This window comes from Corvus cornix, chromosome 3, assembly GCF_000738735.6.
Source record: "Corvus cornix cornix isolate S_Up_H32 chromosome 3, ASM73873v5, whole genome shotgun sequence".
Taxonomy (NCBI): Eukaryota; Metazoa; Chordata; class Aves; order Passeriformes; family Corvidae; genus Corvus; species Corvus cornix.
In genome coordinates this window covers 95,886,307-96,153,209 of record NC_047056.1, presented here as the reverse complement: position 1 = coordinate 96,153,209, position 266,903 = coordinate 95,886,307, and the positions used below count along the sequence as shown (strand labels likewise).

Genomic DNA, 266,903 nt, shown 5'->3' with positions numbered 1-266,903 from the left:
CAATTTTATGAAATAAGAATATATTAAGGCCTATGAGGTAAAAGATTTACAACAGGGACCCCTGAATCACAAATTGACTATGGCTGGAATTTTTCTTATCCTCTTTTTACAGGCTTCTTCCAGCATTAACTACTGTTTGGGGGCGGGGTTTGTCAAATAAAAAATACAATGCTAAATGGCTCTTAGGACTGGCTGGATGGCCAGGCCCAGAGAGTGCTGGTGAATGCTGCCACATCCAGTTGGTGGCCAGCTCCCCAGGGTTCAGTATTGGGGCCAGTCCTTTATCAATTATTTGGACAAGGGGATTGAAGACACCCTCAGTCAGTTTGCTGACAAAACCAAGTTGGGTGGGAGTGTTGATCTGCTGGAGAGTAGAAAGGCTCTGCAGAGGGATCTGGACAGGCTGGATCAGAGTTAGATCAATGGGATTTGGTCATTAAATACTAATTTTAGTGTATGATGTCGAAATAATGTTCTCAGATAAATTATTTTTCTCAGAAGCGGACGGAATGTAACATTTCTAGAACATGAGACTGTCTTGTTAAAATGTTGATTTAAACCCAAGTTGAGGTTTTATCTCATGCAAGCAAGCATTTGAGACTCTAGTTACAGGAAGAATCCCTCAGATGTTCAGTTGTTTTGGAGTAACCCAACTTGCAGAACAAAACTATCTAAAGATAAATTTAACTACAGAGAAGAGTCCACTCAATTTCTTGTCTGAATTCATGCTAATCCTGTATATCACGGTTTGAAAACTCTGCCTTAACTAATGAGAAAATTATGATTTATGTGAAAAGTTGTGGAACAGATGAACAATTTTTAAGGTTTATAGAAGTTCTGAAATTCAGTGGCTTGAATCACGAAAACTTTTTCTTTTAAAATGAGACAGAAAATTAATCTTTTATCTTCATAGAGCACTGATTTTTTTATCTTCATAGAGCACTGATTTCAGACCAAAATCAGGCTCTTTCAGACAGATCATTTTAATTGCAAGCTTAATGGTGATTTTTCTTCCCTCTTCCAAAGCATGGCCTTCTTGCAGAGACCACTGCAGTTTCGTATGACCAAGCTTATCTCTTGGATTTATGGTCAGTAGATACACCATATGTCACATAGTCATAAAGCTGATCATATACTAACAGGACATGATCTTTTGTAACTTAGGAGAAAACAGAAATGGATTTAGCAAAATAAAAACAATGACCACATGATAAAATTATGATAGACCAATTTTAGTATTCTGCCTGCTGTGAATGAGGCTCTCAACATGGTTAGTGACAAATCCACAAAAGAATTTAAGATTCCAGAGGGAAAACTGGGAAGTGCAAGAAGTGATAGTGATTCATTGCCATACTGAAAGGATGGCAGATGTTTCTGTCCTGCTTTTGTAGTGAAATATTCTGTGAATATTTCCATGGTAGGAATCATGACACATGGATATCTCACTTTAGGAGCTCTTTTGATAGCACTAGGAACTGGACCAATGTCTTTGACCTCCTGCCTCCCTGGACCGACTTACTGGGAACATCCAGGCAGTGAAGACGTTTGCATTTTGTACCCATCATTTGAAAGGAAAGAAAAAGTTGTGCTCAAGAAAAGGGGGGGGGAATTTATAAAGGAAGAAGAGCAGGGAATCATAATGGAGGGAGAACGCGCTCTGCAGATCAGTGTGATGCTATATCATGAAGCACATTTTATGTTAGTTGTGCGTTCTCAGCTGTTCTCATGTGCTACATCCGGTATCTCAGCAGGACAACATTGGTCCAGTCCATTCTGAAGAGCACTGTTCTCTCTCTGCACTGTCCTAAACCAAAAGGTCTGGGGATTTTTAGGCTGTATACCATCCCCAAAATGAGGCATCACAGATGTCAAGGCTGTGATGTGGAAGCCCCTCCGTAGACACAAATGTTGCAACAACTTGGAAAGCAGTGCTTGAATTCCTCCTCACACTTAAATGCTTTCTGCTGTTCTGCTTTAGTGACCTGCCTGGTAGGTTGCATTTTCCCAGGCGCAGCACTGACTTTCCAAATTTATTATTTAATTTTTAATTATTTGTTTTTATCAATTAAGAGATAAAGGCAGTGGCAGATTTTAACATTTTGGAGTTATCAGTTTCGAAAAAGAGGTAGTAAAGGGAAACAAACAGCCAGTGATGTTTGATGATCTCAAGATGGCCACCAGCTCATTAAATGGACTGTTCTCTAGACACATCTTACATTATAGACATATTTTGTTAATTGAAAACCACATTTTAAATCTGATGAGTTACTCTTGAACTCTTTCATCCAAGTTCATATTCACTCAGGCAAATGAATATGCTTCCAAATTAATCTCCAAATTTCCATTAGACTGTCACAAATCAGGAAAGTAAATGATCTGGAGAAGTTAAATGAAACATTCTTCATGAGTGGTGATATTAAGAGGTCACAAAGCACTACTCTCTGGAATATTTAGTGTTCAAGTGAGCCTTATGACTGAGTAATAAAAACATCTTGGCTATTTGACGTCATGTCAAGGTTCCAAAAATCTTGAACTGTTGTTTTTAATGCTCTGATGGGTTTGAAGCACTCTGTAGCTAAAGTATGTTTTAGAAAACTCTCAGACTGAACAAACAAGAGATGATACAACTTTCTTATTTCTATGTTGAAACATCCAGATGCAAAACGCACATAAGAATTTAAATAAGCATGCAGTATTAAACAGTAGCTAATAACATGAATGAAACCTATCATATGTAAATGAGCATTAATAAGAATCAATAATTTGTGAAAAATAAGCTGAGGTTACTAAATAAGTGAATGAACAGGGAAGAAGAGTGTGTGTGTGTATTTGTATGTACATACACATAAAAAAAAAAATATACGCTCACACACACACACAGAGATATATTACATAGACACAACAAAAGAAGACATTTTTCATTGAAGTCTTCATACCTGAACTGAGGCAAAATTAATAATAGATACATGATAGACTGACAAATCCAACAAAAATATTTTAATACAGCCAAATATAAAGTAGTGTCTTTGGAAATAAATTGTAGAGATAATAAACACATAATAAGAGAATCTGGAGAAGCTGTGACTCAGGAGAAAGAAAAAGATATAAAGGGACCATTTATCACTGATTCTCAACAGACCTTTCAGGTTCATGCTCTGGCAAGAGAAAATAATGTGTGTCCCTGAGATATAAAAGGAGAATTAAAAAAAAGAAAGACCTGGTGTCAATATTTGGAATTGGTAGCTCTACTAAAAGTTCATCCCATCCACTTCTGAGATCTGCAGACTGTGAGTAAGCTTTAACAATGTGAGGCTTAAAGGAGTGAAGGTGCTTGGTTTGGTGAGAAAATGCTGAATTTTGGCATTGTAAGTGGTTGAGCACTTACACTTTAAAAAAAAAAAAAAACAACAAACCCATAGGGAGCAAATTTTCATTTCTGCAGAAAAACGTATAAGAAGATGAGCTGTACTGGAATTAAACAACCCTGGCATTGAAATAAAACATAGCTTGCAAATAGTAAAAAATACAATTAAAAATTGAAAGGGGTTACAAGGGTGTGCAGTGAAGAAGAAAGAGAAGAAGGAAATCCTTCTCCACAGGGTCCTGACCCCCTGGGCATCCCTTAGTTCAGGGCTTCTGCATGCAATTCCCTTGGGTCACAGTAGCCAGTACTGTCGCACCAGCTCAGTGTGAGGAGCACAAACCCAAGAACTGACAGAAAGAACACCAAATTTGTGCCCCCCTCCCCATCTTCTCATTACTCGTCCTGCAGACTGGTATACAACACTTACCTGCTGCCCTGTCCATGCTCCTGCCCAGCTTCCCAGCCCTGCTCTTCAGCAGGCAGCGATGAGCTCTGCCTGGGCATCCCCCATCGATGACCACCCATCTGGCTGATTTTTTACTCACCAGCTTATTGCACGGTATGTGATGGTATGTAGGCATTTAATTATGGGTAATCTGGGATCAGGTCTTGTCTGGCAGATCAGCTCATTGCTGTAAACCAGCAGGACATTTTTGCAACTGTAGGTACCACAGTTAGAAAATCATCTATGTCCATTTTCCCTAGCAATGTACCGCTCATTTCTTCAGGTATGCAGTTGACCCCTGATGCGCAAGGTAGCCCTTTCTTGAATAACAGAAAAACAAAATCTATGCACTATTTAGATCAATAGTATTTGGCAGCAGAATTTTTTGCCTTCTGAGAGGATCACAGTTCCCATGAGAAATAATAAAATTTGTCTCAATGAGGAATAAACACTTGATTGAAATGTGCTTTCATGGGAAGTGGCTTTTGTAGCTGTAGCACCCTGGCAACAGGTGCTCCCAAAAAGAGTCGTAACCTTATTTCACTGCACTTCTGAATGCCCTCAAAACACACATCTGTATTACTGTAATATAAGGGCTGTAAGTCCATACCATGATTATACTGTGCAATTCTGCAGGATTTTGATACCCAGCTCTTTTTTCTAGTTATCATCAAAGTCATCACAGATCAAAGAACTTCTTATTCAAAATAAGTGCATGGAAGACATGGGTGCCTTTCTCTGGTATGAGGCACCAATGCCATATGGTGGAGCTTGTATATGAATACCAGGGTCCCTGAAATGGAAAGCTGCTTCTGTAGAGTAAATTAAAGGTATGTGAAACACTACAAATTTCATCCGTACTAGTGGAGATCTCCAACTCCAGATGAGCTTGTAAAAAACACCATCTGGCCTGTGCTAATTCTTCAGCCATGCCTAGGGGCATTTCAGCACACTGTTGACTGGCCTGGGGCAAAAACATATCAGAGAAAATTTTCACAAGTTTATTTTACGGGTAACCATAACCCAAATCCCAACCATTTCCTAATATAGTTTAATTTACTAGTATTGGAGCAATAAAAAGGTCTTCACTAGAGAAACAGCTTGGTATATAAAGGGTGGTCTCTAATGAATTTTTCAAGGTGACTGAATGTGGCCACTGCAGAAGACAGAAGTATATCAGACTCTTCACTGTGTGATCGAATAGTCCCAAGGCTCTCCTGATGACCACTCTGAAGGACGAAATGAACTTCCCTGAGCTCTAACAGGGGAACATGATTAATCAATTTGTTGTGGGTATTCATTCATAAATAAGAACACACTGACGACAGGACCAGTAGAAGCTTTGGGATGTTACAAATATAATGCAATACTCTTGAAGGACCATGAATAAGAAATGACTACTCTCCCTGCAGAAATTATTAAGTAGGGTCTGAAGTTGAGTGTGTAACTCATACAGACTTTTATAATCTTCATATACCATTTAAAACAAAATAACATTATGACACCAGGTAGCTTTTTTTAATATACATAAATCTAAGAATGATGTCCATATTCCCTTCCCCCTGAGGCACAGAGGGGTTTAGATCCTCACTTTTTTTTTCAGTTGCTGCATGTGATAGCACCCAAGTACCTGAATTTTCATTAATTAAAAGTCATCACATTTGTGTGCCTGTGCAGGATAACTAGCCAGCAGTGCAACACCAACCCAAACAGCCTGTGACCTGTGGGAATGAGCATTGCCCCAATGCTCATTCCCACAGATTGTTCTGTCTCAAGCCTGTCTGTAACAGATTAACTCAGTGGACTGTCGCCTGTTAGCAACTATTTGGGCAGAGGGGAGAACTATTCTCAGACAGGGAAAAGCAGAGGGGAGGAAAGAAAAGTGCTGATGAGTGCAGATCTGGTATTTCATGGAGATTTGAGTACAAAGGACTGTTGATTGCTCTGAATTAACTGTCACCTCTGAGATCTAATCTGAGGCAAAGAACAGCTTCATTTGCCCAGGCAGTGAACATATCCGCCTTATTACAAAGATTAATTTAATAAAAGTTGCAGAAAAGTTGCTAAATACATCACTGACATATCAACATTAGCTGAACGTGCACAAAGGTGCTAAATACTCCACTGCTATATCAACACTAGCTTAATATGAACAAAGCTCTTGCCACATAGCAAGTATGTCCTAGGTAATGTTATGTACTTTAACTGTCAGAGAGAGAGAGACTAGCACAGGCTGGGAAAGGCAGATGCAAGCAGGTTAGAACAAGGTACAAGGTGGCAGAAAGAACAGGTGGATCCTTTAAAGGGGGAACACACAAAAATGGCAAGAGCAATGGGCAGAAAAAGACATAACTTTCCTGGAATTCTGCCTGGGCCAGTCGCAGTAATTATATGGCAGAACGAACTTGCCAGCAGCAATGTTTGTTTTCTGTGCAACAGCCAGGCTGTGGTATACATAATTAGCAAGCAGATGGCTAGAGCCCCACAGAGACCATAGTTTGTGACGACTTTTGCACTCTACTGCTTGTGCCATAACATTTTTTTTTAAATAGTACATGTGGCAGGTCTGGGTAATGGTTTAACAGATGCCTCATCTTGGCTGTAGGGCAGCAGATGCAGGAATGTTTCTCTGAGAGACAGGAAGGAGATGCGCATGAAGCTATAGATATTCCAGTATGTACAGCCATGCATAGGTGTACATATGCTCCTTTAGCCCTGAGAATGCCAGGGATATATAGATTCAATGTGGGTACTCAAGAAGGAGAAGTTGTAGAAGACAGAGAACTTATCTGTTCCCATAAGAGCCCAATACTTTGTGGCTAATCCTATACAGTGAATTGACGTGTTTGCTCAGTTTTGGGTACTGAAGACTTTGAATCTGAGATCTGGAAGCCAGATGTTGTTTTACAAAATGCTGGAAGGCTGAAGAGGCACAGGAACAAGGGGCTGTAGTTACATGGGCTCTCTTACAGAAATGTGAAAGGTGCTCAATTAAAAGTTTTATTAGTATCATCCTATGTCTAATATTATTTTTTTATATTTCAGAATATTTTGTATTGATCAAGTACAGTAGTTTTCAAGAACAAAATGCTCAGAGAATTAAACAGGTAAGAATAAACTGGCAAAGAACAGTTATTCAAGACTCTTTGGATATGCTTAGATACAATACTTTTGCAAAAATAAAGTTGTGGGCTGTCATTTAAACCTGCTTTATGTGTCAGCATTAACCTGACCCATGAGTGTAAGCCAACAGGTTCAGGCAGCTCAGCTGTCTGTGCCCTTAACAGACTGCTCCGACTTTGCTTTTCATCACTAGTTTCTCCTCCTTTCTTTCCAGCTGTATTTTACCTTGATCAAATTTATCTCCTGAAGTTTCACCTTTCTGTGTTCCCCACTGTGGTCAAAGATTTGAGACATAACTGTCTAACCCTTTCGTTAAAGTGAGTACACCTAATGTCTAAGTGAGTTGGATAAGAGCACAAATTACAACAAATAAACTCTGAAAAATTGTAAGATTTAAATACTGTGAGCAAGACATTAAAATATGAGGCCATAGCCTCTTAAGGTCCTTCCTTCCAGCTTTCATCTTTTTCTATTAATTTTGAGTAATTTTATGCTTGTAACAAACTGTATTAACTTATCTGCATTACCAGGAAATGTTTTACCTGACAAAGCCTTTTGACCGAGCTCTATTCAGAGTTTTTTCCATCTTACTTCCTGCCCCTCACCCCAGTAACATGCCTCCATCAGCTCAGTATCAATGTCTGAGAGCACTCCTCTAATTCTCAACCAAAGGTACAGGCACTGGCCAATTTTCCAGGCAAGGACACCTTTCCTACATCCCTTAGCTCTCCAACCTTTACATCTCTCAATGTTGTCATGTATGCCCCTCTTTCTGATCCCACATTCTATTTCCAGTTTCCAGCCCTTTCCCATGCCCCATCCTCCATTTGCCTTTCTATGTTCATCTCTCCCTCCCTCCCTCTCCTCCTCCCTCCCTATTTGATTTAATATTCTTTGTCCTTACCTTAGTTCTTCTGTTGTGGGTCTCTTTTAATTGTCACTTAACCATTCTCTTGAATTCCATCACAATTTTGTATAGAATGAGGGATTTATATGCTTTAAAAACCTCTGTGCTGGGCAGGCAGTAAGTATTTCATGCAATGGGAGTTTGACAGATGGTAGAGATGCAGAACAAGTACTCTTAAGCTCTTCTTGCTGTACTTTTGACACCATTAAGTAAAACTCCCCCTTTGGATGCACAAAAGCTGCACCTGAATCATTAAACAGGGCTGCATATGAACAACAAAGTCCAGCTCTCAGAAGAGAGAGAAGGAAAACAACCTCTTCTCTTTGGGTACTTAAAAATGAACCCATTTCTCTGCCAGGTGCAATGCTACTAGCCCCAGTTCATGGGCTGCAATGCAGACTGAGTACAACCTAGTTTAATAAAAATGAACTGTGAAGAACTGTTCCTTTCATTTGCGAAATCACTAAGTTTACAACTAACCCCAACCAGTATTAAAAATCATAAGAAAAGAAGAAATGCTAATACTTTAAAATTTGCCACTAAATATTTTTTCTGCAGTTGAAAACACATCACTTTTTTTTTCCCCATTAACTAGGAATTTTCTTCTCTTCTGTGCTACATATTGCAGAAAGTAATTCAGCTGTGTCATTCCAAGCATGAAGTAGAACAAACCACCTGAAATAGTTAATATAATTTAGTGCAAAGCAATTACATCTATTGCCATGAGAAGCATAATTTACTACCATAGGGAAGTGAAAAAGTCCAATATGTCATAGTAAAATGCACTTTAAGCTGCACATAAATGAGACCTTCCTCACATCTCTGCATATTGCTATTTGGAATGGGGACCAGAGCTCAGGATTACACCTCCCCAGATGACTGACCTGCCTGCTGGGTTACCAAATCTTGCACCTTCATCAGTGCTTACTTTCCCTCTCCAGCAAATCTGCCTCCTCCCCTCCTTCGTGGCACAACCTCAGCAGGCGGCCAAAAAGTGCTGCCATTCACAGCAGCCTCCTGAGATAATAACGGCAGTTACGGTATTGCACTCAAGGGCTCGGGCACATGCAAAGAGAATTTAATGCTTAAGAATTAACACAGCCCCCCAAATGCCTGTCTGGTCCTTCCTGCCCAGGATCCTGTTGCTCCCCCCAGGATGGACACTGAACTTGACCTCTGCAGGGACTGCTGGACCTAAAATGCCAAGCTGCCACCCACAATGCAGCCACACACTGTCCTCTGCTGTCTCTCCTCAGGTGTAGCCCTGAGCAGAGAAGAGGGACAAGCAGGCATCTAAAAATTCTTCTGCTCTAGAAGCTCACTTGCTAAAAGAATATTTTCCCCTTGGGCCCAGTGCTGTAATCAACGGGCAGTTAAGTGATGGTGTGACTCTGCCTTTGCCCACCTATTTCCATAGAAATTGCAGGTGCCATGTCATCTTCTGAGGAGATTAACAGCACTCTAAAAATGCACTGTAGCATCAAGACTTTCTGTGGACCAAGCAGCCTTCTTCCCATCTGACCTCTGCCTACATGGAGTGCACATCAGAATACGTGGGAAATTTGGGGTATTAAGGATGTGCAAAGATTTAGTCACTATGGACAAAGGGCTTTTTCTGTGACTGCTTTTCCATTCTGTGCTTTCACTTTAGTTGTCTAAGTCTCACTTCAGATTCACTTTTGTGATTCTAGGATACCTCTGGATTCAAGGACTAAGAGGAGGGGTGACTGAAATGTGTTAACTACTTATAGATTGTCGTTGATGACACTGCTATTGTCATTATCTAAGATAGCAAGCCCAGCTCCATTACAAGAACACACTGTTTTTCTTTTAGGTTTAAATCCCGGATTTATACTTTTCCTTCAGAACATATATGTTTTCTTCTTACAAGCTAGATTGTGGTGGCCAAGGGGCTTCTCCCCGGATGCTTGTTCCATTATGTTAATCTGTCCCAGTTTGGATTCCCCGGTTGGCTGTTGGCCTCTACCCCTGGTCACTCTCCCAGAGCTTCCCCATTGGTCCCCGTTCCCTAGTCCCGCCTTTTCCCTGCCCCCGGACAAAACTGTGAGCTTTGTGATCTTGCTTGTATTTGCCTCTGCAACCTTCGGAAGTGTAGAAGCAGTAACCGGAGCGCACGCAAATGCCCTTCTCAACTCTTTGCTACCGACTGTAACACTGAACCCACCTGTGCTTCTGTGGGGCACGCGGGACCCCACGGAGCCAGGCAGGGACAGTATTACTAGATATACTAGAAGACTTTAAAAAAAGAAAAAAAATCTTGTTTATAAAACTTCCCTGAAGTCTCTTTCCCCAAACGTCTGCCTGGTAGAGGTGACTTGGCCCTAATATGCCATATTTTTTCTCTGTTAGCAAAGCAAGGAACAAATCTAGAAGAAATCTCAGATTACAAATCTGAATTGTGCCCAGCTTTCAAGGCTGCAGACATTTTGCTGTTTAATACTTTTCAGTTCAGGATTTCAGCACTGGTCTCTCACAGAAGCAAATGCATACTGTGGTCATTATGCCTTTCACTAAATATCAACTGGCTGCATTTAAACTATGGAAAATGGAAGTGCTTCCAGTTGCTTGCTATGTGTCCCTCTCTCCATACCTTGATTTCCATGGCCCAACTGGTATTGATGACTGAAGGAAGATGCTGTGGCAACGTCCTTTTATTGGCTGATCACGGAAAGGACTGTGGGCTGATCATGGATCACACTTTGGCTTCCTCACAGCAACGAAATCAAGCCAACAATGATTTATTGAATGAAAAGGAAAATCTGACTATGTCCTTTACTGTTCTAATTACAAATCTTAATTTTAAAAGTAAGAAACCCACCAAAATCACTGATGAAAAAATATAAAACTCAAATAGCTGCTATCAAATACCTTATATTTATTTCATAAATGACAAAAAGCCCCACTAATGAGCAATAAATTATTTATTCAAAAACATCTATACAAAATAACACTCTTGGAGATACACACTTTTACATTTTTAAAGTGCATCTCTTCATTGCTACAATATTTGATTTGCTAATTTACACTGTACATTCATAATTTATAAAAAAAATAATTGGTGAATATTTTTCCAGTTGGATGCTAATAACAGTGACAGGGAGCACATATTCCATTGTAGAAATCACTTTTTAAGTGTGTACATATACAAACTATTCATATCCAGATTTAAAGACAATACTGTGACAATAGCAAGAATATCACTAGAAAGTGGAATTACGGTATACTGTACGATAATAGATTCTTGTTATAAAAGGTTATTTAAAAGTGCAAAATATATACACTCTGCCTTAATATTACTTCCTAGTTTAATTTTTACTACTTATTAAATCCCTTTCTGACTTCCTGAACAGATAAAATTACAGTAATTTTACACTATGCAAATCTATAATCATGCACATGTTGCAAGGCTGCATTTCCAGTAAAAAAAGAACAAAAGCAAAGCTGCACACACAAAAAAATGCTGTGTTTCAGATGTCTTTTTTAATTTGCCAACTGAAATACATAAAATGTGTAGTAAAATATATAATGAATACCATTTAGATGTGAAACAGTATGAGTATGAAAAATTTTTGTTCATTTTATTTTGATTGTTACGGGATTACCTGCAAGTAGTTTCCTATACTAAGATGATAACATGTATGGCCTCATTTTGTTGCATTTTAGCCCTCAGTACAACCTTCCTTCAAAAAGGAAAGAAAACTGCAACATGCAAAACCCCAAAGAACTTCGACAAACATTTAATTACCATGTGGTGAAGATGAACAACATTCAGACAGTCTCTATGTGTCTGTATAGAATTTTGGCACCTCTTTAGGTTTGGCTGTTATGAACTGCTGAACTAATGCATTTTTAGGACAGAGGTAGTGAACTGTCAGGAAACATTTAATAAGGTATAGTTACTGGCTGCAACAGACCATACTAATTCAAATGTTCTTCAAAAAGAATGTCTGAGTTCATGTTGTGTAAAGTTTTAGAACTGAAAATCTTGTGCTAATTACCCGCTGTAGATCCCTTTTTTCCCTGTTCCATAGACTGCAATATACTTGATTATTCAAAACTTATGTCAATTACTGAAGAGAAGATGATCTTTCCCTTTGAATAAAGATTTACAGGGTATAAATGAGAACAAATGGCAGAAAGAGGGGAATACCTGAGTATTAATGTCACCAGTGATTATTTAATCTTAGAGCCCTGAGTTCTTAGGGAATTCTGCCAATGCCCACTGACTTCCAAAGGCATGTCTGGAAGTGGTTTGAAACATTTCCAATAGTGCCTACATATCTTTTTCTTCTTTGGGTGAAAAAACCCCCAAAACATTAAAAAGAATTTCTGAAATTTACACCTTTTTTTCCATGGACAACAGTAGGCAGGAGTCAGACTAATGACCCATTGAGGGTTACTGATCAGAATATGAACCAGCTTTGGACATCATTGTCAGTGATGCTCATACACTGGAGAAAAGCACAGATTTCATTAAAAATCTCCACACTTCTCCTCCATCATATATTCTTGCAAGTTTTCACCAAGAAGTGTCAATTGCCTTTCACTTTGCAAACAAGATTGCATGATGGAGGGGAGGAGAAGCAATGGCTGCATATTTCAAACTGATTATTTTGGGATGGAAATTCCCACAGATGTACTGTGTGGCTCAGCTACTGATGGTGCTTGCCACCCACACTGGACAAACTGCAGTGTTTAAGACAGTAATTCCTGGAAATATTGATACAAAAGTACATGTGGGAATGCTCTTCATACAAATTTCAAGGACACATAAAAACTAGCTTTCTCAAATAAAAAGTAAAGTAGCTTTCCCTTCTTTTCACTTAGCACTTTCAGAAAGAATAGTCATCTCCATTTTTTACAGCTAAGTATAACCTGAGAACATTCTGAGAACCTTAAATTCCCTATTTTAAATCATAAGTGATATATAGATTGTTAGCTCTATCAACATAAGTCATTGGTCATGTTTCTATTAAAACAGGACTAATACTCAACTAATATACTACAAAATATGCCAAAATACTTAAATTAAAATTAACCCCCTAAATGTTATTGCAAAATGTTTCTCTTTTTTTAAATTTAATTTCCAGTGGACACAAAGATAAATACAGATCTGAGCATCTAACATCATAAATTGCTATTCCCTTTTTAAAACTAATCATGGCTTATATAACAAATATAAAAATTTTTTCATGTAATGGAATAAAGAGAATGCAATAAGCATGGATAATTAATCATTTATGTACCTGATAATGTCATGTCAGTGTAAAAATTTGGAATAACTGACATTTTGCATTGTCAATATAGTAAGCGATCAGAAAATTCCAAACAGGGCTAAACTCCTATCTCCATCTGTCTTTGAGAGATTTAAGAATTCTAAAATATTGGTTGCAAATAAGAAGTTTTGATTAAATTGATTAAGAGAACACAAAATTTGATTTCCAGAGGCACTAGACCAGATATGAAAAAAAGCCTACCACTCAAGGATGCTTGGTGAAAAAATACAGTAAATGGCAGAAATATGTCTAGTGAACAGACACCTGCTGTGAGAACAGTGAAGGCAGAGGAATGAGATGAGAACATTTTCAGTGACCAGCAGTGATTTGACCTCTTGGAGAATGGAACTGCATCCTCTGAGAGAATGTTTATAATGTTCTCCAAAATTCATAATTAATATTGTAATCTGATGAACAGGGCAGTGAGTTATACATTCACATTCTTCAAGAAGAGATACATAAAGTACTTGCACTTGCAAAATCACTCACTAGCCCAAAACAAAAGCCAAAAACTGAAGATTTCACTTTCTCTGATAGGACCACTGTTCCATAACAATTGAGCAGTATTTCTGCTCACACTGTGCAAGGAATTGTTGAATAATTCTCTTTTCCTGCTCTCCACGTTTGTAACTGTGTATGCTGCCTACTCTGGTCTGCATAACAGCTTCTCAGGACTCAGCATATTCCCGAGCATCTGGCTCCATGCTGTTCCAGTCGATATCATTAGTTTGCTTTTTTTGTTAGTTTTCTGTTCACATCCCAAGTTTTTCACTTGAGAGAGTGCCTTTACAGTTTAAACATATTTTTCCCCACCACTGAATTAATATTTAAAATTATTTTTAAGTATCAGTGATGTAACTAACTGTTTATAGAGCAGAGCATGTGGTCCTGCTCTTTATTTCAAACACTGCCACAGCTATGGCATAAAGAAAATGATTCAACAGTAGTAAGTTAGCCATGAGTAAAAGGTGGTTAGAAGCACTTATATGTGCTTTTGTAGAGCTTTGTGTTCTACGGACAAGAGCCTTGTAAATGCAGCTATCTCATTTACAAGATGGTTTTTACATGTTTTGCCTTTCTCACTGTAATCACATATTGCATCACAACTACTGTTTTCTCACAAAAAAGTTAAATATATAAATACTAAATGTTTGAAATTAAATGATAAGTCACTCCAGTAGCCTGGTCTCTAATTATATACTCAAAGGTGAACAAGAGACAACTGCACAAATTCTAGGCAGTGAATTAGCCCAGCTCTAAGTCTTCGGCATGAACTGGCACCATTTTCAACAGTGGTGGGTGCTGTGATCATCACAGTAATGAACAAGCTGAGGATGCTCAGCTAAAATCATGGAATCATATGGAACCAAGATGATCAGGAAACACAAATAGAAGAGATTCAGGCACCTCTCATTTTCAGTACTTCCTAACAGTGAATTTGCTTCTGCCCTGTTCTGCAGTATGGGAATTTTTAATGAAAAAAGGGTATTTCTCAGTTTCTGACTGGTCACCCCGAAAGCTCCGCTGTTATATAAAACAGTAAGAACTTGGAAACATCCACATAATCCAGGGCCTGTTTTCTGAAATGAAGTGTGGTGGCAGGAAAACTGACAGGCTGAGAATTCCCCAAGTGCTGGATCCCAAAGCCTCAAGTCTCTGCCGTCTGGACTTGGGCAGATTGCTGGTTGGGAGGTATTGCCAGATGCACAACAGTTGTGCTGGCATGCACGGAAATCTACTTTGTTAATTCATCCCAGTAAGTACTCTTCCAAATTCAGCTTATAATTCATGTTAGGGTATCAGAAAAACTTTTGTTTGTGGAGGCAGAACAATTCAACAAGGGAAAAAAGCCAACAAGTGACGACCCAAAAAAAGTACAAGAAAAAAAATCAAATGAGTATATGTTTCTCTATAAATATTGATCTTCCTTTTCCTCACAACAGTTGAGAATCATACCTTCGTTTCACCCTGTGTGTGTAGAAGATGGGCTGAGGTCATACCTGCTTGCTAGCACCTTTAAACTGCTTGCAATCCCATTTGACTAACTCATGGAGGCTTGGGGGAACGTAGAAAATATTTAGGAACACTGTGCTAAATGAAAGGGTTTTTTTCCCTTTAAGATAGCTTTTTGAAGAAACATAGAAACCATTTAGGTTGGAAAAGAATATTTTCCCATTTTTTTTGTTTCAGTTTTGATTCAAGGACTTCTTCACTCTCAAAAATCTGAGACAAAATGCATATAAGAGATGATGGCTCTTTGCTTTCTGACACAGCAGCATAGGGAATGTGCAGGACGTAGGGCTTGCAGGAGTAAGTGGCAATGGCTCTGGATAAAGACACAAATGAGTCAGGCATGCATTTAAAGAGAGAAACATTAAGCAATGATGCAGCTGAACAGGCAGATGCTTTAAATGACCTATCACATTTGAAAATGTGACAATACTACAGCTTAAAATATGACTTTCCTACACTGCATAATTATGTTGCCATGAGTACAAAATAAATGGCTCATTTTGATATGATTAGAAATCCTTAGTGTTTAAAAACATAAAGATAGCTTTCAACAGATTTTTCAAGTGCATCAACTATGCTTGTTTTCTTCTACTCTTAATGCAACTACTTGCTTGCTCTAACCACCCTAAGAATATTTTGCAGAAAATTTCCTATATTTTCCATTTAATTTCAAACCAACCACTGAAGCACACTTCTAGTGGGTCTAATCTATTTGACCTGGGAAGTCCTAGGATAGATTCACAGACAAGCAACCATAGGTAATCAAGCTATTACAGCTTAATGATGACTTCCACTCATCGGCTGAGGCACAGCAATCATTTATACGCACACTCCCAGCTGCCTGCAGTTATTAACTGAAATATACTCAGTGGACAACTGTGAAGGTCTAGGAATTAAAAGTGAGTGCCTAGTGTGAGTAGATTGTTGTACACTTAGCAATTTTCATATGGGGTAATCTAAATAATCACACATAATACTAGAACAGCTAGATCTATTTCCCACTGCAAGATCTGCTCACCAAGGGGGAAGCAGATTATGAAACCCTGTTTCTTGAGCTGCCTGTGAAGAAACCCCCAAGGACATGTAACAGTTTGAATTCTCACTGTTCTAACTAGAGTTCACAGAGGTACTACAGTTTTATCAACACCTAAGCAAAGTCTTGCTTGACCAACCTGATATCCTCTTATGACAAAGTGACCTGCTTAACTGATGAGGGAAAGGCTGTGAATGTATAGTCTAGTCTATCTAGACTTTGGTGAAGTGTTTGACACCATCTCCCACAGCATCCTCTTAGAAAAACGGGCTGCTGGCAGCTTGGATGGGTAGGCTCTTCAAAGAGTAAAAAGTGGCTGGCTGGCAAGGCCAGAGGGCTGTGGTGAATGGAGCTGAATCCGGTTGGCAGCTGTCCCCAGGGCTCAGCATTGGGGCTGGTCCTGTTTAACATCTTCACTGAAGACCTGGACATGGGGCTTGAGTGCACCCTCAGTAAATTTGCAGATAATGTCAAGTTGGGTGGGAGGGAGCATTGATTTGATTGAGGGCAGGAAGGCTCTACAGAGAGACCTGAACAGACTCCATCAGTGGGCTGAGGACAACTGCAGGAGGTTCAATAACGTGAAAAGTCCTGCATTGGGGCACAACAACCCCCTGCAGTTGTTGGGGGAGGAGTGGCTTGAGAGCTGTTCAGCAGAAAGGGACTTGGAGGTGCTGGTCAACAGCATGAGCCAATGTGTGCCCAGATGGCCAAATGGCCAATGGCATCCTGGCGTGTATCAGCAACAGTGTGGCCAGCAGCATCAGAGCAGCGATTGTCCCCGTGTACTTGGCATTGGTGAGGCCACACCTTGAGTACTGCATTCAGTTTTGCTCCACTCACTTCAAAAAGGATATTGAGGTACTGGAGCATGTCCAGAGAAGGGCAGTAAGGCTCCTGACAGGACTAGAGAACATATCTTGTGAGGAACAGCTGAGGGAGCTGGGTTTGTTTAGTCTCAAGAAGCAGAGACTCAGGGGGGCCTTGTCGCTCTCTACGACTCCCTGAAAGGAGGTTGTAGTGAGGAGGGGGTCAGTCTCTTCTGCCCTGCCTGCAGTGAGAGGACAAGAGGAAATAACTTTAAGCTGAGATAGGTGAGATTCAGATTAGATATTAAAAAAAAATTTCACTGTTAAGGTCACCAGGTATTGGAATAGGTTGCCCAGGGAGCTGGTGGAGTCACCATCCCTGGAGGTGTTTATAAGAGGAGTCGGGACCTGGTGTTGGGTGATGTGGTTTAGTGGTTACAGTGGTAGTGCTGGGTGGGCGGTTGGACTTGATGATTTTGGGGATCTCTTCCAACCTTGATGACTCTGTGACTCTATGATTTTACCTTACACTGGTTAATAGCCCTGTTATCTTTTTTGTGGGTATTTAAAATACATAATCTGCTTGTTCTTTGTTAGATGGAAGATCTCTGATGGAAAATGCTACAGTCGTGTAGGATTGCAGATTGCAATTAGCACACAGTGAATGCTGCTGTGTTATAGTGTCAGGTACTAGAGTTCAGCTTTTAAAGTCTGGTATATGATGCTTTAAAATGACAGAGATGAGAGGTCTGTCTACACAAGAAAGTTTGTGAGGAGTCGAATTAGTCTGGGAAATTCCTTCCTATGTTGTTTTTACTGGTGCCTGGCTTTTCCAGGTGATAAAAAGCTTAGCTAGACACAAATTGGTAGTTCTTAGGTCCACATGGTTTGCAAAACATCTTAATATAAAAAACCCCCTACATGCCTGATACCAAAATATTCCCTCTTCCTTATGCTATTGAAATGTTCCTAGTTTTTGCAAGGTTTAATGAAACATCCATTCCCTCAGTTGCAATTTTATTTGCAGTTCAGATAATTAAAGTAGATCTGCACACAGTTCTGGCAATTTCCAAATTCTGGTGTCAAAGAATAGTGTACAGTAACATATCCTATATATGTACTTGTGAGGTTATTTCACACAGTTTGAATTCTTAATTTTTGATTTTGGACTGGACCTTTTCCACAGAGACATAATTCTGGGTGTGTTTTGAATGTCAGAATTAAAAAGGAATGTGGGAAAAAGAAAAATAGCATGGAGCATGCAACTAAAAATTCCAAGTAGCATGGAGCATGCAACTAAAAATTCCAAATGTAACTTCTCATTTTTTGTCAAAAAAAAAAAAAAAAGAAAAAAGAAGAGAAAAAATAACACCAATGAAGCAAATTGTTGGAGAACTACAGAGATTCTGTATGATGAGAATGTAACTGTAAAAGATGAGATGAGAATGTAACTGTAAAAGAACAAAGTTCGATTGATTTTTTTGAAAGAGCTATGACAAATGAAAACAGTGTATAATCTTTCAGAAAAATGACCTTGATAAAATGGTATGATAGATCTAAGGGTAGTGTTATTGCAGATTAAAAACACTACAAAAATGAACCAATTGATTTGCAAACATTAGGCAAAAATGGGACCCACTCTTAGACACAGTCTAACACACAGGCATTTTCAGCTGTTGGAAAAGTAGTGAAGCTTTGGATGGTAGAGAATATACTGTGCTTATTGAAAATAATTTTGAAAAATAACACCTATACCTTACCTACTTGCCTGTATTGTTACAAAACAAAATATCAGTCACGTCAAACTAAGAGAACATTTTCTTTGAAGGCAGAGGAGCTAAGCAATTCTCAGTGAAAAGAACCACTTGGTGACTGGGCATGCTATTTAAATAAAGAAAAAAAACCCCAGGAAACCTATGTGTCTCTAAGATAGATTAAGTAAAATCACAAGAAAACATGCCATATAAATGGATTTACTACTGATGAAAGGCATATATTGTGGAAGTCTGTATACTAATTAGCATGTCAAAAACCTACTACACTGCTGTGCATACTATGACATACCAGACAAAACTGAAGTATGCTGCAAGTTTTCCCAAGAGGAAAATCAGTAAAAGATCTTCATGATTAAAGCAGAGAAAACTTGTTTACATCCTTTTCATATGAGCATTCAGGAACTGTCTTTTTTAGGATAATTTCCTGATTGCAACTGCAGGTATTTCTCTACAGGTTATAAAACACTGAGTAAAAAATTTATTAAGAAATTAGAAGGAAATTAAAAAATATTGAGGGAATAGAAATAGTTAGTGTAGCAACAAAAGGCATTAGAAACACTTGGCTTTATAGAATTAGGGTGATATATTGTAATGAAACGAAAGAATGTTAAGAGTATTTTGAGATATTAGTATAACTCTAAAGTGCAAAAGAAAACAACAAGCAAATAAACTCAGGGAGATTATTTGCAGGACTGGGAAGAAATTAACTCTGTGTAACTGACCAGGAACCCAGAATCTGATGCTGTCAAAAGAGCATTTTTTACCTACTGTATGGAGTAAGTTAACTGAAATTCCTCAGTGCCTTGGTCCAAAGGAAGGTGAAGGGCAAATTAACTATAAGTTTGGTTATGAATCTGATTACTTTTCCTTTCATCCTGCTATGATTATGTCAGTGATGGGGAGAAATAAATCTATAATAATTCTACAAATGCTGATAAAAACATCATTGACTGGAATGAAGGACTGAAGCCCAGAAACGTCTGTGACATTCAACTCTGCAGTCATTTGGATATCACTGTTTCATACGTCTCTCTGGCTGCACACATTTCCCCTTTTGAGTTTTGTGAAAGCATCAATATATCTCAAGAACCATGATGTGATAGTGCTAGTAAATGCTGGGGCTTTTGTGGAAGCCACTGTGCTTTTAGTTATAGGCAAATGAGGAAAACTCTTGCCTTGACTCTAAAGATTCTTCATTGTATTGAACACAGTTAGAGTACAAGACAGATACAAATCATAGCACTTCTCCAACTCATAGTGTGAAAAATTTAAGAAACAGCTTTTTCCAGTCCTATCCAGCAATAAAACACACTGGTTCAGTAAAGGACTTCTACTTTAAAACATGTAAAGTTTTTTCCCTAAAGCCAATTAAATATTCATATTCACTCAGCCAGGGAATACTTGTCTGTCTTCTGTGCAAAAAGAAAACAGTGAGCTGATTATGTACTCTGCTTATGGATGTTGTAGGGTAGTAATTTAGCTCAGTTCTGAATGTTAATTGAACAAAGTGCTTAAAGACACAGTAGAATGTCTTTAATATTTTTTTTATGAGTAGCTCTGTGTTCCAAGAGTCAGTGCATCCCCTGAGACATAGAACTCACCTATGAATTAATACAATTTCTACTGCCTCATTTTAGAAATTTTTTCTACTAAGCCCCAGGTAGTAACTGCTAGCTGGACAAACAAGCTAAGACTTTTTCTTCACTACCCTCTGTCAGTTAAACGGGATGACAAACTTCTGATTTAAATTTCATTCACTTCAGGATTGTTTTATTTTATTCTCATAATCCTGCAACATTGCTCATGATTGCTATTTTTTATTGCATTGGTATATAAATACGATATTAAACCTATCTATAGAAAACAGAGCTGTCAAAAATCTGTGTGGTAGAATAGCTTGTTGATGGAGAAAGATGCCTTCTCAGAATATGATTTAAGCCACTGGTTTTAGGCATCTATTGCAAGAGGGAATAAAGCACTCCTTGGATTTGCTGGTTTCTATCCACTGGTTATGGGGTTGAGACCAGATGATTAACACAGACCAGACACCTCATTGCTACGTTAATTCATTAATAAGCATCAAATATGATATTTCCATCATAGATGGGAATTTAGAGACTTGTAAAAACCTGTCAGCTAGTTAGCCTAGAAATATAAAAGAAGTAATGTTTCAAGAATAATTGGTAGTGAGGAAAGAAAAATAAAGTTCTTCTTACATTTAACTTCCTTTACCTGCTTGGTTGTCTTGCAATCCTAGAGATCTATGCAGCTAAGATGCTTCTGCCCCCACAGCTCCTGATGTGTAGACTTGCACAATATATCATGTCTTTGCACTGAAAAAAGTCTGTGATCCATTTAAACTAGAGGTTGGAATACCTGCATAAGTGCAACATTCCAAAAAAAAAGATTACAGCTTTCAGCCCAAATAGTTCTGAGTTTGATTCCCTACTGAAAAGTCAGCAGTTTTTTCAGGGGGAATAAATCCCTTAAGTGACCATGTAGGCAGCTGTGCACCAAGTGAATATTAGAAAAGAAAAGTATTTTTCTTCCTCTGTTATTAGTTAAAATCGTGTATCTTTTTTTCAGGCAAAGTCCTGTATAAGTCACTGGGACTTAAAATAGCAGTGGATTTTAGCTCATGTCCATGGAATTTGATAACTTCAAATTTCATGAGAGTATTTTACTTAAGAATTTTTTTTGGTTGAACCAGATTAGAATACTTATTTAATTTCATCTTGCATGGTACACAAATCTGTTTTGCACTTAATAAATTTACTACAAGGTCTTTTAGTTCACATAAGATAATTGCTTCTCTACATGCTTCAACACAAAAGTACCTAACATTTTTGAAGCATAGGTTAAGAAAAAAATACATGATTACATGATATATTTTACATTTTTTCTTTGCAGTCTTTAACTATTCAGCATCCATAACTCAGTGAATGGCAATTCAAAGTAAGAGAACTACACTGAAAGATGAATTTCCTGATGAAGTTCCAAAAATGAGTCAAATGAGTTCCAAGAGGTATTATTAGTGTGCATACCTAAGTGAAGGAGTTTTTTAAGATTTCAGTGTCTGTCTGTCTGTCCATCCCTCCCCTGCTTCCATTTTTGCAGTGCTTTGTTCCATTCCTCATGCACTGGAAAGAGGGACAGAAATCACCACTTTGCCTCTCATGAGAGCATGGAGAAAAGTGCTTCCTTCCTAACATTCACCCTCTCTGCCCTGAAGAAGCTTACTGGAGGACAGAGGCAAACTATGTTAAAAGAAAATCAACAACAGAAGTAAAAAGCAGAAAAATTGCATTGCCATTATACACACCTCACTTTGAGCACTGTGACAGAGGAGATACTCAGGTGGGGAGGAAAGTGCTATAAAATACTGACAGTGTTTTGATAGAAGCATTTATCAAGATGTACTGAAAAAGAAATTCAGGCAGTTTTAATTTCTGCTTAGGCCGCTACAAAGATCAGACTACCCATTAAAGGTTTTGTGGAAAAGGCACGCCTTGTCTGAAGTTACTTATGAATTAATGTTGTTCAGATAGAATACAGGATTTTAGATGAATGGTTGCAAAATTTGTCAGAGCTTACTCTTCTTCCCCCAGAAAATTACTTTTTAAGCTTCAGACCTACTGGCTCAAGGTTGAGAATCATTTTGAAATACTTTTTCTAAGATCTTAACCTTAGAAGAATTCAGTCAGATTTCCACAACTTGAGCTTTGGATCAGCACAGACTCAATATAATAGTTCTGGGCTTTATGATTACAGGCAAAAACAAAACTAAATATTATAGGTCAGATTAAGTCAGTGAAACGCTCTGGTAACATCTAAATTTATAACTAAAATTGTCAGGGCCTGTTTTTTATCCCTGAGGCCATCTGGTACAGCCTGGCCACATTCCCTCTATTAAATGCTCTGGTGTTTTCAACAGGGTAGCACAACCAAGCTATGCACTGAGAAGAGAGCTGAGCTGACTTTAGCTTGATTGTGAATAGGATTTTTCTGCAGATTTTAATCATGGTAGAGCAGAAATGCCAGAAATTAATCATCAGTATGATTCAAGTCCAGTGCCTAAGTCCAGGCTGTACCACTCCTTAATTTATAAGTCATGATGAGCCTTGTTCTGATTTAAATCAACAGTACTACACATTTGCTCAAAATAACATTTGTAGATGGGATTATTTTTAGTCTTTTAACCAAGTCTTGGGTTTAAATAAAGGCATAAAGATAATTTGGAATTACAGAGACTATCCTGTTTTTACTCATTTCTAATCAGAAGCAGCTATCTTGATTTTGTGATGGTGCCCAATTTTATAACTGTGTTTGTATGCTTCCTTCCCCAGCCTGCTGTTTATGGTGCTGCTGTAGCAAATGGTTCTCTCTTCCTACTACATATTCAATTCTGGTACACCTTTGTCTCCCTAGAAAAAAAATAAAGGAAAACAATACACAAATACATAATGAGGTAGTAAGACTAAAGCTTAATATATCACAAGTATGTAACAAAGAATATTAAAATTTGTTTTACGATCTCTCATTTGACATTCCAGCTGCCTAAAGCAGGTGTCCTCTGCCTCAGCCTGCGATTCCTAAGGGATGACTGTGGAAGGTATCTACCAGCAGATCTATTTGTGAATCCTACTACTTTCCTATTTTGAGATGTTTAGTGAGCTGAAATGTGGTGCAAATACTCAAAACTTTAACAGAGAAAAATATATGCATGATATATGATCCACGTTCTGAAGGCAATGACAAAATAATATGCTGTACTGACGATTAAAAATTTGACAAAGAAACATAAGCAACCGAAAAAAATTGGGATTGCAACATTTTCAAATATGAGGTATATGACTAAGAAATGCAAGGTGCTATGGAAGTCCCACACAGCCTATATAACAGCTGAGTAATTAGCAATCCATTAGCTTTTCCCAGACTCCGGCAACTTCCTCAAAAAACTGGCCTTTATTCCCTGCCTTGAGACTGCTGCAGAATGTAAAAGAAAGGAAAAAGCAAGTGAGCTAATAAGGATCTGCAAGTTCCTCATTAAAAATATGTTTGGAGAATTATTTCTAAAATACAATGCTAAATTTCAGAGGATGAAGTTATAAGAATTTTTTCTCTAATATTCCTTGAGATTGATTTGGACATACAGAAGAAAACTACTGTTTTCTTACAACAAACAGTTTTAATAACAAAAACAGTAGCTCATCAGAAGACTAAAAGAGTTCAGAAATTCCATTAAATAAACAACAAAATAACTTAAAATCAGTATAAGCAACTTAATTTAAGAGATTTGAAGGTGCTAATGAAAATGTGCACTATCCAGCTGCTTTGGAAAAAAAAAACCAATAATGCTCTTTTTGAATAGCAGATATTTTTGGTAGAAATGAAAGATTATTTAATAAACTAGGCTTCATTTATTTTAAGGTTTTATTACAGTATTTGGGGAGATATGTTAGTTTATAATCACATGATTCTTAAAACTTTAAGTCTATATGTCTGACTGTAGTACCAGTTCAGTACTAGCTGGTACAGTTTTCTACTGTAACTACCATGTTAGTATCGAACTTTGTCCACGGAAAAATATTAGAAAAACAAAACTGAATTAGTTCTGCAATTTTTCATCCTGCAGAAACTGTGACATTTCTAATTGTTCATGCTAATAAACTGAATTGAGAACTGATTGTAAGAAAGATATTCTAATGGAATGTTAAAACCTCAGAAAATACCATGAGCTGAAAATAAAAAAGAAAGCTGAGAATTAAAAGAAACATTTTAAATTAATGCATGATCAAGAAAGAAAAGTTTTGAATTTTTTTAGAAATAAAATAAATATAAAATTGAGATTATGTATGTTAAAAATACTCTATTGGCTATAAAGATTTATTTAAAAATAATAAAAATATTTATCACATTTTCTAAATATTGTTTTACCAGGAGTTAGCACTCCTACTATGCCTCATCGCAAGCAACACTGGAACCCTAAACAACACTGGAATTACAAGCATAGTCTGCACTGTTCAAATTACTTTCTCTATGGATGACACTTAGAAACGAGTAATCCTCCTGGCAGGATAAATTCAGCTGCATTAGGCACTTTATTTGTGCCTATGCTTTAGATGGACAGATAAGCATCCATTTGAAGTAAGTGCCTATGGCCTCACTGCAGTCTGCCAAGACAGCTTGAGACCTGAAGGAGAGAACTTAGCTGACTAAACTTAAGCACTGAGTTTATGTAAAAACACTCCTTACTTGAGACCTTTCAAAGGCACCAACCTCTTTTCATTAGGATACAGTAACTTTAGGCTTTTACTTTAGCAGGACATTTGACAAGACTCCTAAAATTTAGAGAGGACTTTGATGAATTCACTCCTTATACATGGCATCTACTTAAGATAGTCTACTTGTTTGATTTTGATTGTTTTATTTTCTTGATGCTGCCTCAAAAGTGCAAGTGAGAAAAACTGAGACTTCTATCACAGAAACCTGCAATATTTGGTATGACGTACAGGGAATATGCCCTAAGACTAGAATGTCTTCTTTTTTTTTATCATTTCTTTTCAATAGCAGGAAGAATTATGTGTGCATTTAAGATTATGATTTCAGAAGGAACGTTAGGCATATGTAAAAAGTAAAACTATATTATTTCCTCAGCAAGGACAAAATCCACTTTGCTTGAATATAAGTCAAGGTTAAAGCTACAGGAAAATTAAACGTAGATGTCCCAGAAAAATCTTTATGTTTTGTTATGTTCATCTTATATTGGAAGCGTGTTCCTCCAAACAAAAGCTGTTCCCAAGCATACAGAGCATTACATCAAAGGATAGGTGTCAAGTCAATCTATGAACGAAGAAATGAATGGGTCATGGAAGCTTTATTAAAAGATAAGAAAACCCTATGGCAAGTTTTCTAAAACCAAGTGTCTATAGTCAGGCTTCTTAACAGAGTCTAAAGCTCTTCACAGTTATCTACCATGATACCTAAATGCACACCTGACATCACCTTGTGCATACACTGGGGCAACTTACTCTCAGTATTCTCAGGGCGAGGTGTGTGCTTAACTATGTTCCTGGATCTCAAATAGGGTATTTAGTGTTTTTCCAGAGCTAAACTCTCAGGCCTTGAAAGAACACAACCATGGAACTACAATTTTTCAAATATATAGAAGAAAGATGAAGTTCAATTCCAACAATAGTTGTCTTCAATAATTACTTCTTTTCTATGGTGAAGACTGTAGAAATTGCCTGTGTGCCCAACACTTTTCAAAACAGACTTAGAGGCCAAATTTTGGACATACAGTTTTCAAATGTTACTCCACATTACAGTCTAATAAGGGGGAGAATGTATCATCATGAGAGCAGAAATCAAAATGACTCTACAAATATTACTGAATGAATATTCACTTAGAATTTTAGATTAATGCTGAAGATAACAAACTGATTCTGTTTTACTTAGTATTTTTTAACTCATAGATTCAAAATATCAGATTGTGAAAACTCTTAACATTACAGATAACACAACTATAGGCTTCTTATAAAATCACAAGTTGCAATATTGTGAATGAAATAACTACTTTCGTTAAGAAAATAATTTATTTTCCATAGTCACAACATATAATCTAGTATCAGTTACTGTACATATATTTTCTTGCAATACTCTGACTGTCTATGAATACTGGATCCACAGATGCCACTTTTGCTGCTATAAAGGAGTGAATACAGTGTAAAACTGCCGTCAGATCCTGAAATTCAAGTTCCTGAAAGAAGTAAGAGAAAAAAAAAAAGGAAGAGAAAAGGTGAATTCAATTCAGGCTTATAAACATTTTACATGAATACAGAGCAGACTAGTTAGAAAACAATAATGGCCTTAACATGAAAATTGAATCTTTACAGGAAACTGTAAAGTTAAAATTGTTAAGAATAAAAACTGTATACCCATACCTTGTTCACTGGCAGTGCCGCTCTGTCAACTGTCAGAGTTTTCACTCTGTGCTAATTTATTGTTTATACTGTACTCACTTTGGAAAATGAAATCAGTCAATGTGCAAGAACATTCAAATATTGCAACACAGAATAACTAAGGCTGGAAAAGATCTTGAAGATCACTGAGTCCAACCATTAACCCAGCACTGCCAAGTCTACCACTAAACCATGCTAAGTGCCACATCTACACTTGACAAACCTCCAGGGATGCTGGCTCAACCACTTCCCTGGGCAGCCTGTTCCAATGCTTGGCAACCCTTTTGGTTAAGAAATTTTTCCTAATATCCAATCTAAACCTCCCCTGGCACAAGCTGAGGCCATTTCCTTTCATCCTGTCTTTTATTTCAGGCAGTTGTAAAAAGTGGTAAGGCCTTCCCTGGGACTCCTTTTCTCCAGGCTAAAAAACCCCAGCTCCTTCAGCCACTCCTCAAATGACATTCCTGCCTGATATACCACCAGATCTGTTGCCCTTCTTAAAGTGAAGGGCCCAGAACTGGACACAGGACTTGAGGTATGACCTCACCACTGCCTAGTACATGGGGACAATCACTGCCCTGGTCCTTCTGGCCACACTATTGCTTGATACAGGCCAGGATGCCATTGGCCACCTTGGCCACCTGGGCACACTCTGGCTCATGTTCAGCTGCTGTCACCAGAATCCCCAGGGCCTTTCATAGCAGGCAGCTTTCCAGCCACTCTGTCCCCAGCCTGTAGCACTGCCTGGAGTTGTTGTGACCCAAGGGCAGGACTCGGCATTTGGCCTTGTTGAACATTATTAAAGAATTTGACAAGTTAAGGCTGTTTGAGGATGATGTGGTATCAAATTAGTGGAGGGTAGGGTGAGGAGATCACATCTTTTGTCAGCCTCTGCAGGAAAGATGAGAGGCCAGAGGGAGGGTGGAAGATAAGGTGAAGTCACACCACACCCAAATGACAGAAACGAACATGGCTGGGTATGAAATTCCTACACCCTAATTCACAAAAAAAGGCAGAATGATTCTTAAACAGTTCTCAGATTGGCTTGACTTTTTACAACATATTTCATCTCCTGTGCACAAGTTAACTTTCTTTTTCCCCTATGATCTCAGACAGTAATAGTCTGACACAATGACAACAAACATAATGTAAAAAGCATGTTCAATTTAAGTGATACTACTATGTGTAAAGTCTGCAGCTGGTTAATATATTGTGGGGACACTTGAGACAGTTTTGGTTTGAGGAGAAGACTGTTTTCAAAAATCTATTGGCTAACCAGCTGTTTATTGAGGCACACTCCACATGCTTTTTCTGTAACAGAACTTTATAGTATGTCCTATACAAAATTGGCCCAAACAGAATATTTGGCATATAGTCACACATATGTAAGGAGAAACTAGGGTAGGCATTTGCTTGCATGTAGATTACAACAGGGAAGGGTGAAAAGTACTGGGGGATAGTTTGAAAGTATGGATTTAGTAAAAGATAGGGATGGCTTTCTGACTTGGGAAAATGTAGATGTTGCATAGTCTGAAGACTGGGACACAATATGTCACTTTGCTATCTTGAATACAGTTTTATAGGTGGAAATTTAGGCTCTTAAGCTTTGGTATGTAATATTAATTCTTCCTAGAAAATAACACCAATGACACTTTAAAACATACATTGCTCTGACAGTATTTTTTTTTAAAGTACCATTTCTCTCTGTGCTCAGTCAGGCAGATGAGTAACTGATCATTTTTATTTGCGCTATACCATCTAACAGCACCCTTATGTTTGCTTTCCTTATCTGAGTTTGCTGCTTTTTTGGTTAATTGAGATTGTCAGTTTTTAAGAAGAATCTGTGCATGTCTAATATTTCTATAACCAAAGCTATTTCAGTTTACTGTATGTACTGTAATAAGTAGATTAAGTACAACAAAGGCACTAAGAGGAAGACACTGAGAGAAGAACACAAAAGATTGCATTAAAGCAGTGGGAAGATAAGACTGCAAACCTTCCTGCTGGTACTGAAAATATAAAAAATGAGCACGCTGCACTGACCTCCTTCACTGTATGTGCACAGCCAAGGAAGAAAAAGATATGTTCTTGTTTCATCCACCCACCTAGGAGAGTTGGATTTATTACATATCATAAAGAGCTTGACAGGCCTGTTGCATTATTACTATGAACACAATTTTATTGATAACTTCTGAGAGCTGTTGAATCACTATTTGAACAAGACATGAGCCTGTATCACATAAAAGCAAATAAAGGAGATGCTGACAGTTCTTATTATTGTGCCCTGTGCATTTCATGACTTCTTTAAGGACACTGGTAAGCCTCAGTGTATATTATTTGGTGGCAAGAGCAGAACTATTACCACTGTAATAGTTGTTCAAGATATGTTTTCCAATCAGACTGGCATTTTTTTGGTTGTTGTGGTGTTTTTTGTTTGGTTTTGTTTTGTTTTTTGGGGCGGGGGGGCGTTGGTTTGGTTTGGGTTTTTTTGGGTTTTTTTCAGGTTAAAAACCTAAATAAAGATGTCCAGGTTTTAGCTCCAGACAACATCAAATTCAAAATGGAAACTAAAATTCTAAATTTGGTTCGGCAAGTATAACAGGGCTTGGTTGCCATATAATGGATGAGAAGAATATGCAGGGCTCTTAAGTTATCTTCTTGTAACAGCCAAGAACAGCTAGTTGAAGCTTCAATATGGCTCACAATACTCTATTGACCGCAGTGGTTTCTTATCTTTCTTCAGTAAATATTTGAGACGAAGTAAGATGAAAGGAAAATGGAAATGCTCAATTAAAATATGCTTGGGAAAAAAGTCTTATCTTCCAGATATATACCTACAGTTTAGCTAAGGGAAATAAAGCATCAATACAAACCTAAAAGTATTCATCTTATTTTCTTTCTTTTTTTAGAGCAACCTTGAAAATTTGGGTAAAGAATATCGACTATTATTAAGATTGCTTGTAATTTCTCGATACTAAAGGCAGGGTAAGTTCAGGGAAGTACTGAAGTGGGAAACTATAAGAAGTTGTAGGGAATACAAAGAACCTGAAGGAGAAACAACAGACAGGAATCTTGGCCTTATTATCTCCTTTCAACAGAAAACTTCTTAAATGAGGAATGTATTGTTCACCTAAAACTGAAGTGCACAGGAAGAAGTACTTGACTTAAAATTTAGAAGCCAAAATAGAAGGAGAAGAAACATCACATCTAGCTAGTAAACAAGACACAAAAGTAGAATTCCCAAATGTGATTATTTTACCCCCAAGAATTCTTAAAATATAAAGTTAGACACAGTCTGGAAAATTCTTTTGCAACCTTAGCTCTCTGTTTTCTGCGAAGGGAACATAAGTCATCTGCATCAAGCTTTCTTTTGTGCATAGTGGCTCATTTACTCAGGAAAAATGAAACTTCTATTATTTGATAACATTTTTGTTTCTCATTATTGGCTGCATTTCACTGTATAGCACCATCTGGCCTCCAAAATCTCTTTCAGTGCAATAAGCAGAAGCAAATACTGGACTGTATTATGGATATTAGTGTTGGGCAGCTTCCAGCCAGCCTGTAACTCTCAAGTCAAAGAAATCATACCATTTAGGTGGTGGCCATACACTTGATTCTATATACCAGTTATCTGAAGTGGAGAGGCTGCACAGCTGTGTCCCAGGCCCATTTAATGTGGAATCCTAGTGGGTACATTGCAGAGGCAGTTGTAAAAGGTGTAATCAGTGAAATGCTGATAAATCCTCAGTTGCTTAGTATCAGTCTTTTCTCTGACCTTTAATGAGCTTTTTCTAGGATCTTCTAACATTTACAACACATATGTACATTTAGGTACATAGATATTCAGAATTCTGTATGAACCAATCACATATCAGCTACCATCTGATACTTTCAAGGTATTTGATTCACAAACATTCACGTGAATTTTGCCAATTACAAGATGTTTTCATTAGATCTACATAAAAGAATAATTTTTAATGTTTTAACAAATTTGTCTCCTGAACAAAATTTGCTGCAAAATCATCATAAGGACTCATCATAAGGATTATCTAATGATTTAATGCAGCGATACCTCATATAGTTTTTGCATTAGTACAATATTCCTGTCTAACCTGAAACAAGTTACGTAAGCTCTCTGCAACAGATGATCACATATAAAATGAAGACAGTAGTCCTCTTCTGTCTCCAAGGACTACTGTGAGAAATGAATTTGAAATGGCCTGCTACTAGACAAATTATTATACATTGTACCTTTTGTAACAGATATTATAATATCTTTTACAGTAGAGCCAAGAGGCAGCTCAGGTTAAGCTTGCTGATGAAATCCTGAGTAATTTACTAATACAGATGTAAAAAGATATATTGCATGTGTTGTAACTTTATGACAAATAAGGAAGGTTTTGGACTTCCTCCTTACAATTTTTTTGAAACATTAGAAGGATAGGCAAAATATATCTTTTGTGTATGGTAACTATAGAAAAATATCACTTTATAAGTGACTTTAACCTGTACAACTTCACCTAAGAATATTTGAAAACTTTCATAGGTCTTCAGATACCTTTCGGTTGTTTTCACTGTTTGTCCACCAAAACCCATCTGAACACACTCTTATCTTCCTTTTCTATGTCATATCACACCAAAGTTCTCCTCCTTCTTTTTAGAACAACATAACTGAAAAATCATCTATTTATTTTTTAATTCAACAGCAAGCTTGGGATCAAAGGGCAGAATCCGTGCAGATTACGGCATTGCAACCAGACTTCCAGGAGACTACAACCCTGAATGAGAAACTGCTGAAGTTCAGTTTGGAATCTTAAATCTAAGTTGCAAAATTTTATTTGATAAATGCTAGAGAAAAAAGAAAAATGAGACACCACTAATATCTCATCTATAGCAGTGACTGGACGGCTCCATATTCCAGATCCTGCAAAGAACCAAGTGCTCTTAGTTCACAGTAGAACCAATAAATTTCAGCAACTGCTTGGCCTTTTGCAAGAATATTCTCATTTTAAGCTAATAAATGTTACACATTTTTTTAGGGAACTGTAACCATTTATGTGTTTAAAAATTTAAGTCCACTTATATAGCAGCTTAAAAATGTACTTAACATTTATATAGTTTTATTTTTACCATATTTCTTTAAAATGCAGTTTTTAGACATTATATCTACTACAGGTTGACAGAATAACGTCACAGAAATGATCTTTCTGAAAGAGTAAAATACCATCATAACACAACTTAATAACAGGCTTGTAGAAATAGTGTAATAAATCTATGGGTATTACATTACTTCTGTTTATTGTGAAGTTTCTGAAGAACGGGCAAAAAAGGATAAACTGCGATGTGCTAACCATATGTATGCCCAGTAGAAAATGGGATTTCCAATGCCTTGACGGCAATTTTATTTCATGTTTAACTAAATTGAAGAAGAAGATGTTGCTTACCTTTGTCTCAATTTGTTTGGTGTCTAGATTTTGAAAAAGCAGCTTTACTCTTGTTTTCCCATCATCTGATGAGCCTTTGAGCTGAGAGAATTTAAATCTCCACAGAACATTCTAAAGAAAAAGAAATTTGATTAAGGACTCTGTTATATGTTTTTACCTAGAACTATAGAATGACAATCAATGTTTGTCTAAAATAAAGCACTAGGGCAGTAATGCAGTGCATGATAACAGGCTCTTTGCAGAGCAATTAAAATTAACATTTTTGTACCCTTTGTGAAAGCAAAAGAGGCAATATTAATATTCACTAATTATTTAGAAATTCTCTAAAATATAAATGTTTCAATTGCCTACATAACATAAAGATGGCATAAAGCTTAATTCCATAAAGACCCATGAGGATATTTGTATCAGTTTCAGTATGAACACAATTCCATGCCATATCTTGATCTTTTATATTTCAGCTGGCTCATTTGCATAATGTAGATAATTGTGACTTACACAGATATTGCAAAGCTGAACTTACTGATGTGTGAAACGTGGTTTGAAATTCTCAAATGAGCTATAGAAATGCAAAAATACTATTATTGAATGTAGTCTCAGAAACCACAAAATGTGTTCTTGTACATGAATTGCATGGCCTGGTTTTTGGTAGCAGGGGGCTGCAGAGGTGGCTCCTGTTAGAAGCTCCTGGAAGCTTCCACCATGTCCAGCAGAGCCAATCCCTGATGACTCTGAAGACAGACATGCTGCTAGCCAAAACTGGGCCAATGAGAGAGGCTGGTAATGCCTCTGGGATGACATATTTATGAAGAAAATTAAAACAAAATTAAAACAAAGTCACACAGTTTTTGTTCTAGTCAGAGAAGAGGAGGTGAGAACATGTGAGGGAAACAACATGGAGACACCAAGGTCAGTGGAGAAGGAGGGGCAGGAGGTGCTCCAGGTGCTGGAGCCGAGGTTCCTCTGCAGGCCGTGGTGCAGACCATGGTGAAGCAACTGTGCCCCTGCAGCCCATGGATCCACGGGGGATGCAGAGATCCACCTGCAGCCCGTGGGGGAGGTGCCCGTGTTGGAGCCGGTGGATTCCCAGAGGAGGCTGTGATCCAGTGGAAGAGCCAGTGGAGAGAGAGGGCCCTTGCTTCCAGGCGGGAGCAGCCTGTCCTTGGAGGACTGCACCCTCTGGAAAGAGAGAGCCACGGCGCAGCAGTTTTGAGAGGACTGTTTGCCCGTGGGAGGGACTCACGTTTCAGCAGGTGTGGTGGGGCTGCTGCTCGTGAGAGTGGACCCATACCGGGGAAGTTCAGGAGAACTGTCTCCCATGGGAGGGACCCCATGGCCTCACAGGGAAAGACTCCTCTCCCAGAGCAGTGGAAGAGAATCTCGGTGATGGACTGACCAAACCCCCATGCCCTGTCTCCCTGCGCTGTCGGTGGGAAGGAGGGAGGGGCTAGGGGGAAAAGGTGTTGTAAGGGCTTATTTTAAAGGGTTATTCTCAATATCCTCTGATTCTGTTAGGAATCAATTAACTTTGTAACTTTAAGTTAAGCCTGTTTTGCCCTTGAAGTGTTTCTCCCAGTCCTTATCTCAACTCATGAAGCCTTCCTCAATTTCCATTTTTTTCTTTCTCTCCTCTGCCCAGCTGTGGCACAGGAGGGTGAGCAAGTGACTCTCGTGGGTGCCTGGTGTTGGGCCTGTGTCAAACCACGACAGTTCTACATTACATAATGGTTTGTAAACTATATAAGGATTTTAAGCTTCCTGGTCTCCCACAGGTTTATGCATGGCATCTTACTAGCGTTGGCAGATTCTAGATTGACAGATATGCTTTAATATTTATGTAGATACTTTGTAAAAACAAAAATTGGGCAATTATTTTTGAAATCAAGATAATTTTCTGTATTTATCTGAATATTTTCTATTGATCACCTGAAAATGTGTAATTAAAAAAACCCACAAGGTAACAACTTGCACCTGGACTTCCTGCTGATGTTTCCTTTAATGCCTATAATCTTAATGAAAATTCTCTGCACATGTTGAAATGTGATTCAGTCCCCAGACACTGCTGAGGAAACACAATTTAAATATTTGGAAGGTTATTTCAAAAGCACACATGGAAAAAAGTTTGCTGTGTTCCATTTTCCAACATGCCTCTCTTCAAAATATTTTTTTTAAGTAGACCTGCGCTACCAGTGGTATTCGGAACCCTACTCATAGTTTAATGTCCTATAAATAAAAAATATCTCCTGGTTCCCTGCAGACATAAATGTCACCAACTTCTTAGAGAGACATAACAGATGAAGAAAAACTGAACTATGCTACAGCACTGTGATGGTGCTTAAGCTTTACATTCACAAACAGATTTTAACTGGCTCCAGAGGGCCTAATTAGACCACCTGAAAAGTGTTCAAAGCTTAAACAAGTTTGGCTCTAAACAGGATAGATGAATGTTTGCTATGTAATATAACTCCTAAGGTGGAGATGAATCAAGAACTTAGGAACAATTTAGTAATAATAAACACTGCCGGAGTCATCATCTCTCTCAACAGTTGACACCGACTGGGAAAGATGAGAAGTAGATAGCACTGGAAGGTGGAAGAAAATGCACTTTGGGATCCCTTTATACTGGAGGAGCGGCTGGAGGCACAGGATGGGGAAGATGAACCAACCAAGCCGACAAGATAAAAAAGAATCTCTACAATGAGATATAAAGTAGATGCAGGCTACAGAAGTATCTCAGTGATGGGCCCAAAAAGATTGAATGAGTTAAGCCCATCAAGAGCCTGGAATAGAACATGCAGGAAAAGAAACTGTTCTAGAAAAGTTCTTTAAAAGACATCTTTCTTGTGCTGGAGAGACAAGTCAGAATATGGGAGAGAAACAACCCTGCAGAAACATGGTCAGTGAAGAATGGGGAGGAGGTGCTGTTCCTGAAGGACTGCACCTGGCGGGAAGGACCCTGGCTGGAGCAGATCATGAAGAGCTGCAGCCCATGGGAAGGATTCGTTGGATTCTGGAGGGCTGTGTCCTGTGGGAGGGACTCCACACTGGAACAGAAGAGTGTGAGCTCTTCTGAGGAGGAAGGAGTGGCGGAGACAATGTGTGGTGAACTGACCACAGCCCCCATTCCCAATGTGCCTGTGCTGCTGGAGAGGAGCAGGTAGAGAAAATTGGGAAGCAGAGACGGGTGGGGGGAAGGTGTTTTAAGATCTGGTTTTTATTTCTCATTAGCATACTCTCATTTGATTGGATTGGCAATAAATTAAACTAATTTGCCCAAGTGGAGTCTGTTTTGCCCATGATGGTCACTGCTGAGTGATGTCCTCCTGCCTTTATCTTGACCTGCGAGCCTTTTGTTGTATTTCCTCTCATTTGCCCAGCTCAGGAGGAAGCCAGGTCAACCCCCCACACTCCAAAGCAAAAGTTCTTGTGCTTTTTATTTCAGAATTTGTAATAAGAAGGCCCTTTAAAAACTGTTTTTCAAGTGTAAAAAAGAATGTTTTTCAATGAGTACATGAGCTGGTTGCCCAAAATTTGAGACTGAGATTTTGAGTCATAGAGCAGATGGGAGACTGGCCTTTATTTTAATAATCCTCTTTGAATACCTGCTGGGGTGCAAGAGCATTCTTTGCATCAACAGAAGACCTTAATTTTTTCATTAAGTCCAAGAAAAAATAGATTTTTCAGTAAAATTGCTATGTCCCTAATGAACTGTTAATTGCTTGACCACTTAAAGAATCTTTTTTGCATTGGTAGAAAATATTCTGAAATAGCTATGCATAGGGGAAAACACAGTGAACTCCAGGTGACAATTATGGGAAGGAAGATGAACTGCAGAAGTCACCCATTATTGCCTCACTCTGGCTTGAGGATGCAGAGAACATCTCCATCTCTCACATAGATGAAGAATTAATGTACGTGAGCTCTCCAGAATTTTTACCGTTTAGCAATGGAATAAGTCTATCTGCTGGTATTCTGTGTTTCTCCTCAGGTAAGCAACAAAGATTCATCTAAATCCTCCTCGTCATCAATTCTGAATGTAGGCACTGTGACACAAAGTCCTATTAATAGAGTAAGTTTATAATTTTAAAGGTAGGAGTACATGCAGTCTTCACACTTAAAAGAAACCCTTTCTATAGGCTAGAGAGATTACTTCCTACAGTTAATTTGTGGTTACATGCAAATTATGCAAGAAGCAGGATTCCAGAATGTAGTATCACCTCAGTCAGAGAAGGGTATACAAAAGTATTTCCTGAAATTTTATATTGCTTTGTGGGATAGCACAATTTAATTTAATTAGTCTAAATTTTCATGCAATCTTGGTCATTATTTCTCTGCACAAAAATTTCAATAGATTTGAAATTTTGGGGCATTTTGGCCCCAAACCCACAAAATGCCAACATGCAAAAGCTAGATCCTGCATCAGTATTTCCAAATGCATTGTGTTTCCTCTTCACTTAGAATGACTGACTGAATTTTTAAAATATATTTGAGAAGACAGACCTTCTACTGCACAGTTCTATTAATGCAGGAACATTTTTTGTATATATGTTTGCTTCTACTGTCAAACAAATATTAAAATTCACTTAGAATAATATGCATTATAAAACCACTAAATTATATAGAAAATAATAGCATTATAGACAGGGCTTGGAAGTTGGCATGTATCATTAACCATTCCCTGTAGGCACTTTCTATATAGCCACTGTTTTGCAAGACATGTCTATGTAATCTTATAGATTCTGACTTTGAAAAACATTTGCCCTTATTCTGTTTATTTCAGACATGACCTAAATTTCTTATGATGGAAGAATAATTAATCCTATTTTATATCTGTAGCTTCAAAACAAATAGAATCAGGTGACATTTCATTTTTTTTCATGACTTGTAATCTTTTACAAATCTTGAAGTTTTTTCATTATAACAAACCAAGTTCTCTGCTAAATATAACTTTCCTTTGCTTTTATTACTTGAAAAGGAAGTTACTTTTTTTGTATCTTTCTCCAAAATGTATCTTTACATGCTATACAACTGTAATTGCCCCTTTCAAGTCCCAAATTGACTACATTTCAGTAGGGCTAAATAAATAAATATTACAGTACATTGGAAGAATAAACACTGGGCATAAACATGAAAAAAATGCAATAAATGATAACTTCAATAACTGTAAAACAATACAGAGTTATGTTTTCCTCTTCTTTTACTCTTACCTTTGTTTTACTGTCAAAACAGGTAAATCCTAGAGCAAAGTCGACTGTGAAACACAGGGTATCCCCTTGCCAACTGCACATATATGTTTTAGACTGAAAAAAAAAGGTATGATTTTTGAGAGGACAACCATCACTGTAAATAATCTTATTAAAATAATATTTTATGCAGGTGGTTTTGGGTGGGAAGACATTCAACTGACAGCACTGGTACTGCTTTATATTACTATGTTTGAAAATGATCAAAAACTTCTGACTGTAAATCCTTATCACATCTGTCAACTAGACATTAACTGGAGCTCTTTTATATTTCAAGTCACTCTTCTACAAAATAAATATGTTCATGAAAACCAACCCTTGCAAAATGCAACCCAGAACAAACAAAACCAAACCTGACTACTCTATACTTTTTAAGCCTGCTTAGACCTGAGCTATAAATGACTTCTGATATCACTTCCAGCAAATGTGCAGCCAACAGTGCCTAAATGTTCAGTCATTGCAATCTAATTATGAAAAAGCATTCTGTCTGCTTGACCTCTCCATCTGATTTAAACTGTGTAGAGAATCCTTCTGTTTTACAACATTTTTTCATTTGGGTCTGGTGACATGCCAGCACAGCACTATGTTAATGTTAGTTAATGTAATTTAATAGTAAGATCTAATAGCTATCACGTCTTAGCACTGATACTTGCTAGACACTGCAATCTATATACCAATTCCATGATAACCTTTCATATTAGAAAGGAAAAACGTCTGTTTTATTAACAAAATGCAGCAGTTCTGTTTAAACTTCTGAATAAGATTTACAGTAAAAAGTCAATTAACTCTTTCCAGGCATTTTTAAGACTCACTAACTCAGGTATATGACAGGTTCTGAAAAGACATGAACAAGATTTGCTGTAATATGAAACAGCCCCATGGCATTCACCATGGATAAACAGTTAATAGCAAAAAGCCCATTGCCTTCAGCATGAGTAGAGATCAGATCCTGTTTCCAGGCTTTCCTTGCCACACCTTACCAGCCATTTATAAGATTATACCTTTGTGCCTTAAGAAATTTTGATTTTTTTTTGTTTTTTCCAAGGAAGCATTGCTTCACTCTCATTGATACATCATAAACCTCAATGTTGCCTCATGCTTAGACATTTGTTTACACAAAAGGTTTATATCTGGATAGTTTCCTTTAATTAAAAATACAACTTTTAAACACAAGAATGCTGTAGAGGAGAGACTGAAAGCATTAATAAACTTGCTTAAGATTAAAACTGCTATTTTAATTGTTTTTTAAAGATTTTTTGTATAATCTAAAACTTCAGCATGATTGTAAAGGTTTCCTTACTCCAGTATTAATAAAAATAGTTAGTTATACTAAAACAAGCATTTCTGAATTACAGTTACGACATTTTAAAAGGATTTTGAAAGGGCTAGGAGTGATATCAATTCATAAGTGCAAATTAGTATTATAATCTTCTCCACAATAATGGAGATGTATAATATTTCTGAATAAATTAATTTGCTCATTGGTGTTCAAAGATCATATTATTTGTCATTTAAAAAGATTGCAGTGATTGATTTTCAATTAGAATGACATTTAGATATCCTTATATTTCATTCAGTAATTAAAAGGTGGCATTAAGCCCCAGTCATAACTTATTCTCCATTATTTTCCAATTAAAAAGGTTATACTAGTTGAGCTCTGACTCAGCAAAGCAATTTTTAAAATTGATAAAAATTAGATTCCCCTAATGGGTAAGCATATAATTGCTCAGCCACAAATGGTGAATACTAAAATGAACTATTCACAAATAATTAGCTTGGAGTACTTTACAAATATTCAATATTAGGAAATAATGGAACCAGTTTGGAAATTATTCATAAATACTAGAGACAAACATAATATGCTTCATTTTCAGTTACTTCAAATAGATACGTGGTTTGTACTTACAAAACACGCTCACAGAGTTTTCTTTACAACAGAATTAGTTTGTATTTTTTGTATAAATTTAAAAGCCTGCTCATGGCATCTCCTCAGTTACTTTGAACAGGTTCTCAGAAAGCTCTGTGGTAAAGGACCCCCATCTCTACTCATTAACACTAGGACAGGGCATTATTCCTTTCCATTTTTGCCTTTGGAATAAACTTCCCATACACTTGCAGTTGCGATCACCCTTGGCAATCTACAATAATTGTTTACATGGAAACTTAACGTCAGAGGTCTAGGTTCAGCTGTCTTTAAGTGTATTTTGGAAAAAAAAAAAGCCAAAAACCCCCAAAAAATGAAAAAACCCCACTCCATATTAGCCAGCTTGCTAAGTCACAGTTTAAACAACAGAGAGAAGAATAGGCCTCACACTGCAGTAACTAAGAAAATTGTAGTATATGACCTAGATCAATCATCTAATGTTTTCTGAGCAATGTAATGATCCATAGAATCTTATATTTGTAATAAAAGACAATTACAGAACTTCTACCTGTGGAATTGTTCAGGTATCAGTATCTCCAAGCATATACTTTTAACTCATGAAAAGATCATTACGTTGATAATATCTCTGTTCAAATAGCAAAAGAACAGTATTTCTGACTCCTTTATGACAGAATACCTCAGACAGTCCTCCTGACACTGGTCAGAAGCATTACACTTGTCTGTCTCTGGCACTGACATCTGTCCTCCAAGACCCTGAGAGGGCTTAATAGTTACAATGACTACACATACACTCTCACTCTCTTTCCCATAGACAGAGATTTCCCAGAAGTAATTCAGCTTTGAACTGTATTTGGTGGTCAAGAAACAACTGGGCATAGCACTTAGTGCCATGGTCTAGTTAACAGGGTGCTGATCAGTCTGGTTGGACTCGATGATCTCACAGGACTTTTTCATCAGTTTTACAAAAGGGCAAGGACAAGGGGCAGTTTGCTTCAGTACTCTAAAACAAAGATTAATGTAGGATTCTCTCTAACAAATATGATCAATGAGAGGCCAATTAATTCCAAACCCAACTATTATGATTATGAGTTACCATGACTCTTTCTCTCAGGGGAGGGAATGTGTTTGTAAACAGCTCAGCTAAGACAACAAGAAGGCCTTTGAACTTGGTTAATAGGTGTTAGGTATCCAAGACAAGAGGTGAGTAAATGCTAAAACTGGAAAATGAATGCATAGGAAAAGACAACAACTGGGACTTACTTATTTCCACTCAGAGAGGACGGCACAAATATACCTCAGATATCTGTAAGAGACAAAGCCTGAGGGACAAACAGAAAGAGGGACCACTTCATGTGTAGTCACTGGCCTGTGATGAGGCTGAAGTACAAAGACTGGGTGAGTAGCAAGCACCACCGCAGCCCAGACATAGATGTCTGGGGAAGGAAAGGCAAGGATAAGGATGAACCCTCCTCTCCTTCAGGTTCCTTCTCTGTGTAGGGGTCCTTGTCCACATTAAGCTATAGTACAATGGCAGAAGGAAGCATGCAGACCCTCCAGATCAGAGGGAGACCTTCTGATTTCTCCACACATGTGCGTCTTCCATGTAGGCTAAAGCTACAATTGGTTTCTACAACTGGTAAGTACAATTGGCTTCTTCTGGGACTGGGCAGTCCAAATGCTTCTAAATAAATCATGATAAGCACTGGACTTTTTGCAACAGACTTTTGTTGTTACTGGAATATGAGTTTATTGCAATGCTTTAGCTGGAAGGCTTAAATTTGCCCAAGTTCTGCCACAGGCATCCAATGTAGTACCTCTGGATTCTTTTTTGAAGACATAGAGTCCTTAATGTTACTCTGATGTGGGATTGTATTCTGTCCAAGAAATAGGGGTCCAATTTGCTTTTGTTTTGCAGTAAAATTCTTTAAAATCAAGATTAATAACAATAACTGTCAGTTGAAATAGCACATTCTGAGATCATCAACAAAGATTCTTAGTAAAGTACCATTTAACATATTTCTTTAAGAATCAGGGCACCAACCTTTTCAGTCAGTACTCCTTTTCCTAAGTTTTCATGGCAAATAAGTTTTCTAAGGACCAAGTGAGACTCACTGATGTTGCTCATCTAAGTGCAACACAGAAAAATGACATTGTGTACATTCATTTTAAATGATATTACTTTTACAACTCTCATGCTGTTGCTCCTAATGTCTCATAAGATTTACAGTTTCAAAAATTCAGCTGATGATTGACTACTTTGCAGTTAATTATTGTCTTGCATGAAGGAAACTCCTCATTTTGCTTTAACTACAGCACCAATATGCAATATATTCATTACTATTGGACTCAGATATGTTCTACTGAGCAGGAATTGTAGTGTTTTAAATCAGCCAAAATACAGAAATAATACCTATTTTCTAGTCTAAGTGAATACAAATTGGGCATGCAAATGATTTTGCTTGTTTATTTTCCAAGAAGCAATTGGGAAGTTGGTAATACATTTACGCTTTCCTGCTTGAACTACATATTCTCCCTGCTATGCTGTTAACTACTTTATAGATGTAGATATACATTTACTCTAAGATGGGCTGTAAAGCTTTATTACATATAAATGGGAACACAGACATTATGTCTCACTATACTCATGATATAGAATTTAACACACACTTTCTAAAGATAAATTATAACCAGACATCACAGCATTTAGGCAATAGCCATATCCATACAGTACACATATTGCATATTGTATTCACTTACTCCCTTTAAGCTAAAGTATGTGCTATGCCTCTGTCTGGAAATAATATGCCATCAATGTAAAAAATGCTAAAATATTTTCAAAAATTTGCCTTTTCTTAGAAAAAGTATTTACATTAACATCAAATTATGCTATGAATCCAAAGAATGTATTTTTGGAGTAGAAAACTCTAGCATTGCCAATTTGAACTGATAAAATTTTAGCATCCTCCAAATATTGCTTCTACTTGTTTCTTTTTATTTCTGAGACCAAATCCCTCCCCATGTTACATTTAATTTTTTTTTGTTTTGTTTTTCTGTCAGTGTCAGCAAAAACTGGGAGAAATTTTATAGTATTTGTCAGAGGAACTTAAATGCCTGAAAGAGAGAAGGACCTAAATGATGTGTTATTTTATTCTGCATTAGAAATAAAATAATGCACACCAGCATTCAAGATACAGTGACAGGGAGGGATAAAATCATACCAACAGCAGATAGTTTGGAACACAAATTCTTGCATTAAGACTTTATACAGCAGCTTTTTACAAGCTTCTGACAGGAGTAAGGTATCTTAATGCATCCAATGTATTTACAAAAATATAGAGTTTGGTAAAAGCCTTAATATGGGACCAGATCTGTCAAAAAAAAGTCTTTATGAAAAGTCCACTTTTAGCATTAAAAAAATGCAAGCAGGATGTGAAAATGAAGAGTAACCAGAGTTATTACAGTTGTATTGAGAAATAGATATCAGCCCACATATAGAGAGAGTACTAGGAGGCAAAATTAAACCCCTTAGTTCTGAACACAGCAAAACTTCCAAGAGTATTTTTGCACAGAATTACTTGTGCTAAACAGAAATGCTTTTTTAACTCTTTGAAACTGCAAAATCATTGAATTAAAAATGCAGATGCTTTGGCTTTCTCATATTTAAAAAACACTGTTATTTTACAGTAAAATATTTTATACATAATCTTTTTTTAAGAGCAAAACTTTCAGAACATGTTTATAAAGTAAACCGAAAGCATTGTCACTCTGAATTCAGATTATATATGAGAAAATGAAACAACAATAAAACCCATCATTCATCTAAAGCATAAGAGTTTTAAGAAATTTCATCTAGAACAGACTCCCAAAGCTCAGGTGTACTCCTCTTCCAGACATCAGTAAAAAAGGATCAGTGAAATAATTTCAGTGAGAGTGATCAAATGAATACCATCTTTACTTAAAAAACTGTGGCAGATCCACTCATTTTCCCATACCTTTAAGGAATTCGTCATGTCAAAATTAAAAGGTTACAGAACTTTGATAATTATGGATAGATACAAATAAAACTACTTCATTGAAAAAAACAGATCTGTTTAAAAATGTTGTATATTCCTTCAAAGTCTGCTGTTGCTGCAGCCAAAGGAATTACATCTTAATATCCTAAAATGACTCTTTTTTCACATGCTTTGCTGGCATTAGTATAAAAGTGCATTCTCATATAAAAGATGGTACTGTAATCTGGTGATTTCAAGAAGACATCATAGTTGGTTTTTTTAAACATTTGTGCACATTTGTGGTTCAGTATATCTGTATGCAAGAGACACTCTGGCACTAAAGTAAGATTTTTCAAAGGACTCAAATGATGGCTCATTATATTTTCACTGAATTTCAAAAAAAGCTTCTATTTATTTCAGTAGAAGTGGGACTAGCTCGGGGCTTTACAAAATAATTCCTAAGTTTAATACATCCATGTTTTAAAAGCTGGTCTTCTCAGGATACTGCTAGACTTGAAACTTTTGCCTTTAGGTCATCTACTGAAATAACTATCTGATCTATTAATAATTGTTAATTTGTAATGCTCATGACATTATAACAGCTAACTGCACAAATGCTTTGCTTAGTAGAGCTCTCATTGGACAGACTGTCTTTTCAGAAACCCTCAGCATCACTGATATTAGGCATTAAACCAACATGCAGATATTAGGGTTACATGTATATATGGGATCAAGTGAATTTTACTCTACAGCGAGTTGTGTTCCTATAGGAAGATGGAGGTGAACTTGTAGGTTCAGCTATTCCTTGGCAAAACAGATAGTGCAGAGCTGGATGCCTACTTTTGGCCATGGCATTCTCTCTGTAATATGAACCTCTAGCTAAAGCAAATCTGACAGAAGAGAAGACTTGCTACCCCCTCTGCTGAACAGGCAGACAATGGCTTAAATTGTTTGTAGGAAAAGGCAGTGAGAAAAATGGACGCAGTAGGACAAAATCTAAGGGCAGCAGCTTAGAAATTATTATCTTCTAGCAGGGAAAATTCAAATCGTGTTCTTTAGGCTTGGCTTATGTCAGGAAGAGATTGTGCTTCCTCATCTCTGTGTCTGAGCAATGGCTACATCATTTTGCAGCAACTAATTTTTCCACAAAGAAAAGCAAGAATCAACAGTGACTTAAATGTTAAGAGTTTCCTACATGTAGATTGTCCCAAGCATATTTTCACATAACTGAGGCAGATTCCCAGTGGCAATCACAGTAATCAAGCTGTTTACTAAAACCGCTTGTTTTAGTAGAACCAGTAGAACTCTACTGTCTTACTTCAGCAAAGACAACAACTTAATTTTGATACAGTTTATTATTACATAATAATACATATTTTTCATCTCTGGTGATCTATAAATTCTAGAATGTCACAGTTGAAAAGGGAATTTAATCAGAAATATCAAGAGACATTCCTGAGTACAAAATTAAGTTCTGAATAAATGATGCTTTGACTGGGACTTAGTTTCTCTGCCTGATTCTTATAAATCGTGGGTGGAGAATAATAAGGAACACCAAAATTAAAAACAAAATCCAGCATCAAATTTCTAAGGTAATATTACTCTATAAATTTGAAATTCCATGACAGTAAATTATTGACAGTAAATTCTTGACAGATTTAAAAGAATCACTGAATGGTTTGGGTTGAAAGGGTTCCAGAGCGGGCCTATTGCAGGGACACCTTCCACTAGACCGGGGTGCTCAGAGCCCCGTCCAACCTGGTCTTGAACTCCTTCAGGGATGAGGCATCCACAGCTTCTCTGGGCAACCTGTTCAGTGCCTCAACACCTTCCATGTATAGAATTTATTCCTAACATGTAATCTAAACCCACACTCTTTCAATTTAAAGCCATTCCCACTTGTTCTATCACTATGTGCTCTTGAAAAAGTCCCTCACCGGCTCTCTTGTGGTTTCTTCCTGATTCAAGTCTATGAGACCCTCTGGAAAATAGTAACAAAACTAGATTCCCGTGACATAATTTTTATCTAGATATTTGGATTTAAAAATAAATATATGTAATATATATAATATATTTAGATGTACTCTTTCAATATAAATAAATGCAATTTTAAGAATATCTTCTATTTTTAGAAATAATGGTCAGCATTTTATATTAATCAGGTTTAAAATAAAGGATACAGAAACAAGTTGGAGTTCAATAGCCTTGCAAATTGGTACATTCTCTCACTGTTTTAAAAATTCTAATAAATGCATCACTTGATTTTCATCTTTTATGTGAATTGTTGAATTATTATTAATTATTAAAAATGTATTTACTATTAATTTGTATGGTTCTCAGAACCTTTCTTTGTGTTAGAGAATGGTGGGTTTTTTGCATCAGTGTGAAAATGAATTAGAATCTAACACCATTTCTAAAGGTGACCAGTTAAATTAGAATTGTAATAAGCTTTCTGTTCATAATGAAAACAATCTAAAACTTAATTGTGTAATTAAACTGAATGTTTCTTGTAACAAACTGGTGAGTATCTTTTTAATGATGCTATAAATCTAACCTAATCTAAATGCTATTTAATATCTCACCTGAATGTAAGGAGAATATTTCCTTTGCTTAAATGTTTGTCTCAGAAATTAGTTCTGAAATTAGCATATGGTGGCATTTCCACTCTTAAAAGGACTCCTACACATAACTCTGTTTCATATATGCTTTGCAATCATCACAGAATTAAAAAAAGAGATAGCACTGCTAACTCTATTTAATATTTTTGCAATTTCAATATATTATTTGCAGCTCACAAGGCTTACACTGTGATCAACCAATCACGTTTTACTCAATCTCTCAGTTCACCATGAAGAATTAATAGAATCATAAACCAGAAAAGACAATTACTTCCTATTCTGATTGCCTAATTTCTGCTAGGTTTTATTTAAGAGGACCTCTTTTGGCTCAGTCTCCAAGGGTGATTCAGACTACTATTTCTACACCACCATTTAATTCCCAAAGATGGGAATTAAACACTGTGTTTGTTTTGATGGCAGACTTACTGAGACAGCCAAAGTTCTGAGCATCTCGGGAATCAGGTAGTTGAAAGAGTTAGGTAAGCTGTGATAGATAAGTGGAAAGATAATTAATCTCTGACCAAGTTCCAGTGGGGGCACAGTCTCTAAGATCCATTCTGATTCTATCTCGCTTGAGTTGTAGTAAGATCAATTAAAAATGCCACTAAAGAATGACTAGAAAACACGTTTTGTGTAATGTTGCAGGAAGAAGACACAGGAAATGAACTTCTTGTAGGCTGTCCAGATATGAGTATCACAAACCCTTCAGTCTTCTCTAAAACCAAAATCTTCAACTGAACTTGTACCTTTCACGCTAAAAAATAGTTTGAGATGGGGCTAATTCTACACTTCCATGCAGGTTGGCCCCCAAGGAAATGAAAGGAATACATATCCCTGACCTGAACACATCCCTTTACATTCTTAGTGGCTTGTTGAGCGCTCAACTTTAAGCAAATATAAAGGCATGTTGCTAAAATATGCATTGAAGTTCAGTTTTTAAAAATAATATATTTAGAAGTCATTTGAACTTTTATGTAAGGGATTTTCTTCGTCTGGCTTGTAATTTTGAAATCATGAGGAATTTATAGTTATCTCTGGTGGACAAAGAATAAATGCCCAAGCACATAAATTAATTTTGGCTCTTTCTGGAGGTGCTCAAGATACGGGAGCTATTTATTCATTTAATTTGGTGAAAACATGAAGTCTTAAAATGCCAGTGCAATTTTGTGTAGCTTTTTCTTTTTGATCTTTCATCATTATGTGATTTTACACACCAAAGCAGCAAGTAGGTGATTTAATAATAAACATTGCTTCTCATGTTATAAACCACTTATTGCTTGTGACTGGTTAGTAAGTAGCACATATGCATACAGTCACTATTACACTGATATTTTATACAATAAAGTCAACTGAATACTTTTAAAAGGAAATTATGAGAAAAAATACTGGTTTCCTTGAAAGGTTATTGAGGTAAGTTAGAAAGAACTTATTCACTTCTGTATGTGTCAAATTAGTTGTAGTGAACCCTTTTGGAAGATTTTTAATAGAGGTGTGCATCTAAAATTAAGTAACAGTCCAGAAAAAACAGCAAGCAGTTGTAATGAGGAGGTTGCATAGATTATTTCCTGAGCTGTGAAAGAAGATGAGAGGGAAAGCATTACATGGACAAGTTTTATAAAGAAAACTTTAAAGCCATAAATCTTTACTAGAAAAACAAGAGGTGAAAATCAAAACCTGCCAACAGTATTCTGAAAGGATTTGTACAATAAACAATATATGTTTCATGGAAAGCAACTTCATCCTTCTCAGATGAAAATTTTATTAATAGGCTAGAAATTAATTCAAACTGATGAACGAGCAAAATCTATGACAAGATATTACATGGAAATTAAAAAGATGGATAGAAGATAGCAAAAAGTAGCCAGGACCAGACACTTAATGAAAAATAGTCCAATAAGCAAAAAGGGAAAGACATGTAAAGCTGAGGAAAGGTTATTGAGTTAACCACTTCTTCAAAACAGTTATGTGATTTTTTGGTTGGTTGGTTAGTTTTAATCATCAATAACACGATTGCAGATTCCTTATGCATTTCATACAGATCAGCCTGAAGAACACACAGTGTATAGGGGGGAAATGTTAAAGTGGAAAACAGGAAGATGATGAACTAAGCATCATGTAAGGTGTGTCACTCTCATGTCTGTCATCTTTTTTAAGCATGGAAGACTCAAGTTCACAGATGAAAACAGCGACTGGCTGGAGTAACTAATATGTAAAAGCAAATAGTTGTTGCTTATAAAACAAAACAAAATTATTAATTGCACTTATCTATTACTTAAATTTTTAGGAATTTTAATCACGGTGTTTTAGCAGCACAATATTTGCAGAAAGAAAATTAAAAGTTTAATGTGGGAATCCTATAGAAATGAAGCTCCAGGTCTGCATGCACAATTACTCTCAATAATTATTTTTGCTTTATCCACGAACAGACATAAGCTGTCTGAGAGCAATTCTGAGTCACAATGATTCTGAGTCACATATTCAGCATCAAGAATCTTACTATAGAATTATTTGGTGTTAAGTTCTAGGAAAATAAAGACATGTTAAAAATGCATACAAAATATAAAGCATCCACAGAATATGGAATTTATGTTAACTGATTTAAGAAGAGGGAAAACAGAGGATAATTGCATCATAAATTTATGTTCATTATAAAATGGTTTTGGATTTCCAATAGTGTTAAGTGAAATAATTTGCAACATTCATAAATCTTAATTTGTTTACTTTGGTTTTTTGCTTTGTTTACTTTTACTTTATTTGTAGTGTATATTTGTCACATGAGGACCCTGTATCATTCCAGGAACATGAATTGTACTGCTAACATTTCTCTATACATTCATATCCCTGACTTGAACAAATATATATAATAATTTTATTTCAAGGGTTTATTTCTCTGTTGATGTCAGTCACTGAATCACAGAAAAAAATGGAAAAAAGTTAACTAGAAGTACTTACCTTTAAGCATGGAAAATAACAAGGCAGCAAAACTTCTTGATTATTCTGTTATAACTGAATGGAATCCAGCCTATTTTAATTCTTGGAGTAACTCATATTAAACAAATTTTTTGTCCAAGCAATGCAAATGGTTTCAATTGAGTAGGTTATTCAGCTGTATGAGGATTGGAAAGAACTTGCAGCATCTTCATCACAGCTGGAAGTACGAAAGGAAAACTTTCTTTTGTGTTAGAATTGCTAGTGAGGAGAGTATGTAACCATGTCTTATCACTATATACTAACTGCAGGTACTTTAGAGACACTGGTAGATGACTTTCCCACTGCATGGTTTTTTTCAGTTTTCTGAGAATTCTTTCATTTGTAAAGCAGACTCCTCTTTTCTGTCCTTTTCCAGCCATGGAACAAAGCTTACATGTACAAGGTTTCAAGATGACAAAACTGTTGGTCCAATTTTTCTACAGGTGACAGTGAAATGTATTACTGTCACCCTTTCCTCTGTCCACTACCACATACTGTTCCAATATTCTCCTCCATCCTCCTGTTGAACAGAACTGATCCAAATCATCCCTTTGAGATGTTTCTGCATTAATTTAATAATCATATCCAGGACTCAGATAAGTCAGTATAATTTCCTTTGGAAAAAATAGTCTGAGGCAAGGGAACAATACTGATTAAGAAATTAAAAAAAGACAACATTGAAAAAATGTGAAATAAAATCCTGTAGTACTGACAAGACCAACCTGAAGGGTCAAAGAATTAGTAAGAGCTCTGGAAAATGTGCTAGCATCTTATTTTTGAAGATTTCTACACTATAAATATCTTGGAAAAAAAACAAAACCAGAAGACAAATTACCTAATAAGAGCATTATTTATTCATCTTGCACTATTTAGGATGTTTCAGGTGAGACAAACATTCTTGCTGGGATTTGTGGGAGATGATTTAACTTCAATATATGATTGAGAAGTTTTCATTGCCTATCTTCCACCATTGCAATGCTGACTTTTATTACCAGACTCACGGAAACACTTTTTAACAGCATTTCTCTCTTTCAGTTGCCTTTCTGCTTTACTTCCATTGCACTTTTATTGCCCCCATCTAGCCAAGTTATGCCATCAGCAACTACAATAGTTCTTCTAGGAAAAAAATCCCATATATTTCTAGCACATGGATCCAATATCTGTTTGCTTGTTATCATTGTCTGTAAATAGATTCATTTCACCAGGAACACTGAATTTCAGAGTTTCTCAGTACACTTCTTTTTGTAAACAATTGCAGCTTGAAATAGGGCTCTAAGATAGCTGGAAGGGGAACAATATTGTGAGGGGTGTTTCTTCCTGCTTTATTGCATCCTTTCTGTCATCTACTGTTGCTACCATTTTCAGAAGAAATGTAAAAAAAAAAAAAATCACACAACACGGGTAGATAAAATTCAAATGGCCACTGCAACTTAACATTTCTTTTTGTAAACTGCATAAGGACAGAATCTTCTCAGAAATACTGCTCTAGTTGCAGAAACACCAAATACAAAGGGTATGTACAGGATAAGGTTAACAAAAACTTATAGGCAAGCTCCTAACTACACTCAACAGTAAACAGGACAGAGCCCCTTTTAAATAAGAATGGCTGAAATGGCACAATGCAATCCAACACCTGCCATGAATTTTGCCCAATCATTTATGAATAAAAAATAATTTCCTAAATTCTCCAAAAGAATAACTTTTACAGACTGGCATACCAGTGACAACCTTGAATTTTCTGGATACTGAAACACCAGTTCTTTTTCTATTTTATGTAATATTAAATTGCAGCTGATTCATGCCGCTCTTGACATTATTCTGAAAAGAAAGGCACTCGCAACAGCATTTATGTTTTGAAGGAAGAAATACAATAGTGCAGTCAAAAGACTTTTCACTGCTGGAGAATGACCACAGCACTCTGAACTCCACTGACACAGTGGTTTACAGTAAATTTGGATGTATCCAACCATGTGAGAGAAAATTAAGATATAGGAAAACACATACGGAGACTTGAACACTGTAATCAGGATTTTATTCGAAAGACTCTCCTGGAGGTTTCACATAGGTTATACCACAGCTGCAGGAAATTTAATGTCTTTTTTTGTGAAATGAGTCTAGATGACTGTTTGATTCAAATGACAAAAGATCATTCCACAAGCAAAGAATCATTCCTTAATTTTAAGATCATAAGGATATAAAAGAAAAACAAGTTTTGAGATTTAACAATAAATATTCAGAAATCCAATCAGATAAAGAGCCAGCTAATCTCCACCCTTGTTATACTTAATTTTAATTATGTTATCTGCTTTCTATATGGATAATAAATATGAGGATTGAATGGTTGGTCAAACAGTTGTATCATAATTTCTTGGAGGGTTCATGTGAGAAAATACTTTATGCATGCTCAATATGCATTATTAATCCCTCCCTGATGCACAAAATTTTTCAGGAAGAATCAATTTTTTCCTAAAGAGCTGCATTTCTTCTCAGAAGTGCAGGACTAGGAACATTACTGTTAGAAAATCTTTTTTTATTCCTTCATCAGTCTGAAGAGACGAATGGAGGGTTTTAAGCAAGCACCTTGTTAGAACCCAGAAACCTGGTTAGAATCCCAGAGATTTGTAAATTTAGACAAGCTGATTCAACACCTGTGATAGGACTCCTGCTCCTTGCAAGTCATGTTAATACAATGCTGTGATCCAGTGTTCTCACTATTTCAAATGCCTTTAGGAGGTTCAGAGGGCACAGTAAACCTGAGCATACCAAATCAAATTTGCATTTGTGCTAAATTGTGTAAATACATTTTTAATTGAAGAAGGCCTATAGTCTCAATCCATACACTCCCATACCACTCGTCCTGTTCACTTGAGAGTATGGGTCTAGATTTACTAGCCAGCAGAAAGTGATAATCTGCCATTTCATTCTGGGAATTCAAGACTATTACAAACTTCTTTTCACTTTTATGCTGTCTTCAATCTCTTCCAATGTTAACAAGGACAATCTCAATTCACCAGTAATATAAGAGCAAAATATTTCTTCTTTGAAAACAGAACCATGATGTAAAACATAACCTATTTACTTTATGTGAGAGGAAAATTAGCTTTCTGGAAGAAAATGTTCAAGTTGGACTAAATAAACTCCTACGAATTTTCCAGTGGTAAAATGTAATAATTTCCTGTTTTTCATAATCAAGGTGAACTTACAAATTACTACTTTAAATTATCAATCTGTCATAACATGCTCATTGACTGTTATTATACAGTCATTGACAGAAAAATATTGATGTGATGATGAACCTTTCAGAAGTCTTCTGTGTATTAAATGTACTCAGATCCTTAGTCATGGAGGACATCAATCCAATGCAATTATTAAGCATACAAACAATCTAAACTCGTTATACTTATTTTACAGATGAAATGATTTAAATTATTCACTACTTACCCCTGTTCGTTGAACTTCCAAGAAAATCGCTCTCTGAAATGATTTCTCCCACACTGCCAATTCACTGCCAAGCTCTACATTGAAATAATGACTCTTGCCATGTCCAACCATAACACTGAAACAATACGGCCTCTGGTCTTCAAGATCGAAGTCCTGGTGAATACCTAAATACAAGTTTGCTTGTAGCCAGCAATCATCAACAAGCCAGAGCTGAAAGACATGTTTCAGTATGTGATTCTTCATCTGGCAAAACCACAGTTGAAGCAACACTGTCTTCTGTAAGTGATGGGTACTTGGATATACTATGGCATTATGTCAACAATTAACTTGAAGAAATGTTCTAGGAGTTAAACAATTTTATCAAAGACAGATTCTCTCTTTGCTTTTTATTTGCTTTGCCCCCTATCATGCAATCCAAGCTACTACTGCAGTTCCAAAATACTGTCAAAATCACCTAAGCAATACATATAAAATCTAAAATGAGTTTGTACCAATATATTGTTTACAGTGAAAAAGAAGGAAATCCCTGAATGTTTCAATACATTGCAGGAGGTGTGTACCAGCTCTACAGGAGACAATAATTACTCAATTCTACTTGGGTTCCAGTATTCGAAACCCCAAGGAATGCAGCAATTTATCAAGCACCCCAGGGCTAATTCTGGAAATAACAACATGAGCATGTCCTCTGACAGTTGTCAATGCTATTCTGTAACTACAAGGACATGGAAGCAAGATCCTGTCATCACTTTCAAGATAAAGAAGAGAAACTTCACATTAAACTTTCGTTATAAAAAATATCCCTGTAATAGAATGTAATTGTAAACAAATTAATACAAGAAACTTCCCTAATGTTTCAAGACTTCATTGATTAACATAAATATAGAGGAAAAGAAAACGAAATAAAAAAGCTAATACTTACACATTAAGTACTTGCACAGCCTTAATTTCCAAATGACACATATTTTTATATTTCTATTTATCAGAGAGAACCTTTCCCTATCCCCCTTTCTTTATGATATCATGAGGCAGAAAAGACTGAAAGCCCAAAATAATTAGCAGTGATTCATGGGGCATCTTGGGAGCAGCACATATTGCCACCAGGGTTCACAGTACTGTGTTGTCAAAATTAGCCCTGCAGGTACTTGAGGAGAGAACCAACTTGATGAAGCTCAAAGTTATTTTACAACACTCCTTTGCACTGTTGAAAAGGACATTGAACAAAATTTCTGCATATATTCAGGTGTTCAGCAGCTATGGAGGGACAGGTATTACATCTGCTTCAAGACTCACTGCTGCATATCCTGGTTTGTAGACTACTATATTAGTAGTTTTTAATTTGTATGTGAAAATACTAGGCAATAAAAGAAAATAAAATGTTTTTAAGACACATGTACAGGATTACAGTAAGAGTTTGAATTATGAGACAAGCTATAGGAATAAACACACACGATAAAAGACATTGCATTTCAAATCATCTGTTTGTTACCTCCAAATGACCACAAATATGCAAGTGCATGTTATATATATGAATTTTAAATCACATATTTGTGTATTCACATGTATGTATACATACACCCAAATCTAAAATACATCAAACATTTTGTTTTAAAATTTAAGTTCCATATTGGATTCTCATTTTCCATGTTTAACTCTTGTGTCATCATAAACATAGATGAGAAACTTACAATTAGGTATGTAACAAGAGCACCTCTTAAGAAGAGCACCTCTCCTTATAATTCATCTTTCATGAGAAGGTACAATAACATACTCTACCACAGTTTTGCACTAGTTCTAACCAGCTTCTGAAAATCCTTAAGAACACCCTCCCCAAACAGCAGCTTTTACAACACAACTCGATTATATGTAGTGCAGAAACATTAATCTCTTACAATTTTTTCCTATCTCTTTTTGACTTGTTCAGTTTGCCTCATTGTCATTTATACAAAAGAATTGACAGAGAAGAGGTTAAAGAGTTCAATTTGGGCTTTTGCACTTTCGCTAACATATTCATGAAGACTAGCAATTAAGCATTCATTTATTAAAATGTCAAGAACATTAAAGAGTTGAATCTTGGGTAGTTTATTTCCCCACTTCTTTTTCTTAATGAAAAAGTCCAGCAGAAGTTGCTTTAAGGACAGAATATCCTTGAAATTATCATAATATTGAAGGAAGAACTGAGTTTCAGCAGTAATATTTAAAGGAAAAAAAAACAGAAACAAAACCCAAGCCGCAGTAAAATCTTCTCAAAAGGCTTAATGTGTATATATTTCATTGGTGCCTGACTTATTTATAAGTAAAATTATAAAAAATATTAAGGAGACCAAATAAATGATCTGTCTGCTTTTTGGTGGTGTCTCAGTGATGGGCAGGACCTGAATTTGCCCATATGTTCCCAGCTGGAGACATGGTCACACCAAAATAATGCCATGCCAACAAGAATATGGCTCTGCTCCTGTGCCTTGCATTCTGGAGCTGAGCTCTGGTCCTGAACTCCTGTTTTCCTTGCATGGCAGTGCCAAAACGTTTCCTTCCCATGTCCTGAATAACTGTTCAATCGGAAAAAACCCCAACAAATAAAAACCTCAACAAAAAACCCTACACGCTGAAAACCAAACCAAACCAAACCAAAAAACCCCCAACCAATGCCAAACAAAAAGCCTTAAGCAGTTCTGCTTCAGTGCAGGATCTGTTACAGGTAACAGAGCCACAACCTGCCTTTTCCACAACATCATTGCATGGTTAAAGGAGAAACAACAGAGGACAGGACAGCAGCTGGTGAGAACTAAAGATGACTTTTCATTTTTCACTGAAACAGTATTTTATCTGAAAAGATGGATTTTTTTTTTCTGAAAATGTTAATTTTTACTCTCCTAGACAAATAGGCTCTCATCTAGTAGCCTTATCTCACCTGAAAAGTTGTTGGGTTTTTTTTGTTGTTGTAGAACAAAATTAATCTGATGCAATTTATTAGAAAATATATTCTTTAAGTCAATTATTTACACAAAGTGCTAAGATTTTGCCCCAAATCTTTGATTGGGCCAAGCTAGACAGAAAACATGACTGTGTCTAGTTGGGGGAAGAAAATGAATTCTGCAGGACACAAACCCAACATGTTGCCCTTTGTAAATAAAAACTCACTATAGTACTTGATAGAATAATCAATACATAAGATACAAAAAGGACAAAATTTTTTTCTTTTTAATTACTAAAATTAAATACAAGTATCTTTGTATGAATCAAGAACTACAGCAAGAGCATTATTCTTCATGTTGGCTCAAAAATCTGACCCACTAAGAAAAAAACCAGTATCATTATGCTCAGCAGTGTGTCTCACTGACACTTCACACACCCAGCTCTAATACTGAAACCTTCCTTCAATATGAAAGCATTTTAGTAACTTGCTCACTTGGCGCTTAGCCTGTTTTCCATATTCTCTTACACTTGCACAGCTAATGGACTAGTGATTGCAAATAGTTTTTTAACAACAGATGAAATATTTGAATGCTAGCTATTCCTAGTTAAGATTAACTTGAGTTTATCATAAACTGGAAAAGGTAAACATTCTTTACTAAATAATATCATTGGAACTGCTGGGAAACCTACCTTGTGAATTTTAAATAGAACCTCACAGAGGTTATAGATTTTTTCAGCTCGTACCCAGTCTAGTGTGCTTACCTATAATATAAAAAAATAAATATTATAAACACATTCTTTATTCAAAAATCATGTTCAGATGAAAAAAACTGAAAAGGCTTCACCCATCATTATTCTGCTGGATGCTTTAAATACAGGCACAACACTTCATTTAATACCCAGCATTTAGAAAAGACTGTCAAATAGCATTAAATTTTTACAGGAAACAGGAATTAAAAAGGTGTTAAATAATTTCACTGGGGTTTTTTTTCCCAGTATGATGGAAACCTCTTTGTAATCTCTGTGGTTAGTTACACAAGCATATTTATTTCTCAAGATGCTAACACAGAGAACACAGTCTCAAACACAGAGCCATTCAGCTTCATGTCTCAATCTTAAAAAAATCTTACAATCAACAGATCAAGATGTATTCCTAAATTCAGTTTTGAGTTTACATGCACTAAGGTGTGAATAATTCAATATTTATTCCAAAAACTGTAAAGGACTATGTGACTGAAATATTTGAAATTAAGAATAATATCATCTGTAGTCTTAATAATATGAAAATACCTATTTTTTGTTTCCCTTTGATTTCATTACTTAATCCTGTTGACATGACAGGCTGTTAAAATTTGACAGCAAGAATGATGTTCCAAGTTTTTACCAAATTCTACTTCATGGTATAATGTGATAATCTGTTTACTTTTAAAAACAATACCTAGCCTATGTAGTTCAAGAAAGAATAAAACAACTTATACACAAGAAAAATTCAAAGGGAATACATATTATTTTTGCTTATATATTTTAGAGCAAAATCCTAGCACTTGGGGAATGCACAGGAATGGCTGCATAGATACATGAAGGATTTGACTAAATTGTAAATCTGAGGCTTTTGGCATATGGAAACAAGTGTTTAGGTAACTCTAATAGTAACTTGGCTAATTTAAAATTCTAGGGCTGATTCAGCTTTGTCCTATTCCCAACCCCTGCCCAAAAGGAAAAAAGCAGAAAAAAAATTAAAACTATGTAAGTAAAGAAAAATTTGCTTGTCAAAAATCTGGTTTATGTGGATGAAACTTAACTAGAAAAAATGATGAAATTCAATAACTGTGTTCACAGTAGCACAAAAAGTATTTCTCCTGATGGTTTGCAAGGAGATATCAACATGTTTTGGTTGTTTTTAAATTTATCTTAAAGTTTAATTTTTAAGTCTCTTTAAATTCTAAGCTGTTAAACAGAATTGTAACAACAGGAGGAGAATCCAAACCACTACAACACCTACAGGCCTCTGATGCATCTTCTATTGGTTATTAAATGTTACTTCAGAGTCCTTTGGAGGAGTAATGTGAACTTGGTGTTAGTTTCTTCCTAATCTTAAGAATCCGAATTAATTCTTAACAATCTAGCCTTCTCTCAGTTTCTCTTAGGTTAGATTAGGTTTTTGAGATGATTAAATTTAGATATTATGAATCACCTACTGAAACAGGACTGAAGAACTCTAGAAGAGGAAGTTCTAGCACCACATTTTTTCAGGATATAGAGGGACTCATGTTCTAAGATTCTTCATTTCACAGTTTTTATATCTTACCAATCAAATGGCAAACATCACTTTAATACAATACATCAACTAGAATGTGTAAAAACATGTTACACACTTCGTTTTATTACAAGCAATGTCTCACAAATTAAAGCTCAAAACATTACATACTGATAATTTTAAAATTACATTATAGAAGTATATAGTACTACTTAAACCTTTTCATATTGAAATCCAATGTTAGCTGGTATAGAAAATAAATTTAAAGAAATTTTAGGTTTTAACTTGTCCTCCCATCACTTCATAAAAGGTAGCAATTTTTAAAGATATATATTTCTATTTTTTAGGTTTCCATTTCTACTTTTCTTCTTGTAAGGTCCATTCAATATTTTATTTGAGTTTTGCATTTTAATTATTGTACAAATAAGAAATAATGTAAGTTTTGAAACAACTGAAACAGAGGACTTATAAAGCTAATTCATAAAGAAATATATCTTTAAACATGCTTACATAGAGTAAGTACTGCAGGTCTTGGCTTAATCTTATTTCCAGGGAAATATTTTGTACTTTGGTGGCTCTTTTGTAAATAAAGTAATTAAATAATACATGTTTTGCCCCATTACTGTTGATCCTCCAAAGGTATATTCATGCTTTTTGCAAAATAAGGTATAGAGTAGAATGGGGGCTAGTTCATTATTTGGTCTTGAATATCTCAAAGGGAAAGGATCTTTTCCATCTAAGTTAACAGCAGGACAATCCTTTATTGCTCTAAGTGGCTAGACATAGAAGCATAAGCACTGATTCATCTGCTGTTTATGAAACTGACTTTAGTGACATGGGCTATGACTTGAAAGCTGTTGAGATATGAAAGGACTTTCATTTGCTCATATCATTTGTTTTGATTCCTGAAGATTAATTTTAACTGTTGGAGTTCTTTGCACTGTTAGTGATGGACAGTGGTGACACTGCTGTGCCATTAAATTCACTCTGAATACTTCAGACTTCTTCCCATTATCCCATGCATCTCTTTCATCCTTTGATGCTGTGTAACCTCATAGGACTTTTTCAGCAGAGACAGGTAGTGATGGTGACAACTGCTGGCACATATATAAGCCAAGGCTTTATTTTATTGTGTATATCAGAGAAAGGCTACCATACTTACAGAGTGAAACAGTGTGAATACCACTGTGTGCAAGGTGCTCAGAACACAAATGACATGTTGAGAGGAATTTTAAGGAGGCAAAAGAAACATATTACAAAGGAATACTAGAATCTAAATAGACAGCTGACATTATTTATAGTTTTATCAGAACTACCATAGTATGTCTAAGCTTAAAATGTTATTGTTATAGATTGCTTTACTTTAAAAAAAACTGCAAATAATCATATACTCCTAGTCAAGGAGAAAAGCTGTAAATAATCAGAAAAGTTCACAAAAATTGCAATATCCTTCATTCGATTTAAAGAATGTTCCAGTTGATTGCAGGTTATCCATCAGCACACATTTAATAACTGGGTAATAACTAACTAAGATAAATGAGATACTCAAGTATATTTCTTAGGCAATAAAATAGTTTTTCTCATTATTTCCCCTTGGAATTGTTCCTGCAGGTATTCTATACATTGCAATTTCTTGGGACTATTTTAGCATGACAGTATTATTATTTTTTAGGAAGCATTTGACAAAATGTTTCAAACAGATATATTTAGAATAGATGACTTAACGAGGCATACTTGCATTCATTGAATTTAGTTCTGACAGTGTCAGAAATAGTGGCAAAATACATGAGAGTTTCAATTAGCATTCAGTAAGCTCCTACTTACAAATTATCATGTTTGTCTAGTATATGAATTTATGACCAACAGAAGCTGAATGTTACTTTTATCATTGGCAGACCAACTCCTTAGCTAACCCAATGCATTATGTATGGCATACTTGGTTCTGTAGACATTTAGCTATATTAATCCTTTAAGAAACATTGTAAAAATAAGACATTCATAAACTCACAGATAACACTGAGCTGATCAAAAAGATAATAAAGCCAAACAGAGTTACAAAAAATAGGAACCTGCAATTACAGTTTTAAGTCTCTAATGAGAGACTGAAATAGGTATGTAGAGTTGCAAAAGTCCCTACTGTTGAAGAAGTACTTTTTACTTTAGCATGAGTTTCTGCAATTTCCTCATGGTTTAAAAACAGGCATTGCAGTGGAATTCTGAAAATAAACAAACTAGTAAAATTTAGCTTTACACAGACCGGGTGATCTCAGCATAAGTTCAAACTCATATTCCAACTATACTTACCTTTAAATGTGTGTTTTAATCATTGGCTTTTCTTTAGAAAGTTAAGATTTAAAATACAGAGAAAATAATAAATTCATCCTGACACATACAATGCAGTGAACAATTGACTCAGAAAGTTACTCCCTAGAAGAGAATTCTGCAAGTATAAAATAGGCGTAAAAGACTTTCATGCCTGCTCTGAGATCACCACTAAAGAAAAAAATATGGGGTGCATGTAAAAGAGAATCATACTTCAAAACTCACTAAAATCAAATTAACATAACATAGTCTTTGACTTTCTCTGAACACAGAATCTGATTCTAGAAGTCTCCAGAGCCCCCCAAAATATTAAAAACATTTGAATAAGTAATGGAAAAAAATCCAAGCGTCTATAATATTTATTACTGGAATACAGCAAATGTTGCATTATCTGAGAATTAAGCAGAAACATCCAATCTGCGTAGAAGTGCTAAAAAAGTCTAAGGAGAAGATGAAATACTTCTAGGTAAAGCATAATTAATTTCACTGGTCTCTTCACTCTTCAATGGAAAAAAACCCCAAGAATAATTTAAAAAATTATTGTAAGATATTAAAAAGGAAAACAAGAATCAAGACCTGTTCCTGAGGTAACTATGATATGGCATTATAAGAAGCCTAAAGATGCCCCAAACAACTCAAACTGGATGGTACAAAACACACACTAAAACACAGATCCTAGCAAATCCTATAGCAACATAAATACAGACTTGTGTGTAGAATTAGAAAGTTTACCAAAAATGATCAGGGTTAAGTCTGTGCCCTCCAACTTATTGCCACCTCTCTCCTAATATGTTACATTGACATCCTGTGTAATGTAAATTACCAATAGATGTATTTAGAACTTACATGGCAGCATTAAAAGCACTGCATGTCTTAATTACATTGCACAAGCTTCTCTATACTGTCTGTCAAAGGTGGAACTATTTATGTTACTTTCACAATATTCTTGTATTCATTCTTTTCTTAAAATTATAAACAGCACATGCAGTGATTGTCTAGCTGCCTTCACGTTAAATCACTTCAGTGCTATTTATTTAATCACAAGGAAAAAGATAGTTTTGCAATTAAGGGTTACACAGCAGATCTAAGGATATGGCTATGTGAAGACTTTAATGTAAAAACTGTAATGAACCATAAGGAAAACATAAAAAAATTAAACAGTACAGATGTCCCCTACATCTAGCCCATATTCCATTAAAAAAACCCCATTAAATTATTTCCTGGAAATTTTCAAAGACATAAAAAATAGTTCAATCTTGAATGACAATTTAGAATAATTTTTCCTCAATTTCTTCTAGGATATGAATTTAGAACTTTTCCAATATCTGAAAATTGACAGGAATTCTGTAGATGCTTTTAGAATGTAATAAAGTACTGCTTGTATCTTAAAATTGACACAAGATTAATTTCTATTGGTTCAATGGTGTTTTTCAGATATGCAGTTTTCAGAAATGGGTCACGCTTTCAATACAGCAGTCTGTAAATGAAATCTGTAAATTTCTTAAATACAATTAAATAAGCCACTTCAGGGATGCAGAAAAACCATTCTCTGTTAATCACACCATTCTTGCTATCTAGTTCTATGGTGAAACTTCTACATTTCTGGAATCACCATTCTGGAATCATCTGAGATATTGCACAAATAGTATATAAATAGAATATTACTTGTCATAGTGATTTCTTTCATAGTATAATTGCCACATTTTTCCACAATTTTCTTTATTTTTGCTCATAGATAACTATGTTTTCCATTCTTAGGAAAGTTACCAGCTGTATTTACATTCATGTCATCTTTTACACACAATGAAATAGAAAAGGAGTGGAAATTGTACCAGATCCTTTTACAAGCAGTTGTAAAGTTATGGCTGAAGGTAAGTGTAGAACTTATAGGTCATCTGCTTTGTGCACACTATATTGATATACTGATAAGCTGTGTTGATTCAGAATACAAATAGCAATAGCAACATCTTTTAAATAAAACATGTTAAACTTGTCTCTTGTAAAGATCATGCAAGTTGAAACATCTATATTTTTGTGATTGAACAGTCCATTTTTTTTTTCTCCCACTTAAGACAGTAAAAAAACCAAACCTCGGAGCAACGGTAAGAGCAGTACCATCAAGTATCTCTAAAAGGAGTGAAGGAGCTCTATGCCCAGTTTCGTGTGGGGACCTGTGTTTCCAGCTACAGAGCTGGGACACGTGACACAGAACCAGTGTCGTGGGAGCTCTCCAGGGTTTGGCAGGGCAGGGTCCTAACTCATGGCCCTGCAGTGGGCTGACCCTGTCACACAGCCAAACACCCACACAGCCCCTCACCACCTCCCCATGCCCCTGCCATGGGATAAGAGAGACAATAGGAAGAGAAAAATTAAGAAAATGCATGGGGCAAGAAGAAGACAGTTTAGTAGGTGATGGAAAGGGGAAGAAATCAATTAATGCAAAGGTGATTTCATGCTGCTCACCCCAAGCAGGCCAATGCCCAGCCAGTCTCCAAGCAATGGCTACTTTTGAGGACCAAATCCCCATTTTTTATTGCTGAGCGTGATGTTTCATGGTACATGAAATCCCTTTTGGTCCATCTAAATCAACTGTTCTGGCTGTGTCCCCCGTAGCCTGCCCCAGCCCCAGGATGTTTGCAGGGTGAGCAGTGAGCAGAAAGGCTGCACCAGCCCTGCTCAGCATCAGCCCAAACACAGCTGTGTTAGCACTGCTTTAGCCCCAAGTAAGAAACCACTGCCACTGATCTGCTATGAAGTAGTGACCTCCACTGCAGCCACGCCCAGTACATGCCCCAGCCAGCAGCAGGGCAGCCATGAGACTGGGGAAGCCTCAGCTCCAGGCACCAGGCATGTCCCTGAGAGCAGGGACAGGCTGAGGCTGGGCCAGGACATGGGCCCCAGGGTGGCCCTGGCTCACTGGAGCCATGGCTGGGCAGGGCAGGGCTGTGGAGCTGGAGACTGGCCCCGCTGCACTGCAGGGCAGCAATGGGACCGGGGAGCGAGCCCCAGGGAAGGGGGTCAACAACAGCCAGGCCTAGAGGTGCCCTCAGGAGACTGATAATCAGCTTCAAAGTGTGGCTTTAGATCCAGGTTTGAAGTCTCCAGATGGGTGGTTGCTGGAAACTGCTAATTTGGTGTTTAGTTTTTGGGGTTTTTTCCCCTATTGAAAGATGTCTGTGGAATGATTAAAGAGCAAGAAAACTGGTCAACAGGTTTTATGATTTATAGACTCTGTCACATTTACTGGTGCATCATATTATTGAGATGACACAACACACTGACCAAACGGATCCCCTTTGTTCATTTTTTTGAAAGCCAAGGTTCCTACAAAAAAATTTGTAGGAGCATAATAGATTCTGTCAAGTAACTTATACTACCAGTCATCCCCACTTGTCTGCTCTTAGTAGAGTGCTGAACATGGTAAATAAAGTAGTTTATCCCAAATTAGTATCATATGAATGTATCATTTTAATAATATCAAAAATGTGTCTTAGAAACAGGTCTGAAAACAATAATTAAACTTTGATGAAAATAATTCATGTGGTGTGTTATTTATTTGTTTAATATTTCTGCCTAGTTTTTACATTTTAATTGGATTGTAGTAATTTAATAAAATTTAAATCCTCGCCTTAACATATTAAACCCCCAGTTTTTAGAGGGGGGAAACCTCTGCTTTTCCCAGATGTGTTGTTTCATTTTAAAAAGAATACTATTGGCCGTTTTAGAATGTTTGAAGTTAATTGGAATCATTGGATTAATAATTTCAATCAAGAGAGGCAGAAATTTTACTTATTGCACTTCATTGAGGTTCACAAATAACTTTTTAAAAGTATGTACTTCCCAAAGGTACTGCAGAGAGTACACATATAAAGAATCAGATTTTCTTTGGATCAGCAGACAAAATTAGGAGACTGAGCATCTTCTGAGCAAAACTGCAAGCAAATTGTATAATTGAAATTGCATTCTAAGTCCACATTTTAATCTTAATGATTTGTTTAAGGCAAAGGTTCTCTGGAGAAAAAAAAGAAAGGATTAAATATTACCATGTGGTAAGTATGGGTCATTTTTTAAAACAGTTTAGAATTCTACAGCTCATTTCCATTTAATCCTTTAAAATCAATTTTTAGAAAAATATTAGATAAGTCACCTGTTGCGAAACAGAATTCTTGTTATGAGGTATATAGATTATCAAAGCAAGATTTGTTCGAACTGTACACTTAGCACTGGATTCTCTGTAACACCTCGATCCCTCGCTTGCGTGAAAAATCCACAGGTATCATCCAATAGTATGGATGGTTTATTTCATGATGCATCTTGTCTTTCAGAAAGCAGAGTAACTACTAACTCATTACATCTACAGAAGACCTTAGAATAAATAAGGTAAGAAAAATTAGGCCTAACAAACCAAAATAAAACCTGACCTTGACAACTTCAAAAAACAAAACACTTACATCCCATAAAGAATTCTTTATACTATCCAGATACAGCAAGCTTTTCAGAGGACCTTGAAAGAGGATAAATATCTACAGTTTATTGAAATTCAGTGGCGTCTGTGGCTTTAACTTATGTTGAAATCTCAGCTGACCACTTCACTTGATAAAGGAAAAGAAACCCGGACATAACAAACAGGTTTTCATTTACAATGAAACTGCCACAAAAATATTAGTTTTTTTACCGGTGGAGTGCTGAAAATGTAGAAGGATGAACCCTTCAGGGCCAGAAACTTGAATTTGTAGAGCTGAGATGAATCAGCTCCTTCAAGTCTCTCATTTACCCATCCCATATGTATGACCTGTAAAAGAAAATAATTGAAAATTAAAGGCCTATATTTCAGTGGATCATAAGAGTGGTTTTAGTAGAATAGGATGCATCATCTACTTCACATTTGCCTTTGGACCATTTCCATATTCTGGAAGTGTACAGTATCATGCCTGTGTGTCAGAAGTCCTTGAAGAGACTTAAACTTGTAGGGCAGGTAGTCTGAATATCTGAAATAGTCCCTGTTTTAAAAGCCACCTATGCAGGTCAAAGCAGACTCTCACTTGAGCCAGCAGAAAACCTACATGTACCAAAGTAGTTCAGCCGTTTATAAAACCCGTAATACATTATCTATAGCAGTGTCAAAACCTGGACATACTGACACTTCTATTACAGGTACCTCCAAGGAAGTACCTCTAAACAAATCACTAGATTTATCTGAAATCAGACAGCTTTCTCCAGGCTCATGCTTGCAACTGTTAACAAAGTCTTTGTCACAATTGTTGTGTTTCAGAGTTTATACATATACATTTTTTTCATATACACTTTATCTCATTTATGTTTTCAAATAATTAGATATCAAATTCAGTGATTACACAACTTTAGCAGTGTTACAATGCATGCCTTTATTTTTCAGATAAATTATTGCTAAGAAAAAATGAAATGAAGAAGTAGAACTGCATGCTTCATTTTTGAGGTAAATGCAAATTTATAAAGGAAAGCCATAAATAATAATGCCATAATGTGGTAGCAGAATATCATGAATGTAGTTACTGAAAAATAACAAAGCAAAAAACGTTCCAGGCTCCATTTTGCATACATTAAGAGGAATTTATTGCTCTTGAAACAGGTACTTAAATCTAGTGAGTCACCAATCTGAACATACTGAGCATCGCTGAGCTGCTTGCTCCTTTTCAACTACGGCTACGCTTACAGACAGTAATGAGTTACACGGGGCAGAAATGCTAAAGCACTAGCAAATAGTAAAATATTATTTTAGGGTTTTTTACTTTCTTTCTACATATCTTTCTTACTGACTGGTTTATTTAATGTTCATTTAGACCTCAGAAATGGAGAAAGAATAATTATTCAGTTCAACAAAAGTCTGTACGGAACAAAAGCAAACAAGTGTTGGTACTCAGTAACAAGCTGTCTGTGGTTTACTGGGTTACTGAGATTTTAACTGGATCTCTGTACAGGGGTGGGAATGTTAGTCATGTGATAAAAACTATTCTATTTTTTTGACTGAAACCTGCCATTTGAAGTTTCCAGGAGTGCTCACAAGGTGTAATACTACAAACTGTCCCTTCTCAGCAATGCTTTCCCTACTGTTTGAAAATTACCCATACATCATTGATATATTATTAAGTTTCTAACATGCTCTAATACACTCTCCAAAAGCTCCTGTAAGAAGAAAATGAGCAATGGCACTCATTACAATGAGATAAAACAAGTCACTAACAAAATGTAATCCAATCATAGCAGATAAATGAAAGTTCTTATTTGGACTTATTGTTTTCCTACAGCAATAAAGTATCCAGATACTGCAATGACTGGAAATATAACATGTTAAATTTAATAAAACAGTCAGTACCTTTTGTATATAGTACTTTCAGTTAAATACTTATGAAAAGTAAATGATGCAAAACACTCGGGGGAACTGAAGAAAGAAAATCAAGTAGATCTCTATGTATGACACATCAGAACAGACAGATACACTTATGTAATTAAAGTGGGATAAGAATCTACAAGAGACACCAGCTTGACCTGCGAGAACCAGTGTCATACTATGAGGCACAATGGAGCTATAACAAATCAGGAATGCGAAGAGAAGTATATCTTGAGGTACCTTAAGTCATTTTTTTGGGTCTTTTCCAAAACAAGTGGTAGATGGCCTATTTTGAAGAGTAGGGCAATTGGGGCAGGAGTGTGAGGGGGGGCAAGCAGTCCCCACACATACATAAAGTTTAACTAAAAATAAAAAAAAATTGGAATGCTGTCAGTTTTGATACATTACATTAATGGTTTCCACTGTATATCAGTTACATTCAGTTATGCCTAAATGGCTACTAGAGAGCAAACGATATGAGAACTTAGAAATTATGACACTCAAGTGTTCTATGTGCTTTAGTTCAAGAATGAAATTTATAACTCCAAGCTGGGCACAGTTTGAACACCAAAAATAGCAACATATCCACACTATGCTGAAGGGAACTATGAAGATAGGTATGTATCTGAATTAATACGTCTTCCCAGGCATTGTCTGCCTGGGCAAAATATAGGTTACAAGTCCTTTTGGGTAGCGATAATAGTTTTTACTCTTTGTTTGCTTGTTTTAACAAGGAGGCTGGCAAGTTGGACCTGATGTCTCTCACCTTTACTCATTATAGCCTTCTTGTTCAAACTGAGATCCAAAGCACAAAACCCTCTCATGAAGACAGCTACCACCAGTAAGTTTCCTTGCTGGTTATGCATTCTTATAGTATAGCAGATCACTAGCACTACTTGTGCAGCAGGAACTAACCAATCTAGATAAAAATGGAAAACTCACATCCTTCACAACTCTCTTTTTTTTGTCTTATATGTCTGCTTTGTGTTTTAGCAATATTACAACAATAATAACAAGCAGAAAATAAAGAAGAAACCATTTCAAACTATAGCTATTTAGCTCACAGAGCATATTTACCTCACAGCATATTAGCTGACTAGAGGTTAAAAAAGTTTAAGTGTTTTTAAGTGGTACTTCTTCTGTTAGAGTAAGTTTTTTCAATTGAGGATCTGAGGTCCCAGAAGAAGTCTCTGAAGCAAATCAAGACAATTTTGTTAGGAATTGAAAAACTGTCCTCCCATATAAACAAAGTTTAAAAAATTACCAAGGAAGATCTCAATTCCATCTCTATGTGGCCTCTTTATGCTTAAAGGAATTTAGTCCTGCTCCCTTTCTACAGGTGTAAGTTGTAGAATTATAGTCTTCAAGAATCTAACTTTTTCAGACTAACCATTAGGATAAAGTAATTTTATTGCTATGTTACATTTTAAAAAACTTTTTTCTCTATTTTGAGAAAAGAAAAAAGAAGATAAACTGATCTTTCAAGAGTAGGTGCAGGGTTTCTTTTAGGCTGCAGGATGAAGCCAGGCAAATATGTTCATGGTGTGCTTTCAGCAGCCATTCTGCTATGAGGAACAATGAGAAAACCCTCAATATTTGAAAAGTTTTTTATTTAGAATTACGTTCCTATAATTATCAAACACAGAGTAGAAAAGAGGCTTCTGATAAACTTAGTACTCTACCTTCTCCATGATACCTATTTTGTTTCTAAAAAATGCATCCTTAATGTTTGCAGCACCTCTTCTAATGGAGGCTTCCTATTTTCTCTCAATAAGCTATTCTAGCACTTTGTTTCTCATGTCAAACGTGAATCACTCTTGCTGTAATCACAATTAAAGACTTTATTTTGCCCTATCCACTAAAGACTCAAGTGATTTTGACCTTACACTGGAAGAGTTAAAAAAACATACTCAGTTCACAAATGGAGCAAAAATCCACAAACAAGGATATGTAGCTTGTGTGGCATCATTCTTTGCTGCTTTTTTTTTTTTTGTGTGTTATTCTCTGAGCACAAAGTTATCTTTACTGAACATTTCTTTCATACCTCTGCCTCTGTATTTTCTTTAACCTGTCCACAAAGGTCACAGAAAACCTCTGGTCAATACCTTTTTGGAAACATAGTGCACAAAATCAGAGGTAGTATTGCTGCCAAGGCCTTACAGCAACAGGAACGCTTAGCATGTCTTGCAGTAGCTGACTTAGGTACAGCCCACAGTACCTGCCTTACTCAAAAGCCACTGAACAGACATGGTTGTTCTGGCATGCAGGTAAGCAGCCAGCCTGGCCTGATGTTAAACTGACAAGGTAACTATGAGATACTGCTGGACATTGCTCACGATGTGAAAGGAGGAGTTGGCTGGTAGCTGAAGCCAGCAAGGGGGTAAACAGCAAAAAGGGGGTAAACCAGAAGGAGAAATATGCTAAAAGAAAGTAAATAATGGATGAAGAATGTCAAAAGATAATGAAAAAGGGGACTGACTTACAGACAGTTGTGCTGGTATCACAGGCTGAAATAACCAAATAAGCATGTAAAATTTGGAAAAAATAAAAGTCAATGGAGATGCAGTAAAGTGTGGGTGAATTCCTTATTTGTGAGGGGGAAAAGGTGGAAAAGAGGAATATAAAGTAAACCAAAAGAATGCAAGGTTTTGGGGTCTCTGTTGGTCAACCCTGTATCTGATTACAACAGGCTAATGTAATCATAAACTGTAATAATAAACCATAGTAATAATTCATAAAAACAAACCTGTTGTTTTTCATATTATCTCTATCTGACTGGCTTCTGAATTAGGGACATCTCTGAGTTCTAGTAAGACAGTGGTGGATGAATTAAACCTTCCTAGAAGAATTTACACCCCCAGATAACCATCAAGCATTTTCCAGTAACAACCTCTTCAGTTTTTCCCAGTCTTTTACATATACTTAATTATTCTTGCATATACACCATGTCCTAATCGGCTTCAACCCTGTTTTTCAGACTCATACTTCAATATGACAAGATCATCCTATGTCTAACATGGTATTTTAAAGCTTAATGTCTGCAAAATTAGTAGGCTTACTTTCGCTAATGCACCATAAAGGCAGAATTCAAGGGAACTGGATCCAGATCAGACCTCATCAGTGCTTCCAGTCAATATATCAGTTTTCAAAGTGAACCATCCATACCTGATATTGGATTATCCAACAAAATCTCTACAACCAAATCTGTGTAATACTTGTTTAAAATATTTTAATGTCGAAAGTTGTCAAAAGCCTTGCTGGAATCAAGCTATGTTGTGGCAACCTCCTGTCACACATCCATACAATATATTGCATGATCACAAGAGAAAATTAGATTGGTTATCACTATTTATTATTGACAAATTATTCAGGGAAGTCATTTGTCATCTTTCTGCTCCACACAGGTATTTTGTTTATTTATTTCAAATTTGTTTATGGAGATTGAAGTCAAATTGACTAGTCTCTAATTGTCCAACTTCTCCTTCTTTACTCAATAAGCAATCATAATGTTTGCCCTTTTCAAATATTTAGATATAAAAAATAAATATCAATCCAACAGTACGTATTTTTGGAAAATTGAATCCCAAATCTAGCAAAGAATCTAGTACTTTCAATTCTCTAGAGTATTATAATAAATTATATCAAGCAAAATCAAAAGTTATGATGCATAGATGCTGTGTGTTTCATCATTGACACAGGTTACATAGACACTTGGAACCCAAGCTTCAGCAGTGCTACTTATTTAATCCTTTCAAATTCATATAACCCTGAATATTTCCTAAAATCTTGTAGTCCTTGACTTGGAGCTGTCGTGACATGTCCTGCTATAACTAGAACTTGCCAAACAATTTCCACAGTCTGGGATTTTAGCTTTGGTGGGCAAAAGGAAGTTAACAGTGTGGAAGTAGCCAGACCATACCAATTAAATTCATGAACCGGTACTGTTTATTTTAACAGTATAAACATACCAATAATAATTACAACTTCTACTACCTTGCCTAATACCTCTAACTTTGGACCACAGATGCAGGGCAAAGTCACAGAATCAGAGAAACATAGACTATTCTGAGTTGGAAGGGATCCCCAAGAATCATCAAAGTCCAAATTACAGCCCTGCACAGGCCAAGAATCACACCATGTTTGTTTGCCATCTTTTGGCAAAGAGACCCATAAATACAGCTGGTTTAGACCCAAGAACCAATATCTTACTTCTTTGCCATATTCTTTATTTAAATGCATACAGAATTCATCACGTCTGCAGATTCCGTTTGCAGTGAAACCAGTCAGAAGCAATATGAATAACAAAAAAAAAAGCCAGGTTTACGAAGTAATTTTTATGTTCTTGATGACCCTGAATCCTAGTTTGTTAATGGCCTGTGATAAACAGAATCTGAATGAAACCTATTCACATCCAACCTTCTCCCTTTATAAAGTTGTACTCTAAAAGCAATGAAGAAAACTCACAGCAGGTAATACAGTAATGAAGCTCTAAGGACCTGTTTAATTCTTCAGGAATGTCCATGCTCAAAAGGAAAGATAAATTTGCAGCTATCATCAATTTTACTTCAAGGCAGTCCTTCAAGTGACCTTCAATCTCTTAAGGTTATCCTTTCTCTAAATTTTAAATCAATTGCATTAATAAGAGCTATTCAGGTCTGTACAAACATTATGTAACTGACACTAATAGGCTCCATTAATCTAGGACAGAACAAGTCCTCTTCTGCTTTCAGTTATCATTGCCAAGTTTTATATGATGCCTTTGTGATATATTTATCTGAGAAATTCCCATTTTGATTGTTTTTAAAGCCAATTTTCACAGGACATATAAAGTCTGAGTTGTTCACATTTGCTCCTTTAATATTTTTATGTTCTCTAATTTTGTTTACTTGAACTGCCCAAATTCATTATACTTTTTTTTTTTCCCTCATTTTTTGGCAGAGAACAACAACAAGTTTGTTGCTGTCAGTTCTACCTTAAACTTTCAGCTTCTGAAATTAAGGTCCTAAATGTATTGTCTCTTCTTTTCATACCTGGAATAGAAAAAGTGGGATAGATTTGCACTCTCTTACTTTAGGCACCTACTTTAGATGGTAGGCTAAGAGACAAGTCAAGCCAGCAAAAGTGGCTCCTATAAAGGATGGTTAAAACACTGATACCGAGTTTCACATTTGAACAGCTCTCTGGAACAGAGTAAGTTTCTGCACTGATTATTTAGGCAGTTTATGGAGACTAGCCTGTTTATTTAGGAAATCAAATTGTGTATCTAATGATATATATCTAGTTGTATGACTCTCCCCAAAATTTTTTAAGAATTGAGGAAGAGTATGTTGTCCTTTTTTCAACTGAACTCATTATGTGTGCCCAAACTGATAAGAAAAAATCTTTGAGTAGTTACTAAAGTACTTGCGGTAAACAGTTACTAAAGTACTCGCAGACATCCAACAAAAGATATCCAAATCAAACACCTTTTCCCTTGGCATTCATAATCACCTATTTTTCATATTGGTTTAATTAATAATTAAAAGACATGGCAAAGAGAGTAATTAAATCACAGAATTACAGAACACTCTGGGTTGGAAGGGAGCTTTAAATGCCTTGGAGGTCAACCCCATTGCAAAAACAGGCACATCTTCAACTAGATTGGATTGCTCAGAGCTCAACTAACCTGACCTTGAATGTTTCCAGGGATGTGGCATCCACCACCCCTCTGGGCAACCTTTGCCAGTGCTTTAACACCCTTAATGTAAAAAAACCCAACTTCTTCTTTATGGCTAATCTAAATCAGTACTCTTTCAGGTTAAAATTATTACCCATTGTCCTATCACAATAGATCCTGCTAAAAGGTTTGTCACAATCATTTTTATAGTCCCCCTTTAAGTACTGAAAGGCTGCAAAAAGGTCACCCTGGAGCATTCCCTTTTCCAGGCTGAACAGCCAAAGCTTCCTCAGTCTCTTCTCATAGCAGAGATGTTCCATCCCTCTGATCCTCTTTGTGGCCTTCCTCTGGACCTGTTAGAGCTGGTCTACATCCTTCTTAATTTGGGAGCTCCAGGGCTAGATGCAGAGCTGGAGGGGTCTCACAAGAGCAGAGCAGAGGGGCAGAATCACCTGCCCTGACCTCCTGGCCTCTATACTTTTGATGCAGCACAGGACAAAGCTGGCTTTCTGTTCCCTAAGTCCTCTCTGCCCTTCAAGTGCCTTATCACAGCTTCTAGGAGGATCTGTTCCATGATCTTCCCAGGAACAGAGATGAGGCTGACAGGTCAGTAGTTCCTGGGGTCCTCTTTTCTATCTGTTTTAAAAATGAGTGCAATATTTCTCTTCTACCACTCACCAGGGGCTTCACCTGAATTCTATGACTTTCCAAATACCATGGAGAGTGGCCTGGCAACTGCATCAGCCAATTCTCTCAGGACTCTGTGATGCATTTAATCAGGTCCCATAGACTTATGTATGTTCAGGTTCCAGAAGTGCTCACAAATCTGATCTTTACTTACAGTGGGAGGGACTTTACTCTCCCATCACCCATCTCGCAGTCCATCCACTAGCAAGGTGTTGGAAGAGACTTCCAGTGAACACTAAATACTCACTTCCTTTATGGAATAGGAATTCATTTTAGTTTTAGGGGTAATTTGATTATGTTCTACACACAGAATTAAAGTCTGTGGTGGGTTTTGAGGTATATTTTTTAAAAGGATTAACGCAAATATAAGAAAACAGTTTCCTGTTTTAAGAAACTGTTAATGCTTGAATACTTTTAGTAACTTCGAGAAAAGTCTATACATGTCCAAGTACATTTTACAAATAAGATGACAAACTAGTGATGTGTGAAAGAGTATATAATATGTCAAGCTAATAAATATTTATTTGATCCTGATATGAAGAATTTTTTGACTCGATCTTTGACTTCTGTAAAAAATTTTAATTTCTGCAGCAAAACACTATAAGACATCTATTTTTCACCTTTATAATCTACAAGCCTAGAATTTTTGAAAAGAGGTGGGACTGGAGTCTCTGTTCTTCAGTAATGATTCAATTCCAGCCTGATGCAATGAAAACAGATGTTAAGTGAAACCCATTAGTTTTGTAATACAAACTTCAAAGTACTTTCCAGAATTAACAAATTAGCCTGGAAAATGCTATTATATTTTACAAAGTAAACAAAAAAACCCTCTTTGCAATGCTGCAAGAAGTAAGAATACTTCCCAGTCCAGTAAATTCATCTGGGTCTTCAGGACATTGGTCTAATTGGAGTAGAAGAAATGTACCATCAGGGTCCTGAGCTCCAAAAGTCACAGAAAAACACACATGGCAAATGCATTCTGCATAGCATGGTACATGCAAAACAGACTGCATCTGGAATACACCCCTTGGCTATGCGTGCACCATATGTGATGTAAACTGGGAGTTAACAGACACACTGCTGCAGTGTTACATGCAAACGTAGACTGTGCTTTCCAAGACCTGGTTGGGAGTTCCATTGTTCCCCTCCCATGTATTTCATGGCTCCATCTAATCCACTTTTTAGGTTTACAGTGGATGATTCTACTTATTACTGTGTATTATTATGCATATTAAGAATCTCCTGTATTGAGTAGGTAATTTCAGAATTTCAAACCATAGAAAACTTTAGAATTTTAAAACTGACTAGATGAGTATATGCAACCTCTACAAATTTTCCAACAATGTAATCACAAGAATTAAAAGAAATGTATAATATAATGGAAATCTTACCTGGTCAGAGGGAGAACAGCATTTATTTGCCATTTTCATCTATAAAAGAGAGATGGAAGAACACACAGAGTTATTAATATGCTGAAGAGTTTCTGTGGTGCAATTAGCATTGATTGACTTAGTTATTGAATACTATATTAATACTTCCAAATTATATTTTTAAGAAATGATACCATTCAGTGCTTAAATACTAGATTTTTACTATTACAGTGAATTAAAAAAAACAAGTATTTGAAAGACAAAAGCCTTTTATCATATTTTTCCTTAAATACCTCATAAAGATTTGCATTTATGAATTTAACTTTGCCAGTCTGAGTGAAAATATTATACTACACTGTAGACATCTCACTGAGGTCCCAGTTAAACAACTGCTTAAGCAGATTCTTAAATGAGTTCTGCAATTAAGTCCTTGTGTAATGATAACAATAGACTATAAGATGTATTTAAAGATGAAAGGAAAATTGCATCGGCTTTCCTTTTAGTTTACCCTCCAAGACAAAGTTTTTCCTCTTTGTTTAGATAATGAAGAGTTTTGTTCATTTTGACTTTTTTCTGGCAGTCATAGTTTGCATAGATGAGTGGGGGACAACACTGACATATATTCTCTTCTTTAAAGTGTAACATTTCTTTAAAGTGCAATATTGTTAAGTGTAGATAAGAATCTAGAAAGAAATAGATTAGAGTGGAAAACCGGACTTCCCTATATGCTAGGTGTAAGCTGAAAACTGTCCTAGAGTACTTCCAAAGGACCTTGTTGTCAAAAAAGCCTGTTTTATTAGAAATGAAAGGTTTGTGATGGAAGACCAAAACTCTACACCTAGGCACAGGGAAATCTACAACTGCCATAGGAAATGAGCAGAAGAAATCCAGGGCTATTTCTTGTATCCTGGGCATACCCGATTTGTAAGATGGAATCTGTGGATGTAACTCAGTAAAAATGGTGATGCCATTGACTGTTGTGGGTTGACTCTGGCCAGTAGCTGAGCACCCACATAGCTCCTCACTCCCTTCCCTCAACAAGCAGGAAGGGTGAGAGAATAGGAAAAGCAAAAGCAAGAAAAATTCTGAGTCAAAATAAAGAGAGTTTAAGTGAAAGAAACAAGGAAAAAACAAATGACATAAATGCAATCACTCTCTGCCTCCCACAAGCAGGCTCCAAGCAACAGCCATCTTGGAAGACACACCCACACCTCCTTTGTCCACTACGTCACTTCTATTGCTGAGCACAGTGGTATGGAATATCTTTTTGCCCACTTTCAGTCAGCTGTCCCAACCATGTCCCTTCCTAATTCTTTGGTCATCCTTTGCTGAGGTGGGTGAGGGGTGTCAGAGTGAGAAAAAGTCAAAGCCTTCATCCTGTGCAAGCACTGTTCAGCACCAACCAATACACTGGTGTGTTATTAATGCTGTTCTAGCCACAGATACAAAACACAGCACCTGCTGCTATGAAGAAAGCTACCGCCATCCCAGCCAGACCCAGTACACCTGTATGGCTTTGTGTTAGGATTTATATACACACACACACTTGCACCTAACAGATAACAATAACAAGTCATTGTCCTGCCCAACGTGAAGTATCTATGATCATAAACAAAATGGCCCTAAGACAAAAAGCAGTGTGGAGGGGTAGGATAACAACAGGAGTCTAGACTGTAGGGACAGAGGGTGAAAGCAATGCTCAGGGCTGTAGGAGCTCTTGTCAGGCCTAACCTATCATGGGCGATCAGGGCTCTTCTACCTCACACAATTACTTTTGCAACCTTTTGGAACTGAATTGTGCAGTCAAACAGTGCAGGTGTGCTGGTGGGTCAGACAGCTGGGAGTGACTGAAGGTCTAAGGTTGAGGTGGCCAAGCTGCTGGGAGCCTGGGGCATCTGCCAGGCCTGGCTGTCACCTTGGACAGTGTGTTGAGAGATCCTGCTAGGCTCTTGGAGTGGCCCTACCAGCTCCCTGCCACCCTAGAGGAGGAGCAGGGTCTACCACAACAGAGGTGGGTCACAGCCTGCAGGTGCTGGCACCTGCAGCTTAGCACAGGCATGGAGCAAAGACGGGGATGGAACTGAAATTCAGCTGCTGAGTGGAGACCGGGGCCCCAGCAAGGCTCCTCACAGGTCATGCACACAGGTGTGCCTTCCTCAGCCCGGTCCCTGACTGCAGGGCTGCACTGTGCCGGAGCTGGCCTGAAGGACAGCTGGGAGAAGAGATGGCTGAGATTCTTGGTGCCCTCAGGGCCCCAGCAGTAACAAATCAGCCAGAACTCAAGAACCTCCCTCTGTAACTTGGTTAAAACAAATTGATGACATGCTCAGCATTGCAGAAGGAAGCAGACCTCACCAGTCTGATTTGGGGGTGGGCTTAATCCTGCTGGAGCAGTTGTGCAGGTCTTAATGAAAAGACACCTGGAATACTTCAATGTCAGTAAAAATGCTGATACACCCTGCCCATATGCAGGTCCAACCTTTCTCCTGTGCTTCAGACACAAAAACATACACAAAGTAACTATATAAAAGCAATGTTACACACAGAGAAAACATAATTTCTTTTCAAGAGTCCAAAACCATGCTCAATAACAAGATTACTACAGCACAAGCCAGTGCAAGTAAATGGGTTCAGATGTGCCTGGAAAAATGTGTGTCAGACTGGCCATGCAGGTTTACTGCACCATGATGGTATTCCGAAGAGCATCCTCATAACCAGCTCAGCTTCTCATTGGTAAGGACGATAGGGAAGAACGCTTTGGACTCTGCAGCTGTTCGCTGCACAGACACCAATTCCCTATTCAAAGCAGGATGGCTGCAGCCCCGATGTATCTGTGGGGAGAGGAAAGATCTGCTTCTATATCATATTACATCCCAATGTCATGGGGCTGAGGAGAGAGAAGTACAAACTCCTCACTTCACCCAGCACCATGTGTGCCCTTCACATGCCTCCACAGCTGGTGCAGACAGACAGGAATACAAATGGCATACATTTACCTTGCTGGCAGCGCATGAGCTCTCAGCACTGCAGCATAGAAATGGGAGCTGGAGACAGCAGGGGAACTAAAACAAAAACCTGGGTCTGCAAAGACTGCAGGCAACTTGGGAAAGGAACCATTAAGCAGATTGTAATTCCTATACTCCGTTCTAAATGGATACATACAGAGCAGGAACAGAAATGATTCCAAACCATTTACCTAAATCTAAATACCACCCAGGCTGGGATTTATCTCACATATAATATACCTATATTCTCTTTTCAGAAAACAGTGAGAGTGAAGGATCTTGACAGGCACCTATTTTTTTCCTAGCTGTATTGGTATCCTATGTGACTGCTTATTGCTTGGCTAAGCTTAGGGGATGTGGTTCCTATCCTTACTGACTTCCCTTTACAACCTCTACAGTTTGAACTGTGATACTTTGAACTGGAAATTTTTGCACTTAAAAGAACAAAAAGCAGCAGTGAAGAAATATTATGCATTCTCACCCTGGGAATAGAACTGTTTGTACAATCATTGAGGCAGTCAAATTTGTATACTGCTTCCTACATACAAGGATTTTGTTTCCATCTACATGTACCCCACATTCTGCGGTGTAAAGAAAGCAAGACCTTCTCAATCTTCTTTCGTTTCTTTTTTTTATGTATGTTCAAAGCTCATATTTCAAAAATCTCTATTACAACAGAAATTTCACATGACTGCAATGTTTACATGAAAAAATAAAAGAGAAGGTTTACAGACTATGACATTTGCAATTAAGAAAGCTGTCATGGGCATAAATGTCATCTGTACTAATAATTTATTTTACTTTAATATAAAATTTTAGGTTTCTACCATGAACTGGATGAATGAACAATGAAACTGCTGGAATGATTTATAAAAATCATAAATAATGTTTAAAGTGGAACAAGTGCATCATAACTTGTTCTCTTACCTGCTTATGACCTACTCATTTATTTATGAATATTTTTTTTTAAAGTAACATCTTTAGAGTACACTAGGAAAAAACACAAAATCTTGAGAAAGTTATAAATATAAGAAACAAATCTCTATAATGTAAATGAACTGACAGAATTACCTTTAGGTGCTTCTACTGATTATGACTAAATTTATGTTCAATGCTATATTTCAAAGAAAATAATTAAGATCCATGAGAAAAGCCACACAGATCTAATAGTTGTCAATCTGAATGGTGAAAAATGGGGAGAGAAATATAAATTATCCCAAAGACCTTTCTCCTAAAAAATTATCACCATCATGGCATTGTCACTTCAGACTGCAAAGAACCCTTCATCTGAAGAAATTAAGAACAGCAGCAGTAAGAAGCACATGTAGATTAACTTGTTTCCTGTGCTTCTTATTTCATCATGGAAAATTCACTGCCAGTTTCTGTTATCCCTCTTCCCTCAGTTTTTTCAACTGCACCTCCATCTGTGAGAAAAGAGGTGTATGAAGAAATAAATGTGAGGTGCTCATTCACCTATATTTATTTCTGCCAAAGGTAAACGTAAAGAGCTTTGAGAACATTTAAAATGGGGATTAATCACAAAGGAAGATGATAGGGTAGTTCCATGCAGGTAGAAAAGTATTTGAAAAAAACAGAAAACCAGAATATGAACAGAGAGACGAATAATCTGGGGCAAGGGTCCTCAGAAATAAAAGTAAATGCATGTTGTTTGTAAATCTGACTGTTACTAGGAGATTTTCTGAGCTCAGCACACAAAGCATGTATCAGCAATGAGGGCTGAAAAGACACCCTTACATTTTTCTCCATGTTGCAGCATTCCCTGGCCTCCTCTGTCGTTTAAGAACTAACTCCAGGCTGGTACCAGAACCATTATTCCTCATCTACCAAGTAGCACTCTGTAAATATGCTATCATACAGGGGTAGCATTCCTATGCAGTGACAACTTCTCACATCTTCACTGTTGAAAGATGACTCCTCCTATACACTTGATCTCCAGAGAGCTTGCCTTTGTATAGAAGTTAGATGTTTCAGTACTTCAAAAGAGTAGTCTGACATTAGCAGAAGTGTCACATTATGGCAGAGCTATTTTTGCACTACCTACATTAGGACTGTCTCCTAGCATCAGCAGGAGATCTGACAAAGAGCTGCTGAACATGACTGTACTAGGGTAAAATAAAAAAAATGAAGTATATCTGGGTAAAGTGATACAGGAAAGATTGCGTGCACTGTACAAAAAATATCCCTATTAGGAGCTCTTTAAGAACTAAAATTCTAAAATAAATTATTCAAAATATTATGCAAATATGTAGGACAAGAATGTATATAAGAGTAGCACAAATAGGCACAGTTTAAGTAAGAATGACTAAAGTGCAAGAAAAGTTGCTAAAGTCATGAAACAAGTACCAGCAAAAGAAAATGTAAAAACATGTGAAAGTAAAACATGAATAATGCTAAGTATTGCTTAAAAACCTAGTAATAGCTCAGGTAAGGATGCTGACATTATTCCAAAAGTTATTAGCAAGAAAATCCATTGTGACCATGTATCTAGTAAGAAATTTCCATACAGACATGATGGCACAGGACAGAATAGGAAATCAATAGTTTAAATATTTGGAGAAGCAACTGAACTTAGAGTCAGCAAGTACTCATGAAAATAACCCATAACCAGATAAGGAATTCTCTGAAACAATTTTTGAATCAGTAGTGATTATCTTCACTCCTGGAGAATGGGGAGACACTCCACAGAAGAGGAGAAGTGCAGGAACAGAAAGAAGCTCTGAAGGAATTACAGATCCATTCCCTAATGTCAGTGTCAGAGGTATGATAAGAAAAGAATAATTTTTTTCAAATGATAGGACTAAGGTAATAAAAAGCATTCCAAATGGACTTTCAAGAAGCCTAATTCAAAGTCCCTGCCCTAAGCACTGTGGACAGTGGTTTGTTTTCTGGCTGCCCAGAGGCAGTGAGCTCTCCAGCCTTCTGCTGTACTCCAGCCTCACAATCCTTGTTTTAAAACCAGTTTGCAACAAAAGGGATTCTCACTGACTACTGCATCTCCCCTTCTGATGATCAATAATTACAATAATTCTCTGGACACACCTTTCCAGTTGTTCCACAGGCTGCACACCTGACAAAAACTGTAAAGCTACTGTCCAAGCAAAGAAGTTTACATGCTTCTCATATGAGCTGCATAGAGTTTACTTTGTAACTCACTATGGACATGAAACATGGATATTCATCACGACTGTTGTTTCTCAGACCCCTCCTTGGAGCAGCCAGTTATATGAACACCAGATGGACTACTTTGTTGGCAGAATTCACTGTTAATAGAGAGTGGAGAAGACTAATGAAAGCACTTAGTTTATAATTAAATATTGCTGCTGACAGGTCGCAGCACAGTGAAGAGACTATGTCAGGACACATAGTTACTGCACACAGTCCTTCAGAAAAAAACAGACTAGCACCATATGACTAATAAAAGCTGCCTGCATTTATTTTTATTCTTATTCACTTATATCCTTGGAGTGGTTTTCATTCAGTGAATTTCTCTATAAAGAAAAAAAAGGCTTAGTAACTATGAACTGGAATTGCTCTAGAAATATTACCATACACTTTCTTAGAATTATCAAATAATAATACTCTGTACATGATGTGAGTCACTAAATACAGAGTATTTATAAAGAATAAGTCATAGGCAAAAACCTTTCATTTTGTCAAAGAGATTGGTTAAGCAATTCAATATTTTAAAAGAATTAATGGAATAAATGAACTATTATGATCAAACGTGATTCATGTAACTTTTGAAGACTAGAAAAATAAATTAAATTTTAATTCTGTTTTAACCAAAGATTTATGTTGAAATTTAATACAAATTCTACATAATATAATCTCGAGACCTAAGAAACAGTTTATTTAGAGTACAAAGCATAAATTAAAGTCAGGCTACTAAATTAAAATTTATGAAAGAAGTTACAGACTCAACACATCTAGAGAAAAAAAGATTAAAACCTGCACAGGCAATTCTTTCAGGGACAGCTGTGCTATTGTATTTTCATCAGTGAATTTTACCATTTCTTAAAGACAAATATATTTTCAAAATTGTACATTATTGGATTCCCTATTTAACTTTTTGGTTAATTCTGTAATTATAAATTATTATATTTAAATTTATTATTTATTTATCAACTATTATATTTTTAGCTGCTCTTTGTTGGAATAATAAATGTGCTATCCAAATAGTAATTTTTTGTTTCTCCAGGGATTAGTTAATACTTCTTCTTGCAAAGGCAATTGTTACTTATTAATTTACAGGAATAACTTAAAATAGCATAGGCATCTTTATACTATGGAATAATGACGTGAGATGGAATAATGTGACCTTAAATAAATCAACTCTTAGACAACTTAGAGATGTAACATTGTCTCCCAGAAAGCCTCTGTAAATCATACTTCACTAGCTACAGAATTTTCACATGCTTATTTCAAAATCAACAAATGCTAATTTCAAGCACAGTTTAATTACAAAAATGTAGAAATGAAATATTTTGTCACATCTAAATCTCTGTGAAATGACCAGTATGGATAAATATTTCATCCTAAAAGTCTTTAAAATGATAAATGTAATGTGATTCTCTACTGCTCTCTCTTCTACGCTAACACTGCGTGCCTTGAAAACTTGATATTTTTGATTAGGCAACCTCTCCCTGCTTTTTCCTTTCTCCTTTTCCTCCCCATACACAAGCATTTTATATATTGTATCTTAAATGTGAATTGTTTTTTACCCTTTGAAAACTAGAAATACTTTTACAATAGCATAAACAAGAAAATATGCAGAAAGTAACATACATTTTGAAGTGTCAAATCACTGATGTTAGTTGACATTGCTCTCAGCCAGTCAGCACTCTCCTGGGCTGTATAAAACTGAAGTATCCCAGTACTAACTCCATCGAGTGCCAGCACTTCAAATGCATTAGATCTGCAGTAAGAAGAAATATATCCGTAAAGGAAGATACGTCAGTTTTCTGAAACTGCCCAATATTTATCAGTGTTCAAATGATTTTTATGCCTTTTTACAAGTTTTTGAGCGTTTAATTTACTAATCAATAGAAAGGCAACAAAACCAAGGATTATAGGGCAGTACCAAGGGCAACAGATACAGTAAGTACTTTATCTGTACCAGTATACACATGTGCTGATGATCATTTACTTCCCCTGGGTATACATATTATGTTCATAATTATTGAACTTAAGGTAGTGTATTCAGGAAATGTGCACCAGGTCTTTTAGAAAAAACACAGGTTTTTTTAAAACCAGAATGCTGATTTTCTTTATTGCATTTTGGCTTAATTTACTAGGAATGTACGAAGATTCAAAGCACTGTCTTCCCTAGCTTTCATTTCTTGGATTCCTATACTTTTCTATGTTTCCTTCAAATCAATATTTATTTTAAGCTCTTTTATGACATAGCAATTTGAAAAATGTTCTTAGAAGCTTCTTTAAAAAGTTTTCCTTAAATAGTTTTCTCAAAACAGCATTGGCACAGGCTTGTGCGCAACTGCATTTTATTAACTTTTAATGAAACTTTTACGTGTTTATAGCAACTTTATTCTGCAAATGCCAATGCTTTCCTTTCCTATCTGCAGTAAGTTAGGCACTGTGTATGTACCTCTGAAATCCCCTGCATCTGGATGCTGGTGGGATATGTTTTTTTAACTCTTAATATTTTCCAATAAGAACAACAAAAGCTCATTAAGTAGTGGCATGGAAGTACACTGGTCTAAATTTAAAAAAAGTGACACACAATAGTTCCAGTAACTAAACTTCAAAAAGCTACTCAGATTATTTAAATACCTATGATTGCCAGGAGAATTAGATTTTAGTTATATACTATTGTGAAAGACAATTATAATTATCTTAATGATTGTGCATATGGGGTTTTTTGTACATAACATGGAGAATATAACCGCTACCTTCTACATCTGTAAATTAGATATTTATACTTATATACTATATTGCTTCATTTCTGGTACTAACCTAGAAGAAAGCCAACTACTGAATCAAGAATACTGCTCTATGAAGTTGCTGAGTCTTCCTGGGGTTCTCTGATCTAAGGTGAAGTCCTCTACTGCTTAATTTATGATATATGACAACATTCAAAACGGCACATAGAGGTTAATGGGCAGTTATTCATTCCTGATTTAATGAAAAAGTTATTAACCTAACCTTTGTCATTTGTAGGGAGTTTGATGGTGAACATGAATACTGAACACTGTATATTTGCCAGAAAAGGTAATATAAACTACCCATCCTACACAATATAAATAAGACAAATTATCTGAATAGATAAATATGAGATGCTTTGCTTTTAAAGGAGTTGTAAAGCATTACACTTGCTATTTGCAAAAATTAACATGCTTGGCCTAAATACTTAAATATGTATCAGATGATTGCCTGTTTTTCTTTCATGATTGAATAATCATGGTAACTACTAAAACCTGATGGCAATGGCACAATTCTGTGTCAGTTTCATTTCAGTAAATCTCTTTCACCTCTTCAGAAAGAAAGGATTAAAAAAAAATTATTTTATTGTCTTCAAGTAAACTGAGTCTAATAATCACCTTCCAAGCATATTGTTCTTTTTACCTAAGGTTCTGACAAAGATCCCAACAGTGCTGCAATGAAATGACTTATGGTATGATATTTTCAACATCCTAGTGAGCCAGTGAGAATCTGTCAGCCCTTATGCATTGATACACAGTGGAGCCTGGAAACAGACTTAATTTAATGCTGCAAAGAGAAGCCATTCACAATGCCCAGCTTAGATATCCAGCTCAAATATCAAAGCTAAGATGCTAGAATCCTTACACAGCAAGAGGACAGTCCAGAGCATTTAAGAGACCCAAGCAATGCTCTCCATGGAACCACAGGGTGCCTAGATACTATCTCAGCTTCAGCAGACACACAAAGACGTGAATGCCTTATCCCAATGGCATGACTTTACACAAATGGCTGATGAAAGATCACAGAATGGAACTGCTCAGTTAACAACTGATGCAACCAAAACAGGCAATCAAAATTAAAAAATAATTTTATTATAAAAATTACCCAATATTTTTATCATTTGAAACATGGTGCTGGTGATAGTGTGGATTACACTTAAAATTCTTATTGTTTTTTATCTTATTAAAATACGTTGATCAATTACAAAACAGCTAATAAGAATCAGTGTTCATCTAGAGATCTAACACTTTATTAACAGGATATTTGCACAGAATCAAATAGGGTGTGGGGGATTCTGCAAGTCCTCTAGTCCAGGCTCCTCACTAACTTTCTTAAAATACAAATCTTTTCTACCGGAAGAATAAAACTGGCCACAGAGGGAGCTACCTCAGATGTGGCCTCAGGAATACAAATAGATGTGAATAGATGAGAATAGATGAGAATAACCATTTCCCTTGACGTGTTAAGTATGTTATTGCTGATGCAGCCCCTTGTATGGGACTTCATCAGTGAACATGTGCGCAGCTGACGCCTGCTCAGTGGGGTGTCTGCCAAGATTACCAAGCCCTTCCTGCAGAGCTGCTCCCTTGCTCCAGCAGACTAACACCAGGACATCTTTTCCCAGGAGCTGGTCCAACGCTTCTGATGTGCCAGTGATGTGCCATATTACCTGGCACATGAGACTGAGACCTTTGGGGCACTGCTGTCCCCACTGTGCTGACTTGGGCAGGAAGGCGGTTTTACCAGAAAGTAGTTCAGTGTAAATGACACAGGATAAGAAACAGCCTGGGCTTTTCAAAGTTTAAAGATGCCAGTCATGAAATCTATGGTAGTAACACAGTGGTTTTGCCCTGAATCTTAATCAGCTTTACTATGATTATTTCTTGCTTTCAGTTATAATAGTTTCTCTCTGAAGATCCCATAATATATTGATATTGTTCTATGTACTATGCTGTGTTCTGAAAAGCATAGTGTACAAGGACTGCATGTAAAAACAAATATCCAAACTAAAAATAAAAGCTTAACAAAATAAATGCTGAGGGTTTTGTTTTGAGTGAAACAATCAAAGCAAGCACCAGGATGGCATTGGAATTCACGACAAAATAAATACTACATTCTCTCTGCCATTTCCTCAAAACACAGAAAAGAAAAAAGAGACACAACAAAGCACCTATTCCTGTTAGCTGACAAGGAGGGGCTTTCCATTTAACACCAAGTACTAAGTTTGAAAGGTCTCAAGATGCTATAAAGTTGCTGTAGACTTTTTATTTTGTTTGTTGGTTTGGATTTTTTTGTTTTGTTGTTTTGTTTTTTTTTCCTGAGGCCCCAAGACCATTTTAAAACACAGAGAGGGAAGCTCCTACCTCTTTTATTACTGCATTTATGCTACTGACTACTGCAACTAGAACCAGAAATGAATATTTGCCTTTCCTAGATATTAGAAATTTGTGTTGCACTGCCCTCACATTTCTTATTTTCAGTTTTGTATCCCTATTTATAACTTTGTTTCCTTCAATCATTTCTGCTAAGGAGCATGAGGCACCATTTTCCATACTCAGTGTCTCTGTCTCACTTTCATGGTGAACAATGATTAGACCTGCATTCCTAGTCTCTTCTGGAGTTTGTTTACAACATTAATTCCTTTTAATAAAAAAAACACTATCTTTGTGAGAATGGCAGTCAGAATAACAGATGAGCATTGTAGACTTTAAGTTCTCTTCTTGACATTGACACTTTTAAACAAACACTATTAATTAATATTCGTAAGGAAATTTTTCCATTCAGGCAGTTTGCTACAATAGAGCTGTTAAATCCAAAGACTTTTCTAAGATAAAAAGTATTTTCAGTGCCGGCTGAAATGGGAAAAGCCAAATTTTTACTTTACTAGAGTCTATGAATTTCAGCAGAACATTTTTTTTTTTATTTTTTTAGTATCTGTGGCATGTGAAACCATCTCTCTTAGACTTATATAGCTATTTTATCATATAGATATTTCTATAAAAATCTAGATCTATGTTTGATAGCACATCTTTTATCTTAAGTTTACTACCATGCTGATACAGACAGACTGATTTGATCAGCTTTGCATCCTCCCAGGTTCTGAACCAGTATTGCTTCCTGTTTGTATGACTTTTTGATGTTTGAGTTAGTTTGTATTGTTTTTGTTACAACATTTTCTTGTGACTTGTTTATAGTACTATATGGCCCTCTTGCTAGAATTTCTACATAAACTGAAATTTTATGGACTATGGGTAGATCTGAGTGGAAATTCTCCAAAAATAATCATCTGAATTACTTAATCTCTTTGAAATGTCATGGTGAAAGTAATGGGATTTTGTATTGTAAATGTCATAGAACCTTGTATCTTACAGAATGTTTAAATGTCCACATATAACTGGACTATTAACAGAAACGATGTAGCTCAGAAGATATCAAAGCATTAAACATAAACTTGGATTTCATTTTATGTTTGTGTTTTTTGGAGAAACATTTTGCTTTCAGTATTGTAACTGGTTTATTTTCATTACACTTACAGCAACCAAATAAGATAACTGAGGTAACACGGACGTTTATGCTTCTACAGATATTTTCTAACAGATATGTCAGAAAACTGTGAGGAAGTGCTCAATCAGGTTTTGTAACTTGTGGATACAAAAATGCTGCTAGCAAGGATTTTCTTGCTATTTTCTAAGCCCGTGAGATACTTTCTCTCTCACAGAAGAGGTGGCAGAGTTATGTAAACAACCAAACCCCTGCAGCCTTGAAAAGCCTTGTTTATAGTACAGTAGAAAAATATTTTGTCAATGGATGTTTTAGGATTTTAGCCAATCACCCCAAGGGGTGGCTGATCCTTTGTCCAATTAGACTATGAAGAAAAAAGTCTATGAAAGAGTTTGTAAAATAATTTAAAAAATCAATCTTGCTGCACAATTCCTGCCTGCTGGATCTTCTCTCCTCCTCCCTACGGCTGTGGGACATGGTAAAATACCCTAGGGTTGCAGTAATAGTGACTCAGCAAGATTATGCTTAATTCCTAGATCTTTTTCAAAACAGTTTATTTAATTTCTTAGTTTTCAATTGATTTATCTAATTAAAGGCATTTTGTTAACTTGCTGAAATGTTAAATGGAAAATACAATTCTTCAGAAAGTATCTGTTGAGAAACCAGTGAAAGCATTAAAAAAATTTAAAAATACATGATACTCTGTAGTAATTGCAATGGTCAGAATGCCAAGAAATAGAAAATAACACCTAAATCTAATTAAGTTGTTTTGTAATTGGGATCATAGATGCATGGGCTCATAGCTACTGGGCCTGAACTACTCCCATTCCACTCACCACTTCAATCTTGCATATTCTAAATAAGCATTTTTTCTTCAGTCTCTAAACTCATAATGTTCAAGATGTTATAGCTCTTGTATCTTCACTCCAAGCTCCAGTCCATACACTGTATAAAAATTATTATACAGTACTACCAGTATCTCCTGTAAGGACTAAAAATAGTTATGTGCATTTTTACAAATAACAATTCTGTAACAAAGATGAAAGACTACAGCAAATGAACTATGTTCTCCACCTTCTAAAAGACTACCTATCTTTAATTTTCTATCAAAAAAAAAAAAAAAAACCCAAACCCAACCCAAACCATAATATGAACCACAAATTCCTTAGGGTGAGAAAAACATACTGATCTCATTATTTCTCTGTTTAACTTACATCTCATTTATTGACCAATTCTGTCCTCAACAGTCAAAAAAGGTGTCCGTTGCCAACTAGCAATTAAGAATATTCACAGTATTCACACATTCTCACTACATTTATACTACCTTACTTCTTACAGAGAAAAATTACCTTGATGGATTGACGAGAAGGGTAGAATAACAGAAGCAGTAGTGCTATATTATAAAGGCAATCAAATAAAAAAGTTATGAAATTTCTAAGTAATCAAAAAGGCCAATTAGCATGTTGCATATATAAATATATTCAGATAGACTCCAATCATATCAACAATGTGAAATACACTCATTCAAGGTGATTTCAGTAGTTAATACAATGTTTACTCTTTCATTGAGAGGAGGAATGACATCTACTATGTTTCTTATCTTTCCTTTAAAATATTCTGAGGAAATTTTTTTGCTTTTGTTTTGTGGTATTAATAAACATATTTCACACTCCCATTGTGCAGTATTTTCAGTCATTCCTTCATAAGGAAGAAAAATATCTATCTCATTCTCTCTTGTTTCTGTTAATACATATGGTGTTAATAGAATTTAAAATATATGAAAAAAATATTCTTATGTCATTAAGTCACAGTCTAAAGACTTCCTGGGAAAAATACAATAAAAAGTCATGATGATTTCAAATGAAAAGGCAAAGTCAACTCCTTTCTCTTCAAATGAAAAAAGAATAAGAATCAAACAGATACATGTGATTTTGGCCATCTCATGACACAAGAGTATGCTGAAAGTATGCCTTTTTTTTGGCAAAGTTACCAGAAAACTCAGCTGAAGTATGGAAGAATTTAAATTACACAGTTTAAGCACAAAGGAAATAATACAGCCTAATCTGATTAGACTAGACTAGATTTGATCTAAGGCACACAAGACGTATACTACAGTCTAACAGACAACTCTAGGTATGTAAGGTATTTCTAATTAAAAAACTAATATTGAGCAAGATGCTGACATGTTATACGTTGCAATATTTTGTCTTTTTTTATAAGAAAGGCAAAAAAAATAGGGCCTTCAGTAAAATACCTGACTCTGCCCAACCTTAGGACAGACAAGTTTTTCCTTTATCTAAGGTTGTATGAATGTTACTTACACTACCAGAAAAAGAATGCTAAAAATATGAAACAATCTTGAACATCAGGGAGAACTAAAGTGAATGAGGTCAGAGGAACTATCCACACTGGCAGATAACAGTTTACCATATCAGAACAGCAAGAGTAGTTGGACTTACAGGTACTATACACAGGCTAAACAATACTATATATTTTTAAAAATCAGAGTATGCTAACAAAAGTATGGGAAGTTCTGCTGTAGCCAACTGCAAGAATTCCACAGCTGAAAAAGACGTTTTTATATCAGGAAAAAGAAGGATTGATGAAAGGAGAGTGTGCTTTTCCTCTGAGTGGATAGACAATCTTTAATAACCCTTCAAAAGCCATAATGTTTCGCATAGTTAAAAAGTTATGTCAAAAGCCTATGGAGTATAGGTAATTTTTTGAGACAAAGAATTGTACAGATCTCTTTGAATTTAATTCAAGTAGGAAGAAGGGAAAAAGATGTTTCATACAGCTCGTCTATCTGAGGAGAAGGCACACAGCTGTGTATGTGAAATTACAGATGATAGTTCCAATAATTCAACAACACTGACTTAAAAAGTAATCTGGCTATTCTGATGCCAGAGCACCTTTGCAAGACCAACTGCAGTAATTGAGTGGATTAAACATAATGAAGCATTGCAAAAAACCACAGTTATGAAAAAGAACATGAGGGAGACAAAAAGTTACAAGTATGACAGACTCGTGGACTCATGCAGTATGGGAAAAACAGGCATGCTGTCAACCCATGTATGCGAATAGACTCCAAGTAAATATTCAGGGTATGGCAAAATTAGGAAATTGGTCAGAAAGATCTGTGATCCATTCAGGGGAATGAATTTGGACTCACTCTAATGGCTTTAGACTGATGGCTGCAATGTAAAAGGGAACAAAGATGTGAAGATACGGTTGAAAGTGTGATTTTTATCTAGAGAAGTTGGATTTACAGATACTGTACATAGTACAGTTTTATTTCAAGCAAAGCAGATAATTTGATTTTAGAGAGCAATTACTGAAGACAAGTGTTGGATGTTATGCATGTATGAACATGGGGAAATGTAAAAAAGGATATAAGTGGGATAAGAGTAAAAATATGTACATGCATTTCAGAGTACATGGTAAGAGCAGTCTGGTGTCCCTCAGGCAAAAACAAACACCTTTAGTAAGAATATGGGAAACATCTCATCCACAGTTAACCTCAAGGCAGTATTCCTTTCATGTTCATATAGCTGTTTTTGTTGGTTCACCAAAACAAGCAAGGGGCACTTACTTTAGAAGTAAAGTATCATGGGATGGCAGAATGCTGTATGGAATTATATCATCTTCCTTCCAAGTGTATACAACAGTGATAAAGAAACCCACTAGTAATTAAGGAGTGATATATATACTAAATATATATGGGAGCGAGATACATCACAAGAGAATATGTCTCTCCAAGACTAAAACTGAAACCACTAAGTTCCTCAAATCTTACAAGGAAAATATATGTGTGATGGGTTGATCTTGGGCCAGCAGCCAAGCATCCACACTGCCATTTGCTGCCCCAGCCCTCTCCAGAGGCACAGCAGAGAGAATAAGAAGAGCAAAAAACCTCACAAACAGAAATAAAAGTAGTTTAATAAGCAAATGGAAGAGGGAAAAAACCCAACTAACTAAATTACAACAAAACAAATGATGCAAAGGCAAACACTCACTATCTCTCACAAGCAAAATGATGTCCTGTCAGTCTCTGAGAGATGACTAGCTCCCCCCAAGCCCTCTCTGCTTGGTTTTTATTGCTGAGCAAAGATGTTACACAGCATGGAATATCTCTTTGGTCAGTCTGAATCACTGGCCCTGCTTGTGCCTCCTCTCAAATTCTTGCCTACCCCTGGGCCTATTCACTGTGTAGGAGCAGAATAAGAAAAAGAGAATAAGAAAAAGAAACAGAATAAAAAAACAGAATAAAAAACAGAATAAGAAAAAGCCTTGAGGGTATGTGAGCCCTGCTCAGCAACAACCAAAATACTGGTGTGCTATTAACATTGCTTTAGTCACAAGCCAAAAACAGCACCACATGGAGTACTATAAAAAAAATTAGTTCCATCTTAGCCAGACCCAGTGAAGGGTCTGAAGATGTTTTACTTCACAGAATTCTCAAAATACACAAGCTACTGTTGTGGGAACTGGAATCCCTTGGGATTTCCCCATCTAATGTGTAAAGTGCACAGCACAGGAGAGAAAGTGCTTCAAACTATCAGAGTGACAACTGAAATCAGAGTTTTTAAATGTTCTGTCCTCTTCCATTTATCCCTTGGATTCTAGAACACTGATGATAAGTTGACACCTAAACGTGAACACTGAGACTTGTTTACTTAATTCACAGAACTTCTAAGTCTTGAATGGTTGGAGGTCTGTGATAGATTGGACAAGGCTGGACAGCATAAACTTGTCAGTTGAAGTAGGGAGAAAGAAAGCAGTGAAGGAAGTGATGAGACACTATGTAAAAGAGGAGTTCAAACAAAGTCTGTGGAAGAACTTTTCTTGACAATTTATTATTATTCACCTGTGATGCAAAAGTCCAGGAAGGCTGCTGCCAACTGCCTTAGAAGATGAATTGCTATAAGTTAAAGCAGCATATCTATCCTACTAGAAAAATAATGCTTTTCAGGTCATTTTTAGGAAACAGGTAAAAAATCTGGTACAGATCAAGAAAGGTATTCGCATGAATTACTGGTGCCTCCTGCTAGCAGGTGACCTGTGCCTTGATGCTTCACTAGAGATTCCAATTATCTCATTAATATGTACTAAAGGCAAATAAACATAGGGCAACTGATAAAGACCATGGAAAATAACGCCAGTGAATGAACTCCTGTTCTGATATATATGGAGAACTGTGGACTGCTTGGCCTACAATTACTGATAGATTTGAGTCAGCTGTACCACAGAATGGTTTGCAGAAAAAGCTTTTGTATGCTGGGATGTGTTAAACTTTTCTCAAGCATATTATTTATTGAATGTTTATTAAACTTCACTTTTGCTTTCATCTTTCCTGAAGCCCAGTAAAATAGCCTCTGACATCCTATTCCACAGTTACTTCATGAATCAATAGTTATGTCTCTGAGATGCAAAAACATTATATGATCAAAAATACAATATTTTGTACCATGTACTTTGCCAAAATCTCATCAGTATGAGTTTCTGTATGACAGTGATACAAATATATCTATATGACATGATAGCACAGGCATGATGATTGTGCACTGTGTTATCATTTATAATAAAAAAGGAGAGTTAATTGACAATATTAGAATTGGGGAATATAGGACTATCCTATTAGTGATACAGAAGGAAATGTAGTAGCTTCAAAATTAATTCAAGTAACGCCAGGATCAACCTTTGTACTAGCTGCTGATGCTAACTGAATTTCCAAGACACAACAGATTATAGAAACATATTTGTAAGAGCTTTATCTTAACTTTGGTAATCACCATGCCTGCCCTTAATCTTAGGAAAAGATGAACTGCATAGTTTTTAATAAGAATTTCATATCTCCACCCAATTCTTATAAAGCCAACAATCCACAGCAAAACACTATGTACAGCTAACTAACCCAGTGCCTCCCCTCTTAGATCACAAACCTTAATTTATCTGTTCCAGTTTTGTACCTCGAGATTCGAGCCATCGACAGAGGAACTGATAAAGTGTCTAGCCAGCGCTTCTCATATTTTGGTTCATTAGCTATGGGTGAAGAAGGTGATGATGGAGCCTGTGCAGAATAAATGAAAAACATTAGGAGATTTTATAAAACAGTATAGTGCAAAATCCATGAATATGCATCTATGGCTCTATTCATCTCAGAAGTGAATAATCATCACAATAAAAGTATTCAAGAAACTCAGGATTTGTTAGAGAAATGAAAACTCATATGCTACCTACCTTGAAATTTTTGGTATTACTTTATATGCAATTTCAGTATTACTTTAACATTAAATGTATCTAAATTTTTCTAAATATTGATAACTGATATTAGAAAGGAAACAGTTTTTAGTCATAAATGCCACAAATTTTTTCTAAGTGCAATATAATATACAGTTGTAGTTTAAATTGATTTGTTCTGTACAAATCTTCTACATGCTTCAATCATCAGAGAAAAGGACATAAATAATATCCTAATTAAATACCACTCTAGAAAATTTATTTGTGCATTGTGACTTTTATCTATTATATCATTCAACAGTGTATTTAAAATTCTGATTCTGGTGTTATCATACTACAGATGGATGAATTCTGAAATCTTATCTTTGAAGTCTTTCTTCAAATGCCTCTACTAGAAGGGCAAGATTGTTGAAACTATGTAAGCAGTAAAGGATGTCTAGTGAAAATATAAATATTTTACAATCTACTGATTTCACATAACAAAAGAAAATACCCTTAAATCAAATGTATGTAAATGCAAATTAAGTTAGAGGAATTAGACTGGATATATAGCTATTGGTAACAGGGTCTGCTCAAACCTAACCTAGAGCTTATATACAGACTGTTCAGCCTGCCATTTTGTGTAGCATCTCATATACTGCAACTAAATAGTGCACAACAGCACCAAGAATGAAATATGATTAAAAGAAAATACTTACGAAATTTTAAAATTTGGCACAGGACCACTACCACTAAAATATTCAGAAAACTGCAGAGACACATACTTCTTAGTTGATATACACTTGCAGAATATGTAGTTTTTTAGCCTGTGTAGTAATATCCAGAGATTACATAATTGCATCAATGACTGAAAGTACAGAAGTGTGCCCAAAAATGATGGTAACTGGACTTGTTTGCAAATGATTTCAAAATAGTGTTTATAGGCAAAAATCAATTAGATTATGGAAACGGACTAGAAAATGTTGGAAATCATTGTGAGCTTAAAAATGCTTATTAAACATTGAATAGAACAACCTAGGAGTTTCTTAGAAAATGCAAGAAAATGATATATTGAAATATTTTTATTGGCATTTATAGCTCTGAATTTCCATGACAGTTGAGCATTTCACTCTTTTGTAAAGATAGAAATAAAAATTACACAAAGGCAGCCGAGAAAGATTCACAGACATATATATTTAGGTCAAAGTTAGGTGATTGTGCTGTCTCTGAACAAAAATTTTTTGTCCCACATTGTGCAGAGAATTTTCCAGTAGAGAACAGAGTTGATAGCTGGTTATTTTTATATGACCTGTAAATATGCACTGAGTAGCATTTACAAAAGCAAAGAAACCACAGAATGACCCAACTTCAAGTCTGTTATGCCCCAGTGTTCAAAAACCATAAAATTTACTCAAAATAAAAAGCATTCTGGGAATTGTCTATTTGTTTTTCTTGCTCATAAGAAGTTAGGATTGTTTTTTCCTCCTAAAGCTCCTTCTTGCCGTCAGCAAGGGCTGATGTTTCTATTTACTTTAAATAAATCAAAATGGCGAGTTTCACATTCTGACTGTATGACTGAGACAGTGACTGAAGTACACTTTCCTAGTAAATGAAAAATTTGTAATGAAACTTCTGGAGTTGGTAACACTATGGAAACTTTCAGACAGCAATCTTTTTGGGAACAGGGATTTGCTATCCCTAGAACCATACAGCTTTTATTTGATTGAGATCACCTGGTGTTTTTGCAGTACGAATATTTCATAATCAAGTCCACAGAGTAATTTTTTTTTAAAAAATTAGACACAAAAGGCTAAGGTGTCTTCAAAATCTAGAATAAATTTATTAGTATCACAGTGAAGAATCTGACACATAGTAGAGAATTCTGCACAAACTAAAATAATTGACAGAACCCCATGCAATCTGAAGTTGGAAAGGATCAACATAATCTAACATTGTCTGTCTGGAAACTGAAATGCCTAGGAATAAAACAGAAGGTAGCTTATTGCAGTCAAACATAGATACTTGATTATGATCACTGAAAATAACTAAAATCAGTAAAACAAAGAATGAGAAAATTAAGGAACATAAGAATTCATGCAACATCATCTATTGTTCCAACCCTCTAAACTCTAAAGATGCAGAAAACATCTAGACAATTTAAACACAAAAATCTCTTTTACTTGTGAACTATTAGTTGTACTTCTTTTATCAGGTTGTTGAACAATATTCTGTAATATTCTAGGTAACTTAAGAGCATTTGGCAGCAAAAAAAATTAATGAGTTAATCACTTAGGCAATTTAACGTTTCCATTTGAGTCCCTTACACTTCAATTAAATGCTTCAGTAGGGTATAAGTGTAAAGAAAAAGTATCTCAATGTAAGTAAAAGTTAGAATTTTAGAAAATGTACATCACAGCCATTCATTAGGTTAATGAATTGAAGGGGAAAAAATGGCCAACACCAGTTGGTCAAAAATCTATTAACCCCAAAGCTATGAAATTGAAGCATAGAAATATTCATGTCAGAATGCTAAACTGTTAAAACTGCTATAAACTCCTAAAGCAAATGGGTCTTCCCCACACAATTTCAAAGCTTTGATATTTGAAAAATACACTAGAAGGAGTAATTTATTTTTTTCCCACAGTTCCAAACTACTTATAGCTGCAGAAACCCTCCTGCATGATCTGAACACTAATGGCCAAGAACAGCAAAAGGATATGAAGGGGTCAGACTAGTCTAAGTTTCAAATATGTATTTCTTATGAAGCTGTATTCTACTAACCAGTTTATGGTAGAGCACAAAGTTGGAATTACCCCTCTTCATCTTAAGGACAAAACAGGGCATACATACATAACACCATTGCATAGAAACAAAACACTATCATAGGACCAGAAGTTCATGTTGTTCTATTGAACCTATAATCTATTAACAATTCAATCTGAGATTCCTTGATGTATCCTCTTCAAAACACATGGATAAAAATAAGAAACTGAGGAGGAAGCAAGTCCGAGTACAACTTTTGCGAACAGAGGACATGCCTCACAAATCTTTTAGAGTTGTCCAAAACTGTTAGCTAATAGATGAGAAGCAATTGTTAAGGCATATTTGGGTTTCAGAAAACCATTTATCCCTCACAAAATGTTCTTAACTGATTTGCTTTGGAATATGATGAAATTATCAAATTAATAACTATCTAAACTGTAGCAAGGAAAACAGAGCAGAAGGCTACTATCCGTGGACTCCCACAGTTACAAAGGTTGTTCAGGATATTGATTTATGATTTGGAAAAGATGGTGAACACCAGACTGACCAAGTTTCCTATGAATAACAAGCAGTAAAAAATGATGAAAAGAAAACCAAGAGAAAGAGCTGTGGAAGAAGCTCATTCTACTGAATGATTGAGAGATAAAAGAACTGCTAAAAATATAGTAAATAAATGTATAGCAGTGCACATGAAGAAAGACAGTATTAACTTTCCCCATACTGTAATGGGATATGAACAGGTGATTACCACTCAAAATTTAGATCTTGAAATTTAGATGTTGAAAAGAGCAGAATTGTCTTTGAACAATTAGGTTAACAAAGATTCATTAGTCTGGGAAAGAAACTGCTGAGGGAATTGTATGACTGAGGTATGTAAAAAAATAAAAGAGAAAGGGGTTAAGAAACAGTGGTTCACTTCCCATTTTCACATAAGAAGCAGGGGTATTGATTAGAAGTAAAAGACAGTAGGATAAAAACAGAGAATGAATGTGTTAGTCTACATAACAAACTGGTTCAGGAAGCACCTATGTCAGAAGTCACAGGAGGTGCAGGAATTATTCCCTATAAACAATTACACATATTTCCTCTGCTTTTGCACTCTCTTGAGGGCATCTGCTGGGAATGAGTTTTTTGGCTAGATAGTTCTTTGGTCTGACCCAGTATACTGAGCTGACTGACCTTCAAGCCATTTCTCTACAAAACAGCTGGTGCTACTCATCTTGAAACCTCTCCACACCGTTCCTCCAAAGCACTAAAATAGAGATCATCTCTGTAACTGTGGCTTTATGCTCTCATTCATTTTATACCTTCGGTTTTCTGCAGAGGTCACCAACAGTGCTGCCAATTAATGCCAATTTGCTTGGAACACCTGTCCATTAAGAAATGGATTGAACACAAAAATCTTGGTTTTGACAGAACAGTGAACAAGAATCAAGTTGTAATGACACATAATCACTACCTACCTGGGACAGCTGTATACTGCTGATCTGGAGGAGGGCCTGACTCTGTATCCCATGATCAATCACTGACCTATGAATGACATTGCAGGCAAGTGCTTTGTCACTTTCTTAAATAACTATAAAACAACTCACTATGGTGCAACTAAAAAGTCTTCCAAGAAGTAGAATAAGTCCAGAAAGTCTACCACTAATGGGGAGACATAATCAGATGTGTCTCCATAATTAAGTTTCCATTAAGACCACAGAAAGGAAGGGAAAAGATCCCAGCTGTCTGGGAGTGTCAATTTTTCATCTTTTTGTGACATATAATTTGCAGAGTTTGGGAAACTCAGTTATTTTACCTTGCTTTCTTTTAAACTGTCATTGATTTTAAATTTATGCAAGAAAAATATCATGTCATCAGAAGAAAGTCTTTCTGAACCCTCTCTAGTAATTTAATTTCCAGTTTCTGCTAGGGCCATACCTTGAAAGCAGACAGTGTTATTTTAGGTTGGTATAGCTTTTTCATTAAACATGGGCTTCAGGAAGGCTGAAGCAGGGTTAATTCACTTGGCAAATGATGCCCCATCCTTGTAAGTATCCAAGGCCAGGCTGGATGGGTCTTTGACCAGAAACCATCATGAGTGCCATCATGAGGCATATGCAGGACAACCAGCTGATCAGGCACAGCCAGCATGGGTTTAGGAAAGGCAGGTCCTGCTTGACCAGCCTGATCTTCTATGACAAGACCTACTAGATGAGGGGAAGTCTGTGCATGTTATCTACCCGGACTTCAGTAAAGCCTTTGTTACTGCCCCCCACAGCATTCTTTTGGAAAATCTGGCAGCCCATGGCTTGGACAGGTGCACACATCACTGGGTAAAATCTGGCTTGATGGCTGGGCCCAGGGAGTGCTGGTGAACGGAGCTGGCAGCTGGTCACATGTTGTAATCTCTAGCGCTCAGTATTTGGGCCGGTCCTCTTTAACATCATTATCGGTGGTCTGGAGGAGGGGATCAAGTGCACCTTTAGTCAGTTTGCAGATGACACAAAGCAAGGTGGGAGTGTTGATCTCCTGGAGGGTAGAAGGATCTGCAGAGGGATCTGGACAGACTCTTTCCATTGTACGAGGTTCAACAAGGCCAAGTGCCAGGTCCTCCATGTGGATCATGATGACCCCCTGCAGTGCTACAAGCCAGGGGTGGAGTCACTGGAAAGGTGGAAAAGGACCGGGGTGTGCTGGTTGACAGTGGCTGAACATGAGCCAGTGTCTGCCCAGGTGGCCAAGAACACCAATGGCTGAAGAAAAGGCAGCTCTGGGGGCTCCTTATTGCTCTCTACAACTATCTGAAAAGAGGCTGTATCCAGGTAGGGGTTGGTCTCTTCCTTCAAATAACAAGTGATAGAACAAGAAGAAATGGTCTTAGTTGTACCAGGAGAGATTTAGGTTGGACATTAGGGAAAATTTTTTCACAGAAATGGTTGTCAAGCATTGGAACAGGCTTCCCAGGGAAATGGTTGAGTCACTATCCTTGGAGATATTTAAAAGATACGTGACAAGGGTACTTAGAGATGTGGTTTGGTGCTGGACTTGGCCATTCTAAGTTAAGCTCAGGTTGGATTTGATGATCTTAGAGGTCTTTTCTAACCTAAATGAGTCCATGATTGTACCACTTTATGAAATAAGAATCAAGTGTGATATCCATTAGGAAAAAATACAACATTTTACTGATAATTTGGAATTTATCCATTTTCTGCTTTAGAGGATTTAATATTTCAAAGTGCATCATTAAAGCCTTGATCCTTTTTCACAAACGTATTTCTACCAAGCATATGTAAGAGGTATGACTAATCTTGATTACTGTCTTTGTTGATACTGGTTCAAAAAGAGATGATAATGATAATGCTGTTATTTATTTCACATGGTAATTGTTGCTGTTTCCATTTTAGTGAGCATTGCTGAGAATTTCTGAAAAGAATATAAAATATCTCTTTGTAAAATATGTATATGAAAATGGTAGCAACATTAATATATTTGATATTTATATATTGATATATTTTCCTTGTTGTCATGGTTTGATGGTTTAAATTTAAACAACTCTGCGGTTTAAATTATAGAAACATAAAACCATAGAGTATCTCAAGTTGAAAGGGATTCATAAGGATCACCGAGTCCAAATCCCTTCTCCTCAAAGGACTACCCAAAACTAAATCATATGACTAAGAGTGTCTTCCAGACATGCCTTAAACTCTGAAATGCTAAAATACCTTGGCATAGCTTCATTGCCTTAAGCTATAACTGAAAACATTGGCCATTACGTTTCAGTGGATTTCATTAAAATCTTTTAGATTATAAAAAACCAGCTTTCTTGCACCTTTTTGATGCCAACTGGAGTGTGTTTTGTCAAAGCTCCATTACTAAAAATGTTTCAGCATACTCAAAAAAAAAAACCCCTTCAATATAATATGCTTTGCAAATAGACAGATTTGTCTTACACTTATTCTGAAGAAAGAGAATTAGAGTTACATAATTTCTTGCAAAAACGCCCAGCAACATTCAGCTCAGAGCGAATTGAATATGCTCTCTCTATAGTTTTTAGTCCGGTCTGTGACTGAAATGTATGTATATATATATACATAGGTAGTTTATATCGATGAACTGATCTGACCTATGTAAGGCTGAGCATTTGCTAATACTTATTACAGGGACAGACAAGAAGCAGGGGCTTTATGTTGCTTGGAGAAGAAAACATGACTGCTCCATTTAGCAGTAAAAGACTCTCACATCAGCTTACTTTAATCGTTGAACAACAAATACCAAATGAGGCATGAGTGAAACTCTTGTGATGCCCAGCCAAAAAAACAAATTATGGTGATATCTACTGTAAATAGGAGTCGGAGCTTTCAACTTGTCTCAGAAGTCAGAGGGATTTAATTATGATATCAAAATACCTGTGCATTCCTTTGATGCAGCATGAATTCAGGAGAGGGTCTGTATTTACTTACTTTTAATGGAATTCTTAGATGCAGGTGCACAATTCTGCGACAGTTTTAAGAAGACAGTAATTATCTGTTAAAGTATGCATCACCAAATCATTCAATAGATAAAGGCTTCTATAGAGGAAACAAGCTCTTTCAGGTGAAGTAGCAATTTGGACTTGTAATATGATGTCTTCAAAATTCAGTGAAAGCAGCAGCTTTTAATTACACAGCTCTATTCAACAATATTTTAATTGACAGATGCTTAATTAAATGGGAGGAAGGTGAAACAGCATGTGAAACAACCCCTCCTTTCCTATCACAAAAACCCCCCACTTTTTAACTCTAATGCTGCATCAGATACATGCTTTTGAAATGTAATGATTGCTCTGTAAGACATTTAATTCTTTTTAATTAATGTATGAGTTTGCAGACACTGAGCACCTATATACGAAGTTTACATAGAGAGCCTGTTTAACAGTACATGTTAGGGACTCACACTACCTTATTCACTGCAATAGCTATGCACTTAAATCAATTGGATTATCAATTGGATTACTATTCAAATTAAACAAATTAAAACCCTTTCAATTATGTAAGTTTCTCTAGAGGTGATTTACAATGGAAATATTAATGAATATTTCATTACAGCTGTGCTACTAGGTGCCAATAGATTATTATGAACCTATGGGGTACAAGCCTGAGTAAGTTAATTTTAGAGAATACATATGGACTATTTGACAGAATCTTGCACCTTTTTCATTAATTTGTTTCCCTTGAGCTAGTACGTAATTGGTTTCCAAGTAACCTCAATAACCTTGCCTGGAACATCTTTCCAGATACGTTCTTCCTTTGGGGATAGGGGACAGGGGTGAGAGTAGCTTATATTAAATCTCAGCACAAAAAGCAGAAAGTAATTATGACTCCTCAAAAACTACAATAGCAGTCAGAAATCAAAATCCAACATTAAATGTATATAAGGAAAAGAAAAGATACGATGTTGAGATTGTTGTAGTTTTACACTATAAATGCAAGTGTGCCCAAACTTCAACTGTTACAGACAGCTTTTGGCAGCTGTTTATATCCCCAAATGGGGCATGCTGTCCTTGCTTAGAAAAATTAGCTCAGGGCTAGGGAAACTCTTTGAACTTCACACAGTCTGCACACTCCTCAGGATAAATCTGAGCCTCGACTCTTGCTTGTCTCTCTATGAACTCAGTAAGTGTCAATTTGTTGCTGGAGCTAGTGGAAAGACACTGGTTGCAACTTAGCAGGAGAACTTGTTACTCAATTTTATTATCATTTTTCTCTATACACCACTTACACATGTACCTGAACTGCCAGAGTTCATCTATGCTAACATCAAATTTAGAAACATCACCACAACACGCTTCTCTGCTTTCACACTGATCATTACCAGGACCCCCTATTTGGAACAGTAATCAAACACTAACTTGGGAAAACAGTAGAAGGATCTTTCTAGTTAAAAAAAAACCCAAAAAACTGCACGCTTTCATTTCCTCTAACACTTCAGCTTCCTCATCTAGTCTTCATCCTCATGTTACCATGCATATTTCCCTCTAATCAAGGACTTCTGATACTCCCTGCTGAAACACATGAGAGATGGCAGCTCCTTCTCTTCACCAGATTGGCAACAGGTGAGAAATGACCATAATTTTGTATGCTCATACAAGAGAGTTTCAAATTTCTAACTTCTCTTTATAACCTAGTTCTGAACTGAAGTGGTCCATTTGTGCACATTTGTAAACACATGCAGAGGAACAGGTAATATGAGAAAAAAAGAGATTATTCATTAATTAAATTATGCAAATTTAATTACTCTGCAGCTCTCATACTGTACTCCTGAATCAGAGGCCAAGCAGAAGAGGATCATTCATTAATAAATTACACCACTCCTCAAAACTCTTTTATCTATCTGTGCAAACAAAAGGTACTCAACAGTTGGTGCAACCTACAGAGCAAACCAACTCTCCCTAAAGCTGATTCCTGGTGACTAGTCTGATGAAGCACTCCTTATAATCCATCAAGTAAGCAAAGGAACTCAAAATACCTTAAGTGTAATTAAAAAAAAAAAAAGAAAACTGAATAGGATAAAGGAAATGACCAATTTCTATGAGGAATAATTAATAAAAAATAAAAAATTTGGCTATATTTCCGAAGCATTTTTCTGTTCCCTGCTACTGCAAACTCAAAACGAGCAAATTCATAAGAACTGTAAAAAACAAACTATTCACATGAAAGAGCTGTGTATGGGGAAAATATGCATAATTAAGAACTGAAACCAGATACCTCACAAATACAAGTTACTGTTTTCTACTTGGTATACTAGTTCCATTGTGATCCTGCTGCACTTTTTTTCTCAAAGATAAGTTGCCGTAAGCTTTTTCTGACCTGTATTGGTCTTTCACTTCTTTTCCAGTGAAAACAGACTTGGATTTAGTTGAGCCCCACTTAAAAAATTGAACTCATCTTCTTTGAAGGTGTGTGAATTTCAGATTAATTTTCAATGGTTTAAGTGAACATTTTTTAAACTAGTACTAGATGCCATAAAGCAGCAAATATTGTTCAGTATTCATCTATTTAGCAACCAGTAAGACTTTCTTTGTATTTCCAATGCTATATTCCTTCATCAGCTTTTGTTAAGACTCTAAGTAAAAAAAAAACAAACAAAAAATCAGATCAAAACTCAACCCATATGTGACTTAAACTTCACTGGGAAATTTCTGTGTAGAAGAAATGATCAAGATGATCAAATGTTAAATACGAGAAGAAATAACTGCTGAAAAGATTAGCAGTGACAGTGGGGATTAATTAAAGATAAGACTTTTAAAGATAGCTTTCATTTACTTCATTAATGTCATAGTGAAAGTCCCAATCAACTCTAATCAGAATTAGAAAAACACAGCTAAATCTAACCAAACATCTCAGTCTAAAAAATTTTCCTGACAATTCTATTGTAGTGAAGTAGGAAGGTGTTATTTAAAAGTTTTTTTCCAGCTTCTATTGTTATGATTTCTGAGAGGTATAATCAGAAACAAGAAGTCTGGACTATTTTTCACTGAGGTGAAAAAGAAATAGTCACTTCATATTTTAATAATTGAGGAAAAATTATCTGCAGTGTGTTTATCTCATTTCATAAAGGTCCTCAGCACAGCAGCAGTCCAAACAAAGTGCAGCTGGCTGCGTCCATCTATTTTACCTTTCTCTTCAGCAAAAAATGGAAGACATGGTGATGATTACTTTCACGAGAGTAACCACTGTGTACCTCTAAGGGAGATATTTTTTTGTATTTATTACGTTAATCATTTTATGAATTTACATAACCAAATGATACACTGTGAACTGGAAGTCAATTCAAAGTTACTTTGCTTTCATACTCCGCGAGAGAATAATAGATTTTCAGATCAAGAGATTTATTCCACTTCTAGGTCATAGTGTCTGTTGCATACATGGGTCTTCATGTGACTTTATGTCAGGCTTCAGAAAAATTAAGTGCTGTATAAAAGCAACCAAGTACCTTACAATTACACCATTTTTTACTTTGTGTTTTTCTGCTTATATTTCAAGCTTATACCCAGTCTTTTGTGTGCTGTCTTGGCAACTAACTCTTAATTACTCTGCTACAAGTCTACAAAATTCCAGCCACTTATTTATATTTGTATAATATGAAAAGTTCAAAGTGTCTAATTCCCACAGTAGTCATAATGATTATTAAAAATTATCATGACATACTAATTCTAGCATTTAGTAGGCATTAATTTAGTAAAATGTGCTAATGCAATCACTGGCCATAGCCCTCTTCTCATAATGTAAGCTCTTTGCAGAAAGGACTTTCTTTGCCTCCAGAGCACCTGGCAGACAGACATTTCAGAATGCTGGACCCTGAGGACAGATTTGGATTGTTTAGTAAGACAACAGTACAAGTAATTAAAGGTAATAATCATCTGGATAACTGCAAATAAATAAACATGAAACCTTTTGTATCTATGACCAGTTTGGACACCAAACACTACGGTACAGGTATCAGCACAGAAAAGCATATTTCTATTTATTTATTTATTGTACATAATGCATTTTTATTATCATATATGAATATATTTTTAACAGATGGAAACAAGCTTTAAGGAGTAGTATAGAGAGATAGTGCTCAGAGAATGCAAAGCTTGAGAGAAGTACAGTAAGCATCAGACACATCACTGTCTAAGAAAGAAAGCAAAAACAGAGAAGCCTTCTGTTCATTCACTGGGTATTCTTTTGATTCACCAAAATATGAAGAGCAATCTAATATCGATATCCAACTGAGACGGACAAAAACTCTCTAACAGTTTAGAGTTAGAAAGTGCATGTTTTATTTGGGGCCAGGCACTGCGTGGGATAGCTCCCTAAGATGCAAGGCCCCGATCCGAGCAAAACCAAAGCTTTTTATTTACAAAAATTATGAATATCCAAAATACAAATACATATTCATAACATTAACACCTCCCATTCTCCGCTTTGTATGGAAATGAGCTTAAATGTCATTAAGCATGCATAGTGTGTGTTCTGAATTGAGTCGGTGGTCTTGAATTGGGTCAGTGGTCTTAAAAAGATGAAGTAACTCATCTTCCTCATTTTGACCTTTTTGCCTTTCTGAGTTTTAACAATCCTAATTACTTTAGTGACCTCTTAAGTTTCCTCTTGCATGACTTTTGAACGGGTACCCACCAAGGGAGGAAATTGGTAATTGTCCTTGTTCCCTACACCAACTTATCAATGTTTCTATTCCTCGTTCTAAGCACAGCTAAGCAAACGTACAAATGACAGATCATCAGTTATTTGGTAATCAGTTACTAACATCTTAAAACCCATTTCAGGTCCAGCTCTCTTAACTATTTTAATTAACTCTAGCTGGGCCCAAATTCCTTCCTATTCTAACTAATTTCAACACAGCTAGCCTATAACTGAAATCTTTATGTTTCTTCCAAATGTTTCACTTTCTGTGTAATTTTATATCCAACTGAAAAACTAGAGCTGAGATTTGTTAGGTGTCAAACAGGTTTTGAGCATGAAGGTCCACGTCCTTGTACAGCTAGTATTTACATCTTCAATCTTCATTACTGAAAGGACAGTACTCTTGCCTACTAAGACATCCTGTCTTCTTTGGCTTTGGTGACTACCATTTTTCCTGGGGAAAGGAACTTCTTTTCTTTCCCCACAATGCTGCAATTAATTTAATCACAGTTGCTCACTGCAGAAAAAAGAACTGAATATCCTCTGGTTTAAAGAAAGTGACATTTTTTCCTCTTTCATTTCTTTCTCTTTTTCTCCCTATCTTTCCTACTAAAAAAGTTTGCTTCAAGAATTTAACTTTACATTATTTTCTTAATTCCACCTGCATTTCAGCATCTCTAGCTGGATTAAATTAATCAGTACAATATTACAACAAAGTATGACAAAAGTATTACATGAATTCATGTCTAAACAATGATTAAATCTTACTGTGTTCACTCTTCCAAGCTTCTCAGCTGTCTCAGAGTAAAAACGTAGCAGTTCAGGGCCATGTGTTGTCGACTTTGTAAGTACGGAATTTTACAGTATAAGCACTTAAAAATCAATCAAAGCAAACAACAAGAACAAAACTAGGGTAGTCTTACTCTATCATTTTGAAGTTCAGAAAAGGAAAAGAACTTACAGAGCTTACACCATGCTTTTATTATTCATTTGCATACCGTGTTAGTTGAGTTTCCATTTAAATGTAAGCCACTGTCAAAGAGAGGTGATGAAGTTCCACTGCTGTGATCACTGGATGGTCCAGGGGAACCTGGAAATCAGATCAAGAAAAATAACTGCTAATGTTAAAAATATATGTATATATCAGACAAAATCTATTCCATCTGTAAAACACAGGAAGATTTTTTAATGTGATTCACCAAACCAAGACAGAAATACTAGTTGTATTTTAGAAATAAAATATCCATGTGCTATACTTAATATCTAGAAAGAAAAAAGGTATCTAGATGTCATCTTAGAGGGGCTGTGCTCATGGGAACTATTTGTATGACTAATTTTTTGCAGAATTAAGCCTTTTTCACTGAGAATGAGATATTCAAAACCAAGTAACAAGTTCAGTTACACAAAATGCATTTAATAATTTAAAGAACAAATTTTCTATCAAGTCTTGGAAGTCTCACCTTAGAGTACAACCATAGACTGTATTTATAAACAAAGATAATAGAAAACTCTAAGGCAAGTACTAACTGGACATACATATACTTTATTAATGGATGTATTTTTTCCTTAAAATGCCAGTTATTTTAAAGTAAGATGCTCCTTCTCAAATTCAGAAATTGAAAGCAAACAATCACCCTGAACTGTTGATACCATGTCAATATGCTAAGACTAGACAGATATATTCTTCAAAATATCTCTTCTTTTAGCAGTTATGCATCATGATCCTACTTTAGTAGTTAAAAGTGATTCCAGGAAAGCTTAATACATTTGCAGTGTATAATAATGGAAATAGCATAGAGTCACATCACTGTGTAGTTTCTGCTTAAATGTAAAATGTTAACAAATAGCACCAATAATATGCAATTACTGTCAGACAGCACTTGGTCTTATCAATAATGCACACAAAATCAATTGCACAGCATTATATTCATCATCACTGAAAATTCTTTTTTCCGTCTGAAGAATTCACCTGAAATTGCCTGTAAATCATCTCACATTAATAAGTCTGTCAAGTCTAACACCACAGTAGTCAAAAAGCCATTCTTAGTCATATATTTTTGTATGTTTCTTTTCCATACATCAACACCTGGAAAATTTAGCAAAATGGAACTTAATTCAAGAAAAGTGCATTTTCTCCATTACAGACCTGTCAGTTCAATGCTGGGGTCTCAGAATTATAGCCTCAGTTCTGGAGTTTCAGCATGTTTTTGTTTGGAGTCCTTTCTGTACAATACTAGGTCATGTCAGCAGAAGGAGTCAATATGCTTTATTTCTATGGGTCTAAACCAAGCACCTGCTCTAGTAACTATAATGTTTTGTAGCTCCTATATATGTACAGTAGCCAAAAAAATTTATGTTCTTAGTCATAGACAACTACAGTGACTTGATGGAACAGAAGAAAATTTTAATGAAAAAAAAAGAAGCAAAGAAGTTGGCATTAAATTCTCCACTGAAGAGTCTTCCTGCTGGGAAATCTGACTGTCTGCAGCAGTAGACAACTATCACAAGTCCATCAATCAATCAGATTCTGAAAGCGGAATTATCCCACCTATTCAGCAATTTGAGCATATCAAAAGACATGAATTCAGGTATTTAAAAATCTTTAAATCCAGGCTTTACCATAACACAAAATAATACATTTGAATAATTGATTAATTTTAAGTAGAGAAAACTTACATCAATCTCATGGCAAAGCTAGGAATAAAAGGTTAAGAAAGAAATTTCCCTCCTTCCACAGCATCCCAGAAGATTTACTTATCAGCAGCTTTCTTTCATTTTCTGTGTATTCCTAGCTACACAGCCTGTCTCAGGCCATGCCACCTCCAAGTCCATGAACTTGACTGCAAACAAGTTCACAAGTCTTTTAGTCCGTTCCCTGCTGTTTCTGCCTCACTTACTCATGGACTACTCCTTCATGACCTCATTCAGCATTTTAGATGTTCCCATTGCAAATACTCAGCTTACTTGCATGGAAGGTGCAATGCCCTCATCTCTCCAAGGAACTCTGTTTGCCTTCCCACACGACAGCCCTAGAGCAATCAGAGCTGCTCCTTCCTGTTCTTAGAACAAAACACAACATGATCATATACTATCTGCTACTGCAGCCCTTGCCTAAGTAGATGAGACTTCAAATCAAGTGTAAGGTACCAGTCCAAACTCTGGAACATTACTTCGAGAAAGACTATCAAAGTGCTTATGTTAAATAAAACATCTGCTACTCCCCGCTCCATGGCCATAATCACAGAAATCATAAAATATTCCAAGTTAGAAGGGACCCACAAGCTGTCAAGTGAATGGCCTGTACAGGGATCAAATCCACAACCTTGGTGTTATTAGCACCATGCTCTGACCAGCTGAGCTACAGCTTCCTGCTGGGTACTGATACCATGAAAAGAGGCATTTGCTGTGTTGTGACGTTTCCAGCAATTGTTACTGCCTAGATGTGTGATCCCACACAAATCTTAAGACAATCGGCCTAAGAGAAATGCAAACCTACCCTATGACAGGCATCATATGTTTAATTTGCTTATTCTCAGCTTTGGCATTCTTGTTCTTTTGGGAAGGTTGGGTTAGGAAGGATCCCGTGGGAGAGGAAAAGATCTCAGCAATAGCTGAGTATGCTCAGAGGAAAAAAACCACACAACATACCCTGCAAAATGAGAAGGGGTCACAGAGACATAGAGATGGCAAGGATATGAGTCTGCAGTTCACAAAGGAGACTGAGATGCCCCTGAGGGTAGCACAAAAAAACCAGGTAAGACTCCAGGGTAAGGGAAATAAACTTTGTAAGGATCACAGTGGATTTTGGAGAGCCAGCAACAACTCAGGAAATCACCATGTTAGCTGACATTAAACCTAAAGCAAGAGCTCATTTTCAGTGGTACAGGTAGGAGTTGCTAATAAATCCTTTTATAATACTTTTGACAGAATCAATAAAATTTTTAAACTTAAAATATTAAGTATTTTACTACTTATTTTAATAAAGCCTAGATTTTATTTTTAACTTTAAAAGCCTTATACTTTCTAGACCTAGAAAATTCTCTAATAAAGTTCTGGACAGCTCAACAGTTCCATCAACAGGAGGTTGATTATTTCAGTCAGTGAATTACACTAAATCTCTAAATAATAAACAACCCTCAAAATGCACAACAGCAGAACAATGTACAGCAAACAGTCAGCAAGACTTTATTATTAATAACAATTTGTTTTATGATTGACATTGCTGAATGATACTGGAGACCTCTTGTACATAAATAAAAATTCATATGTTGACCTTGCTGATTATGGCATAGGCAACCTCCAAAAGACAAAAAGCTCATTCCAGAACAACCACAAAATTAATATCAAAGGAAACACTCTTAAAGATTTTTAATTACACTGTAAGCTTTGCAAATTCAGAATATTCTGATCATTTGGTATAAGTATCAAATAGAAAAACTTTGAAAAGGGTCTGTTTTACCAAAAAATGTCCTGAGGAGTTTTCCTAGCAGCAGTGAATCTTATTTAAATAGGTCCTACAAGCCCAGCTTAACACTGGGATGGATAATGAACTTAGATCCATAGAATCCTTAATGACAATACCCAAGAGTTGATGCCATAATTATTCTGTAACAGGCTAAAAAATAGTCTCATATTAAATCTTAACTTTTTGACCCAGCTCAAAAATCCAAAACTCCTCCTCTTGATTTCAAGAAAGACAAATCCTCTCTCGAGGTGAGAGAGACCTTAGAGAAACCCACAGCCATGGGATGAGGAATCATCTTTGCCATGAAGCCAAGAAACCCAATGAAGCAGACTTTATTGGCCCATAACAATTCTGATCCAGGCCTGATAGGTTTTTGAGAAATAGCTATTTGCCCAATGCAAAATCCTGCCAAGCATTCTGCGATATTTTATAAAACTGCTGATCAAAGAAATAACTGTGGCAAAGAATATTGGAACAATTTAATTTATTATTATGGAAAGTCTTGTAATAGTCTAGTAAGTGGTAAGTGTCCTGGACAGCTGTGAAAGAGACAAGGATCAATACTGGCATATCACCCCTAATTAGGGCCTCCTCCAAACACAGTCCTTGTCTCATCCTTAAGTGATACTTAATCAGTATCCACAACTAAACCCATGCCAAATTCTGTAATTTTGTTGGCAATAATGAAGGAGTGAAACAGAAAAATGTCGTGACAACTGTAGGTAGATATTTCCATGTTATCACATCTTGTTCTTTTGCATGACATGAGATGGTGTAGGGAAGGGAGACGTATGAGAAGGAAGGGAGGGATAGATGCTACTCCTGATGGTGTGCTCATAGTGATGATATGGGTTAATGGGAAGAGACAGCATGATTGCAGCACTAAAACTGCCAGCACAGCAGCTGGTCTGACCAAATGCTGGAAGGTAGGGGACCAAGTGCCTGAGTCTTCTGGGATGCCAGGAGAGGCCAAGATACTTCAGAATTATGCATGTATTATGCATGTATGCACTTAAATCCTGTCTGCAGTGTGATTTGGAAATTTTTTTATTGCATAATGGAATTTCTACTTAGCTTTTTAAATGTGTCATTGATACTTCATGACTGGAATTCCCTTTTGTGCATGGACTTGTGAAAAGCTCTTCTTGAAATGGGGTGCTATTCTCTGTAACTCCATTACTATTCTCTGTAACTCCAGCTTATTTATTGTCTTAAATCAGAACTATTTTCCATAATTTTATCCAGCTTATTTGCTTCTTTTCTCACTACAAGAATGATTATTTATAGCAAGTCACTTACCAAAGATCACTTGACTCACTGACCTTGGTTTCAGCCTCTATTGGATGGCTACACAGAACATTCTGGAGAGGAGCATGTAAGCTCTTGCAGAGGTTCAGGTTCAGTTCAGGAGAAGGGTTATTTCCTAAGTTCCTTATATGTCTGATCATACCTAGCAAGTTATTTTTTTTGAGCAGGTGGTATAAGGCTGAGATCATGCATGGGACTGTGTTACAACGGGGATTACTGTAACACGCATATAGCAAACCAGGAGTGCCGTGGAAAAGAAATATATATGGACAGATTCTTGCTAGATGTTTCAGAGGTGTTTATTTCTCCAGCTGCATGGCCGGAGCTCTGCCGAGGAACCCTCACAGTCTGGGTTGAGGGTCCTTGCCTGCACAGGGAAACACAAACCAACCAATGGGAACGAGGCAGACCAGGGGCAGGGAAACCCCGTGCCTGTCTCCTCAGGGCTCCTCTCCCAGGGCTCCATGGCGGGGAGGAGACCCCAACATCTCACCCGTTTTATTTTAATAAAAGGAGAATGAAAACAACTGGATAAACGTAACAAGAACAGTTTCAAGACAACAAGCCACCCTCCTGAGTCTTTAAATGTCCAAACAGATTCTCTGGAACATCTTAGGGCTGACAGAAGGGAGACAGAACTCTCCGGGCATGCTTTGTGGGGAAACTGAGGCAGGAGAGGGTTTAATTTCTTCCCTCCCCCTTTTCATCCCCCCCTCAGCATCGGAGAGGAATTGTAGGGAAAGGGAATCGTATAGGGAAGCCATGGAGTGAAAAACGGATTAGGAATAAACTGGGGATGGGGTAAACTTATGAAGGGGTTCATATTGGGTATGGGGTAAAAGGGGAAAGTAGGTTGTGAGTAGGGAAGTTGCTGGGATGGATATTGTTTATAATTTTGTGCATAATGGCTGCCTTTGACTGGAATGCCTCCAGGCCCAGTAACATTCGCTGCTTGAAAACCCTTCTTTCCTTGCACTATATCAAATTGTACAACTTCCCCATCTCCTACACTTTGCAGGTAATTGTTAGGGTTATTCCTTTTAATGGCAGTTCTATGGATAAATAAATCTTCCCCTGTATCATCTCGTGTTATAAATCCATAGTTGTTTTTTACATTGTACCATTTCACAGTTCCAGGAGGTTCAATATCAGAAAGTAAGTCTCGAGAAATATAGAAGAAATTTTTGAAAAGCCAGTTAAAAAAATGTTCTAGATCTCCCGGTTCCAATACTTTCTTGTTTTGTTGTTCAAGGATTCCTTTAACTTCTAGATACATTTTTTTCTGTGGCTCAGAGAGCCACACTTCCCACGATTCTTCCATAGTCCAGAGAGAATATCCAAATCAAGGTGAGAAGAGAGAGATCTAGAGTGGTTTTTACTCACGAATTTCCTGTCCTTAGGGACCGGTGTCTTGCCGGCAATTCGCCACCATTTGTTATAGCGGGGATTACTGTAACACGTGTATATCAAACCAGGAGTCCCGTGGAAAAGAAATATATATGGACGGATTCTTGGTAGAAGTTTCAGAGATGTTTATTTCTCCAGCCACATGGCCGGGGCTCTGCCGAGGAACTGTTACAGTCTGGCTGAGGGTCCTTGCCCGCCCAGGGGAACACAAACCAACCAATGGGGAACGAGGCTGACCAGGGGCAGGGAAACCCCGTGCCTCCCCTCAGGGCCCCTCTCCCAGGGCTACATGGCAGGGGGAGGAGACCCCAACAGGACTGGGCAGGGTAATGCTTGCCAAAAATTTCCTCGTGCTCTGCATAAAAAAAGGAAGTCTAATAAGCTGCCCAAAATAAGCAGTTTGTATACAAGATGTCTCATTTTGGAAGCGCCGCTTCTCTGCTGTGCTGCTTGATAGTCTGGTAGCTTGTCTAAAACAGCATTGTCTTCCCTATTCCAAAAAGGTTTTTTGAACCACAGTAATCAGGGGCAGACCCCAAATAGTGCTAGCTGGTCACATTGAGATGGAAGATGGCCTCCCTGATGATCACTGCTTTCTCCTTCCAGAAATAGCACTTTATGGAAGCAGTGCCATGATCTCAGCCTCCCAGACAGGAATGCTGCAGTGTCTCCTGGTGAGAAAGCCAAGTTCCCCATGATGTACAAAAAGGGCACCAATATTCCTGGACCTACGTGAACTACTTGTGAAGGTGGCAGTCAGCTCATGTAGAGCGTGTACTAATGGCAAAGTTTTGGGGGGTGCGATGTCTCCCAAAGTGGGAGATGATTGGGGCTGCCCTGTGCCAGAAACAGACAGTTCCAACCAGCTCCCACATTTCCACTGAGCCCTGCAGCTGAGCTGGCAGCACCTCTGGGAAACTATCTAAGAAAGGGTAAAATGCAGAAGAGCAGAGACAATAGTAAGGAAAAGAGTGACACAAAAGTCAAATGAACCTCGAGGTCTGTGAGGAAGGTAATGGACAATTTATTTGTCCATTTCTCATTGCCTGAATCTTTAATAGGGAGTAAATTTATCTAAGTTTGCCCATGTTGCCTCTACTTAGGCCATGATGGTTATTAATACGTGATCTCTTTTGACCTAAGAGCTTTTTTGTTCTATCTTCCCGCCACATTCTGTTTGAGAACTGGGAGAGAGCATCTGAGTGGGAGTTTGGCTCTTAGCTAAGGTTAACCAATGACAAGCAACACAGTTCAAGTACGTGATGTCGGTCTACAAGATGAGACAGAACTTCTAGTAGGACTGTCATAGTCACAAATGAATACATCCAACAACACAGACACTACGGGTAAGATACTGCTAGCTTGCCAAAATCATGTTTAAGCTTTGGCACAGTTATCCAAGGCATTAGAGACATCTGTCTATAGTTCTGATGATCTAGTAGGAAAAGTAGGAAGACCAAACCTTAAGATTCATTATAAGAAACACTGACCTTATGTTTTCAAATGCAAACGATAAGCAGGAAGAACTGAAAGAAAGGTTTTAGCATGAAATGTATAGTTCATCTTAGTAGAGGCCTGCTAAATTGGCTTTTGACAGGTGTAAGAATCTAGATTAAATGATTGACACTCTACTAATAGCAAGATCTAGACTATGACACCTATGATTCTGTTGAAATTATGAAAAAACAAGTACATAGTTGAGCCCAACTTAAATGAATAAAATCTAAATCAATCCAAAGAATGTGACACATTTCAAAACTTTTTGCTTATTTTGGAAAGCAAATAATCTGCTAAAATAAACTGCTGCAAAATTCTTTAATCTGATTAAATAAACTGATTTATTATGAACACTTTTCTACTTGCAACACTGATAACAACTGTGCAACCTGAATATTTTTATCTACTAACCAAAAGAACCCCAAGCTTCCCTCACCTGTATTGTTCATAAACATTTTAGTATTGCTACTGTTAAACTCAGTTGTCTTGACATAATTCTGCTGACACAACCAATCAAAATAGCAAAGTAATTTATGAAATATACATCATTAATGTTACTCATTTGTTTGGTAAGTGTCCTCAAAGTACCTTTCAGTGTAAATGTATGATTCAAATGTTTGCAAACACTCTTTTATTGGAGTCAGGCAAAGCTTCTATTGCAAAACTTTCAGATATCACACATGATTGTACTGCGTTTTAATGATTTTTTTCAGCTTTATTTTGAATAAATTATAAATAAGCAGCAAGGGAGTATGCATTAGACTGTTATATGTTAAATAGTAAACTAGACAGATAATTTTCTATTTCTTCCTGTAAAGCACTCAAGGATTGAATTTCTATTTCTGTCGCTGTCAGTTTGTTACAAGAATACTGCAAAGAGGAAAACAAATTACTCCTAATTCACTAATTTCCTCTTACCTAATGGGAGCTTTAAAAATGATGGAGCTTCCCTGAGGTATTGAACTGTGACGGTAACTTCATCGCCAGCGTTTCGCAGTAGGTGTACCTGTCAGTGTGACAAATAACAGCTACTTTAAACTAAAGAACCATCAGTCATGGAAAGCACATTACTTACAATGAAATCAACATTCCTGTTGATCTATAATAAACTCAGTGTAAACATTTCTGACTTCTTAAAGTAGAACAGCTTGAGGATCAAGCCACACCAACAACAGAAAAGAGTAGGCAAGACAGTGGAACAACCTTAATAAATAATTTGCCGGGCAACCTGATATTACATACCAGCTGAACACAACTTCCACTAGCTGATTTTATAAAACTGACATAGGGTAGTAGAGTGTGTATACAAACAGCAAGACACATGGAAATATACTAATACATCGTACACATCTTGATCTTAAGTATTTGGTTTGATTGCTTTGGGTAACAAATTAAGCACACTTCTGTGTTTCAAATATAGTCTCGGGTTTTGTGTCTTTATTGTCTGTAAGCATTTGTTAACCAAAAGGGAACATGCACACACACACGCACGTGTATAGACACGTTTTAAACCATCAGAATTCACTTTTTGTTTCAGACTACTGTTTTGGCACGATGCCATACTGGCCAACATCATGAGATGCAGAATTACCTCAAACATTTTAAGTTTTCCACTTGTGTACCTAAAATAATGCTTACACCAGAGACTGATGTATTCACTTACATGAAAACATCAAGCTTATGTCTGATGGAAACTAAGAACCCTTTTTTCTTCCACCCCCATCCCCCCCATCTCAATCTGCTTTTAAATTATTTACTATGAAAAATAAAACAGCTAGTGCTACCTACTCAGGCCCAGAAATCTGAGTGTTGTGCTTTTGTGGACGATTGACTAGAAGAGAACCTGAGGTCTCATTGTGGGAAAAAACACCGTGGAGAAAAATATTAATGTCCTGGGATGATGTTATGAAGCCGCTTTATTCCTTAACCGCCTGCTCAATGCCCAAGGACGCTGTGCCTTTACGATGGACCCGGGGGCGGGGCCGGAGCCACAGACCCGAGGGGGCGGTTGAACGGCTCAGCCCAAAGGCTCAGGGGCTCCAGGGCCTGGGCAGGGGCTCGGGGAGGCTCGGGAGGGAGTGCGCCAGGAGCACTGTGCTGTTTTTTGGGTTTCTTTTGTGTTCCAGCTAGCTGGGAAAAGGTTCTGTTGGTTTTTTTTCTTGTTCTTTTTTCCCTTCCCTCCCCTTGCCTCACTGCCTTCCTTCCCTCCTCGCTGGTCCGGGGGTCTGCAGGGGTGGCCCCGGTGGGCCTGCGGGGTGGCTCTGGCTGGTCTGAGCCCGGGTGTCTGTTCCCTCTCTGGGAATTTGTTGTATTTTGAGGGGGGTTTTTATCCTTTTCTACCCTGTTTTGTGTGTTAATAAACAGTTTGGTTTATTTTTCCCACTTTCACTCCTTGTGACCCATTTGTCTCATTGATGGAGGAAAAGGGGAGCAACACTCATTCCAGAGTGTTTCCTCCTGAAGTTTTGTCTCAAAAACTGATACAATTATGATCACTGATTTCTGACTAAACCATTTGAAGATGATCAAAACAGGGTAGCCAAGAAAAACAGTGTTGCAAACTTCACATGCTTCTTTAAGGTCAAAAAAAGTATGATAGGGTTGTAAAGCAAACCAATGTGTCTTAGATTCTAAGGTGCAAGAAAACTATGTCTCCTGAAATCCTCTGCCCCTTATTTCCTGCAGTATTTTAGACATTATTTATTACTCAATAAACACTGAAGATGATTGGCAGCTCTGCTAGTCTCACTCTACTGTTACAAAATAGGACACCCAATATATTCCCTTCCAAATTAAAAAAGTCAGAAAGTATCAGGGCAGGGAGAATTCACAGTTGACAAAAAAATACAAGATCCTGTTACCCAATGCTGCTGTACCTGTAATACCATTTTACTTTTCCTTGCATGGTAAGTCTATTAGAAATGCCAACTTTAGTTTATAATCAGTATGGAAACCACAGTGTTTTGCAAAATTAAATAGAAAATTCAAAACCAACAAATTTAAAATGTAGTCATGATACTGTCCTGATATATGTAACGGGAAGAAACATAAACCAAAAAAATTAATACTGAGAACTCATTTTCTGTTGCCTTTTAAAATAAGCCAAAAAAGAGAAGTACTTTAATTTTAACTTTGGAATGAAAGAAAGAATTTTAATTTCTTAATTGGTATAAACATGCTTTCAAACACAGAAGAAAAACTATGTTTCCTCTTAATTAAGCTAAGAATGTTTGCACACAAAGATTTATATTTTTCAAGCGATGAGAAGAGACAGCATGACAGACATATTGCCTAATGTACTTTTGGAAGGCATTAGTCAAATTTTATGAAGAGAAATTAAATCCACAAAGTGCTGGAACAAAACAAAACAGTAGACTAGAAACTGTTGAAGAGTATGAGATTTCATTTTTTATTTCAAATTGTATTTTGAAAAGGAAAGAACTCTAATATTAATGATTTGGCTTAGAATTTCCAAGCAGTAGTACCTTAAACAACATTCACACTGTATCATACTCTCCTAAAGCTGCTTAGTATTCTTCGGGTAGTGCCTGAAGAGGTCAGAGTGTTGAACCTCACATACTAACAAAAACTAAATCAATTTCAGTGTTCACAAGAAGGTCTTAACAGTCAGAAGGTCACTAAATAGTGCACTGTTCTGTGATGTTCAAGCTTCTGCAAAAGACCACTAAGTCTGAAAAAGACAAATCTCGTGTCTTTGGAGTAACATTCAGTGTTACAATGTTGCCTTACTGTAGTAATAATACAAAACGAGGATTGCAGAAGTGAGTGGGTTTTGGTGGTTTTTTACAAGGTTGATTAAATGTATTTACTGCAGCTAACTCTGTGTGTGTGTGTGTGTGTATGTGTGTGTGTGCGTGTATGTGTGTGTGTGCATCCATGCACTTACTCATGTTCATCTGCATAAAGGAAAGAAGGGCTTCATCTGAAATGCTTGCTTTTCATACTGGCTCCAGTTTGCACGTTTTGCATCCCTCTAAGTGTGTTTATCAATTCAGGGTTTATTACGCTTATCTTTCTCACATGCATTTCTCAAGAACAGAACAGAGACAATGTTACAAATATAAATAGGAGATTCTATATCTCACTTGGCTAACTACAGTAGAGAGTCTGCACAGAAAAATATGACTCATATTTTAGGAGAACCTAATGACCTTTGTCGTCTCATTTTTACTGTCAACACCCAATTACGGGAAATGCTATATACCTTTAAGCAGATGAGCCAACGGCACAATTCATAGATGCTGTGCATTCTTTTTAAATTCTGGTGGCTTGTATTTACTGTGAATTGCTCTAAATCTTCAAACATACCTGAACATCAATATTCACACTGCTCAGAGATTTAGACAAGGTTTTGGCTGTTTGAAACAGGTTCTGTCTTATTAAGAACTGTAATAGCAATTAAAATTGCAAAGGAGAATATTTTTGATGACCGTATGTCCTTTTAGCCAATATCTATTCTGCGTGCAGAAGTCACATCATTTCACTTTGGTCACATAAAGATTCAACTCTAAAGGATTTGCTAATATCTTTTCTAGAAAACAGTAAAGATCTTAGGATACAAAGAAATTCTCATCCACAGATAGGTATCTCTAAATATGTAGAGTCTGGATGATAACCTTACACTTCAAACATATGAAGTTAGATGAAATGAATCTTATCTTGCATCTATTGAAGAATATTTAAGATTAAGTACCTAACTCAGACTAAAAGTCTGAAGGAAAAATTCTGAAGTAAAAAGATGTGAATCACCCGATGAATGCCTGAGCTTGAGGTACGAGCATTTCACAAATAAAACACTTGAAATTCACACGACGTGCAAGTCTTGGACGTGACAAGTACCTGGGTGGAAGGTTATGTACAAGCCTGCAATAGAGCAGGCAAACAACCGAGATGTGGCAAAATATATGAAGAATTAGACCATGACAAAGAATAGTAAAAAAAAGACATCTAGAGAACTAAAAGTTTTTAAAAATCTTTAAATCTTCAGAAAGAACGATAGCATGTAACACTTAAAATGCCTCCTAGGCAAAAGTATACCTGGAAGGACTTCAGGAAACTTGGCAGTTTCAGCTCAATGCATATTCACAGGGCTGAAAAATCTGGTATTGTACCTATATGTCTAGGAGAAGGCAAGGAAGATGTGTGATAAACAGACACCTCGCAGTACAAGTAGACTTTAAAATGACAGTAGAAACAAAATGGCTTTAAAAAAATTTGTAAAATTAAAGTTGGATTATTATTGGAAGGTCATGAACCAGAGTTAAGTTAGTTTAAGAAACAATGATTTCTTGATACTTGTCTCTTTTCCAATGGTCAAATATGGAGTAATTTCAAATAAATTCTTTTGATTCTTCTCTTCCTTAGCTTTGCACTATTCAATGAGAAATAATGTCTTTCTAAATGCTTAGCTGGCTAATCCTAAGCAAGCATTTGTGTCTGAACAATTTATACAAATATGCTAGGAAAAATGACAGTCAATGCCGCTTATGGAAATTTTCACAGATTTAAACTAAACTGCAACTTCTCTTAGTTTACTCAACTCTTGCTTTTCTCTAATTTCTGCCTATAAATACAGATAGATTCAGTATCAATTTAAACAAATAATGCTGCTTCTGTATGATATAATTACCAGGCATTATGGACAAAAAAAGAAATTATTTAAATTTTTTTTTTCATTATTGTGTACATTAATTTTCTATTTAATTACACACTCCAGTGTGTAATTAGCATTGTGCCAACAATGCTTGCAAAACTATCTGGAATATGAAAGACACTGATACATACTGTGTATCAGAAAATAAATTTTGATTCAACTCAGCTGTTCCCTGAAGCAATGAAAGTTTAAATAAATTCTCTTAAGGATAACTATTACCTGAAGCATGGAGACCCATTCCTGAGAAAGTAACTTTGCCATTTTCAAAAAAATCCCAAGAATATCAGAGCATTATGGGGACTTCTCTCTGGAAATGCAGGTCAGTCTCAACTGTGATCAATGTGCTATAAACGAAAAGAGTTTAAAGCCACAAAACTCAAAATTAAATAACCAGCAATAGTTTTATTGCTTATCTACTGTTATGCAATACTTGTAAAAAGAAAGAATTGTCTCAGGTATCAAAAAACTCACAACAGACTGATGCACATATCTGACTACATATGACTGGAAAAGCGTATGGTAAAGTGGAATCAGTATCCATGGAATTGCAAACATTTCTCTCCCAAATGAAGCCCTTTCCAAGCAAAGAAATTGGAGCAGCCTAACCCTGCAGGTTCATATTCTTCAAATATATTTAAACATCTTTCTAGATGTTAGTTAAGTGGTTGAGTTTATATGAACTCAAATGAGCACAGATTGAGCTAAAAAGATTAAATGCAGTTTTTCTTGTAGCCATTACTGTTACATTTTTCTTTTGTTGTTTGCTTGTATTTGTAACATACCTGCAGGGTTCTCAGAAACAGATTTTATTTGACCTGAAGTTTCTGAGGAGGGAGGTAGCAGCCAAAAACCCCTGCCATCATCTAATGGCAATGGTGTAAGATTACGATGAAAATAACATCAGCTGAAGGACGGGCAATATTTAATGAAGGCTGTCTTGTGCTACTGAGTGTAAAAACAAAACCAGAAGGTTTTGAAGGTGTCAAACCCAGCAGGTCATATGCTGCATTCTCTGATTTAGAAACTGTTAATAATTTGGATAAATTTCCTCCTTTTCTCACAACAAACTTTTCCACAATGATCCCTTTGTTCTACATCTTCTAGCCTCATCTAGACTTAATACAGGACTAAATATAGGAAGCACCAAGATCTGCTTTTTGTTGCCTACACATTCACTACTGAAGTACAAGCTAGAACACCTATGGACTGCTCAGTTCAATGGATTGCCCTGCAGTTTGGATCAGCCATAGAATTTATTTATAATCACTCATATGTTCATCCTCTCAGACTTAAAGAACTGGGGCACCTAGAACACAGAAAACATTCCTCTTTTACTAAACTCCCTACAGCATGTAGATAAACATAAAACCATAACAGGAATACCTATGGATAAAGTTCAGCAGTATTTCACAGTAGGAGTACCCCTCTGTGTTTGTCCCTAATGCTTTTGTTTTCCTAATTCCCCAGGCATGAAAGTGCTACTATCACCACAAACCAGCAGATCATCTGCAATATTCAGCACACATCAGAGGGAAATCTGTTTTAGGCAAAGTCCCGTATCTGAAACTTCTGCATACTGTCTCAGGACCATAATCTATGATTCCTTGTAATTTTGCTACTGTATAGGCTAATATTTCTTCAGCACCGATCACTATAAAGTATATTCCTTTATTCAATACTAAAAATTTTCTGTACTGGAAAAAAATGTGCTATTTGATACGGGGAATATCATTCAAATCCCATTGTCAGGTTACAATCTTCTGACTTAGTTTCTCTTCCCTCAGAGTACTGATCACATCTAGAGCCATAACTGTTTAATTACAGGGCTATACTTTCTATATTAGACTTTTTTTTGTATTAGGCTTTTTGCTGTCTAATATTATATCAGACAAAAAGCAACACCAAACACCCTTTTGATTTCCTAATCCAGTTCTGGATTACTTTTGATGCAATGTGCTAGCTTATTTGCCATTTGAAGTGTATGAATGCACTCCTGCTCTATGAGTGTTTTGTCTGCTCTCTACAATAAGGAACAAGAGCAGGTGTTATTATTCATCCTCAATTCAGCAGTTAAACAAATGAGTCTGTAATATTGGTGATACCTATAAGATCCATTCACTTATTTAGATCACACTCCCATTAAGTCAATAACTTTTTGAAGAGAAATAATACTTATGTATGACTTACACAGTGATCTCAAAGGAGTTAATTTCTCTTGTGATCAGAAATACACCCATTTTATTAATGGGTTAATTTTATGTGGTTGTAAGGCCTCTATATAACTTATATTTCCCTTTCCATTTCAAAAAAAATCTTAAAAAATACAAAATAACTGAGTTTCACTTATGTAAACAGCCTAAGTCTAATCTTTCACAAACATTTATTTAATTAATCTATTCAGAATCACCAGGGTGTACACTAACTCTTTATTAGCTTGCAGCTGTGTTGTGTTCATAACACTGAGCTAGAGCGTACAGCACTTCAAAGTTATTTATACCCTGATGAAACACTGAGGGTCACATAATATAAGGCAGTAAATTAATGAAAAGCACAAAACATTGTTTCAAAAGGAAAAGGAAGGTGTAAGAGAGATAAATGAGATGGAGATGATACTGCTTCAGAGAAGTTAGCTTAGCCAGAGTGGAAACCAAGCAGAGTGACTAAAAATGAAGAGATAGACTAGTTTGGGCAGAGGATATAAGGATCAAAGGAAGCAGGAGTGGATAGGTCTTCATAATGATTATCAAGGATAACAAGGGACATAATATAATATTGTTCTTCAAGCTACAAAGTAATTTCTTTTCTTACCAGCCCTTTTAAAGACATCCCCCCCCACCCCGCTGACTTACCCACAGGTAGCTTACACCCTTTTGTTTTTATTCCAAGTCTGTTTTTTGTTTACATATTTAACCTACCTCCATGGTACTCAGTTTTGTACAGGTTGGAGGAGGAGAAGATGAAATAAAGTGTGCCTCTATTTATGACTTAAGTGGCTGATGTAATTTCTTATAAATCCTTTGTAGGTCTTTCAACATTTATTAATGAAATAAATAAAAATTTTAAAGGGTTAAAAGACACTGGGTTGGTTTTATTTGTTTGTTTGTTTGTTTTTTCAATTGCTTTTGTGCTCAAAGAATTTGCACATTGTAAATGCCCATAATGCCAGTGTGCTTTCTGCTTCTCTAACGCAGGGAATTAAGTGCCTGTGAAATGATGGAGGTAAAATAGTAGTACTGCAATATGAACTACTTATTTTGGATGCTTTCTTAACATATTTAGAGCTTGAAAAAAAGTTGATTTCCACAATTAAATTTAAAAAGTTGTGTAATATCTTGAAGGGTACATTTTGCACAGATACTTACGTTACTCCATTTTTTAAAAATCTTTCTCTGAAATTTTGTTATCTCCTACAAAAACACAGTAAAGGTGCAAATGGACACAAACTGAAATGGCAAAATCATGTTTTAAAGCATGTGAGTTTTATCATTTGCATGTGAAAGACACTGGAGACAAAAGTATTCTGTAACTTGTTTCTTAGTGAGGAATGATGCCAGATACATTCAGTGAGGAAATAATCACACTTCTTAGAGCATCTGGAAACAATGAGGATGAATTGTACATTCCACAAAGTTTTAAAGTTATACTAAAATTTGATGATTTTATGTAGCTTTATTTTTATGCAATGCTGGGTTACAGAATACTTATGGCAAATTAGCACCTGGAGAAATGAAATTAAATTTAGATAGTTTTCATCCAAGCAAGGTGAAAAACACTTTTTAATTATTTGTCTCACTGTCATGATAACTCCTGTTATTCTGTGACTAACTCTCCACAAAAATAGCTCAGGAAAATTCTATAGGGAAACTGAAATAAAACTATGTGCAGCAAATGTCACATATTAGCATTCTTGCTATTGATGTTTGTTTCTGCCCACATACATAGCAGCAGCAAATTTTCTGAAGTACACAGTAAGTTAATGAAAGTGACTACACTAAACTTGTTAATAAATGGTGCTCAATAAAAGAGTTTGCTCACTTCTCTCAGTTCCTGCTTCAGGTCTGATGCATGCAGCTGTCCTGAAGATATACATTCAGCATTAACAGGTATTTGCTGTCCACATAATAGATGACTAAAGCATTCTTCTAGAAGTGACTGAGGCAATGACAAAGGAACACTCTGAGAACTACTACCAAGATAAAGTTAAGACAGTAAAATCTTGAAAAGCTTGATATCTTTTCTTTGGTCTGTAGTCCTATAAATATATTAAAATGCATTAACTAAACATAAACTTCGTTAATTTTTCATATGTAAAGAGCTCGTCAATGAAAACTTATTTATAGAAATGATGCAGTTTGTTGAACAGCTGTGTGTCAAAAATGCATTGTGCTTGAAAGTAACCTACAAATGGTTCCAAAGCTCTATGTTTACTTTGGCTGATTCCAAATGTAAATCTCCCAATAATAAAGAAAGCAAGAGGTCAGTCTGAGATCATTTCAGCAAGCTCCCTGTCATTAATATTTATGGGTGATGGGTTCTACCCATGTTGTTTCTGTTCACACGTCTTTGTGTAATTACAGACACTCTCTTAGTCTGGAGCACATCAAAACATGATGCCACTCAAGATACTCTTGCGCCATGCCCCAAATTCTCCATTTAAAGAAAATGGTAACAGCACCATATTGGGAAGACAATACATGTAATCACAAACTAGTGGAAGCTCCTTACACAGAAACTAGTCATAGAAAAATTGCTATGTAAAACCATCTAAATTTCTTTTTGAAGATCTAATGACAATGTAGGTCAGAGTTGGAAATTAGCTAGAGTGAGAAAAGTACAAGATGCTAAAGGTTTTGGCTTTGTTCTTTACAAACACCTTTTCTCTTCAAAAGATTAAAAGCCTTTCACATAAAAAGACTGGAAAAAATAAAGGAATATTCATTGGATAGCCATAAGGATGGATCCACTTAAATTATGCTGAAACACAGTCCTGCCAAGCTGCTCTAGAGAGATATCCATCATTTTCCCCCTTCCTCTCTCTTCAGCCATCATGAACGGAGAGGATTTGGAGAAGGGAAGTGGTAATGTCAAGGCTGTGAAAGTATGTACCTTGATTTTATTTCCTTTACAAGTTTTGATTAATGAAGCTCTCTAAAACTATATACATGAAAAGGAAAACAACTTTAACTCTAAATTAGTGAACTCTGGTTGTTTGGGGTTTTTATTACTTTTTAAAAATATATTTTAATTTAACAATCGCTTGCACGAGATCAGGGTAAGCACCAGGAAAAGCCCTTTCAGTCACTGGAACAGATGTTCTAAGCTTCCCTACTGCTCTTCCTTTTCCTTCCTCTCCGACATGTTCCTGGGATTTGCTTGTCGCCCCTCTGGAAGCACAATGACTACTTTGTTTGATTATTCTATTTCATATTTCTTTAGGTTTCCTGTGACAAAACATACACTCTAACAAAAATTTACACACGTGTCTCTACATGCTCAATAGAACTTTTAGGGATTGTTTTCTTATTTCTACTCTACTGCAACTGCATTGCTTGAATATATGACAATTCCTGGAAACAGTGTGATATTGAGGTGATTTAAAACTCTACTAATAAGTTTCTGTGCAATACCACACACTTATTTTTAACTTCCACTCATACAGTAAGATGTAACTGCAGCTAAACTTTGCAGTACTCTATGTAGACTATTTCAGAAAGTGTCTTAAATTTTATTTAGTTTTTGTCAACTGTTCATTTTTAAAATGCTTTTTAGTAGCATATACCTTTTCTTTCAGTGTGTCTAAAAAAAATGAATAGTAGGAACAGATTGCTTTTGCTAGAGTTTGTGAGTGTGGAAGCAAGGGATAGGGAATAAAGAAGCTCAACATCATTTAGATGAAAATTATTTCTAATATCACTTTTAAACTTTCAACAGAAATAGATTACTATAATCTAAACAATCTAAACAAACAAAAGCAATCTAAATAATCCAAAAGCAAACTCTGGAAATTACTGAGAAAATGGGAGAGCCAGGCAGCTGAAGAAAGAAAGGTTTCATGACATGCAAAGGAATCACCCAATCTTCATATGATGTGAGAAAAACTCAGTTACTGGTTCTTCTGGATCTGGTAGAATTACCCTTCCAATTTTAAGAGAATATTTCTTCTATGCTGAGAAAACAAAAAAATTTGCAGTACATTCTAACTAACTAACTATTCAATTAAACCATGCAAAGAATTGGTAACAGTACTGTGAAGTTTCATCTTGGCACCATTAACATAGATCTCCAAGAAATGAAACATGCAGTTTGTCTATGTAGAAAAATATTCATTTTTCCTTCATTTAAGTGGTCAAACTCTCATTTTATACTTGTCATACTTGAATTACACTGTTCATTTTGACTTCTTAACATCTTTTCTGCTGGGTGAAAAAGCACGTTCAAGCTGAAAAACTTCCCCTATCAAAACTGCAGAAATTCAAGGAGTAACTTGAAGTTAAGAGTCAGTCTTGGGTCAGAAATATGTGGAGGTCTGTAAGGGTATCGATACATGTTAGTGTTGCTCCTACCTGGGCAATCTAGCTAAACAAAAATTTCCTTGAACTTTGGTCTGTACTGTTGATTATCTCTAGCAGTAATCTTAAGTTTTTAAACCTTCTGTGTATATCAAATAAAACCTTTATTTAGAATTTCTCTAAATGTCATACTATTGTTGCCTCAAGTACTACTGAATTGCATATTCAAATATTAACAAGTGTTTTAACAAACAGAACATAACACTGCAATTTTAACACTGGAAATACATATATTAATTTTTTTGAAGATTAATGATTTTAATAACAGCATAAACCAATAAAATCTTCTAATTAACATTACTATAAGATATTACTACAGAGTAAAATTTGTAAATCAAAAGAACTTAGTTTTGCTACTTCTCAAGCATCTGACAAGATATTTTATAATTATTTTTATGATTTTATTTTATTAATCCATCACTCTAGCTCTATTTTTTTATTACTTTATTCGTTTTGATATATTTCTTGAGTAGTTAAGCATTATGTGCCTATTCTAGCTATGTATTTTCCAGTTTTTTTCTATTCGATCTCTTTCCACCATTTGGAACTGAATTCCAGAAGACCATGCAGAGAACTTCAATTCCAAAATAGCTAATGCAAAATGGATGATAGATTAAAGGACAAATGAAAATAAAATCTCAGTATCTCAATGAAGATAAACAATTTTCAGGTTCAATCCTTGTATCTCAATCAGCCTAGTGAAGAACAAGTTCATCACTGCCTGCCAGAAATGCCAATGCCACATTAAATAGCATTACAGTAAGCGTCTGAAGTATTAAAGATTTAAAACAATTAATAACTATTGGCTAAAAACTATTTAAATTCTGAAAATCTAAAATTATTCCCACTGAATGGATTCTCTGTTTTAATAGATAGTAATTAGTTTATTTAGCAATGTCCTTCTGTGAGACTATTCATAAATAAATGTTTCCAAGTACTTTCCTGGATCAGTGAGGAAAATTCCAAGGAGATTAAAATTTGTGTGTAACACTACAAATGTGTGAAACATATTAATTTACTATGAAATACATGAATAAGATATAGTAAGAAAAAAATAACATGCAACACCTAGTTTTCCATTTTGTATAACTAAACTCCCTCTCCTGCATTTTCTAGTTAATGGAAATAATCAGTTTATTAACCCTTGAAATAGGATTCATTTCATACAAACTTACATCTGAGCTAATCATAGATTCATAAAAAACAGACTACATGAGATTATGTAGAAACTTGTCCAATTGCCCCTTGAAAGACACCAGTGGTGATTTTTCATCACATCACCTACGATTTGCTTATGGTGGAAACAAACAGGTACTTCTAGTGCATTTCATTCAGCACAGGGCAGTGCTCACCTCAGGGACTCGCAAAAAAACTTTCTGAATCTTATTTTCCTCTTTCACTAAGTACAGGGAGAGAAAAGTACCCAGAACCACACCACAAAATGCCAAGAAGTGTTCTCAGCCTTGTGATTATCAGATGGGCCATGAAGGTGCTCAGAGGGCTGGAGCACCTCTCCTATGATGACAGGCTGAGGGAGCTGGGGTTGTTCAGCCTGAAGAAGACTCAGGGGCAGACCTTAGAGCACCTTCTGGACCTTAAAGAGAGTTGAAGTGGAACTTTTTACAAGAGAATGTAGTGATAGGACAAAGGAGAACAGTTTTAAACTCAAGGAGGGAGGTTTGGATTAGATATTAGGAAGAAATTCTTTACTGTGAAGTGGTGAGGCACTGGAGCAGGTTGCCAGAGAAACTGAGGATGGCCTATCCCTGAAGTGTTCAAAGGCCAGTTTGGACAGGGCTTTGAGCAACCTGGTCTACTGGAAGGTGTCCCTGCCCATGGCAGGGGTGTTGGAAGTAGATGATCTTCAAGGTCCCTTCCAGCCCAGCCATGTCATGATCCTGTGATTCTATGAATCTGAAAAATACTGTTGAATCAGAAAACTGCCATCTTGTGTTTAATTTCCTTTCACAGTTTATTGGGAATACCTTGAAAATTGAAGTCACAGCCAAAAGAACACCAAGTAGTACACCTTCTTTGTGAACTTCAACCAAAATACTCTTTATCTTTGCTTCCCTCTTTCTCTCCACTCAGATCTGACTGCTCCTTTTGTGTTATGCACGGAGACAACCCGATTAGCCATCACAGAGAGAAAACTAAATTTCCTCTCTGATATGCAATACAGAAACTATATTAATCTTTGAATTAAGATTTTCTGCATTCACACTCTCCACACCAGTAGAATATTTCTAAAAATGAACTTAATTTTCAAGGAAAATAAATTATTTTCAATTTTTCACACTATTGTATTACCTACAGCAAAAGCAGAATCTTTCTTGGCACAGATTCTGAATTATTTATTCTATCCATATCCTTAGCTAGAACTAATATGTGATAGTAGCAGCTGTTGAAATAGTTGTCTTTCACAAGCAGCTTGAATAATTGTGGAGGAAAGCAAATTCTAGTATCAGAAGTGAAAAACAGGAGACACAGTTTGTTGTTAAATTGTTGCTGACAGAGTAGCTAATTGTTTGGCTTGCAGAGAAGCAATCACGTTTTAACACTGCTGAAGTTAAAGGGTCAAGAAACAAAACTACCTATTTGGTACAATCAGGACCAGCTAACTACATAAACGTCTCAGGAGGGAAAATGGAAGGTAGCAGACAGAACAAACTCTTCTCCTTTCCTAAAGTTCTCAGATTTTGTAGCCTTCTCTCCCAAGTATTAACCCCAATGGGTTTTAAGTCTTTAACTCCTGTGAGCAATATTGACATACAATTACGCTCAAGCTTCAATTTTGTAAAATAAAGGTTTTCTGAGTTTGTGCCAACTGAGTGCACCTCCTCACAATCTGCAAGGGTAAACAAGCAGACATTTTAAAATGGCAGAAAGTAAGAACAAACAGGGGAAAAAGCCTAAACAGCAAGGAATGCCATTGTGAAACAAACAAAATAAAAAACGGAAACAAAATTCTTGAAAACATTTGTTAGATTTACAATTTAAAAAATAAATTAATCAAACCACAACAAGACAAACAAACAGGAAAACCCCATCAGTTCAACATCAAAAAAAGCAAGAAATATATTTGCTTCTGCCCCTTAATGGCTTATCACTATGGCTGGACCAGTGGAGTAATTCAGAATCTCTACCTTTGCTAGCAGCATCGTTTTTAGCAGTATGTGGGTGGACTCCCATTCCCCCCACTGGCAGGATGGGAGAGAATAGGAAGAACAAAGCAAGAAAACCTTCATAAGAACGACAGTTTCACGATAAAGACAGTTTAGTAACTTAAGTAAAGACAGAGGTAAAAAACAAAACAAGTGATGCAAAGGAAATCAGTCACGACCTCCTGATACCCATCCCTCCTCTGAGCAATGGCTGCTTACTCCAGAAAACACGTCCCACAATTTTTACTGCTGAGCATGATGTTATATGGTATGGAACATCCCTTTGGTCAGCTCAGGTCAGCTTTCCTGGCTGTATCCCCTTCCAACTTCTGGCCCATTCTCAGCCTACTCACTGAGAGGAGGAAAAAGTGAGGAAAAGAGAAAGCCTTGATGGCCTACAAGCACTGCTCAGCAATAACAGACACACTGGCGTGTTACTAATGTTGTTTTAGTCACAAACAAAAATACAACAGCATACTGGTTGCCACAAAGAAAATTAATGTAGTCTCAGCCTAGACCCAGTACACAGTCCCTTGTATCACACAGTACAATTCATAACCTTAAGTTAGCTGTTTGCAAAAGAGGCCTCCTGCACCCAGAATGCAAGCAGCAAGAAATGCCTTCAAACTGTATTGATGGATGATGTTTCAGAAGTCCCACTTTGAAGTAGATGACTGAATATGTAAGAGACCATGGTGCCAGATGCATACAGAACAAGCCAAAAGAATTACTCAATAACCTTTGACAGGCTCCCATTAAGTACTTTGCATTGTGTTAACAAGGTTGTGTAAACTTGAACCCAGAGTGAATTAAGAATACCCAAGCCTCATTGATGAGTGCTTTTTGAACAGGAGTGCTGGAGCACCTTTCATCTAACCTGAGTGACATTTAGAATACAGGACATCCTTTACAGAGAGCGAAGATGTAAGTATGATTTTCTAAAAGTTAGATGAGTTCACCATCCTTAACATCCTGCTTTCTGGACATCTACCCATAATCACTATATTACTATATTACTATATTACTAGCTTAATGTGTTGTAACAAGCTTAATATGTTATATACCTCCATCAGTGGTGTTTCTGGTGCCCAAACCTCCTTTTTTAAAGCATTTCTTCCAAACTGCAAACCCACCATATTCAAATAAAGAGGACTTTATATCAACCATTATTTGAAAAAAAAGCAAAGACATAATTTTGATAAAATAAGAAATAATAAATCTTGAATTCTCTCAGGAGCTTTGGCAACAGCCCACCTCATCTCACAGAACCAGCTCCTTCCTTTACTACCTGACACATTTTTCTAACCCTATTCTGATCATAGTAACAGGCTGTGCTAGTAGCAAAGTCTCTTTGCAGATTTATCTCCAGGTGCATTGTGATCTCTACTCCTTCTGGAGCTTCTTTCAGCCATATGACTTACTGTTGTTCCAGGAAATTTTGCTTAGTGCATCTACTGAATTCCCATGTACAGGGCAAGGATGCATTTCTCTCTCATTCCTCACCTCTGTTGTGTTACATTGGCAGTTCTGGAGCACTTGGTTTTTACAAACAATCCTCAAGGGAAGTAACTTACCATTTTGTGAGGAGTAACTTTCAGGAAGTTTAGGGGGTTTTGTGTGCAACAATACAAGAAGCAGGAGAGCAGTTCACCAATACACAATAGATCTGACCATGCTTTACTGAGATTGTAGGAGATTCAGCTTGATGGTATTACCCAGCACCAAGAAAAGGACTGCAAGATCATGCAGTTGCACTTTATCTTGACCTAGAGAGATCACCTTCAAGTAATAAACGCAAGTTTAGTTCCTTTGCCCATGTAATTTCTGCCTTGTTGATAAGACTGTCAAAGCCTATGTCATTTATGGTTGCTACAGATGCTATTCTGAGATACAGTTGTCAGTGAATCAACTGATAACTGCTAATAAACAGGCAACAGGGGGTAACAATGTTTTATCTATATGGCCTTGCACTGCACACCGGAAAAGCACTGCAAATTGAGTGAATGTGAACTGGCTTTGTCCTCATACAGTCAATCTGATAAATGAAACAAATCAGTAAAACCTGACCACTATTCAATAAATTATTTCAGGTTAGATCAAACACTGTAGTAAATTGTATTTCAAAATGGAATTAAATAACTGGAAAAATTTTAATAATCAAATATATGACAAACCTGATGATAGCACTGTCTTTATAGGAAAAAAGAGCAAATTCATTTGAAACAAGGCTAGAGACAGAACAGTTTGGACAAAAAATATTCTGTACACCAATAAAAAATCAAAGTGGAATGACTTACCACTTCTTCATGGGTAGCACTTTCTACATTTATACCATTAACCTAAAAACAGATATGATAGGGAGAAAATTATTTGTAATGTGAAGTTAGTTACTGAAATAAAAGCAACTATGAAACAAATGTCTGCTGAAAAAAGCAAATGTTTACTGACCTGTATTATTGCATCTCCTATAAATAACATTCCTGTCTGTTCAGCTGTGGGATTACAGAAGGAGTAGATTTTAATTGATAGTAGTACTGAAAAAAATGCTATTTTCTTCCAGCAATTGGTTTAACACATTGTTTGTAATCTTCAGTTGAAACTGATTTGGTTGTGAAAATACAAGGCACAGCAATCAGTATTCATCCAACAAAGATAATAGATTCCTAGCAATTTTGAACAAATTAAGAGAGCTACTTTCCATGCATAAAGAACTTGTTTAGTATGGATTACAAATGTCAATTCTCACTAATGAAGGATTTCATTAAATTATGTGGAAAATGTGATTCACACTTTTCATTATTCTTCCACAAAAGGGAAAAAGGAGTTTCTGAAACTCTTTAGCAATTCCTTTCCCCCTGAACAAATTTACAGGGACTGCTGTAATCAAAGAGGTTGTGACTGGAATTTAATACAATTCTTTAACAAGAAGTTTGAGTTAGTTTTCTCCCTAAGAATAACATTATTCCAATCTGCAATTTGCATGTTTCCTGCCTTACAGAGTTAATGGGAATAACGTTATGAGATTCCAGATAATTCTCAATAGATACAAACAATGACATTTTTGAGGTCTATTCTCTAACTTTCAAATTTTAAACTTTTTTTTTGGTTGGAATTTGAGGATGTTTACCTCATGAAATGTATCACTTAATTAAAAGTAAGGCTATTATCCTGCAAAGACTGATAGTATTAAAGAAGGCTTATTAGTCTTATACATGATCTTTAAGGTCACAGCTTGAGGCTTAGAAGAATGCAATCAATGTTAACAGAGACAGTATTATGAAAAATGGAAATAGAAGTAAAAAAGAAAGAAAAACTGCATAGAGAATTCAGGATTTCTGCAATTCAGGTGTTGCTACTGCAAATGTACCTTTGTTACAAAACAGCACTTTTTTAAAAATAATTTTTTCATCACTCTCTTGGCGGATAAAAAATAATAGTTCGTTATTCAATACTAAAGAAATATTTCACGATTTATTTTAAACATCATGCTACTTCAGTTGCACTGAAGGTCTTTATTCCACTTCTCATCCTACTTTGTATTTAAAAATATGCATGAAATTTGTAATAGCTGGTTTAGAAAAGACATCTATGTACAGAAATTTAACTGAATTAAAGCAGTTCAAAACCATCACAAAGTAATCTGAAGTAGCCTGTACTGGGTACATATATTGCTAGAGGTGCTGAACATTAGCTTGGGCATCTCAATACTAAACTTCTATTTGAGATGTCAGTAATACATACACTAATAGTGAAAAATGTGAACAATTTTCTGTAAGAGGTGAAAACAGAAAAATGTAGGGCAAGAAAGCAAAGCATAATGAACCAGAAAATGTTTGTGTGAAAGTGGAGATCCTGATGGAAGAGTGCATGATGAAGATTTGTGGGCAGGTAGGAATGTACTACCACTCTCCTGGATCTTCATCTATCTGTGATCCACTGCATAATGACACAACAGCACAGTTGTGCAACACTAAGTCTTCTGAGAAAACTGCTCAGTTGTAACAAATGTTATAATAAAATATATAGACTAGTATTCATGCAAAAAAGGCAAGACTAAATTCTAGACACAGGTGAAATTCTTGAAACAGCACTATTTAACAGCACAAGGCTTGAAGGAAAAGTAGGGATATGAAAAGGTATAAAACCTCAAGGAAGAAGACTGGGTAAATGGAGGATTGTAACTCGGCAGCACAGAAGAAAATTCCCTTCCAGGGAGCAGTGGAAGCTGAACCTTTCCCATGGGACTGTTGACTGCCAGGTCAAGCAAAGACCCATTGCTCATTCCACAGGGGTGATGAATACTGCAATATCCCCAGCCGCCTCATGTGCATTAGGCAATAAATTTTACAGTTTAAGAGCACAGAGCAATTACATCCTGCTTGCAGGGTCTCAAAAAGCAATCAAGTCTGTCCACATAAGTAAATGAGAGAAGGAGCATTATTTGGTCAATACCAAACACTCTGCAAACTGAAACAAGCAGAGCTTTTGGGACAATCAGAGAATTTTCTCTAGAAGTGCATTATGCTGCATACTAAACCAATAATCTGGATACCAGCTGATGCCATCATGGGTATGCTTGCATGCCTGTGATGAAACACTTTGGGTTTAGCCAACGGTCTAGAATTTAAAATCAATGATGACTAATAAAAAATACATTTTCCAAAAATCAAATTGTAGGGGGTGTGTCACTACAATGCATAATTTACAATATAGTTTACAAGTATATTAGAAATAAAGTGACTGGAAAAACTCTTTGGATACAAAAAGTCAGTCCTGTTTCTCCAAGGCATATTTTAAACCTGAAGACAAGACATCTATTGATATTTTCATGAAGTCACATTCTCTCTACATGACAAAAATATTAAGTAAAATCTTCCGGGCTATGTGAAACTCTTTCTCCCTCTGGTAACATCCTCATGTACAAAGGTGCTTATGAAAGGCTGCTCTAAGTTATCAGGCACTATGTGAAAAATGCAGCAATACTAAAACCAAAATACTTGAAAAAGAGCTTTGGGCTACCAGGGAGCATATAACCTTATTCACCGAAACAATAAACACAACTTTTGCAGAATCCAATTTACCTCTTGAAGTTTTATTTGAAATAATATTTTAGTAGAACTGAATTGAACGTGTACAGAAAAAAGAATAAAAAGAAAATAAGCACAAAGTACTGATAAGCAGAGACATACCAGGCTGTAAAAGAAAATGAGGCATGTTACAATAAATAGTGCTACATCACCTTTACTCTTCATCTTAATTATCTCTAAAAAGGTTTAATGCTGATTAAATGCTGTACATTGATTAAATTCAAAAGTAATACTAAATGGAAGAAAGCAGGAGGGATACCTAAAAGGGCTTATGATGAAATAATGGTAAGAAAATAATCATTAAAAAAATGGATATCTAATTTTTGAGAATATTAGATTGGAAAAACTTTCCCAAATGTACATGATCCATCATTCTAATCTTTACAAAAAAAAAAACCCTTGGACAGAGCCATGAACTATTAAAAATTCTTTTGCACTCAGTGAGAAGGGAAAAGAATCAGTAATTCTAGCTTTGCTCTGCTTACTTTTCTATCCACTAGGGCTGTATCAACTTTTCCAAAATTTGCTAGGTAGTGAAATGGTAAATTTACTGAACAGAGTCTTGGGAAATTCTTATTTACAACTAGGTAATTGATGCACATCTCTATGCAGATTTGAGTCTGTAGATAACCTGATGTCTATATTTTTCAAGATTGTTTACAACACATATTTTCATTAAATTTTTTTTTAATTCCTGAGTCACATGAGAAACATACAAGGTACTATGTCTTATGACAAGAAGTGCTGCTTAAAGCACACAATGAGCTGCACTGACTTCATGGGCCTTTCAACTCACAAGCTTAACATTAAATATATGCAAAAGTATTTAATTGCATAAAGAAAATCTAAAGGAATAGTTAAAAAACTAGATGAAAGAAAAAGACTGGAAAAATTAGTATTAAGGATGCAAAAGACTAACATATCCAGATGTATTTTTCCCTCCTCTTCCGTGAACTGGACATAACTACACTCATGACTGTAAAGATACACCTGCTTCAAGCAAGACCTTTAATCTGTGATTTAAAACACAACTATGCTAACTCAATTATTGAAAACTACCTTGTTAGGGAAGTTTTTAACACCGAACATACTCTTAATAGGACTTGTTTAAATTTAATTTCTTTGTTTAAAAAAAAAAACAACCGAAACTTTCCACATTTCTATTTTTCACCGTAAAGCTTCCTTACCTTAGTTTCCTTTCTCCTCTTTATTTGTGTCTCACTTATCATGTAAGGAAAAGCTGTAAATCACTCAATAATACAATGTGTTTAATCAAACACCTGTTTCATTATTCTCATGTGCCATGTTTCCCACACTGAATTAAGTGACAGATGGCAAACTGAGTCCCCTCTCCACTTTTCCTCAGTGCCTGTGGAGCAAGCACTAAGAGAACATCATGATCCTAAAAATCCTGTATCTACCCATGAAGAAGTCACTTCTAGATCTAAGCACAGACAAGCCTGAAGCACTGAAGCTCAACATGTTGTAAGAATCAATGCAATCTGAGAAACAGAATGAGTGAGAGAGAAAGGTACTGGACACAGGGGTGGGCAAAGACTGGACATAGCAGGACATGTTTTTCAACAGGAAAATATTACAGAGCAGAATATGGTATGAGGATAGGTGTTTGATACTGGCTTTGCTCTTTCACCTTCTCCTTTTAGATGACCTCAGCAAAAAAGACAGGTTTTCAAAACATACTGTTCCCTAGAAGCTTCTACTGATAAAAGCATTTTTCTGTCAATGCCTAGAATTGAATACAATCTGAAAAAAAAATTACTGTAACAGCAAATTTCTAGTACTTTTCACGGCAAACTATTAATGGGACAAACTTACCTTTATTAAAAACAAATAAAAATTGTGTTATATTTTATGAATACCAAAAAGTAAAATGAGTAAGATGTATAAGGGCAATTAGGAATCCAAAGAGCATACCAATGGGCATTAAGGGACCTTAACCTTAAAACCAAAATCTGTTTAGTCTGTGCCATAATTTTTAAAAGGCAGATGCTATTATAACTGTTTTCTGAGGCTAATTTTAAAATAACACTTTGGTACTATTGCCTAACCTATGTTACAGCCAAAATTTGACAAGTTTTTTCTGAGGTGGGGACAATGGCTGCTTATATAGCCAAACTGAGAAGACTAGAATCTGGAGTAGTCTTTGGCATGACATTCTCTTTAATTAAATGTGCTTTGGAGGTCAGCTGAAAAAAGTATTATAGATTGGTTCTAATTCTACCCACCCAACTCTTAGCAGTAACCAAAGCAAAAATTATTTAAGGGCTTTCCAGTGGTTTTCTGATTGCAAACAAGTTTTTATCATGAGTTACATTTCTAGTCTGTAACCTGATGTGTAAAAAGTACCAGCATACACTGTGATTAAATTGACTTCAGACCTACTTTAGGAAACAAAAGGAGAAAAATTCAGAATTCCAGGTATTTGTGTGTCTTGATGGAAGATTCTTAAACCAAACCAAATGGCAATGTGATTCTTGTAAGTGTTTCCAAACTTGTTGATGTTGCAGCAGAGAGAGTGCACAGGAAGAGTTATCATGATAAATTCTAGAGAAAAATACTTGCCATTTTACATTCAGTTCTTGATCACTTGACTTTGCCTTTACAGAAAACCATCAATTATCAAAGTAAAGAAACAAAATTGGAGCATTAATTACTTTAATTTTAAAGTAATTACTTTAAAATAATTTACTTAAAGTAATTACTTTAAAATTTTACCTTTTTAAGAAAAGTCATGACCACTAAGATGTGACTATAATAAAAGCAAGGCAAAGTTTTTTAAGATGTATTTTCAGAAAATTTGAAAGTGTTATATTACTATTGCCATTTATTACTTGGGATATTTACCTAACCACAGTCCTTGAGTCTGAAAACAAAAACAAAAATATTCACATATTTTACATGAACAGAATTCAGAAGTATGTAGCAATAATTAAGAAAAGCAATAGTTATAACTATGAATAGGTTATAACTATGAATAAGTTATATTTTGTTCATAAAATAAGTTTTACTAGTCAAGCACAGCTAGGACTCATTTAAAAGTCAGTGAAAAGCTATTTAAAATTGCAAAAATGTAGTATTTCTAGAAATTTTAGAAAGCAGTTTTAGAAGCTCTATGTGTATAATCAATCTAAACTTGATAATATTTCCAGAGTTGAACAGTTGGGCTTGATGATCTTAGAGGTCTTTTCCAACCTTAAAAGTTCTAAGATTTTATGAATTATTACAGTATTTTCCAGGTAAAAATATTTGTGTGCATCTTAAAATTAATTAAGTACTAAACTGTTAATAAATTGACAAAGGAATGTAGTACAATGTAAAGGAAGATGAATCTCATCACACAGTTGCAATATTCTAAAGTATAAGGTTTGCACTAATAGACATATGCTTAAAATCACATGTAAAAGATTTTCTGAGCTGAATAAAACAAGTTATGATTAGGTAACATTATATAAGGAAATAAATTATAATCTGGCATCTTCAATAGTTTTTCCTAAATGTGCAACTAAGTTTCCATTAATTTCTATTATATTATGACAAAGTTTTAAATGATGTAGAGGTGATGGTGATACCTGAAAAACAAACTTGAAGACTCAGAGGGGATGCCCAAAGCAGCAGAAATACAAGCTTAAATTGAGTTTATAAAGAAAAGATGTAGTTCCTAAAATAGCCTAAAAAGTCTTTAGTTCAGAAATCAGTAAGGGAAAGATAAGAATAGTGAAGAGATGAAAAATATAATTTTTCTGAAATTGCCAAAGGATGTGCAGTGGTTTGGATCTTATTAAATTTCTCAAATTTAATTCCATGTGACATTATCACCAAGTAGAAGTTCTTTTCATTTGCTCCTTCCATCAAATATTCTGTATGATTCTTGACTGCTTCAGCCCCAAAATAATCTGCATGAGTTTTACTCTGAGTTTAATTAGCATGTTTCAATGCAATGGAAACCTTTGATACAGCTGAATGACATGATCTGTCTAGCTGCTTGCTTCTCCAGTTTCAGCACCGAAGCACTGTAGTGAAAGCTTGCTCCAAATCCAAAGTCCAAAATACCGTGCACCTGCACAGGGACATCAGTTCTCTCCTGAACACATTATCTGAAAGCATACTAGTTCTCCAATTTCTCTGCACAGAATAATTGTCATTAACATTTTTTTTTTAACCTGGAATGTAGGGATAAAAATCCAAGTGGTAATTTTAAGTGCTATTTCATTAGATTTCTGCATTTCATAAGGGAACTACATTGTCAATCAGAGGTAGGTGAGTGGAAGAAAGAACAGAAACTGTACATGTCAGTGGCATCCTAAGGTCACAGTTAATTCACTCAACTGCTACTTGGAACAGATAACAAGTAAAAAGATACAGTGTATTTTTCCCACCTTCCTCTATTTAGTTTACGGTTGCAGAATGATAGGTCTGCTGAAATTGTAAATAACATTTTTTATGTTTTATACCTACCTTTTTTTGTTCATAAACTTCAAAATGCACCTTCCAATGAGAATTTTCATCATAAAACCCTATAGAACTGAAATACAATTTTCATACACATTTTGCATTTATGTTAAAGTTATTAAACAAAAATAATTATCTTTTATTGAAAGTTGATCTTCTTCACAAGCATGAGGAAGAATTTGATCATTAGTATGCTCTTTGAATACCATTTCTTTGTACACTTAACAGAAAAGCATTATTCATTATTAAGAACTTAATATACACATTTTTAGACACACATACATATATATGTATAAATATATAAAACTTCATTTTGGGAAAGTACAAAACCAACTGCCTAAATCTAGAGTTGGAAAGTTAATTCATTGCTTATGTTTTTCAGCCAAACCAAAGAATAAAAACAAATTTCAAAGTGGCCTAAAATGAGAATGCTTTGGTTTACCCTGAAAAATGACTTCTGGATTCATCAAGCTCTTAAATATTACTAAAAAAATTCCCCCAAAAAATCTGCAACAAAATTTCTAAGTGAAAGTTCCAAATATTTCATTCCAAATTGTCTTCTGTCCAGGAAATACTTATGAATAATTTTAATGCATAAAAAATGCATTTCAGTGAAATAATGAAAACATTGCCATATTTAAAAAAATTACTAAATTTGATTTTAAGTTTATACCTGGTCAGTTAAATAAACACTTAAAAATTAACTCCCTGCATCCTTCTACCCAAAGAATTCTTTATATTTAGATCAGTGTCTTGCTACAGCATTGTATTGTGTCTGCATGGCCAAGCTTTGGTAGCAGGGGTGGCTTTGTAAGAAGCTGCCAGAAGCTTCCTCCATGTCTGGCAGAGGCAATTCCTGGCTGCTCCAAAGACGGACATGCTGCTGTCAAGGCTGAGCCAATCAGGAATGGTGGTAACACCTCTGTGATAACACATTTAAGAAATAAAAATAAAGTTATTGCACAGTTGCAATTGTGGCCAGAGTAGAGCAGGGTGAGAACAACTCTGCAGACACCAAGGTCAGCGCAGAAGGAGGGGGAGGAGATGCTCCAGGCACTGGAGCTGAGATTCCTCTGCAGCCCATGGTGAGGACCATAGTGAAGCAGCTGTGCCCCTGCAGCCCATGGAGGTCCATAGTGGAGCAGAAATCCAGATCCTCCTGCAGACTGCAGCCCTATGCCAAACCAGCTGGATGACTAGAGGAGGCTGTGAACCCATGGGAAGTCCATGGCAAGAAGAGCCCACACTGGAGCAGCCTGTCCTTGAAGGACTGCACCTTGGCAGAGGGACCCATTCTGCAGCAGTTTGGGGAGGACTGCTGCCCATCACATTGAAGAAATTCATTGAGAACTATCTCCTGTGGGAGGGACTCCACAATGGAGCAGGGGAAGGACCCCTCTCCCTCAGCAGTACAAGAAACAACAGATGATGAACTGACCATAACCCCATTCCCTGTCTCCTTGCACTGCTGGGAGAGGACTCAGAGCTGGGAAGAAGGGAGGGGTGGGGGGAAGGTGTTTTTATTTTACTTCTCATTATTCTGCTCTGATTTTGTTAGCAATAAATTTAATTCATATCTCGAATTCTAGTCTGTTTAGCCTAGGATGGTATTTGGTGAGTGATATCTCCCGGTCCTTATCTCAACCCATGAACCCTCATTGTATTTTCTCTCCCCTGCCCAGTTTCAGAGGCTTTAGTGAGTGCCTGGCATCCAGCCATCATCAACCCACTAAAAGCATTTAACCTTCAAAATGAATCCCAGTATTATAAATTGTTCTAGAATCTCAGCTGAGGAATTCATCCACCTATGTTTCTCTCCATGTATCCAATGACTGCTATTCTCACTAAATATACAGTAACAAACATTGGACCTTAAATACATTCCTGTTCGGTTGAATAGAAAAAATTTCCTGAAGCAGAGATCAAAATACCTTCCTTTTATTTGTTGACTGATCTTTAACAATTCATTAAGATGTTAAGAGGTACTGCCTTTCGTGGCCTGTCTAGTCTTGAGAAGGCAACAGTTAAAAAGAAAACCAAATGTTAAGAATATTCTTCTATGCCTTCTGAAAATAAGTTTAGAGATCGAGGCATAGGTCCAAGAGAAAGAACAATGAGTAGATGCTAATTTCATATATCACTAGTTTTCTAATAAAGAAAAATAACACTGTCAAAGATAATAAAAGAAAATAAGATCAATGCTAAAAAAAAAAAAATTGAAGAAATTTTTAAGTGATATTAGGAAATAATGTCCAAAAATGAAATACCACCCAGCTTCAACTATCTTATATTCTAATGAGGCCTTATGTTCTAATGAGGCTTTATGTTCAAATATGGCCTCGTATTCAGTCTTCACCTTCATTAGCACAAGGCATAACAAAAAATTTTGATCCATTTTGGTTTCCTCATAAACCTGAATACCTCTGTTTGTGCTTAACTCATCCTTAATATTGAGCTTGCTGGCTCAGTAGAATGAATCTCCAAGACTGATGAAACTAAGGTGAGTACAGCTGTAGGGATGAAGAACATCAGCTGTGGATACAACCATGCTGTGCAGCTTGGTGCAATCTCACATCATGCCCACCAGCTTGCTCAGACTAGGCTGGGTTACCCTTGTTGTACCACCCTTGGGGACAACTGGAGTCAACAAAAAACCCCAGAAATATACTTATGGAGGAGGTATCACATACAATTTCACATCAAACCATCTTTGTTTGGCATGTAAGTGAAACTGTTAAAAGCCCTCATCAAATTGATGCCATGTCCTCCAGATGGTCCTGAATGCAGGCAGCCAGGATGTGATATCTGGACACAGCCTGTGTTTGCAGAGCACGTGGTTTTACGCCAAGAATGTTTCAATTGCTGAATGTCTGGAGTTCATTCCAATCCTGCCAGGGTATACAGAACCAGTCAGAAATGGACTGAACATAAACCAGAAGATTTTTCAACACAGCAGAATGTGAATTATAAGTCAACTTTTATGAAAGAAGGTGGGAAAATGCATTCCAATTAAGATTTTAATGAATTTTGGCTCTTAAGGGGGATTTTTTTTTGAAACTGGCACAATGCAAACTAACCCTATTCCATCGGGTTTTATTTAATTTTATTTACCTATTTTCATCACGCATCATGAGCTGAACCCACTGCTCTGTTTCATCATTGCTGCTTGTCTGACTCCACATATTATATACGAGCAGAACTCACAGCATTAGTCAGATTATTGCAGAAGGTCTCACAAAATGAAAAGTTGCATCACGATGAAAACATGTGATTGCTAACTGGATAATTCTGCAACGCAAAACAGTACTTTATTGTTTGATATTTAAACAATCAGGATTTCCAATACTATATACAGTAAATCACTTGTACATAGGGTGAGGTTAAATTTCAAAATCCATTCATGTTTACAATCTACAGCATCTAGATTCCACAAACTCATAAAGGATCTTTAGTAATCAAAAATGGGAATAACAAAGAGAAAGATGTAAACACATGAAAGCTTGTAAACTTTATCCACATATAGCATCTGAAGATTCTCTGAAGTATTTTCAATCTATCTGATGCATCCACTGTACAACAAGTAAACCTGGCTGATATGATTCCTTTCCAAACTCAGGACATTCCATTACATATCTCTAAGGATAGGACCCTACATTTATTTGACTGTAAGTCCACAGCATTCTTTGCCCTAAATAAACTGTTAATACTATTACAGCACGTATATAAAAATATTACACACCTAGAAACTAACAGTAAATCACCAACTGTTGTACAGTGAGAGAGTACAAGGTACTACATCTTAACCCAGTTTCAAAAGGAAAACACAAGAAAAACGATCCTGCATTAAATTACATTAAGAAAAAAAAATAATCAAACCAGCCTGAAACAGGCTTATAGAATATTACTGAGAAGCTTCAACATCAATAATTCTTTTCATAATCAGGGAGATTATCAGCAATGTTGCTAATACGCTGTATGATCTGGTATATGGGTAGGAAAAAAGTCCTGTCTTTGGAAGTGAAATAATTTCCCACAGGATAAAAATTACTCTGTGGCTAATTGTATCACTTTACTCTTTATACAGTTTATAACTGTTTGCATTTACTTTTTCTCATTCTGTCTGGCACAGAACTTTTTTCCCTCTGCAATTAACTTCAGCAAAAGCTTTGGAGGTGGGAAAAAAATGTAACCTTTGTTAGAATGGAAGATAGAATCCATAGAAAAAATTTAAAAGGCCAAACTTGATTCATTTGAATTAGCAAAACTTGCTCTAATACTGTTGTGGAGGATGTGCTCAGGAAAAACTCAGGATATTCTTTACTGTGATTTTTAATACATTGGACATTAGTCTTCTGCACTGAGTGATCAGTTAATTTTTATTTCAGAAATGTAAAGTTATGGTCTTGAATTGAGTTTCTGTGTATGTTTCAGTGAACTTGTTCAGGAAAGTCTTACTGAAGAGTGATCTAGAATAACTTAATTTGAAATTTATAAACACAGTGATCACAGCTGAGAGGTCAAAACTATAAGAATATTTATAAGCATTGCTGCTACAGAAGTGCTTCTGTGGAATAATGAAATGAAATCCTATTGAAATGTTCATCTTATTTCAAAAATGAAAAAAAAGATTAAGCGCAAATGCTGTCACCTGATACTTCAGTCAGTACCAAAAAAATCACTTATCTGATGTTTTTAAAAATTAAATAGTACAAATATAGACAACTAATTACTTTATTTAGATAGCACAAAAATTATAGAGATCTGAAAAAGAAGCAACTGCTTTATTCTGTTATGCTTCTACCTTTGGAACTAAGAAATAGTACTATATCCAAACAAAGTAAGGTTAGAAACATGATTTTACAGTGATTTTACAGATTTTACATATAAAAGGCATTAAATTTCATGAAAATTATCACAAATTATCAGTCATTTTAGTTCTTAAGTCATTAAGGAGAATTTTATTTACATAAGTTCAGGTATTTTACTCAAGTACAGAAACCAGTACAATCCCTGATAAGAAACTGCTTTTTTATCAGGTAAATTATTTATTTTCAAATGTTACTGCACAATAAATCTTTTTTTTGTTTTTTTAAAATTCAGTATATTTGATTGAATCAGCAACAAATCTCACTGTTTAACTAAGAGGCAATGTTAAAGCCAGCAAATCAGTTTCACTGTTATTAGCACCTCATGTAATAAAAGTCCATTGCTGATTTATCCACATTTTGAATATACAGATGTTCAGTCCAAAACTTAGCTTGAGATAAATCTGTATGAGTCTGATCTCTCCGTCATGTTTAACATTTCCTCTCATTTTATTAAACATAAATATTTTTTCAGATATTCTTTTATATGTAAATACATTTGTATTTTGGTATTAATGTCTGTGTATTAATAGATATTTATATTATATAAATGGAGAAAGAATGCACATATTTGCAAAACACTTCTTCTTTTCCCTTAAATAATATTACCAAATTGCTTTCTGTTCCATTAAAACACTAGAATCTTACACCAGAAATATTGCCCCAATGTCACCTGTAAGATAAATTAACATATCCTCTTACTTAATATTAATTTCCAGTTATATATGATACTAGAAAAGCAATGCTGTGAATAGCCTTTGTTATTGTCTTCCTCCTATACTGAGTAACAGCACCAGTTTGAGATTTGTGAGATCATATATCTAAAAAAAAAAGATATGCAGTATAAGAACGTCTAGTACTTCCAAAATTTTTCTGAAAATCTTTTGATACTTTTCAGAAATACTCATTTCCTAGAAGAAACAAGCAAACAAAAAGCTCCATGCTATTTTCTGTTGCACAGAAATTCAGTAACCAGAAGGGAGTGCTGTAAGCCACATATCACAAAAAGCATTTCTATCTCAGATCTCTGGTCTTTAGCACCTGCAGCACTACATGAATTGCAGACTCACTCAGGCTAGAAGGGACCTCAGGAGCACACTGGAACCAGCCTGAACACATCCTTAAAGCAAGGCTGAGAGTCTCTTTTTCACACCAGGGGCAGCTGATACTATGTAGACTATTTCCTTCATACCTCGACAGGTGTGACAATGTCTTCATTCCATTCACTGATCCAGCCAGGAACATCTCATATGGGCTTGCTCTGATACAACAGTGCCTCTGGTTATAACCACTACTGATTTTGGAGTTTCCTCGGACAAAAGATTACAAGATCTTAAGTACGTTTGGAGGAGACATTTTCAAATTTGAGGTAAAAAGCTGACCCCATAAAATTGTTGCTGCACTTGTTACTCTACAAATAAATACAGATCAAGAAAAACTACTCACAATGTACAAAACTCTGAATGTAAGTATTCTATATGCAAACTCACTACTAACCTTGATTAAAAGTACTATGCCCTAAGAGGGCAGGAGATAGCTTTACTTGTCAGAGATTAATTTCTTGAATTACTTCCCTTAGACCTGAATGCTTATATTAATTTTATTATTATTTTCCTGCATATCTTCTTGGTATTGTTTATTATACTGTGTATTTAAGGAACATATTACTGTTCTGTATACAGTAATACAATTGACATAAAAACACCTTCCCTTTCTCACTGCAGAAACAATGTTATAAAAAGAGCAAGCACTGTACACAGGAAACTTGAAACAGTGTTTCCAGTAGGATACAGGCATAGACAATCCATTCAATATTCACTGTGTATCAGATGAAAACAGGTATTCACTTCAAGTAAAAAAAGGACCCCCTGAAGAAAATGCAGAGGTCGCACTGTCTGCGACCTACTAAAGCACAAGTCTAAACATGTTGTCAAGCAAATGTGCTTAATCTCCACTCCAGCAAACCAGGAAAATAACCTGATGAGTTCAAAAGATCATGTCAGTGGCTTTGAGACCTTTAAGGAGCAGGACATACACTGAGAATCACAGTCTGTGTTTTTTTGAAGGAAAGGTTACATGAAATGGGTAGATTTACACTAGGAAAAACAGGATACACATAGAAGCTTTGAAAGACAACATATATTAAAACATGTAAAAGAATTCCTCAAGAAAATAAAAAACTAATCCCCATGTCCATGTCCACCAGAGAAAAGAATATGACTTTGCTTTTGATCATCTAAGACCCTTAGTTCATGTTGCAAGGCACTTCCCACCCATATGCAATGGTTCTACTTTTCTTCACTGAAGAGACCCTTTGTTTTCCAGACCAGTTCTCAACCGTGTCAAGTTCGGTCTCAGGTCTGAAAAGGTCTCCCAAAGGCTCCTTTTGCTAGATAAATGTCAATGTAATACTTAACCAGGAGAGACTATACTGATTTAGATGTCGTTTTATCTTCACCATAATAAACACTAGAAATCACTCTCTGCAGGCACCTAGGCACAGTTAATCATACCACATAGCAGTGAGTCACTGTGTGGGAAAAAAAAATACTTGGTTTGTATTTTTTCTATCCTCTGCATTATTAAAGTACATGAATAGATTTTCTGTGTCAGACTTATGTTTTTGCAAGTAACTTTAAATATTTTGTTTATAACATAACTGTCGTACTGAAGTAAAAAATGATTCCTGAAACTATTAATAACTACAGTACTATATAAGTAAATAGCATAAGTTACCTGCTTGGTCTTTAAATATTTTTGATATGACGACAGGCACTTTGTGCTCAGCACCACCCTGTAAGAGAGACATATTAACCATGAGATCTCAAGACTGAAGAGGTGATACTGAAATTTAAAAGAAGAAAAGAGGAGTTACCCATACCTTTATGCTTAAGCCCAAGCCACCAACTGGTTGTCTACGAAGTGTAACAGTTCTGTGCTTTAAAAAATTGCAAAAAAAAATAAATTTAGGTGAAATTACAATATCTGAATGAGCATAGATGTTCCTAGGCTCTCACTTACTTTAAAAAAATAATTCTCAAAAGTAGTCTAGAATCTGAGCGATCAAGTTCAGTTCTGAAGTATCATTCAGCATTGATTTATAGGCACTCAATTAATTCCTTATCACAGAGAGCAGAACTTGGGAGTTGTATATTCAGACTTTAGTATGCTTTTCTATCTCTGAAGTGGTATTTTCTCTGAACAGAAATTTGTACATACTTTTACTTTGACAAGGGAAAATTATATGAAGAGCTCAGAGACGTGCATTTTCATAGCTATCATGTATGCATGATATTTGTTCTAATTTTTCAATCAAGAATAAAAACGTTTTCTAGTCTACATCTTCAGATCTATATGTATTTTTTTTGCAGCACATCCTGAAAGACTTTTAGTGATAGTCTGCTTCAAAGGTTTAATTTTTGTATTTCAGATTTAAGTGCATAAGGAAGATAAACATTTATCAATATTTTTCTAGAGAAACCTATCATGCATTTAACAGTATTCTGAATTTGACATTTCAATAATGTGTAACTCATGGTGCCTGACAACATAATAGCACTTCATCTTTTGACAATAATTATACAGTTGATGGGAACTTTTTTTGGAATATGATGAACAGTAGTGGATAGAATGCCATCTTTACAGTAATTCCTGAACATATAATTATTTCTTCTTTTTCTGTATATTAAAAATAGTATATAAGATTACTCCTACATGAATAATTTCTTCTTGGGTATTTTAAAATTTCACTGATTCAGATAATACAAATTTTTATTTCAGTAGTCAAGACTATAATCTTATATTAACAAGTTATTTTAATATATATAGCTCTTCTTTTTGTAACACTCATCATGCTAGACATATGTTCATATTGACTCAGGGGAAAGCAAAACACAATAAATCCTGAATTTCAGTTTCATTTTCGGTGGATAAGAAAATCCATATGGTAAAAAAAAAAATAGGAACGGTTTTGTACATTTTTAAAATTCCTTATGTTCCCATAAACACTGTACTACACTAGTCCATGTTAAAAATGGAAAACTACTGCATTATGAACATGGTACCTGACATATCAAAAGGTTTATATGATTGAATTTCAGCTGATGTAATTCAGTTTCTTTGAAATCTGTGCTAATTCAAATTGTTTCATGTTTTTTTTTTCTTCATTTGGAACTGCATCAAAACTTTTGATCAAAATTATCACTCTCACTGAAAAAGTTCAGATCTGATCTGAATTAGAATACTTCCCTAAAATTCAGTGACTCATTCCCAAGAGATGTCTTCCAGGACACTAACTGCTGCATACTTAATTCTTAATGTTTCTTACTTAATCTTTTACTCCACCTAAACTTACACCTTGAAAATATATTATCCTAATATAGTCCATCATCATGTGGAGATGGTGGAATAAATATTTTGACAGTTTAGTTTGCTTCAGCATGATCAGACAACAAACAGAAAGCTGCTACATGGATAGCTTTAGCCATTTTATAAAAAATGCAAATAGAGTACTACTTATTGGCATCTTACACTCTCAACTAGAACAAACAAGCATTTTCATATGGTTGATAGGTAGCCCTATGAAGCAATCTATTCGCATAATATTGTAATAATCTTGATATTCCTATTTTAATAGTTCATAGCTTATTACAGAGATTCAATTATTCCTATTAAAAGAAGATATTAAACTCATACTTAAATGTTTCCTACCTACCAGTCTAGTAAGGGCTACATTTAAAAAATGCAAAAACTTTCTTCTTTTCAAGAGGTTCAAATTGCAAAATAAAATGCTAAAAGCTGAGTATTTTGATTAGGGAGGTAGTGTACAATTTGGAGAAGGAAAACTATTAAGAAAAGCATCACTTTTTTGCCCTGTTTGACTTTTCTAAGGAAACATTAACAGCTTCTGTCAGAAAAAGAACAGTCGTCTCAGTAGACTTTAGGTCTGAATCAGTCCTGAATTTGTTATGCAAGGACAAAATTTCATTACTATGAAATTTGGACAGAAACCCACAGTAGCTTTGCAAGCAACTATGAAAGAAAATTCTATCCTGAAACATCTTGCCAAAACTGAACTGCAATATTTGTGGGGAAAAAAACAAACCTATCTTTTGTGACATTAATGTCATGCACATATGCAGCTGAAAACCCAGTGTGTATGTCTCAGTCAAACAGACAAACAACTTATTTCATTTTTCAGTTGCCTGAAGGCTAGATATAATTTTTCTTTCCAGACAAATTTATTTATGGTTTTAGAGTAAAGTGAGACAGACATCTATATCAGTCTTAAAAAAATAAAATTAAAGTGTTATAGTTGACTGTGTAATTTTATTTCATTATAGGCAAGGAAAACTCTTTAGACAGTCTTACTAATTATCAATCAGAACAGCAAAGCTGAAATTAATTTTTTTTAAATTAACCTTTTTTTTTGCTTTTTAACTAGCATTTTGTTTTGTTTTGTTCAATAGTATCTACAGTTTCTTAAAACTCTTTATTCTCATGGGTTCCAAAGTATTCAATGTGTACTCTATAACAATCACTCATTACAGGTGTGCTACCAAGCAGAAGCAATTATGTACCCACCATGGCACACATGGCCTGTTTTGTTCCCTGTTTCTAGGAGATTAAAGTAGTACCCCGCATAAAACTTCAGGATGCATTTGAATAGACAGAATGTAACTAATAAAACTGTAATTGGCAGGACACCAATACAAAAATATTCCTATCTTTTTGAGAACTTTTATCATTGCAAGCTGTCAACTGGTGAGGCAGAAAATTTCAGGAACTCCCAAGAGTGATGCCAGACAGGGAATATATTGAAAAGCAGATACAACATAAAATTTTAACCATGTAAGAAGTAGACACCATTCAAAAAAACACTATGTCAACAACTGTATAGAGAAGAGACTACTTGATAACAGGTGCAGTGCCTGCTTATCACAGCTAAAACAAGTAATAAAGCTGAAAAAAATTCTATACTTTTATTAGTTGCAAACTGAATGACACTTTCAAATGTAATGGAGAGAACTATATGGCCAAATACCCATCTTTTAGGTATGAGATAGCTCTACACAGAAGACTTGCTAGATTCTGTTAAAAAACAATGACTCAATAGAAAATTTTATCTCTGGAAAGATCTTTTATGTCTTGGTATTTGTTCATATGAAGTGACATGACTGGAGCTTAATGGGCAACAGGAGAAGGCAATCACAGGGCTTATTTCTGTTGCTGTGTTTAAGGAAGATTTTATATCCACCTTCCAATGCCTACCCAATATGTCATTATTACCAGATTGCTAACACCAGGACTGGCACTTGTGGGAAAGGATCTCTCATTATAAAAAAATATTATATCTATCTATCTATCTATCTATCTATCTGAATAATGTACTATGGGGATTTCAGAAAGAGATTCGGCTTGAACCACTCCAAACTCATTGATATAAAGAGACATTTTTGAATAAAGACTCTGTATGTACAATAACTTACTTTTCTGTTCCAGTCTGCATGAAAATATTAATGAATACATATGTTATTTTCAAGCATCAGACTGAAGTACATAGCAGAAAAGGCTGGAGCACTTGACATAGACCATGTTCTTCAGGTTTTGTAGAAACTGTTCTAAGAAACAAGCCCATTCACAATGGCTAGAACAGGTTGGAAGAGACAGATCACCAATGCTTTAATTTTGTTCTTTTCCCTTCTACTTATCAGTAGGACTGCTGTGATGACTTCACCGGTGTCCTCCTGGACTTCCCTGTCCCCATGCCACATAGCAAGGAGGTTGAGTGGAGAATCCGTGCTGACTTCTCTCCTGTGTGGGCATCTTTCCTGCTGCACCACCTGGATGCTGACAGCATTAAATTCGGTGGGAGTGACTCTTTTAGGGTAGGACCATAGTTACGAGCTGGGCAGAGCTGCAAAGGTCACACCTCTTCGTGTTCCCAAGGATGGCCTTGGGGGTAACTAAGCTGACCACTGCCCCCAAGTGATGGTGTCAGTTACTTCCTCTCCATCTTCTGATTCCACAGAACAGCATTACAAGGTTAAATTCCTGTTACCAACTCCACTTGTTACCCTGAGTCCGTGTCCATGGGCTAAGAGTAGTTGGGCTAAGCTCTTCAGTTATTGAGGGGTGCTATGTGCCTTAGACTATTTCAGACAGATATTGGTGAAAATGGGTCAACCGATACCAGTAACGTTCATAACAATGGCCACGGCAACAAATTCTATTGAATGTAGGGGCATCAACAGGTTCAGTATCATGACACATCATCAAAATTACCAATTAAGACAAAAATCACTGGTCTTGACTCAAGGGGACTGGTCACCTTTACTTAACCCAGAAAAGGAACGTGTATAAATTATATGTGTTCAATAAATAGCCATGACCAAACGTGCCTTGATCTGGTTCCCACACTCAAACCACAACAGACTATTACGTTAATGGATAGAAGACTAGTCCTTAAACATAAAAAGTGGATAAATAGGAACATAGAAAAATGTAAACAACGAAATCGTTCATTGCTGCATTGTTTACAAGATTTTTCTTTTTTTTAAAATTTATTCCTACTTCTACAGTTGAACCTGGTATTTATTGGAAGGAGTAGTCTCCAAAGTTCTCCTTACTTGTGGAAAGTAAGATGCCAAATTAACTACAGATACTACCTAGCAGGTTTGCAATAGAAAATAAAAGCAGAGTTTGCCACCCGGGCCCTTGGGAAACATACAGGGGAAAGGAAAAAACAAAACAAGAAAGTGCAATAATAAGACTTAAAAGAGAAGCCTGCAACCTGCAGGCTTGCAAGGATGCATGGGAAGAAACAGCCTGATACCTGAAAGGGTAAAAAGATAGTTTGTCCTGGCTTCACTTGGGATGGAGTTAGCTTGCTTCTTAGAACTTAACGTATCAGCCATATGTTAATTTTCTTAGCAACTCTTGAAGATACCACAAGAACTTTATGAGATAGGAAATGACTGAAGAAACAGACCTTGTAAGAATGTGACACCCAGTAAAATGTATCACGAAATGCAGACATCCTGCTGGTTGTTACATATCCCCAAAGAACAAAAAAGGATGTGGTGAACAAGGATATGTTGAAATTCTTGGGGAAATTTTCTCCTCAAGATGGGGAGTTCCCATGATGAGGATTTTCTTGGCCCACACCCTCCACCTCCCCAGACCTTGAGCTCCCTCAGCAAATTGCTCAACACATATTTAGCACTTTGCCAAATAGAGATTTCCACTGCCACTCATACAACCCTCACTTCTCACTCATTGTCAGCAAAATTCCACCTACCCAGTGACTGCAGGTTGCTGTGTACCTGCTGGCTGACTTTACTTGTACAAATAAGGATTTAGAAGTACAGTAGGAACTGCTCTTGCCAAAATTATTTCCAGATGGAATTCAGATGAAACATCATATTGAGGAAAGTGGTATGTGCAGGATGCTAACAAGAGACAGTGCTGGATTATGGTTAATCACAAGGTCTGGCAATATAGGCATCTACACGACATGGCTAGAACCACCCAGCCTCATGCTAATATGTGAAGATATATAATATACCACACAGCACACCAGAAGAACTGCAATGCCAACACCTAGGACTGGAACAGAGATTCCTTCTTCCAGTAGGTGTCAGTCAGGATCAAAGAATACTTGACTAGAAGCCAGAAAGCACTGAGTTTTGACTGCTGCCTCCTTAATCACTGCTGTTACTACCTATGTATGTCCTGAGTAGACGTAAATCTTAAAAAATGAGTGCTGCATGAGGAAAATGTAAACGTCACACAGTCACAGTCTGACTGAACATGTCACGTCTGCATTTCCACAAATCCATAATACTGTTCTCTCAGGGAACTATAACCACAAGCATCTTCTAATTAACCAGGTAAACAAACAAAGAATTGAAGCACTGAAAAATAATGAAATGGCTTTTCTATAAAACTACACTGTGGGTGGGTCTGAATTAAAGTACTTTATTACAAGTAGGATTTGCTATACTTCTGGTTATAATGTCTGGTTTTCAGGAAAATCTTTTTGTTCATAGTTGCCTGTATAAACTTTAGTTCCAAGGTTGGATCATTTTTAATAGACTTATATATTCTTAGAAATAGTTGCATTGTTTAAAAAGACAGTATAACGCATAAAGTGGAAAAAATTAGTGAGATACTGTAAATGTGAGTAAAGAAAACTGCAAGAAAGAGAGGGAAAGTCACAAATTAGTCCTCCATGGTAACACTTGATGCCTCATTCTCCCCTTCCATGAAGTGAAGGCAAGATATACTGAGGAACAGGTAGACAAAAATCAGAAGGTTATCTTGAATGGGAGAGTTTTGAAGCTTAACTTCTTGCACTACACAGGATCACATCTTTTCCCAAAAGGACAGGAAGAAGGCAGTAAAAATTGATAGAGGCATGCCAGTTGCTGTTCAGCTTTGTGTAAAGTCAAAGCAGATATTTTAATGTGCTAGCAAATCTTTTAATGTTGCTAACAAAGACCTGTGACATCTGCAGATTAAATGTAATAACATTTTTATCAGTTTAAATTATCTTATCATAAATGCTATATTATCTTACTAATGTAGATAAAAGTTGGTGGGTTTTTGTTTGTTTGTGTGGTTTTTTGTGGGTTATTTTGGGGCTTTTTTGAAGGGAAAGTGGATTTTTTGGTACATTTTTGTGGAGTTTTTTGGACTAAAATGAAGTCACTTATTTTATTTACAAAGCTGGCCAAGCTAAGGGAGGATTATACAACAAAAAAAAACCAAAAACAAAACAACAAAAAGCCCCAAGCAATTGTTCTCACATTTGTACAAAGAAAAAGCATTAGAGGCAACAGTCACAACTTGCAACAAAGGAAATCCCAACTGAGCATAACAATAGGAAAGAACTCCACATAGTTAGGCATTAAGAGCTGCCCAGAGAGCTGGTAGCATCTCCATCCTTGGAGATATTCTAAACATGAATGGACAAAGGCCTCAGCAGCTTGGAAGCTATCACCACTTTCAACAGTGGGTTAAATTAGATAATCTCAAGAGGTCCCTTTCAACATAAATTACTATAGGATCTCTTCCAGTTAAGATGACTGACAAACCCCATGGTGTTTTATTCCTCTGAGGAGGGTAATCATATTAATGTGTCTGAATGAAACACAATCAGTCTCAGTATGACTTCAGAATAATCCTCAGGTTCTCCTCCACTGAGTTGTAAAATATTCAGTTTGGGACAGGAGCTTTTTTGGCAAGTGGTGAGAAGTAAGAAGACCCCAGACTCTTCTCAGATACAGATTACATCAATGCAGATCATTTACAAATATGGATTTCCAGAGTCACTAAAAACATATATAGGACCCTGAGCCAGCATATGATAGTACTTTTCCCACTAAAATTTAGCTGATTTCTTCCAATTTAGAAGGCATCCCATAACAACAAATTATAGCTAAATCCCGCCAGAATACAGCTTTTCTTTGAGTAATTCCATCTGCATTCAACTTTGCACAACATTTCACAAGTTGGCTATAGTGAAGATGAACAACAGAGGTTGAACCCATCAATATCCCACATACGGAAACTGGAAAGCCTCACACTTCCATCACAGTCAGACAGTTTGCTCCTAAGTGTTGAAAGTTTTAAACTGCTACAAGACCTCTCACAATGTCTAAGTTACAATTTACCAGTCCTGACACTCTGTCATAGCTTCAAGTGTAATAGATTTATTGAAATTTCAATTAAAGGACACATATATTTATGTATATGTGTGGCTTATCAATGTTATGCTGCCTTTTATCTTGTTGGTATGAGTGCTCACCCTTAGTTGGACTCTTTCCACATTTCAGGACGAGATTGTTTTTCAGGGATATTCATGGTGTCCTTTGCATTCTTCTGTTCTATTTATCAGCCTTTTTATTCAAGCTACTTATTCTTTTTATCTTTAATAATAAAGGTTTTTTGTCATGCTGAGAAATACTCATATTTATTCTGTGATGCAAACTTCTAACTGTTCTCAGAGTGACAGCAACACAAGCATATGATCTGTCATAATAAAGGTCCTAAGGAATTACTTGATAGCTATCTTCTAAATATCTAGGTCAGCTTTCCAGGGCACGGAAAACAAATAACAAACGGTTAAATAATGTATTTTCTCGATACAAGTGATCTTAGTTTCAAAAGGAAGACTCTTAATCATTCACTTGATGCTTCAGCTTTTTTAAAAAAACAGTTTTGGACTAAAATGCCACACCAGCAATGGTAGAACAGGCATTGGGCATATTGCAATATTAGCAGTTAGTGAGACATAAATTTTCTTGGGTTAAAAAAAACCCCAAAAAACTTCTAGATTTTTTTGCAGATCTGTTCCCTAGAGGTTTTCTAAAATAACATTCTTCTGTGTCCTTATTAGTGTCTGAGTTATAAAGAAAAAGCCATAGCAATCTCATCAGGGATTCAAACAGTATTTTCAGGCACTCTTTCTATTTTTTTAATCAACAAAACAACTAATCTTGCTATTTTTCTTCCTTAATCACCTACTTTGCTTCATTCTAAGACACAGTTTGTGAAGCTGGACAACTGAGTATCCAGCATGCAAAGGTTTTTGTTATACTGATTCTATTAGACTCAAATAAGCCTCTGAGGAGTCCTCTTCCAATCAAGATGCTATCAGCCTGCATTAGAAACCTCTTTGCCTGACCCCTGACCAATTCAAAAACAATTCAGCTCTATGAGAAGGACCAATTTTGAAAAAAATCCAGATGCTTTTCTATTCTTTTTCTTACAAAAATAAAATAAAGAATAAAAGAAAGAAAATGCTTATGAAAAGAGCAGAGGCGTAAAACTGTGGACTGACAACAGGAGAAGGATGAAGCAATACACATAGATGACAAATAAAGCATATTAAGGATGAGGTACTGTATGTAAGAAATTAATTTTAGTGGGTAAAGTGAGAAAGAGTTAAAGTAAAATAATACCTTAATGAAGTATAAAATTTAAAACTCAATCCTTTCCTGTTTCTTCTTCAACGAAAATTGATCTCTCCCTGTCTGTCATACAATTAATTTATTTCTGTGAGTATTGTTAAACTTTAAAGCTGGGGAAAAATATCTTCTGTTAAAAATATATGGCAGATAGGGGAAACTGTTTATTTATTTTCAATTCACCATTTCTGTCAATACTTTTGTGCTTGGATTCTATGAGTGTGCACCAATTGAGAGAATCACAGAATGGGTCAGGTTAGAAAGAACCACAGTGGGTCATCTGGTCCAACCTCCCTGCTCAAGCTGCATCATCCCAGAGCACACTGCACAAGACTGTGTCCAGACGGTTCTTGAATATCTCCAGTGAAGGAGACTCCACAACCTCTCTGGGCAATCTCTTCCAGTGCTCAGTTACCTGCCTATGAGGATACTGCGAGAGACAGTGTCAAAAGCCTTACTGAAGTTGAGGTTCAGCTGTTATCCATCCAGGTAGCTGTTTCATCATAGAGGGCAGTCAGGTTGGTCAATCATGATTTATTTTTAGTGAATCCATTCTGACTATTCCTGGTCACCTGCTTGTCATCCATGTAGATAGAGATGGCCTCCAGAATGAGGCATTCCATTACCTTTCCAGGGATTGAGGTGAGGCTGACTGGCTGGTAGCTCCCTGGACGCTCCCTCTTTCCCTTTTTGAAGACTGGGGTGACATTTGTTTTCTTCCAGTCCTCAGGCACCTCTCCTGATTGCCACAACCTTTCAGGGATGATCATGAGCAGCCTTGCTGTGCTGTCCGGCAGCCCTCTCAGCATGTGTGGATGCATCCCATCAGGGCCCCTGGACTTCTGGATGTCAGATTTGCCTATGCCAAATCCTCCTTGACCAAGGGAAAGTCTTCCAGTAGTCCTTTTTCCTGGTCTCCTGGGTCAGAGATTCCAGAGCTCTGGTCTTACCAGTGAAGATCAAGGTGGCAAGTGCAAGGTGGCATTTGGTAATTCTGCCTTCTCTGTATCCTCTAATAGTAATAGGCCCTCATCATCCTTTGTTTTCCTTTTGTGATTGATGTATTTGAAAAAGCCCATCTTGTTGTCCTTGATATCCTTGGCCAGATTTAATTCCAAGTGGACCTTGGCCTTCATTTCATTTCTACTTACTCTGACAACCTCTCTGTATTAATTCCAAGTGGTCTGACTCTGCTTCCATCTCCTTTGCATTTCCTGCTTACTCTTGGGTAATGACGGGAGTTCTTTTTTATCCATGCAGGTCTCTTGCCCCCTTTGCTCAATTTCTTGCTCACTGGGATGGCTTGTTCTTGAGTCTGGAGGAAGCGATCCTTCAATATTAACCAACTTTCTTGGACCCCTCTTCCCTGAAAGGCCTGTTGCCATGGGATTCTTCCAAGAAGATCCCCTGAAGAGGCTAAGGGTAGCTCTTTAGCCCTGAGGAGGCTGAAGGTTACAATTTTACTTGCTGCCCTGCTTCTTGTTCTATACTGAACTGCACAATCTCATGGTCACTGCAGCCAAAGCTGTCCTCAACTTTCACACCTCCAACAAGGCCTTCCCGGTTTTTTAGTGACAGGTTGAGGAGCACACCATTCCTTGTGGGAACCTCTGCTATCCGTGTCAGACAGTTACCATCAATGCTTTCCAGGATCCTCCTGGGCTGATTGTGCTTCACTTGTTGCTTCTCCAGCAGTGCCAGGGTGGTTGAAGTCCCCCACAAGAACCAGGGCCTGTGACCATGAGGCTGCTCCGAGCTGCCTGTACAAAGCCTCATCCACTCCCTGCTCCCAACCAGGAGCCTGTAGCAAACACCCACAACAGTGTCAGCCTTGCTACTCTGCCCTTATATCCTAACTCATAAGCTCTCATTGCTCATCATCCACCCCAAAACAGAGTCTGATACATTCCTCGTGTTGCCTCACATAGAGGGCAACTCCACCACTGTGATTCTGATGCACCCATATATTCTTTCCCATTCTCTCACCCATACATTCCTTTATCCTAAAAATCTGAACACCCCAAACGTAACAGCAAGTCATGAAGACTTGCTTAGAACACTCGAATATGCCAAGCCTGAAAATCTGAAATGCACCTTGATGGAAAGATTGCATGTTTTGCATGTAAATATAAATTATATCTTTATAAATAGCTATATAGAAAAAATTTTAAATAAATGTAATATTATATAAAAAGCACTGCAAAATATTACTTCCCCCAGCAGCTCCAAATCCAGAAGGATTTTTACAGATCCTTAAAAGCAGCTTGTCTACTGTGAAAAAATTGAATACTAAAAAAACAGCAGCTGATTTTACATTATTTTTTCTATATACACCTTGAATTTCAAAAACCATGTTTTTCTCTCATTGTTCTACATCCAAGTCCAGGATTGCAAGAAGTAGTGAAATGGGCTGAGCTGTCATTTAATTACAGAAAGCCAGGTATAAAATTTCTCATCAAAGGTGAAGCTTTCTCAATGCTTAAAAGTGGAACTTAAACGAATGGCAGATGACAAAACATGAAACAGGAATAGACCTAGATGATGATAGCAAAAGGTATTTTATAGTAAGAGTCTTTTATCCTTGGGAGTAATCTCTACTGCTGAAAGTCCAACTCACCACAGTAGCTCTAGTGATCACTGATGTCTTTGTCAGTCCTCAGTGTAGCATTCAGAATTACACCAGACTAGCAGAGATAAATATGCACAGCTGCAAATCCTGTCCTTAGTGTTCCTCAGGATTAATGAAACTGTCAGTAAAAGGGAGGCTGGAAGCAAATGCATCCCACAATTGCTGTCCCATGTAAGTGGCTGGAGAAAAAAGTATTACCACAAGTAGAAACAGAACTTTCTTTCCATTCACAAAACCCAGCTAAGAGGAAAAGTCACTCTCAACCCATTTTTTTTTCTCCTCCCATGCATCTGATGTCAGTACAAAAAGAATGCAAAAGTTATTTCTATTTTTGTTACAAATGAACTAGTTTGATGAATGGCCATGTGTAAAATAAATATTAACTATGAGTAGCTGAGAATGAAAAAGTACAGAGAAAGGAGAATAAATCAGTAAGACAATGTGATTGTTTATGACTGCTATAGCATTGACTTTCAGGCTACAATTTTCTATTAATATTTTGAATCGTACCGAACAGGGATGAAAATTATTTTCTTGAACCACTTGAAATATAAAGCATTTATATCTGGAATTTATGTCATGTAACTGTAGTTGTAAAACTTACCAAAATCAGTGCTAGAGAGCTACCAGCTATTTCACCCTGATTTCTAATTCTGCTTTTGAGCTCTTATATACTAGAAATTTGTATATGGTAAAAAAAGACAGTGTTTATCTTCATGTTACATTCAATTTGCCTTCATATTAAATGCTTGGTGTCCAGGAGTTTTTATTTGGTTCAAAGTATAATACAGAAAAAGCGAATATGAAGCCAGTCCATTTTTCTCGATAGAGTTTGACAACAGAATCCTGTGAGGATTGCAGGTAACACTTTCAGAATGGGATCTTGGGGAGATCTTCTAAGGGACACAGAAAAACAACAGATCAAACCCTTAAAATTTAGTTTTCAGAGTCTTCAGTGAGAAAACGTAGGGAAAATAAGGATAATGTTAACAATGTTTTCCAGGAATGGGCAGCTTGACAGGACTGCTCACTCTTATTTCTCAGTAGTATGAGGTAGGAGAAATCCCTTCTGAATGGGCGTCATACTGTCTTGGGGTGACTCAAACCAGGACACATACATAGAGCCACATAATACTTTGCAACTCCAACCTAAATTACCATTTGAATTATACTTGAAATTCACTTACTTTTACACATTAACACTACATCTACAACCAAGAAAAACTGTTTCTCTTTGCTGTAGTCCTGGGAATCAGTTCTTTCTAGGGTCTACCCATTACTGTGATCACGACTGGTGATGAAATACAACCAAGGAACTTGGACTCATTTTGTATGCAGTGGCTGCATATCCCAGCTATGCCTCCTCTGCAAGGTCTATTACTTTCCAGAATTTATTTCAAAATTCAATTCCTTAAGTATCAAAGCTTGTCTCCCTACCCTCTCTTCTATCAGGAAATACTATTTAGGGTACCTATAAAATGTAAGAGTAAAAGGCATCAAAATCAACCCAAATCTTGATGCTAAAAGGAAGAGGCAGACTTAGGTGGTTTGGGGTGGGTTTTTGTACTGCTTTAGGTTGGAGTTTGGGGGTGTTGGGTGGGGGGTTTTTTTACTCTTTTTTGGGTGTTGATCAATACACATACAGATTTGATATGGTATCTTCTCAGATGCAACTAGCTTGTGTTGATTCAATCAAGAAGTAACCTAGGACTACGTAGGATGGAATTTTGATTATTTTTCTATGAGATTCATACACAAGGCATTTAAACACCATCACGTATAATTATATGTACAGACACTATATACTGAAGTCTCATTATATTTTACTATGACTCTTAGAACTACTTTGCATACAACTTATCAGCATTCCCAGCAATGTCTGGTAAAAAAAAAAAAAGCTGTGTTTTTTCATGCTTCCCAGTGAAGCAGAAAGTATATGCAAAGCTGATGAATGAGGCTTATATTAATCTCAGCAAACCAACCAGAAGTGGACATGCCTGTCACCGATCAACCTTTTTGAACATTTTAAAGAGCAAGTCATGTTCCACAGAATTCCATGGAAAAGTACATAATGTTTCAAACTGCTAAAAGCTATTTAAAATTATTTTATGTGAGATATTAATTTATATAAATACTGCATCAGGAATGAAATATTCACTTACTATATATGCAGACTCTCTCTCTCTAACATACTCACATATACACGCAAAATACCCATTATATACTTCTTTTGCTTCTAATTCTTAGAAGAGTATCACAAATTCACTTGATGTCCTCAAATGCCTAATTTTAAGTTTACATGAAACATGCAATACAGCAAGGAGTAGAAACACTCTCCCTTGGGCCCCTCTGAGGAGGCTGACACGAACTCTGCACTCTAAGAAACACCAGCAAAGCTAATGAAATTTATTTTACTCAGTAAATTTAAGTATAGGTACTCCAAATTCAAGAAGAACACTGTTTATACGAGGAAATGAAATAAATTACTTAATCTAGACACCCTTTCTGTATTGCTTATGCAAACTGTCACTAGTTTATCTTGTGACATTATCAAATGGTCACACAGAAGATTCCTCTAAGCCTGTAGCTTAGAGGCACCACAGGCTTTGAAAAAGCCTGAATTTTGGGTAAAAAAAAGCACCACATACATGCTGGCACTGATCAAGCTCCATCTGTGCCTGAAAGAGAATTACAGTGAAATAAGTGCCTGTCAAGTGTTCTCTCAGTCAGCTCAATGCCCTTGAACAGACATCCTGTCTGATACACAAAGAAAACTTCGGTGCATTAGTTTACTCTTCAAATGCTTTCACTGGGAAACACTTTTTCCTTTTCTCTCTTAATTTAATGGCTCACCAATATTTGGTGGAAGAATGTTTTAATTTTGGTATTTATAGACATTTTTGCTTCTGTTAAGATTATAAATATCATAATAAAGTATGTATAGCAGTGGTCAAAAATGCAGGTTTTACATTCATGAATGTAGGTATGCACAGAAGACTCAACAACTGATAATTACATGTATTTCTATCACCCTCTAAAATCTCTTGCACTCCAATACAATAAGGAGACCTCTGCAGAAGAAATTTAAGTGCACATTCAAAAGCACAGAGATATAGAAGCACTTACATTTGCACTGTGATCACTTCCACTAACACAGACGACATCTTGTTTTTGAATTGTTAATACCTCTTTTGTAAGCTTCAGTCGGATGTCATAAGCATTTTCAGATACTTCATCATACAACAATGCAATACCAGTTTTAGTCTGCAAAAAAGCAAGGCATACACAAAAAATTTAAGAATATGAACATTTCATAATGGTGAATAACAAGCTCTATCTCATTCAATACATAAAAAGCATACAAATGAGCATTATTTACAGAAAGCGGAAAACTGGTCTGCTTTTCAGTCTTCAAATGGATTAGACATTAAAAGCCTCTTTTGCACTGGAAAATACAGGCTAAGTGGTCTTTGAAGTAGACATTAATATGCAAAGAGTAAAAAAAAAATTACAAAAGTGTCTCCATTGTACTGTTCCACAAAGGAGTGCTGCCAATTAATGATGTCCTATTTGATTTTAATTATACAAAGACTTAAGAAACTGTATTAGAAACAGATAGGTATGTATAAATGTATGTGAACACATTTTCCACTTTCAGCAAGAAGTGGGGAAGTGAAATATTGTTCCTGTCTTAAAGATGTTCCTTCCACTCTGGCAGAAAAAGAACTTTACTCTTCATAAAAGTTGCTGAGATACAGAGTTCTGTTACAGTAGAAAACTATGTTTTCACATTGTAAAATACATAATCAAACACAGTTGTTACAGAATTTATTTTGTTTAGGTCAAGATGGACATGTATTTCTTAAGTTACATCATCACTTGACTAATAACTAGTAAACTCTAGGATAGTCAAGTATTTGGTATAAACAATGTTTTCTCCATGAGTAGTAGAAAAGAAAATTTATTTTAATTTCTTGTTTATTTACTTAAATTTTCCACTAATATTCAGTCAGATATTGCCTTAAACAAAAACTGTGGTATTAGGAAAGTTTACAGCTATTTGTTGAGATATGCAGACAAATGAAATTTCAGATCTTTACATTCACTGCACAGAAGACAAAAACACCTGTTCTGAAATGAGTGATCATTTAAAAGTAGTATTTATTAATTTATAATGTATATAACAGCATCATCACAACAGTGCTCTTTATGCAAGTGAAGAAAAATCAAGCATGACTTAAGTTTTTGCTGCAGTATTTGTTTTTAAAAGAAGATTTTAAATTAAGTTGTTCATTTATGTTTTCTTAAATAGTAGACTGTATAAATAACAAAGTAATGGAGTTAAAAAAGAAAGATGTCCTGTGTACTGAATGAAAGCTCGAGGGATTTTAAAATAAAATTAAACATGAAACATTAGCTCCATAACATTTCCATTTCTACAGAAATAGGGAGAAAGGTCTGTGGTGATTGTCAATAAAACCTTTCAGTCTTTAAAAGCAGGATCAGCTTAAGCTTAAGGCATTTACATTTGGTGTAGCTCTATGCAGCAACTGAGTCAAAACCTCCCTTACAGCAGAAATAGAAAATGCAGCCTAGATAGCAATTAAATTTATTCGGAATTATATATACAGCAGTTGCTCAGGTGAATTGTTCATGTAGTTCAGCTATTCCTGGGCTCAAAATAATTGTCCCCATGTAGGTCACTTCTGCCATTTAAGACACTGAGATATCCTAAGACCTCTGAGCAAGTAAAGCTGACACAGGCTTTTTAGGATACTCAGGTCCTTTTCTAGCTGGAGGCAAGATCAGACTTCCATGTTTATAATACAAACATTGTTCATGTCAGCAGACATCCACATGTAGCTATCTTCAGTTTGTAATGGATGTCACAAGAGATTTACAGTGCAGAAATCACAGAACAGCTTGGGCTGGCAGGGACCTTAAAGATCATCTACTTCCAACACCCCTGCCATAGGCAGGGACACCTTCCACTAGACCAGGTTGCTCAAGTCCAACCTGGCCTTGAACGCTTCCAGGAATGGGACATCCACAACTTCTTTGGGCAACCTGTTCCAGTGCCTCACTACCTTCATACTGAAAAATTTCTTTCTAATATGTAACTTAAACCTATGCTCATTCAGTTTAAAGCTGTTCTGCCCTGTCCCATCACATACCCTTGTACAAGTCCCTCTTCAGCTTTCTTGAAGGCCCTCTTTAGATACTGGCAGGCTGCTCTAAGGTCTTCCTGGAGCCTTCTCTTTCCCAGACTGGAAAACCCCGATTCTCTCAGCCTGTTTTTGTACGAGAAACCCACATCTAAGCTGTTTAGAAACTGTCAAGGCAGTGGTGAAGCAAAAGACACCTCCAAAACATGACTCTATCTGATCTCTTTTATACATCTATCTAAAAGAGAACAAGTGAGTCATAGCTCTCTACTTTGAGTTATAAGGTAAATATCAATAACAACTCAAATATAAGTGTCTAATTGTGGGCAGGCATATCTATTCAGTGTTTGCTGGGTATGTCTAAGGGAAATAAAGTTCAGTGATGTAGAAAGGCTTTATACTTTCAGATGAAGTATAAAGCCTTAATCATTCTCACTTGTTTGGAATCTAGCATTTCTTTATTTTTCAAAGATTTTGAGTCTTTTCACATTTGCAGCATGTGTGAATATCTTATCAATACATTTTTGTGAATGACAACATATGAAAACTATGCCAGTACCATCTGCCTAAAAGCCATGATGCCAGCAGGAAGTATTTCCAAACAGTAGAACTACAGCCTTGAAAAAGCACTGTCCCTGAATTTTGCTGTTGTTCAGATGCTGTGCATCACTGTCCCACCTGGGCTGGTGACCACTGTGCTACTTTTGCTGTGTACCAGAGCATGCTTTACAGAAACACTGGAAGAACAAAGCTCTGGAGCACTCTTTATACAGCCTACACTCAGAACAATTCTCTGGCTAGATATAGTTACATATGTTTAGAAGAAACACAAAGAAAATAACTCTGAATTTTCATTTGTAACAGATGATCAGGTAACAGATGAAATTTGCAGAGTGACCTATTAAATAGTTTAGCATTTTCCATCACACTATTTCAACTGAAGTCCCACTGAAGCTCATCTCTTACTATTAAAATCCAATACCTACATTACACTTCATCCAACTCCTGACACGATCCAAGATGATGTGCAGCAATACCTTATTTGCTTTCAGAATCAATGAGATTAATCTGGATTTCTCTCAGCCTTACAAGTCAGCTTTTTTTAGACCATTATAAATGGCTTTGAATCAGAGTTCAGCACATTCCCTTGTTCTCTCTTTGTGTTAAAGAGATGGCATACATAACTTGAGCGGGCAAATCCCAGTCAAGACAAAAGGTTTCTTCAAACAAGAATCTTTAAATGAGAGCTTACTCTTTGCATGTATACTTACATCCCACATTTTAACTAGCTATGTTCATCTCGATTTCTTATTTAAACACTGGCTATACAGTAGCCATTCTAGGTAACTGGTATCAAAAACTGAGAACCGAAAAGTTAAAATAACTCCCCAAAATGATACAGTATTGCTAGAGGTCATATGCTTTGTAATGAAAAGCATGCAGAAAGTTCATAGGGAGTCATATCTCAATAGGGTTACATTGAGAGGTAGGGGAATATAAACTTAAATTCACTTGGGCAGAAGAAGAAATTAAATGTTGATTTTCATATCTCTGACAGTTTTCTAGACACTGGCTTCAGGAAGAGGAGTGTGTGGGTGTCCATGTACATGTTCACTATGTGGTGGGAGGAAGAGAAAAGGAGATCAGTAGTACAAGCATCACAGTAGCTGTGACTTTTAAGAAAGCATAGACACTGCTCTGTTTTTGAAAAAAAGAAAAAAACCACTGAAACGTACTTTCTCAAACCAGCTCAAAACCTGTCAATACCACAGAAAACATTCCTCTCTAGAGGAAGCTAGAATGGCAGATGCATCCTTTTATCAGTTTTATTGTTGACTACTTAAGAAGGTCCCTAGCCAGTGTACTTGCTTTAAAGCACTCCCTGTTCAGAGTAATGTTTTAGGACCCTACTCAAAAGAGCCATGACTCTTTCAATGTGCTGTATCTGCAGTCTAAAGCTCACAGCTGCAAATTCTGTTTCAAACTAGGCATCTCTACAACAAACTTCGGTCTTACTGGCATAAAATACTTGTCTTTACTGCTGTAAGTTTTATTTTGAAATAGCTTGCAAAAAAATTCCTCTGCACTGAGCTACATTGGTTCTCCAGCAGAAAACACCATTTGCTGATCTTCATCCTTAATGAAGATATCCATAGCTTCAAGGGCACTGCAGTTCAATTTTTATCTGCTGAAGTTAATTCATAAATGACCTTTCTTTACTTATAAATAAAATTCTTTGAGCACTATATCTGAACTTTTTTTTGGCACTGAAATGCCACATTGTATTTCCAGACTAATATTTTATCAGCAACATTTACACCTCACAGGTCGAGTGATAAAATTCTCTAATCCAACTTCTTTTATTTAAATGAAATTATCTCTGTTGAAATTACATATCTGTGGCATACTTATGGTTGCAACACTTGCTGAGGACACATAAGAACTGGAGTCACTGATTTTTATCCTACATCACTTAAGATTAGGAAGAAGGAGAATTTCAGGCAGTCCCACATAGTGCCCTGAGCACTAAGTTACAGCAGGCTCAAACCTACTCTCTCTCTCACAACTGGTTTGACATTTTCTACACCAAATTTCCTATCATGATCAAAAGAGAAAGATACATTCTCAGAGAATGACAGAATTCAAATTTAAAATATCCTTGACTAACATAAAAAGATTTAATATGGTATGAAAGATAAAGGAAAAAAAAAGCGCAAGGTGTTACACTATAGGAAGAACAGTCATCTTTATGGAAGAAGAAAAGCTTTTTTTCACCATTTCTTAAAGAATGGAAACAGATATGTAGCAGTGAGGACTGGCAGAATAATATGGGCATCAATATTTTGTTGTTACAATAAAGGCAAACACGCGCTTTCTTCACATTCTTTTCCACTGATTTACTTTTTCACAATATTACAAGACAGTATCTAAAAGTGCAAACAAAAGTACAGTTCTATAGCTGGGTAGTAGAGAAGGTTCCTTAAACACTACTGAATGTTGAGGGAGCAAAATTTAATGCCCAGGAAGTAATCCATCACCAGTGTTGCATTAAATACATCTTAGTATATTGTTTCCTTTTATACAGTATTATGTCAGTGTTGTTTCATGGCTGCACTGCATCAAAGAGGTAATGAGCTGAAAAAGGTCATGAGAAAAACAAAAAAATTAGAAGTGGTCAGAGATCTGTAAAATAGGATGTGTAAGTAATTCAAGACAAATTCAGCTGTTTAGTCTAAAGACAGCATATAAGAGAACACAGTGACAGTTTTAAGTACTTTAAAATCTATTACAAAGACAAATAGAGCAATCAGGAAAGAAAATAATTCAGAGATCTCCTCCTTTGAACATATTCCGGTTACAAGGAAATGGAAGTCCTTGAACAGATTGCTTGGATAAATTATGGACATCCATTGCTAATAGATTCTGAGAGAAAACTGAACAAACATCTGCCCAAATGGTACCGGTATTAACCCTCTCACAGGGCAAAATCCCAGAAAAGAAAATCTCTCTTAGATCTATTTCATGCTAATATTCAAAATTATGTGACTTTTTATGACTGAGTATCTTCATACAGGCAAAAGCCTTACTGGCTTTACAAGGACACCGGGACTGAACAACTTGCAACTGCCATAGGATGGGTGAAAAATAACCATTAAGGCCTGAAGAAGTTTATCACTTAGGGGCCTTGCAGATGGATGAGTGACATTTACAACAAACTTTGTAAATAATCATAATTTTCATAGCACTTAATCTGAAAGATGACTGTACCCTAAGAATAAATGTACCCATGTCTTTAATGATGAAAAGATAATTCCAGGCTTAGGGGACCTTGAGTAAGAACACAAATACACACTTTTCAATGGACCAACATGGGACAAATGGGTAAAGGTAGTAGATAGCAAGAGCGGTAACACATCTGTGGAACACAGAGAATCAATGATTCCATTAGCACCACAAACACACAAAGAACCATTCAGTACAACTAAAAGCAGACAGAAATAAATTATAACTTTCTGAAATCAATTACATAGAGTTCCCTTACAGAGTATGTTTTTTCCTGTAATTACACATGGAGTTGTCCTTATTCTCAGCTTTTACATCTAATTACACTGTTTCACAAATGCAGAGACAAAAATACTTAACCTCAATACTCTTTCCTTTAAGAAATTCTGACTATAATGATAATGAAGCCCTTAAACAGACTATTTGGAGTATAGGTTATGGTTCCCTGATACTATGAGGGTGAGGGGTTCTGTGAACAAGTCAGAAGAAGCATCTCGAAAAATGTTGTGGAGAACAAAATGGTATGGATTTGTTGCATATCTCAGAGTAGTTCCAGACTCCTGTATTAGGATAGAAAGCATCATTGTACCGTCACATGTTGGAAAGGATCTGGAAAGGTTTGAAGCCCAACCTCAAAGCAAGGCAATTCTGTGACCAGACCAGCTGAAAGCCTCCAAGAATGGAGGCTGCTCCCCACTGGTGGGCAACCAGCTCCACTGCTTGACTGTCCTCATGAGGAAAGGCTTTTCATTGTGTCCCATTTCAAGTTCCACTTGCTGTCTCCTGTCCACCCAGACACCATTACAAAGAGCCTGGTTCCATCTTCTTGATCTCCTCATTGACATGGAAAGGCTGCGTTTAGGTCCTGATGAAGCTGTCTCAAGGCTGAACAAGCCCAGCTCCCTCACAGGGAAAGGTGCCTCCAGCCCCAGTAAGCTTGGTGGCTTCACAATGAACTTTCTCTACGTTATCAATGTCTTTTTTGTACTGGGGGAATCCAAACTGCACACAGTATTCAAGATACAGTCTAATGAGCACTGGGTAGAGAGGGATAACCCCTTCCCTTGATCTCCTGGTTGTGCTCCTCCTCACACAGCTCAGGATAATGTTCACTTATCTGAGCCTTGTATCCGAGCCAGTGTCACTGCTGGCTCAGGTACAACTCACTACTCATCAGGACTCCCCAAGACTCTTCATAAGAGCTCTCCACAGGTAGGCCCCACTCTGTATCTCTGCCAGGGGCTCTTCGTTCCCAGGTGCAGGATGTGGCACTTGTTGGATTTTATGAGTTTAGTTCATTAATTTCTTGAATTTCTGGCAGTCTGTTTGTTAGCCTGCCTAGGTGTCTATCAGTGGTGTACTGACTGCACCCTCCAGTTTAGTGTCATCAGCAAATCTGAAATCCACGCTCTCTGTGCTCTCTTCCAGGTCACTGACAAAGAGGTTAAAGAAGATGGGTCACAGGATAGATATCTGAAAAACACCACTTGCCACAGGAATCCAGACAGAGGATACCTCATTAACCACTACCCCCAGACTGAGTATCCAAGCAGTTGTCTACCCACCCATCCAGATGGAGGCTATGGAAACAGCATAGCAAACAAACATTTATTTCCTTACACTAAAATACTACTAATACCAGTAACAATGTTAATAACAAAACTGATTCTTTGCTTTAAAACATAAATGCATAAAAAACATGTTAATTTAAAAAAAAATCAGGAAAAAATCATCATGCTTACTGTCACTATAGGTAAAAATGTCAGAACATGATACAGAAAATATCTGGATGAGAGCAGTATCAGTATTTTCTGCTCTATCTACTGCCCTACCTCACCAATACTACGACCATCCAATTCCCATGTACAGAAGGATACAGCAATGCCCTTACATCCATTAGGCCCAGCAGTCCTGCTCACCCCATCTCAGAGTCCAAAGGCCAGGACACACCTACAGTCATGGCAGGGGCCACAGCCCCCCTTTCACACCCTCCACATTCAGGCACACATGCAGTCCACCAGCAGCTGCCTCTGCCTCCCTTCCCAAAAGAGAAGCACTGCAGCTGGGAAACAGCACCAACACCAGCACCGCTGCAGATGATTAAACTTGTGGCCCCCACAGTGGTCCAGCCATTACACTGCTGCTCATGTCTGAGGGGAAATATTTTAAAGTGGCTTAAAGGGAAATATTTGAAATTAAGATAAAACCAAGTTAAGTCTAAATTTCATTCCAGTTGGAATGAAAGAACCTGCCAATGTTAATTTTTAACACTTAATTATTTTTAGTATCACAAAATCAACAAAACCCCACCTTTTAAACTAGAATAATATACAATCAAACTGACCTTGATGCCACGATGATTTTTTGCCTTTTCTTTTATACCCCTTTTATATACCTTTTCACAGCTTTTTGTATTCTTAGTGCTTTTTAGCCTACATTCTTGGACTTATTTTGTTAAGTTAGGAGACTAAACACCTTAGAAGCCCCAGACAACAAAGTCCTCTCCAGAACACATTTTGTAAACTGAGCTAGGACCATCCTGGGGAAGGTTCCTCGGGGAGGGGGGATCACGCGAGCCTCTCATTGGGGAATCTTTGCTAGATAGGCTAATTAGTAAAACCTATAATGTTATACCTGATCTATTGCGGGTGTGCATTGTGGTGTGCATTTTGGCACATTCCACCTGGACGTGGTGCACCTAAGGATCCTTAAAATAAATCCTGAGGTAAAACCCCTTTTTCCCTTCTAGCCGTGTTTGATTCTTAAGACCAAGAAAAGGCATCAACCTAATAGCTACCTAATTTTTATGATGTACTTGGAACATACACAGCTTCTTTTAGCTCCTATTCAAAGCAAGCACACCCACAAGCCAAATGCACAGAAAATTACAGAAAAAACCACAACTGCTTTATAGCCTCAGTAAGAAGCTAGTAAGAGTACTTATTTTTGTCATACCATTTTTCAAGACTGATATTAGATCATGCATTTTTATTAGAGCCGTAACTCCATTTCATAGTTTCATAATGCTCACAATCGTTCTCAGTGAAGAAAATCACAAATTTCTGATAACTCCTTTCACAAAAGTGATTTACATTCACCATAAAGCCAGTGGAATATTATCTGATGGACATCATTGATTCTCGTGTAAGTCAATTAAGACTAAAGGTACTGAATTAAAATGTACTGCAAATTTTAAATGCTCTCTTTGATAAGAATCAGCATCAGAAATAAAGATGGTCAAAACCAGATATTTAAGAAATATTTGAGTGAATTTTTCCCAAAAACATTGATTACATCTGAAATATGCACTTTCAATATTACTATTTTCATAAAAAATTCTTTTTTTCTTTTTACATCTGCATTTATTAATAACAGTATTATGGACTGACATTTCAATACACACAGTTGTAAAAGGTCTATTACCATTACAAGTTTTTAGAAGATCTTTACTGCAGTATGGCAATATCACTTTCTAACAACTCAGAACAGAGTTTTTACTAAATTTTCAAGGTAACAGAAGTTTGAAAAGATGCTCTCAATATACAAAATCTAACAGTCTATTTTGCTGCTTACATCACAGCCAACCCAACAGTCAAAACAGCCTTAGGGATACATATCTGTTAATGACATCAGCCTTGCAAGAAAAGTGATTAATAGCTGGCTCACAATATCTGTGATCCTAATCAGTAAGCACTAATATCTTGTTTAATTACTGCAAGCTCAGTATGTCATGAGCTAATTAGATATGATTGATTGTTGTCATTCTCATGCACCTCTCAAAACATCAGACACAAATATTTGAATTCTGTACTGCACACTTGAAAAATAAACTTTCGGAATGTCATGTCAGAATAAAAATTGCCTTCTTAAAAACTCTAACAAATGCTAATAGAGACACATGGTTAAATATGTTAAAATAGAAATTCTATCCCAGAAAACTGCCAAGGCTCAAACTATTAGAAAAATTGCCTACTTTTATTTTTATTTAGGTAGTATCTTTAAGTAAATGGCTTAAGAATATAAAACCTCAGAATATAAAGATTCTCCTATGCTTACGGAAGGTTCCTACCAGTCAAACAAGAAAGCATAAATTTCACACTTCAAACTAAACCACTTAGCAATTGTTGGAAAAACCCACAACATTCCCTTCGGAGATTATTTAAAAAACAGATTATCAGAAAATTAATGTGATTATTTCTATTGCTGATACCATGTATCTTACCCTGGTGGGGCTTCAGCTGATTAATAAATATTCCTGTATTCCTGAAAGCATAAGAAAAAAACCTCACCCACTTTCTTAACCTAGAATAACCAAGTAAGGGCAATATAAAGGCATCACTTTTTTTTAATAGCAGATTTTGATTCATCCTGCTCTTGCTATCCTTCCCCTTCAGACTGGTACAGGTCCACCACATTCATTCTTTTTCAAGCTTTTGCATAAAATTGTTGGGGTTTTTTTTATCTATTAAACTGTTGTGTTACTCTGCCAAAACCAAGAAGAAAGCTATATCTAACTGCTTAATTTCTGAATAAGGTGGAAAAGAACTAGGTCCAACTAGGAAAAAAGTACTAAAGCTTTCTGCAGAAGACAAAAACAAAACAAACAAAACAACAGCAAAATAATAATAAATAACCAGTTTCAAGATCTTAAGCTGTTATCCTTCAGAAACTGGAAGTATATAAAGAAAATAGCATAGAAGAAAAAGGAAACCTAGGAGCAACTGAAGGGTCTTTGCAAAACCCAGTAATTGAAGAAAAACTGCAGGTAATTTAAGTCCTGAAAATTCAAAGATTTATCTGAATTCAGACTTCAGACAAAGATTTCTTAAGATGGAGAATATGTATTCTAAACGACGTTTCAAAAGCAAGAAAAAATGTAATCAGAAATAGTAAGTGCAGATACAGATTCAGCTCTCATTTTAAAAACAATACATGGTCTAGGATGAATGAATATTTGTCCAGAATTCAAAGAAACTCCTATTTTTAAAGCATATACAGTCTAGTCTAATTACCATCAAGACAAACAAGAAGATCAGTACTAAGAAAAAAAATCTGGAACTGATGCTAATTTTAGCAGCTGCATATAAAACTTGTTTCATATCTTTCTCAGCTTCAGTAATTTGCTGATTGACAACCAGCACATGCAACTGATTGAAACAAAAGCCCTGTAACCATGACTGAAGCCTATGGAGGTGCATTTACACATCTGGATGCATGTATCACAGAACGAAAATAAAATTAGGAAAGGAAACTAGGTAGGAAACAATCAAACATTTCTGAGTAAAAAGAATTCAAAAGTAAGATACTTGACAAAAGAGTTGGACATTTCAACGGTTTTGATAAAATCTTGCCAAAAATCTGTATTTCACAGTGATAAATGTGCAGCAGAATTTACTTTTATCCATAACCATCTGTCTGGTGTCATCTGTCCCTTAATGCCACAGACCACTGGACTGCCACAGCATTTGACTGACACCCCATGGAAAGTCTCATTAGCATAGGCTGGGGGTAAAGATGATCTGTACTGCAGACCATGGCAAAGGTGGCTGAACGGGCTCTGACTGGACTCATAGGCCAGCATGGCACAGTAAAGGCCTGGGCAGCACCTCTGCTGGGCCAGCAAGAGAGTGAGAGGAGCAGGCAACCATGGGAGGAGCATCAGCTTCTCTGAGCATAGGCTGCAACAGCAGTGAGTTAGGAAAAGAGAGCTTCTGCGCAAAGTTAAGCAGCAGTCAGTGCTTAGCAGGGAAGAGCATTAAACAGAAGTCAGATGGCAAAGAGACACCAGAATGTGAAACTCAAGGACTTCAGGAAATCTTACAATAATCCTGTCCCAGAAAGGTATTCACCAGAACAATACAAGCAAACTCCTATCACATGAGAAATGGCAGGAGAAAAGAACAGGAGTGAGGGGATTTATTTTAAGTTTGGAACACGGAACCAAAGAACTAAAACAGACACAGAAACAGACAAGAGCCCTGACAGTTAAAGGAAGAGAAGGCAGATATTTTAATTGTTGCTTTCCAGACAACATCAACAGCACCATGAAGTCATACCAGTACAATGGCAGAACTACTGTCAGGTTATCCTAGAAGTATTTCACAGCGGAAAGGCCATAGGAAGTAATGTCCACGAGTGCACTGGTATTTTGGTGATGAGACACTGAGAATACAAATTCCTTCGTTGTGTATATTTGAAGCATATTTATGAAAGTCCTGTGTTCAGAAAAGGTACATGAGCTTAAACACTATCAACCATTTCACAGTTTTATGCAAGTATAAAAGTCAAATTTGCAGGGTAAGAGATATGATGGCATTTTGTGAAGGAAAGCAGGAGTAGAGGTATGGATGTGAAAAGACAGAATAGTTCTTGGTATAACAAAGCTTAGTTAGGGAAGAGGAAGAGAAGACTTAAAATAAGGACAGAAAACAGTAAGCATAATTAACAGTAATAAAAGGGAAAAAGATAAAAATGAAAGAAAATGAATATTTCAAAAAAAAAGGTAATTTCTATGTATGCTTAAGAAAAAGAGTAGCTGCCCACTAACACTATCTCTTGCAGGAATGATCACCTTAGGTTACTAATCTGTAAAATAATCTGACATATTAACTCTAGTCAGGGTATTAAAAATATTTGTGAAAAATCGAACAATATTTACAAAAGCTGTGGCTATCCAACATTTGAAAGTGCAGCTAAACAAGAAGCCATAAAACAGCTGGTGGTAAACAGGATCCTGCCTGAGGTTTACCACTGCTTCTCCCACTGTCACACAGCTCTCTGGGATGACAGTTAATATAAACTGTGCCTTTGCACTCTACTACTCATCCTGTGCCAGCACGCAGATGGATGAGTCAGCTTAAGGATCATGGATCATTGCTTACCTAATCCCAGTTTTGCTGCCACACCTATACTTATGTGTGTTTTATACCCCTTTTACATACTGCCATACTTTCTATTACCTCTATTCTGCACAGCAGAAAACAAGAAAACTATGTGCTGTTCTATGGAAGTGCTAAGGCAAGAAAAAGTGAGAATATTACAGTTTCAGTCTTTCTGTGACATACTGGTTTCAGACTATTCCAACTGCTGAAAACTTCCTGTGCTTTTTCTTTTCTTTTCTTTTCTTTTCTTTTCTTTTCTTTTCTTTTCTTTTCTTTTCTTTTCTTTTCTTTTCTTTTCTTTTCTTTTCTTTTCTTTTTTCTTTTCTTTTCTTTTCTTTTCTTTTCTTTTCTTTTCTTTTCTTTTCTTTTCTTTTCTTTTCTTTTCTTTTCTTTTCTTTTCTTTTCTTTTCTTTTCTTTTCTTTTCTTTTCTTTTCTTTTCTTTTCTTTTCTTTCTTTTCTTTCTTTTCTTTTCTTTTCTTTTCTTTTCTTTTCTTTTCTTCTTTTTTTTTTTTCTTTTTTTTTTGGCAATACCATAGCACATAATGCATTACATCAGGATTTTCTGTTTTGCAGATAGGGATTTTTTTGATTAGAAGGTGCAGTACAGGGCACCTCCCCTGCTCCTGCTTAGGTTCTCTTCATTACATAAATGTCAAAGGCTTACTTTAGCCTTTATTACCCTCCTTTGATTTTTGTACTACAGGGATATACATTCTGTATTCAGAAGATTCTTACTGGTGTTAATGGGCCATTAAAAATCCTGGGAGTAATCTTAGATAATCTCTCTCTATTGCTTGTACCTGAAACTCAGCTATTATTTTCTTCTTATAAAAGAGAAACAGCATTCTAGCACAAATGCTAAAAAAAAATCCTAGGGATTGATTTCATTTTAGTCCCAGTGAAGCTGAAGTCAATTGATAATTCTCAGTCAAGTCAGGCTTTCATTGTAAAAATAATTAGTTAAATTTGTCACAAATGTTGACAGCTTTTCAAGTCGTAACATTCATAACATAGTTATTACCATAACTGTAAAAATTCATTCAGAAGGACATATTCCAGGATTCTGCAAAGTTTACTTACATAAAATCCACCAGAACCATTTTGTCAACTGCTATCAGGACCCCGCCAAACTATGCTGGTTTTCATATTCATTAAAAATTCCTTCAAGTTTCTGAACAAGCAAAGGGTACATTATCAAATTATGCCACTTCATCATTTAGAAATTAAAATGATATTAAAAAATATCTAAGTGGTATCATTTTAAATTCAACTACTTCCAAGAAAATCTCAGAATAACAAGGGCCAAATTACATACTAAATACTTCAGGTTGACACAATGAAAATATTTTTTAATAAAGAATGAGGAAACAATCACACATAAATGAAGCTTTAGTAATTGTGTTTAAAAAAAAGACAGTGAAAACTGAACATAAAATGAAACACTAATCAGACAGTACAGGCACCTTTCAAAACATTATAACCGAACTACAGAATAGATTTCTATGCAGATGTTCCGAAGAAAATTATGAAAGAGAAAAAAGGAAAAAAAAACCCACAAAAAGACAAATCACAATTATACCAAATAATCTACTTAAAGGTATGCAGAAAATCCATATTAGCAGCCCTCTTTATTGCTTGTTTTCCTGATTGTGCTAGGGTTTTGGTTTTTGGTTTTTTTTTTTTTAATGATGAGTTAATAAAACAAAAGCAATGTGGATCTTTTTTTTCTGAAATCTAATTATTATTATAAGCATGGAAATGCTAATCATATTAATTTTTCTGTTCTCACAAAGTGAGGTTTTTTTGTTTATTTAAGACTGTACACTTAATAAAAAAATCTCAAACTTTAAGGAAAACACTAGGACAGAAATACAGAGCAGCTAAAGATGGAAGGGGCTTCTGGAGATGATCTAATTCAAATCCCCATGTAAATCATAGAATATTAAGTCGTTGGAATAGACCTTAAAGACCACCTAGTCCCATCCTCTCCCTCCATGGGCATGAACAACTCCCACTAGACCAGGCTGCTCTGCTCAGGATCACATGCAATCAAGTTTTGAGTATTGCCAATGATGGAAATCACGGATGAACAAATCTGGAGCCTTTTCCAGTGTTTGACTACCGTCACTGTGAAAAATAAAAAATATTCCTCGTTCAGCGGAATTTCCTGTGTTCCAGTTTGTGTTCATTGCCTTTTTCAGTGGGCACTTTGAGAACACTCTGGCTCAGTCTTCATTCCCAGCTGCCAGCTGGGAATTTTTCCACCTTGGAAAGACTGCTCTGAGCCTTCTCTTCTTTAACTCTACAGTCACAGCTCTCTCAGCTTCTTCTCATATGCCAGATGTTCCATGTCCTTGACCTCTTTGGCCTTTTGCTGGACTCACTCCAGCATGCCCATATCTCTCCTGCAATGGGAAGCACAGGACTGCACACAGGACTCCAGACGCTGCCTTACTATGCAGTGCTGAGTGGAGGGGCAGGATCACCTCCCTCCACCTGCTGGCAATGCTTTCACTAATGCAGCTCAGAGAGTTGCCATCTTTAGCCACAAGGCTGCATTGCTGGATCAGTTCAACTTGGTGTCCACTAGGATCTGCAGGTCCTTTTCTGTAAGGTTGCCGTCCACCCTGTCAGCCTCCAGCCTCTACAGGTGTCTGCAGTTATTCCTTCCCAGGTATAGGATTGTGCACCCCCTTCCTGAACTTCATGTCAGCCTATTCTCCAGCCAGTGCCAGTCCCTCTGAAAGGCAGCACAGCCATCTGATATTAGCAGCCAGTCCTCCCAGTTTTGTACCATCTGCCAACTTGCTGAGGGCTTTCTCTGTCCCATCATCCAGGTCATCAGATAGTAAACACTACTGGATCCATTATCAATTTCCTTACTATAGCACTAGTGACCATCCTCAACTTGGACTTCATGCCACAGCTCACAAGTCTTTTGACTCTGGCCAGTTTTAAATTCCATCTTCCTATTCATCAAGTCCATAGTCCCTCAAGTTGTCTATGAGGATATGATGGGAGCCAGTGTAAAAAAAAATTGCTATATGCAAGATAAACATCCACTCTTAGCCCCCCCATCCACCAATCCAATGACTTCATTATGGATGACTATGATGTTGGTAAGATGGTATTTCCCCATTATAAATCTTCCAAACACTTTCTTGTCTATCACATGTTTGGAAGTGGATTCCAGGTGAATCTTGCCAAGGATCCACATTTATTGCCCTTCTGAAAGACAGGCTCTCCTCCATTTCCAATGGCCATGATGTCTCAAAAATTATCAGGAGAGGCCTTGCAATAACATCAGCCAGCTCCCTCACCACTTGTGAATACCTTCTATGAGCTCCCGCCCACATGTGTACATTGTGTCTGTTTTGGTGTTCCGTAACCCGATCCTCCTCCAACAAGTCAAAGTCTTGCTTGCTCCAGATTTTCCCACTGGTATAGGACACCTCAGTTTGCAGATGCATGAGATGATTAGAGATGAAGAAGGCACTGAGTACCTTGGTCTTTTCCATATCCTTCATCAGATTCTTTGTCCAACCCAGTAGTGTCCCTTTCCTGCTGATGTACCTGTAGAATCCTTTGCTGTCACCCTTCATGCCCCCATGAGATTCAACTCCAGGTGGGCTTTGGCTTTCCTAACCCAATTTTTATATGATGATACAGTATCTCTACATTCCTCCCTGGTCACCTGTCCCTGCTTCCACCTCTTGTCAGCTTCCTTTTTGTATTTGAGTTCAGTGAGAAGTTCCTTGTTCATCATGCAGGCCTCCTGCTGTCTTTGCTTGTTGGGATGGACTATTCTTGAGCTTAGGGAAGGTGATCCTTGAAAATCAATGAGGGGATCTCTCCTAGACCCCTCTTTTCTCCAGGACTTATATGTATCCTATGGGATTCTTTCAAGCTGATCTCTTAACAGCCCAAAGTCTGCTTGCCAGAACCCTGAAATCAGGATCCTGCTTTTTACCTTCTTCTCTCCTCCAAGGGGCTTGAACACCCATCATCATGTGATTGAGTTAGGGAAAGAAAAGTGACTGAGATTATTGTCATCAGATGTGGAAAAACTACAAAAATTTATTAAAACTTAGAGGTAAATACAAGTTCTTATCCGAAAATAGGCAGTTGATAAAGAATTGAAGGAAGCTCTTGCATTTGGAAAAAAATATGATTTTTTAACATTTTTAACTTCCAATTTCAGTCATTTATATTACTTTACATTTATATTACTTACATCATTCACAGAATTCCTTTCCCTGCTAAAGCCTCAAAGCAGTTTCTAACTAGTTTGGTTAGGTTACAATATAATTTTGAAATATCAGTATCTATAAAGTCAAAGTAAGCATCAACTCTTGCCATTCTCCTCCAGGAAACAGGAAATGACCATTCTGAATGACTAGTCCTGCAGTTTCAGTAAGAGATTATAATATTTCCAGTACACACACACACACACTCACACGTGGGTGTACTTCTACTTTTTCCCCACAGAAAAACACACATATATGGAACATACATAAGGTAAAGTATCTAAGCCTTATATGATCTTGTTAGGATAGTGAAAAAAGATAAAATTTTATAACATGATGAGTTGGGAAGACTGGTCTATCATATTGAAAATTTTGTCCAGTGAGAGCACCATACTGCTATGATTAGACCAGGTCAGTCACTTCAACTCTTTGTGTAAGGACCTCTGAGTGCATATGAAGACTGGAACTCCACATTTGAAATCAGTTCTGTGTACTCCTATGGAATTTTTTAGGCATTAGATTTCAATTGTTATGTTCTTAAAGGAAGGCAGTGTATACATTAGATAATTGTTTAAAATTCTTTTGAAATTACTCAAAAATATGCAAAATGTAGTATAACTGTAAAAATGCTTGGTTCTAATTTTATTTGTAAAAGCCACTTCTAAGGTCATAAATTGCCTGTCAGTCTGTAAGTGAACACCAGATATTCCTCCATGTTATGTTCTTGCTTCCATCCAAGGGTCATAAAATTGTCTCACTCCATACAGAAGATAATGGATATGATAGGTAATTGTCTCTCTCTGGAATTGCTAAGTCTATGGTCATAAGAGGATACACCAGCTAGCAAAACAACAGCCTGAAGTGTCTTTTTTACACTAAGAAATGTTTCAGGCTGTAACGTAAAATGAAGGATACAGCAGTCAAGAATAAGATATTTCTCAGTTAAGAGTAGGTGGGACACAATAACTCCTACAGACCATTTCTCTACTTCATCAGGAGTGAATAAACGAGGAGTTTTGGGAGTGAGATAACAGAAACCTGTTCAAGTTAACTTAGGGTAAAATTCTGAAATAAACCTGTAAGGAGACTCAGATTGCCTAGTTGCTCTAACATGCTAGAACAAAAAGGCAAGTGCATTCTCATTTTTTCAACCAAGTGTCTCTACATAAAATCTGAGCACAGAGCACATGGAAACAAGCACAGTGGTATAAGCATATTCTGTCACCCTTTAAAAACCAGGTTCTGGAAGCTCTGGCTTGAGGGAGAACTTAGAACAGCTTATTTAGTATTAGGCAGTAAGGTTAAAACAGATGAGGGATAAAACTGCAGGTTCCAGGGCATCCATGTCAGTGGCATCTACCTGATTAACTACTTGCGCTTCTGACAGACATTTATTTTTACATTTTTTCAAAAGGGATTTCAGCATAATTGAGCATTTGATAAACGGTGGGAACAACAGTTATAAAAGATTATTAAAAAATATTTAAAAACCAATAAAAACAACAACAGGAATATTTTCTTAAGTCTGTATCTTATAAAATGCAGGTTTTAGTTAAGTAAGAAATTACTGAATTGCAGTTACAAAATTATTTTTTCATTTTCCATTATATGTGTCCAACATATCTTAGGACTGGAACAGTTAATTGTTTGTGAACAGCTTCAGTGCCTTTTACAGTCAAAAGCAATATGAACAAATCTTTTAAAAGTTATAGAGGTAGAAAAGGGATTACTAATCCTCCTGCTAAGTGGATTTACTGATTGTACATTGTACATAATAAGTAGAACCTTAATTATGGACCAAAATCCCTTGTTCTGTCTGTACAGAGGTACAGAGATAACACAGCCCAAATTCATCACACCAAATTCTAGGTACTTTACTGAAATCCCTAAGATAAGAACATATTTATAGTAACCTCCCTGAGGTTTCAGTGAACATAGTGATCCCCAAAGAACTCAGAGATTATCCACCCTTTGAAGGTGTCTCTCATGCAAGATATGTCCTGAAGCAGTAACACAAAAGACAAATACTGCAATAGCAATTTTGGGTAAATACTTCCCATATATTAGAGCTAAACTATAGGGAAGCTTTTTTTAAAAAATTAACCCTCAAAAATAAAACTTCCAAAAACATAATTTGAAAATAAGTTGTGAGGAAATCATAAGTTGGCATTATGATCTCATGATAGGCAAAGGTCAGCCTCACTACCAAACAAGAGGAAATGAGTAAGACAGAAAGAGGCACTAAACAAAGAGGAAACCAGTCTTCATTTGAAATGGTACAAAAGGGCAGAAAGAGCAATGAATGGAAAAGTGAAGAAGAAAACAATGACATCTCACAGCCTGTTCATAAATCACAGGCCTCCTTAGCTCAACATATGTTCTCTCCACATAGTATCCATCCAACTTAGGTTTGTCACAGCTGAACATTCCGAACTGTGAAGATCAGATAAAGAGGACAACAAATAGTTTTCACTTTCTTCAGACATGTTCAAGTCACACATACTTTGTAAGGACATCTTCCCAGGGTAGAAGATGAGCTGTGAACCCAGTCATTAACCCCAGTTAAACAACTAGAACTATGCTCGTTCCACCAGCAGCGCATTTTCTCCAAGCATATGTATTCAGTGATAACCCTCATCATTCAGAAATACATCCCTGAAAAACTTTAGCTGAAGACAGTGAAGTACAAGTGAAAACTTGAAGACTCAGTGCTGTCCCAGCTGTGTCACGCATGCCATCACCAGCATCATAAACATACAAACCTAGTGCACACAAAAAATCTAATGTTTAAAACTATCAAAATTAGCAAGTAGGCATACTTAATGTGTATGTAACTGTTACCCATACATACAAATAGCCAGTGGCTACCATAAATGTGGCTTACATTTTTAGCTGTAAAGGACTACCTACATTTAAAGTGTCTGTTTCCAGAGTTTTTAAAGAATTGCAAATTATAGCATTATATAATTCTAATTTTGATCCTGAATTTGCTTGTACAACTTCCTAACTTAATATATATAAAGAGGTAAAAACAATGGAGTCAGATGTGCTAAATAAAAATGAGCATTCCCCAAAAGATAAATTATCTCTTAAATAAAAATGTCTTTGTTTGATGCTCAGAAATGCAGCAAGTTTCCACCTTGACAATCTCTAATAATATCTTCTCTCCTGCTTTTCCAGCATTTCTGCAGGTGTCTGAATAGTTACCTACCTTACCCCAACATAAGTTACCTCTGGTCTTGTTTGCTTGCTTGTTTGGATTTTTTTCTTTATAATTAGCACAAAATGTCACTGTCTTTATTGCATAAGGTAGATTTTCTTTTTTGACGTACCCTTAAGAAAGGCCTTTCAACATGCCGGTATTTCTGACTCAGTCCTCTCCATGTTAAATAAGGGATAATTCATATTCCATGTACAAAAAGAGCTTTTTTTTTTTTTTTAATTGGAACATTACTTTGGGGAATTACATTAGGTTTACATGTGAAAAGCATCCTAAATTATTATGTAGGCAGAAATAAAAGTGTGAGCATTCTTCTGAATATTTAAATTTGTCCCACATGAATACAGAAATAAGTCTTCCTATTACAGTTTGTGTTATTCATATCATTGGCACAGAATTCCAAAACAGGACAGCCAATTCACAATACAAGCAGACACACTCTTAATTATATTTTTCCTCACTATAATGCTTAGCTTTTACTCTGCAATACTCAGACTGCCTCAAGATGGATATCTTTCTACAGGTTTTGTTTGTTTCTTCCAGAGAAAACAATGTTTCTGTGTGCTTGTTTGATGTCTTTCTACTGGCTTGTTTTCATACATCTTGAGATAGGAGTAGTTTGGAGAGAAAAAAATAAGCAAAACGAGACAAAGAAAAGAACATCATCCCTATTAAAGCAATAACATAGCCTACAACCAGGGGTTGTCACTTCTTCACAGAGAAGAAACTGAGAGAATTCTTTCTGGAAGATATTGATGACACTGCAGTGGGGGACCCCACTCTAAGGAAGAGTAACCTTCCTTAAGATGGCAAATCCACCCTAGCAACACAGCCAAAGGGAAGTAAAGATCATATCTAAATGGAATTAGTGAGTTTAAGCTCATTATTTTAGAGAAGCTTGTGTGACTGGGAAAAATAAGACTGCAATAAGCAACATATACATAGACACAAATTGTGTTCTCCTACACTACATGATTTCCATCATGAATTTCAATAGTGCCAAAACAATTCTTACATATGGGACTGGAAAGAATAGAAATTTAGAATACTGAAAATATTCAGTGCTCTGCAACCTGTTCTCAAATTAGGTAAGACCATGGAAGACCAGCAATACAATCTGGCCCTCCACATTTTTGTTATTTTCTAGGCAAACACCGCTTTCCATTATAAAATGCTCTCAATCACCAACAGAGAATTCACTGTAACTATTTTAAAATATTCTAAAAATTATTACAAAATTATTTCATTACTAGAAGATACTGCACATTCCTCAGAACTTAAAACATCAGTATCCTATGCCAAAATATGGTAGTATGTCCCAATTATTTACTGGTGAATAAAGAAGTAAGTTTTGAGTCATTCTGGTACACTCCTGCTGATACTTTGCTTTGTAGAAAGACCTTAAAGGTCATCTAGTTCCAACACCCCTGCCATGGGCAGGTATGCCACCCAGTAGATCAGGCTGGTCAAGGCCCCATCAGCCTGGCCTTAAACACTTCCAGTGATGGGGAATCCACAACTCATCTAGGAAACCTGTTCTAGTGCCTCATCACCCTCACAGTAAAGAGATTCATAGCATCTAATCTAAATCTCTTTTAGTTTAAAGCCATCAACCCTTGTCTTATCACAATGTGTCCACATAAAAACAGCTCTCCTTCTTTTTTGTAAGCTCCCTTTAGATACTGGAAGGCAACACTAAAGTTTCCCCAGAGCCCAGACTGCTCTCCAGGCTGAACAACCCCAACTCCCTCAGCCTGTCTTCACAGGAGAGATGCTCCAGTCCTCTGATCATCCGTGTGGCCCTACTCTGGACCTCCTCTAATAGGTCTACATCTTTCCTGTGTTGGGGAGCCCAGAGCTGGATGCAGCACTCCAGGTGGGGTCTCACCAGAGTGGAGCAGAGGGACAGAATCCCATCCCTTGCCCTCCAGGCCACGCTGCTTTGGATGCAGTGCAGGATGTGGTTGGCTTTCTGGGCTGCAAGTGCACACTGTTGGCTCATGCCCAGCTTTTCATTCTATCTCAGGTCCATCCTGTCTCCACAGGACCTCATCCTCCAGCCAAGTCATCCTTTCTTAACATCAACTATGCACACCTCCATCCATAAAGATAATGTAAAATGCAGTGTATGGTGCAGACAGAAAGCCTAAGCCCTTGCCCAAGTCCTTGGTCATCATCCCACAAAAAGAATATAAAGACACAGCATAAATGCTGCATGAATACCTGAATTTTGCAAAGCAGTGTCACGGATTTATTTCAGTAGCTTAATTATAACATAACAGTAGCTTCCTGGGGTGGGTCAGACCGGAGGTCGGATTGAGTATGTGTCGACAAATGTATTTTAAACCATTTTAGGGGATTAATTTACAACCAAAGTGAGCATCATAAATTTTAAATAACACTAACCATAGTAAGGTGAGGTTTCACAGTCTTTCTAGAAATCTTTCTGTACTCACACACAGGCAAATTTGTAAAATCACCATAATTATTTCAGTTCTTATGAGGATACACATTATGGCTAAAACGAAGAGCTGTCACTGTCCTAAAAAATACAACAAATTGTATGTACTTACATCAAGTGGGAAAATAGGGCTATCTGTAAAAAATAAGTGATCTAACAAAATACGTGATCTGTCAGTGATTCAAAACTTGCTCAAGACTGAACTCAGCAAAGCACTTTAGTATGTACCCAGGATTTAACAAGAGCACTACTGAAATCCAGTCCTACTCCTGAAATCAACAGCTTAGCACAGGCCACCAGTGCTTAGCCGGGTATGCCATGCATGGGGACCTCCACCTCACTCTGCCTGCAGGATCTCAAGTGGGCTTTTGGACACAAGCCCCAGCAGACTGTGGAGAGAGGCAGGGGCACATGCAGAGCTGGAGCTGGACACCTCCAGCCAGGGATGGAAATGGGGTGTGTGTCAATAGGGATTGTTTAGAAGTTTGTCAGTCATACCAACACTGAAAGGGTAAGGACAGACAAAAATGAGCAAACCTTAGAAGTGAACTACACTTATGGAAGAACAAGCCTTATTCTAGAGAATATACCTTCTAAAAATACATGAGCAAATTAACTGGCAGTAAACTACTTCAGGGTGTTCAGAGCCCCTGCTCTGTAATTTTGCACCCCACTTGATGGATTGTTCACAAAGCTAACAGAGAGAATAGATGAATAGAAAAGGGGAAGGATGCTGAAAGGAACATCAATGACAAAATGCAAATAAATGGCAGGTCACCAGACTAACAAGCACAGATGTGAGAGGTTGAGAGACCAAAAGAACTAAAAAAGAACAGCATAAGGAAGAAAGTAAGATTAAAGCATATCTTGGCAAAGTAGCTACTAAATACAGAAAAAATTAAAAATTCTATAATACAGGAAAGTCATTAGAAATTGGCAAAAATCAGACTTTATAAGTTGCAAAAATCTGTGAAAGTAAAATAAAACCGGAATGAAGATAGGCTTTTAAAATTATGACAGTTACCATCAGATAGCAATAGAGTACAGCTCACAACACCTCAGGCCACTGATGTTAACAAATCATGGAACAGCAGGAAAATTCCAGATGACTATTGAAAGCACACTGTTGCCCTTAGATTATCGCATCCGTCCCGATAGCATCCTTGTGGGAGCTGCTCTGGGGGTGCCTCACGACGCACTCGGACGCACTCTGACACACCATAGTTGGGGAATACTCGCAGCCACTCACACACACACAGAGCCAGACAGCTCCTGCAGCAACGCCCGGGGCAAAGAGGTGCGAGGGGTCCTTTGTATGGAGTTCCAAGGGGTTTATTGGGGTCCCCGCTCGAAGGGATCCAGGAACAAAGAACACTAAGGGGTCCAGGGTTTTATCCAGGGTGGCACCAGGGCGGGCAGAACATCAAAGACCAACCTTCTGGGGGCCAAGGGGTGGAGAGGACGTCAGGTGACAGAACAGTGACCAGTGGGAAAGGCAAGAGGTGGAACAAGGGAACCGGGAACCAGTGGGGTATCAAGGAAAGGAGAGCTATCTAGAACATGGACCTAAGAGGGGTAAAAGGGGGTGGTCTTAGACCTCTGAGCCTGCCCACCAACAGGCCTCCACTGTTTTGGGGCTCTGTGACTCCTTGGTCATTCCTGTGGTGGACTCAACCACTGCAACAAAGGAGGACTAAGGGATAATTAGATCGATGGATCCAAAACTGGCACACATGGCTAATATTTAGGTTAAAAATAAAGGCTACCAAGATGGCTTGTAAGAAACAAAACTTAATTGAAAGATTAATGAAGAAAAATCCTTCATTGGGGAGTTATAATTTAATAGTGCGATGTTTGATAAAGGATATAAAGAGCTATATTTCAAAGAATATGTAAAGCAGAGAAGATACTTTGTGAAGAAGCAAGTTAAAACAATTGCCCAACTCAACATTGCAATCCAGTGCAACATACTTTTAATAAATCTTTAATATGAGTGACAGCAGATAACTACATAGTGTCTCTGCACAGCACAGGTAAGGCCTAAAACACTCCATTAATTTACAGTGATAAGTGTTAAAAAAAATTTTAAATTAGAAAACTGAGTAAAAAGCTATAAAACTTACCTTCAATTTTCTCAATAATAAGAAAAACGTGAAACTTTTTAATGTTACTGTATTAATAAATGATAATAAATAATTTGATAGGTATATTTATTTAAGTATTGCCAAAATATGGATGGTCTAAGTTATCAATTTTTTTATTCATGGATATTCCTGATCTCTTGAATGTGTGGCTTTGTTGTTTAAGTTTTTATAGACTTTGGCGACCTTTTCATTTAATGTTAACCAGTACGGTTTCCCAAAATTGTATCATTACATCTCTCCAGTCATCTAAAAAATGCTGACATAAATTCTTAATTAAAAAAAAATTTCATTTCTTGATTCAGTTATGGACAGTTAGAAAAAAATTTGCAGAGCTTCACAAAGTAGAAGATGCAAACAGGAAAAATGTTCCTCAAATATCACATTGAATAGCCAATTCTGTACATTTCATACAGGTTGTTTGTCCTGAAAGATGCATTTTGGTGAATACTGACTAAAAAACCCTGGAAATGAGCAGGACAGTAAAATGAAAAAAGTTAGGCATTTGTATGAGCTGTGTCCACTGCCTTACTGCCTCTCTTTCCAGGGCAGACACGAAATATCCAATTGGAACGATGCTAATGTCACTCTTCTTCATAATTTCAATTACACAAACACTATTATCCTATGAATGCAGGAAAATGAAAACTCCTTAAACTAGTTGTTTTCTATTCTGCATATAAAACATTTAAATTCACCATTCAAGATCTCCAGGATATCCTCGAGGAGCTGGCAAGAGTCCATTACCTGAAGCCAAAAGAAACAATTTGCTGTGAAAGACCAAAAAGCAAGGAATGAGTCTCTTTCTCATTCCTCAAATTCCCTGAAATCTCATGTGAAACTCTCACTTGTCTGCAATACTGAGGGAAGCTGTAACTTGTCTGTGCTTCAGTTGGCTGCTGACTGCTACTGCAGTCATTAGGCTTAGAAATGCCCGGCTTTTCTCCTCGAATTGCGGAAGGAACAATGGCAGGTAAGCCAAGGAAATGTATCACCACTCCATTTACAGCTTTTAGAGTCTGCACAAGGAGAGAAGGCATGGCAGCCTGGGTTTATGTGCAGATGTTCCCAGATAACATCCATTACCTTCACAGGCCTCCAGCCCTTTAGTGGAAAAGTCTTTCTCATCAACAAACATCACAGTCAAGCATAATCTGAAATACATCACTGGTCAGTAAAATGTAGGAAAAAAAGAAAGAAAAAAAGAGCCAAGTGCTTTGGACTACATTCTTACAATCTGTCTTTCTACATTCACCTTTTGGTTTTGGTTTTTAAATTTACATGGTATTTGCTGGGTTAGCCAAGTAAGTATGATAAACACATTCAGAAGAGGCAGATTAGATAAATACAGCTGTTAGCAAAAAAAATTAGTGAATGGTTTATTGCATAGAATGCATTTAGTCTGGAAGAATTTGCATTATGGCTTAATTTAAAACTGCATTTTCAAGAAGTAGTTTCCCATATTTATAACAAACCATTTAAAAAAGAAGACACAAATCCAACGAACATTGTGGCAGTTTTCAGTTCTGCTTTACCTTTACGCACACAAAGACAGTAATAACATAGTACAATATCTGAGTATGAGAAAAATTTGAGAATAAAAATAACATGGTCCAGAAAGATCTCTTGGTATATAATGAAGTGGAACATAATTGGATTTCATATTTCTGTCACTTGATCAATTTGTAAAAGATTCAACTGTCAAAAAGTCATCCACAAAGTATAATGAAGACTTTAGAGCAGGAAAAAACGGAACTGTCAATATTTCACTGACACTGTTGCAGCACTATCATTATCAGCACTCTCACTCTTCTCTTCTTTAATCTTCCTCCTCCTAGAATGAAACACTTGGATTCCCCTCTCTCACATCCATGCATGGTGACAGCTCTGTAAAGCCCTTGTGCCTGGCTGCCTGTATTTCCACAACCATTTGCATTTTCTTTAAAAAGCTGTATTAGGAATTTTTAATGAACTTATTCAATAAAATATTATTATAATTAGTAGTCATATCATTTGGACACATGACATTGTCATCTCATCCTTCTGTGCTTGTTTTACTGCCTTTTCATACTGTAAATCCCCAGTTGGGATTTCAGGAACGTTCCCAGGAACAGAACAGACTGACACCAAAGGAATCTCTTACCCATTAAGATTTTTCTTGGATCAACATTAATTAGCCTCATGGTATTTGTATAATCCAACATTCAATTGAAAGCACTTTAAAGGGCAATACCCTTTCATGATCCCCCATCTGACCAGTGATCAAAGTTGGGAAACTACTACTGCAATCACCACAGTCGGAGCTTTCCTTTCAGTGCCGCTCTGCAGCAGGACACCACTCTGCACAAATTACACTGCAGTGATAGCCCAACTAGATGGTATAATTTACATGTTTTAAAATTACATTTTATATTGAAAAGGAATTGTCATATATATGGAAGAGCTCACTAAATTAGTAAAATACACCGAGCTTGAGTGCCTCCATAAGTAAATAAATAAACAGATTCAAAGACTAAGAAATATATTTTCATAGAAGTTAATTTGTTAGCAATATAGACAGGATTGCAAGAAAAAGTTATGCATAGAGTGAAAAGAGCATAGTGTACTTCTTTGTAAAGTGTACTAAATCCAACCAAATCACTCTTCTACAAAAAAGCATCACTAAGGATATAAGAGACCATATTCAGTATTCAATATAAGTCTAAAATGGAAAAAAACCCCTTAAATCTGCAATGCAGAGTTATGTGCTATGTCACAATACAATAGACAGACTGAATATCACTGTATATACTGGCAGACTCTCTATACCACATTTTTTTTCTTATTAACTGTAGATACCAGTATTTTCAATGGTCTCATGCGTAATTAATGCAGCATTCTTCCAGTTAAGGTGAGAAACACTAATTATATTGGATTGTATCACAAACTTTGCATTTTTAAAGTGTTTTTCCATCCAAGGTTAAAAATCCAGCACCAGCACTAATAACACATAAACACAGTAACATAATGTTGCACATACAGAAAAAACCAGTATAGTGTGCTCAATGTACAGCCTGCCAAAAAGCAAGATCAGTCTGTGTTTGTGTTTTACAGTAATGCCTGAAGAAATTTCAGGATTATACTGCATTACAGTTCACAGAAATGCAAACATAACAATTTCTGTTCTGGAAAACATACTACAGCAATGCCATTAAAGCTGGAAGAAAGAAAAATATCAACAAATAATCAATAAATTATTACCAAGGACATCTCCTAAATTATACTACCTCTCCCACATCAACTTTGTCATTACTGGAATGAGGAGATGGAAAGCCTTTAATTAATTAATTAATTCATTCATTCATTCATATTACCAAATTAAAACTTGCTGAATCAGAATGCATGATTTAAACATACTACTGCACTCCTACCAAAACAGTAGTGGGCGAAAATGGCAATAGGGGGCCAGGGAAGCAACAGAGAAAAGTTCAGCCATAGTCTTTTAATGTCTTGCTCCACAGGAACAAAGGACTAAACATTAAAACTCATTGTAAAGTCTCATGCTGTACTTCTACATTAGATACCCCCTTCATCTCTACCGATTTTATTTCAATAGTAAAAAACTACTTTAAAATTGTCCCTACCCAGTCACAGCCTGAGCACTGTTATTATTCCCAGCATGTGAAAACATGTCTAGATAGGAGTGTGCAGTTTAACAGCTCCTCCACAGCAGTTTGCTCACTGTGGTCTACTATTATCCCCAAGTAAACAGAGTTATATTATGAAAAGAGAAAAGCCAACAGACATTCATCATGCTTCAGACTGATGATGAGACAGAGTTACTCTGGAATAAATGACTCATTTTAAATGCACACACTCTTCACACCTTTGAGATAAAAAAAAAAAAAAGAAGTGTAGTCAGTGATAAACAGCTGGTTGCATAGTAAGAGTTAAAACTTCCACTAGAAAATAATAGGGAAGGCAGTATTCAGACATTTACTGTTACAGAGAAGAAACAACCAGTGCTGCTGTTCTCAAACATTATTTCATCCTTTTATCATTTCAGATGTGACTACCCTTTGCAAAAGACACAGTGCTATACTAGGCACTATTTTAAAACAATTTATTTACAAACCAGCTCTTTTTTTTTCTATTTGGCATCTCCACAAACCATAATTAACATCCCTGTTTTCGACATAGGTGTGAATGCAGATGTGTACACTCCATGAAACACCTCTCCCACAATGCATCTTCATACAGCCTCCAAAAACCTACATAACCCAGACAGAAATGCATTATTCAGCATTTGCTGGATTCACCAAGTTATCTAATTTAGACCTAATAATGTGAGGCTCTAACATCCTAATTAGCATCAGTGAGAAGCTCATTGACAGAAGAGAATCAATTCAGAAGCAGAGCAGCCTGATGGATGGGGGAAATGAGCACGTTTCAAAGTCAAGAGAGCAGCTCAAGTTTGTATGGGAGCATCTCCTACACACAATGAAGTTGTATACAGGTTCTGCACAAGTAATTTATAAAAAGCACATCTAACTGTAAAGTTTTAAAAGTTATATTTGGTTTCTCAATAACAGCATAAAACATGTAGAGGTTCTTCTGAATGACTTTCCCTTTGCATGCTCAAATGAACCAAGAAGCAGCTTTAACTTTATTTCTGGTAACTGAGTATTGCAGAACCTCATAAAAGAAAAACCCTGTAATGCAAACATGAAGTTTAACTTCAAAGAACAATCTTAAAATGCCTTGCATTTCACCAGCCAATCAATATGTCTTCAAAAACCTTGAAAGATACAACGTGGAGAAATGTTGGCTGTACACTGAGGGCTAAGGAACCTGCATGTGACTAGTAGTTCACTTGTTTAAATTTATAGAAATATTAGATTTTTAATTTTTATTTCACTTTTGCTGTGTAAGTAAAATTGATACAACTACTGTCAACAGCAATATACTTACTGAGTCACAATCTTGCTTTTAGTATGAATTTTGCTGGACTTAAGATTTTGCCATTGCAGAGGTGGGAAAGGGGGAGCTGTTTGGTTTTAGGCTTATTTGCTATAAACGGATCAGTTTGTTTTGATGCTCATTTTACAGGAGACACCTAAAATGTACCTATTGAGTTCTGTGTGTCATCTCCCCCTGGCTCCCTCAATCCCCCCCTCCCCTGCTGCCCCCCGGTTAGGCTCTGATTTTTAGTAAATTGCAAATCCCTATCACATAAAAATCAATATTGCAGATATTGCAAAGGTGAATATGCAAAGGCTTGTAAAGTCCCAGGCAATACTCAATTAAAAAAAAAATTTAAATGCTGATTCTAGATGGAGTCATTTGACACAGCAGATGTCTGTTAAGGCATTTCTGAATGAACCAGAAAGGACTTGAATTTTTACAAGATCACCTAGTGTTAATATATAAACATATCTATATTTAATTACATATATTTATGTTTATAAATAAATGCATAACCCCAACAGAATACCTTTCCTGAAGAAACCAAAGTGGATTAGAGAAAAATTTAGATCAGAATGTGATCTTTCTAAATGCTTAGCTGTGGGAGAGCTCTTTTCCCTCTGAGCTTCAGAAAATGTTGCTCTCAAATAAAGATACACCAGAGAAGTGAAACAGAAACCCTAGAGAAAGGCAGGTTTAAGCCAGCTAAATCTTCTGGAAGTTGTGATGCCAAAAACAACAAAAGCAAGTTTTCAAAGTCTCTCCCTGAAGTTGGTATCTTACAAATTGCCCCAGCCTTTTCATCCTTGCAAAACAGAATTATATTAATTCTCTATCCTTATTTGCATCCTTTTAGAAAGAAGAGCAGGCCCTGCACAAAACAAAGTTGAACTATTATGCCTGCAGAATATGAGAACATGTTGTTACCTACATTTAACTGAATCTCTTTTTATTTTTTTTAAATAATTACTTCTTTATACACTTAATACATTTAATTTGTTGTTCTTTATTGGTAAGACAGATGAAGAAAATTAATTTTGTGTATTAATATTGATATTTCTTGTGAGTCCAAATCTCTGGTTCCATGCTATTAAGGGGAGACGTGGAAAATACAGATCAATTCAAGATGCAGATGAGGGCACTACAAGTGTAGTACACTTCAGAAACTCAGCTCCATTATAGCATGGTTATGAAGTTTGCCTCCAAAGCAGACAATATAAAGGGAACCATGGCAACTGCTCAACTATGGCAAAAGAGGCAAGAGCATGAACTATAAATATTCAAATTGCATGCAGCTTATAATTTTGCTTTTAAATATATGATGAATAAAGAACTATTTCACTTTATACAAAGTGTGTTTTTGTGTAATTCCCACTTATGCTGAAGTCTTAAAGTTTTCAAATGCTTCTAAGGCAGACAAAACAGCCACAGCGCAATGAAGAGGTGGCAGGCAAGTTAGGAAGGTCTTAACCATGAGTCACACTAAACATGTTTCATAAATTAGGTCCTTATCCTATTCACACCACACAGCACAGCTTAGGACAGCCCAATCAACACTTTGGTAAGAAGTCAGAGTTTCTCCCCACCAGCAGAAGGCAGCAGTTCAAGATGCCCTTCTCCTCCACCCTGGTCACTTGCTGTAGAAGCTGTAATCTTCCTCTGAATTTGAACTAAGTGTATTTACCTGGCCTCTTCTAGTTTCTCAATGTTCTAGAAATAAAGAACTTCTTTAATGCAGTATTTTGACTGCATTATTTAGAAATTGCATGACAAAATAGCCAATTGCATCTCTTCAACAGCTTGAACAGATCTAAAGAAAGAAGTATCATTCCTCATCCACTTGCATATTCCACCTCTTGTTTCACTCTAGCACACTCTTGCTTTGACATCAGACTGATGGAAGATCGCTTAAAAGTTTTTCTAGGTTTTATTTTCAATGAGAGGAATGCCTTGGACTGGACCACCAAAAAGTTGTACAACTTGACTGCAATAATGATCTCTGAAAATATGTATCAGCTTCATTGAGTAAGATATGATGTTCTCAGAATCTAACATAAAATTTTAAAACTGTAAATTTTTTGTGTTTTAAACAACTTTGATTGCTTTAAGAAATAAAATTTAAGCAAGAATTACAAGAGTATAATCATGCAGGTCAGGAAAGCATTCTGCATTCTCCAGATGGTAACCACTACAAAATGAGACTATTTTCCTTCTACGGGATGAAATGGCAGATCAGCTATTTTTATAGATGACAATTCATCTTTCAAAGGTACATAGGATTACTAGTTTAGCTTTAGAGAAAGCACATTTAGATTCCTACTTTAGGACTGCAAACAAAGTAATTTGGACTGAAATGATGCACTCTTTTTCCCTGTTTAATCCCACAGGATTTTATCAAAATACATGAAATAGAAAACTGGCACCTCTATTTCATGCTTGGTGTGAAGAATTTTCAATTCAAGAGATAGCTTCATGTTCAAATCACAAAATTACAGAATACGCTGAGTTGGAAGGGACATGACCCACAAGGATCATCAAGTCCAACTGCCTGTCCTGCACAGGACACCCCAAGAGCCACACCATGTGCCTGAGAGTCTTGTCCAAATGCTTCTTGAGCTCTGTCAGGCTTGGTGCTGAGACCACTTCCCTGGGGAGCCCATTCCAGTGCCCAACCACCCTCTGGGTAAAGAACCTTTTTCTAATATCCAAGCTAAACCTCCCCTGACACAACTTCAGGCCATTCCCTTGGGTCCTGCCACTGGTCACCAGAGAGGAGATTGATGTCTGCCCCTTCTCTTCCCCTCATGAAATGCAATGATGTCTCCCTTCAGTTTCCTCTTCTCCAGGTTCAACCTGACCAAGTGACTTCATCTGCTCCTCATACGGCTTCCCCTCAAGGCCTTTCACCATCTTTGTTGCCCTCCTTTGGACACTCTCTAATAGTTTGTATTTTTCTTACTTTGTGGTGTCCAAAACTGCACACAATGTTCAAGGTGAGGCCGCCCCAGTGCAGAGCAGAGCACGACAATCCCCTCCCTTGCCCAGCTGGCGATGCTCTGCCTGATGCCCCCCATGACAGTCTTGGCCCTCCTGGCTGCCAGGGCACTGCTGGCTCATGTTCAACTTGTCACCGACCAGGACCCCCAGGTTCCTTTCTGTGGTACTGCTTTCTAGAATCTCATTCCCCAGTCTGTTCGTATATCCAGGGTTGCCCCATCCCAGCTGCAGAAACTGGCACTTTCCCTTGTTGAACTTCCTACAGTTGGTGATTGTCCAGTCCTCTAAGTTGCTGAGGTCTCTCTGCAGGGCCTCCCTGCCCTCGAGGGAGCCAACAGCTCTCCCCAGTTTTGTTTAATCTGAAAACTTTCCCAGTACTCCTTCCAGTCCTGCATCCAAGTTGTTTATGAAGACGTTGAAAAGCATAGGGCTGAAAATGGCGCCATGGGGGACCCCACTAGTGACAGGTCCCCAGTCTGATGTCACCCCATTCACTATAACCCTTTGTGTCTGACCCATGAGCCAGTTGCTCACCCACCACATGATGTGTTTATCCAGATGTGTGCTGGACATTTAGTCCAGAGGATACTGTGAGAGACAGTAGTGAAAGCTTTACTGAAATCCAAAAAGATTCCATCAACTGGCTTTCCTTGATCAAGTAAGTGGCTTACCTTGTCATAAAAGGAAATCGGGTTTGATAACCAGGGCTTTCCTCCCATGAAGTTTTCTCACTCTCTACAACTGCCTGAAAGGAGGTTGTAGCCAGGTGGGGATTGGTCTCTTGTCCCAGACAACCAGCGAAAGGACAAGAGGACACAGTATTAAGCTGCACCAGGGGAAGTTTAGGCTAGACATTAGAGAAACATTCTTTACAGAAAGAGTGGTTGGGCATTGGAATGGGCTGCCCAGGAAGGTGGTGGAGTCACCATCCCTGGAGGTGTTTAAAAAGAGACTGGATGTGGCATTCAGTGCCATGGTTTAGCTAATAAGGTGGTGTTAGGTCATAGGTTGGACTTGATGATCTCCAAGGTCTTCTGCAACCTAGTTAATTCTGTGATTCTCTTCCATCACAGTACTGGCCAAAATATAAAAATGGTCTTTCCCTTGTTTTTAAAATATAAATGTCCAGGTTCAGTAACATTTGGGTTGTTTTTTTTTTTTTTTAATTTATCTCTAAGTTCTGCTAACTAAGTAAATAAATTGATATAATTCCCCGGAACATGAAACTTGTGGAAATAATTCTCCAACATAATGAAGTATCACCAGCAATTCTCATTATTGCTTACTGTTGACTGGAGACAGTTCTTCACTAAATGCTCACTTTTGGCAGGAATGGCTTATTAGATATTACTTTTTTTAAAGTGCACTCTGTCCTAAGCACCCTTCTCCTTAAGTATACTTACACAGAGGTTCTATTAGATGAAAGAAACACCACAGTATATATAGTGATTAGACATCTACCTGTCCAGTAATTAAACATCTACATTAGTGTTCTATAAAAATGCCTGCAAGATAACACATTAAAAATTTCAAGGCAAGTACTTCTGAACATGAAAGTTTTGAGTCTTGCCACAATTCCTAATTCAGTACAGAATCAGCCCTACACTCTTAAAACACCATATGCAGTTAGAGCTGAACTGAAATATCATTTAATTCTTCACCTAAAAGGCCTCAAATACTTCCAAACTCAGATTCTGCTCCATACTTCAGTTCAGTTACAGATTACCAATAAAATTGAAGCAGATGACCACAATCAATTTACCTCTTCAGTACGCTTTGGCCTTTAATTTGATTTACAGTTCACTTAATATAGACATCATGTTGTATTTAAGTACTCTTATCTGTTATTTTTCTCTTAATACTCCTACTCCATCTTACAGATTTCCTTATGTGAATTATCACACTCACCTTTCACTCACATTGTCACAATAATCTACAACACAGTTCTTAAATATTATTGTAAGGATATCCACCTACTATTGTTTGATCACTAATAATCCTGATAATACATCAGCCATATCATGCTCTTAGGCAAGAGTCCCTCAGTAAATCAATCCATGATATACCTCTAAATTACTTGGCTATAGCACAGGAAATTTAATGGCTGGAAGTTCACCAGAGTCTTGGCTATTTACCACCAGTGAATGAAAATCAAACTTCTCTTAGAGGAATCTAGTACTTTGTATTAAGGACTCATTACCTGTGCTCCTGAATCAATGTAAATTACTCTCCTATTGCTACAGAAATGATAGAAGAAATGGCCTTCATTACAAGAACCTCCTCATAATTGATGAAGCACTTATTCGTCCAAAGTTAATGTTCTATCTTATTATGCTCAAGACAATTAGGATCTACATGCACAAAGGGTTATTTTTCTGCTTGTTTTATTGTTTTTATTGTTCTGTCAAGACTGCCAGACAGTAACCCACCTTGACTTAAGGGGACATTTGGCTGCCTTTCCTAAAGTGTTGTACTCAAAACCTTTCATGAAACTAGAAACTGTTCTTTGCCAACAAAACTATACTGCTTGCACAAGGAAGTGGGACTTTCTTGCTGGCACAGAGTATAGATAATAGCAATACATATTTATACCCATTTGCTAAATGTAACTTCAAAAAATCATTGGCCTGCCTTCACAAAGTGGAGACCTTGATTTTAACTTGTGCCACTTTTCAGTTTCATTTTTGTATTTTTCCTGCATTCTAATTGATCTTAATATGCAAACTCCTTCCCAGCTCCATCTTTGATACCAGTGTTCTGAACGGGGAAGAAGAATCAGATATTGAGCAGACAGTAAACAAAACTCACAGCTTAGTTCAATACTGTAGCCTGCTGAAGTAGCCACACAAAGAGTTAATTAAAAAAGGCATTAATAATTTTTTTTCCCAGTACTTTAACTTTCACAGTACCTATTCATCATCAAGGCAGACACAGCAAGATGCACTGTAGACACAAATCTGACTACTTTATGCTAATGCTCCCTGCCTTGTACTCATAGATAAAAGCTTGTTTCCTATCAAGTTTATTCAATTTTCTGCCTACATGTGCTTCATCTTCCTGTTCCATACTCCAGTGAGTCTGACCCTTAAGGGTGATGAACTGGCAGTGGGTCAAACAGCTGGGCAATGCTGATGAACAAGGTTTCTGTTTCTACTTAGTGTAATGGAATGTGGCTTTCAGAGCCTTGCAGTGGGTCTTTACGCATCTCCTTAATATCCTAAAGACATGATTCTGGAGAGTATTTTTCTCCAGATCAGTATAAGGCCTGTTTTTTTCATAGTAACTTTATGAGGGGGTAAGGTAAACTAAAAAAAATAAAATAAGGCAATTGCATTCAGATTATTGTACTCATATTTCTATACATGTCTATACCCATATTTACACAAGCACACAAATGCATATGTTTGCGTGCCTATATATATAAATATAAAAACATATATATATATTTATGAATAGCATGTTAAAAAAACAGAAGGCCTAAGATTTTTCTAGTATATTTACGCAGTCAGTTTACTGTAACGATGATACTGGTACTCCATGCTGAGAAATTTGAAATGAATATCCAAATCTGTTAAACCACCTGTACTCCACCTGCACTTTTGCAAGGCTGTATAATTAAAAGCTCTTCTGACATGCAAGTTTGCATTGCTATGGGATGTTTCAGTTATAAAAACTAAAATAATAAAATAATTACAAGCAAGACAAATTATGCTATCCCATATATAAACTTTTATACTCCTCTCTGCTTGTACAAACACAGCTGGGTTGTTGAGAGCAATTATTTATTTTGTTTATAAAGATTTGGAGAGACTACTGTGTATGTAAAGCACCTGCATTACCAGAGGAAGGTAATTGGCAAGGATGATCTCCTACTCTGACTTTAATGATCATACAAGGAGACAGTACAATTTACATAACCAGTAATTAAAGGACAGTGTAAATACAAAATGTGATAAAACACATTATCATTATAACAACAATTGCCTTGTACAACTTAATTTGGTACCTACCCTGTCCTTATCGATGGGAAGTTAGATAGAGCTAACCTTCCTAATGGTCAGTAAAACAAGAAAATAGAAAGCAGGAGACAAGTCCTAGAAAACAACGACACAGTTTACTCAAGGGAAAAGGTATGAAACTACAGGGAGTGCTTGGGGAATTCCCCAAAGGACACTCTTCTGTCCAAATGTACCTAAGACTGCATTTATAATTTATTATAAGGTTTTATCAAAGAAAATTGATAATGGCAGATGGATAGGAGACACCATCAGTACAAAATAAAAAAGTTTAAAATATGGAGAGCAAGAATTGCACTTGCTCAATAAAATAGTTAAGATTTGGTACTATGTTAAAGACTACAAATGTCAAGACTAGAAATATTAGCACCTCCATGGCTGGAAGAGAAGAAATGCTGCACAGAGTTCCTCTGACCCATTAACGTAGTACAATCACAGAATAAACCAATGTCACAAGGTGATTTCAAACCTGAGCATGATAAAGATTTAAAATTGTGCTTAATCCTAATGAGTTATGTTCAAGGAGGACTGAATTAAAGATAAGAAAATTACAAGAAAATTACAAGGAAATAGTTTGCAAGAAGAGAGGAAAGGAAAAGAAGACAATTGCTCAAACATGGCTCAGGTTGAGGGAACGTGCGAGAGGCAAGATCTAGTCAATCTGAAGGCAGCATATTCATCAGAACAAGGGATATGAAAAAAGCAAAATTAAGCAGCCAGAATTAAGCCTTTACCTAAATAAACCTATCAAAACTGTTTAATGCTTAAGTAGCAGCAGTAGAAAAGATCCACTGGCTAGAAAGTTTTCTTCTGTTCAGTGTTTCTACCTATTCAAATACAAATATTTCTGTAACTGTCAATTTCCCTGCAGTGTTTATAATCCCTGGCAGGAACAGAACTGCCTCTAGTACAACAGAAACCTCTCACCAATTTCACCAAATATCTGTGAGGTGGGCAGAGCGCTGTGCACCACTGAGGACTTCCAGGGATTCCTTGAAGCTTTTATTCTAAGAAAAATTGTTTTCAAAGTTCTTCAGTTTAACCTCGTGAACAAGAACTGATTTCAAATGAACAAATACATATTTCTACTTTCACCATCTTCTCTGACCTAAATACAATCACAGTCCAATATTTTTAAAAAGTTATTAACTTGAAGCAAAAGCAACATCTGTTAATAGACAGAAGTTTCATTTTTCACATGAAACATTTCATAGCGACATCTTAATGAACCAGTATGTGAGGACATGGAATAGATGTAACAGTAGGCAACACTGAAAACAACATTTCTTAAAAAGAACAAAACATTACACAAAGAATAGTTCGAAATTATTTCCCATGGATTATAAATCAAGTATAATTCATTAGTCTTTATTTTGAACTTAAAGAAGAAAAATTGAGATAAAAATTAAATACATATTCATGGACACTAGATTGACAAAATAAAAGAGAGACTACAAGCTTTACTCCAGGATTTTTCATGTATTTCCTAATAATGAATATTTAAATTTAGTTAATAAAATATCATAGAATGGTTTGGCTTGGAAGGGATCTTGAAGATCATATAGTTTCAGCCCCCAACTTTATTATTTTTTTAAGAAGAGAAACTACAAATTACACTCTAAAACTATACAGAGCAAACCAAAAACTTGCCATGTAATATAGTGACCATATAATTGTCACTGTAGTTTCTAAACATAAAGTTTCATCTTTTCTTTCAGTTAATAACTTACCTTACTGTTGGGGTTTTAGTTTAGTCCTAGTTTTTTTTCTGTTAAAGGAATTTTTTCCCAAATGCATGTTGCTAGGGGACAAATGGCTGTACTTAAGGAAGACAAAAACGCTGCCCACTGGCGATGGGGTGGGCCTGGCTACTCCTTTGTTTCACCTGGGTGTGGGGTCAGTTCGCTCTCCGCGTCCAGAGAGAGAAGCTGCAAAGAAAGGAGCTGCTGGTTTTTTGGCCATTTTTCTTTCTGCTGGAAACAACGCCGGGATCCCAAAGCCACTTTCCCTGCCCTGCTGGGAGCCGGCCTGTGGCCGACCTGCCCCGCTGCTGCTTCGAGCCTTCACTACGCTGTAGCCGTGCTCGACCTGCACCCCTGACCTCCGTGGGGTTCCCCGTTTGGATACATCTCGTCTGTCCTCCGGGATTTGTGCTCGTCCCTGCCGCTCCAGCCTGCCGCTCCAGCCTGCTGTTCCCGAGAGTCCGGCCGGACACCGGGACCAGCTGTCTGGGGTTTGTGAAGCCTTTGTTCCATCCCTTCCCGGGATCCCAGGGCACCGGTGCCGCGTGCTCCCCGAGCTCGCTCTGGAGCGCCCCCTGCAGCCGCGGGGAACCATCGCACCTGCCCTGCTCACCGGGAGCCGCCAGCGCCCCTGCCGGCTGCGAGCGGAACTGCACCCGAGGGGAAAGGGCCCGACAGCCGAGAAGGCTGGCACTGGGTTTGTGATTGTTTGCTGTTACTGCCATAGTTATTGTTGTTTTGTTTGACTGGTTATATATATAATAGTAAAGAACTGTTATTCCTATTTTCCCACATCTTTGCCTAAAAGCCCTTGATTTCAAAATTATAATAACTCAGAGGGAAAGGGGTTACATCTGCCATTCCAAGGGAGGCTTCTGCCTTCCTTAGCAGACACCTGTCTTTCAAACCAAGACACTTACAATAACACACAATCTCCTCTTTTAGTTGCAATGTTGAGAGGCTGGCAAACAGAAGGGATGATATTCACTCATCCATAGTGCATTTGTCAGCCACTTGCTGACAAAAGCCTGTGATTGCACTGCTCTGTCCACACTGGTTCTCAAGCATTTCTCCAGTGTTCTTCCAGAACCCAGATGCAGTTTTTGTACAGATCGCACACACTTTTGACACGATGATAACAAGAACTCTTCTCATATGTAGATATAACACCTGAAACATCATCTGCTAATTCTATACATGCTATTGGCAATCTCTGAAAAGAAACCAGCTGTCCGGGATCCCTCTGTCCTCCAGGAACTGCATCCCATGGGATGAATCAGTTCATGTTGATCCTGGACCCAACCAACAGGTCCCTAAACACAAAAAAGGATTTTATCTTTATAGAAGCAGACCAGATCCCTCTTCAATACCTCACTTTATTATTTTCTTCCCATAAACTCATATTCTTTTTCTTTACCTTACCAGTTCTCACCTTTATTTCACCATCTATCATTCTACTCAAGAGATAGTTTGAAAAAAATACATAATTACTCTGCCAGCTTCTCTCAAGCTGCATGACAAAAAGTCTTAAATTCTTCCTGCGTTCCCAGCAAGAGATGATTAACTTTATTCTCCCTCCCTTACGAATCTTCACTAAACCAGTGAACTTTACTATCTTTCAGATCTTGTCCAGATTTAAACTAGACACTGATTCCAGAACCCTCCTGGGCAGAACAGGAAGAAGTGACAGAAAGTGGCTTATCAAATGGACATATAAACAACGGTAGAAGATTTTCCTTGTAAAAGCTTGTGTAAAAGCATTGTCCAGAGAAGTCAAAGATCATAAAAATAATTAAGACAATTCTGCAAAATGACAGGTTTTCCTGTAGCATCAAAGTCTCACCTTGATCAACAACAAAGTAAGCTTACTCCTTAGAACTTCTCTTTGGAAGTTTTGTATCAGTAATTCAAACTCTTCAAATTGCAACTCCCATTTTTTTCTGGGAAAATGAAAACTCATTCACTGAGACGACTTATTGACAAATGTTTATTTACAGATTAAATCGTTCTCACTAAAGAAAGATGACTAAAAACTCTGAACTGAAAAGACATCTTTTACAAGGAAGGCTGAAAGAGTTGGGCCTGTTAAGATTTGAGAAAACACAATTGAGAGGGGACCTCATCAAAGCCTCCCAATGAAGAGAGGGTATCAGAGGATGTTTCCAGGCTCATCTCGGTGATGCTAAGCAATAGGACAAGAGGCAAAGGGCAGAAACTGCAAGTTTCACCTGGACATGAGGAAGAACTTCTTTACTGCGGGGGTGACCAAGCACTGGAACACATTGCCAGATGACCCCACTGTGGTCCCTTCCAACCATGCTGTGATTCTGTAGTGTGTGACATGTTGTGCAACTTGAATATAAAATCTCTGAATATTTCTGTCTACATGGAATACAATACCATAAGACACTAAGTGTAAAAATCTTTGCTAACTTGAAAGGCAAGAAATAAATTCAGACTATTTTTTAACAAGATAGAATATGGAAGTAAATTTCTAAGTACTTTAAACACTAATTATCAAAAATTTGGTTACTTAAATGATTGCAACAGGTACTTAAAAGACACAATTTAGTATATATTTTTCTCCTCTGCTCAGCCAAAAGCAGAAATATCTGTAGGCACTCGTACATATGGATATGCACACATTTTAAATAGTCACAGCACATCTGCTTATCGCATATGAATATGCATAATGAAATTACAGGGATGCTGACAGAGATGTGTAAATTAAATAGCTTCTCAAAGATACGAAAGGAGATAGTAGGTAGAGGTACAAATACACTGAAATTGCTATGCTTTCACTGGGAACTGCTGTCTCCTGAGCCTACATCACTTCTCTTTGCAAGACAAAGCCTCAGCTCTTCAAGCTAATAAATGCATATGAAAACAACCATTACAAGTTTCCCCTGCTAGAATATTTTGGAAACAGAAAGGGGAATTCCCCAAAACCCAAACCATTGCTTCATATAAAGTCTGATTAATTTCCTATAATGCATTAAAGCCCTTAAAAAGACCAAAAAACCTCAAAAACTACTCCCCCATAATAAATCCAAAATAATGTCAGAGGGCTGGAGCCCCTCTCCTATGAAGACAAGCTGAGAAAGCTGGAGTTGTTCAACCTGGAGAAGAGAAGGCTCCAGGAAGACCTTAGAGCAGCTTTCCATTACCCAAATGGGGCATACAAGAGAGTAGGAAAGGGACATTTTACAAGAGCGTGAAGTGACTGGAGAGGGGGGAATAGCTTTAAACTGAAAGGGGTCAAGTTTAGACTAGATATTAGGAAGAAATTCTTCACTGTGAGGGTGCTGAGGCGCTGGAGCAGGTTACCCAGAAAAGCTGTGTCTGCCCCATCCCTGGAAGTGTTCAAGGCCAGGTTGGATGGGGTGTTGAACAACCTGGTGTACTGGAAGGTGTCCCTGCCCATGGAAGAGGGGGTTGGAACTAAATGATCTTTAAGGTCCTTTCCAATCCAAACAATTTTATGATTCTATGGTAAATAAAGTTTTATATATATTAGGCTGCAACTGTAATAGGAAATAGTTTGCCTGACAGTTTCAAAACACATTTAGTCTGATAAACTTAATGAATACAACTAGACAACCCATATGTTTACTTACATATTTAGCATTGATATCTTTCTTGAATATCAGTTTTCTGAATAAGTGTTTTCAACTATACATCACTCCAAAATAATTTAACTAAAACCTCACACGTATACTGCCTCAAAATTTTTAATGCATAAACTGTAATTGAAATAAACTTTTAATTTATAGTGTAATAATTCCACACCATAACAATGAAAAGTGTATTTGTCTTTACATTGATTTTTTTCTGCAAAAAACATTGAAAATAACAGATACGGTAACTCCTATAGTTGCATGACTTACTTATAAGCAGTTCCTGGATCAGTTCTGAAGAAAAATTAATGAAGTCAGTTTTGCCAAAAAAATGTAATACTTTCTACAATTAATCCTTCATGAAGTCATGGCTATTGAGCTGGTAATGAACTGATGCACCACCTTCTCCAGTTCTGGGCTTGTTATGAAATGAATGCATGTGAGAACAGCCTCTACTCCTTAAGCTGAAGTGTTGTATTACTCAGTAACAGAAACAATACTTCGGAATACCAGACTTAAGATCATCCACACCAAACAGCACACAACAAACCACACCAGTCTTATTCTGGAATCTCTCTTCAACTTCCAATGATAAAATTCAGAGCATCCACTGGGCATAGCATAATTTCTACATATAGTTCCAGCCTCTGTATCTCAGGGAAGACACAGCAGAGTTAAAAGTGTACTGCCAAGCAGCGGAACAGCTGCCCTTCCTAGAATGAAAGGAATTTGGGACTCTCAAAAGTAAAAGCCTGCAGAGAATACAAGCAAGTTTTATAAGATTGAAACAGCAGTGGGTTAAGGTGAATACCAAAGTGATTTCCACCAAGCTCTGTGCAACACCAAAACACAGCATCAACTAGGTAAGTTTTAAACCAAACAAAAATACCTAATTTAGACAGCAGGTAGTGAACTTGGGAAATCTGTCATCACAAGGGTTCTCCAGGCTGACAGCATTATCTGCATTATTAGTATTATCATTGAAAAGAGAAATTAGATACAATAAAGGAAAACAGTTTCCAATGTGAATATGGTTTAGCATCTTGCACCGTCACTACCAGAAACAGACTGGTGGGATCGGCCGACCTCAGTAAGAACCTGCTTCTGTTTGAATTCTTAACTTCTATTTTCTTATCCTGCATTTGAAGTGTACTTAGAGGTACTGTAAATCCTGACCACACAAAGATCAGTTCCCCATCCTTGACTTCTGGCCTTCTCTGCAGGAAGACTGCTAGAAAAGCCTGACAGATCAATTTTACTACAATATTTAAGAAGTGAGCTGCACTATATGAAAGGCTTCATTCTATTATGCAGCTCACAATAAAGAAACTGGCAGCTTATCTGCATCAACCTTGGCTGAGCCTGAAAACATCACCACAGTACTGCAGAGATGCTCTTTGTGACATCCAGACAAATGACTTTCTGACTTGAATTTAGGCACAGCTAACTTCAATTGTCAGCATTGTTATGTCAACTGCTACAAAATATTTTCACGGGATTCATTCAATCAAATGTGTGGCAACTGTGCAGCAGAGGTTAAAGTCTGTAAGAAACAGATCTGCTTGTACACATATTCATATCACCTACTGCTTATGTTACCTCACACAGAGACCTATGTATCACATCTTGATCCTCAGTCTGTTCTCCAGGCTGTTTTATCAGATTACTTTTTAGTCTTAGGAAAGTGTTCCATCTAGGGCTTTATCTTAGGGCATTACTGCAAAAAAAGACAAGAAGTCTGCTTCTCGTTGAAAACTTTGCAAAGGCAAAGGCTTGAGAAAGCTCATGTAGTCACTATACTTCTAATTCCTTCCAAAAAAATATAAGCTTATGACATCCAAAAGCCTTCTGACAGTGGGAAAAAGTGCCAGTTTCATTGCTGTGGGACGGACAGAATTAAATGTTGATTGGATTGACACAACAAAGCTTAAGCAAGAAAGTAAAATATTTGGAAGAAATCATAAAAATTACTCCCTGTGCTCCCAAATATTCAGTACGGAAAATGGTTCCATCGAAAACATTTGAATTCATATTGATTATTATTCTGGAAATGCCAAATAAAACTCCATGAAAGCTAACTAAACTAAAACAGTTTCAAAGACTCCTTTGAGGAAGGACAAAAAAACCCCAAACAAACCAAAAACCACAAACAAACAAACAAAGAACAAAAAAAAGAACAACAAAAAACAAGCAAGCACAAAAAAAAAAACCAAAACCAACCAAACAAAAAAAAGCCCAAAAATAACCCAACCAAACAAAAGAAAACCCCAAAAAAACCCAAACAAAACCAACCAACCAAACCAACCAAAAAAAAACCCCAAAAAACAAACAAAAACCCCCACCCCAACCAGTAATGCAAGAGAAATACAAACATTCAGAAGTGTCCTCCACAGTGAAGAACATAATTTTTCAAGCCATTATTAGTACGCTATATAAAATTTTTGAGGTATTCCATTTTCTACAATAGTCCCTTTGTGGACGAAATATCTCTGCAGGTCAAAGATGACTTTCTATGTGAAAGGGTTCTGAACTTCTGAATGACAACATCAGAAAAAGAACAGAGTCAATAACAAAACTGTTTAATAAAGATAGGTTTTGCTAGTGTATTACTGACTTAGGACTGCTGTGCAACAGAGCCAATGAATAAGAATTCACTACCTTTCAACTGTCCATCCATTCTCTAAAATTAAATTTTATCATTTCAGTTTGTGCTTATGGCATACAGTGTAATGTTTTTCAGCTAAAGGTAAGATGATTACATAATTTTTGTTCCTATTTGTAGTACAATTCACAAAGTCTCCACAGTAAATCCAGCTTGTAGCAATTAAGTAATAGGGAAGACTGATTATTTCTTCTTTTTCTCAGAAATTCAAAATTCTGAGAACATTCAGAGCACAGATTACATTCCTTCCTCAGCAAATATTCCAGCCCTGGAGGATACTGTTTGCATTTCCACTTGCTCCATTGAAACAATAAACATTTCACATGGTCATTTTATTCTCCCCAAAGTTTGCATTGACAGGTTGCATACTGTGCGCCCCACGTATTATGTGTATTATCCTCCTAAAAGCATATTTATGATATCATTAACTCTGAGTAACATACCAGCTCCATTACTCTTTTCTGATTACTGTAAAGCACACTGTGTGCAACATGTATAATAAATGTAGCTTTAAAATACTTATGGTACAAGGAATTTTACTCACACTAGCATTCAATCTGTATTACCAAGAAGCAATACTATATTCCCTCACTGAGCTAACAGCTACGATAAAGTCCACTAGGAGTGAAGCTGAGATTAAACCTCAAGATGAAGCAAAAGAATTGAGCAGAAAGAGATGTTTCTGCAGATACCTAAGCTGGCTCAATCCTGTAATTTCATAATGAATACACCAGATGATACTAGCATGCCCATAAGGAAGATCCTTGTATCATACTCCATAACAAACATTTTCCACAATATCTGACATAATAAAAATGCTAATTGTACCATGGAGAAATTGCCTGCAAGGATTTCCATCCCTCTTTCAAGATATCAGTAAGCAAACCATTGCCACTTGATACATCTTCACTTGAAATTTATGTGATTGTACCTCTTTTCCAGTCCTTACCACACACAAATCAAGCAAAAAGACTCAGACATGATCAAAACTGCAAACGAGTTAAAAAAATCCTGTATATCTTTTAAGGTATAAAACATCCTACAATAACTAACATCACAACATTACACCATGAAGCTGTTAGGAGATACATGGGACACAGGCATGAGTACATATATGTTATCCTTCAGCTACAGAATGCTACAAAATGAAACTTAAATAATCTCACACAAACTGCTTATTTATTTTCGAAGCATAGCCTGCATTGCACGCAAAGCAACTATCTAGGATGCTACTAAGGCATATAACCTCTGTACATATAACCTCTGTTCTAAACCCACAGCTTTTCCCACTTTTTAAAATATCTGATTATCATTTTGTCTCTTTTTCTCAAATTCTTTCCCTCCTTGCTATATTTTCCATTTCTCCCCCATGCCCTGACAAGCTGTCACTGTCTCCACTGCACACCCTTTCAATGCCTTTTACTACTTGTTACACATCATGTCACTGCATAGTCCTTCTATCTGAGTCCAGGTTCACCTGCTTTATAAGAGGAATTATCACAAACACTTGCCCTACTCTTAATATCTTTAGGTAGCAACACAGAAGATGCTTGTAAATTAAGCCCATGCTGGCTAGTCCTGCCAGATTTACATAAACCCATGGCCATATATGAATACATATCTATAATTTAGTGAATTTAGTGAAGACAAATGTGACTCCACAATATCAAGTGCAATTGTTTGTCAGAACATTTTCTAGTACTCCAACACTTGATTTTTGAGAAAAAATAGATTATGACTATATCCAACTTGAAATCTGTTTAGACCATATAACAGCACACAAAACCAACACTACTTTTAACTCAGTTGATCTATGATGCATGATGCAAATTTAAAAATGATCGGCCATGCAAATACATAACTGCTGCACAAATTATTTGGGCTTCTCTAACACACTGACTTTTACAAGGACTTGGCCCAAAAAATACCCTTAAGAAAAGCTGAAACATTTTCCCACCAGGTTTCTTTCATCATAAATGCCTTCACATTTTCTAAGAATATTTTGTTTCCCAGTCTTTGATAGATGTGCCTAAAGGAATCTGGAGAAAAAAAGGAGAGACTAGATGGAATATTGCGAGAACTTTTTTTTTAACAAGTCTTTCCGTAAGGTTTTATTAATAGATAATTAAGTTACAATTTATGAATACATCCTAAAATTACAATCATACCTTTCATAAATTACTTAAGTATTTTAATGTTACCACACAAGGCAGACAAAATCAACACTTGGAAAGAACATGGTAGTGTTGTGTCCTATGCAAATGCAGGATGGTGAAAAAGTCACATGAATACATACTCATTTTAAAAGCATTCTTTCCAAGCACTGCAATGGGACACTTAGGTAAACAAGACTTCCAGATTTAACTAAACCTTGTTTGGTGGCAAAGGCAATGTAAGAATCCAAACCAGCTCTCCAATCACCCAATTTGCAACCTCTTCAGTTATTTCAGTGCAAGTCTCTATAGGGCCAGGATGTAAATTAGCTTAATTAAAGGAATTGGTCAGCAAAACTCACTTTCATCCTAGTTCCAAATAAAACAATTAGGAACTACACTCTCATGCTCAGATTCTTGTTATTTTTTATGTCTAGGCTCATTCCTCCACAGTTTTTGCTGAAGTTAAGCCACGGTTGAGCTGCTGGCTTGGAATTTTTTCAAGCGTCTCATTGCACAGCCAAATTTCCTGCTGTCCTTTTCCAGAGAGCAAGAAATTAACTACAGCCAACCCAAACAGAAGAAAACTGAGATCATTAAGCACTTAGAGATGGCAGAAAAAAATTCCTTTTTTCTTCCTTGGTCTGCAATTCCACGTACCATTTAACTTCAGTATAATGGTACGCTTTATTATAGTTTTATATCTTGGATGTTTTTCTTTTTTGAATTCCTAAAACCAATTTTACTTTGTTCCAAAGAATTCAATCCCTCTGTGATCAGTAATTGAACATTTCTATGCTGTTTATAGCTCTGGGATATATGTGTCATCTTCTGTGCTCGCAGCTTAATTCCTTTGCTGTCACTCTACGCCTCCAGTCCTCTGAGCTATACCTTTCTCCTATGGTCATAGCTCATCCTACATGGAGTGTGCAACTTATTACACTATCAGTCATAGAAGTGCATGAGATTCTGTGGGAAAAAATGGCTTTTCTGTACACAATCCTGTAATACTAAACTAAAAACAGATAAGGGAACAATTTCTTGGTCACTATGCAACTGCTATTACAGGTTGAAGAAGCTGTAACAGAGCACCAGGTAAGCCTAAAGAAAGTGCAAAGTATGCCTGACAAGCCTTGTCAGGAAGCTAAGTAGGGTAAGACAAGCCTGTAGTCAATGACAGACAATGAAAATATTTCTTGTGATATAGGTGTGAGCCTGCTACCTGAACAGGGCTCCTGGTTTGGAACCAGCAGCTGTGGGACTGCAAATAGCTGGTGTGCAGGCAGTGCAAACACAGAAAATGACACCACAGATTTTCAGCAGTTCTGCTGGGCCAAAATCCATCCTACCCACTTTTAACACTGGAGCTCTGTTACTTAGCTGTTACTTAGCTGGATGCACACCAACCCCCTGGCCACTGTGTACAGATCTATTTTTTTCAGCCAATGTTCAAAGCTTGGCAGCTATTCTGCCTGCAACACAAACCCCAGAGCACTTCCAGCAACTACTTCTAACTTGAATCTCCAGTAACAACCAGATTTGCACATCAGGTTCACTTTTTGGTTTTACCGCTTAAAGTGGGAATACTTCTGTAATCAAGGTTCTCTTTCTACACCCTCTTTACCACCTGTGTCTTCTGAACTAATTCACCTTTTAGCCAGGTATCTGTGAGTAAATCAGCCACATCAAATGTGATAAAACATTTCTTGCCAAAGAGACAGGACATCACATTTCCTTACTAATAACACTAATTCATTCCAAAATCCTATTGGAAAGGTCTGACAACAGGCAAGACTCCTGGAAAAAAGAAATCAGTAATGGGAGATCAACATCTCTACTATTTATTTGAAATAAAGTAATATAAGAATACCCTTTTTTGCTTTCAACCACTTATGTGGGAAAAATTACAAAATACATATTTTGTAACCAGAAGTTGACAAGTAGAATGGCAAATTTCAAGTGAAGATGGACACCCACGTATTCTTTAAATCCAGAAGTATCCAGAACTTAATTTCTCTGCACTGTCTCTGCTGAATATAAATAGTGTTTGCTGTATGGATTTTGGCCCTCATATTTTTTCAGTCATTTGATTAAAGGACCAGTGTACCATTTTATTAAAAAAAAAAAAAAAAGAGTACTCATTTGAACTAGGAGTAAGGGATTCATCAGAAACCTAGTTCTACATTGAGAAAATCTGCCAAAATCTCATTAATTCTCTGAGAGGTAGGTCTGTAAGGAAAGGAAAATCATCTCTTTAAGAGATTATTGTTCTCAATCATTCATATATGCACATTTCCCTTTTAAAGCAGTTATGTTTTCTCTGCAAAGAAAAGCAAAGTAACAAAAAATCTAGTTCCATATGTCTGAATATTTTTTTTAATATTCAAGAGAGCCAGCTAATATACTTGTGAAACTAAAATATATGTATGTTTATAAACTTACAATTCAAGCAATCAATTACTAGATCAGCAATCAATTACTAGATCAGCAATCACACACATAAACAGGTGCTAAATGAATCATATTTCCACATGAAAATACTGTTCGAGAAATTAATTTTTAAAGGCTGCTCTTAATACAGCAGGTTTTCATATAATTTAATTTTATCTGTTAGAACCATGCAAGTTGCCAAAGATTAAGTTTTTTCTTTCAGCATAAAATGAAATGTATTTTACTGAATGCCTCAAGCATTTCTATATTTATCTGTTATTCAGAGGAGTTATTGCTCAGCAGTCAGTGGTATACACCATTACATAGGTAAGTCAAAAGTGGGCTCTGAGAGGGTGCACAGTCTGTGAATTTGGATAAGAAATGGCAGAATGTCTGAAAAAAGGTACATTGTTTTAAGAAGCAAATGTTTTCACTATTAGAAATGTATTCCTCCAGATGATCAAATGACCTCACAACCCTCTGCAGTAGCACAGGAGACCTTCCTGCTCTCAGTTCCCCTGCCCAACATTAGAATAAAGTACTGCACACCAGTAGATATGGATCCAATAAAAGCACATACAGATGGTTCCTTGAGATTTCAAGACTATTTAGAACTTGCTATGCCCCAAAACCAATTTCCTATTAAAGACCTTTTTTTCACCCAATTAGATTTACTTTTTCATTGTTTTCTATTCTAGTTCTGGGATTTTGTTGATGTAAACAGAAGCCATAACTTGACTGCCCTGCCCATACACACTCAACCATAAAAAAACCATGAGTCTCTTCCTGATGCCTTCTCTTTACCTCTCTGCTCTTTAGGAATACATGTTAGTGGTTTGGTAAATGAATTCTTCAGTGTTTGCAGTTTTCTAAGCAAGTAAAGGATATTTTGCTCAAAATATAAATTGCCAGTAACCAAGAGACAAAGCAAATTGTATTTAAGAACGGTAGTTATTCACCCCTGTCCACATGTAATTGCATTCCACAGGTGGCCTTTCTGAAACTAAAAGCCCAATATTGCCTTACCCATAAATTCCTGTTACCACTCAGGCAGTAGCAACCAAGGGAAAGTCAGACCAGCCCACTAGAAATTTTTAAAAATAGTGAAATGAACTTATTTTCCACTGGAAATACTGTAAGCCTCTATAAGTCAGGCCTAATATAGGAGCATCTGGGAATACATGGCTTAGAAGGAGAATGACCATGCTCAGCCCACTCCTTCCCATGGGAGGCCCCTGAGCAATAGGCTGAACTGAGTGAACACATGGCTGGAGTCTGGCTGATCCACTCCAGAGTTAACACACAGGACTGTGTCAATAAAAACCTCTGGAGGTGCCCTGCATGATGTTGAAATTTAAGTGGGAAAGTATCCAGCATCAAGTCATCAATTCAGGTGTTGCTTTGGCTAGCTAAGTCTTGAAAATCATTCCTGGAAAGGGGTTTCACAGCCTTTAAACAACCTGCTCTCATGCTGCAGAACCCCATCCTCCAGAGGGAATTTTCTTCCCTACTCCTAAGCCCAACAACCCAAGCTGCATTTTGCACCCCTATTATAATACCTGGTAGTACTAAGGTGATTTCGTCTCCATCAACTTTGTAATTGCTCCTCAAATACTTGGAGGCAGCTACAAGATCACCATTTTCCTTCATCTTCACCAATGGCTAGAAGTACAACAGCAACACAACCGATGTTTTTCAGGAACCTGAATTTAGATCCTTTAGAAACTGCCTGCTACAGAACCTAGGAATATATAAGTTATTTTAAAAGGTTTGGAAACTTCTACACCAAGTCTAGTAGCCAAAGTTACCAAAAAAAGGAAGGTACGTGTCTCTCACTGTAAGGCTGCACAGTCTTGCAAGAGATTAACACCAATGCCATGCGAAAGCACGAGGGCAAGCAGCAGAGTAACTGACAGAAAATGGTTTTAATTACTGGACAGTTGAACAAATTACCACAACAATTTTCTCCAGCCACACAGGCTGTGTCTCTGTGGTGATCACCCTTCTCCACATGGCAGAAGCTTTTGCCAATTTCTGATACCTTGCAAAGTCTCCCCCTTAGATCTCCTGCAGAGATGCAGCTCTGCACTGCAGCTAGAGTAAGGTTGTACATAACAAACTGCAAAGCCTTCAGGCAGTCTTCTCCACTGGACTCACTGGTAGATTTTCTGAAGTAAAAAGGAGCAAATTAATAAATAAAACCATTGTTTGAAATAAACAGACTTTTTATTTAAAAATTCTAACTAGAAACTTTGCAGAAAAGTTTACCAAAGAGTATAAAAGCACACGGTTTAACTGGTAGCTGTAGCAGATGCAGCTAAAGCACAGCTGTAATTTCTCTTTTTGGGAGGGAGAGGACACTTCTGCCAAGGCATAAACAAAAGACTCAGCACATGTGTTGCTATGCTGGCACATACGTCAGGGTCTTTGTCACAAAGTCAGGTAAAATTAATTACTGTAATATAATTTGCATCCTATAAACTCAGGACCAAATGACAATTTCTGTTGAAAACACTATTTAACGAGAGAATAAAAATTCCAAATCTGAGCTGACTTTATGTAATTCAAATTAATATAGGATTATCTATGTAGCATGTACAAACAAGTTTGAGGAAAGTATTTTTCATAAGTCTTATTTGATGTTCTCTTTTCCTGCAAAGACTGTTTACATGGCAAAGAATGGTTTGTAGCTAAATATAGAAACACCAGATAAAAGTGGAAACTTTATAGCACAAACTCTGATATTTGTTATTCTAGGACATTTTGCCACGCCTAGTAGGAGGGAGGTGATCCTACAGTCATCTCTTCTTTGGCAAGAAACTTTCTGAAGGAGTAGGGAATAAAGGTTAGCTGGCAATTAGTTCTACTTGTTCTTATCTTTTGCATCCCCACCAATTTCCCTACACATATTTAGAACAGATTTATTAAATTAGTATTCTTTCACATCCTTCTTGCTGAACAGACATTTTTAAATTATAGCAACTTAGCTGAAATTCCTAAGAAGTAAGATTCAGATATTCTACTGAAACTAATCCCAATTCATTGTAAAGAACAAAACAGATTAAGAACTGACATAATCACACTACTTTAATATATAATTAGAAATATAATAAAGATAATTTTTGTTCTTTTGTATTAGTGTATTTTTACTGACTTCACTGGAATGCAGAAATAAAATTCTGAGTCACTAACACTGTAAAAAGTAGACACGAAATTACATTTCTCAGAAAACATAAATTGGATAAATCCTCTCATTTTAATTCACTGCCCAACTCTTGTTGCCAAAAAGAACAATATTCATGTGATGAGATTTTAGAACATCATAAGGGAAATGGATAGGCAAAACAATTGTTGCAGATGAGATGTGTTACCCTTCCCCTCTAAGAAGAACTATTTCAAGGGTTTTTTTAGCATTGTCTAATTTACTAAAAAGTTTTACATAAAGCCTGCAAGATCAACAACACCAATTACTGCATTAATCACAGTAATTAATTGATGCAGTTATTCAGTCAAAACCTCTCAAAGCAAACATCACTTTTCCTTAAGACTGCAAAAAATGCATACCGAGCATGTTCTGGGTACTTAAATTTAGCTTCTTTAGATTCCTAAACACAGGCAGTCATCTATGGAATTCAGAATACGAGTTATTTATATTGAGTTAAGCAGATATGAGGTTCCAATACTATTATTTCCTGAATAGCGTAATTCTCCTGGGATTTCTATTCCATGGTATGTTTTGTGGAAACAGAGAAATAACTCAAATCCAAGAGATGCTACTGCTTCTCCAGAAATACGAGGCAGCCCCAGGACAAGGCATTCTAGCATGAATGCAGAACCCCCTGCAAGCACCATGTGCATGCCTCTAAAGACAAAAGAGGCACACTTTTTTCCCCTTCTGCTAGGCTGTGGGATGCTGTGGTAAAGATTGAGATTGGAGCAAATTAAGGCATCCAAGTTTTTTTCTGTTTGAACCCAGTAGTCCTCTACCAGTTCATATAATCATCTAAACATTTCGGACAACTAAACTACCCCGGAGAGAAAGGCTAGTGTCAAATAGCCAGCAGCACTCTCAGGGTGGGATACAATATTTTTACTAATTGGTTTCTTCTGAAAACAAATGCACCAGCACTTCAAATTCACTTCCTAGGTTTCTGGCTGTTAAATTGAGAATTTTAATACCATCAGAAAAACATCACCCTTGTGCATCAACAAAATCTGCTTAGCACAGAAATAGGCCTGTAACATTCTGCAAATATTTTCAATAAACAACATTACTAAAGATCAATTCAGAACCTACTGGGAAAGTAAATATTATTTTAACAGTGTAATCAAAATTTTAAGTTGAATACAAAGGTTGTCATAAGCCAATAATGTGCATTTGTATTACTCTCACATACCTTTTAATATCACACACCTCTTCTGTTCAGGAACACAAACAATGTAACGATGGGAAAATTCTATTTCTGCCATACTAATAAGATTTGTTATGCTCATTAGTGGTATCATACAAACCCTAAATCAGGTTAAATATAAATACTACTGTACTGACATTTCATGAGAGCATAAAGAGCAAAAGCTGTCAGGGACCTTCCCACTATTCCCACAACAAGCTAACAGACACGATGGGATAAAACCTAAATTAACTCAGTGGAGCCACGATCGTCCTCCATCACCAAGGCCAATGGCAGGAACAGCTCAGGTCCAGCCTGATGATCTATTTTACCCCTCAGAAGAGGAGGCAAATACACCTGTTGTGTATTGGGAACAGCCTCTGTCCCAGTGAACTTCTACAAGATGACGGATGGAGAAAGCTGCATAGTCCACATCAAAACCAAGTCCAACTACCCTACAGAAACCGTTGAGAGCACCGGGCTGACCCATCTGACCAGAAGCATCCCCTGGCCATCTCACCTTCCTGTAGCGGATGTTGTCAATAGCATAGAGAGGTGACAGGCTGGCAGAAACCGCATGACATTCAAGCATTTTGTTTGGCAGTTGTTACAAACAACACCCATAATTTATATATTTTTCCTCTACCACAGTAGTAGCTTCTTTTCTATTTGTCAGTCCATGTCTTTTCTACCATATTATATGCACTATTATAGGCAACTACCATATTATATGTACTATTATATGCACCATATTACATGGAACTCTTGAGGAAGGGAATTTTAAATCCATATGATTACATCAACTCACTTCCCTTCATCAACTGCAAAAAGGTTACCCTTCATGTAAGGACAACAGCTTTGACAAGCAACACTTTCCACTCATGAATCCGTGCTGGCTGTGACCACTGACTGCATTGTCTGTAAAAGTGTTTCAGTATCTTCCAGAATACTCTTCTTCATAATTTTACCAGCCACTGAAGTAAAACTGAGAGGCCTGTAGTTTCCAGGGTCATATTTCTTGCCTTTCTTAAAAACTGGTACAAGGTTGGCCAGCTTCCAGCTGGGGCCTCTCCAGATTCCCAAGATCATTCAAAAATTGTTGAGAGAAGCCTCACAATGGCATCAGCCAGATCTTTGAGTATTCTTGGATGAATCCCACCTATTACCTTTTGGGTGGAAACTGCCCAATGTTTTAATCTGTTTAGAGAAAAGCAGTTTAGAAAATAGGTGGTAAAAGAACTTCATCTGTATTTCCAGGGTACTTCAAATCATTTTGTCACTTTCATAAGTAAATTTGAGTGCTAAAATATTTGAAATAAACACTGAAACCTGATCTTCCAAAACAGTTCTACATCTCTTCTTAAGAATGATCTAAAGCAGATCCTACATCTAATTCATTGATGCATTGTTTCAAAAGGATTTTTGAAGCAAGAGAAGATATCATGAAGATGCTTATATATACTGAACTCACTTTGGAATACATTAAACAGTTGCCTCAAGCTCCTCACAGTTATAAAGACAGAAATTAGATGATGCCAAGTATCAAAATGTAGCATCAGCAGTGCTAGATAAGACATCTTACTGAGCTCAGATTTTGTAATATAGGAACATCTTATTTAATTCCTGGTGCTTTATCTGAGTATCACCAGTAGTATAGAGCCATTAGCTGAATTCAGACAAACCTTTGTAAGAAGGAAGTAGCATGAGAAACTGACTTAAAAAGATGTTTCCATTTAACTAAATAAAGTCAGGTTTTAATTGAGAAGTTTCACTTCTGTTCTTAGTTATTTTAGCAGCACAAAAACCTAGCTCAGAAAATTTAAATGCTCATACAAAACTTTGTCACCTCCAAAAATACCAGAAACAATGCTAATACACTGTGTGTCAAGAACCTGATTTAAAAGACACTCTACATTAGCATCCATATTCTGAAAGTTAACCAAATATTCTAGAAGATGCAAGAAAATTTAAAATTAGTTAATACATACAGACCGCTTCCTACCAAAAATGCTGCAGTGGAGATTACTGGATAGACCTTCATTGCCTTTAGAAGAATTTATTGTTAATTAAGTCTGTGTATTCCCGTTATCTTTTACAATACAAGACACAAAGGCCAAACTGGTCTGCTTAGGGGCAAGAGTGAAAAGAATTAGCTGTGCAGAATAACAAGCAGTGACATCAACTGAAAAGAAATGAAATTTGCCATGCAGATCCTGAGTTCCAAGTCTGTAGTAAGATAGAATCTTTTCCACAAGCAACAGAAAGTTCATGTGGATCTACTCTTGCAGAAATCATAGAAATCATAGAATCATTTTTGATAAATTCTCTTAGCTTACCAAGTACAACTCTCAAAGTGTTTCACAGTACTTACTTCCATATATTAACACCTATTAAATCATGTTTATTACTTGAGATATGACCAATAAAACACCACTGACTCTTTTTGAATACACTGTCTGATAGAACAAACATGGTTTGGCCGTATTTTCATCCATGCTCCTCAATCTGTTGACTGTAAGATCTCAAAGGTGAAGTGAAGCCCGAGGGTGTTGTCTTCATAATTTTACTCAAGAAACAACCAAATAGAAAAACATTCAGCAACTATGTCTACAGAAATCTAGTTTTTCGTATCTCACATTTTCTTTTGATATGCTCACCAGAGATATGACAGGGTAAAAGAACCACACATCAACACTGAACTGCATGACATAGTGCCACAGAATATCATCTAATGTGTTGCAGAGCACCTACCACACACTCTTTCATCCCATTAAATGATCTGTGTTAATTGTGTTTCTAATGCTTGTAAGTAGTCTGTTATTTAAACAAAAAATGGTAAGGAAAAGAAAAAAAGATTGAAACTACTTTTCACTTTTCAGGTCGTATGAGGCATAGACACGGAAGACAGTACCCTTCTACCTGTTCTTTCTTCCATTAAAGAAAAGTTGCCTACTGAAATGCACATTTCTTCAAGCAGCACCAACACCGTCAGAAAGGAAAAGGCTACAATACCATTACCTTAACAAAGAATAAACCTAAACATACTTGAAGAAACTTGATTCAAATTAGTTAAAAAATACTGTGTGGAACACAGAACATTAATAGCCTGAAAGAAGATCTTCAATATTCTTTTCGTTTTAATTGGTCACAGTAACAACAGAACTTAAATCCAACACAGTTGAAAAGCTCCAGGACTTTTTCCCCCAAAACATGTTAGTTGTCATGTAATGAAAAAAACTGTCTGTACATCTTACATTAGTGGTCAGTGAAATAACTGACTATTAAGGGACAAACAAGTATGTAAAGTGAAAGAAAGATTCTTCTCTCGTATAAGGCATAAATTCCCCTCTTCAGTGTCAAAACAATTTGTGACAGAAAAGACTTGTGAATTGCATTTGGGCTACCAAAATGAGAGAGTTCACAGTATCTATCAGACATTTAAGAAATGAAACAACCCTTTGTCAAAACCAGTATTATTTTCACCAGTGTCTGGCACAATGGATTACATCAATTAAAATATATAATCTAAAATTAATGAAATCTCTGCGTAAGTAGAAGTAAGTAAAATCTCCACAGAGATGCAATTCATGACCGGATATGAATATGAAACATGGACCCCTATTGTTTTTATTGACTTTTAGTAAGCTTTAGTTCAAACAGACTTTTTTTATGGCTCTATTTGTAACTTCTCTGTAAAGACCATGCTCCAGTTGGGCATACACAGGCCACAGACAGCCTTCCCTGCAGTGACCATGAGATAGGGGGTTTGTGATCTTGAGAGGAGGGAAGAAAGCAGAAAGCAGACTTCTAACAATGAGCCTCAGCCTGTTCAGGAATCAGCTTGGAAGAATTCTGTAGGATATAGTCATGGCAAGGAAAACCCAGGACAGCTAATTGATTTTTCAAGGATTACATCCTCCAAGCTCCAGAATGCTTGACTTTGACAAGCAATAAGTCAAAGGTGGCAAAATTCCTGCAGGGGAAAATAAGGTGTCCCTGACTGGACTGAGACAGAAGAAGGAAGTATTCAGTGGGTAGAAGCAGGGACAGGTGATCTAGAAGGAAGAAAAATACAGTATCCAAAGGTGCAGAGATGGGGTTAGGAAGGCAAAAGCCCATCTGAAGCCAAATCCAAGTGAGAGGTGTGCAGAGCAACAAGAAGGGCTTCTACAGGGCATCTGATATTAAGAGATGCTGAGAGATCTGTCCAGCCCAGAAAAAAAAAATACTTATGGAACCTTCTCAGCATATATAAATACTGATGGGGCAGCAAGGAAGACTGACTCAGACAGATCCAGAAGAGAAAAGAGGCAACAAGGACAAGCTGAAATATTGAAATACCACCAGCAAAAGGAAGATTCGAAAAGAACACTGATTAGGTCAGTGGACTGTGAAGTGGACTGAAAAGCAGAGGCTGAGCTCAAAGGGTAGTGATGAGCAAGAAGAACGATTTCCATCTGTAGGCCAGTCACTAGTGGCATATCCAGGAGGTAGCTACAGGGACCAGTACTGTTTAACATTGCAATTTATGACCTGGTAATGCGACAGAGAACACCTTTTGAAAGTTTGCAGACTACTTAAAACAAGCAGGAAGGGTGATACAAAAGATGTTTGCATTTCATTCAGATGAACCTTGAGGGGCTGGAGAAATAGGTCAGCAAGAGTTTAATGAAGTCCAAAGGAAAGTGCTCAGTCCAGGGAAAGAATAACCTCATACACCAATTCAGGCTTGGGGCAATTTCTACTGGAAAGCAACTTTGCAGAAAAAGATCTGGGGCTCTGGGTGGACATCATGTTGGGCATGATCAAGGACCATAAGCCGGCAATACACCACTGAAGTAAAGAAGGCTGGCAGCAGCCTGGGCTGCATGAGGGAGATTGTTCCCTGCAGGTCAAGGGAGGTGATGCTTTCCCTCCCCACAGCACTGGTGTGATGTGGAAATATTGGAGCAAGTGAAGTGAACTACACAATGAGACAGAGAGCCAGGACTGTTTAGCCCAGAGAAGATAAAGCTCTGGGCACATCTGCTCAATGTATATAAGTACCTGAAGGAGACAATAAAGAAGACTGGCCCAGATAGATCCAGAACAGGCAAGAGTCAATGAGCACAAATTGAATACAGAAAACTGCATTTAAACATCAAAGAAATTATTTTATTGACAGGATAGGTGAACACTAGAACAAATTGCCTGGGGAGGCTGTGGAGACTCCACTCTGGGAGATATCAAAACTCAACCAGACATAGCCCTGAACAACCTGCTGCAGTTGATCCTTTTTGGAGCAGAGGGGCTTGAGTAGATGATCTTCAGATGTCCCCTTCCAACCTGATAAGTTTTGTGATCCTTTTCATTATGTAGGTGTTTATTCTGTCTGTTATCACTTAATTATGCTTAGGCTAGAAGCCATGGTTTCTTTAAATCTGTAAGCATGATTTTTATTATAGTACCTATGGTATTTTGAGGTGGAACATATGCTTTCTATATTCTCTACGAATATTTAATGTATCTTTTATATAATTTATTCATTTAAAAATTTTTGCTGGGATTTACAATCTAAGCCCTTCTGAAAAAATCATGATGCCAAAAAAGAACTCTACAGTTACTGCTTTTGAAATCCTCTGTATATTGATCTTAAAAGATGTTGGAGTGGTTAAGCCTGCAGGGAGAGTTTGTTCTTTTGCATATAATCATTTTTAAATATAAATCCACTGAAAAAAAAAATAACGACATAGACCTATAAACCAATGTAGGGAATAAATATCCAGTTTATAATTATCAGCCACCAATACTCTAGTTATTTCCTTGTTGTTTATAGCTATCAGATTTTTCTCATGTTGAAGAGTATTTCTTTGTTCACCATTAGAGATCCATAATTTGAGCTGCAGAGAACAAGCCCAAAGAAAACCCCTTCCTGAACAATTATTACAGATTTGGTTGCAATTCAAGAGCATGTGTGTTCTCAGCATGCAATCAAATAACAACAAGTATATTTAAAGTGACAAAAATGCAGTAAGTTACAGAAGGCCTGTCATCTTAAAGAACAGGGCTCTAGCATGAACAGTAAGGACAGGCTGAAATTACCTGAGTCAGGTACATGCTAAGCGTGATGACAAACTCTAAGAAAAACCTGTGACTTTTCCCAAAGCATATTCATTCTGACAAACAAGCTGGCCTGGGGTATTGACAGAAATCACCCATACTAATTAAACGTGAGCTTACTCCTTGGCACAGTTTGGCCTGTACTTATTAGTGTTCCCCAGCAAATGCACCAGAACAGGTCAGGAGACAGCAGTGACCAAAGACTGTGTCTGACAGGAGGTACACATGGGGCAGAAAACAGGCCAGTTGCTTTTAAATGAGCCGTCACTTGTCCTTGGGTAGCATCCTCACAAAATTCCCTTTGCATCCCTTCCTCCCTGCTCAATACTTTTACCTCATAGCCATAGAAAGTTCAGCCACACACACAGTTGCATCAGCCCTAAGAATAAAACAGGAAATACTAAAGGTAATTATCTGTCATTTTTAATAGAAACTGTAAGTCAAAGGTGTGCACTAACAACTTAATAAATTGCAGAGTTAATTACCATTTTTACCAAATTTTTATGAAGTAACTGCTATTAAAACAAAAACAAAAATAAAAAAAACAAACAAAAAACCAAACAAAACCAACAAAATACCAAAACCAAAACCCACCAGAAAACAATCATCCATGAAATATTAGTAACACTGCCCTTCTGTGAAGCAGTAATGGTAATAAATTGAAATTATAATCTCTAATATGCTGTATAGCTCAATAACTGTTTGCATGTTGTCATTTACATTAAATGTTAACAAACATTATGTTCCTTATTTATAAAATGGCCTTGTTAGAAAACAATCACATCAGAGAATATAAAATCTAATTGCAACATATTAAGAAAGTATATCATGCTTAAAGATTATAAAAATGAACACAATGCTTTTACCAAAGCATTTTCAAGTGTCAGCATGACAATTTACCCTGAAGAAACATAGCAGGACCCAAAGCTAAAAAAATCCCAAACACAACAAACACAGAATACTAGTCAAAACAGAATACAGTTGCATTTTTAACATCTCCCAGTTTTCTTCAAAACCCCAGTCCCTATTAATTAATGTATGCCAAATGTTCCAAAGTCACTGCAGATCTGGACTGCTACACATGTTACATATTCACTTAGCAAATGCATTCCTCAAAACTGCAACTAAGAATAAGGCTAGAAGATTGCACTGGCACATATTGGCTTCATTTGCAGTTAATGTTTTATTGAGGAAATCTCCAACCCCTATGTTCCACTTCATTTTAAGAGGAGTTTTTAAGCAAGGGTCACTTCGTAGTTCTCAAATAAAGGAAGATGTGCATATTTTGACAAGAAGGGAATTCAGTTTGCCAAATAGCTGTGCAAAAGTTCGTCTTCAGTGTCCCTTTACCAGTTAATGCCAAGGTATTCTCATCCTTTAGTCTGAGTGTGGACGTTTTCAGGCAGTCCTTACAAAATATTTAATAATATCTCTTAATTAAGCCCATATATTTCTTTTAGAGTTGTTTAGTTCAAAGAAATTAAGAATTCCACTCCTGTACCCTGAACAAAACAAAGCACAATACCAATTCCCTATCGACTTCTAAACCTGTTCCTTCAAATAATAATAAAAAAAAAACCAACAAAAAACCCCAAACCAATAGTGGAACTTGCATTCTGAAGGACCATTTAGAAGTCTTCTTTGTCTACATGTTAGCTAAGCAACACAGCACAAATATGGCAGAGGCATTATCATTTCAAGATTAAAGGAACAGATGATTAAAGGAACAGATATGTTTTCTGAAAACCAATGAATACAATGAAGCATCCATTACAACGATATATATTCAATCTTTTTAATATAATGCCACTCCTAATTAGCACCATATGTTTACATATATTTCAGATGCCATTCTAACATGATTCTCCCATCACTATTTTATACCACCTAACTATAGGCAGTTATCTAATCCTATAGGACTCCTCCCCTTCCTATTATCCTCTGCTTTAATTATCAGCTCTGTGAACAGAATGGCAGTTCAAAAAGCCCTTTGAAGATCTTAAACCTACACTCTAAGTCCAGAAGATAGAAAAAGCCTTATCATATTGCTGCAGGGATTATGAAACCCAGAAATATGGTCTTTTTATTGCTAGTACAAGGCTCAGAAAAGAGTTTGCAAGCATATTCATAAGGACTTCTCAAAGTATCCTACAAATACCTTTAGTCTTCACGATCTTAAAGAGTTACCCAAAGAACTAATTAGTCAAGAAACAAGCTAGACACAGTGTAGTTTTATTGTGAGTGGCTGAGGAAAGTACAAGAGAAATATGCATATCTCAAGACCGAGCACTCCCTGTTAGTACATGCCACCTGTCCTGGGTGGCTGGGCCGAGGGACCTGAAGAATGATCCAGTACAGTCAGAGCTGATGACCTTGGAGCCATGTTTCCCAGGCTCTCCTCTCAGTCGATCCTGGTCCCAGCTTAAGTTCTGCTCCATCATCCTTCCTTACTTCACTGCATCACCAGCAACTATTTTCTTGCAAGGCCTGAACCCCCAACCTGCAAAAACGTGATCTACAACCCATAGATGAAAAACTTAGTCCTTCCATATTCAGACCACATCTAGTTCTCTTGCCCAATGCTTTTCCTGCTTTAGCTGGAACAAGCAACAGCTGACATTAAATTAGCAGCTCACACTCTCAGCAGCCCTCTTTCTTCACAGGGATGCCATCAAACAGAGGTGAGGTGGGCAGCTGCTGCACACCTCAACCCCTGTCCTGGGAGGAAGCAAGAGATTTAAATCAGTGATGAGCACACCCTCAGGACATGTTACAGAGAAATTTGCTCTGCCAACAAGATGATGTTTGGCTTCACAGCTTTCTGACTGCAGCGCACCACTGCCCAGTGAACAGATTCTGTTCAGCAAGTAGGTGCTCTCTTGCTCCAGTTCCCCAGCCAAGTAGTTAGCAAGGTGAAGAGTGCAGTCAGCTCTCATTCGAAGCTGGACTGACACTGCAGAAGTCTGTGGTCTGTGCATAACATATCTATGTTGCTGGCTGCTGCCCCAAGTATGGCTTCAGTCCAAAAACTATGTGTAGACTCATGAATTTAATGTGCCAGAACTGTTCTCTGGCCTGGAGCCCCCCTGACAGCCCGTGTCATTACTGTTGTTAACCTTTCCCTTTCCATCCCAGTCACAGAGGTCTCACTCAACTCCTCTGGTTCTTGCTAACCTGTGATTCTGCCTGAGCAGGCTTTGAGTCAGTCCTAGCTCTTTTGGGTCAAACAATGCTAGGCTTCATGGTGACAACTTCCCAGTGTGGACTACCAAGGTGGAATGCCCTGGAATAGTTATCACTGTAGCACGATGCTGTATCTTGTACCCAAGCAAGAAGAAAGGTGTGTGTGACTTGGCAAGATATCAAGACACTGCCTCTGCACTCACTATTATACTAAACAAAGCAAAAAACTAAATGGACCTTGCCTGAAAATGTTGCTAGCTTACAGTTTTCACCTTGGCTGTCATTCTGTTTGGTGATTTTTTTATGACACTTTTATTACTGAGCCAGTGTTAAAAATAAAAGTAAATATGTAAAAAGGCAGCACTTTCCAAGGCCATATATAAGGCTCGAAAGTTGCACGGCTTTGAAAAAGAGGATACTCCACATCCAGGTACAGTGGCATCGCCAGCTGAACAACTTTGTTCTCTGGCCCCAACCCCCTGCACTGAGAGGTCATAAGGTGTAAAAAGACAAAATGAGACACTCACTGTCTGAGACCCATCAACCACCCTTTAGTCTCCTGGATCTAGAAAAATTTCAGAATGCTGCAGTTTCCTGAGACAGCTCAGGAAACAGGCTTTTGTCTTTCCTTTAAAAGGTCACAGGGTCCGCACTAACTGATGGTGCTTAGTCTCTGCACTTCTAAGGATTTGGATTTGTTTAAGCTGTGCTTACTGTCGTCTACCACTCCAGTGAATACTGCCCCACTTGTCCAGGTTAACTTGGAATGGGTGTTTACAACCAAGATCTAACAAAAAACCAGAATCAGCCTTGGCAATGGCCAGCCCCAGAGCAGGTGGGTGAGCACATCCATGGGACCATTCCCAAGAGAGTTCGCCAGCCTGGCTCTGGCCCCAGGGGCACTCCAGCCAGAGATAATGTCACAAATGCAGACACAGAAATGGTTTAATGATCTTGAATTATCTCCATTGCTTTGGAATAAGCAAAACTGGGGAAAAATTCCAAAGTATCACAAGGAACAATTTTTCATATTTTAGCTAGAAATAATAAAAAAATTGTATCCATTATTACAGAGAATTTTTTAAAGACCAAAATCATAGTAACTAGTCATTTTAAAAAATCCAAACTCTGGCATAAAAGACAATATACACCTATTGACAGTCTTACATAGTGCCACATTCTACAAACTAAAATATAACCATGAAACAAGTATGTCCATATCTTCATCAACACCCAAGCAGACATGCATTCTTTATTCCTTTTAAAACCATCAGTAAATCCCACCAAAATGTAAACTCAACAAAAAATGTGTCCATCTGATACAGACAAGGCATTTTGATGTCTACATGAAAACAACAAAGCAGCTCATACTACGGTCGGAATGTAAGGAGGAGGTGACAAACTAAATAATTTGATAAATGGGTTTTTCTAGATACTTTGTATTTCTTGTTTTTTCAGTTTTGAAATCAACTCAGGAAAACACTTTGTGTCTAATCCTGCTATATACAGAAATCACTAAGGTGCAGTGACAGCAAAGCCCACTTAAAGCTCTACAGGATAAGCTATTACTGCAAACTTGGTCAAAAAGCAAACTCTCTCAAAAAGCAAACTCTGGTGATTATCTTCATAAAGATCAGAAAACAGTCAAAACTGTACATGCCAGTCCAGTAGGATTTGTTTAATTTTAATTGTTCTGTTGGAATATATCCCAGAGAATCATTTTAATTTCATAATTATGGAGAGTAACGTAAGTGCTTAACTGAGAAAAGATTTCCAAAATATCTATTTTCAGCAGTCAAGGCATGAGTTTGAATACAAGCCCCTTCAAAACAGATATTTGGTATTCTAGCCAAAAATACTGCCTTGGAATGAGTACAAGCCAATACTTGTGTTCTCAGTGAAACAGGAGAGAGCTGTTCAAGGTAGGTTGGCTCTGAGAAGCAGCATAATATTACAGTGGGTCCAAAATGGCTGCAGAATACTTAATTTCTCAGTAGATAATTGGTTAAAGGAGACTAATGTATCTATATTGCTTTGGGGGGCTACAATACCAGATTCAGCTAGGCCAAGTATCTCTTCAGCAAACTGCCTTCCTTTCCACCAAAGATTCTTCAGAAGTGGAGTCCACACTGGTTTTTCTGAGCTTCCAAGATGCTGGAAACTGTCAGTATGTCAACATTTACAAATAAATGCTACCTCTAAAGCCTGATCATTTTCAGCCTTCAAAATTTCTTCTCCTACCTTCAATTACACTATTTTGTTCCCCAATGAAACAGAAGCCTTTGGTCTATAAATTAAACACAGTCCTAAATTGGTTGGAAGTAAGAATCTGAACCTTAAATACATGGATGTGCAAAATGCACTCACACAGACTCAAACTAAAAATTATTTAAACAATTTTTTGTACACCTTTTTACTTAACAACTGATAGTTCTATGTCTTCCCAGTCACTTCTCTTATCACTTTTTCCTGTCATTTTTCTTTCTTTCCACCATGCTTATACTCCTATTTTTATCAGAAATCCAGATGAAAATTCAAATAACTACTTTTCTCAAAATCAGTGATAACAATCTTATTTACTGAATTACTATCTTTTTGCTTACTGACAAGATTTTCCCTATCCTTCTTCTGTGTGTAGAGTTGTGTGTTAATAATCACTTTGCAGTGCAGTGATTTTTAATCGTTGGTTCAAACAAACCAATTCAAACTAGAGAAAATCTTTTCACCTAGTACAGTTGGCTGAAATCAGGTGTACCAATTAAAATCCTACTTCATTAGGACTAATCTATCATAATATATTCCAGATGGAAATAAATATGTCCTGAGGTCACCAATTTCATTATTGAAATTTCATTGCAGTATCTACTCACAATCATGTCATACAAAAGCATGCATATTTTGCTCTTGTTTAGAACTGCCATACTAAATAAGGACTCTATTCACTCATTACAAAATGATGCATCTGGCGCAGTCATCCTCTTTGTTTTCAGTTTTATGTATGATTAAGCTAATTTTTGAGAATTCTAGGGAATCAGCAGTATTAACTTTTCTATGGATTTAGTGTGGTATATAATTTGATACTTTCACACATTTAAGTTCTCATCTAGAATTTATTTTAAAATATGTATTATTCTTATGTATCTTCTTCAACATCTTTTAAGGGGTTCTGTGCAATGCAAGAGAAAAAAATTCTTTGTTTAGAAATGAAAAGTACAGTGTAACAGCTTTTTTTTTTGCAACATTCTTTTTATTCTTTGTATTTATTGCTACTATTGCTCTCTGTATACTCTCTCTTTTATTAGCCCTGGCTTTCTTTTAGGTAGTATAATACAGAATTAAACATACCCTGTTAGGTACTCCCAGCCTTACTCTGCAGCCAAGACCAGAAGAAAGAATGGCACACTGCCGTACCTCATTATTACATTTAGAAATCCCAGGCAATTAGTAGACTAATTTTCATTTCCCTCTGCAGATTTGACTGTTTTCAGAAGAGAAATGAAGATAAAAATAAAATTTTTATCTTGAATAAGGGATTTTTTCATTAGGATTGCTTGAAGAGACTGGACACAGACTCAAGAATCCTGAGCTTAGGCATACAATGAAATTTCCTCCTGGGATAAAAGTCATGGGAGAAAATACCAAACAGATTTTCTTGGTGAGAACATATTTTACATTACACTGTAATTATCTGGGGCAATATCATTCAACAACCAACAAAATTTTCTAAATTTCAGTGATCTCGTTCTTTTAAAGTCATGCTGAAATCACATTTTTAACACTGACAGACAATACTCGGAGATTCAGATTCAAATCTCAAGAACAGATCAAGAACGTATTTGTCTTGTGGTCATGTTCAGTGTCACTTTGAGGCTGCTCTCTCAGATACTTCAATACTGCATTCACTCACAACTGTCCCACATGACACTGACAGTTAAAAGGCAACATACAGGTTGCCCACCTCCACTGCAATCCTTTTAAACACAAAGATTTTCCCATGCTGAGAGGCGAAAAAAGAAAAGTGAAAGTGGTTTGCTTATTCTGATCTCCAAAAAAACTCTGTATACCTCAAACTCTGAATACAGACACAATAGCTGTATGAGCAAGGCTAGTTGAGTTTCACTCTAAGCTGTACTTCAGCCTCCTGATGGTTCAGGCTGCAGATTTACAAGTAGGTACGTAACAGGTATGCTTTGTCTGACACAATTTGCCTTTGTGATTAGCTGCTCTTTAAAAATAATGGAGCTTTGAACACTGGTATTTTTGGAAGGTTTCTAAAAGTGTGAAAGTTGTGAAATAAAATACACAGAAACACAGTCCTGTCAAAGATTTTGCATTATCCTTCCTCTTGAGGAGAAGGGTAAGGTTTTATAAAAGGCCCCACAGATATGAAGAATAATTGAAAACATTAAAAATAGCATGCAAGTTTCTGGTTTTTCCTCTTCCATATACACCACTGTAATTATATAGTTTGGTTACTGCAGCCCTCTTTCTTTTTGAGGTTCTTGGCACCCCAGTTCCTTCTCTCAAGCATGTTGGAAACATTCTGTTTAAAGCTTTTTGGTTTCCTTTCATTCTGACTTCCAAGTAACATTAAAGATTTCCAAACTCCTTTTTCCTTGTTGAAGAATAAACATTTTGTCCTTATTCTTTACAGTCCTATTTTTTTTCCTCCACAAACTCAGCCACTCGGACTTCTGTGCAGCCTCTCCCTGGTCTGCTATGACTGAGCAGTAGCAACAAGACACTGTTTGCATCCATGAGCACAAAGCAGTATCATGTATTTTCCTATCTTATTCACAAGGTCTTTCTGAGCAAAGCTGTTACTCTCTGTCAATGACCAAGAATATTTGACTAGTTTCACATTACTGAATCCACTCTATGAACATTAAATTAAGCATGAGACCCTGAGCTAATCTAAAAAACCATGTGTAATCCCCATGAGGCTTTACAAAGCACTTCACTCAGGCCAAGTGATTCAGATGACACATGGAAGAGAAGTCACTATTTTGTCTAGGAGGAAAAATGTATGCAGCAGTGTGACAAGTCACACCTTAGACCTCTACTTGAACTTCAACTGAATATAGCAAGGAGAAGGCTTCTCCTTTATCAAGGGGAGTAGAAGCAGAGTCATACAATGCTCTGGCTGTACTCTTGGCCATACTGAGATGCACCATCGAGAGATTTACTGTGAGGGTGGGTCAAGCACTGGAAAAGGTTAAGAAGCTCTGGAGTGTCCAGCCTTACAGATATTCAAGAACCTGACTGGACATGACCCTGAGCAACCTCCTCCTGGAGAGTCCACTCTGAACACGGGGTAGGACTGGAGAATTTCCAAAGTGCCTTTCCATCCTAGTGATTCAGTGATTCCAAGAACTGACACAGCCTGCCTGAAAGAACTCACTGGAATGTCTCCCCAATGGCTTTCAATGGTCTTCAATTCAAATGTCTACAACAAGCTCCTGAGACACCTCTTTATTTTTTCTACAACACTTCTAAATCCTGAATCCTTACACCATCCTTTTGTCCTTTGTCTTCTTAAAAGGTTTCGTTTACAGGCCACTAAGATTAAAAAATAACTACTTCTAAGACTATATTATGACCAATTTTCCTTTCCATACTAGAATTTAAATTCTAATCTGTGAATGTATCACTTGGTAGTGAAGATCAGATGTTTATGAGTTTTGCATATAAAGAAACAACATGTAAAAAATTTAAAAGTAACAGCACAAAATTTAAACAAAACTAGTGCTGAACAAGCAACATGAAAATGCTGCTGTATAATTCAAGTAATATAAGCAATTAAACAGCTAGGAATAAACATTCATTATGTATCTGGATGCAGAAAGTCTTTTAATCAGAAGTCACTCTAACTCAAGCATAGAGTTCCCTCTGACCTACTTTCATTTTTAGAACGATTTGTGTAACGTGCTGTCTTGGGGTGACTTGATGAAGCATATTCCCTATCACCACTCTATGCCCAGACATGATTCCTGTGCCTTTCTGTGTCTTTAAAACTGGAAGGAAAAAAAAAAGAGAAGGAAAAAAGAGAAGGAAAAAAGAGAAGGAAAAAAGAGAAGGAAAAAAGAGAAGGAAAAAAAAGCCAGATGAACTTTTCAAAGCAGTTTTGTGTTCATGGACACAGAGATAGCTTCTGCAGCAGCAAAAGTGGAGGAAGCACCCTTTTGCTGCTTTTCGGCCAGCTTTCGGCTCTGTTTCTCTGGAGAGAGACAGAGAGTTAAACTTTTGTTTCTCCCTGGGATTTTGGTTTCTTCTTCTTCTCTTCTAGAATTGTTCAGAACTTTCCATCGAGGCCCAGAGGGAGCCTTTAGCGGGGGGGGGGGGGGGGGGGGGGGAAGTCACGATACGAACACCGATAGGATTCAAGCATCGTGCTTCGGCTTATTGTTTTCTTACACCAACTTATATCTACTTTACAAACATTCATGCCCTATTCCCATGGGACAGCCTCTAAGCAGTGGGGGAGCCGACCAGTATATAACTTTTCCCAAGGCTGTTCAAGGCTGCCTGCAGCCAGGTGTCTTTCTGGCCTATCTGCAGCCTGAGGCCCCTTCAGGGGTTCTCCTGCAGCAGCCCTGGGTTGTCCAAACTCTCCTGGGCTATCATATGCCCCGTTCCACAAGGAATCCCTCTACAGGAGCCCAGGCTGGCCCAGCTCTGAAGAGGAGAGAGAGAGACCACACCCACAGAAAGGACTCTAAAATCTTCCCAGGTTTCTCTCCACAGCAAGAGGTTTTGTTATTTAGCATTATTATTATTTTCCCATGTGTTTGTTAAATAAATAGGTTTTTTTCCTTCACTTTCATCCGAGGAAAATTTTTTTTTCCTGAACCTGGTGGGGGAGGGATGGCTGTAACCTGCCTTCTATGAGAGGATGTTCATTTTGGACTTTCCTCTGAATTTGTCTCAAATCGGGACATGTGCATGCATTTCAGTACCTCATATTTAAACTTAACAATGCAATCTAAAATAGTTGCAGATTGACTTAAAAACTTGCAAAAAACTGAAGAGCAATGTGAGAATTCATTTCTTAGTTTTAATTACTTAGGATCATATTCTGCAGTCGCATATAGGTGACGATCTATCTTAAAAGTGTTGAAAAGTCAATAACAGAAGACCTAAAAGCAAAGCACTATTGTGAAGTATTTTCTTAGGAAGAATGAAAATGTTGAATTTTGTGTTTGATTGATGGAGTGGCCACATGACAAATGTAAACTAGCAAGTTTCTTCCACATGCATATCATCCAGGAAACTAAACAGAATCCACATGCTCTTTCCCCAACACTCAAGTGAGACTGTTTCTCCAGTTGCATTTTATGTCATGGTGAATTTTAGACATGCTAAACTGGTATTGTAAAATGTAAAGCAAATAAAATTCAAGCACATCACTTGCTTGATTGCATATTGAGCATATTAGTTCCATATGATCTTGGGAAAAAATCCCAAACAATTATATTTAGAGATTTTGATAATGTCACAAGGGTGTTTAAAAATAACATGTAATGATACATTAATGGTTTTATAAAGGCCTCTGGAGATTTCATAGCAGTAAGCATTAATTAATTCTTCCTGACAGTTGCTACACAAAAATACACTGAAAGTTTTAATGCTTCATAGCTTCTCACTGTGCCTCCCTGTTAGCAGCAATCCCTTCAGTTCCTAGGGTTCCATAATCCCCAAGTCTGTGCCATCTCCAGGTATTATCAGTGTTTGTGGCACCTGCACATTGAACTTCACATTTGACTAGACAAAATCTACATTGGTCTATTTTATTTTCCATTTATGCAGCATCCCACCAAATAGCAGTTGTCTGCCACCCTTTTATACCTCCAGATAATAATTAAATTTTTCATATCTGAAACTTCCTTGTCTAGAAAGATGCTATTTTCACAAAGCCAGAAGCCATGCTCTCTGAAAATCAATGGTTATTCTAGTCAATACTAAGATTTATACTGATGTTAAACTGGCTTTACACCAAATCTGCAATGTTAAGTGTACTAAGCATCAGCTGTTTCAGATATCTAATCTTAACATTAAACATAATGACTTGCGAATACCAGAACCTTTGGTGTTGCATCTTGTTTTTGACTTTGTAGTTTATGTTGTAGTAAGAGAACCACTGGTCATTAGGAAGTAAATAAAATAATATGCATATATTGTGAGTGAAAAAAAAAGAAAAAAAAATACTAACTTTTGTAGTAGTCATTCTTTTAAGTTGTCAGGTAAAAATGTAAAATTTTTGAAACATTTAATCTAAATATACAAAAGCCAGAGCAGAATGTGCACCAATGCTATGTTTTAACTGACTTAAAATTAATTTAAAAGGAGCATTTTCTTTTAAAACTGATTGAATAATAAAATTTTTGTCCCACGTTCCTCAAACAGTATCATTTTGCATGTTTAAATTGTTTAAGTACAACTCAGTACATCCAAACTTCCATTCTGAAATCAAATTCAGTGGTGTTTGTGAGCACCTTAGCAAAAATTGGTTTTCTCATAAAACCGTAGACTTAAAAAATGGAATTATTTAAGTTGCAGAATTTTGCAGAACATGCTTTCCCTTTCTTCTGTAAAAAGGAAAGCTTAATAGAAACTACATAAATAAAAGTAAACACTACTCTTTAAATACCATTTAACATAAGTGCTTTTGGAGTTGTCCAAAGAAAGAAAACCAATCCAAAAACCTGCCTTGTGTGAAAAAAGCATACTCCTGAAATTTCTTTTCATTAGAGACATTGAGTTTTCAAAGCTACAGACTAGTCATATAGAACAGAACAGAACAAACAAGAATCCCTCCATGCTTTATCTTTTTAGCTCATAGTTTAATATTTTCATCCAACGTATCTCAGGAGCTGTGTTGGCTAATTTTAATTCACCAATAAGGAAAGAAAAACTGACAACAACCCTTCCTGAAATGACAAAGTCTTTGTTTTCCAGGAAGAAAAAGAAACAAAATTGTTTAATATTTTCATCCAACGTATCTCAGGAGCTGTGTTGGCTAATTTTAATTCACCAATAAGGAAAGAAAAACTGACAACAACCCTTCCTGAAATGACAAAGGCTTTGTTTTCCAGGAAGAAAAAGAAACAAAATTGACAAGAAGTGACAGAATGCAGTTGTTTGTCATGTCATTCATTCCCTGTGATAGAAAAGAAGTGCTTTTTTGAGAAAAAAGCTTAGTTTTTAAAAGCTTGCAAAAAAACTTCAAGACCTTCTTACTAGCATGAACTAAAGTAGGTGTAGAAACAGAGTAGTTCTGAAATAAATGTAAAAGCACTGGTTTCTACACCAAAAATACCATGAGAAGTTATTCCTGATGGAATATGTAGTAAGGCAGTTTTGGTGTGTATTAATCACAGAACTATAGAATCACTAAGGTTGGAAAAGACCTCCAAGAGCATCGAGTCCAACTTTGAGCAAAAACAGTTCTCCATGAACTTCTCCACTGTGAGTCCATCCCATGGGCAACGGTACCCCTCGAACTGCTGCAGAAGTGGGTCACTCTTCCATAGGGTGCAATCCTTCATGGACAGGCTGGTTCAGCCTGGGTGCAGGGTCCCTCTCTCCATGAATGTCCCACAGGATCACGGCCTTCTCCAGGCATCCACCTGCTCTGGTGTGGGGCTCCTCTACAGGCTGCAGGTGGAGCTCTGCATCCCCACGGATCTCCATGGGCTGCAGGGGCACAGCTGCCTCACCATGAGTCACAGAGGAATCTCAGCTCCAGCGCCTGAAGCACCAGCTCCCCCTCCTTCTCCACTGACCTTGGTGTCTGCAGAGTTGTTCTGCTCACGTGTTCTCACTGTGCTCTTCTCTGGCAGAGAACTGCTCTACAACCTCCGTTTTGATTTCTTCTTAAATATGATATCACAGAGGCCCTTCCACCATCTCTAATTGGCCCAGCCTTGGCCAGCAGCCTGTCCGTCTTCAGAACCATCAGGGATTGGCTCTGCTGGACATGGTGGAAGCTTCTGGAAGCTTCTCACAGAAGCCACCGCTGTGGCCCCCTGCTACCAAAAACCAGGCCATGCAAACCCAATACAGTGTGCTAACTGGGATGAACAGAACTTAACATCCTTATGAGGAACAATACTAACCCAGTAAAAATAAGATCTCTCACAGGCAGTATCACACGTTTCAGCCTTTCTTTGTAACATGTTAAGTCTCTACATATTTTTTTTTTTCTGTTTTTTTTTCTTTAACACCCATCCAGGACATCTGTCTATTAGGAACAGAGAATGATTTCATACACTGTGCCCTTCTTTCATCTCCACAAGAACTGCATTGATGGAAGACTAGAAAAGTAATGAATTAGGCTATGCATCTTTTTATTGGTCTGTTTTGTGAAAAGCCAACTGTTATTAAAATTTTCTGAAGTTTTTATTTATGAAAAATATTAATAGCATGAATATATGTTTTCTTGTATAACATGTACACTTTACTTCTTTATCACTATTGAACAATACAAAAATGCTGTTTATTACAAGCATCTAGAGTATAACTCATAAGCCTTGAGATGCATATTAACAAGTTTTGCCAAGACTTTATTCCTCTGTTCTCCCAAAAAGTACTATGATACTCTCTTTCAAAAAGTAATCTAAATATAGAAGGCAGTATCTTTAAAGCATTCTTCACTACAGAGATTTGTTATTTGTTTCTAAATGAAACAAAATGCTTTCTATTAATACATAACAAGAATATTTTCATAACTAATTTACTTTTGGTCATAATATGGCCTCAAAGGATTGCCAGAAGTATTGTACTTAATCATAACAAATTAAGTCTTTCATTGGATTAGCAGGAAAAGCCTGAGTGACAGCCACAATAGCACAGCACTACAGAAATTGAAATATTCATATTTTTCATCTTCTTGGAAAAGTAAGACTGACCCATCAAAAATTAATTTAAATTATTCTATTTTAAGTTTATTAAGACTTGTACCTGGAGCGGTTATTTTTCTGTCTATGCAAAACCAGAAGGACAGTTCACTAATAAAAAAAAATCTAATTAAAAGGATGAAGAAGATAGAGAAGTCGGTAAGAAAGATACTGTCTTCCTAATATGTAAAAAAGTCCTAACGCAATATACGTCAGCAATCCCTCATGTAAAGTCCTTTTTAATCCCCTTTCACACATCTTACTGTTTTAGAGTATTGAAAGCACTGTACACAACAGGCTCATGAGGCAGAGCACTGTTTTCTGGCTCTGTAGATACCCAGACAAGGAAGGCAAGGAAGGGCATGAGTGCAGACTACCAAGCAGTCAGACAGGAGCTTTCTCTGCCCTGTTCCACAAGGACCTACCTACCACAAGTGAGTTGCAAGCACAAGATGGTACAGGTATGATTAACTTCGAAGCCTTTCCCAAAATTCAAAATAACCATGGTTTTAGTACAAGCATCAACATGGCTCTACATAAAAATTTTTGGAAAGGAAAAACTTGTGACGAATAAAGCAGTTAACTCACAGTTCTCTGAAGACACACTGAGCACGCTGCAATTGTTCAGCCTGTAAAAGCAAAGGCTCCAGAAAGACCTAACTACATCCTGAAGGGAGCGCACAAGAAAAGCTGGAGAGGGACTTTTACATGGGTATGCAGTGATAGGACAGGGGGTAATGGCTTTAACCTGAAAGATGGTGTCAGAGACTGAAATATTATATTTTGTGACTTAAACATTTTCTTAAAGGACTTTTAAAACTGTATTACAAAAGCTGAAGAGAAGACTCCCACACCCTGAATGGGGCCCTGAGGCCTGACACTGCTCGAAGATGAAGACAAGATGAAGTAACAACTCAGGGCTGGGGACATTCACTGAGCATAGGCTTAACACCTCCAAGAAGAGGACCACAGCCCCAGGGCTATCAGCTGCCAGGCTCACACAGACCCTAGAACCAAGGGGTGGAGGGAGGAGAGGCTCTGGGTATCTTGGAAAAGCCTCTGGTCAGAGGCGCAGTGACTGCCCATCCTCCACTGTGCAGAGGAGCCCAGCTGAGGGGTCCTCACCTGGGGGGGTGGTAAGCTTATCCACAGCAGAAGGGGGTGACATGGCCCATCACAGGGCCCCCCCCCCCCAAGGGGTCCCCAGGCCCTGCACCAGAGATGATGCAACTGATCCTCAGTGTTGCAAGGGACAGTGTCAAGGCAGCCCCTGCAAGAGGAGACACGTGGGCGTTCCCACCTGCCCCCAAGTGTATATTAATCCACGGAGTTCTGCACTCATTGGCGTGTGGCGGCGTGGAGTGGCGTGTGGTGTGGCAGCATGGCATGGCGTGTGGCAGCATGTAGCAGTGTGGCCACGGCGGCAACGGGGGACCCTCACCACCAGCAGACCGGATGGAGGGGAGCAATGAGATGTCGCTGGGACCCTCAGATGGGTGATATGGTTCCACCTAACCCCTGTCACCTCTCCCTGTTCCCCCACCCCCCATGCACACTTCTTTTTTCCATTTCTTTCTCTCTTTCTTTTCCCTTCTCTTTGCCTCTTTTACTATTAAATAAAATACATCCATTTTTTGGCAACAACATCTAACCTTGTTTGGTTTTAATTTCATTTCTGGGAATATTTTGAACCTTCTAAGTTCTTTCCGGTTTATGCTCAGAGACTTAGCTTGCTTTACTTTCCTGGGTCTAAACTGGATTGTAACAGATGGTAGGTTTAGATTAGGGTCTACGAAGGACCCAGGCTATACCTTCACCAAGGGGGCAACATGCTCACTTCCTTTTAAGTGGAAAGACTCACAACCCCTACACAACTATTACCAGATTGGATTTCTAAAGGTCTTTCCAATGATTTTCAGACACATAAGACTGGCAAGACTGATATAACTGTTCAGTGTGAAAAACTCAAATGATTTGACAGAAATTATATGCAAGGAATACTGGAATTTTCAGTTGTACATGAGACAATGACTTGCATGTTTTGATGCTCCTTTTACAAAATCAGTTCACTCAATTGTACTTGAATTAAGATCGTGCAAACATTTTTCCCACTGTTCATCTCTGCAAATCAGATGTTCATGGCTACTGTATCTCAGTCATATGTTCTGGTAAGGCATACAAAATCTTGAGAGGAAGGCAACAATGGTTAACCACACGATTTTTTCTGATGTCTGAAATGGCAGCTGAAAATTTATTCTCCACATTAATTTTGATCACAAGTTCCAGAAGGCAACAAATTCAATTTTACCAGTATAGATTTCTTAAGTAAAAGATATTATGTTTAAGGTTTATTCTGTCTTTAATTTTCTTCAAAACAAAAATTCTTTCAAAGTCTTTCATGTTAATATCGCTACTGAGAGGCCAATCCTAAAGGATGCCAACAATGCCTAGGAATGTAACTGTCTATGAATGTCTGTGCATAACAGAAAGACAGTGAGAATGCAGTCTGTTCATACAGCCATGAACAGGACCTCCCTCTGATGGAGGCAATGAATCCTGCATCTCACAGAAGCACCCTCAAGACACTTAATGCCACCACAGTCTAAAAGGTAGTTTCTTGAATGACAGGTGAAAAATCTGCAGCTGTACATGGCCAAAGTGGGAGGTATCAGTAAAGAAAGTTTTGATGGCACGTGAGGAGTACTGCAAAGATACGAGGATGTAGTTGGCCAGGGATATTTTCAACAAACATTGTCAAAAGAAAAGTAACTGATGGTGAAATGGAAGCAGCTCATTGCAAATCACCTTAAATCAGCTATAATTGTATTGAAATTGGGATTATATGACTAAGACAGAAAATAATGAAGTGCCATAATTGTGACTCAAGACATTTAAATAGAAATTATATGTAGGGCTTGTATAAATGTTACTTTATCAGATGTTATCATTTTCATCAAAATTACTCTCTTTTGTCTCACTTCCTCTGACCCCCCAAAAAAGTACAGTTCCCACATGACTATGTGAGTATCAACCCATTCTTATTTCACTACATGAATAATAAAGTTAATTTATGGATATACATTTACTCAGTTAAAACTAGCTGAATTCTGCTAAGATGCATATTATGGAAAGAAAATGGGTCCCAAGAAACACAGCTCAAAAACATGCCCTGCTTCTTTCAGAGAGCCTTCAGCATATGCAATTACCCAGCAACTCTCTGGGGAAAGAAAACAAATAGAAAAGGTTCAGAAAGTTCTTGCTTCAGTTGCCTAAGAAATTATTTTTTCCTAAGAAATGGTTTTTACTTATCAGCCTTTGTCTCTTTATGTAGTTGTTACCTGTGTTAGTACTACTTGCAAATATTCTCCAAATAACTACAAAACATAAGCACACAACCATCCCTTATCCTTCTGATTTTGTGTTAACTACTATGCAGTACATATGTTAAGAAGTCTCTCTCCAAAGATACTGAGTCAGCTTTAATTGTTTATGTAGAGTTTTAGTAACACACTTTGAAGCTAGACAGCAACTCTTTGATCTTTAAAAGCTTAAGTGAGAGACTCAAGTGTATATCCTCACACTTGCAGTTAATCTGAGTTAAGACTCAAAATGAAGGACTGATTCACATTTCAAATTAATCAGACATCTTAAGATGACAGTGGCTAACTGATTAGTGCCTGAAATACATCATTCTTATAGAGAAATAAATCCTAAGAAACGTTTACCCTGTCATTTTCATTGGTAACATTCTGATATGAAGACCTCAATGTGTAATACCCTCATAGAGAAGCAATTTCAATTCTTCTTGGAGTCAATAGACACTGTACTCAACTATTCACACGAAAGAAAAATTTCATAATTTCAGTTTTGCTCTCAGGACACAGCTAAAAGAAGGCAGTATTTCAAAATTGTACCACTGCATTTCACATCAAGGTAGAAAATTCCACAATAACTGAAGAGTGAAATGTAATACTAAGTGATTTTTTGCTTTGCATAATGGCGGTTTGATTTTCTCCACATTCTTTCCAAAAGTAGGAGGATTTGTTCACATCTTTCCCCTTCCACTTCCATAATTATGCCCCAGCTGCACTCCCAGCACAAAAATACAGGCACACACACCTTTTTTAAATTAATAAATCAGCCAAATGTAGGTTTGAAAAAAGATAAAAAGAACACTACTACAATAATTCCTGATGTTTCAGTAACATCACATAATACTCTTGTTTTAAAAGGACAACACACTTAGAACAGCTGTCACAGTCTAGTTAAAATTATGCTTGGTAGTCTCAAAAAGGACACAGAGACACCTGGATTTACAAAGAGACTGTGGATAAGTCTGACAGAAACTTAGTACAGGAAAGGTGAGCCTAAAAGTGTCCTGCTATGACTCAACTCTTGAAGGTTGGGGACCCCACAGTCTGTAATCAGTACAAGAAGGAGACAAGTATGTTGGACTTTGCCAGGCAGCTGCAAACCAAGCCCCCACGCCCAGCCAGCCACCCAGCTGCAACTGCACGGCTGCTGGCTCACTCCCAGAGCCCAGAAATTGACCAAAGTCTCTCTACACCACCAAATGCAAAGATCATGTCTACTGCCTCATACTGAACAGCAGGAAAATGACAAAAACATTCATCTTAATATAGATACTAGGATCCTGTGATGCTATAACAAAAAGTAAATAGTTTGGAAGAAGGGAGAGTCAGGGTCTATGAAAACATCCAGCTTGGAATCCTTTCTGAGTCTTTCATCTTCACTTGGAGAAATGTCACAGGACTTCTCTCAGATGCATTTAATAAAGCTGCACCTACTTAACCACATTCCTTGCTGGGAGAGAATGCTGCTTGTTCTTACATGCAACATGGGACAGTAATCCCAAAATCCTCAATTTAGTGTCAACACAGAGCCAGCCACTGACACTTACTTATGTGTGCTACAGGTGCCTTACATGCTCAGCACTGGCTGTAGCCTTCAGCTTTTAATCACACCATGATTGCAGAGCCATGCTAAGAGAAAGTGTAGCCTTCAAAATGAGATATAATCCCTTAATTTGTTATTTATTGCAGAAGTCCTAAGGAGTTGCTTCAAGTTTTCCTCTATTATAGCTAGTTTCCTACTTTCTCCTCTTTATTTTAATATTAAAGGCTGATGAGTCTGATAGAGGAAGATACAATAAATGCTCCAAATGATTACTCAACCAAGTTCCATTGACCACAGGAGGTTATGAAAAACACTTGCATGCACAGCATAAAAAATAAAGTTGTATTATCGATTACAGGAAACATTATCCATACTTACACATAACTGATTTCAAAATATTAATTAACTTAAAAGTGAGAACTACATAGCTTCTCCACACAGAATATAATAACGAATTCATTTACTATCCAGTGAGAGTTTTTTGGGACCTCTAGACTGCTAGCTGACAGTCAAGCACTGCAATCACATTGAGTAGCTGTGGCCTCAGATTCGAGATTTATGTGCTACATCTCACAGTGGTAAGGAACATGTGTCAGTCCAGTGCAAATACAGATGTTCTCTGGACCACAGACAGTCTTAAAAAAGAAGTTTGAAAATAACATAGAAGCATGTACTGTAATCACTGATCTTCTTGGTGGGAGAGGAGTTGGTAAGACAATATTGTCACAGACATTACTAGGTTTCAGAATTAATCTTCTGCAAAAATAGTGAAATTATACATTCTAGTGTTGTCTTCATCTAACTTTGGGCTCCAATGAGAACCAAATACTGCCCTGTATTTGCCCCAACCTTTCTCATCTGCATTTTACACCTCACAACCTATTTCATGATGAACCCGTGAATTTTCAATTTAAAGTGTTACTGCGTATGGAAACAACTTGAAATAATCAAAAGAGATATGCTGTATTATTTGCAAATTTCAATGAATACCAGTTTCCTCTATTTAAACCCCCCATATGTGTTGCTTTCTCTTGGATTTTGGTCAAGCTTCCTCCAGAACACAGAAAATCTGCATTAAAAAATCACTTCTTCATGGAAACGCATAGATGAAATATTCCTCATTTGAGTCTTTATCTCCAACTACCATTGTCATTTTATCAGACTCGTTACTGGACAGCACAGACACATTAGAAAGAAAATTCTGGTGGTAGAGATGACAACTATTTTGTAATGTACCATTACAGATTTGAAAGAAATCAGAATCAATTAATTTCATTTGTTCTTAATGACAGAACAAGAGGCAACGCTTCAAGCTGCAGTAGGGTACATTAGCCGCCCTACCAGAGGAAGAAATTGCACTCACCAGATCATTAAACAAAGTGCCAAGTGAAGTTAGAGAGTCATTATCACTTGAAACATGACACTTATCAGAGAAGCCAGAAATAATAGATTTGCCTTGCCAAAATGGTAATGGGTTGTCCAGAAATTCCAGAAGAAACACATTCCAAAACTGAAATGGCTTGATTACATTACAAAAATTACTTGTTATTACAGTCTGCATTATTTTGTTTAGTCAGTAAGAAAGAACATGAAAAGTGCTACAGCAAACAGCCTCCAGAAATATTACTTGACTGGCAGTGTATTTAATGCAGCTTTTTGTTATAAACCTTCAGGTTTTTTCTTACTGTTTCAAAATTCATAACTTTGCATAACATAATGCAGTTTTAGGCAGAAAATAAAATCCCTTCAGTTGTGGTTTTTGCATGTTTTTTTCTATACACATAAAAACAATGCCACCTGCTTGTCATTTATCCCACTCTATACCTTACGTGAGGAAAACCATCAGGTACGGGACTAAACACAGCCTCAGGCAACCACTGTGGCAGTGGCAGGGGCCTGGCTGTCACAGCCAGCTCTGCACAGCAGTGTCCAGGAGCAGAAGGAGCAAGGGGTGCTCCCAAGGGGGCAGTGAGCTGGCAGCAAAGGTGGTTTGGGCAACAGACACTGAGCACCAGGCAAAGGGGCAAGACAAGGCCAAGCCAGGAAACCCAAACAAGTTGTGAGGAAAGCTGGTGCCAGCATGGCCCAGTCTGGGGGGAAAGGGTGTCGGGACTCCTGGGCCTTGAGCAGGGACACTATATCCCAGTGGTGCTCTGAGGGTTCAGACAATCGACCACACCATCAAAGGGCATTGGTTCAGTTTTGAAGGCACAAGGGCTTTGTGAAATGCCATACTGTAATTTAGATTTTACATTCTGCTTTGTTTCTCAGCTTTAAAGCAAGTTTTATTTACAATGGCCAGCTAATTGTGAAAATTAAACCATTTCAGTACCTGTAGGGTAACCTCTGACAGCATGGTACAGCTGTTACTGTACGGAGACAGGCCATGCTTAAAATGAGTGTTTCCACAGACATCTGCCACACTGGGAGGAGGCTTCCTGCCAGCTTTAGTGACTTTAGTAAATGACACAGAAGTCTAAAAGTTGTAACTGTGAAAATTAAGTTCAGTAGCATGCAAACGTTAACTTAGAGGGAATGAAATTAGCAAGGACAGTAAAAAGCACTACAGCAGTGACAAACACCACACTGCCTGCTTTGCAAGCACCGTCTTTGAGCAGGTTTCCATGGCTTAGGAGAGGAAATATGAGGCATGATATTTAACCCTAACACTGATAAATTTTCTTACAGACATTTCAAGTTACATATTAAATTACTTTCACAGACAAAACATCAAAACACATGCACTGAAGCTTCAACACAAGTCCTTTCCCAAACAGAAAAGTAATTTTAGGCTAACAAGAATTGATCTCAGTCCAGAAGGTCATGCACTTCACTTTCAAGGACAGTCCAGAATAACATTTTGTAAAGACCGTGAAAAAGAAATACGTCAAAAAATAAAAGATAGAATCTTGAGCATAGAAATATGCTAGCTGTGAAACGGCAACCAAAGTTACGATTGACAATTTACCAAGGTTCTTTTTTCTTCTTAGACATTAAAGTTAATTAAAATTGGTGGTCATCAAGTCATTTGTGACTTATCCTAAATGTAATATAATCTCATCTGAAAAGCATGAAATTGCTCTGCCTGTATCTATTACTTCAATTCTTGATAACTATTATAGTCATTCAATAATCCAATTACTATAAACTACATTGCAGAAGTAGGTCTACGCAATAGCCAAAATAGAAAGACTTGTGACATTGTCTGCACAATATTAATTGACCAAAAGAAACTTATTAACTAAAACAAACTGAAAAAACCAAAACTTGCTTGCTTTGAGTTCCCACAATACGTCTGAAAGTCTTCCTGCAGAACAGAACACTATGAACATATACACATTTTCAAATACAAGAGTCAAAATGTGTATTGAATCTAGAATGTAATATTAAAATTTGCTTTCAACACAGTGAGGAAGGTGCTGTTTGACATCAGTAAATAGGCACTCTTCGATGCTGATCAAACAAACATCTTAAAATACAGGAACAACATACTCATCCATGTAAAGTTCCATTTTCTGGTGCCCAACACAGAAGCGTTTCATCTAGTCCTGATAAATATGGAGCCACTGAGATTCAAGATTTGCATGCAAGGAAAAGGTTCCCAGAAGAAGGGATATTTAATAAATACTGGTATTCACCATCTACTTCCACTGGTTTAAAATCTGTTTTCAGTTCAGAGCTTTTTAACACAAATAAATATTTATCTTAAGTTTATAAACACAAGGAATAGTTTATTTTCGCTAGTCTTGCAAAAATGTCTGATAAAAATCTAGCATTTCAGTGTGAGCTCAGGAATCAAAGCCAAAACTACACGTTAAGGGAGAAAAGATGATACAATCTGAAGAGTACACGGTTGCAAAATGTTTGACCAAAAGGGAGAATGGAGAGTAAATCAAAACTGTTTCATTTTCCAAACACTTCCAATCAACATTTTAAATGTAAATTTAAACTCCACAAAACTAGATAGTGAAAATGCTGCTTTGGAATATGAGCTCACCTCACTAACAGCAAGTTTAGAAAACTCACTAGCTGTTATGCAAAGTTAGAGAAATGCTAAATGGTAAGAAACAACATTAGTATTTATCCTCAGTTTTACACTCCAGTTTATGAGGATGCAACATTCAAATGAGCAGGTCGCCACGCCTGATGGAAACCTACTGTCACTGCTGCCCACAGCCAGCTGGGGTCTGTGGTCTAATGTCTAAAAATTAGAATCAATACAACCCAGTGTCCCCACCCAAAGCTACACAGCACTATCTTTCTTCGTGCTACAGAAAAACATATTAGAATTATCCTAAAAAAGTTAAGACCATTCCAAATTTCCTCCTTCATTTGGATTTACAGACGAGAAATACTTTAAAGAACATTTAAAACAGTCATGTGAAACAGAAAGCATGAGGGGGTTATTTTACAGGTAATTGGAATATAATGATCGCAGAAATAACTTTTCACTATGTATTTCACTATATGTAACTAACGAGTTTTGTAAATCCACATCCAATAAAAGAAAACCTACAAACAAACTAAGCATTAATTATCATCATTTGAAACTGGAAAAAAAATATTTCTTTTCCTTTTTGAATTTATGAAAAATACCAGGCAAAAATCTGAATTGTACAACATTTTTTGAAAAAGTAACTTTTCAGAAATTGTTGATGTTGTTTTCTTCTACTGCTCTGAACTAAACTGCATGGAAAATAAATTGTTTCCATACTTTTCTTTAAGGTATTTAGCTTTCATATGCATCACAAATGAAATCTGTCTCATGGAACATGAAAGCACATTCTCTGAAATTCTTCTTAAGTGCAAAGTACAGTCTGGTTCTGTGAATCTCCAGAACTACCAAGGAATAATGCAGGCAGGAAAAAAACCAAAATATGAATATACACACTCATGCACAACGTAAAATAAGGCTCAAACTCAATTCTGACAAATTAATTACAAAAGTTCATACTGATTTATAAACTGTGCCCTCTCACTCAAGTTAACACACCCCAAAGAAATTGCATTTGTATTAATGAGATACAGTGGATCTAAAGTTACTGTCACAAAAGTGTAACAACTCATAGAGTGATTATAAGGATGAAAATGAAATAAGAAATAATTAAGCTACAGTGTTAATATAAGTTTTGAAATAACTGCAGATGTGATTTATTTGACTTTCCATACAGAATTTCATATAGAAAAGAGAACTGCTTACTGTTTTAGTGTTTGAGACGAATAAAATATTTCGGTTACATCTAGAAAATGGTGACAACCACAGCCATGGAAGAAAAAAACTTTTACTGAAAATAAATAATATGTTTCACTTTTTCATTTTTTTCTGATATATTCCCTTATATTTTATTCAGTACACTTCTTTCTTTTTATACCTCTGCAAGTTTTAGTTAGCTAGTATTTAATCTTTTTAAATACATACAATTTTTCTCCATGGTTACAAACCAGGTTTGTTGATTCTCTGTCCTGGCTGAGATTCCAATTTCTATTCAGCCGGTTCGTGATCTGAGTACTTCTATTATAATGAAAATCCTGAACAGCACAACACATTTTTATCAGCTACTATTCATTTATTCTCAGCTACTATTTCAAAAGATCTGACATTAAGTAATTAAAACTGTAAAAGCAAAGCTAAGTTTGAATTTGAAATGTAGTCTGACCCAGTAATACATCTCTAATAAATTTTTCCTACTTTACATTGGTAATTTGCCATCATTCGCCAACAACGCCAAGCTGTGTGGTAAAGTCAACAAGCTGGAGAGAAGGGATGTCATCCAGACAGACTTGAGAGGTGGGCCCGTGCAGACCTCACAAGTTCAACAAGGCGAAGTGCAAGATCCTGCACTTAGACTGAGGCAATTCCAAGCAAAAATATAGTCTGGGTGGAGAATGGATTGAGCAGCCCTGAGAAGACTTGAGCGTGTTTGCTGAAGAGAAGCTCAACATGATCCATCCATGTGTACTTGCAGGCCAGAAATCCAGAAATTCAACCAATAGTGGGCTGCATCCAAAGCAGCATGGCCAGCAGATCAAGGGAGGGGATTCTGCCTCTCTGCTCTGCCCTGGTGAGACCCCACCCAAAGTGCTGCATTCAGTGCCGGGGCGCCCATCGTAAGGACGTGGACGTGCTGGAGGGAGTCCAGGGAGAATCATGAATGTGATCACTGGGATCCCCAGAGAAGACTCTGGGGAAATCTTAGAACAGCTCACCCTAACCTACCCCCTTAAAGGGGCCTACAAGAAAGCCAGACTTTTGACAAGGGTTAGCAGTGACAGGACAAGGGGGGAATGGACTTCAACTGAAAGACGGTAGATTTAGATTAGGTATTAGGAAGAAATTCTTCACTATGAGAGTGGTGAGACACCACTGAGGTGTCTCAGAGAGGTTGTGGATGCCCTTTCCTGGAAGTGTTCAATGCAAGGCTTCCAAACTATTCTATGATTCTATGATATGAAAATAAAACCCATTACTGAATGCTGGAATTTTCAAGCTTTTAATAAATCCATTGTTGTAGAAGAGCATCATACATTTCACATTATAAAAAGAAGAAATCAAAAGTATAACATTAGCTTTCAGAAGTCTCCTAGAAAAATGCTTTCTCTATCCCATTGCTATATATCCATTAAGTTAAATCTTCCTGTTAGAAAACATATTCCTAGTTGTTCTTTAGTAACACAGTGTGCCATTGTAACACAGTGGCCATTTTAGAGTTTGACTTTCCCATACTATGACCAGGTATTAGATCTCCTTTTGCCTTAATTAATTTTATATTCAGCATCTTCAAAGGAACAAGAGCTTTAAAGTAACCTTATTTTTTTTTCACCTACAAAATTCAAATGTTATTATACTAATTAGTACATTATCTGAAAAGAAAGTACTGGATACTGACTCTGTAATTCCATTCACATTATCTTACATACATTTCACTTCTTGAAGTACCACAGAGAGGCACTGGATCCTGGTATGACATCATCCACTGCAGGGACCCCTGGAGATCTCCAGTGCAGCCTTCTGCTCAAAGCAGGGTCTGTGACAGGTAGACCCATAGCCACTACCTCCAGAGTCCAGCCATTTACTTCATGTTCACCCATCCAGACCACAATGTACCTGTATCTTTGCTATAAGAATACTACGGAAGACAGATTCAAAAGCCATAATAAAGTACAGATAAACAAAATCTGCTACTTTCTCCTTGTACACAAATCCCAGCATTTTATTACAAAAGACAACCAGGTTGGTCAGGTGTTGCTGTGACCCATCTCACTGCGGGGCTGGGGCAGCGAGATGCCAATCAATCCCAGCCCGTCCCCTGGATCGAGTTTCCCGAAGAGGCAGACTCAGAGGGCGGGTCGATGGGCAGCTCAGAAGCCTAAGCCACACCCCCCCAGACAGTGGCCGGGTCCAAGCCACCTCCCCCGGTTCCCGAAAATTCCCGGTTACTCGGTTGTTCACTGGTTCTTTGTTATAGCTCCCGCCTCTCGGTTTACCCCAGTGGTTCTTGTTAAATTGTATCCTCCCCCTGGCTTGTACCTCATTGGTTGTTTTCCCCTTTCACCGGGGTTTTCAAATTCCCTATAAAACTGAGGACAAGCCTCGGGGGAGGATCCCATCGCATTCCATCCCTTCCAAGCTCGTTCAGGTTGCGAAACTTCTAACAATAAACCTGTTAGGAGTCAGACCAGAACAGCCTTTCTCTTTGTCTCCGAGCTAACGTGAGCCGGTACCATCGGCTCCTGCTGTGTTCCCTCTGCAGAGAAGCCAGCGAGCTAGCTCAGCCAGCAGCACCTTTCCTGATGCCTAAGTCGCTTCAGCGATGCGCAGAAGAACGCAGTTGGACTCTCTCTGACCTGGGGCATGCCAGAGCTCATGCCTTGAGCACAAGAACTACGTTAGTCAGTCATGATCTATCCTTGAGAAGTCCACACTGACTGTTCATAATCACCTTGTCCTTCATGCCGCGATGAAACCTCTGTGACATTCTAAAAGGATCCAACTCCACAATATTGCTTCTATAGCAATTGCTGCTTCTTGTATTAGTTCCCACCAGAAGCAGATTTTTAAAGCAAGTCTCCCCCAGTCATTCCCACTTCTCTTGCTGTGGTCTCCATCATAGCATAGTCTCAAAGCAAATGAGCTGGAGGTGCTCCAGGGGCAAACCTAGACAGATCAATCACTAACAGTCCCCACAGGATCAGGCTAGAGCTAATCTGAAATCAAACTGAATTGGTAATGTTCAGGCCCACTGCCTTATTCCACAAATCCACCTGTATTCAGATGTGCTACTTGTCGGCACAGGATATAATTTTGAAGCTCATGAAAGCCATGCCCCTATCCAAAGTAAAATATTAATGCACATGTCCTGGGATGAAATAGACTTTTTGGAATGGACTATTTTCCATTATCATTTTATGCTTCATTCTGCAAATCACAGATGGTCTAAATACTTGTTTGTTTTGAAAAAAAATATCCTTTACTCAGCCCACTGGTGGTAAATTTCCCTGAGTAAAAGGGTCAGCAAGTCTCAAAGACTTCCGAGCACATCAGGTTAGTACAGTGACAAACAGGCAGCTACAGCAAGCAGCTGAGGGCCTGAAGGTCAGCTGGCACAACTTGTATGAGTGAATCTAAATGCTTTTGCCCTCCCTGAAGACATGGACGACAATCATGCCTCCCACAGGAATGGTCAGTACCAAGTCACATTTTGGATATGATCTGGAAGACTGCTGATTAGCATAGGACAAAACTATGCAAGGGAAAATGCTAACATAACAGTTACAATCAAATGCATTCTAGTGTTTGGCACTCTGCCACGGCCACCTTAGTGTACTCTTACTGACTGCATCCCTGTAGTGTAGGTGGTAGTAATTCCCACCCACAGAAGGGTACCATTTGAATATAATATTATTCTGCTTATACAGCAGTTACTCAACATCCAACAAAAACTCCCAGATCCCAAAGTAGGGCTACACCTTTAAATCATAGGCTACCCTGTACCACCAGTGGAAAAGTTAGGAAACTACTAAGTCTTGAAAAACTAAGGCAAGGTGTTATGTTCCAGTTAACTGAAACAGTAATAAAAAGTATGTGTAGAACTCATTAGTGAAAGCACCTTAATTTCACATAAGAACATGATTAGTTCCACAAGGATATCTGATCTGTAAATATCAAGCAAGTTGATGAAAGACTGTTTGGACTGCAATTTATAACTAGAGTCTCCTCCCGCACTTTTATTCTGTGCAATAATGTTCAAGATTATAATTTTACATTATATTTAAGCAAGAAAATACTTTTCAGTATTTCTTGCAGATTACATATAGAGAACACAGAATACTGCTTTGATTGTTTATTTAAGTCACATCCAATTAAATGTAAGATAGAGAATTAATTCTCGGTGAACAGAAGCCCTCCTAATGAAACATCAACACTACAAATAAAAGCAGACATTATTGTCAGACTAGTCAGTTAAAGAGAAATAGTATTCTTAGACCTAAATAATGTTTCCTCATCTTTCATTTTGGAGAATGTTTTAATTACTTAATTTAAATGGAGAAGATCCCTTCTCCCTAGGACAAGAGTTTTTCAATTTATATTGATAATACTCTTATTGGCTGGCCTCTATTTGCCAAAGTTTCACAGAAATACTTGAAAAATAATGATGCTCTGCAAAACAATCTACTTTTTGTCACTTATAAATTTCATCCAAAAGGAATTTATAGAACGTCATTATGTTCACCTCACACCTCAGTGCTATAAACTATGGCAATAGGTTGGTGGATTTGTTTTAGTTTTATTTCTTAGTTCTGCTAAATATTCTGGGCTAAGCCACCATTTTTTTAAGGTAGAATAGTCTGCCTTACAAAAAACCACTTTTACAGTTCTCCCAGAGCAGACAACCCTAACATTAATTGCTTAAAATTATACATTAAACACTCTTTGTACTTTTTTGTGGCACTTAGCAATGAATCACATATCAGACTAATAGAGGGGAAATTTTATAAACTTTAAAAGACGAAGTCGTCATTTTATGCTATAAATTGATGAAGCAAGAGGTTTTTATGAAACAGAATTAGATTGACCCTGGTCAGATTAAAATGACACTGGTATTAGGAGAATTAGAGAGTCAACTCAAGCAGGTTTACTACATTTAGGTATTTTTTTCTATGAAACTACAGCCAACTGACACTAAGTTAAGCTCAGCGACATTCATAAAAGTCTGTCAAACTGCCAGAAGATGTAAAGAAGAAACAGAGATAGCAGAGACTTAAGTATGGACTTTCTCTACTACATGAAGACACAAATAATCCATTAAAAACAACCCAGTACTTCCTGAGGTCTAGGTAATACCTGTCTGCCTACTCACTCCTTTCACATCCATTCTCCTTTTTATAACTACACTATAATGTTTCTGGCTGTTGGAGGGAAAAAAAAAATCTTTTTTTTCTTAATTGGAGAAATTACGCAACTACAATACATGTTCAGCTAATGAGAAAGCCAGATTTCTTTTTTATTAGATCTACAGCAAAGATTATGAAGAAAGAGCACAAGCTAGTGAAGTACAGAAGTAGAGGAGTAAATAAGCACAATAGCACATAAGCACTATTAGTCACAATAAACTAAAAATTGAAGAGATGACAAAAAATCCCTAAATCAAGTCAGCTTGTCAACTGTTGGTTGGTTTGGATTTTTTCCTCACTGTCATTAAAATATTACACATTTTTTCCTCTTTCCTGACATTTTGAAAGGAATATTCTTGAGGATTTAGTCACAGATGGTTTCAACCACTAGAAGATTGCTAAGTCTAATTTTTGTTTTCTTATTGAAAAGGTTCAATTACAGGTAGTAAAAGTAAGAAGAATGAAGCATTCCTTCAAGCTACAATTTATATTTGACTCTGACATAAATAACAGAGAGGTCTTTGGGATTATGCACGCAAATCAGATCTAAATTATTTCAGTGTATTTACTCTCTCCAGTAGGTTGTTGTAGTAGAATTTTAAAGACAAGAGGATACAGTCTTAAGCTGCACCAGGGGAAGTTTAGGCTGGACATTAGGAAGAAGCTCTTCACAGAAAGGGTGATTTAGCATTGGAATGGGCTGCCCAGTGATGGAGTCACCATTCCTAGAGGTGTTTAAAAAAAGACTGGATGTGGCACTGAGTGCCATGGTATAGTTGACAAGGTTGTGTTAGGTCTTAGGTTGTACTCCATGATCTCAGAGGTCTTTTCCAACCGAGTTAATTCTGTGATTTTGTGATTTTGACAACTCAGACTTCATACTTGCTTCCTGGGCCATCTTCGTAAACCATCTACCTTTAGGAGTATCCACATATTTCAAAGCTAAATATGCTTAAAGCGGACAGCTTTCTCACTGGATCAAGCATGTTTTTGGAAAAGACTATGTGGCTTTTCAAAGTCCTTTGAGACCAACATCCTGCTACATCCTCAACTTCGATTGTTTAAACAGAGTTGTGACAATGCCATGCTTTTTTTGATGTCCTGTTTAACAAAAAATCTACAGCTTTTAAAACCTCTGAATATCTAATTTCAATGAAGAAACTCATTTTTTGTAAATGGAAAGTACACTGAATAGATTTAAGTCTCATCTTCCGAAACTTTGTAAGTAGAAAGTTTGGTACATATCAAATTTCACTTGATTGGGAGCAAAGCTGTGTAACTCTAAACAGTGAATAAATTAACCCGTATACAATTTCTACCATCCTTCCCTTGACACTATGGAAATGACACTGTGGAATTAAGTGGTAAACCAGCCTTAAACTAATGTCAGTCAATGATTTCATCTACAGTACATTTCAGTAATTTTCTATTGTAAAATGAGTGTGATGTTTGTCTTAAATATATGAAGGAAATTGGAGGTTTGTGTAGAGTTAGATACAGTGGGCTGAAGTATATCTATTGCCTACAGGTTATCTGAAGACTGAGAAGGTCTTTGTTTAATTTTTGATTACCTTGGAGGACATATAATTTCTATAGATAGTAAGAATAAAAATTTCTTGCCTTATGAATTTTTGTAAATGGTATTACCATAATTTTTTCTGTGATTATCAGTCACAGAAGTGGAAGAAGTATCATACAGCTAGCCCATGTATAATACAGTTTTTGTCAGAGTTATGTCTATTTTACCCTCTACGTTTCAGATATTATGAATACAGACACATACAGGTATACACACGTTCCACTAGAATCAAAGATTCCTTTAATGATCACAAAATCCTGTAAAACAGCCTTGGAGATTTTAGAACAGTAAAGTTACTCTTCAAAGCACACTAGGAAGTCTAATCCTTTTGTGTGGTGTATTTTTTCCCTTATTTTTCAAAAAGAGCATTCTGTTTAGCACACCCAGCATATGCACCATATGATGCACCAGATGCCTTAGTAAATAATTCATCTCTTAATGAAAAGTACAATAAATAGTTGCATAAAACCGTGTGATGATGCAACTGATAACTATCCTTTCAAAACTAGAAAAAGATGAGATTTTATAAAGAGCAATAGCTATCTCACAAAACCATACTGTCACACTGAACTGGCAACATATGCTTAATTATGCTTCAACTATATCTAGAAATGAGCACACAGCACAAATTACTGCATATCCTTATTTTGCTGTTCCGTCAGGGCTCATGAAGGGTGGCAGAAGAATGACTAAATGCTGCATTTACAACGCCTAAGACAGCAGGATAGGTTGAGAAAGAGAGGAAAAGACACATGACAAAATTAGATTGTAATGCCTGCTTGAAGAAAGTATTTTACTGGTATAGAAGACACTAGCATATTATTAACACAATAACATCTATGAGTAATTCCTAAAGCCTTTCTAAAAATGGGACTTAATTCTGGTAAGATAGGATTTGTATGGAAAGATGTGCCCATGAATTTCCTTGCAGTATCTATGTCTTAGCTGCAGCCAGTGAAACAAATGAAAAATCTATGTCTTTGCCTGTTGATTTAACAGGTTTGCTGGAGAGGAAGATGGCAACACATTTGTGACAAACAGCTTTCAAATATGCATGTGTCCTCATGCTATCCAATATGAGATCAATTCTTCTTTGACAAAGGACACTTTCCTCCAATAAACTTACTATTTGTACATACACCTAGAGGAAAACCACAGCTTCTAAAGAGGAAACAAAACAACATTCCTTACTATCTCCCATTTCGTTTAGCACTGTTTTGAATGTGTATTTTTGTTCTTCTCTATTTTTCATGTTACATATTACCATTCTATAAGCTACATAATATATCCACGTTCATGGTAAACCTAAACATACTAGTCCTTATTTATACAAGTAGCAGCAGCCAGTAAGTTAAATGAATGAGATTTCTCCAAAGTCTACATCCATTACTGGATGGGGCAGGATAGTGAATTATATAGTGAGGGGGAAAAAATAAATCTAATTGAGATACAAAAGAAAACTTGGAAAATTATTGGCTACATAATACATGGGGAAGTTTTGTCAGGTGTTCACAAAAGGTCAGGTACTGAAAGACAATTTCTTCAATCCAAATTTACAAAGAAAAGCCCAAAATCAACTCAAAAACTTAACTGAAAACTCTTTCCTTCAGTTTTTCCACTGGTAGAAGTAGGAACAGTAATGCTCATGTGTTGAGAGCCTTTCTGAAGAATGGCTAAAAAGCAAAGGTCATGATGACATAGCGGGCTTGATAAAGATGCAGACTTGGCAAGGATACTAAATCCTTGTGCAAGGAGTTGTATAAACAACAGGATGTGAGTCCAGATAAGTAAGTTGAAAGAAACCATATGGAAGAGAAAATAAGACCCCTACGTTTGCAGATCTCATAGAATAGCTCCCACCAATAAGGAGCTCAGCTTTTGCAATATGTATGAGCTAATTAGTAGTACTATAAGTATGTGTAGATTATTACAATAAACGAGACTTGCTGACCACAATGCCGTGAGGCTTGTCTCCCGCGACTCCCCCGACATCTGGCGCCCGAAACAGGAGAAGTTGCCCTTATGCGACGGGGAGTTGCGTTGGGTTCGGGTCCTGCAGCTAGAGGGACGGCGAAAGAGGTTGCGTACGGCAAAAACGCAGCGCCCAGCCGCGTCGTGCCTATCACCTCCGCGCCCGAGCGACCGTATAGACGGGCTCGCCGATACGTGCTGCCGAAGCCTGGAGAACTAGCAACGGTACCGTAAGTATGGAAAGGCAAGCAGCATAGGAGCTTTTTAAAGCTTTTTTACTTAAGCGTAACTTTAAAGGAATTAAGCTTGAGAAAGACCTCCCCGTTCTTTTAACGCATGCGCGCTCTTATAGTTTTTTCACTGACCCCCACTCCATTCATGAATTAAGTCAGTGGCGCGCGTATGGGGATGAATTTTGGGATCTTGTCTTAGATGACGATAAGCCAGCTAAAAAGATTTCTAAACTATGGAGAGTTGTCCACAATGAACTTTTAATGGTACAGGCAGAGAAAAAAGCGGCAGAAAAAATTAAGATCGCTCAGGATCGGAACCGTAATTACGGCGATCACAGTGCCTCTGTTTTCTCTGGCCCACCTAATCCCCCCACCTTTGCTGCGGTTCAAATTCCGCCTGAGGCTCTTGCCTCTGAGTCGCCTTCCGCGCCTCCCCTCCCCCCACCTCCTACTCCTCCTACGCCTGCTCCGCCGCAGCCCTGCCTGCCGCTCGAGCCGGTCAGGGAACCGCTGCAGCCTGCTCCCCCGCAGCCCCCCCCGCCGCTTGAGCTGGCCCGGGAGCTGCCGCAGTGCTCCTGCTCCGTCCCCCGCCCTTGCCTCACCCGTCTCCGCCGGACTGTTCTCGTTCGCGAAACCCCTTTGTTAGCCCTGAGCCTGTCCCTGGGGCAGAGTCTGACCTCGCGGAGGCCATGGCTAGGGGTCATAGAGAACTCTGGACTGCGGTTGCTCGTGACGGCTTACAAAAGGGTGATTCTGACATGCTAGCGGCTGCCCAGGACAGCGTGGCGTTCCCTGTTTTATTTGTCCCGAATCCACAAGGGGGTGGCAGTATTGCGCAGGTGACTAATCTTGATTAGAAGCTGCGAGCGCAGCTCCGAGCAACGGTGGGGAGTTACGGTGTCACCAGTGAACCAGTTAAACAGATGCTTGATTATATTTTTAACGCTTTTACCCTTCTTCCTGCTGACATTAAAGGCATTACTAAGCTCATGTATACCCCGCATCAGCGACTGCTTTTTGAGGCTCGCTGGAGGGAGGAAGCCGCTATTACTGCTGCTATCCCCAGGCCAGCGGCAGATCCCTTGACAGGTGTTACAGTAGCTGAGCTCATGGGTGAAGGGGATCACATGAGAGTAGAAGCCCAAGCAGCACTAGGACCTGCCAAGCTACGGGAAGCTATGGCAGTTGCTAAGAAGGCCATGGATAAGGTCCGAGCCCCAGGTGGGATCCCGATGTATATGAGCATAAAACAAGGCAGAGAAGAGTCTCTAGGCTCTTTTGTTGACAAAGTTATGGAAGCCATTTCAAAAGCTGGGGTTCAAGAGCATATGCATGACCCGTTGCTTAAACAATGCCTTTTACAAAATGGCAATCAGGCCACCCGTGCCCTTATTACTTCCACCCCAGGGGATTGAACTGTCCAGCAACTTTTAGAAAAAGCTGCGACCATGCCCACTGGCTCGCAACTATTCTTAGCACAAGCCTTAGAAAAATTAGGTGAAGGGCTTAAACAACAGGCTATCAGCTCTCAAAATCAGGTTATGGCAGCCCTTGCTCCTCTCCAAGCGGCAGCAGCACGTCCTCGCCAAGCTCCAGGTGGCCCATGAAGTGTCATCGCTGTGGGACACCCGGTCACATCTGTCAGTCCTTGGAATACTCCTATTTCTGTCATACGCAAGAAGTCTGGTGCGTTTCGCCTTCTACAGGACCTCCGTGCAGTAAATCAACAAATGGAATTTATGGGGGCGCTACAACCTGGTCTCCCCAATGCGGCTATGTTGCCCCAAAACTGACCTCTTTTAATTATAGATCTCAAGGACTGCTTTTTTACTATTCCATTGCATCCAGATGACACCAAGCGCTTCGCCTTTACCTTACCTGCCCTGAATAAAGGAGAACCAGCCAAGCGATTTGAATGGACTGTATTGCCACAAGGGATGAAAAACTCACCTACTTTGTGCCAACTGTCCCCTATGGGTTCCGGCTAAATGGACTAAGCCTGTTGTCACTGATAAGCAACCCACAACAGAGGAAGGAAAGAAGAGTACAGAGGAAGATCTCACAAATCCTGCAGGAAGTTGAGCAACGGTTTCGCGTTACCTTCCTTGTGAACTCTGAACAGGAGATAGAGGATCATCTCCTTCCACATCTGCAGAGACACTTTTTACGCTTTTGCCAATCTGCTTGCTTTGCATGTAATTGTAGTAATCATAAGGCGTGGGTAAGATTGTTTTGTGGAGGTTGTAATTTACAGTGGTGGGTACACCAGCGACATCTATCAGAAGGGTTTTGGTGTCAGTCTTGCAGTTTTCACTGGCACCGTGAGACGGCTCAAGGAGCATTGGTACAACTCACAGGCAAAAATATCATTGACAGTTTGCAATTAGTTGAAAATCTTGAAGATCTGAGGCTAAGAGAATTAGCGTGGTCAGTACAGCATTTAGCAAAAAGGATCTTAGCAGATAGTTACTCTGTAGTTTTGCAATCCTCCTGCCAATTAAATATCGGGGTCCCCATTCAGTGGCAAGTTGAACCAAGAAAGTGGGATCATGTTTGCCGGCGGTTTAAGCATCGTGCTGCTAATCGCAGGCTCAGTAATGGGTCACAACCTTCCCTACCCTCCTAAGGTGTTTGACCCTAGAGATAATATCTGGGTTTCCTTGGCACGCGAATTAAACACCACAACATTCTGTGCCTCCTTAGCCACACCCAGTACTCCATTTTTGACATGCTTAGTTGGAGTACCTTTAACAGAAAATACATGGCGCAACTTTGTAATCGAGACCCAGAAGCAGTTCAAACCTATTTGGCAGTTGAATTCCACAAAAAATATTACTCATGGCCTACTAGACTATGATATCTGGGATGATAAACTCCCAGTGGGCCCTGAGCCACAAGAAATAGAACTAGTTGATTCCCTTAACGCTACAGCCTGTATCTATATCAATAGTTCACGCAATTTATGCCAAGAGGGCAGCCTTCGTGGCTGTCGAATGAATACATCCAGCCCCACCTTGATTAATCCTGTTGGCAATGCTTCACAGTGGGACTTAGAATGGTGCAACGTTACCGTGAGAAATCGATCTTTTGCAGCCCCTGGAACATTTTTCCCTCGAAAGTTACCCAGAGGGTTTTTCCTAATTTGTGGGAATCGTGCCTGGTCAGGTATCCCATCCAAGCCTGTAGGCGGGCCCTGTACCTTTGGCCAACTGAGTCTTGCACTTCCACAGCACCATCCTAATGCTACACACCGGACCCGGTGGAAAAGGTCTTTAGCAGAAACTATAACATCTGATTGTGAGGATGACCTCACGTTATGGAGCAAATTAGAAGTGCTTTTTACCTCCCTTTTTGTTCCTGGTGCAGCTGCAGCACGAGCCCATCGTCACTTAGAAAAACTGACATGTTGGGTAGTTAAACAAGCAAACGGTACCAGCCGAGTGTTGTCTGAACTTGCAGAGGACCTGAGTTCAGTCCAGCACGCCCTGCTTCAAAATAGAGCAGCTATAGATTTTTTACTCTTAGCCCATGGCCATGGCTGTGAAGACTTTGAAGGAATGTGCTGCATGAATCTTGAGGATCATTCTAAGTCCATCCACGCCGAAATTAAGAATTTGATTGAACACTCCCAAAAGATAAAAAAGGACTCCGGATTTTTCGGATTAGAAGGACTTACAGAGTGGATGGGCTTAGAAGGATGGATGAAAAGTGTGATCAAATCTTTAATGCTATTGCTAATCATTGTCTTGCTTAGTTTACTTATGCTTAGCTGTATAATGTCATGTGTAAAAAATTTAATTTTGAAGTCAGTCAATGTGACTATGATCATGCAAAAAGAAAACGGGGGAAGTGTTGAGAGCCTTTCTGAAGAATGGCTAAAAAGCAAAGGTCATGATGACATAGCGGGCTTGATAAAGATGCAGACTTGGCAAGGATACTAAATCCTTGTGCAAGGAGTTGTATAAACAACAGGATGTGAGTCCAGATAAGTAAGTTGAAAGAAACCATATGGAAGAGAAAATAAGACCCCCACGTTTGCAGATCTCATAGAATAGCTCCCACCAATAAGGAGCTCAGCTTTTGCAATATGTATGAGCTAATTAGTAGTACTATAAGTATGTGTAGATTATTACAATAAACGAGACTTGCTGACCACAATGCCGTGAGGCTTGTCTCCCGCGACTCCCCCGACACTCATGCACTTCACAGTGTATTCTGAAACTTACCATGTTACTATTTACAGTTTCTCTGGTATAGATAGATGTTAACATCGGTTAGTAAGAACCAGTGTTGTATTACTGTGGAAAAGCTGTCCACCAGCATGCACAGTGCAGCCATCACACTGCTTTTCCGCCGGCTGTGTAAGAACAGACCGCCACAAAACAGAGGCTGAGCTACTCTGAGCCCCATTTAACTCATTCCATTGTAATTAAGCCTCCTGCAAAACCTGGGCATAAAAGAATTCCCATCAAAAGGTAAAACCAACAAACTATTGTTTTGTGGCAAGGAAAAATCAACAAGAGCTGATGATACAGATTTGACACCAAAAGGTTTTGATTCCAGCACTGGGTAAGACTGCTTCTGTGATCCTCAACAAATCAATTAAGCCTCTCTGCTGCACCTCGTGGTAAGTACTGTTTTCAATCAAGGAAGTGCTATGGAATTCAGCCACTCAGACTCTGGGAAGTGTGTTTACAGTGCGGATGTTAAGCACCCATGAAAAAAAGCTACTCGAGATGCAATTTGCACAGCAGATGGCATTACACAGAACTTGCCTGTTTAGGGAAAAGGCTTCTCCTCAGTTTTTAATCATCCAGTGACTTAGAATTCTCAGATAAACTCTGCAAAGGTAAAAATCCCAAAACAACAGGCATGAAACAGTCATGCAAGTTTGGCATGGTGGAGGGAAGCATTATAAGGTTAATGATTTTAGAGTATCATACAGCATGAGCATGTACAATGCCTCTTTAAACACAGTACAAAAAACCCTCATGTTTTGCATTGGTTTTCCTGCCCAGAACTTTTCTAAATACTACAAATGCATTTTGTCCCCATAACAATCTGAACTTCACAAGGAGATGATAAATGAGATAATATTGATTAGATTGTGCTAAAGGGTTCCAGCTCTTCAAGGTTATATCCTTTAGAGAGTTTGTAAATCTCATTACAGAAATCTGTCTGTTGATATACATAAATAAAGAGTGGCAGAAAGGTTCCAGCCTGACAGCTCTCACTGGAGTCACACTGTTCTTCAGACAGAAAGTTCTGACAAGAAGGTACGGAAGAGCTCAGAACAGTAGAACCAGCTTCCCTTTTTCAAACAAAACAGACCAATAAAATTTATATCATATCTGCAGTTAAGAGTATTACTGACAAAGAGTGTCTGGAGTGAAACAAAATCTTGGGCCTCAGTTGGCTCTAACTGTCAGCTTCATCTGTAATATGAAGCATGAGTAAGTCCACTAAATTGTTCCCACAACTTTAACATGCAGTTTTCATAGTAAATGAATCTTAAGTTCAGATGAAAGTCAGCATGAGACTTGTCTTGCTTTTGGTGGTGGAAAAAAACCCAAAAGATGTCAAGCAGCACACCAAAAAGCAAGTGCAATAATCTGGTAAGCTCCCCTGGAGTTATGCATTCACTCCCAACTAAAGGAGGACAAGAAGAGGCACTTACACTAGCCATCTGCTTTTTAAAAACTTCGGATTTCTCCCTGAGACATGGCGGGGGGGGTGAGGGGGGTGGGTGGTATTTGTGAGGTGTGGGGAAGAGTATATACTGAAAAGAACCAGAGGTCCTTCTATCCTGATGGGCAGGAGCCACCAGTGCACGATGCCAGCTACAAAGGCTGACAGCATAAGCAACAACAGAGAGCAATCCACGTAACCATCTCCCTTTTCTTGGCACTCATTACACTGCACCCAGGTTTTGGGCCCTGCAACACAAGAAACCCTCTGACAAATGGGAGCAAGTCCCATCAAAGCCTGCTGAAATGCGCCAGGGGCTGGAGCATTTCCTGCCTGAGGAGTGGCTGGGTAAACTGGGGCTGTTCGAACCTAAGGAAGTAGCGGCTTTGAGGGAGGAGCTCTCCCTTCCCCCCCCCCCAATTCACCATGAAAACAACGCAGCAGGGAGCAGCTTGCACAGAGAAGTTGAGCAGGCTCCATAATTGGAAGTTTTAAGGATGCATTGGGAGAAGACTTGAGCAACTCAATCTGAATTCCACACGGTCACTGCATTCAGGGAAAGGTTACGCTCATGAACCTCCCAAGGTCCCTTTCAACGTGAATGAGTCTGATTTGTGTTTGTTGTCTCTATTATTGTGATGCCACTGACAAGCACTATTAGGTATCAGTTTTGTAGGAATGTAGTCATGCCCTGTTCCTTTCTGCTGAGCTCTACTACCATTTATATTCTAAGCAGTCTCTGAACTCTCGAGTCAAAGTGATTCTATTTATATTCATCTTATAAAATGTTTATAACATCAGAAAAAAAACTGCTTACAATATGAAACACAGATCTGAGGTGTAAAAGGAATACCAATGCTGTTCTTTTTCTGAACAGCAGGTGAGCACAAGTCTTATTTCCATTAAGATGATAAAGCTAAAGCCATAAGCTTCAATACATTTTTTATCACTTTGATAAGTGTTTTCATGGAGATCTGTACAGGTAAAAGCCATATTGAGATTTGGCTTCTGAAAGCAAGGAAGCCAAATGAAGAAAAATGAAAACTTTGATGAAAAATTTGATCGCTCTGATATTTAGTAACTGCTTGGTAAAGTTCTTTAATAGGATCTTGAAACTATTAATTTCACAGATTTTTAGGGGAAAAAACCATCTTCCCAAATAAGTGGGAAGACAACAAAATTTACACTAGAAAGTAATTATTAGGCTTCACACAACCGAGTACACGGACACCTTCTCCCTGTCATGAAGCTCCACCATCTGTTCTCTTGTGTTTGTCATCCCCAAGTCAGAATACAAATTCTGTTCAGTATACAGCAAAAGTTTCTGAAATCAGCTTTTTGACCAGCAAGGAATATTAATAAAAAATTATTATCTGTGAGAAAAGGTTCAATTAGTAAGTATATCCTCTTGATTTATATTGTGGCACAGACAAATCGTGGAAATAATCTTGAAATCCATGCCACCTCAGTACTGATAACTTTTCCTAAAAATTACAGGAAAATTGAAGCTTCTGACAGTCACATACAGTATGACTGAATGGATTCCAAAATTATTAAAATATTGCCGTGGAATATTAATGGTGGTCATCTATTTTACAAAAATGTCAAGCTCGAACGTTGACTTTGAAAAGATAGATGGGGAGAAGACAAGACACCGATGTTTGTGGTAACATGACACCTAGTGTTCACTTGCAGGAAGGTTCGGTATTGGTGGGTGCCAAATGCTGAAGAAACATCAATGCTCCAGGACTTGCTTTCCAAAAAGGTAGATATTTATACTAGCATCTCTAACCAAGTGCCTAAATCACACAGACAAAGTGAAAATCAAGAGGAGGAAAGGAACAGAAAATCTGCCTGTGCAGCACTTGCCCTTCCTACTGAGTACACAACTTGGGTAAATGCAGAGAAGAGTGCTATCCAAACAAGTTTCATGTTGCTGGTTTTTTGGGGGTTTTTTTTTTGGGTTACTGCTGCAAAAAAACCCCATCTACATATTTCTTTTTTTCTGGTTGCATATGGAAGTTATTAGAAAACTGGATCTACTACAGGTAATATGCACAACTTTAAGAGAAGGGTCCCTATTTAAAAAAAAAAAAAAACACAGGAAAGGTTTATTTATATACAGCAATGAACTGTACATTTATTTCTTCATTTAAAATCCTGGTATATCAATAGTACAAGTGCCTGTTAGGCTATCATTCCTTTCCAAGCTTCTAGCAACACAATGAAAACCACAGTAACTAATGCATAATAGATAAATGAGACCATAAAATCCATGTAAGATCATGGCACAAGCACTGTAACATAGTAACAATTACTAAGAGCTATGACCCCTTGAGTATTTCTAAGGGCATAGGGGAGAAAGGATTATTTGAGAAATTAGAACAAAAAGCTCACTACAGGTAAAGGAAATATATGCTGCTTTTTGAAATCAGATGAATAAGAATCCATGTCTGATACTGAATTAAACAGGTGTCAAAAATTACACTAGGAGTGGCAAAACATTAGATACAAGGTCTGTCTGAAACTTTGGTTCTATAAAACATAACGTAAACAACTGCACTTCAAAAAGTTTATAGATACACTGCGAGAAACATTCTTAAAAGAGAATTAACGTTAAGAATACATGCATGCAAAACACATCAGTATTGTATTTCGAATCTAGCATTCTGTCTTTAATTTGAAAGTATGCCAAGTCACTTTCCAGGGAGTAGTATTAACTGTTATCCTTCTGAAGAGAAAAAGCACAAAGACAACCCATCTATCTTTAAGTCTTAATTCTGTCTAGCTACCAGAATCCCAAACAATTAATTTGACTCAGCAAGCAATAGTAGTAGTAAACACTAACTACTGTTACTATATCTTATTTCTGAGAAAAATGTGCACACAGTCAATACACAGATATTAAAATACACATTTTTCTTTTAAGAAGGTAAACAAATCTAGGTTCCAATACTGTTAAATAACTCAGAAGATGCAAGTCAAACACTGCTAATTAAAAATCAAGTTCTTATTTTTCAATACATTTTGAGGATAATTTTCTTCAGAAATTTAGTATGTGGCATATCTGAGGAGCCAAGCAATCAGGAGCTCACTTAAATAAATGTCTGCCATAAGATGTCCCTGTTGAACTTAAGAGCCTAAATGGCTTTTTTACTAAAGACTATAAATTTATTCCTTCTTTCAATTGTATACTTCTATTTAAAAGAGTCAGAAAAGTGAGGCTAAATTTGTCTGTTTGTTGGAAACAGCTTGCCAAAGCCTTAGGTTCATAGCACTATTTCTCATTTAGGGTTAAGGTAAATTCCGTAGTCACGTGCCTTTAGTTTGTATCGCTCTTGCCCTAAAGGTCAGTTCACCTTTCATGAGTGTCTAGTTTGGTCCCAGGCAGAAGTCCCATGAGTAACAGCAGAAATGGCATGTCCTATTGGTCTTAAACATACGTATTTGACACAACTACAAGAATACCAGTCATAAGTTTCACCTAATGGTAGTGATTATCCCTCACCTTTAATGCTGAAATATCCTGAACTGCCATACAACCTACTCAGCTGTTAACCTTTTAGATAATTGCTGCACAGATTATTTTTTTAGTTCATGAACAGGTCTTACAAATCAAGAACTGTGAAACAACTTTAAAACACAGAGGATTCCAAGGTAGGCTTAATTCCATTATTTGTTTTTGTATTATAGAAATTCTAAAAGCCCAAAGGTTAAATTTATACATCTCGTCACACACAGTCGAAAGACAGATGCAAACACACGGTGTGAAAGCTGTCTCAGACAAGACAACAGATTGTTTTCACAGATTCATGTGCAGCTGTCATACATGCTTATGATGTCAGGTGTCCTCTATTCTTTTCTTCTACACTTGAATTTCCAAATATTACTTTCAGTTTTATGATTACAGAAGCTTGAAGTAGTTACAAATTCAGTGTGAGGGAGAACGTGTCTCTAAGTCACCTTTCATGGAGCTGAGGCACCTTCTAAACAACACTGTGGATAAAACATCAGAAGATGAACACAGCTTTTCTTTTAAAAATTGCAAGGCTGTGGTCATCGAAATAGCTCAAAGAACAGGGCAAAAAAAATTAAAGGGCTGTTTATTTTAGCACCGGTATCTATATAAATACAATGAATAATTTTTTAGCTGGTGACTGAAAACGATTGTGATGACGTTTCAACAAAACAACTTTACATGCCAAAAAGAGCAGCATGTTATACCACAGAGTGGTATAACATATAACAGAGTCTGTAATGATTTTAAAAGGTCCGCAGGCCAGACCTACTACATTTTATATAAACCAGGACAGCGGAGAACCGCCGTCAGAGGGCATCGTTCATGAATGATTTGCCAAATACACTGCCATGAAGTAGCAAGTTATTTTCCAACTCCCTCACGGGCTTCTCTTAAAAGTGCATGAGGTGCTAAATACATCCAAGCAGCTGATTTTTTTTTTTTTTTTTTTTTTAAATCATCGCAGGCTTGCAGGTGGGTTTCAAACTGAGTCATTCAACACGGTTCCCGGGAAATTCGACCCTCACGCTGTCACGGCGGGTTGAAAATCCCGATCAGGATCAACCGGGACACGTCCCGCCCGGCCGCGCTCGGGCCCCGGTGCCGCCCGGCTGCGGGAGGGAGCCGGGATGGCGGCGGTCCCGCCCGGGGAGCCGCGGCAGCTGCCGCCGCGTCGCTGCGAGAGCCCCGCCGGCAGCCCGAGCCCGCACCGCACCGCCCCGCTCCCGGTCCCTCACGCAGGCGCCTCCCTCCCGCCCTCCGGGCAGCGCCGCCGGCGGGACCCTCCCCACCCCCGCCCCGCCGCGGGAGTTGGCACCGGGACGGGCCGAGGGGAGAGCGGTACTTGCCCAGGTGGGGACGAGGAGGCTGCCGGGCCGCTCGAGCGGTGCTGGAGGAGGCTGCTTCCCCGCCACGCTCATCTCCTCCCATGCAGCTGGCGTAGTCCTCTCAGACGGGCGGCTCGGCGGGACGCGGCGCCTCCGGCACCGACTCCCAAGCGCCCGCCTCTCCCGGCAGCGCCGGCGTCCCGGCTCCGCGGGGCAGACTGACTCCGCGCTGAGCTCCGCCGTCCGCGGCCCGGGCGGCGCGGGGTGGGACGGGGGGTGTTCGCCGAGGGCTCGGAGCCGGGAGGGGAGAGGAAGGCGGTGGCTTGGTGCTGGCTATTTAACTTGGCTCTTCGCCGGGGGAAGGTGCCGCCGCTCCCGCTCCCCTCCCCTCTGCGGCCGCATCCCGACAGCCGAGCTCTGGGTGCTCCTGCGAGCGCTGCCGCGCTCCTCCCCGACACCGCACGGCTCCGCTCGGCCCGCCCGCGCCGCCCCGCGGGGCAAAGGCGGGCGGGGGCTCCGGCCTCCCGCGCCCCTCCGGCGGGGCAGGGGAGCTGCTGAGGGAAGGTGGGCGACGTGGCGGCCTGTGGGAATGAGGGCGTTGCCACTCCGAGAGTAGCCCCCCTCGCCTTGTCCGAGCCTGTAGCGGGCACTTGCGCCTCGTGTTGGGTCGTAAGGGACAGCCGCCCACGGCCCCCAGCGCAGTAAAGCACATGGCCCTCGCTCGCTGATCTCTGAATCAGAACCAAGAGTAGTTTGACATCGCTCGAGGATTTTTGGTACCCTTGGCATTGTGTAACACCTGGCCAGGAAAAGTCCCCAATCCTAGACATTACCATGAGATTTTGCTCTTCCGTGCATCTTTAGTTTCCATCCAAGTTCCTAACCATGGTCCGTGGCCCTGACTATCCGTTTTGGGGGAGCTTCTTGCAGTCCAGTGGTAGCAATGTTGAAGCTGATCCTAAAGCAAAGAAGTTCATCCTGGTCGTTAACATACTACTTTATTAGTAGGCATATATTTCTACTCTTAGCGGGAGAGAAGGGAAAGCTTTTAACTTTTCCTATCATTTGATTTAAAAATATGTGCTTTATGCAAATACCTTTCTGTTTTCTTACCTAAATGTAATTTGAAAAAAATCTCTGTTTCCTTTTGAAGCCTCTGCCTTTGTCATGCACAAGTGACAAGCAATATTTTGTATGGATTTACCTCCAAGAAAAGGATGATGCATGTTTCTTTCCTGCTTTACTCATACTGCTGGGAAAAAAAACCCCAACACTAAAAGTAACTTTATAAAATGCTTGGCCAACTCCATACAAAATATTGCTTGTCACTGCTATATTTTACCCTAGAATGAGTTCCTCTCTTCCCAGGTTTCCCTGGTCAAAAAATACCTGACATCATCCCTGTCTACTGTTTGATCTTCACATGTCCCAGAGCCCTGGAGAAGATGGGGAGTGGTGTACAAGAGGGCAGTTTGCTCTGTGGGATTATGGGATTTCCTCTGCGCTCCAGGGCTGCTCAGAGTCCTCCACCTGTGCCTGAGTTGTTTTCTTTACCAGGCACAGAGATCTGGAGTTCGACATGCAGCAAGGAGTCAATGCCGTTCTCCTAAAGAGTTGGAGTTTGTACTCAAGCCAATCTGCCCCAATCCATCCTGCACATAAAAAGCCATTTATCTCGCTCCGTGCCTGTAGAAAAGTGCATGATAACACACCAGAGTGTGAAATGTTGGAAGAGATGAGACTGGGCCACAGCCTCACATGAGCATCCAAACTTACATGCATGCAGACCCTGTGGGAGGTGTGAGTCTGCTTAAGACTAAAGACAATCAAAGAAAGCAAAGCCACACAGATGAGCTGCCCTCTCTTTGGAGGTGGACTGCTCCTGGCTCCATGGGAATTGCCAGGAACCAGCAAATTACAGCAGCAATCCTGACGGGTAATTGCTAGTATGGATAATAGTTTTGCTGTGTCTAAAAACTTGTTACCACATCCAGCATTGCTTCTCATGGTTCTTCTTCATAAATATGGTACATAAGTAGGAATTAAAAAGTGGAGATGCAAGTCAGTGTAAATATAAAATAAATGGCATAGCTGTATGACAATGTACTTATTATTATATATAATAATTATTCCCATTATTATATGTATATAATGGGAATATATATGGGAAAAGAACATATTTTCTAGAATATTTCTCTTTCCCTACAAGCTGTTCTTTTTAAACTTAAAAATCCTTGTCAGTTGATATAATTAAGCCTTGTACACAATATATGACTTCCTGAGCAGCCTATCTTAACACTGAAAATTACATAAATGATTTCTGGCAATCACCGGAAACTGAACAGAATCAGACAGCCAATGAACTATTAATGTTAATTTCTTTTTGGAATTAACAAGTGCCCTTCGCTGAATTATATTTCCCTATGGTATTTCTGTACTGAATGTAAGTGGGTACATATAATTTGGGGGAGGATTAGGAAAAAAATTAATTGTTTTGTACTTAAGTTGAGCTAAGCCAATTTGTGATAACCTCATCTAATGCTTTATTTCAAGGGATGATCAGATTTAATAGCTTAAGAAATCCATGCACTTCTTTAAGAGTTGATGTCTCATCCAGTTTGTTACTAGATGAAAGCTTATATGCATTTTTCCC

General features: G+C 37.2%; 1 protein-coding gene across 1 annotated transcript; it reads right to left on the bottom strand.

Moving 5' to 3' along the window:
* Positions 1 to 24,644: 24,644 nt before the first annotated feature.
* On the bottom strand, positions 24,645 to 215,040 carry SNTG2 (syntrophin gamma 2). Its single transcript, XM_039568610.1, has 19 exons — positions 214,781 to 215,040; positions 212,099 to 212,225; positions 211,627 to 211,719; positions 160,724 to 160,861; positions 145,878 to 145,934; positions 145,733 to 145,790; positions 131,023 to 131,066; positions 130,872 to 130,913; positions 114,086 to 114,173; positions 105,489 to 105,580; positions 92,302 to 92,429; positions 81,704 to 81,833; positions 73,914 to 73,952; positions 64,488 to 64,604; positions 55,924 to 55,995; positions 52,321 to 52,530; positions 37,379 to 37,471; positions 32,172 to 32,282; positions 24,645 to 26,525 (listed from the first exon to the last, which is right to left on the bottom strand). The coding sequence occupies exons 1-19, from the start codon at positions 215,038 to 215,040 to the stop codon at positions 26,394 to 26,396; spliced, it is 2,031 nt and encodes a 676-aa protein (XP_039424544.1). The 3' UTR covers positions 24,645 to 26,393.
* Between the last annotated feature and the right edge of the window lie 51,863 nt (positions 215,041 to 266,903).

Bases quoted from the DNA above. Each gene is read 5' to 3' on its own strand.
- SNTG2 (XM_039568610.1), bottom strand. From the start codon at position 215,040: ATGCTTGAATGTCATGCGGTTTCTGCCAGCCTGTCACCTCTCTATGCT. The intron at 145,935-160,723 runs GTAAGTGCTTCT...AATTTTTTAAAG, and splicing joins GAAGTGATCACAGTGCAAAT to CACAGAACTGTTACACTTCG. The intron at 130,914-131,022 runs GTCAGTAAACAT...ATCTGTTTTTAG, and splicing joins TAGGAGATGCAATAATACAG to GTTAATGGTATAAATGTAGA.